Consider the following 288358-nt stretch of genomic DNA (forward strand, 5'->3'; position numbering starts at 1 on the left):
CCTCATGAGAGGCCTTATATCACTCAAAGTCTTTGTTTGAGTGGTAAAGGGACGCTTTGCCACTCAAACTAAGAGGTACAAGGCTCCTCGCAAGGCACGCACAATCCTGACCTCAGAGGGAGGACCTAGCAGCCCTAGGTTTGGGGAGGGTCTTCAGTGGTGTATAATGCCAGAGTCCACCGTCCAAAGCAGCCATTTTCTCCAGGGGAACTGACCTTTGTTGTCTGAAAATCAGTAGTAATTCCAGATCGTCAGGCTCCACCCAGAAGTTGGCAAACCTAGCCTGCTGACAGGCCTGCTTTGACTACTTACAGCAGCTATGACCATATAACAAGAATGTGAGAAAATACATATGTACAATAATGCATATATTATAACATACTATACATACAAAACACAATACATATATCAATTAAAATACAAATGTACACTCCTGCTATTGTAGTATGTAATTTCCCTTCAGTCCATGAATCTTCCAGAATCTATTATGGATCCTGATGTTAAGAAGGGAAAAGATGATTTCAAGAATCGTGGTGTTGAACTTTTCAGTGGATATAGGTGCTCACAAGAGCCTCCCTGGAACATTTCTTTCATCATCATAGGATAATCATTTAGCCACCAAGTCCATAGGGATCCGGTAGTCACCTGTTTCTTGAAATCTTTATCAAGACCCACAATTGCATTATCTGTGGCTAATTGTATCTTAATCTCCTTGCAGCTTTGCTGCTGGTAGCGCTGTTGAATTAAAAAAAATTCGGTATAGTTCGGATTCGGCCGAATTCGGCCCGTTTAGATTCGGGATATGCCGAAGTCTGAACTCCCCCACTTCGGGTTTGTTCAATTCGGCGGGAATTCAAAGTTCGGGAAAAAAAATTTGGCCGAATAAAGCCATTAAAAACACAATCGCGACTTTCCGCGGCTCTGGGGGGCATTTTTGGGGTTAGAGGTCCCAAACTTTCAGCAGAGCTTCAAAGGACGTTTATTGAAAGGCTCCCCAAGTTTTGTAAAGATTGGGTCAGGGGGGGCTGAGATATGGGCCCTGAAAGGGGTCCCCCCACCCTTAATGTGCATCTCTCAGCAGAGCTTGCCGCCCACGCACAAAGCTCCCAGCCCCGACAACAGCTGAGAAGTTTGCAAAGCAACTGCAAAACAACACAACCTTGTAAAACAACACCTTTGCAACAGGGAAAACCAGAAGACACACAACTGAAACCTCCCCCCTCAAACCAGGGAGCGAGAGACTCGAGGGGGAACACACACCCCAGGCAGAACCGACGAAAGCCCCCTTTGGCTTCCCCCCCATCCACAGAAACTGCTCCCTCCCCACACACACACAGACTCTGCTTTCCCCCCCACACACATACATAGGAGAAAAATTATAGATTAAAGCCCCCAAAGGGATCTTACTGTGGCTGTCTTCTGTTCCATCAGGAGGGGCTGGGGAGGACTTGTAATCCAAGATGATTCCAATTAGGCACGGGACGTTTTGCTCTGGAGATGCACACAGGATCGGCTGATCCATTCATCCCAATAGGGAAAAGGGGAAAGGGGAAAGCCCATATCTCGGGACCCCCTGACCCAATGTTCACAAAACTTGGGTGGTCTCTTAAGAACACTTGTCTGAAACTCCGCTCAAAGTTTGGGATCTGCACCCCCCAAAATGCGCCCCGTGCAGCCACGGAAAGAGAAAAGGGGGGGAGGCAATATTTCTGCCCCCACTGAACCCATCTTTACAAAACTTGGGTGGTATATTAAGAATGATTGTCTGAAGCTATGCTGAAAGTTTGGGGGCTATATCCCCAAAAAAGCGCCCCCTGCAGCCACATAAATGGAAAAGGGGGGAGGGAAAAGGGGGAGAGCCCAAATCTCGAGACCCCCTGACCCAATGTTTACAAAACTTGGGGGGTATCTTAAGAAGCTTCATCTGAAGCTCCACTGAAAGTTTGGGGTCTGTACCCCCAAAAATGCGCCCCCTGCAGCCATGGAAAGAAAAAGGGGGGAGCCCATATCTCGGGACCCCCTGACCCAATGTTTACAAAACTTGGGGGGTATCTTAAGAAGCTTCATCTGAAGCTCCACTGAAAGTTTTGTGTCTGTACCCCAAAAAATACGCCCCCTGCAGCCACAGAAAGGAGCGAATGTGCACAAGCACCCCCACACACACACACGAGGATTTCGCTCTCTCTCTCTCTCTCCCTGGCCGGGCCGCACATCAGCTGATTCCTCCAGTACTCAATCCTGACTGATTGGCCAGAAGAAGACCCAGCTTGGCCACCAATTGGCCGGGGGAAGAGAATGCTGCTTACTGACGGTTATGCTGCTTACTGACGGCCCCGAATTTGTCGGATTTATTCGCGAACTCCCAAACTCGCTGAATTCGGCCCCCCCGGTTGCCCGCCAGTTTTGAGTTCGGTTCCTCCCGAACTAAAAACCACTGAATCAGGGGAAATTCGGCTGATTTTCAGTTCAGGCCGAACCGAATCAACAGCCCTAGCTGCTGGACTTCATTTCTGTTCACAATATGAATTCTCTTTTCTTCTCTTTTTTTCTGTCAAAGGGAGGAGTCTGTTCTTCAGGCTTCTCGCCTCGGTGGCAAGTCGAATCTCTGTGGTTCTCTGCTTTGCCTGGTTGCTTTGCTCTCTGCTTTGGTCTGTTTTTAATTGTTTTACTGATGTGTGCCGTTTCTGGAAGGTTTTAGGATGTGCATTAAGTATTTTTAATTTGTTAGCCACCTAGATGGCCGATGTGAGGGCAGAATGCCGTGATATAAATTTTATAAAATAAGTACATAAAACGTAGTTAAACTAGTAAAGTTACTATTTTAGAAAGAAATAGTACTTATTGAGCTTTGGGCATCTGGAGGCAGCAGCCCTGGAGCAGCAGGTGATGACAGGCACAAGTCATACTCGCCACCTACTCCAATGTTGCTTGTCCCCCACTGGGTTGGTATTCAAGTGGACATGGGTGATTAACTTGTTCTGGCTAACATACTGTTGTAATGTATACAAGAAACCTCTAGGGGGTGAGTTCCACGCGGGTGGTGGTGGAATAGATTTGTGCCTCCCGGCCGGGAGGCTCAAATCTATTTAAAGGACCCCCGCGCGCCTTCAGGGGGCTCCACTGAAGGCGCTCGCGGTGGTGGTGGAATAGATCTGTGCCTCCCGGTTGGGAGGCACAGATCTGTTTAAAGGCCCCCCCCCACGCCTTCATGGAAGCCCCGTGAAGGCGCGGGGGGAACCCTGAATCTGCCAAATTTATTCGCCGAACCCCCGAAGTTGGCGAATTCGGCTCCCCCGTTTCCCGCCTTTTTTGAGTTTGGTTTGGGACAAACCGAATCGACAGCCCTAATTGAGAGGACTGTGAGTGGAGCGCTCTTCTGGTACAATTCCAATATGGCAATTCCATTAAAATTCTATCACAAAAACAGGAATTTAGCTGGTATTGTGTCTTTTGTTGTGTGCCCTTCTCCAGCTTGTAAACTTTTTAAATAGAATTGCCATATTGAAGTTATATATGATAATCTGAACTAAAATTGTTATTTGATGTATTTGGCTTGTAAAATTTCTGATAGTGTTCCTATTTGTTGCCATTTTGAATTGTGGACATATTATGGTACAGCCTTGCACTTTTGTAATTACATTAATAATCTTCTGTATTTTCCATTACACTTTGCAATTTTTGAATTCTATAGATACTTTTTGGTGGGTTTTTTTGATGCTTCTACAATTATTTTTTAGACCTTTAGTACTCTGTACCGCTTGTTCTTTGAGTTTATACACAGACACAATGTCATTGATTCTGACAGGGTGATACCTGTTTATGACAGTGATGAATGAGGCTTCAAAAGCCACCCAACCCTGTCTGGCTAAAAGGTCTCATATAATGAAAGGATAATCTGTTGTTGTCATGATGCTGAAAGGGCTCTGAAAATTACTAGCAGAGTAATTAGGCAAACTTGTATATTAAAAAAAACCCTTCCTTAAGATTCCCCCTCTCTTAATAAACTCTACAGCAGAAAATATGATGAGTGCGTGTGGTCTTATTTCTTGGACTTTAAAGTCTCCCAAGCACATCACAAGTACACTTGATCAGCAAAATACAGAACAATGTTCCTTTCCTTGCTCATAAAAATTAAATTAAACATATTCAGGATTCTGGAGTTAAATTTACTTTGCTTGCATCAATGTACAGGATAAATATAAATGTTTATCTTCAATCTCTCTTTTTTGCAAGAGAGGAACTGGAAAAATAAGTGTTTTAAAAAATCCTTCAGATTAGTCAAATGAACCCCCACCTTCTTAACATTACATGCTTAATGTTAAATTATCAGCTTCAGTGTTATGTCAGCACTCCAGGTTGAGAAAAGCTGTACTCTTCAGAATTCCCTCTTCTGCCCAATTTTTAAGGGAAACGGAGTCCTGCCTTGTATTGCATCTGATTATCTGATGCTTGCTTTGTAGCATAGAAGCGAAACCAGATTCATCAAGACAAGCTGCAGGGAGGATGCTACAGCAGGAGTCTTACATTGCGTGGTTGACAGCACCCACATATTTGAAATGGCAACTCAATCTGATACAACCACTCTCCCTGCAACTGTGCAAGCATTTGCCTACTCAAATAAAGTGAAGCGCAGCTCAGACTTGCACAGCTATTCCAGCTCATGTGGAACAAACTAAACTATCTAATTGTTTCAGTCAGTCGCTAGAGTCAGTTCCAGATGTTGGGACGCCCATCGCAAAATGCCTTCTGGCAAGCATCCTGCTAGCTGATTCCCCTGCTGCATCTCCCATCTGCAAAGTGGCTGCGTGGTGCCCTCCACTTCAGGGGACCCAGCCTGCAAATGGCAGGAGAAGATGGGCTGAGCAAACAACTGAAGCTCCCCAATCAAGAGGCCAGGCATTAGTGAGGTCAGCGACCATGCCCCCCCCCACACACACACATGCCCATTTGGGGGTGGTAATGGCTGAAATTGCTGACCACAGCTGCCAGCTCTCATGGATGACAGATGGGGAAAGAGGAGCTGTGCTGTTGCTCTGGGGGGTGAGCAGACTCACCAGAGGTAGTGGCTGTCCTCTCCTCTCACCATTGATAGTGGCTAAGGACAGTAGGGCCCATCCCGGGAATGGGCTGCAAATGCTGCTTCCACCAGGGATGGTCAGTGATGGCTCCTTCCAAGACCAGGGTGAGATATAGGTGGCTTGTCAGGGATCTCCTTGGGACGGTTGCCCAAAGGTGCCAACTCGTACATTTTACCAATGAAAAAGCCTGGATACACTTGTGCCCTTTGGTCTCTGTTCTTTGGGCTATAAACAAAGTCCACTGAGCCAAACACATCTCTTCTTATCTGCTGCATCTTATCACTTGGGATGTGACAAATTTTGTTTTGAATATGTTTGACAGCCTAACTTAACATGTTGGACCGTGTTGGGCAGATGTGCGCCAGTGTTTGGGTCTGTTCAGCTCAGCATCAAATGACTCAAACACCTGCTAGGTTTGCACCAGCTGTTTTCAAAACTGGACATGTGTGAAAATGCTGCTGATCCAACAAATCATCAGCCGCTATTAATGTCATTAAGGACTACTTAGAGGATCTTCTTAAACACAGTGTTTGTGTATGGTTGATTTATATGATCTGTGATTAGTTTAACTGTCTATGTAAACATTCGCCTGTTAAGTTGTGTGAGAGTGTGCATGCGCAAAAAGCCAATTGTGCTGTGCAGTATTTTTAGGAATAGGAAAGAATATGGTAAAGCAATGTGCTGAACAGACCCAAACCGGTCAACGGACACATGAACAGTCTGTAAAAAAAAACTGTCTCTCAGTTCATGACTGGCAAACAGGATGCAAACCAAACCAGCAGGTGTTCAAGCATCCCTGCTTACCCCTCCTTTTCCCTTTGCCATCCAATTCCTAAGAAGAAGCATTTGTACAGCAGGGTTCTTAGCTGCCACTTACTTATCCTGGGATCCAGGTCAGGTTGGTTCTTTGTGCTGGCACTGCAAACAGGACTCTTAAATTCTGAGATCAGTCAACATTTGCTATGTTTCTTTCTCTCGGTGCAGCTCTACTGGTATGAACTGAAGAGCGGAACCTTCTCTGAATTAAACAGGAGTGAGATAAGCAATTAAAGACATCTGTACCACCTTATTTAACTTGGCTTTCAAAACTAATCTTCAGCTCAAATTCAAACCGGCAGTCAGGGGAGGATGAGAGCTTGTAAATGAGTTATATGATCAGTCAGGCACTCTCCTTGGAATATAGTGTAATGGTTATATAAGCATCCCTTCCAGTGTGTGGTGCTTTGCACATCTAAGTGAAATACAGAATGGCAAGTGAGGAGGAGGGAAGAGGGGGGAACCTCTGAGCTCTTATTTATGTGCTCTGAGAAATCGATTTGATAGAGCTTTTCATGTTCCTCCCAGTAGTAGGGTTGCCTGGCAAGCCTTCCTGTCCAAGCAGGGTTATTAGGCATGGTCAGGCAGCAGGAGATGGGAGGAGGCACGTACTTACTGTGTGTGGGGGGAATTTAAGTTGCCGCATGATGATGTCACTTCCAGTGCAACCCAGAAGTGCCAGCATTGTCCAGGGAGGCTCTACCACTCGCCTATAAACTCAAGTTTCTGGACAAGTGCTAGAACGTTCATTGCCCTGGTGTAATACTGGTGCTCTGGGTTATGCCAGAAATGATGTCATCATGTGGTAACAAAGATCCCTGCCTCCCAGTTTTGCTGGCTTGCTTCTGCCACTGACCAGATTAGTATCAGCAGGCATCGGAAAGAATTCCGGGAAGTTTGCCTCCCATTAGCAGGCACTTGGTAAGCATAAGTCCAAGTGACAATTTAAATGAAGCTAATGCAGCCCAAGAGAGCCCCATGGCACAGTGGAGTAAGCTGCAGTACTGCAGTCCAAGCTCTGCTCACAAATTGAGTTCGATCCCGACGGAAGTTGGTTTCAGGTAGCTGGCTCAAGGTTGACTCAGCCTTCCATCCTTCCAAGGTCAGTAAAATGAGTACCCAGCTTGCTGGGGGTAAAGTGTAGACAACTGGGGAAGGCAATGGCAAACCACCCCATAAACATAGCCTGCCTAGTAAACATTGGGATGTGACGTCACCCCATGGGTCAGGAATGACCCGGTGGTTGCACAGGGGACTAATTTTACCATTTTAATGCTGCCCAACCAAATATGAGGCTGGCAATGCAGAGAAGGACTTACATCCAGTGGCAGGCAATCAATCAATCAATCAAATAACAATTTAGTTGAACTGAAAGAAACAGGAGGCTTGGGATTACCAGATTTGAGAATGTATTATCAAGCAGCTTGCTTCACCTAGCTAAAAACTTGGATTCTATTAAAGAATCCGAAGTTATTAGAATTAGAGGGGTTTAATTTACGGTTTGGGTGGCATGTATATTTATGGTATGGAAAGGAGAAAGTTAATAAAGACTTTAATTCCCATATTATCAGGGCAGGTTTATTCTAACCGTGGAAGAAATATAAAGGATTTTTGGAATGTAAAACTCCTGGTTGGATTAATCCGGTAGAAGCTTTTATGAAGAGAGGGAAACATTTAAATTTGGATGTGGATATTTATAGAGAAATTATAGAATGTAAAGAAGGAGTTTGGATGTTGAAGAGTAGAGAAGAGCTTAAAATTAAAGATTGGTTTATGTATTATGAATTAAGGGATATATTTAATAAGGATAAGCTTACGGGGTTCAGTCAAAATAAATCTAAATTTGAATTATATCAAATTAGGGGAATAAAGGGTTGATAGGAAGAGTTTATAAATTATTGATTGAAATGAACCTAGAACAGGAAAGGATTAAACCAGTGATGGTGAAATGGATGAGGGAATTAGGCTATAATATTGATCTGGAAGTATGGGAAAATTTGTGGAAGAAGGAATATAAATTTACCATTACTAATGAAATAAGAGAAAACTTATTTTATAGATGGTATATAACCCCAGTATTGTTAAGTAAAACGAAAAAAGGAGATAAGGGTTTATGTTGGAAATGTGGAACTCAGAAAGGTACGTTTATGCATGGTTGGTGGTTTTGTAAAAAAATTAAGAGATTTTGGAGATTAATAATAAAGGAAACCAATAATTTGATTAGTACAAAAGTGAAAAGAGATCCCGCTTTTTGTTTATTGGGTATCCCAAAAGAAAATATGGATAAATGTGACAGAGTCATCTGTCAGTATAGTTTTGCGGCAGCAAGAATTATAATTGCAAAAAACTGGAAGCAAGCAAATAAACCTTCTATTAAAGATTGGAGAGAGAAACTATGGATGTATATGCGGATGGCCAAACTTACAGATTCGTTACATGGTAAAGACATGGAACAGTTTAAAAAAACATGGTTTAAGGCCACCGCATATTGGGATAAATTGGCGAAGATGAATTTTACAAGTATAGTTAATGAATTATAGATTAATGTTTTCTTTTCTTTTTTTAATACAATAGAGATAATAATAGTAATTTTAAATACTGTCATAACACTTCTCCAGAAGTCCAGTGGAGGTGGGAACACTGTTTGGGGGGGGGGTATTAGAGCACTGTATATTTTGCAATTTATATAATACAAAGTAGCTGTGATGGTTTTATAAGTGCTCTTTTTTTTGTACTTTTGTATTTTATATGTTTTCTTTTTTCTGTTTTGATTTATGTATATTATAATTTTTTATTATTATTATAAAAATAATAAAAAGTTTATATAAAAATCAATCGATCGATCGACCTTTATTGGCACATTCTCAGAAATATAGCATAGATGGTACACAAGAATCCTCAATCCATACATTTCCATATAAATATGATTTAAACTTTGATCCTAGTCTTGGCAACATCTGTCAAAAATTCAGCCACCTTTAATGTGACTTCAGGGATAAAGTCATTCATTAAAAACCGGCATACTGAAGTTGCATGGCTAGATTTCATTTGATCAATCAAGGGTAAAATTGTTTTCTTACAAGGGCCATCATGCTGAAGACAATTTATGATTATATGCTGAAGTGTATAGTGTTGACTCAAACTGCATAAACATATTCTTTTCTCAAAGGGGATATTTTTAAACCTACCCTTTAATACCTCTGAGGGGAGGGCGTTAAGTCTGGCAAGCGTAAAAGCCCTCCGTTGGAGGGGATCCTCAAGTGTGTCCAGTGGCAGGCCATGAAGGAATCTTGTGTGAAAAGCCAATTTATAAGCGGATTAACAGGAGAGCTGTATAAACTGTTAAAGACGATGCCCTTTTAGACAAACGAATTATGCATAGAGTGCAGAGTGTTGAAACAGAAATGAGTGCTTCCATAATGGTATTTCCTGTTAATTCCAATGACTTTTCCATGGCATCAGCAGCCTTCCAGGAACAACTTGCTACAGTGATGGCTGAGTAGTTTGAAAAGCAAATTGCAAGCAATTTGCAAACAGTCTTGGAGTGGAAAAGCAGCAGCAGTTCCTCAGGAGAGTCCTGGGCTAAACAACATCTGCCAACAATGTGGAGGAAAAAGTAACTGCACAATTGGTTCCATGCTTTGGGTTTTGGTAGGGTTGCCAGCTCTGGCCTAGAAAATTCCTGGAGATTTGGGGTAGGTGGAGTCTGGGGAGGGAGTAGTGGGACTTCAATGGGTTCAAAGGCCCTACAGTCCACCCTCCAAAGCTGCCATTTCTCTTTCTGTAGTCTGGAGATCAGTTGGAATTCCTGGAGATTTCCGGGCGGCACCTGGACGTCAGCAACCCTAGGTCTTGGTAAATGAAGACCAGAAGATTTGGGATTTAAAGGTTCCATATGTTGTATTTACTTATAACATTAGCAGACATTCAACAATCCAGTACCAGCGTGATGTAATGGTTAACAGCAGCGGATTCTCATCTGGTGAACCGGGTTGGTTTCCCCACTCCAACACATTTAGCCAGCTGGGTGATCTGGGTCAGTCACAGTTCTCTCCGAACTCTCCCAGCCCCAACTACCTCAGAAGGTGCCTGTTGTGGGGCGGGGGGAGGGAAGGTGATTGTAAGCCAGTTTGATTCTCCTTAAAAGGTAGAGAAAGTCACCATATAAAAACCAACCCTAGCATCCTGTCTTTCAGGGAGAATTGCCAGGAAATTCTAAGGACTCTGATATGACACTACAGGAAAATAGCATAGAGTTTGGACCCTGAAGATTCCCAGAACCCCAAACCTCTGTTATCAATGACACAGGAAGACATACATAAAAAACCTTTTGAGTTTACAGATTATGTGCCTTCATAAATATTGTTCTATATTTAATTAAAAGGGGGAAGGGTGTTGTTGTTGTACATCTGACTGTTTGGGTTGGATCAGTATTGGTTCTAGTTGTTCTGTGGAAATTAATTGTTTAGCTTTAGTACCTGTGCTGAAGGCTATGCCAGAGGCCACTTGGAAACCTTTTATTGAAATATGTTCCTTAACAGGTATATTACAATAGCTTGAGAAATTCTTCCCACATATTAAGTCCACCTTCTACCATCCCAAACTTTGCACTTAAAATCCTACCAGACTCTTGGCTGGCTGGCAGCTCCTCCCCTTCCTTTTCCCTTTGCCAATAGCTGCCTGGCATTGGACTAATTGAAAAGACTCCCTGAAAGTGCAGTTTAGTTTATTGGAGCTGTATACAAGGGAGACATTTGATGCAGAGGTAGCCTGAACCATCATGTGGTTCCTGTTCCCTTTTTCCTGAATTTGAGTTGCATATTAGGCCTCCTCTTGGCCTAGCTAAGGTTTTAGACCCTGTGTTGCATACCTGAGCAACTTCACAGCCCCATCGAAAGGACTAGTACTGACATCGTTTTGTTAATTTTGAGTTCCATAGTTCAATTCATACATCCTTATATGTTTCAGTTCATTGCTGTTTGGCAGGTAAATAGGTGTCTGGGGGGGGGGGTAGGACTGCAACTGGGGTTGCCAACCTCCAGGTGCTGGCTGGAGATCTTCTGCTATTACAATTGATCTCCAGGCGACAGAGATCATTTCTCCTGGAGAAAATGGCAGCTTTGGAAGGTGGACTCTATGGCATTATACCCCATTGAAGTCCCTCCCCTCCCCAAATCCCGCCTTCCTCAGGCTCCACCCCCAAAATCTCAAGGTATTTCCCAACCTGGAGCTAGCAACCCTAGTTACAACTGATCTACAAGCTATAGAGATCAGTTACCCTGGAAGAAATTGAAGTTTCAGAAAGTGGCATCTATGGCATCACTTTCCTGCTGGGCTCCTTCCCTTCTTCCCATCCCACCCTCCACAGTCGCTTCCTTTCAATCTGAAAGAATTTCCCAAATTGGAGGTGGTGACCTTACTTCGAGGAAGGATATCAGCTTGAACTGTTTCGCTGTTGTGTACTGGGGATAGTAATTGCAAGGGTTTTTAAACGTTTTAGAAAACTGGTATGGTACTCTGGGTGAGGGCAGGGAATGGTATACTTTTTTTTTAATCTCCAAGTGCTGCCAGCTTGGAGAGCTTTATGAGGGGAGTGGACATATTCATGGAGGAGAGGGGTATTCATGGCTATTAGTTAGAATGGATTCTAGTCATGCTGCATACCTATTCTCTCTAGTATCAGAGGAGCATGCCTATTATTTTGGGTGCGGTGGAACACAGGCAGGATGGTGCTGCTGCAGTCGTCTTGTTTGTGGCTTCCTAGAGGCACCTGGTTGGCCACTGTGTGAACAGACTGCTGGACTTGATGGGCCTTGGTCTGATCCAGCAGGGCCTTTCTTATGTTCTTATGTACTTCTCAGCTATGTGTGACAACAAACCTGGCTATAGTGTTTGATGACTGGCACTGCAGAGGAGAACGTGGATCTCCATCATTCTGTTAAAAGTGAATCATATATATGCAGCCAACTTTCAAATCCGGGCCACAGAAGAAGGGGTGGAGGGTAATCTTTCAACTCCTAGATTAAATTATCTTCTTCCTTTATACATGAAGCCCTGATCAAAATCACAGCCTTGTGCACTATTTACCATTAGCAGACTGATATTTTTGCCTGTCTTTGGCTTGACTTTGCAACCCGCTGTGTTTTCTTACAGGTCTTATGACGGACTGTTTTGTCAGTGAATCTATAAAAAATAAAAGAGTACATTCCCTGTAATCCCAGGCATATTGAGGCTGACTGGAATTACTCAATGGTGAAAGGTCCTGTTCACAAGGTCAGGAGTTATTACTTTACATTTTTAGAACTGAGCCATGACACTGAAAAGAACTTCTAGTGCTAAGCTCTGGTTGGGGTTTGGCTCAGACTATACACCTACCTTTGTCTATATGATTGAAATAATTGTTTTAATTTTAAGGGAAAAAGTGATATAGGTTTTGAGAACTAGAATGGAATTTTTTTGGAGGAGCAGCTCTGCATAAAGTTGAAGTTTCCCCTGAAGTTTTAAAAAATGTTGATGTATTTCTTGTGTTGGTTTTTGGCTGCATGTGTATATATTCTCTAAAAATATATGACTTCAGGAACATTTTCTAAATGAGAGGTGTTGGGGTGTCATAACATTGTTTGCAAGTCATGCTGCCATGCAGCCTGCTGAGGTGATAGAGCACATTCGATCTTCCTCAGTGGGGAGACCGCGGTGTAAGCAGTCAGACCCCTTCTCCTGCTAAGGGGTACATGAAGGCATAGGGGCCAAAGACTGGCATAAGAGCAAGACACTGCTCCCCACAAAATGGATGCTTCTCAGAGAGTTTTGAAATCCATTTTGGGTGTCAAGCCCGGGCAGGAAGGCGGTTGACAGCTGCACTTTTCCACTGGCCCTAAAGTGTGCCTGGCAGGACAAAGGGGCTAGCTAATCTCCATTGTGTCATCCTAAAGTGATTCAATCAGTGCTCTGAGCAGACCATTACTTACCCTATCTGCACCCATCCCAGCAATCAATCCATATTCAAGAAGAAGAAGAGTTGGTTTTTGTATGCTGATTTTCTCTACCTTTTAAGGAGAACCAAACCGCCTTACAATCTCCTTTCCTTCCTCTCCCCACAACAGACACCTTGTGAGGCAGGTGGGGTTGAGAGAGTTCAGAGAGAACGGAGACTAGCCCAAGGTCACCCAGCTGGCTTCCTGTGGAGGAGTGGGGAAACCAACCCGGTTCACCAGATTAGAGTCCACCACTCATGAGGAGGAGTGGGGAATCAAACCTCGTTCTTCAGATTAAAGTCCACCACTCTTAACCACCGCTCCACGCTGGCATCGTCTAGCATTCTCTTGGGTCCTGGCGTCTCATCAAACCTCTCCAGTCTTTTTGATGGAACTCCAGAAAAGCAATCAATTCTTTGTCTCTGGCTTTCCTGCCAGCTTACCTCATACCACCTCAGGACCCATTTTGGGATATAAATATTGGTCCTTTGACCATTCATCGTGTATGTGTATTCTGGATCTGTGCATGGACCCCCACTTGCATGCGGGCTCTACCTTTTGCTCCTGGAAACGTTGGTTGTTTTCCTCTTCAGTGCTGCTTTCCCTAGATGTCCGGTCAAGACTAGTAACTATCACCCATCCCAGAAACTCTATCCAACTTCCCCCCTTTTCTCTTAGTCAGCTCTTGTATGCTTTGTGGGTATATATTCATTGCTTAAAATATATTTCTTGTTTTACTATTTTTATTCTTTAATAAAGTCAATTTTAATTATACAAGTGTCTGCTTATTTCTGAGGTTTTGCCGAGGCCTGCCCTGGTATACAAAGGTTATCAATCCCAGTTACCCCTTCTTGCTCTGTCTCCCCAGCTAATTCCCCCAACTAAAGTGGAGACTGCCTATTTAGGGTAACAGTGGCACCTTGCACATTTCAATAACTCTGTACTGTATAAAAGCTGAACAAACTCAAATGTAGGGATTGTAAAAGGGTTTCAAACTGACAGCCATCCTGTATATTCTTCTTCTTTTTTTCAGGGCTTTTCTAGAATAGGCTGGGTGGAGTTAGAAGAACTACAACTGGGGAGCCTGACAGGGATGACTCGTAAAAGCTTTTGATCAGGAAAACTTATAGGGAACTTATTAATCTTGCATTCATGGTAATTTTCAGACATAATTCAACGTGCACGTTTTAAACTTTAAAGTCCTACTGGCTAAAGTGTATCTTAGTTACAGGACAGGTATAATTATATTATAGTGCATCTCAGGTAACAATCAGTACTATGGCTCAGGTTCTGCACCAACTTGTCAGTCTCTACTCAGGCTAAGGATCTGTACTTTCTTACTACACCTTTACTCATCTTTGTTATTTATTTTAAGCATTTTGGTCCTGCTACTTCATACTAAATATAGAACTACAGGGCAACTTTGACAGCACAGTTTAAAATATTTATCAATGCATAAAACAAAACCAGAAACTATAATGAACAGCCCGCAAATGAAATAAGTGAACATAACAATAGTGAAATTCCTTGATGGAATTCCTGATGTGATTTTGGCCCTAAAAAAGCTATTACTGGGATCTCCAAGTGTGGATCAACCCCAACAGGGGAAAAAAGACAGGTATATTCATATATGCCCTGACCTGCATAGCCCCAGGCTAGCCTGATCTTGTCAGATCTCAGAAGCTAAGCAGGGTATATCCTGGCAAGTATTTGGATGGGAGACCTCCAAGGAATACCAGCGTTATGACACAGAGGCAGGGAATGGCAAACCACCTCCAAATGTCTCTTGCCTTAAAAACCCCACCACAGATTGCCATAAATCAGATGTGACTTGATGGTGAAAAGAAAGAAACAAAAAGATTAGTTATCTTTAGAGAGCCTTTATGGTGTAGTGGTTAAAAGCGGCGGACTGTAATCTGGAAAACCGTGTTTGATTCCCCACTCCTTCACATGAAGCCTGCTGGGTGACCTTAGGCCAGTCACTGTTCTCTCAGAACTTTCTCAGCCCACGTAGAGGCAGGCAATGGCAAATCACCTCCTAATGTCTCTTGCCTCGAAAACCCTACGGGGTCACCATAAGTCAGCTGTGACTTGATGGCTCCCTTCCCTCCCATGAAAACCTCTACCCAGGAAAAGTATAGCCCAGTTACACAGTGGGAAACCCACAAGGACTTGCAGAAGCAACTCATTTTCCTCTTGTGGCTGCACAGCAATGACCTCAGAGGGCATTTGTTTCTTAAAGCTGCAGGCACTGCTTCTATCATTTTGGGGTTTTTAAACCCCCAATGTATTTTGTTAAGATTGCAGATTTTTGGGCAAACTTGGGTTTTTTCTCAGGTTTGTAGAAAGATCTACCTTGTCTGTTTGGATTTAAGAAACCAGAGATGGATCCACACTGAGAATTAGATGTATTAATATATAATATGAAAATGATCCAGTGAGACTCTGCTATTTCTGTCTTCTTTAATGGAGGTCAGAATGATGGCCAGATGGTTCCCCATTTGTGGTGCCAAAGCTGCCTGTACCTTGTAATGTCCAGTCCCTTGTAATTTTTTGGAAGGCTGTTACAGAATACATTTTTCCAGAGGCTGTTTTTATTAGTCATTTGTTCAAAAAACAACAACAACCTGCTTATTCATATTTTGAAATAGTTCTGTTTCTAGTTTAAACAAGTTATTTATTTATTTGAGGATCCTTGTCAGGTAGAAGGGAGAGAGGACTATGATTTTTTAAAAATAAATAAACTAATAAATACAGTTGGATAAAAAAACAAACAGACTCAGTACTTTTGTCTTTTCAAAAACTCAGAGATGGACTTTGGCAAAGCCAGCCTTGGGGTACAAGCCCAAAATCTGGTCCCATGGGAACTGTGTAGGAAAGTAGATCACACAGGCAACAAGCAGGAGCCTGCACTATCTGGAACAAGCTAGGCCAGAAAGGTTGGATACAGCTCAGACTTTAGACTATGCAGGAGCTTAGGCAAAGGAGTCTGGCAATAGCAGGCCAAAGAACCAGTTCCTCTGGCAAAGGGGTGTGGCAGGAATAGGAAACTCTACCAGGAGATGTGTGATTAGAAGGTGCCAGTGTATCATCTCTCTTTTGACTTGTTATATCTACCAGAATTTCATATACCAACACACTTGCAACACCCCTATACAAGGATTACTGCCTAACAACCCCCCACATTTTCAAGTGCGGTAACCATTGTGTTGGATTACTGTACAATAGGTTGTCTGCAGTGTTTTAAACACCAAGACAGCCTTTGTTCTTTTTGTTAAAGATATACTAGAACAATGTAATTGTCCTGCAAACTTATACCAATAGTACGGCATGAACTCACCAGTGTGCGAAAGGCCAGGATATACCCTGACTGGGTGTATTTGACATATACGTGTGTTCATGAGAGAAGAAGTAGAAGAGTTGGTTTTTATATGCCGACTTTCTCAACCACTTAAGGGAGACTCAAACTGGCTTACAATCACCTTCCCTTCCCCACCCCACAACAGACACCCTGTGAGGTAGGTGGGGCTGAGAGAGTGTGACTAGCCCAAGGTCGCCCAGCTGGCTTCATGTTAGGAATGGGGAAACCAACCCGGTTCACCAGATTAGCCTCCACCGCTCATGTGGAGGAGTGGCGAATCAAACCGTTCTCCAGATCAGAATCCACTGCTTCAAACCACCGCTCTTAAGCATTACACCACACCATGTCCAATTCACAAATTTAATTGCAAGAGACCAGTGGAGGGTGCAGAACCCTGAAAAATGACAACTGTGTAACAACTTACACTTACAATATTTTCACAGGGTATTTCTTAAAGAACAAAATAAGGACGATCATAAATGGGGACAGCACTCAGAAAAATAGGGACTTTTCTTGATAAGTGTCGTGTAGTGGTCAAAATGTCTGACTAGGATCTGGGAGACCCAGGTTCAAATCCCCACTCTGCCATGGAAGCTTGCTGGGTTAACTAGGGCCAGTCACACACTCTCAGCCTAACCTACCTCACAGGGTTGTTGTGAGGATAAAATAGAGGGCATTTTGGGACTCCCGGATTATAAAATAAATAAATACATACATACATAAAATTAGTAGGGATAGTCAGAGTATGTAACTTGGAAGAGTGAGCCAGGCAACCACATTTACCTGGTTCAATAGGGGCAGCATTTGCTAGTAGAACTTCTGGAAGAGTTTGTTCATCTGCTATCAATATGGTCAGGCTGTTTGAATGTCATGATTCTTTGGGACTGCAGGAAGGGCAACAAGTAGATACAGGATTCAGCATCCAGAAGCTCGGCTTTAGTATTCTTTTGAGAATACATTTTTCTAGCTATTCAGGTTGCAAAATTTATGCTTGGAAGCATATGGGAAATGCCTGAGGAAATCTGATAAAGTCAAATAATGTCTGTACAAGTTCCAGTAGCTGAAAGAAAGTCAAGGAGCAATTCAGTGCACTGAAGACCCTGCTCCATTACTAAAAAAAAACCCTACTCAAGCATGCTGAACAGTAAAAGTACTGAATAAATTATGTCAAAATAAGAGAAATTGTGCATATTTGTTTAATTTACACAATTTATTTGACTGCATTTACTTCCCTATGTGATTATGGCCTTTGGCTCTTAGTATGGGGCTCGTAGTGTCTGAAAAGATACACAGCTGATCTGCTCACCATCTTGTAGGGGAAAGAGAGTGAGCAATTTACCATCTAGCCCCCTCTCTTATTTGCTGTGAAGTGAGACTCTGGGGTTGCCTGCCATGTGTTTACATTGCGCTTTATATGTTTGCAACTCGTTGCTTTCTTTCTTGAGTTTAAGGAGATGAGGCAACATATTAATATTCTCAAATAAATAAATAATTTCCCCATGGAATTGGAGAAAGCTTACTTAGAAGACCCAGTTCCTTGTATTCAAAAAGGCTCCTGTATCATGTTCTTTCTTACCCCCCCCCCCCTTTTACAAACATTTAGCTTTTCTTGCCACAGAGTTTAGATGGCCTGGAGCAGAAGCTTATTTATAAGTAGAGAGTATACTTTCTTTCAAGGAAGGACATCTGCTACTCAACATCAGATATGAAAAGAGAAGCCCTGCGCCCTAGGATGTTTCATCTCCAGATAATTTAACAGTTCTCCATCACCGCCCTTCTCATTCTAACGACTAAAACAGCTTGCATATCTCCCAGGGTCCCTGCAAGTAAATTGCCCATTCAGGAAGCATCCACAACCATTAAAGAACATTAAAAACAAAAGAAAGCTTCTTGTATTCAGCCCAGCTATAATACCACAACACAATCTTAACAAATGGTATTACCTGGATTTTTTTTTGTTTTGTTTATTTTGCTGTGGACCAATACAGGTACCTACATCTTTAAGGGGGAACTGAGAGTTTGTGTGTGTGTCAGATCCTTGACTTCAGGGAAAGCCATAGTGATAACTCATTCATAGTAATCAAACAGCAAATTTGCTATAATATTAACAGTTGGGAAATGGGAGCATCTAGGTTACAGGCAAATTTATCACAAATTGAAGGAAAGTGGTTCTCTATTGTATCCAAGATGCATTTGTCAAAAATAGGAATTCATCCTCTGTCCCTATCTCATAATACATTGGAGGTACATATGCTTTTGTACTTGCTAACTTGTAACACCAGCTTACCATTATGTTTGATGCTGCAATACATTATAGCTTATTCCCAGATAGTCACTGCATGTAAACCAACACAGCTCTTCCCATAGTCCCATAGTGACTTTTTAAAAAAGTTGTGTATTTACTATGACACTTAAAAAGAAAGGAATTGGGATGACAGACACAGCAAGAAATGGAATGAGTACATGGGAGTGGGTGGTTATTATCTGTGTATCTTAATCACAAGTGCATATACAAATTGTGGAAACCTGAATGCAAATTCTAACCATTATAAACAGTTGCTGTTTTCACCTTGGTGTCTTAAGCATAGTGAAATAGTTTCTTAGGTGAGCTCTGGCCATTGTTTAAACCCAGTTCAGGTATTCTGAAATATGTATTGTGGATAACACCTAATCTAAGCTCTACTATGTGTGTATGTAAAGTGCCATCAAGTCGCAGCCAACTTATAAAGACCCCTTATAGGGTTTTCAAGGCAAGAGACTAACAGAGGTGATTTGCCATAGCCTTCCTCTGCATAACAACCCTGTTATTCCTTGGTGGTCCCCCACCCAAATACTAACCAGGCTGATCCTGCTTAATTTCTGAGATCTGACAAGATTGGGATAGCCTGGGCCGTCAAGGTAAGTTCTGCTGCACCTAATTAAAATTAATATTCCAGCTCTTACTGCACCAATTGTATTATTACAATGTGGTTCTTCCAAATAAAACAAATGGAATAATATTTGTGAAATTCATTATGTGTTTTAGTATATATGTCATAACTGTGAAAGATTATTTGCAAACAATATTTTTTTTAATGTTGATGATTTATGGCAGAATTTTTGTCTGTTGTTATACTTCCTTGCTACCGACAGCCTTTATTTACAATCTTATTTCTGGGCTGATAGCATAGCAGTGATTCATTTTGAGTAGCTTGGCCTTTTTAAATTTTTAGATTTGTTCTTCAGTTTCCAATCAATAGCTCTCCTGCTTCCATTTAAAACCTATGATTCTCAAAGAACAGAACAAATGAATAAACTAGGAAACTTCTTATGGTCCTGTACTTTGCTTATAATTTAATTAGCATCACTAGTAGAACGCATTTTTCTTTCGTGTTTTGAAAGAACGGTACTGATTAGACTGTTCTCTCCATGACAAGGGGTTAAAGCACCACTTTCAGAGAAAATCTATATCAGCTCCATTGAAGTGAATGGGAGCTTTTTAAGAACACTGCGACACCCTTGCGCAGCTCCCATTCACTTGAATAGGGCCTGTGTCGAGGATTTTCTGGAGGGATTGTACTTTCTATTTTCTCCCATAATTTTGGTCTTCTGGAATCCTTTTGGAGGTATGAGCAACTGCTAGATCAGGGTATTGGGCAGCCCATTCCTGAAGGGGGGTAGGTAGACAGCGTCCGGGAGTGGTGCAGCCATGCCGCCTCCACAAAGGCTTCTTGGCCAAAAAATAAAAGTTAAAACTCCTCCATGAACGCCTCAGTGTAGAGGGGTGTTCCCAGGCCAAAAGAGGAGCCCCGTGGCACAGAGTGGTAAGCTGCCTAAAGGCAGCTCTGCCCCTGGGAATGTCCCCCTGATGCTGGCACTCACTTCTGGGATTTTGCTGCCTGCACTGCTGCATCGCTACCCGGGTCAGCGTCCATTCCACTTATCACAGCGCAAAGTGACATGGACGCCAGCTTGGGGTCACACTGGCTCCTATGGCGCTTCTCCCTCCCCCTTCAGGATTGCATGGATAATGTGGCGATGGCAAGTACACAACTCCCTTGGTCCTTTTTAGAAAGAAACTTTGCTTTTTTCACATTGAGTCTTTGCGTGGAGAGGTGCCTGGAAAAGTGGCATAAAAATGTTCTAAATAAACAAATAAAATTATTTTAATGTAGATTAATTAGTCTATGTTTGTTAACAGATGCACAATTTATACCTGGTTTTAAAGTTATTATTATATCTTGAGAGGAACATTTCAGGGCTGGTATGTGACTTATATGGTTTGTATAGTTCCATACAGTTCACTGCAAAAATATGATCCAAACAGAATAATGTTTCTCTGGGGTAAGTTTTTTCATATATATGTAAAGCTGATAGAACATTAGGTGTACGCATAAAGTATTTTTTATTTATTTAATGTATTTAATGCATTTATTGACTGCTTTTCACATTGAGGTTCAAGGTGGGTTATAAAATATTTTTAAAAAATTCAATTCAATCAGATAGCACAAAACATTAAATAAACAATGCAATAGTTCTAGGGCTATAGCATCAGAAAACAACGCAAACAGAAAACAGGCTAAGGCATGTCATACCATAAACATGAAAGTGGATTACAGCCCCCTTCAGAATCTAGAAGACTATTTATTTACTTCTTATCCATAAACTCATTTTATTAAATGGGACTTGTCCCCAGGATAGTGTTTTTAGGATTGCAGGCAGCTGTAGCTTTTTGAATAAATGAAACTGCCTTCTACAAGTGAGACCATCAGTCCATTTAGCTCATTATTGTGTACTTTAATGGGCAACATCTCTCTAGGGCACAAAATAATTGTTCCCAAAACCTGTTACCAGAGATCCTTTGAAATCCTCTGCGTGGCCTATTGCTATGTGGAAAGAATTACATAAGAACATAAGAACATAAGAAAGGCCCTGCTGGATCAGACCAAGGCCCATCAAGTCCAGCAGTCTGTTCACACAATGGCCAACCAGGTGCCTCTAGGAAGCCACTAACAAGACGACTGACGCAGCACCAACCTGCCTGTGCTCCACCGCACCCAAAATAATAGGCATGCTCCTCTGAAACTAGAGAGAATAGGTATGCAGCATGACTAGTATCCATTCTAACTAACAGCCATGAATACCCCTCTCCTCCATGAATATGTCCACTCCCCTCTTAAAGCCCTCCAAGATGGCAGCCAATAATGTGAACCCCTATCTCCAGCATGGGAGCCCTGTGGCACAGAGTGGTAAGCTGCAGCACTGCAGTCCAAGCTCTGTTCACAACCTGAGTTCGATCCCAACGGAAGTTGGTTTCAGGTAGCCGGCTCAAGGTTGACTCAGCCTTCCATCCTTACGAGGTCGGTAAAATGAGTTCCCAGCTTGCTGGGGGTAAAGGGAAGATGACTGGGGAAGGCCCTGGCAAACCACCTCGTAAAAGAAAGTCTGCCTAGAAAACGTCTGGATGTGATGTCATCCCGTGGGTGCTTGCACAGGGGACCTTTACCTTTTTACCTCCTGTATGAAGTACAGTCTCAATATTGGTTTATCATCTCAATGACCAAAGGATGTGGATCTTTTTTCGCTTATCCACATAACAGCAGTGCGAAGCAAACTTTTATTCTATCTGTTTGATAGATAGGGAACTGCTGCTGAGCAAAAGTGACAAGTATGTGATTCATTGGCGAACAAAGACTACAGAACATGGAAGAGTATCTATTTGCTTCTTATCAGCAAGCTCTTCTTTCAGTTGACAGGACAGATAAAGATTTCAAGCATCCCTTTCAGACTGTGGAGCCCCTTCAAATATGGGGGAAATCACAGTGTTTGCTAAACACAGGAAGGGGGCAATATTGCTTAGAAGTAAATAGTGCTTTCACACGTCCATTAATTTGAGTGTCGGGATTAGAATGCTAATTTCCCATTAAGGTAGGAAATGAAAAGTGCATTGCTGAATGGCTTATAAGAAATGTTAACCTAATAGTCACAATTTTATTTTAACGAAAGGGAGGTAGGCATGTGATTAGTTCAAATGCACATTACAGAGAAATGCTTGCACCTTATCATAACTTCTAGCAACTATTTAATTTTGCATTACCTGTCTCTTTAGCTATAGGAGATGAAGTGAGAAATCATTTTGATAAAGGTGGGGATGCAAAGAAATTGAAAAAAGAAATTGATTTATTTTATTTCTTTACATTATTTATTGCTTGCCAGCAAGGTTTTCACCAAGAAAATGCTCCAGCCCAGAATACAATCACAAAAATATGATTGATTTTCATTAATCATATTCAAATAAGCAATGGAACCAACATTTTAATGTAATAGACATTTTAGGCACAGTTTTTGCATCATTATTTATTTGCAAGTAATTTAGTTTTGACATTTATTGAGGCTGAAAAACTAATTTCTTTCTTGCTTTTTCTTTTTTACATTTTCAGCCAGACTGTTGCATTTTAAAAACCATCATGAGAATTAGGGGCTTCAGACTTCTACCCTATACCAGTTTTGTCCTTTATAAAATATGGTGAGTAGTAGTATTCTGTGTAGGGCATGTTTCTTAACTCTTTTGTACTGGGCCCCCTTCTAAACATATTGTCTTTCCGAAGCCTCTCACCCATTTCACTGTTAAGCAAACTGCCCAGATTTTAATCACTCAGATATGTAGTTCAGTGTTGTGTCTGTATTTTAAAAAATGTGAAATACTACTTCAACTTTGACATTAGAGGAAGACTAGAACAGGAGGTTTCAGGCTTTTCCTTAAAACCAGCTGGCCAGGTAAAGTGGGAGAAGTTGCAGTGGCCAGAAGCACCCATGCCTATCCCTGTCTCTCTGCAGTTTTGGTGGCTGTGACACAGTACTCTGTTGCAAGTGCCTCCCTTCCTGGAATATCTTACAACTTGACCCAGTTTAAAAGTCATTAATGTAGGGTTGACAACCTGTTGTGCGTGAAAAAGCCATTTTACAGATATACACCAATCTCCTTTCCTCCCATTTCTTGCACATTTCTTTCACATGATCATATAGAGGAACCTCAGTGTGAATGAGGCTTTATACCGACACAGCCCACAGGTGTTCCTTTGGATACACTTGCCAAAGGTTCTGCAGTGAATTTAATTTTTTTTGAGAAAACAATTGTGGAAACAATAGCTTTTGAATTCTTTTCCAAAAGGAGTTGCAGCTGCAGGGGGGAAAAACCCATGCATCTGTTTGGTGCCACACACTGGTGCCAGATAATCCCAGTAGCACTTCCTTAATCTCACGTGAGTTTTTCTGAGCTGCCTCATACATTGTGTGGAAAATATGTTAACTGTGACTGGCTAAGTGCATTCACCTCTCCCTTTGTGAAGCGCCATGGTCAATTATGGCTTCCCAGCATAAGTGCACCATGCCCTGGAACACAAGGAGCTGCTGACTACAGCAAATACTGGCATAGCCCTGGTAAACAGTGAGAAACAAGTCAATTACGCAGCTGGAAAATGTCAGGTTGCTTAATTTCTGTGCAGTGTAGTGGTTAGCATCTGGCTTGGACCGGACTGGGGAAATCTGGGCGCAGATCCCCGCTTGCTGCGAAACTGACTGAGTGCTCTTGGAGCAGTCACCCTCAGGCTAACCGACCTCACTGGGTTATTGTGAGGATAAAAATGACCAAAATGTATGCTCCCCGAGCATTTCATCCATTGCAACCCACGATTTATATATTTAGTACTTTTTTTTTAATCTGGCCCTTGCTCTGAAAAGGGCAAGATAAAAAAAAAGTACTAAATATACAAATCGTGGGTTGCAATGGGTGGAATAATCCCAGAACCACAGTGTTGCAGTAAAAAAATAATGTAGAAGAGGTTGTCGTCAAACACCTTCCTTCCTTTTTCACCTTCTGAATGTATTCTGCCTTGTTAGGATCCATCTGCATCCCCACGATGCAGAAAAGGGGCCGAGGAGAGCCCCGGACCCTGGCCCGAGCACCTGGGGGGGGGAGGAGGAGGGTCCCAGCGGCCCTCCGCACAGGTAGCCCGGGACGCTGGCCCCTCCCGGCCCGCCTGCGCACAGCGCGGCCGTGAAGCCAGAGCGGCGCCAGGGCCTTGCCCCTTCGTTCCGCCCCCTCCCCTGCCATTGGCGGGCTCGGGCGCTGCGCGTTAACCCTTCGCCTCCTGCCGCTGCCCCCGCTCCCCTCCCCCAGCGGCTTGGCCGAAGCTGGGCCTCCTCCCGGCGCCTTGTTGTGCCCGGGGCGGGTGGCGGAGGGGGCAGCGGGGCGCTCCTCTCCTTCCCAGCCCGGCGGCAGAAGGAGGGCGCACCGCGCAGACATGGCGGCCAACATGTACCGAGTGGGAGGTACGTGAGGGTCCTTGGGGGGGGGGGACGACGGGGACTCGCCACGCGTCTCCTCAGCAGCGCCCTCGGCTCCGGTTGCAGCCCGGCGGGAGGGCCCGGAGCGCCGGGGAAGGGGAGGCGGGTGTGTGTGTGTGGGGGGTGGTGGTGGTGGTGGTGCCGCCGCCTCTGGGCCGAGGGGCGTGCTGAGGCGAGCGGAGCGGGGCGCAACACACCGCCCCCCCACCCCCCGCGGGGAACGCGGCCCCCTTGTTTCTTCCAGCGAGGCTGGCCACAGCCCACCTTGCCGGAGAAGAGGGGCGAGGAGAGGCAGCCCCCCCCTTCCAGAAACGAAGGGGAACCCAGTTGCCCGGAACTGCAGTGTGGGCTGCATCCCCAGGGGGAAGAAGCCTTTCCGCACCAGGGTTACTGGGGGGGGGGAGGGGGGGATCCCGAGGCTCTGGTCAGCCTGGGAAGAGCATCTGAGAAGGACGCCCTTTTCCACTGGGGGGGGGGGGCTGCCTGTCCTTAAGCAGAGGTGAGGGAAATGCGCTCCATCCCTTCATACTTGTTGTCCTAGTCCGAGGTGAAGCCCTGGCGTTGAAAACTAACGTGCAGCCCAAATCCATGCGTGTTTACTCAGAACAGATGAGCACAGTGGGCGCTTGAGCCCCGGTGAGCATGCATGGAAGCTATCAAAGGACAACCTGAAGAGGGATGCGGTAGAAATTATGAATGGCGTGGAGAGTGAACAGAATCCCCTCCCTTTGTAATATTCGTTATTTTGTTGTTGTTGTATGTGTGTGTGTTAAGTGCCGTCAAGTCGCTTCCGACTCATGGCGACCCTATGAATGAAAGTCCTCCAAAATGTCCTGTCTTTGACAGCCTTGCCCAGATCTTGCAAATTGAAGGCCGTGGCTTCCTTGATTGAGTCCATCCATCTCGTTATTTTGTTGCATAATCCCTAGTCCTAAAATTCCCACCTGCAGGACGTGTTGGCGGCCACTAGATTTGATAGCTTTAAAGGTGTACTAGAAAGATTTATAGATAGGCCTAGTGATATAGGCTACATGGGATCTTCCCCGCATCATAAGGAATACATCTATGCATGCCTGGTGCTGGTGAGCAAACAGCAAGGGAGGGCCTCTTCATGCTCTTGTGAGCTTCTTGGAAATATCTAGCTGGCCACTGTTGTCCACAGGATGTTGAACTAGATGGATCCTTAGTCTGATCCACAGGATTCTTCTTAGATTCTTGTAATGAGACTTAACCCAAAATCAAAGCCTGCCTTTCAGAGAAATATCATCCCACATTCACCTAATAATGCAAAATTGGTTTTATGTTGTTTATCTGCAAATTCAAGGCTCTTGCATCCCATCAGATAATTGGTGGAATTTTCAGTGAACTCCTATACAGTTTCACAGTTCTAATCCCATTGACTTTAGTGGACATGCAAGGGTGTAACTCTCTACTGTTACATACCTAGGTGTGGCTCAGGAGGAGGAAAAGGAGGACCTACACCTTAGCTCCTTCCCACAATCCTGAAAAGGTACTTTGATTATAAAGGCCATTCTCCCTCTGAGACGAAGGGCATCTTGGAGACAGATGGGTGATTCCTATCCGGTTCTAAGGTAGGCAGGAACTAAAAAATGTTTCCCACTTCCTGTTTCCTGCCTGGAATCGCCCTCTGTCTCCAACTTTCCTTCCTGCCTAGCTAAGGGTAAGGCAGCAGATCAGGTTGCTCCATCTGCAACCCCAATAGGCAAGTGGAAGCAGGCTTCTAAGCCTCCAACGACTCCAGCTCAAATCCAGCGTGACCTTCGGAGAAGCAGCAAGCAATGGCCGCCCCTTTGGATACTGGAGCGGATGGGTTCTTCCGGCCAGAGGACCAAGTGTCCGGGCTCCTTTCGGCTGCGCAGCATGGAAACGCGGCCACACCGGCTTCCGCAGAGGCGGACCACCTTGTTAGTTTCTTGCTTTGAAAACTGTATGGGGTTGCCATAAGTCGGCAGCGACTTGATGGCACATTATACATACAGAGAGCTTTGAGTACAACCTCCCGCATCTTGGAAAGCAAAGAGCTGTTTCCAAGAAGGGTTTAATGAAGCTTCCTAGTACCCTGCAAGGATAAAGTCAAGTTTTCCTGTACAAATGGGGGCAACTGTGAATCTTAAAGGCCAGTTGACACAAAATAGGCCATTTTTTTACTTATGATTGTGTATTTGGTTATACAGCCTTGTGTTTTGATTGTACCACTTCATACTGTCAGTGAAAGTGCATATGATGGAATATCCCCCCCTCCCCCAAGATATTACTACCTTTAGACAGCATTTCAGGGAGAAGGCTTCTCTAAAACTCTTTCTATGAGTTTTATTTTTTTGTTTAATTTGCCATCAGTTGAGCTCTACTTATAATCTGATGTCATGAAGTACAGAGACTGGTTTATCTTCTCGTTCATGAGTACTACGCCTCAGTCTGTTCCCAAATAAAACAATGAAGAAAAGAAGGGTCACACCAAGGCAAAACGAAGGCAAGGAAACAAATGGTGCAGAGGGAAACATTCTTTAATAGTTTTTGTAACCCTTACCCGTTTTGCATGCAGCTTCTTCAAGGAGAATCTTTCAGAGTCTTTTTTAGTAACATTCCCATGCCTTTGCCTTAATGCATGCATGTGGATATTACTAAAAAGAATCTGAAAGATTCTCACTGAAGAAGCTGCACGCAAAACGCATAAGGGTTACAAAAAATTATTATAGAACTTGTTTCCCTTTGCACCATTCCCTCTGCCCTCATTTCTCCAAATAAAACAGTAGTAAAGAACCTGGAATTTCAAAAACAGGTATGTATGGTGCAACAAGAATAAGCTTGATTTATCTTCTACTTTGTGCTCTTTTACCTTCCTTTGCTCATGGAGCCAATTGTAAGCAAAACACATTTTAATTTGCTATATTGGCTGGTTTAGACATTACAGCAAACTGCAGTTACTCTCAAACCAGGAAGCCTGGTTTGTGGCTATGTGCATGAGTGATGGGGGGAGGCATAAACCAGGAAGTCGTCTAGTCTTAAACAAGCCAGACTTTGTGACATGGAAAATATGAATCTTCTTCCATGTAAACTTCCCTGGCAACAAAAGTCATATTTGAGACTCTTCTGCATATGCCTTCTGAAGGTAGGCAGGTGGGTTCTGGAGAATGAACCTTTTCTGTAGTGGCACGCAAACTAAGGAACTCATTTCTGAAGAGATTTGCTTTGCCCATTATTATAATTTGGCATCAAGCAAAGATGGTTCTGCTCTCCCAGGCTTCCTCCCCCCCTTTCTTGTTGAACTGGTTATTGCAGCATTGAATGATTGATTTTATCTGCTGTTTCCATTTTTTTAAATTCTCTGTGTAGGCTACTTGTTGATTTAGTTTGTTTTATTTATAATGCCACAGTCTTAACTGTTTTATTTATATGTATTGTTTATGTGTATTGGTACAGAGTTTGGCACATGGCCAAGCAGTTGCATGGTTACTTCAGTGTATGATTGTCTCTCAGTTGAACTCCCATCCCTTGTGCCACTGCTGTTGTCCCTTTTGCCAGTTTGCAGTACAGCAGCAGTCCAGAAACATTTAACCAAAGGCTGTGCTTCCTACCTTTACTTTGTCCATCCACTCAAACTCCCAGCTATGGTCTATTTTGCCATTATCTTCCATATATGTGTCTTTCGTGGTCCAGGCAACACCAGGCATGTGTAATCCCACCTCTTTCTCCTGTTCCTGCATCCTTAGAGTTTACTCAAATGTGCAAAAAAATAAATAACTAGCAAAGTCCTTTCCCGGACTGTACCACTTAAGACTGCAGGTGGGGAAGCAGCATGTTTGAATGTACCTTAATGAAAATACCTTCCTGCATATGAAAAACTGCCCTGACCTGGATAGTCCAGGCTAGCCTGATCTCGTCAGATCTCAGAAGCTAAGCAGGGTCGACCCCTGGCAAGTATTTGGATGGGAGACCTCCAAGGAATACCAGGGTTGTGACGCGGAGGCAGGCAATGGCAAACCACCTCTGAACGTCTCTTGCCTTGAAAACCCCACCAGGGGTCGCCATAAGTTAGATGTGACTTGATGGCAAAAAAAAAAAAAGGAAAACTGATGGAGAGATAGTGAGGGATATTTAAATATTTGATTTCTCCCTCCTGCAATCTAAAATGGTACCGTCCATGAAAGGACTGTACCGCATACCTTTTCTGTATATTTGAATAAATCCTGAGATTCTATCTCCAATCAAAATAGAAAATGTGTTTAACTTGCACAGCACGGTTAGAAGGTATATGATACAGATGGCAGATATGAGAACCCTGTGAATGCTGCCTTGTGTTCCACAGAAGGTAATGTTGCTGTGGGGTTGCAAGTCACTGAATGGTTTCCTGTAGCTCTTTAAGGTCAGGAGAGGCAGCATGTGTAGCTGCAGTAGTGCTGGCACAATGCTTGAATATCTCACTCAAGTTGAAAAGAACTCTGTTATGCTATTACAGCTGCCTTCCTCATCTTTCCAAGGACCAAGAAATCTGCGACATTGCCACACTGCTCTTTAATATGCATGGTAGTATAGTGAAATCTAAGAGGTGACATTGTCTTACTGGTGAGAGGGGCAGAGGCAACTTGCCTGGGGTGAGATAGTGGTTGATTAATTGCACTAATGCATTAAGGAACTGCTATCAGGAAGGAGGAAGCATAATAATGACTTTGACCTAATTATGAGCATCTCACGAGTGGATAGTCTAGCTCTGCAGCTGTATTAGCAAACAAACTTTTTTTTTCTTTCCAAAGTGGGGTGTCTGCTTGATGATATAAACTTAACATAACTACTACTCTTTAACTTTCTCTGCGAACAAAAATTAATGAAGTAAGTTTAAGTTTAGGCAAAGAACTGTGTAATTAGGTGGACATTTCATTCACCTTCATAAACACTAGCGGGCTCAGTATTTTATGGGTTTAAGAGATGGGTGGAGTATAGCAGTACTCCACCCATTTTTAATATAGCCATTGCAAGTAGTTGTAGCTAATGCACTCTGGGCTCTGCAGTAACCTAGAGATGGATTTATTTATTAGTTTTCTTGCAGAAATGGCATAATATAGTATTTAAGAACATCAACTGGGAAACTCCTGGTCCTATTCTCAATTTGGCTGTAAACTCAGTAGCTGGCCTTGGGCAAATCAGTTTTGCCTGTCAGTCCTTCCCCTGCAATCTGTACTGTGGAGATAACAGTTCATAAGTGTGTGTGTGTGTGTAAAGTGCCGTCAAGTCACAGCTGACTTATGGTGACATTGTAGAGTTTTCAGGGCAAGAGATGAGCAGGGGTGGTTTGCCATTGCCTATCTCTGCTTAGCAACCCTGGACTTCCTTGGTGGTCTCCCATCCAAATACTAACTGGGACCAACCTTGCTTAGCTTCTGAGATCTGATGAGATTGGGCTTGCTCAGGCTGTCCGTGCCAGGGCAGTATATAAATAACATGCCCCCGGTGCTCCCACTGCTTATGCTTCATGAAATGCTGTACTAAGTAGAAAGACAAAAGGGAAGGAAGAAGCAGGATGCAGCCATGTCTGCATCAAGTCACAACCTTGGGGCCAAAGTACATCTGATCCCCAGCAAGTAGCTTAGGCAAGATGGCCCTGATTTAGATCAAGGCTGTAGTGCAGGTGTTAAGTTGTCACCATCCCACTGTTTCTCCACTTGCAGATGCCATCCTAGTCTGCTTAAACCCCACTGTGGGAGCCTAAGGATAGGTACCATGTCCTGTTTTTTCCTCTGGGACGGGGGGGGGGGGGAGCTAGTCAGGGAGGACATTTTCATTGTGAGGAACAGCAAGGCAGGAAGATAAATGTTAAATTTTCCTTCTCTAGTGTCATAGCCCACCTGGCTGCCTTGATGCCTACATTTTGGAACATTACATATTGGAATGTAATCAGGAATCCCCAATGTCATACGGAATTCACTCTTAGAAAGTGAATTGAAGGTAACACGAGCATCTAAAGCCGTATTCCTCTGCACACTTAGCTTGAGAATGAGGGTTACTTCTGAGTAAGCATGCATAGGATTGGGCTCCAAAATCTTCTCCCTTTCCCTCCCACCCCACACTTTGATTATTTGTAATGGAAACAGCCCCACTGGAGAATAGGTAAAGGCTTACATGGTCTGGTTATTCTTAATTAGGTCATGAGTGCTCCCGTTGGGGTCACAGCCCTCACATGGGGTCATGAGCATCTCTTAAAGGCTTCCTCAGTGTAATGGTTTGGAAAATGTGGAAAACTGCTTGCATTGACAATGTGGCGCTTGCTGCCTTGTATGCATTTTGAATGAGTCACACTGAATAATTTTGGTTCTCAACGCTCCCTTGCTGTTCAGTACACTCCTTTGTTGACACTGATAGTAAAACATTTACTTACCACCATTTTCTTTTGAAACTTAAGCACTTTACCTGAGGTTTTTTTAATTTATAATTTTTACTCTAATCCATCAACCCCTGTAGAAGTATTTTTCAGGGATACTATTTTCTCATAGGTTATTGACTTAAAAGATCAGTAGAGGAAGACAGCAGTAGAATGTGACTAGTGGTAGATAATTCTTTTATGGATTGCTGTTTCCCAATACCAGCAAAACAATTCACATTGAACACATGAAGCTGCCTTATACTGCATCAGACTCTTGGTCCATCAGGGTCAGTATTGTCTACTCAGACTGGCAGTGGCTATCCAGGGTCTCAGGTCCTTCACATTACCTAGTACCTGATTCTTTCAACTGGAGATGCCGAGGAATGAAACTGGGACCTTTCTATATCCTCTGCATATTTCAATATCCTATGCACGTTTCTCTCAAAAATAAGTCACTTGTGGGATCTGTTGATAAGTAGTGTACATAAGACTGTAGGAGTGGCTTTAAATACCTTGAAATTATCTAAAAATAATGTTATTGCAAGTTAAAACAAAAATAATAGCTGCTAGAGCTTGTTGTCCACAGTAAGTAAAGTTTTTAAAATATATTTTTTAAAATGTATAAAACCTGTCCAGGATGGCTCAGGCTAGCCTGATCTCATCAGATCTCAGAAGCAAAGCACAGTATTTGGATGGGAAACCACCCTAGAAGTCCAGGTCGCTACGCAGAGGCAGGCAATGGCAAACCACCTCTGTACATCTCTTGCCTTGAAAACCCTAGAGAGTCATCGTAAGTTGGTTGTGACTTGACGGCACTTTCCACCACTAGCATACATCCTGTAATTCCCAACGTATTATATCTACTGAACTTAAGAGTGTCAGACTAGTATGTGGGAATCACAGGTTCGAATCCCCACTTGTGCCATGGAAGCTTGGTGGGTGACCTTGGGCCAGTCACATTCTCTCAGCCTAACCTACCTCACAGGGTTATTGTGAGGGAAAAAATGAAGGAAAGGAGAATGATGTAAGCCATCTTGAATCCCCATTGGGGTGACAGGAGGGGATATAAATGAATTAAATAAAAATAAATAAAAGGTCAGACACCTTTCTCAGTGAGATGCTTGCAGTCCAGTCCTACCTTATAAAACCCTGTTGACTTAATTGGATTTAGAAAGGGCATAACTCCGTTTAGGATTGCACTGTTAATTTCTTATAAGACATAGCTTGCAAAACATCATAGTACTCACGGCTTAAGCCAAAACTATCTAGAGGAAATGAGACACAAAAACAGAATCACGAACTTTTAGCTACTTCTGAACTGTTACCCAAAACAAAATATTTTAATTGAAAATAGGAAACTGCGCGAACACTTCCATTTTAATAAAATAAAAGCCCATAAGGGCACAGTTCTCAGAAATACATGCAAAACCCAAATAGTAGTCCCAAGTAGAGACAAAATTTCAAAAAAAAATTGACACCGGGGGGGGGCATTTTCACTCTTTTTTTGGGAAAAAAATAGAAATACATACAGCTGTTATCAAATCTAATCTTTTACTGTTTTAACAATATAAAATGTGGCATTTATATCTTAATACATACAATTGCACTATTTAGCATATTTTATGAAATTTAACAGTATAAACATTTCAGGTAAAAAGGTAAAGGTCCCCTGTGCAAGCACCGGGTCATTCCTGATCCATGGGGTGACATCACATCCCGACATTTCCTAGGCAGACTTTGTTTGCGGGGTGGTTTTCCAGTGCCTTCCCAGTCATCGCCCCTTTACCCCCAGCAAGCTGGGTACTCATTTTACCAGCCTTGGAAGGATGGAAGGCTGAGTCAACCTTGAGCCGGCTACCTGAAACAGACTTCCATCGGGATCGAACTCAGGCCATTGCCACATCTTATGGCAGTGAGTTCCACAAGTTTTTTCACACCCATTGTGTAATGTAGTACTTCCTTTTGTTTGTCTTCAATCTATGGCCAATCAGTTTCATAGAATGACCCTGAGTTCTGGTATAATAGAAGAAGGATAAAAGTTGCTTTTCTCTCTTCACTTTTTCTAGACCTTACATAACGTTGTAGACCTCTATCATGCTTGTACTAAGCAAAAGAAAGTATATTATTTGGACAGAAGCAATCTCATACAGTTAACAATAGGATGTCAAGTTCTGAAAACATTGTGTCAGTACTGAAAACATTGAACTCTTCTGTAGTGTATTATATACATAAGATAATTAATTGTGGACAAAATTAGTCACAGTTAAACAATAAACATCTCTTTGAATGTATGTTGTATCTGTGTATGGCAGTGGTTCCCAACATGTGGGCTGGGGACCCCCTGGGGGGTGGAGGCTGGAGTTACTGCAAGGGGTCTGCAAATGCATCCAGCTTGGGCAGGTTTCCATCTTCCCCTGGTCTTGCCATGCCTTCCAGCTCTATCTCGGTTTGGGTGCAGGTTGGAGTTAACCTGCAGCTAATTTGCTGCAACATGGCCATGCCTTCCCAACTCGGTCTCCTGCTCTGAGCCCCATCCAGACAGGTGGCATCAGGCCTGGCCATCCTCAGCCGGAGGCCTCCAAGTGTGCACTGGCCCAGTCAGGGCTGATTGCCTCCTTGTGAGGAGACCTGCTTCTCATGAGAGGGTTGGGTTCCCATTGCCTATCCCCTCCCATCTTCAGTGCCATTCTGGAAGTGCATGCACTTTGAATGAATGCATGGACTGCAGCCTGCAGATCTGCTGCTTGTCCAGCAAGCTCCCTTGAGGGCCTATTGATTGGTGACCCCAGCATCTCCCATAACTCTGCCTGCCCTGGAAGGTCCAGAGCTGCATCAGGCAGCCATCAGGATCCAGAGTTTCCCTGTTTCCCTTTTGACTATCCCAGGGTAGCCCAATAAGTGAGGGGTGGACGGGTCACCTCTAGACAGTTCGTGCATCTAAAGTGAGTTCTGACTCAAGAAAGCTTATGGTGGAATAAACTTTGGTGCTTATGGTGGAATAAACTTTGGTGCCACGGACGTCTTTATTTTGCTGCCTGGATTAGTAATCATTACATTATAATCTGTGGAAAAGACTTGCATCTCAATGCCTGTGCCCAGAAATCTGACAGCATATTCTGGAGATCAGTTTCCCCTTCCTCCAATTCAAGTGGCATTGCTAGGCCATTGCGGGGAACAGGTAGGCATCTCTTGATCCTGCCTGGATCCAGCACAATTGAGAATTGTTTCTACAAGGAACATTTTAGATTTCACTTTAATAATTTGTGTTAGACTCTGATTCCTGTGAGCTCTTTTGGGAGCCACTGAAAAGCAGGGTTAAAATCAAAATAAATAAGCATCCACCAGTTGTTCTGTTTAGGACTGAAAGCTCATTGGGCACCCAAGCAAATTTGCACGAGTACGGACTTACTGCTGTGTTAGCAAAGGGGTTATCCTAGGCAACTACACCTGTAATTCCAAACTATAAAAACGTATGAAGCTTTCTTATACTTTGTGAAGTCATTGGTCTGTACTGTCTACCCTTCAACCAGACTTCCATTCTTTGAAACCTACCGAACAATACCAGCCATCTCATTAAACAACTCAGTACAACAAAGAAGCAAACATACTTTCTGTAGACCAAACATATAATGTGTGTCTTACTTGTATCAGTATGTCTAATCCTCGATGTGGCCAAATCTGTGGAAACTTAAATTTAGAGATTGGAGCCTACGAACAGAGAAGACATCTTTCTACAAACCTGAAAAAAGATTCAGGTCTGCAGATTTGCATGAATTACCCAGGCATGGCTGCTTGCTGTTGTTCAACAGCAGCAACCCCATGAAAACCTGTGTGGTGTGGTGGTTAGAGTTTCAGACTAGGATCTGGGAGACCCAGCTTCAAATCACCTCTCTGCCATGGAAACTCACTGGGTGGGTTGGCCATTCTCAGCCTAATTTACCTCACTGGGATGTTTTCAATATATAATGGAAGAGAGGAGAATGATGTAAACTCTGTGTCCCCATTGTCGAGAAAGGTGGGATATTAATGAAGTAAATACATAATAAATATTACCAAAGATGGGGGGTAGATAAAAGGTAGATTGGTTGGCTGGTAGGAAGGAGAGAAGGAAGCAGGGAAAGTTGCGTATATAGGGATTGCTAGGAGGAGGAAAAGAGGAAATAGCATGGGGAATACCATTAATAAAATACCAGTTCATTTAAAAGCATTACTGAATCCATAGTAGCATTTTGTATGTGCTTTCTCAAGCAACTGATACTAACAGCACAACTAATGTCATATGAGGGAGGGTCTATTTTTTACATTAAAAAGGGGTCCTCATACCCGAAATGGTTGGGAACCACTGGTCTATGGCGTACACAGGAACGGTCATTTTTAGTACTGTTGACTGTCTTATTAGAAACCTCCTCTACACTATGCACTTTGAGTTAGATCTTGTCTTAAAAGCAGTTCAAGAACTTCCCAAAGGGGGGGGGGAAACCTTCATAGTAGTTTTTTTCAGTGTTCTTCCAAATTTTCAAATTTTCCAGTAGAAATATGGTGAGGGGGAGTCCTCAGAAATAACAGAAATAATCAATTTCTCCCATTTCCCCAGAATTTTGAATTTGAGCCTCCAGATCTCTCAAATAATTAACACTGAAAAATGAGGTGCATGTTAATGAAAACAATGGAATGCTTTCCTTCTATTCAACCCCTGGGGAACTACCATATGTGAAGTATGAATTCACAATATTTCATAGAACAACACCTAATTCAAATCAATCTAATTTTATTTATGAATCAGTGCATTGGATCTGATTTTTTTTATCCATGAATATCAAATGGAACTTACATAAAATAGCATGAATCACAAGTTGTCAGATTCCTTGGATAATGGACTACCAGATATTTCCTACTGTCAAGCAGTATACAAAAACATTTAATGGATGCTCTTGTTGTGTTATGGGACCTGTCACATGGTGAGTTGGTGCCAAAACTCACTGGTGTAATTATGAAGAATGAGACTGTGGCTGTAGTGTGCTCAACAACTTGTTCTGAAACTTTTGCAAAGTAGATTTGATTATGGGCACTGGAAAAGCCTCAATTAATGTTCCAGTAAATGAAAGTTGTGCTAGCTGGAACAAAGCTTTCAGAATTTATCAACTAGAGTAGTAGTATATGGAGAAAGAGTGAACAAAAGAACATAAGAACTTAAAGAGAGGCCTGCTGGATCAGACCAGTGGTCCATCTAGTCCAGCATCCTTTTCACACAATTGCCAACCAGTTGTCATGAAGGGCCAACACACTGGTTGTATTGTGTTGTATTAATATTTTAGAAAATACTATTAATGGAATGAGCTCTCATATAAGGCTAGTATCTAAGAAAAGTTAATAGTACAATCTAATCTATTATTTTAGGCTGCTTACTTTCTGGAGTGTGTGGATTTATAAAGTTGAGTGGATTAGCAAAAAGAAAACCAATTCAGGATCCCATCCCTGTGTAAAGATTTATGCATCATATTCACAAATGGCTTTGCTAGCACCAAGCTGATTCATTACAATACTTTGAGGTTGGGTGTCATTTGTGAGGATACCACAGAGGAAAATGTAAGCCTCTAAGGGCAATCCTAAAAGGGAGGGGGGAATTGGCATAGGAGCCGGCATGACCCTGTGCTGGCGTATGTGGCCATTTATCCCAAGATAAGGGGCACTTACACTGGCACGGTGGGCATTCACGCTGGTGCTGGTAAGCCACACCACTGCGTGGGGCTTCACCACTGGCGCAGCCACGCTGGGAGTGAAATCCCAGAAGTGGGAGCCCTCACGGACATGTGGGGGGCATTCCAAGGGGTGCAGTGGCCTTTAGGCAGCATCCTAATCTCTCACCCCAGAAATGCCCCCTCGAGTTGCAGCATTGCTGTTTTCTATGGGGGTATTCCTCCCATTTTACATTTTGAATTGTTTTATTTTCTCTGCGGTGACTGGGAAGCCTCTGTGAAGATGCCGTGGCTGCTGCTGCTCCCAGCTGCCATGCATCCACCCCTCTTCAGGAATGGGCTGGCCATCTAAATCTCTGTGGGACTGAATCATTAGTGACATTCCAGTCAGTTAATCCTGGTGGATGCCAAAAAGAATTTATTCATAAACTGTAAACATCTATAATGTAATAACACCCCATATTTTGTTAGCCTTGGGCATAGAAATAATTCATATGTGACCTTGAGTTTAATCACAAATTTCTTGCTTTTTCAGATTTATTCTTATACTTTTTTTTGGAAGGGCTTCAAATGTAATTGGACCTTTTTGTTACAGATTATGTTTATTTTGAAAACTCTTCAAGCAATCCATATCTGATCAGGCGAATTGAAGAACTTAATAAGGTACATGAATATGTAATATTTTGTATTATTTGATAAAAGTTGATGTGCTTCCCAGTGGAATGAAAAGATGCAGTTCTTTGCTAAAATATGGAAATCAATTTTTTCTCGCTCTTGTGTGTGTGTATGTGGGAGGGTTTTCTAAGAGACTCCTTTGTTGTGATATTTTATGCAGTTGGAAAATGTAAAAATACCATATTCTGTACCATAACTGAAAACAAAACCAGGCCATCAAATAGATCATTTCGCTTTTCATAGATGGATTGGGTTTTTACACATGTATAATCCTGTCATTCACTGACAGCTTGTTTAAAGACAGGGCAAAGTCTGTTGGGGATGAACAGATGCCAGTAAAACAGGTATAGTGCAGTGGAAATCAATCAATCTATCAACATGTATCCCAATCAAAAGATCAGAACATCAGTTTAACAGCATAATTTACATGCAAATATGAAATGAATATTCTGAGATTAAAATGCATAACGTTATTGTGCTGTAATTAATCATAAATAAAATTATTAAAATGTTTGGAATATCTGCTTTCTTACGGACAAGGTCTCAGCATAGAATTTGACTACTTTAGAGGTGGTCTCATGGGAGTAGTCTGCAGATATATGTAGAATTTTCCAGATCTTCCTAGGAATTTGGATAGAGTGGGGGTGAGATATGAAATGGATGTCCTTATAAATCAGTGGTTCCTAACCTTTTTTTGACCAGGGACCACTAGGACTTTTTTGTTCGGTGCAGGGACCCCAAGGTTCAAAATAAAAATTCTGAGAATTTGAAAATAAACTTATCATAACTGTTACTTTAACATTAAACTTAGAATAATATTTGAATATATTTTTTATAATAGAGAACTTTTAATTGTAAATCAATGTGATTTTTGAGCCTGCATCCTTTTTACAAGCTGGGCAATTCTGGGGCTAATACTGTTGCTCAGAGCTACACGAATATCATCACTTGCTTCCAATCGATTTCTTGTCGTGTTCTTAATTATAAGCAAAGCAGAAAACCCTTGTTCACATAAATAAGTTGTGGAGAAGAGCATAAGATATCGCAAAGCGAATCCCTGAACTGTAGGATATGAAATTGCTTTTTTACACCAGAACTCTTCAAGAGAAACTGATTCAAACGCATCCTTACAGTGCCTATCATTTTGGAATTCAATGAGCTCTTCCTGGATTTCTTCTGCAACCTCTTCAACAGCAATACCAAAAGGATTGCGAATCAGCTTTTGGGTATCTTTTGATTCTGTCTAGTTATATTCCGGGAAGTAACGGTGGAATTCATCGACCAGCATTTGCAGATGACTTCTGATGTTGTCTTGTATATTTGTGGTGCTCATGTCATCTTTACTATCATCGACCAGTGCTTTTAATGTCACAAACGCAGAATAATTGTTTTCGCCTACCCATAATTGAAGTTTGCAAATAAAGGCACGCATTTTATCTTCAAACATAAAAATGTTTCCCACACCTGCTAAATTTATGTTTCCAGAACCTTGCAACTGTAAGTTTAGTTTATTCAAATGTGAGAAAATATCCACAAGATAAGCCAAATGCATCTGACTTTTCGAATCAGAAAACAGCTCTAGTAAATCTTTAATTTTCTTCTCGGCTAGAAACAGCTCAACCTCTTTTCTTAGTTCAAATAACCTTCCCAGCATATTGCCTTTCGATAGCCAACGAACTTTGGTGTGGAAGAGTCTCATGATCGGAGTCCATTTCAGTGCACAGTTTTTTAAAAAGGCGTGTATTTAAGGCGCTGCTTTTAATGACATTGACCACTTTTATGGCCATTTCCATGGTATTAACAAGGCTTTTAGGAAGAGTCTTGGAAGCTAACGCCTGACGATGTGTGATACAATGGGTTGTTATTGCTGAAGGATTCTTCTGTTTTATTAATGTTGCTAGACCGGAGCGTGATCCTAACATGGCTGGAGCACCATCCGTACAGAAGCCGGCGAGCTTTTCCCACATAATGCTATGTTTCTCAAAATACTCCGCGATTATATTCATGACGTCGATACCTTTTGACGTCGTTTCCAGTTTCTGCGAAATCAATAATTCCTCTTTAATAGTGTTGTTGTTGTCTAAAAAGCGGACAAATACTAGCAACTGACTGCAATTAGAAATGTCTGTCGATTCATCACACTGCAAAGCGAAACATGGCGAATTTTTTATTTTCGAAACAAGCTGCTCCTCGATGTCATTTGACATAATTTCAATTCAAGCTTTTACCGTGTTGTTCGATAGAGGTATTTCTTGTATTTTCTTTTTGGCTTCCATCCCTAAAACCTCTTCAACAGCTATCATCAAACAAGGTTTGACGAGCGTTTCTCCTATTGTGTGTGGGTTGTGTGAGGCTCGCTTGCATCCTCCCCTGGCCTCCCCACCCCCGCATGTTCCTTACTTGTTGCGCGCTGCTCCCGCGAGTCACAACCGCATGCCGCCGCGCTCTGTGCCCGCGAGCCGCCGCCACGCTGCCGCGTAAATATTAATTTATTATGGGTTTATAACTTTGTTTCGCGGACCCCTAGTTTAGTTCTCGTGGACCCCTGGTTAGGAACCAGTGTTATAAATAGACAATATAATAACACGTGTTCCACTGTTTCGACTGCGTTCAGTTGGCAGGATCACAGACGTTGAGAATAGGGGATACACAAGGGCTGAGAACAGGCAGTTAAAATGCACTAGGGCCGTGTTGGCGGACCTGCTGCACGTGTGTCACTTCCGGCACGCGTAGCCCTCTCTGCCGGCACGCGCGGTTTCTCCAAGCCACTGGCCTTTCCGGCTCTGCCCCGCCCAGGATGGGGGAGGCTGTAGCCCTGGGGTGGGGAACCTCCGACATCATTGGCAAACTCTCCCACAGAAGCCACAGCCATTGCTGCTGCTGGAGCGTGCGTGGCCGGCCAGGCGGGTGGGAGAGTGGGGAACAGAAGCCGAGCGCCCACACTCGGCATGGCCGGCGGCTTCTCTGGCGCCCTCTGGGCCTGTGCGGGCGGAGGGGCGTGGCTGGCCGGTGGGTGCGAAGGAGGGGCCCTCTGCCCCACCCTGCTCGCCTCTCACAAGCCTGCCGCCGCGCCCCACCTCCGCATCCCCCCCTCGGGGCAGGCAGGCCGGGTGGGAGATCCCCTCTGGGCAGGGGGCTTAGGGGCCTGGCCAAGCCAGGCAGGCAGGCAGAGAGGGGCGCTGAGCTAGGCTGGGCTCCCTCCCCTCCACGCCAGACGGGCCTCCTTTCCGCCGGAGCTCCACTCTGAAAGGGGTGGGTGAAGGCGATGGTGGCGAGGCCCAGCCGGGCGGGGGATCCTCCTTCTCCTGCTACTTGCCCCTGGCACGTGGGAGGCGGCGGGACCCAGCCCCGTCCATAGGCAAAGGGCGCAGCGGCAGGGCTGGTGGCTGGTGAGCCGCAGGGCGGGAAGTCAGGGGGAGGCTCTGGGGCGCCCCCCTCCCCTCCCCTCCCTCGCTGGCGGCAGGCCCGGGTGGGTGGGGGCAGCCGTCAGCGGGGCAGGATTTTTTTCTTTTTTCTTTTTCCCTTCTTCCCCCATCGCAGCTGGTGCCTGATTGGGGAAGGCTTCTGGGCCCTTGTCCATTCCCCCCTTTCCCCCCTTTCCCCCCTTCTCCCCTTGTATGCCTTCCTGCATGCCGCCCAGCTGGCTGGTGGGCCTGAGCCACACCGCCGCATTGTTGGCCTTCCTTGGGCTGCTCTGCCTCTCCTGCCCCTTCACCCTTCCTCTCCTAGCTCCTTCTCCCTCACCCAGGACCTGCCCCAGCCCTCCATGGGTGCGTAGGAGCGGGGCAGGACACCGAGCCTTTGCGGGAAGGGAAGGGTCTTCCGGCGCCCGTGCGCTGCGGGCTATTCTGCGTGCTCCCCTCCCCACTTCTCTGCTGAGGGAGGAGGCGGGGGCCGTGTGTGTGTGTGTGTGTGTGTGTGTGTGTGTGTGTGAGAGAGAGAGAGAGAGAGAGAAAGCAGGACGGCTTTTCTGTCCCTGGCCATTCAAGCATGGGAGGTTTTGCCTTGGATTTGCCACTCTGTAGATGCACATTTTCCCCATCCAAATTCTCAAAACTCATCAGTAAGTCCCCATGCAGAGTTTTGAGAATCCGGATGGGGAAAATGTGCATCTGGAGAGTGGCAAATCCAAGGCAAAACCTCCCATGCATAAATGGCCTCTTTCTTTCTCTGTCTCCCTCCGTCCTTTTCTTTCCCTACTTTTCTTTCTCTCCCTCGCTCCCTTTCTTTCTCCCTTTCTTTTTTTCTTTCTTTCTTTTTTTCTTTCCCTCCCTCCCTCCCTCCCTCCCTCCCTCCCTCCCTCCCTCCCTCCCTCCCTCCCTCCCTTCCTTCCTTCCTTCCTTCCTTCCTTCCTTCCTTCCTTCCTTCCTTCCTTCCCTCCCTCCAGCGGCTTCTCCGGCGCCCTCTGGGTCTGTACGGGCGGAGGGGCGTGCAGTCCTATTCCACCTTTGAAGTGCCCATAAGCCATCTTCCAAACACCTTTCCATTTGTCTTGATATGTAGAGATACAAGTGATCTCCAACCAATAGAGATCAGTTCCCCTGGAAAAAATTGCCACTTTGGCAATTGGACTCTATGGCACTGAAGTCCTTCCCCAAACCCCGCCCTCCTCAGGCGCCACCCCAAAAACCTCCCATTCATGGCGGAGAGGAACTTGGCAACCCTAGCCTCTCCCTCTGGGCCCCCTTTGGGGGTGGTATTCAGGTTAAATTGCCGCATTTGCACTCGGCGATAAATAAGTGGGTTTTCGTTGCAGTTTGGGCACTCGGTCTCTAAAAGTTCACCATCACTGGACTAGGGTGAAAGCTCTGCAGTATTTGGGGAATTCTAAAGCATAAAGGTAGTTTGCTGGGACAAAATTTTGGCTACGATTCCTTACTGCCGGATAGAGGTGTGCCTGAGCTTGTTCAGCCTGTAGAGCTGTATTCCAGATCTGTTGTTTAAGTGTTTCATTAGCTCCTGAGAACCCAAGGTGGCATATTACTAAGGGAGAGAAGCCGAAAAGTTGAATTTTATTCTCAAATACATCTACCCAACCTGAGCGGGAGCTATCTAATAGAATTTAAGGGGGTTAATCCAGATGGGTTAAGGTTTAGCTTGAGCCAAAATCTTATAACTTGATCCCAGCTACGAGCTTCAAGTGACACCTGTCCTGGTTCTATTCTAAGAATTGCATTTGGAACACCAAATATGCATCTAAGAAATTTAGATTGAACTACTTCCAAGGGACAGAAGTTTTTGTATAAACAGATTTGTGAACCATACAAGATTTGAGGTGTCACTTTACCTTGGAAGACTTTAATTATGTAGGGAATATGTGGGCTCCATTTTGAGTAGAGAAATCTCAGAATAATTGATGCCAGTCTTTGGGCACTCTCGGTAACCTGGGTCATCTGCGCGCTTCTTGAACCTGTCAATTGAAGCAGTACGCCTAAGTATTTGAAGACCTTCACCTGTTCTATATTGTGTCCATCAATCTGCCACCTATGTTTAACATATCTCCTGGGGAAGACTAAAATCTTGGCCATTTGGAAATTTATTGTTAGTTGTTCCTCTTTGCAGTATGCAGTAAGAGCCCAAAGGGCTAATCCCTACTTGAGAATAGGATAGAATGGCTGTATCATCTGCATAAAATAAGGCGGGTATCAGTCTGTTTGCTAAGTGTGGTGGATGGAAATCTGGATTTGACAGAGCTTGAACCACTGAATTAATATAAAAATAGCAGAGGGGCCAGAATACAACCTTGCTTCACTCCCCTCCTGACAGAGACTGGAAGATAGGTGGCTGTGTTGGCTACATCTTACAGTCAGGAAACTGTTTTTGTGCAATATATGAATAAGAATGAGTAGTCTGTGATCTACTGAGGACACCTAATTTAGCCCATAATTTATCCCAGGTGGTGCAGAGTGGTAAGCTGCAGTACTGCAGTCCAAGCTCTGCTCACGACCTGAGTTCGATGCCAACGGAAGTTGGTTTCAGGTAGCTGGCTCAAGGTTGACTCAGCCTTCCATCCTTCTGAGGTCGGTAAAATGAGTACCCAGCTTGCTGGGGGTAAAGGGAAGATGACTGGGGAAGGCACTGGCAAACCACCCCGTAAACAAAGTCTGCCTTGGAAACGTCGGGATGTGATGTCACCCCATGGGTCCACTTGCACAGGGGACCTTTACCTTTTTTTAAAAATCCCAGGTGATACTATCAAAAGCCATTTTGTAATCTGCAAAGGCCACATAGAGCACTCCACAGGGTCTGGTGCTATATTTCATTGCTAGGTAATGTAAATCAGGCATTGATTCAGGGTAGATCGACTGGGCCTAAAGCTCGCTCATTCTTCGACTATGATGTTCTCTCGATCTAACCAGTTCCAAAATTTCAAGCACAAGTGCTTGGCATAAAGCTTACTCACTACACCACTACACTAAGCAAGCTAATTGGGCGATAATTAGAGGGATTAGATTTGTTCCCTTTTTTGTATATTGGGAGGATAGTGGCTAGGCCCCACTCAGTGGGGACCTGTGCTATCTGATCAATATTTGTAAAAAAGTGTGGCCAACACTGGTTCCCACCACTCAGTGTTTGTTTTTATCAACTCTGGAGGAAGCATGTCACACCCTGGAGCTTTCCCTAACTTTAATTGGCCAATTATCCTTTTTTACTTATGTTATTGTGACTGGGGGCCAAGGAGGGAGATTTTCTAAATCTGTATGACGCAAAATCCCTGTGGTAGGCTCTGCAGCATAAAGTGCTTGAAAACAAGTCTCCCAAGAATTGGTGAGGACTGCACAAACTATCTTGGGGGGTACAGAGGAGATTAACAGTGAATAATTTAGAAATGTCAGTGAAGGACAGCTGGATGTCAGAAGAAAGTAAAGGTTAGCTGGACACAGTCTACAGGACCACGGCCAGCTCCAAAGCAGACAACTGCTCCCAACACCTAGAGGGCACAGCTAGATGAAGGTGTCCATCTGTCCAGCCCATGGACACTGCTGCCATTTTACAGGTGAACCTGGGCCATTTTAAAATGGTGCAGGGCCCAATCCTGATTGGGCCTGGAGTGTAGCAGTACCAGGCACCCTTGTTTCTCCTCCCTCCGTACCTTTTCAAGTACCAAACCGCCCCTACAGATCAGGATTGGACCCTGATGTCTGGATTAAGCTCCACCCTCCTTGGTGACTTCTTAAAGGGATCACTCTCTGACCTGTATCCTTATGATGTGTAGCTTCTTGATAGGCTTCCTGGCGTCTTTAGCAAGGATGACAGAGTGAACATTAGATCCTGGACAACTGGTGGTAGCTCTGACTCAGGAGCTTCCAGTTGCCTGCATGGGTGGTCTGTGTCTAATTTATTCCATTCCTTCTTCGTTCTGCTTCTTCATCGACAAAGCTGAAGGACTCTGTCTGGGGGCTGGATACAATATTACTCCAGTTGAAAAAATGACAAATACAGAGGCTATCACAGCTTGATATAGCAAATCTTTGAAGATGAATGGATGAATGAATGGTTTTATTTGCATTTAGCCATAGGCCATTACAAACATGTCAAGGATACCTCAGATACTTAATAAAAGGAAATATTAGGTTAATAACATTCTGGATTAATAATAAATATACATAATAAAACTATGCTAAATCAATGCATAAAAACAATAACAACAACAAAATAATAACTAAAATTGTGGTGGTGTCCCAATTGGCCAATGGGACCTAGCGACCATTAAAATCAACTTGAAGGATCAGCTACCTTAGCAGCCATGTTGGCCCTTATTTTCTTTGCTTTCAGAGCATACAGGGCAGTTCTATGAGAAACAAACCCATTGGTATCTTTTAATAAAAATACTAGTTTCTCAGCACTAGGAAAGTGTTTAGGCCAGAAACCAACCCGGCAAGAAATTTAGCTCTGAATTCCACATATAGAGAGCATTCAAATAAGTAGTGGTATAAGTCCTCCAGAGCAGATGTTCCACAGATGCAAAAATGTTGGTCTTTTGGAATATCTTTGAAGATTAAAATTTACTTTGTAAGCCTTTTTCATGTATTTTATTAATATTGTAAGCCATCTTGAGCTCCGTAAGGAAGAAAAAAAAAAAAAGGTAAAGGTCCCCTGTGCAAGCACCGGGTCATTCCTGACCCATGGGGTGATGTCACATCCCGACGTTTCCAAGGCAGACTTTGTTTGCGGGGTGGTTTGCCAGTGCCTTCCCCAGTCATCTTCCCCTTACCCCCGGCAAGCTGGGTACTCATTTTACCAACCTCGGAAGGATGGAAGGCTGAGTCAACCTTGAGCCGGCTACCTGAAACCGACTTCTGTCGGGATCGAACTCAGGTCGTGAGCAGAGCTTTTGGCTGCAGTACTTTAGCTTAACACTCTGCATCACGGGGCTCTTTTAAGGAAAAAGGGCAGCCAATAATTTTTTTAATAAATACATAATAAAATAAAATGAACACATGATCTCAAAAGGTTCCTAGTGATAATCACCTGAAAAGCATTGAAACTTTGAAACTGTCAAGCTTTTCTAATTGGCATCTATTCATTGGCTTGGATACATGAGAGCTTTTCCATGGGATTTCTTGGAAGCCCGTTGTCTCCCAGAAACAGCATTTTGTGGGGAATTTAATCTGCCATGGAGGGGGGGAGGTGAGAAAGTTGCACTTCATAGGTAGAAATCCCATGTTAAAATTCCAATGGATTCAAGCCACTGTTTTATTTTTATTTTTAATGAAGCAGTTCATCTTTAGAAATACAAAAAATTTCACAAAAAAATAACACACTGGGAATTTTTTTGGAAAAGTTTCTATCTCATCCTTTGATTCATACCTCTAATGTATGCTGGCTTATTTCTGTTAATAGTGCTTTTCTATTTTGATTTTGTGCCTGTGTTGCTTATTTTCTTGGTGCTGCTGAATTATAGTGCTGTTTTATTATTTAGCGTCATTGTTTTATTGATTTTGTAATTTGATTATGTTTGTAAGCCTCTGCAAGAACCTTTTAGTTGAGAGACAGGATACAAATACCTCAAATAAGTAAAGAGTGACTGAGCAGTTTTCATCCAGTGAGTTGCCATAGTCAATATAGGAAAAGGCTTGTATTAAAAAAAAACCTTGGGGCATCTAGTTGTAGTACATCCTAAAACTATAGTTAGAATTGTGAAATCCAGCTTCTATATGAAAGAATTTCTACATCCAGTAGAGCTCATCTCTTGGTTGCTCTGGCCAATCTGTGAAAGGAGACTTCTTGGTTCTAGTGTGAGGGGATCACTGTGCATTTCCCTCCTTAGGCCAGAGCAAGGAGTTGGTGCACAGATTGAATCCTTTCCTGACAGCCCTCAGGTCACTCGTCTAAGATTCACTGTAGCTAGAGTGCTAACACCAGTGGCATAGAGCTTTGATACACTGACTGAATCAGTCATTCAGTATAGTAATTACAACTTCTGGTACTGCATTATTGAGCACATGAACACATGAAACTGCCTTATTCTGAATCAGACTCTTGGTCCATCAAAGTCAGTATTGTCTACTCAGACCAGCAGCGGCTCACCAGGGTCTCAGGCAAGGGTTTTTCACATCACCTACTTGCCTAGTCCCTTTAACTGGAGATGCCGGGGATTGAACCTGGGACCTTCTGCATGCCAAGCAGATGCTCTACCACTGAGCCACAGCCCCTCCCTGAGGAAATATGAAAGAGGAGGGAGGGAAGAAATATGAAAGAGGGAATGGTGAAACAGGAAACGTGACCTTGGGGAAGCATGATGTGATGATGGGATCGCCTGGCAGCTTGAAATTTTCTTTGTAAGGCTTTGCTTGCACTTTGTTAAGGGGGGGACTACTTTCAAGTGTGTTTATTGATTTACTTCTTGTTTTCCAGACAGCCAATGGCAATGTGGAAGCAAAAGTAGTTTGTTTTTACAGACGCCGAGACATTTCCAACAGCCTCATTATGCTTGCAGACAAGCATGCAAGTAAGTTTATTGATTTATTAAAAAAACAGATTGCACAAGTTTTACAGATTCAAACTATTTTGTATTTGAGAATGTAAATATGAGACAAAGATTTAAAAAAATTCTAGACTTCTGTCTTTCTTAACTTTATCTGGGGGAAAAATTATAAGCTTCTTGTGTTGTATCTGTGTGAGTTTTATCTAGAAAAAAATAGCTTTCATTTTATAAATTGCTTTTAAGACTAATAATTAATAACAATTACAAAATTCCAAATTATAATGAACGATAAAAGATGTCATATAACTGATTCTAGTTTGTCTGCAAATTAATGAAATGACTGTATTTTAAAGGGATTTTATATTTGTCTTTTCTTGAGGATTTTAGAGTCTTGCCCTTACTGCAGTACTCCAGAACACCTTTTTTACTATTTTACTATTAACACATTAATGGTAATTTTGAAAGTTTTGAAAGTTGCCCTCTAATTAGTTTCTTGTCTTTTGATAACGGTTTTAATGTATATCAGCAATAAGAACAGTGGTTGAGAAAGTATTATGTAGCCTGAGATTTCATTTATAACAGCTATAATCTTACTGTAGTATTTCCTTGCTTAGGAACAGCTTACTATAGCATTTCCTTGCTTAGGAGCAGCTCTTTTTTCCAACATTTAGAACATCCCCCCTTTTAGTCATGTTATTCAGTCTCTAAGGATTTATATACCATTATGCTGTTATTTTTGACAATTTTTCATTATCCATAAATTTGATAGAAACAATTTCCAATTTCCCATAAGTACTCCCATTTTCCAAATGTTATTATGCTTTGCAAGTACCTGACTAATGAATTATGGTTTTACCTACTTCATGGACTCATATGCAAAGTCCCTGTTCAGAGAAGCAATATGTGCGTCTGTACATATATCACAACTTCAGAAAAAAGAAGAAACCAGCCAAGATCTTGCAAGATCACTGTTTGCATTATGAAGCTGCTTGCCCATCCCAAGCATTTAGGGGGGAAAAGAAAATAAAACCGAGGGGGAGATGCCTGTAGTGATGGGAGAGTAGGAAGGTGGTAGGGTTGGGGAAGAAAGAAGAGAGCAACAGGAGGCAGAGGAGGAAGGAGAAAGCAGTGATGGGGTGTGACCAAGAGGAAAGGAAGGGGACTACAGGGGGTCAGGGATGCAATTTGCCGTCATAGGCACATCTTTCTCTTGTAATCATGTATAACTGAAACAATTGCTGATTCTGGATAAATGATATGTTTCTGTAAGTATCCCAACTCCTTGTGTCTCAATCCAAGCAATGAGATCTACATTTAAAAACAGGCTTCCGTGAACATCTCTCTAAATTCAGAATCATGAAGGCTGATGTTCTATAATATCTAACCCCTTCCAATGATAATCCCAAGAAGGTGGGAAGCTTGCCCCTTAGCTTCTGGCTGTTTGAATTGCTGGTAGGAGCTACTAAGACTGAAATGTGAGGACTCACACTACAGAGTTTTGTAATTTTGTGTGTTGCTGGCCCATCCTAGGCATCTCTTAGATTAGAGGTTCTTAACAGACTGCAGAGCAACCCTGGACTTCCTTGGTGGTTATCACATGCTAATACTAACAGGGCTGACCCTATTCAGCTTCTGAGATCTGATGAGATCAGGCTAGCTTGGGCCGTCCAGGTCAGGGCTTTGTGTTAGTTAGATTATTTGAATCACAGAGTTGGAAGGGTCCAAACAGGCCATCTAGTCCAACCTCCTGCTTAATGCGAAATCAGCCTAAAGTGTTTGACAAGTGTTTGTCCAGACTCTGCTTAAAGACTGCCAGTGAGTGGGAGCTCACCCCACCCCAGGTAGCTGATTCCACTGTCGAACAACTCTTACTGTAAATTCCCCCCCCCCAAATATCCATCCGGTACCTTTCTGTCCACAATTTAAACCCATTATTGTGAGTCCTATCCTATGCTGCCAACATGAACATCTCCCTGCCCTCCTCTGTGTGACAGCCCTTCAGATACTTAAAGAGAGCAGTCATGTCTCCCCTCAACCTCCTCTTCTCCAGACTAAACATTCCCAACTCCCTCAACCTTTCTTCACAGGGCTTGGTCTCCAGGCCCCTGATCTCTGTCGTCACCCTACTCTGCACCCGTTCGATTCTGTCCACATGCTTTTTGAAGTGAGGCCTCCAGAATTGCACACCATACTCCAGGTGCGACCTTACCAATGCTGTGTACAGCGCAACATTGACATCTTGCGATTTGGACTCTGTTGAGCCCCCCAAGACTCTGTTATGACTCTGTTGAGCCCCCCAAGATCGCATTAGGTTTTTTTTGTCGCTGCATCACACTGGCTGCTTATATTTAACTTACGATTCGCCCATACCCCAAGATCTTGTTCACACACACTGCTATCCAGAAGTGTATCCCCCATCTAGTATGCCTGCCCCTCATTTTTATTACCCAGATATAGAACTCGGCATTTATCCTTGTTGAATTGCATCTTGTTCACATCTGCCCACTTATCCAGTGTGTTCAGATCTTGTTGAATTCTATCTCTGTCTTCTGGTGTGTTTGCTACTCCTCCCAATTTGGTGTCATCTGCAAATTTAATGAGTAGTCCCTCCACACCCTCATCCAGATCATTAAAAAAAAAAGGAAAAGAACCGGGCCCAGAACTGAACCCACTGGATACCTCCCTCCATTCAGATGAAATTCCATTGACAACTACTCTTTGAGTGCAGTTCTCCAACCAGTTCTTTCTCCACCTATCCTAGGGTCCAGTCCACAGTCCTCTAGTTTACCCATCAGACCATCATGGGGCACCCTTTCAAAAGCCTTACTGAAATCTAGGTAAACAACATCAACCACATTCCCTTGATCCAGTAAGCTCGTCACTTGATAAAAGAAGGAAACGAGGTTGGACTGGCAGGACCTGGTGGGGACAAATCCATGCTGCCTTCCCCAGATCACCAAGTTGTCTTTCAGATGCTTGCAGATTAATCTGTTTAATATCTGCTCCAGTACCTTCCCTGGGACGGAGGTCAAACTGACCTCTTAGTTGTCTTAGTTTAGCTTTGAGTAACAAGGATTTAACACAGATAAAAAATATCACTAACTGAACATAAAAAGAGCCTAACCATATTGGACTTGAATTTCATCTAGTCCAGCAGTGAGTTTTCAACAGAAACGACGCTGTTAGCTCTGGGAAGCTCACAACACGGATCTGAAGGCAAAAGTCCATCCCAGTGACTTGTCTCCAGAGTCTGGGATGCACAGGTACAAATGGGTCTGGGATACCTAGCCCTGCACAGACAGACGATACATCCATGTGATCACTCACTGCACAGGGCAGTAAAGCAGGCATGAATGGGATGGCCTCTTCCCCCAACTCTACGTGATCCCTGAGTCGTCTGCATGGGGTGAACCCGTGGAGGAAGTGCTTGCGTGCACAGCCTTTTCCCATGATCAACAGCATTCCAAAAACAGCATTGTTGATCACAGGAAGGGTTTGTACACGCAGGCATTTTGTCCCTGTGTAAACCCTGTGCAGTCCATGTCCGTGTGTTCACTCTGTGCAGACCATGCTGTAATTGCATGGAGGCGGGTGGTGGGGCCAGCATGCTTGTGCCTGCTTTACCACCACACATGGTGAGCAGTGATGAAGACTAATCTACTAGTCTAATGAAATAGATGAAGAAGATTAGTCTAATCAAATAGATGAAATGTGCCATACATCTAGAAGCCCAGTCTGAACTGCTCTGGATTTTCTGAAACAAAGTAGAAAATTAATCTTCTGATACTGTTTACGAGAGGTCTCAGATGTGGGGGGGGGGGAGTCATCTGAAAGATGTGTTTTGCTTTGTTTGTTCTTGAATGAATACTTTTGCCTCACCTCATGGGGGGTCATGGCAATAAAGGAGCAGTAGTAATGAGCTCAATTCCTTGACGTGATCTCCATTTCTCCATCTATGAATTACACTGTATCATTATTAGTTGGCTCTTGTGCATATGCCTCTCATTAACCAGATTAGTGTCAGCTGTTAAGTACTGAGCAAAACTATTGATGGCTACAATAGGTTATTTGGTGAGGAGTTTATTGTTATGAAAATTAATGCATGTTTGGACTGTAACACTTCATACAAGGGGTATTAATGTACAAACCTCCACTGTGGTCAAATTTGCTTGTTTCTACCATGTACTTCTTTATCTTTTCCGGCCTTGAATATTTGCATATCCCCCCCACAATACTGTGCAGTAGCATTTCTTTTGTATTTGGAATTTGTACCATGTTTGCATTTGTAGTCATTTTAAGCTTGAAGGGGGTGCGAAGCGACTTAGGAGCCTGTGTAACCCCATACAAATGTCAGTGGCACTTTGCACCGTGATAAAGTGGCACGGACGCTGGCACGGGGGCACTTATGCTGGCGATGCAGAGCGATGCAGCAGCAAAAACCTGGAAGTGGGTGCCCACGCCAGTGTTGGGGGGATTCCCTGGGTGTTCCAAGGGGAATAGGTGATGTTAGTCAGCTTCTAACCCCTTTTTGGCCTGGGAACATCCCTCTGTGCTACAGCATTGCTATGCCAGCAAAATAGCTGGTGTAGCCCCATGTAACTCCATGGAGGAGTCTCACTTTTTTTTTTTTTTTAAAGTGTTTTAAACATTCATTTTTCTGCCGTGAAACCTATGCGGAGGTTGCGTGGCTGTGCCGCTCCTGGCCACCGCTTGTCTACACTCCCCCCTTCAGGAATGGGCTGCACAAACCTTATTCGTGACTTTTGGTGACCCTATGGAGTTTTCAGGCCTAGAGACAAACAGAGGTGGTTTGCCATTGCCTTTCTCTGCATAACGATTCTGGTATTCCTTGGTGGTCTCCCATCCAAGTACTAATCAGGGCCAACTCTGCTTAGCTTCTGAGATCTGAGGAGATCAGGCTAGCCTGGGCCATCCAGGTCAGGGCATTTTGCACTATAAAGGCTGTTAAACTGCTTCAATTGCAGCCATTTTAGGCTTGCTTAACAAATTAAATATGCCCTTGGCCAAGCTCAGTTTGCCACCTGGCATCAATCATTTTGCTGTCATCTCAACAGGTTGATCAGCTGTTTTTATGTAAAGCTTTCTACAGGTACCGCATGCCCAGTCTATCCAGAGCATCTGAAGCAGAATCTACATAGATCGGTCAAGTATTTGGGGCTGTTTATTTATTTATTTTTAGCTTCCCCCAACTTGTGTGGCAGGAAAAAAAATGACACTGTAGGATATCATTCTAGCTACAAATAGAGGCTTGGAATCAGTTTGTTTAGCAGAAACAGAAATTATGTGCACAGCAATTCTTTTCCTTTTATCTTTGCTGGCTGACTCTTCACCTGGAATTTTCATCTCTTTATAAATTTAGTGTGAACTATTGTGTTGGTATTGGAGAATGAGTCAGATGATACCGTGTCAGGCATAAGTATCTAGTTCAAATGAGTTGCAGGGTCAAACTCCACACCCAGCTGTTGCCTAGGGCCTATGCCCCGGTGTGTTTATATTTTTAATGTAACACCAAACATTAGTTCCACCCCTGTTTCTATGCCTACAGCAGAGAACATGTATTTCAGTTTCTAATTTATTTCTATGTTGCTAAAAGTAATTATGATGGGGTTTCTCATTTTCAGAGATTGCTGTTGCTACTTTTCCTGTCATGTTTTGCCTGTATCTAACTATAAAATATACAGTGCAATCCTAAACAGGGTTGTTCTAGTCTAAGGCCATTGATTTCAGTTGGCTTAGACTGTAGTATCTCTGCTTAGGATTGCGCTGATAGCCACTTCCCCACCCTCGTTTGCTTTTTCTTAAATTAGTTCTGTTATTTTAAGCAAGAAACCCCAGCTACTCTACTGTCCACCGTTAACTGTCAGCTCACAGTCCAAAGACTTGCCTCTTTTTCTTTATTTATGTATTTAAATATGGAAGTTTAGTATTTGAATCTGAGAAATAGTGTTGCTTAATGACTTTGCTTACATAACCAGTGGTTACGCGATGGTGAGTGTGGGAGTAGGGCAGGAGGTGTGTCACAGGTAAAAATGTCTACTCAGCCATGAAGCTCACTGGATACCTTAGCCCAGATAATCTCAGCCATATGCCTCTCACAGAGTGGATAAGTTGGGGAGAGGAAAACCACATTGAGTGCCTTGGAGGATGGGCAGGAAAAAAACTGCAGTAGTGTCTAGAATGGGAAGATAGATGTTGCCATGCAAATATTTGTTTTTAATTTCTCTTTCTGCGTGCCATACTTTGGAGACAGTAACCAGAAGAACTTTAATGTTGTTTTTTTAAAAATAGTAAGAATAATTTGTGAAGGATAATTTGCTCTTGACTTCCTGTTCTTCTAGTTCTTTTTTCTCACTTCTTTTTATAGGTTGGAAGTGTATCTCATTTAAATGAGAGACCAAGGGTATTTGATTTCAAATCACGCGGGTCTATATCACTGATTAAAACAAGCAAACAATCCCCTTGATTAAAATCAGCAAGCCAAGCAAAAAGCCTTGATTAAAATTGTTGACAATCATATTTGCTAAGGCATTAGATCTCCTCTTTCATTATTTTTTTCTGAATAGAGGTATATTCTGTTTATAAGGCAGACTTAGGTTGTGTTTCAACTACAGGATTTTATTTGAACATGTACACACGTGTGCATTTGTATACTGAGCTCTGTTCATTAGTTTCACATTTTATTCCAAATAAAATGTTTTACCAATTGCTAACCAGTTATTTTGTTATTTGCATAATTTACCTGGAAATTGACAATATTCATGATAACGCTGGTAACAGCAATGACAGTGAAATATGCCTCTGAATGTCTGGTGTTGGGGATAAACAGGAAAGGGTGAGGTTTCTTTAATGCCCTGCTTGTAGGCTGCCTATTCTTGGTGAAAGAAAAGAGCAAGAGTCCAGTAGCACCTTAAAAATTCTGGTAGGGTATAAGCTTTCATGAATCACAGCTCACTTCTTCATTCTTGGTAGAAGTGTCTAAAATACGGACGATTCCTGCCGCACCATCAAGACTAACAAAATTTAATGCTGCACAAGCATCGCGAGTCATCGTTGGCTCCATCAGGTGCATGTAGCGTACATCCATTAGGCCAGTACATTTATATTGGCAACAGATTTGCAGTGAAGCAGGCTAGATGTTTCTGAGAGGTACCAGTTTGAAATAAGATCTCATCAAAAGAGTAATCGCTTCACTTAGAGAGGGTGTGGGCCACTCCCAGTTGTGCTTGTGTGTGTGTGTTAAGTGCTGTCAAGTCGCTTCCGACTCATGGCGACCCCATGAATGAAAGTCCTCCAAAATGTCCTATCTTTGACAGCCTTGCTCAGATCTTGCAAATTGAGGGCTGTGGCTTCCATTATTGAGTCAGTCCATCTCTTGTTGGGTCTTCCTCTTTTCCTGCTGCCCTCAACTTTTCCTAGAATGACTGTGTCTTTTCTAGTGACTCTCACCCAATTGTGCTTAAATGGGCAAAATAGATTTTACATAGAATCTACTCCAGGTTGAACAAGATAAGCAGATACAATAGGAAGCTATGGGGGTATAGCTGAACTAATTAGCATCTGTAAGAGGAGGGATATGTGCTATCCCTCACCCATTATAAGGACTAATATGTTCCTTGGATGCTAATTAGTTCAGCTGTATCTTTGTAACTTCTTTGTTAATCCTGCAGTAAATTCTATGTTAATCTGTATTTTGCCTTATCTAAGAACTGTTGGCACTGAAAGGTGTGGGGGCTCCTGGGAATTATATGCATACTCCAGTCGGTTTATGAGCCCTTTGTAAGGACATATGGTGAGACCTGTGTGCTGTATGATCTGTTACTTTTTTATCCCAGTCTTCCTGTAAACAGTTTAAGGAAGTGTACATTTTATCGTCCCAACAAAGAGAGTGAATTTTTATACATTGCACATTGTTCTGTGGTAGAACTAAAATTCTTCCCCTGATTTCAGAATGCATTTTGAAGCTGCTGCACTCTGAAATGTGGGTCAGAATTTTAGTTCTACCACAGAATAATGTGCAATGTGTAACAAATTCATTTTCTTTGTTGGGAGAAGTAAATGTACATCTCCTTGAGCTGTTTACTGGAAGATTGGGATTAAAATTGTAGAGATTGAGCAGGTATTTTGTATTTTCTTAGGCATCATGCTGATATGATTTCTGTGCAGTCTATTGATTGACTAAGCCATGTTGATTCAACCTCATCCATATTTCTTCTCCCTGTCATTTGGGGGTTTCAATTTTCTTTTCCTTGGAAATGGGTTGCATTTTTAAATGCTGAAATATTTGTTGCATGGCACTGCATCTTACATGTTGGGCAGATTCTTTAGTTTTCCTTTCTTTTTAGAGCCTCTTATGGCTAAGTGGGAGAAGTCTTCCATCCAGACTTTGTGGGTGGCTTTAATGTAGGCACCTTATTTGACGGAAAGTGTGAGATCATGTTTTTCATTCTTTAGAGTTTAATAGATGGGCTAATTAAATGAGCAAGAAGACTAATTAATAGAAAATCTAGGTGTCATTAATTCTGAAATATAAAGTAACAGGTTCTAGTGCTTTCAGAAAAAAAGTGTGTCTGGGTATGCTTGAAAGGCCAATTAATGAGTCAAGGGAAAATGTTTTGAGTAATTATAATAATTTGTAAAGTTGTATTTATGAATTGAAAGCATGTTTAGTTAGAAGTGCTAAAAAGCACAGAGTAAACTAAAATGAAACTCACTGCAAGAAACTGAAACTTTTTTGGGGGGAGTTAAAAACTAATGCTGAGATATATTCATTTTTAAATTTTCTTTTTTAAATAAAATGCTGGGTATACATTTGTCATCTGAATGAAGTTTCTGAATCTGTGTGTCTTGCCTGATAACTAATTATTGGGAAGCTTTTCTTTTCCTGTACTTCTATATTAGGCAGTGTTCTGTTAGATAGCCCAGTGTTGTTTCCTGAGGCTCACTATGATTCTTCAGGAGTTTCTCCCTGGGATCCTCAAACTAAAGATTCTGAATATTGAACCTGTCATCTTTGCATGCAAAACATGTACTCTTGTCACTGATCTGTTGGTTCCTTCCAAAACTAAGATGTAGTATTTGTGTGTGAATATTCAGAACATAAGGGTTTGTTGTATGACTAGCAAAACCGTCTAGTTGGAGGAATATACCCATATTTCCAAACATCATTTTCATATAATACCGTATATACCCGTGTATAAGCCGACCCGCGTATAAGCCGAGGTGCCTAATTTCTCCCCAAAAATGGGGAAAAATTAGGCACCCGCGTTTAAGCCGAGGGTCGGCTTATAACCCCTCCCCCCCGCAGGCTTACCTGACCGGGCTCCTGGCTGCGGGAAGCGGCGGATCCTGCGGGGGCGGCCTTCCTGCAGCTGCAGGAGACCCCCCCAGGCCGCTCCTGGCGGCAGGAAGTGGCGCGGGCCCGGCGGCGCGGCCTCCTGGCGGCCGCAGGGGTCCTGTGGAGGCCGCTCCTGGCCTGGAAAAGGTGGTGGGGGCGGCTGAGCGGCCTTCCTGTGGCCGCAGGGGGCCTCTGGAGGCTGTTCCCGGCCGGGAGAAGGCAGCGGGGGCAGCTGAGTGGCCTCCCTGTGGTCGCAGGGGGCCTCTGGAGGCTGCTCCTGGCCGGGAAAAGGTGGCGGCAGTAAGTTCCCCCCTCCCTCCTCCCTCCCCTCCCCTACCGTATTGACCCGCGTATAAGCCGAGTTCGGCTTTTTCAGCCCTTTTTTTGGGCTGAAAACTCGGCTTATACGCGAGTATATACGGTAGCCTTTCTCCATGCCTGCAATCATATGTTCTGCCTTACTCAAGCCCCTCACGTAAATTTAGTTTAACAGTTGCATAGCTGTTTCTCCCAGCCTTTGTTCTTTGCTTAGTCCTTCTGCCATCTACCGTATTTTTCGCTCCATAGGACGCACCGCTCCATAAGACGCACCTAGTTTTTAGAGGAGGAAAACAAGAAAAAATCTTGTTTTCCTCCTCTAAAACTTGTCTTATGGAGGGTGCGTCGGGATGGCGCGAGCCCGCGTTCCCCTCGCCGACGGCCAGCTGGGAGGTGGGCAGGGCCGCGCAGAGCGCTTTCCAAGACCTCCCCCACCCCCACCCGGCTTCTAGAGACTCCCTGGAAGCCTGGCGGGGAGGGGGGTTCTTTAAACTCCTCTGTGCTGCCATCCCAGGCAGTACAGAGGAGTTTAAAGATCCCCCCCGCCCGGCTTCCAGGGACTCCCTGGAAGCCCGGCGGGGGGGTCTTGAAAGTGCTCTGCGCTGCGATCCCAGGCAGCTCAGAGGAGTTTAAAGACCCCCCCGCCGAGCTTCCAGGGACTCCCTGGAAGCCGGGCGGGGGGGTCTTTAAACTCCTCTGCGCTGCCATCCCAGGCAGCACAGAGGAGTTTAAAGATCCCCCCGCCTGGCTTCCAGTCCCTGGAAGCCGGGCGGGAGGGGGGGGGTCTTTAAACTCCTCTGTGCTGCCTGGGATGGCAGCACAGAGGTGTCCAAGCCGGCTCCTGGGGCTGCCTGGCTCTGCGCCACGCTGCCACTACGCTGGGTGGCTGGGAGCCCCGGGAGCCGGCTTGAACGCAGCCAGCCAGCTGGGGTGGGTGGGAGGCCCCTCCCAGCCGCCCAGCGCAGCGGCAGCGGGGCGCGGAGTCAGGCAGCCCCGGGAGCCGGCTTGAACGGCATCCCCATCTGGTTGGCAGCAGCCGAGCCGGCTCCCGGGGCTGCCCGGCTCTGCGCCCCGCTGCCGCTGCGCGGCTGGGAGGGGCCTCCAACCCACCCCAGCTGGCTGGCAGCAGCAGCGGGGCGCGGAGTCGGGCAGCCCCGGGAGCCGGCTTAAATGGCGCCAGCCAGCTGGGGAGGTGGGAGGGGCCTCTCAGCCGCCCAGCGCAGCGGCAGCGGGGCGCAGAGCCGGGCAGCCCCGGGTGCCGGCTCGGCTGCTGCCAGCCAGCTGGGGACGCCGTTCAAGCCGGCTCCCGGGGCTGCCTGACTCCGTGCCCCGCTGCCGCTGCGCTGGGCGGCTGGGAGGGGCCTCCCACCCACCCCAGCTGGCTGGCTGCGTTCAAGCCGGCTCCCGGGGCTGCCCGGCTCTGCGCCCCTCTGCCGCTGCGCTGGGCGGCAGGGGGGGGCTTCCCACCCCAGCTGGCTGGCTGCATTCAAGCCGGCTCCCGGGGCTCCCAGCCACCCAGCGTAGTGGCAGCGGGGCGCAGAGCCGGGCAGCCCCGGGAGCCGGCTCGGGTGCTGCCAGCCAGCTGGGGGTGGGTGGGAGGCCCCTCCCACCTCCCCAGCTGGCTGGCGCCATTTAAGCCGGCTCCCGGGGCTGCCTGACTCCGCGCCCCGCTGCCGCTGCGCTGGGCGGCTGGGAGGGGCCTCCCACCCCCCAGCTGGCTGGCAGCAGCTGAGCCGGCTCCCGGGGCTGCCCTGCTCGGTGCCCCGCTGCCGCTGCACTGGGCGGCTTGGAGCTGGCTGGCGGCATTCAAGCCGGCTCCCTGGGCTGCCCGGCTCTGCACCCCGCTGCCGCTGCACGGCTGGGAGGGGCCTCCCGATGCCGGCCCTGGCGTCCCGGCTCCGTGCCCCTCTATTGCTGCGCTGGGGGGCTGGGAGGGGCCTCCCACCCCCCCCAGCTGGCTGGCGGCATTCCAGCCGGCCCCGGCGTCCCGGCTCGGCGCCCCACTACCGCTGCGCTGGGGGGCGGCATCCCAGCGAAAAATACGGTATTTATATCATGACCCCCATTCAAGAAGATCATTTTTTCCATCAGGGTCTGGGACAATATACACATTCTTTCTTCCTGGATGTCAAAAGGCTTCTTTGCTCAGCAGCTGAATTTGAATGAGTCATGCACGAATTTAAAACCTAAGTCCCATGTCACCTTAAAGACTAACACACTTTATTCCAACAAAATATTTTTTTTTTAGTTAGAGCATCTAATGAAGTGCACTCTTATTGACAAAAGCTTATGCTAGAATACTTTTTTTGCATCTTTAAGGACTGGACACCTCTTCTATTTTGTTGTTACAGACTAACATGGCTAACCATATGGAGTTGTACACAGAATTAGTTCACACTCAGGTGAAAACCCAGTCCCTGTTTTGTACCACTTAAGGTTGCTTAGGATTGAATGCCTCTCTTTAACCAAAAATGAAAACCCTTGTGAACTATGTTAATCCTGGTCCACTTGTTAAAATTATCCTGTGTATGGTGGGGGAAGCTTTATTACACCTTCCTTTCCATCCTCCTGGCACATCTGTTGTGCCCCAAAGGTTACTGGATATCCTTGTGTGGGTGTAGTGTTTGAATAGGGCATGGGCATGCAAGCCTGAACTGCATGATTGTTGTGTGGGATAAAATTTGGTAATCAGTTGTATGATCTCAGCAAGCAAGCCAGAAATACAATACACCATGATAAAAAAAAAATGCATTAACAATTATTTACTACACCAAATACTGAACAAGTAACAAACAGATGTTAAACATCTACAGGAATTACAAAATGTGGCCAAATAGCCAAAACGTTAACAAACATTATTACAATAATAGGACAAAATGTTTGCAGTAGTAGATGGGTGGATGTAATCCCTATTCAACAGTCTTCATCAGCCAAAGCTTAGTTCTTGATACACATTACGACCACTTTAATGAGTTATGACACAGCTGAATGGAACAAAATAGCTAACATTTGTCTCTCCAAAACCAAAACTTACAAAAAGCCCTATCCTAAGAAGTGAGCTCTACTAGTCTAACTACTTGTGGAGATTGGATAACAGGCAGGAGCACCTAAAATATATATGTGGCACAAGTAATTATATACTGCAAAAAATGCTAAGAAAATAATTAAAGGGAGAGCAAGAAAAAACTGTGTAACATTAGGGATATATTTTATTCTACATATTATTTGCAGGCCTCTTGTAGATAGTGACAGGTTCAAGAAATGTAATGAAAACATGCATTTTAATGTGCTTTCTTTAAATTTATGGTCTGTCACTTTGAATACTTTGGTAGATGAGAGACTTATAAGTTAATGTATAAACAAATCATATATAAGAAAATCATATGCCTCCAATAAAAGACTGATATTTCAGGGGGAGGTCTGAATGAAGTCTCCCCCCCATGTAGGACAAGCAGTGCACTCTTGTATATTGAGTGTTTTCTTTACAGAGCAAAGTAGGTTGCTAGAAGGAACAAAGTGTGTACTTAATATACAAGAGTGCACTGCTTGTCCTACATGGTGGGGGGAGACTTCATTCAGATATCCCCCTGAAATATCAGTCTTTTATTGGAGGAATATGATTTTCTTATATATGATTTCAAGAAATGAAAAGAGCAATTCAATTAAAGCAAGATGTGAGGGTCATAGGGGAAAAAAATTCTGCCTGCAGTAGTGGGTCTAAAGATAATGTCAGTCTTCTCCTTCCTTCCTTCCTGCAGAAGAAGTCGAAGAAGAATATGAAATTCCTAAAGAGGTAGATTTAACTGATAAACAGAAACATCAGTTGAAACACAGGGAGCTGTTTCTGTCTCGCCAGTATGAGTCTCTTCCTGCAACACACATCAGGTAAGAAGCTACTGAAAACACGTGGAATCATGTTATGGATGTAACCTCCTGGTTAAACTGTGCCTGCTGCTAGCTCCATGAAAACACTTGGTCTCCTGTCTATCCAATGTGTGAGGATCCGTCCCCTCGGGCCCCGCCTCTTAGCCCCGCGGCCTGGCCCGCTTGACTTGGAGAGGACTTCCTTTGGCCTCAGAATGGGCCTCCTGAGAGGATTTCCTTTCCTCCTCTTCAGCCCACGGTCCGTTCCTGCTCCTCTGAGCCACACCAGCTCCAGGGACGCCCGGCACCGCTTCCTCCCTGGCCTTCCACCCCCTCCCCGTCATATAGCCAGCCAGGCCCTCCGGGGTTCCACCCCTTTCCCACCTCCCCTCCTGTCTGACAGGGGCTCCACCAATCAGCCCCTGGCAGTTCCGTCCATCCGCCCTCCCCCTCAGGAGGGCTGCGGCCCCGCCCCAGCTGATCGGCGGCTCGTGCTCTGCCGCTCCCGTCCCTTCGCCCCTCCGGCCCTTTCCAGCCCGGCTCCTCCTCTGCCGGGGGACTTCGCCCCAGCGCCTGGGCCGGCGGAGGTGTCGCCACGCAAACCCTGCCAATACCGGGCGGCGTTGCCAAGTCGCTCGGCCCCAGTCCTCCCGGCCAGGCCGGCAGTTCTCCCGGGGCTCCCGCGGGCTGTGGCACTGTCGGCCCTGCCCCCTTTTCCCCATCCGGCTTCGCCTCCTCCTGCCCGGTAAGTGCGCCGCCGGGCAGTCCCGCGCCCGGGGCTAGCCTGGGCGCGGGACACAATGGCTTTTTGGAGGCTGCTTCCCTCATCTACTGCCTTTCTGTGCATGTTTCTTTGAAGGAGTGCTTAAATGAAACTTGGGTCCTTGTAATTTCAGAAAAGTGCTATTGCTTCTCGTACACTGTTTTATACAGTTACTAAATTGCATTTCTGGTAACCTGCAGGTTTTTTTTAATGTTGAGTGCAGTGTTGCTCAGCAAAACTGACTTGAAAAAAAAACCCATGAACTTGCCAGGCTAAAATGTTAAAACATATATTTTACTTGCCTTTTGCTGGGTGTGGATGTAGAGAAGTTGTTGTGTGTTTCTGTGTAGCCTAAAGGGAGCCATTGTTTTTCTTCCCCTCCTCTTACATTATTAACACCCCTAATATACAAAAATAATGAAGGGATTTTATTGCATATGCGGTTTAGTTATTGGTTTGCGTTTTTTTAATCATTCCCAGTTAAAATATATGATTAATATGTAGAACAGGGATGGGGTGCAAAGAATCACTGAGAAAAAGAAATCCCACCACTACCCTTTCCTCAGTGTTGTCTCAGCATCTAATATATCCCTTCAGCTCTGTCTTTTACTTCTCTCTTGCCATCTCCATTGGATTTTTTTCCTGCCCTCTTGCTTGCTTTGGCTTCCAATCCATTGCTTGCTTGCTTGCTTGCGTGCCTGCCCACTTTGGTTTCCCTTTCCCCTCTCACCTGTCTGCTTTCACTTTGCCTGCCAGTCCCTTGCTTGCTGACCCACCTGTCTACCACATCCATTGTGCTGTGTGTGTGGGAGAGAGAAGCAGGTGTATGGTAGTAGGTGAGCTGGACCCAGTGCTGTTGGGAGTGGAATATGTGGTCTGGGGTGGAGGCCATCTTACCTGGTTTTGCCTGCTGGTTTTCAAAGCTGAACTCTGACGTCTTTAAAATGTGATATCTTGTACATGCACAAACACCATTTATAATATTTTGGGTGCCTTTTACTCTCAAGTCAGTTGTTTTTCAGAAAATAAGCTTTTTCTGCATCCTAGGATCACCTTGGTTTGCAGATAGATACTGTAGCTCTGTGTGCATCCCCAGTTGATTTTTTTATCTGTACAGCTGCTCCCTCTCATGGCTGTTTGATGTATGGTTGTTTCCCAAGCAAATTTCCTTGTTCTGTGATGATTACTAATGCTAGGAAATTTTAAATGCAGGGTTTGTTTGTTTTTTTGCAGTGTGAGCAGACAGTTGCTGAGTATTGTGTATCTGTCAGTTGTGGCCCTGATCCATTGAGCTACTTTATGCAGCCTTGTGGTTTTCTGTGCCCTTCACTTGTTACATTATTTTTGAACAATATCTCTTCTGTGCTGCTTCTGAGATTTATTGAATTTGGAAAGCAACTTTTTGTATAATGCCAAAGAGTCTGCTGTTCAGAAAATGCCATGTGGGATCTGTCAGATCCCCCCCCCGCCTTTGCATTGGGACATTTGCGTGGTTAATTACGCAGCATTGATGCTTGAAGATCTTTGAGTGTGGTGGTGGTGGGAGAAGTTTGTTTATTTGAACACATTAAGGTGAAAATAAAGAATAAATTATTACCTGTGGACCTTCTCTCACTGCTTCATCCATGACTTTTAAGAACTTTAACACAATATGTATAGGGTTTCCTTACCACTTTTTAACTTCAGAATAATTTTGTAAGGTAAGTCTGAGTGAGGATGATACAAAATGGTTAGGGATTTGAATCTGGGTATTTCTGACTAGAGTTCCACAGTCTAGCCCAGGGGTCCCCAACCTTTTTGAGCCTGTGGGCACCTTTGGAATTTTGACGCAGGGTGGTGGGTGCAACCACACAATGGCCGCCACAAGAGGCAAAGTCACACACATATACAATTTTTACTTGAACAGTGACTTGGCGATAAAGTATCTTCTGTTGTTTGCATCATCATTTCGATTGCAGTCCCTCTCTGCTTGTTGTTCCATTTACACAAGAAAAACTGTAGTGATATCAAGGGGATGCTAGTAAGTAAGGTTGGGATAGTATTTTGGTTATTAAAAAGAGCATGTTACTCTTAACTGTTTTTTTCAGGAAGATAGATCATTATTTCTGTATTGTATGCTGCACCATTCTCAGCTTTCCAAGGGGAAGGAGCGCCAGTGATTCCAGGGTTGCCAAGCACATCTCCTACACTGGTGGGAACTCATCCAGTGATACAATATTACTGCGAACACACCCTAACTATAAAATGGACATGATAAGAGTAATGCAAATAATTACTTATAAAAATAAATCTTAAATAGAATGGGTTGGACCAGCCAAGTACACTGTTGGTGGTTGATCTCTTCATTCCCCTTTTCTGAGCAGTTGCCAGTGAGCACTGAAAAGTAACCTGCATGGAGAAAAAGACATGCAACACAAGTTGCTGCAGAGTGAGGGGGGAAGGGGATGAAATTGCCCTCCTGCCTCATGTGTCCTCAGAGTCACTTCAAGGTGCAAGGAACTGTGCATCAGTGGAATGGATGTATTGGGATCCAGCCCACTATCTTTAAAACAATTACCTCTTAGTTGGCATGAAGAACAGAAGAATACATAACTTACTGTGTCAGACCAGAAGTCCATTAAGTACTGAGCATTATCTCCAACAGTGGTCTGGTAGATGCTTCTGGAATTTTACAAGCATGACAGGGTGTGGCTGGCCATTGTCAGTTCTTTTTCCCCAGCTTTCGACCCTCAGGTGGTACATCGTCTCCTCGTAGCTCCGAGAAATACTATAGCCGTTCCAGTTCTACTCAGTTTTGCTTGTTTGATAATGTAAACAAACATGTTGATACTCTAAGCATTTAGGGAAACGAAGAACAACAAAACACTGCAGTGTCATTACCATTCATTTCCTTTTGGCACAGTTTAAATACTAATTGTACAGTAGAAAATAATGTCTTTCACAATATCAGCAAGACATTATTTGTCATTGTACTGAGCAATGCTTATTCTTGTGATTATTAAGACTATCACAGTGAATGGGATTTTGAGCACCTTTCGTATGAGGAAAGGCTGAAGAGTCTAGGACCTTCAGTTTAGTGGGGGGAAAGATGGCTAAGGGGGAACATTATAGAGCTTTGTGAAATTATACATGGGCTAGAGAAAGTAGATAGAACTTTTTCTCCCTCTACTGGAACTCGAAGCATCCAATGAAGTTGAAGGGCAGTTGGTTCAGAACAGACAAAACAAAATGCTTAGATACTCAATGAGTAATTAGATTGTGGAATTCACTTTCAGTGGATGTAGTGGTGGCCAGGAGCATAGATGGCTTTAAAATGGGGTTGGACAGATGCATGGAAGATCGGTTTAACAGTGGCTACTAACCATGGGGACTGAAGGGAACCTCTCTATACAAAGTCAGTGCTAGGAGGCAACATTGGGGGAAGACCTTGGTTCCTACCCTGTTTATTGGCTCTCATGGGCAACTAGTTAGCTGCTGTGTGAAACAGGATGCTGGACTAGGTGGGCCACTGATCTGGTCCTATGTTCTTCCTGTTTTCTTATGGACCATGCAGTGAGTTTTAATGGCTGCTTCAGGAGCCTAGCCATCTGGCTGCAGCCCATTCCCAGCAAGCCCCAAATCCAGGAAACCTTTGGGAGCTATCTCCATGCGTTGAACTGTGTTCAGAAATAGAAATTGAGGAAGCCTTAGATGTCACGCAGAAGCATTATGTTCACTGCAGGACCTAGGAGAAGATAGTGCATCATTTATTTGTCGTTTCTATTTGTATGAGTTTGCCTTGATATGATAAACAATTGGTCACACTACATGTAGGCGTGGTTCAAAAGTAAAATACCGTATTTTTTACTGTATAAGACGATGTTTTTTCTTTAAAATTTTGCCACAAAATTGGGGGTTGTCTTATACACAGAAGCCGGCCATTGCTGCTGGCCCCGCCCATCAGCCGATGGGCATAGCCACTGGCCAGGGCCGCTGGCCTCTTTCCCTGCTCGCTCTCTTCTCCGCCCATCAGCTGACAGACGGGGAAGAGAGCGAGCGGCCAAAGAGTCCTGTGGTTCTTGCCAGCCAGAGTCCGGCATTCAAACTGGTCGCCACTCACCCGACCGGGCCAGGTAGGCGGCGACCGGTTTGAACGCTGGCTGCCAGCTGGCAAGGGCAACAGGACTCTTCTGCTTGCTCTCTTCCCTGCCCGACAGCTGATAGGCGGGGAAGAGAGTGAGTGGGGAAAGAGGACGGTGGCCCTGGCTGGCCAGTGTACGGCATTCAAACTGGTCGCCGCCGGTCCCACCCATCAGCTGTCAGGCGGGGTGGGTGGTGACCGGTTTGAACGCCAGTGGCCGGCTGGCTAGGGCCACCGGCCTCTTTCCCCTTGCTCTCTTCCCTGCCTGTCAGCTGACGGGTGGGGAAGAGAGGGAGCAGCGAAAGAGTCCTGTCGCTGTGGCCGTCCAGCGTCCAGCGTTCAAACCAGTCGCCACCGACCCAGTGGGCTGCAACCGGTTTGAACACTAGACACCGGCCAGGGTGACAGGACTCTTTCTCCCCCATGTATAAGACAATCCCTATTTTTGTCTTAATTTTCGGTTCAAAAAAATAGGGGTCTTCTTATACATGGGGGGGTCTTCTTATACACTTCTTTTACACGGGAAAATACTGTAACTGAGCTCTTCTTACTGCATGTATCATGCAAGACTACTTAAGGGGGGGTACAGTTTCTGTGGATGAATAAACTTTTGCCCCCCAGACCATTGTCTGGACAGTACTGTTAAATATAGAAACTGGCTGTCCCTAGCTAGAACAGGATTGATCACTTAGGCTCCTTTCAAACTGCCCTTATAATCCATTTAAGCAGCCAATTGCTAACGGATTTTTTGTGTCATTTCAAACACAACTATTTGGGCTCCCGGCTGCTAGCTGATTTTTTTTACTTTTTCAGACAAAGCTGCTGGTGCCCCGTGTGCATCCCATGACTCAGCCTTTTTTTTTTTTTTTAAAATGAAAGCAGCTTTCTCATTTTCAGTTCTTCCTTGCACTTCTGAATTGCTTTAGGGTGCTGTTTAAAATGTCTGGAGCGCTTCTGAAAGGACTGCTTTTTTCCTGTGTTTTTTAGCGTGTGTTCTTTTTTAGCTTTTTAAACATTGCTGCATCACCAGCATTCGGTTGCATTGGATTGCTATGGTGTAATAGCACTATAGCGCTAATCTGAGAACATCTAAAAAAAAAAAGGCCGGAAAAGAACACGCCATTAAAAAGGGCGAGGAGGGGGAAGCGCTTCAGAGCACTTTAGAGACGGCTCATAGATGGATTGAAAGGAGCTATATGAAACACACGTCCCTGTACCGCTTTACTCAGAATCAGGCCAACAATGGATAACATTCTGTTCAGAATGGTAATCTGAAAGGGGCCTTACAACGCCATTTTAAACATTGCTATTCCCCATCTGAGTCCATAGACTTCAGTATATTTAGAAGGCTGTAATTCTGCTTAGAATGGCACTGTTAAAGTCTGTATTCCATGATAGGAGTGAACAGTGAAGTAGGAAACCCTTTCATCCTTAGGGTGCCTTAGAGTTTTATGAATTTCACAGGCTACATTTGTAACAGCTTTTGAACATCAAAATATTGAGCATGGGATACAATCCAGTTGGATTTAGGCAGCATAGCTTGAAGTATTTTCATGGGGAAATTAGGCGCATAGCTAGAACTAGTTAAAATACATGGGTCAGTCCTTTACAGTGCCTAGCATTCACTGTAGTTTGAATGTATGCTCTTTTACCAGCATTTCCATTGCCCATTCAGGATGGCAAATAATTTGTTGCTGTCTTAAATGTTGGTTTTTCTGTTCTTTTTGTTTCCAGACATCCTAGTTAAATACAATTTGGGATGAAATGTAGAAAGCGATGGGAACTGGCTGAAATAAGTAGCCTGCATGTTGTGTGAGAATAGGAAATTACTTAATACACAAGCCTGTTTTTCTGATTGCAGGATTTCAGATTTTTAGGATTGTTGAGCTAAGTAACTAATGTTAAATAACTTTTTTATAAAATAACACTGTCATATGTATGTATTTGCTGACAATTTCTGATGAACAGGTAATAATAATAGTAAACAGAAATTATGTGCAGGATAGATGGGGTTGCCAGGTGGGTGGTTTCGGTGGGCAATTGCCCGCCAATCCACCCAGCTGCTTTGGAGCGGTGATAGTGTTCGCAGGTGGCCGTGCATGCGATGATATCACTTCCAGGTTCACCCCCTGAAGCGCTGCACTGCCGTGGCTGCTGTAGCACCCCAAAATTTGGGGGTTTGAGTGCTAAAGCAGCCGCAGAAATGCGGCCTTCCAGAAGTAAACTCAGAAGTGACATCTTTGTGCACACGCGGCCACCCCAGCACCCCTTAAAACCTCCTGCTGATCAAGAGGGGGGACCTGGCAACCCTAAGGATAGCATAAGTAATACAGTACCAGACTGAAAGCTTACTGATCAATATCTATGTTAATTCTAGGACCCGACTGCAGCTCTGATGTTTAAACTTCTGCCAACCAAGTCTATACATAACAAATGTTATGTTTTTCCATGACTCAATAGAATTGATTTTTAAGTCCACCAGGGACTCTTGTGATCATTTTAGTCTGAACTGCTGTGTGCTTTGGGGAGTAGGACATCTGTGCCTGAGCCAAAATTAATTAACTAAAACACAGATTTCAGATAGAGATCCCCCCCCCCCGGTAACCTCTGGTAATCTGTTTTGGATGTTGCTTGCCCTTGTTCTTATATTTTGTGTTTATACATGTCATAAGCCAGAAAACACAATCATAGTTGTCCCATTTGGAATATTTCCTTAGTACCGTATATACCCGTGTATAAGCCGACCCGCGTATAAGCCGAGGTGCCTAATTTCTCCCCAAAAATTAGGCACCCGCGTATAAGCCGAGGGTCGGCTTATAACTCCTCCCCCCCCCCCCCGCAGGCTTACCTGACCGGCTCCTGGCGGCGAAAAGCGGCGCGGGCCCGGTGGGGGCGGCTTTCCTGCAGCCGCAGGAGGCCGCCCCCAGGCTGCTCCGGGCGGCGGAAAGCGGCACTGGCCCAGCAGCCTCCCAGGCAGGTCCTGCTGGCTGCTCCCCGGCCGCGGGAAGGGGTGCGGGCCGGCGGCGGCGGGGGGGCGGCGGTGAGGCCTGCCTGCTCCCAGGCAGGCCCCGCTGGCCGCTCCCAGGCTGCGGGAAGGCGAGCGGGCCAGCGGCGAAGGATGGCGGCAGTGTTAAGTTTTCCCTCCCCCCCCTACCGTATTGACCCGCGTATAAGCCGAGTTGGCTTTTTTCAGCCCTTTTTTTGGGCTGAAAAACTCGGCTTATACGCGAGTATATACGGTATTTCTGTTTTGCAGCTGGTATCATGCTTTCTTAACCCCTCTTAAATCTGTACATATCTAGCCTGATTTTCCCTTTCTTTCTCCCTCTATTTTTATTTCCTAAAAAAAGAAAAGAAACTTAAAGGATATACATAAAGTGAAGACAAAAATATAACAACAGTGGTGGGCAGATCTACACAAGTTTCTGTAAACAGTTTCCAAATATCTAAAAATAAGACAGTTGCCCTCTGTATGCCATGCGTTCAAATATTTATAGAGTTCTAAGATCCTCAATCCATTTATTTACTAGAGGTGGGCTTTTATCTTTTCAGTGTTGTAATAGGAGTCTTTTAGCTGTAGTAAGGGCATGGAGGGTCCATTTTTATTGACAATGGGTTAGCCTCCAAGAGAAAGGCAAATAGTTTAAAAGTACATCGACATCCTCAAAAATCATTGAGCATTCTAATATAAAATTGACACGAGTAATACATTTTTCCAGAAAAACCAAATGATGGGACACACCCAAAGAATAAGTTTAAAGGACGCGTCCTATGAGTCACAACACCAACAATTAGATACTTTACTCAGTCCTTTGCCAAAGAGTCACTGGAGTGTCCAGTATATTTTGAGCATATTTTTTTGCTGAATAAGTCAACTTAAGATCCATGGGGAGAGCAGGTCCAGGATGGGATTTTTAAAGGGCAGAGGTCCTTGCCATTGGTTCCTGGGAGAGGGGGCTTGGCCGGCGCTGAGGAGGCAGCCCATTGGAGACTCCCTTAGTCAGCATCCTGAGCAGTTTGGAAGAAGAAGAAGAGGAGTTAGTCTTTATGCCCTGATTTTCTCTACCTTTAAGGAGTCTTAAATGGGCTTACAATTACCTTCTCTTCCTCTCCCCACAGCAGACACTTTGTGAGGTAGGTGGGGCTGAGAGAGTTCAAAGAGAACTGTGACTAGCCCAGGTCACTGAGCAGGCTTCATGTGTAGGAGTGGGGAGTCAAACCTGGGTCTCCAGATTAGAGTCCACCACTCTTAACCACTACAAAATGCTGGAACCATGTGGGGGGGACATCTGGGGGGAATTAAAAAATCCTTAAAAATCGCTGCCAATGGCCTGCCCTGTCATAGTCCCACTGTACACTGCATTGGTCAGGCCGTACCTGAAGGCCTCACTTCAAAAAGGATGTGGACAGAATGGTGCGAGTGCAGAAGAGTGTGACGAGGATGATCAGGGGCCTGGAGACCAAGCTCTGTTCAGAAAGGGTGAGGGACTTGGGAATGTTTAGTCTGGAGAAGAGGTTGAGGGGGGACACAATTACTCTTTAAGTGAAGGGCTGTCTCTTAGAGGAGGGCAGGGGGCTGTTCCTGTTGGCAGCAGAGGATAGGACTCACAGTAATGGGTTTAAATTATGGGTGGAAAGGTACCGGCTGGATATTAGGATTTTTTATTTTTTTTACAGTAAGAGTTGTTCGACAGTGGAATTAGGTACCCAGGGAGGTGGTGACCTCCCCCTCGTGGGCGGTCTTTAAGCAGCAGCTGGACAAACATTTGTCGGGGATACTCTAGGCTGATCCTGCATTGAGCAGGGGGTTGAACTCCCCCCAACTCTGATTCTATGATTCTGCGTTGGCGCAGTGCCCCCTCCTCAGTTGCGCTGGTGCGCAGCTAGCACTGAGCTGCACCAGTGCCTAAAAATGGCTCTGGGGGGCGGCTGCACTGGTGTAACTGACCCTTATGCTGCCATATCTCCAAGATATTCTGGCGTAAGGCTCAGCCCACTCCCTCTGCCTGTTCGGCCCCTCCCTTAGGATTGTGCTATAATATCCTTTCTAGCCCAGTTGTTCAGATAAATGTTTTCCTAGATATACCTTTGGGAAATATGTAAATGGATCAGAGTTTAATCATTCAGCTTATCTGGTGACCAGTAGTTCAGTAAATGATTCGTGAGAACTATCCTTAGAAGATATTGTCGAAGGCTTTCATGGTCAGAGTTCATTGGTTCTTGTAGGTTATCCGGGCTGTGTGACCGTGGTCTTGGTATTTTCTTTCCTGACATTTCGCCAGCAGCTGTGGCAGGCATCTTCAGAGGAGTAACACTGAAGGACAGTGTCTCCTTAGAAGACACTGCAGCTATCATTTTATATTAACCCCGATTAAATGTAAACATCTAAAAACTTCAGTAATCAAAAAGGATATATGATGTAGCTTTAATTTAAACCTCCTTATCGTATAGGCAAATGCACTTCTGAAGATATAGTTGTTTCCCTGCCATTATATCTCCAAATAAAACATCTAAATATTTGATGACTTGATTTGAACCAAACCATTCAAGACATACAACATTATAGGAAGCACGGTTGTTTCCCTAGCGCCCCCACCCCCGGTACTACTGAAGTAGGTGGATGCATGCAAAAGGGCAGGTGAACAGGGTCATCTGGGGGAAACCCTCCTGATAACATAGCTTGTAGTACAATTTAGAACCATTGTGGGTATTTGATAAAAAGTTAACTTTGTTTAAGTGTTTAGGGGGCTGCTTTCAATTTGCAATCAGGTTCTGATTTGAAGAGAGGAATTTTCATCCATCATTGGCCACATGAAGCCTCAATATAGGAGACAATTCCATCAATACTTCAAGAGACCTCATGTTTAAATAGTGTAGCATGTTATTTGCGTATCTCTTCAATTTACAGTGACATCCTAAACAAAGCTATATACTTTTAAGGTCTATTGATGTCAAGAGAATTAGAAAAGTGTAATTCTGTTTAAGATGACACTATTCTTCTTCTCTCCCCCCCCCCCACTTTATCATATCTAATATTTTAAGGCCCTGGCCTGGATGGCCCAGGCTAGCCCAATTTCATCAGATCTCAGAAACTAAGCAGGGTCGACTCTGGTTAGTATCTGGATTGGGGATCATCAGGGAAGTCTGAGATCACTAGACAGAGTCAGGCAAAGGCAAACTATATTTGAACGTCTCTTGCCTTGAAAATCCTGTATTGTCCCCATAAGTGGGCTGTGACTTAAAGGCACTCTCCACCACCATTTTTTTAAATATTTACAACATCCACTGCCCCCACTTTTGTGCTTATGAGTGTTCAGCATATTTGAAGGCCCCTACATGTACCCAGAACTGGATGTAGAAGCACCATTTAAGCTCAGAATCTGATCTTCAGGGAGAGTGTAATCCCATGTAGGGCAGCCATTTCCTAAGATAACCAGTCCACTGAGTCATCAACTCTCATCAACTCTGGCTTGTCTAAATTGAGCCTCAGTTTCTTCATCCTCGCATCTCCTCCAGACATCAGTTAAAGGTCTCAATGTTCCAGGTGAAAAAAGTAGAAATAGAGTTTCACTCTGTTCCTCGGTGCTTTTGAAGCCCTTCTCTGCCTTCTGCCATTTTCTTTCTGAGTCTATTAACTTGACACTGATAGTGTTTCTGGCACAGAGAGCTAGGCAGCTAGCATCCTAGGAGTTCCATGAGCATTGGATAGCTTGCTATTGAAATGAAGCTTTAAATAAGCTTCTCTGAGGTTTCTTTTTAAAACATGCTTATAAGGGAGGTTTTCACAGGCTAAAGATAAAGCTATGAAACATTCCTTAAGCTCCCCATTTATTTATCTCCAAGTATTAACTTTTTGTAAGCATGTAATCCTTCCTTCCTTCCTTCATCTTTCAGCTGTTGCTATTATAAACTTGCTTATATCACCTTGACATTTGTTGCACCCATTGTCTTGTTTTTGTAAACAAATAATTGTTTTAATTGATTTTCCAAATTCCAACTTATCTGTTGACCTCTATTACTTGCAAGAAGAAATTGCTAGTTATGAACATTTATTGTTGTTTTTATGATTGTGTAGGGGAAAATGCAGTGTTGCGCTTCTGAATGAAACGGAATCTGTGTTGTCGTATCTTGCTAAAGAGGTAAGGCTGTATTCAACATTAGTTCTTTGAAATATCAGTATGTTTAAGAATTAGCGATTAACAGCAAACTATTAGTAAATTCAACAGTGCTTATACTACATGGTATGCTGGGTGGATAATATCAATGATTTATTTTTAAAAAATAAAAAATGGATTTTAAAAAATTTAAATCGGATTTTTTTAACAAATGTTTTTTGAGGAAAAATATATCTAAAGATAGTTTTCTGTTTAAGATACATTATAGCCCAAAGGTTATTCATCGTGAAATAAGGATTAGTTAGCATGAAGCTGTTTACTCATGCAATGTTTAAATTTTGTGGCAAATGAAGTCCATTAATCCAGTCACAATGTCGTGTTCTTCCAGAGGTTTCTGCAAGATTATTGTGGGCAGTTTTTCTATCTAGAAGATATAGATTGAGTATCCCTTATCCGGAAATCCGATATCCAAAATATTCCAAAATCCAAAACTTTGAGCGCTCACAGAGGGTAATAAAATGGCATGTGTGCAGGCTGGACGTGCCAACAGCAGGTTCTCCACAATGCCCCACATGCACAAAAGTATTAAAAATATTGTATAAAATTACCTTCAGGCTAGGTGTATAGGGTGTGTAAAAAACATAAATAATTTTTGTGTTTAGATTTGTGTCCCATCCCCAAGGTATTTCATTATGTATATGCAAATGTTTCAAAATGCAACAACAACAACAAAAAAAACTGAAACACTTCTGGTCCCCAAGCATTTCAGATAAGGGATACTCAACCTGTATCATAGAAGCTTAGTTTTACACTTCTCAAAACTGTGAATTTGTGTCTGCAGAGATAACATGCCTCTTCTTCATAGAAAAAATGCTATAAAATAGACATACAGAGTTGAGAAAAAGACTTTAATTCCATTGTTCCTTTGCAAATCTATGTACACAGAATCAACCCCTTACCCCTTAAGTGCTAAGTTTCAAGACGTTCAATGAATAGAAGATTGTTTGGAGTGGAATAGAGCTGCACAAGGAGCTAAGTGTGAGGAGGGAGGGGCAAACAGTAAAAATGAAAGTGAAACCTTTTAAGCAGAATACTCCACAAGTCTTGGGATCTTTGTGTGTATAGCCTGAGGTTTATCATATTATTCTCTCCCTGGAGTAGAAAACCTATCATGGATGCAGGCCGTAAAAGAGTGTAGAAAACCATAATTTAAATCTAGCCTTACTTACTAGTGATTTAAATCGTGATTTAAATCAACTCCACCCTGATGGTATGCATTATTAGTAGATAAAGTGGAAAATGTTTTGAGCACTTGTGATGGTTGTGTGATATGATAGTTTAGTATTAATTATTGATGCTATGAAACCATTAATTTGCTTTTCAGCCAAAATCTTGCAGATGAGAATAGAAAGGTTCTTTATAGCTGATGGGTTCAAACTGATGTTTCTGCCTGATGCTTCTGCCACTGGGCAGCAATTCAGAGATACGTTTTGAAGTGATGCATCTCTGGATTCGAGCAGTAGCTGATTCTTACTGGGAGGAATTAAATCACCAAGGACTAGCGCAGGAATTCTGCCCTCTTGCCTCTGAAACTGGGAGAATAAAATGCTTGCCTAATCTCTGCCACTGTATGCAATCACTAAAGTTGCCATGTCCCCATATGCCAGTAAATTGATTTGCTAAATCTGCTGCAAACACCAGTAGATAGCAAAAAGTCAGTTGGGCTGTAAGTGTTGTATGAGTACATGATGTTAGTTGATGGAAGTGTTATTAGTCTTTCCAAACCACAAAATCCTTCTTGCAAATTTGTTTTGTTCCCTGGACTTATATAGCAAAATATGCAAGTTACCTGAATATAGTCAATGATGAACCATGTGCAATTTTCCCACCCTCCGTGAACACAGCTGAGTGTAGTCAAGGAGGTTGGCATAAGCAGTGGTTCTCAAGCCTTCTAAAGTGGGACTCCTAAACTCACTGAAATTTTCAGTACCTGCTTGCAAAGTAAATACATACTGCTTTCCCCCTCTCTGACATCAAACAGTGGAATCTCACATCAGTTAACACAGAACAAGCTTATAATTTATTTTCCATGTTTGTGTGTGTGTGTGTGTGTTAAGTGTCATCAAGTCGCTTCCGACTCATGGCGACCCTATGAATGAAAGTCCTCCAAAATGTCCTATCTTTGACAGCCTTGCTCAGATCTTGCAAATTGAAGGCTGTGGCTTCCTTTATTGAGTTAATCCATCTCTTGTTGGGTCTTCCTCTTTTCCTGCTGCCCTCAACTTTTCCTAGCATGACTGTCTTTTCCAGTGACTCTTTTCGTCTCATGACGTGACCAAAATACAATAGCCTCAGTTTAGTCATTTTAGCTTCTAGGGTCAGTTCAGGCTTGATTTGATCTATAACCCACTGATTTGTTTTTTTGGCAGTCCACGAAATCCGTAACACTCTCCTCCAACACTACATTTCAAAGGAATCTATTTTCTTCCTATCAGCTTTCTTCACTGTCCAGCTTTCACACCCATACATAGTAATAGGGAATACGATGGCATGAATTAATCTAGTCTTGGTGGCCAGTGACACATCCTTACACTTCAAAATCTTTTCTAGCTCCTTCATGGCTGCCCTTCCCAGTCTCAATCTCCTTCTGATTTCTTGGCTGCAGTCTCCCTTTTGGTTGATGGTGGAGCCAAGGAATAGAAAGTCTTGAACAATTTCAATTTTCTCATTGTCAACCTTAAAGTTGTGTAATTCTCCTGAAGTCATTACTTTTGTTTTCTTGATGTTCAGCTGTAGTCCTGCTTTGGCACTTTCTCTTTTAACTTTCAGCAGTAGTCGTTTCAAATCTTCACTATTTTCTGCCAATAATGTAGTGTCATCGGCATATCTCAAATTATTAATGTTCCTCCCTCCAATTTTCACTCCACCTTCATCTAAATCTAATCCAGTTTTCCTAATTATATGTTCTGCATATAGATTGAAGAGATAGGGAGATAAAATACATCCTTGTCTGACACCTTTGCCAATTGGAAACCATTCCGTTTCTTCATATTCTGTTCTAACTGTGGCCTCTTGTCCAGAGTACAGGTTGTGTATCAAAACGATCAGATGTAGTGGCACACCCATTTCCTTTAAAACCAGCCATAGCTTTTCATGATCCACACAGTCAAAAGCTTTGCTGTAATCTATGAAGCACAAGCTGATTTTCTTCTGTAATTCTCTCGTATGCTCCAGTAACCAGCGTATATTTGCAATATGATCTCTAGGGCCTCTTCCTTTTCTGAAACCAGCTTGAACATCAGGAATTTCTCGTTCCATATATGGTAACAGCCTTTGCTGTAAGATTTTGAGCATCACTTTACTTGCATGAGAAATTAATTGCTGCAGTCTTTGATGTCTCCTTTCTTGGGAATTGGAATGTAAATGGATCGTTTCCAGTCTGTGGCCCATTGTTTTGTTTTCCATATCTGTTGGCATATTCTAGATTTTGATGGACTCGGTTTCTGTGGCTTGGAATAGCTCTATTGATATCCCATCAGCTCCTGGTGATTTGTTTCTCCCGATTGCTCTCAATGCAGCTTTCACTTCACTTTCTAAAACTGTAGGTTCTTCTTCAAAAGATTCTTCTTGGAAAGAATCTTTTATCCTTTCATTTCTTCTGTATAGTTCTTCAGTGTATTGTTCCCACCTTTTCTTTATTTTGTCCTGTTCAGTTAATGTATTTCCATGCTGATATTTCAGCATGCCTAACCATGCTTTAAATTTCCTTTTGATTTCTTGGATCTTGTGGAACAGATCTCTTGTTCTTCCTTTTTTGTTGTTCTCTTCTATTTCTTTACACTGGTTATTGTAATAGGTCTCTTTGTCTCTACGTGTGAGTCGCTGGAACATGTTCCATGTTTACCATTCATAAACATATTCATTGGGCAGCAGGCTGTAGATGGGCTGTTTCACATATCAGTGATGTGCACATCCATATTTGCCATTGAGACTCCCAAAGCATCCTTGCCTAGCTGACTCTCCCTCTTTCCTGGTCTCACAAACCCACCTGCAAGAGAACTACAAGCCACTTTGTAGTCCCAGCCCACAATTTGAGAATCTCTGGCCTAAAGTTCAGTAGCATTCTCCGCCTGCTTCTGCCTTTCTTGGCACACACTGTAGAGAAGAAGGCATTAATTTTAATGGATGGGCTACATGCTTCTCTTGTGTATCCAGCCAGCTGTTATTGTTCTAGTCAGGGTCCTGGGCTCAGGGTAGTTTACATAATCCAGAATATAATAAAAAAACAATAAAACATTAAAAGCATAATTTAAATATACTTTAAAAATAACCCAAATCAATTCAATAAATAGGGCCAATAATACCCCCTCAATAGCACTAAATTCACAGAATAGCTGTCTGCAGCCACGTACATGAATCTAACCGCCACCTACCTTGTTCCTGTGGAGATGAGTACAGAGAGAAAGGCTTGAGATGAAGATCTTAACTGGTGAAAAGGACAGTGTGAGACAAGGCCAGGCAGGTAGTATACAGTCAAGCCATTTCGAGATAACCCAGTAAAACTAGCCAAACCAGCAATAAAAAACCATCTCAATCTACATAAAATAAGCCCCAGTACTTTTAATTGTGCCAGGAAACAGGCAGCTAGTACCGATCTTCCAGTACAGAGCTGATACGATCCCTGTATTCAACATCTACAGCGACCTAGCTGCTGTCTTTTATACTCTGCTGAGCAGAATAGTAGGATACATGCCACCACCTGCCATGGAGGAGACCCAAGCCTCCATTTGTAGGCTGGTATCCAGCAGCATCCCCAAACTACTAATCTACTGTTTATGGGAGAGAGAAACTCTCTCCAGAAAAGACAGTAATTGGTTATTTTTCTGTATGCATGTTAGAAGGTAGAAAAATCTAGTCTATTTTACCTGCACATTGGAAGAACATATGCTTTTTGCTTATTTTAGGATACTTTCTTCTATTCACTGGTATATGATCCTTCACTGAAAACGCTCCTAGCTGACAAAGGAGAAATCCGAGTAGGACCCAGGTATCAAGCAGATGTACCAGATATGCTTACAGAAGGTAAATGTTTTATAGTTATGAGCTGAGTTGCTGGTTTAAATGGTCTAATTCAATATTCTCTGCTGAAAACAGTTTGATGTCTGTGTGCGAACTGTGGTATAGTGGTTAAGGGTGGCGGACTCTAATCTGGAGAACCGGGTTTAATTCCCCACTCCTCCACATGAAGCCTGCTGGGTGGCCTTGGGCCAGTCACCGTTCTCTCAGAACTCTCTCAACCCACACGGAGGCTGGCAATGGCAAACCACCTCCAAACTTCTCTTGCCTTGAAAACCATACGGAGTCACCATAAGTCAGCTGTGACTTGATGGCACTTTCCACCATCACAAACTGTGGTTATCATGTGCATGCTCTAATGTGTAATATCAAACAGATGTATTACAAAGTCTATTCGCTTGATTTTTGGTATCTGTCAGTGGAGATAAGCTTCATCTGATCATTAAGTGTATCTACACAAGGACTGTAGATAGAACTGAGAGAGTGGAGTATTGCAGTGAGCTAAATCGATTATTCAGTGATGTATAGCTGTGTAATGGGCATCCAGACACTCATATCACCAGTTGTGAGCACAGAGTTCTCCACCTCCATTATGGTTATGCTGAGTTTATTTACACTAGCTTAATAGCTGTCAAAGTGTGATGGATTTGGGGAGGGCGGTTGTAGCCCTCTTTCTTGCTATATTTTTCTAAGTTCATTGCATTCAAGAAACTGAAGGGGAGTAAATTGCCAGGGTGGGATGAGCAAGATGTGGAACCAGTTAAGGTTCAGCCACCACTCTTGGGGCCATATGCATCCCGTGCAGACAAAGAGCTCACAGTGGAGTACTCCAGAATCCTCTGTGCAGAATCAATTTATTTTGGAAGCTGTATCAGCCATTGCACCATCTGAGAATGTACCCTACGACTAGAAGTCACTTCATTCTTAGAACATTGCTTGCATCAGACACAAGTGGGTTCCAGCAAAGAAGTAGGCCTGGAAACCATCTGCCCTTTGTTTATAGAAATGGCAGTAGTGGCTTGGATGAAGGGACAAGAAGCTTGGATATCATTAAAGGGGGTGGTGTAGAGATGGTCTTCCATTTTGCAGATCACTTGTATTATTATTTGGGAGCTGCTCTATATTTGGTTATTAGGGGTTATAAAAAAGTAACTTCAGAAAATGCTCTTTTTTAAAAAAAAAACAACACTGGCAACAGTGATATCCTGTCCATTTGATGGGAGGATTGCTACAAAAGAGTTGCCAGTCCTGGAACATTGTGAAAATAACTGCTTGCTTATCTCTCTGATTTAACAGGCCTTTAAAATACCATAAATTTTTTATTTCATCTTAACATCTCATAGGATTTATAGTGTGAGACCCATTGCTCCCCATTATGTGTGTTTTTGAAAAATGAATACATGGTAAGAATACTTAAAGAGAACATGAAGGCTTTCATTGGAGTTCTAAAAACATTTTCATAAAATGGTTGAGCAGCTGTTTCACATGAGACATTTTTAAAGTATAAGGCCTGGATGCGTTTCATGTCCATTTTCTTAATTCCTTTGCCTTGATACCACAAAAGGTAACAAAGGGGGCAGACTGTTGATTAAACCCAAACCATTGCTGTATATAGGCTGTCAATTGCCATCTGCTAGTCAGTTGGCAATTGAAAATTTTAAAAGCTAAAGATAGTCCCCTGTGCAAGCACCAGGTCATTACTGACCCATGGGGTGATTTCACATCCGGATGTTTACTAGGCCGATTATGTTTATAGGGTGGTTTGCCATTGCCTTCCCCAGTACTGATTTTATCGACCTCAGAAGGATAGAAGGCTGAGTCAGCCTTGAGCTGGCTACCTAAAACCGACTTCCCTCGGGATTGAACTCAGGTTGTGAGCAGAGCTTTGACTTCAGGACTGCAACTTACCACTCTGCGCCACGGGGCTCAGAAAAAGTTTTACAAAAGGTTTTTTTTTAATGGTGCTTATAGTACTTCTTTGGAGACTTAACTATTAAAATGTTCATGAGCTATGGAGTTTTATAAGACTAATTGGAAGAGTTGTTCAATATGCTGTTTTTTAAGGATGGCTGCTGCTCTGGCGAAGGAATCTAGGCTTCTGTTCTGGTTGAGTAATCTTGTCTCATAAATTGTCCTAGCCGGATGGTCCAGAATAGCTGAGGCGGAGGGGGGAAATTGAGCTTGCAGCATTTCTGTGATCTTTCACTTATCTGATCCAAGCTTCCCATAGTTCCTTCGTACATTCTTCTCTCCACTCCCACACCCCTCTTCTAGCCTTTGTTTATCTTCTCTTATTCCTGTCTAGTAACAGATAGAACATATTTTCCTATGCCTGTTTCTGCTTTCTTTATCCAACTCATGTCTCTGCTAGACACTAATTTGTTGGTTATACACCCCCTCCCAGCCTTTGTTTCTCTTTTGTTGACTGTACGTAGCAAACAGAGGAGTCCTGTGTAGTCCTGGATCCTTAGCAGTGCCCTCCTCAGAAGAGTTGTGGCCTTTTAAGATTCCATTTGACTTAGAAGGACGTCACTCTGCTTACAGTGGCACTGTAGGAGATGCAGGCTTATTGTCCTCTTAGGATTGTTTGACATAAGATTTTGGGTGGGGGTTGCATGTTTGAATTTTATTTATTGAGCTTATTTCACCTTTCTCACAGAGACTCAAGGCGGATTACAGAGCACAAAAAGAGGGGGGAAATCATACAGTAATCATACAGTATAGGACAAATAATGTCATCGGCCACCAGTGCTATCTGTGTTTGCCAAGTAGTCCATATGTTTGGATTGGTTTATCCAGCTCTGACCCCCCACAATAAAATTTAACATGATTATTTGGGCATGCTGTCTATGTAAAACATATTTAAACATAGATATTACCATATTAAGGCAAAGGGTAGTATAACCCTGACACAAAATTCAGAGAGAAAATGCACTGTGGAAAGATGCTTACTGTGCAAAATGATTCAGGAAGATGCATTCAACATGCCACAAGTATATGTGTGTTAAGTGCTGTCAAGTCACTTCCGACTAGTGGCGTCCCTATGAATTAATGACTCCAAACGTCCTATCATTAACAGCCTTGCTCAGGTCTTGCAAACTGAGGGCCGTGGCTGCCTTTATTGAGTCATAGAACTTAAAAATATAGAGTTGGAGGGGATCTCCAGGGTCATCTAGTCCAACCATCTGCACAATGCAGGAAATTCAGTTACCACCCCCCCACACACCTAATGACCCCTACTCCATGCCCAGAAGATGCCCCCCCCAAAAAAAACCCTCCAAGATCCCTGGCCAATCTGGCCTGGAGGAAAATTGCTTCCTGACCCCAAAGTGGTGATCGGCATTTCCTTGGGCATGTAAGAAAGGGCCACAAGAGCCAAATACCAATGCAACCCTTCCTGCCCTCCCTCTCATGATCTTGTTAAGTTCACAATCCATCTCATGTTGGGTGTTCCTCTTTTCCTGATGCCTTCAACTTTTCCTAGCATTATTGCCTTTTCCAGTGACTCTTTCTTCTCTTAACGTGACAAAAGTATGATAGCCCTAGTTTAGTCATTTTAGCTTCTGGGGAGAGTTCAGGCTTGATTTGATCCAGAACCCACTGATTTGTCTTTTTGGTGGTCCACGGTATCTGGAAAACTCTCCCCCAACACCACATTTCAAACCAATTGACTTTCTTCATGGCAGCTTTCTTCATTGTCCAACTTTTACACCCATACATAGTAATGGGGAATACTATGGCATGAATTAACTTGTTCTTGGTTGCCAGCAACACATCCTTACATTCCTTCATGGCTGCCCTTCCTTGTCTCAGTCTCCTTCTGATTTTTTGGTTGCAGTCCTCCTTTTGGTTGATGATGGAGCCAAAGATCAGAAAATCTTGAACAATTGCTTCATCATCAACCTTAAAGTTGTATAGTAATAGTTATTACTTTTGTCTTCTTGATGTTCAGCTGTAATCCTGCTTTGGCACTTTCTGTGTTAACCTTCATCAGTAGTTGCTCCAAGTCTTCACTGTTTTCTGCCAGTACAGGTTGAGAATCCCTTATCTGAAGTGCTTGGGACCAGAAGTGTTTCATATTTCGGATCTTTCTGTATTTTTGAATAATTGCATATATATGATGATATCTTGGATGGGACCCAAGTCTAAACACAAAATTCATTTATGTTTTATATATGATTGATGTACACTTTATACACATAGCCTGAATGTAATTTTAAACAATATGTTTAATAATTTTGTGTACATTGAGCAATCAGAAAGTAGCTTGGCACACCACTGAGGGCCTATGAGTAATGCCTGCATGTCGGCTCAAAATGTTCGTATTTCGGATCTTTCTGTATTTTGAATGTCCAGATAAGGGATACTCAACCTGTAATATGTTGTTATCTGCATATCTCAAATTGTTAATGGTCCTTGTGTTCCATAAGTATACAAGTACTTATTTGCTTCCTGTCCAGTTCTTCCTGAAAACAGTATCTGTGGTACTAAAAAGCTGGCATAAAAAACAGTGGCAGAATTCATTCTGCCCTGGTTTGAAGAATAATCATAATCTAGACGATGTCTGAGCTCATGGACACCTGAGGCTGAACAATTAATGGCTTGGGGGGAAAGCCATTTTGAGCTCGTTGAAATGATAATATTGTGTTGCATTTAATGAGCAAGACTATAAGCTCGGGGCCAAGAGAGAAAGTGCATGTGTGTGTACCTGCCCCCCATATTATGTTATTATGTTTTTCTGCACTTGTGGTTTCTTACATCAATTTGTTACTAGGATACATTTTATTTTATTTTCCTATTCTGCTTTCACATATAGCTATAATGGACTGAACACAAGAGCTGTCTAGTTCAGTACTGTGACCCTTGGAAGCTTTTGCCTCTTGATAAAAATGGACAACTTCACAAGTTATGTGTGGGTTGTCATTCAAATGTCATTCATTATGTGTGGGTTGTCAAGAACAAAACACAAGTTATGCACTGACACTTGAGAAAACCGTTATACCACTTGATTCTACAATTGCCTCAGTCTTAGCCATTGCAGATGCTTAGGAATATGCCAGTTGCTGAAGCTACTGTTTGTTACATCAAGAATGATAGGCTACCTATTTGCATTTAAATGTCCTAGTAGTAGTGGGAAGGGAAATCAGAGCAGTAAGTAATGAAATCTAGGAAGGAAGTCTCTATATAATTTATATCTACGTGCATTTTCATGTGGGTTTAACATTGTTTTGCATTTCATCAGTTAAGCAGCATTATATACAAATATGTACATTGGTAAATTTCATATAAAATATTTAATGAGATATTACATTTAATGAGATATTACATTAAAGTGTATCTTCTGTTTCTCAAAACTTCAAAATGTTTTTCTTTCCTTTGTTTAATAAGTGAAATGGTAATGTTTACTATATCTTATTAAAATTTGGCAGGAACATTGGAGGCCAGATGATGTATGCCTTGAGCCTCTATTTAGGGGGGAGGTGGGGTGCAAATGTTAATAAATATAACTAAATAAATAATGTCCAGATCTGGGCCAAAGGCTTATTGTTGTCCATCTATGATGTATCTTACTCATTGGAACTCTGTATTTTATATGTGTATTGGTATCTGCTTCAAGCAAGCAATCACGTTGTGCATGCTTTGGGAAGAAACTGTGAGCAGTGTCAACAATGTTAATGAAATAATTTTATTTTAAAAAAAGATAATTTTAAGGAGAAGTTGGAACTTCTGTTATTAAGTGAATTTATTCATCAGCTCAAGCTGGATAAGTGAAGGTTGGAGACTTTGTGTATCATCTCCCGTTTCTAGCCATGCAGTTGAGAGACACCAGAGATTAAAGTTGCTTTTTCAATGTTTTTCTGTAACAGAGATAAAGATGGGAGACAAGCAGTCTAGCCACAGAAATGAAGATATAGATTCATGAACTGCACATCAGGGGCTAATTGCTTTTTGTTCCAAGTCTGATGTTGGTGCAGTCAAGGAAAGGTTTTAAAGGTCCCTATTGAAAGCAGTTTATAAGTTGAATGATTAAGAAGTACGCATCTGTAAGCAATTTAATTGGATTCTCTCTTCTAAGTATATTTTAAGGATTGTTATGACTGGTGTAGAAGCACGGACAACTTGAATGCAGTTTCATGGTCATAGGTCACAGTTGTTCAGAGACCTGAAGGGGATAGAATAGACTTCATTCCCTGCAATACCTTGCCCATTTGTGGTAATGCTATGAAATGTTATGGTAGCACTTCAAAAACTTGTAAAATCTGTTAGATCAGAGAACATAGCAGGACAGAAAAAGTTGCCTTTGTCATTGGCAAAAGTGTCTGTAGGTTGCATGGACAATTTACTGGTTTGTTTATTTACTTCACTTATACCCAGCCAGTGCGGTATAGTTGTTAAGAGGGGTGGTTTGGAACTGTGGACTCTGACCTGGAGAACCGGTTTGATTCCCCACTCCGCTTGAGCGGCGGAGGCTAATCTGGTGAACTGGATTTGTTTCCCCACTCCTACACACGAAGCTAGCTGGGTGACCTTGGGCTAGTCACACTCTCTCAGCCCCACCTACCTCACAGGGTGTCTGTTGTGGGGAGGGAAATGGAAGGTGATTGTAAGCCAGTTCGATTCTTCCTTAAGTGATAGAGAAAGTCGGCATAGAAAAACAAACTCTCCTCCTCAGTGGGGACCAAGCACCACTGACATCCTCCTCCTCTCCTTCATTTTAACTGGTGGCACCTTGGTCATTCTCCAGCATCAACAAAGCCCTTTCCCAACCTCAAGAGTCTCTTGAGAGTTGGGTTGGGATGCAGCGGCTGCAGGGAGTGGGACTTCAAAAGTGCCTTTGAGCAGCCAAAGGAGAGAACAAGGCAGATGATGGAAGAAACTAATTTCTGCAGAGGAAACAAGGAGAGGCCTGTGGTTTCAGGGTAGAGCCCAGCTGTCTTGAAGGAGGTGGCCTCCTTGCTTTGAAGAGTTGATAGAGGAGGCAGTGTCACTAGGTAGGTTTGAATTGACACTGGCCCAGGGGTGTTGAACTCATTTGTTATGAGGACCGGATATGACATAAATGTCATTTGGTCTGGCTGGGCCATGTGTATCAGCCCTCAGTGGGCCCGCCATCCCAAATCAGGTCTGAGGGGGTGTCTGCCTCTGCTGTTGAGCCCGTAGCAGGCTCACCATCTCAGATCAGGAGCAGGGGTTGGCTGTCTTAGCTGGAGAGCCCACAGCGGGCTCGCCAGCCCAGATCAGGAGTGAGGGGTGGCTTCGGAGCAGTGGGAAAGAATGATCCAAGCACTGGGATGGAGCCCAGCGCATACATTGTCCTCCCCAGCAGCCCCCGACTTCAGGTGTGGTGGGGAAGGGTGATCTACACGCTGGGCTGGAGCCCTACCTTCCGATCCCTGCTGCCTGCAGGCTTGGACCTCCACACAGCATGAAGGAGTGTAAGGATGTGTTGCTGGTGACCAAGATCAAGTTAATTCATGCCGTAGTATTCACCATTACTGTACATGGGTGTGAAAGTTGGACGATGAAGAAAGCTGACAGAAAGAAAGTAGTTTCCTTTGAATTGTGGTGTTGGAGGAGAGTTTTGTGGATACCATATATCACCAAAAAGACAAATCAGTGGGTTCTGGATCAAATCAAGCCTGAACTCTCCCTTGAAGCTAAAACGACTAAACTGAGGCTATTTGGTCACATTTTGAGAAGACAAGAGTCACTGGAAAAGAAAATAATGCTAGGAAAAGTTGAAGGTGTCCGGAAAAGAGGAAGACTCAACATGAGATGGATTGACTGTATAAAGGAAGCCACGGCCCTCAGTCTGCAGGACTTGGTCAATGCTGTTAATGATAGAATGTTTTGGAAGTCATTAATTCATAGGGTCGCCATAAATCAGAAATTGACTTGATGGCTGAGTCCAGACAGACATTTTACTTGCCGTTAACTAATTCTGGAGTAGAACTTAGTGGCTTCATTGATCTCTAAATTCAGCAAATTAAGAGCAGGGGAACGGTTTTTTGAAAAGCCACAATGAAACCAGTTTTAGAGGAAAAGCTATTTAACATTCCATGTTTTGTTTCCATATATGCATAGATTACCTTCTGATTGCATAGCAAATTTTAATGGTGTAATTGAATTGAATTGACCCTTGTATATTTAATACAAGACTAATTTAAATATGATATGAGATGTGGAAAGAGCACTATTGCAATTAATAGTGTTTTATCTAATCTATTTTTCTGACAGGACAAACAGATGACCGGGAACAGGCAAAGCTTGAAGTAAAAGTATGGGACCCTGATACCCATCTCACTGATCATCAGATTGACCAGTTTTTAGTAGTAGCACGGTAAGGATAACATTGTTATGATTAACAGTGTCATGATTATACATGTTCCAGACAATTGTAACTGCTATTTCATGTCAGTGAGTTAAGCATGTGTTAACACTTCCACTGAAACTAATAAGGCTTAAATCTTCTTAACTTTGGCTAGATAATCTTTAGACATTTTGTGTTAGATCCCAAATCTTTCTTTCGCAAACGGAAGAGCGCTTCCGTAAGTTCAGTTGGCGGGTGTTACTGCTGACTGTCCTTTCCATTGCAGATCCTCATATTATGCCCCAATTTTCGCCTAGGGTTCCCTGACCCCCAGGTATCATTTTTGGGTAGAGTTGGGTTATGCAATGGGAAGGAGAAGCTGTAAAGATCAGTTTTGTAAGCTCTGTTGTACGTGTGGTCCTTCAAATCAAAGGCTGCAGTCTTAAGCACACTTACTAGGGAACAAGTCTCTCTGCACGTAATGAGATTTGCCTCTGCATATATACGGTATATGCTTAGGGTTGCACTGCCAACCTTCTTCATTATTTAAATATGTCTTAAGTGATTTTCTCTTGTTTTCATAAATCACATTTCCCCCATCGGTTCAGTGAGAAACAGTAAATTCTGTCTTGGCAGGATATGAGGCTGGATTTCTTCCATCTTTCATGCTTAAAGATCCTGGCAAATTTTGCTGGAGAGTACCAACTTGTCCCTGGTTTTGTTTCTGAAAGAACCATAGTTCAGTGGCAGAACATATGTCTGGGCATTCATGGAGGCATCAGAGAACCACCTCTGTGCTCAGTAGGCAGTACAGGCTACATGGACCAGTGGTTTGACACAGTAAAAGGCAATGCTTCTTAAGGGAAACACCAACTTCTAATTAAATATTGGAATAGACTTTAAATAGGAATAATTCATTTTGAGAGACAGAATAACTCTGAAAACTAGTTGCTGGGGGAGGAGCAACACCAGGAGCTTGCCCAGCTTGCAGACTTTCTGGGGACACCCAGTTTGCCATTTGGTGAAACAGGATGCCAGTCCAGATGGACCACATGACCACATGACCTAATTAATTAATTAAATAAATAAATTGCTATGCCACCCTCCCCCAACCAAGGTTAGGCTCAGGGCGGCTAACAAATCATTAAAATCAATCATAGACACAATATTTCATGATACATTAATAATTAAAATCCAGAGTAGTTAAAACTATCGAAGATTGCTTAGAAGACGGTGTCTAAATTCCTCTTATGGGTGAGCAAAAACCCACAAGAGACACAGCAGGTAGCAGCAGCGGATACAGCACTAGAAGGGTCCAGCATTGGAGGCCGGGTGATGTAAAACCGTTGCAGCCCTCAGCCATGGGCCTGGTGGAACATCTTGTTTTACAGGCCCTGCAGAACTGAGCCACGTCCTACAGGGCCCAGGTCTCATCTAGTTGGGCTGCTCTTTCGTTCATTCTTCATTAATTCTACAAAACCCACTGCAGTTTTATTATAATGAGTTTTATTTCCCCCCAAATGAACTATTATTATAAAAAATACTTTTCTCAGTCTTGTAACAAATGCTTTATATTGAATATATGGAATGCACTGCCTCGGAGGGTAGTGGAGTCTCCGTCTTTGGAGGTCTTTAAGCAGAGGCCGGATGGCCATCTGTCAGGAGTGCTTTGATTGTGGGATCCTGCATGGTGGGGGGAGGGTTGGGGTCACTGGGGATGTGAGGGGGAGGTAGTTGTTAATTTCCTGCATTGGGCAGGGGGTTGGACTAGATGACCCTGGTGGTCCCTTCCAACTCTATGATTCTAGATTAAACATTCTTTCACCTGCCATTATTAGCTGATCCATCTGTTCCTGACCCTCTGATGCAATTCCATTTTTGAATGCAGAAATGCACTTTCTTACTTTCAACGTTGCATAGAGTATGTTTATATAACAATGAAATATTCCCAAGAGCTTTGATGTAAATCCTGAAGGACATGCTCACTAATATTAAGAAAACATCTCTTCAGCTTGCTGCATGGAATGGATCATTAAATATATACTCTTTCCCTCAGGAAACAAATCAATAAGCAGCTTTCTAAAAAGCGAAGAAACAAACAAAAAATGGCCAAGTTAGTAGAATGCATGGGGGCACAGTGACTTGTAAATTCCTCATAAAGAAAGCAACACTGAATGCAGATGTCTTCAAATCTCTCTGATCCTTCAGAATCAAAATACAAGGCAGTGGTAGCCAGCTTCTATATTTTTGGTGATCACATTGCCTCCAGATGGCAGCGTGTGGACCAGAAGTACGAATTGCTCCAAAAAACGGATCCTGTCATGAGCTATCAGACTCCTTAATAAAGGCGGTTCCATTTGGCTGTAAGGCAGTAATTTGGCTTCCCAGTTATGAAGCATACCTAGAGAATCTCACACAAAATCCCAAAGAAAGATGTAACATTAAAGTATGGACTGTCTCTTAAAACTTGAACAACATTGTTCTTTTTCTTACAGCAAACCTCCTATGATCGCCCTTATTAAAACATTTGTTTCATGGGGGAAGTGAGTGTGCGTTTAGTAAAACCATTCCATGGCGCATCCTGAAATACACTAGGGACCTGGTAAAATGGTTTTGGGGTCTTTGGAGACAGCAGCTGGCTATCCCTGATATTGAGTAAAGAAAGACTGTCCATAAGATAGCTTTGCATATTAAGGATAGCTTTGGATTCAGCATGGGCAGCCATATAGAGGGGCAATGGTGCTGGTTTCCACTTAGCTGGTGGTGTAAGCTCAGTCCGTGGCTGAGTGCAATTTCCAAAATTGTCTGTTTTGACTAGTCGCTAGAACTCAATACTTGGGCAGATTGTATCCAGTGGTTTATGAGTGAGTGAGTCACCCCTTTGCTGATAAACTACTACATTCTGCTTTAGTTCCAGTCAGTCAGGGGGGTAATTAGGGCGCTGCCAGAATGCAGGAAGAATAGACTGTGTATGATCATAGAGAGCAAACAACTTGATATGTTCTGTGTATGGAGGATGCGAGGGAGGGAAAGAAGCATGGATTAGTTTGAAGAAACAATGGTCTGAGATAGTTTATTACACCCCAAAGTAAGATTTCAGGATTCCTTCTCTTTCTGTCTTCAGTTTACTATCCTTGTGTCATACTCTCAGTGCTTTAATATTATGGATCATGAGGGGAAAAAATAGAGTATCCAAACGTTCTAATGCAGACCAAGCAGTAGATACTCATCACTGTAAGTTGATATTTGTTAATGGTCTTCAGTATCGGTAGTTAGATGGGGTAGTTAATTATTCCAGTATGAATACAGAGTAAAAGGATGATCTCACCTACTCTTTCAGTATATGGTTAACCTGAATACTCCTCTTCCAGCTTCTTTTACTTCAACATTGCCTTCTGTCTCTGAACTGAGTATCTTGTGTCTGGGGTTCTCTGATGTTGTCACATACCCCACTGCTGACTGCCTCATTAACTGAAGACATTTCTCAAGGCTCCTCTGACATAATTTGGTGTCTGTTGTAGACACCTTTTTCTACCAGGGCTGCCGCATCTTAAACTTATTAAGCCAGCAACAGGAGGGGACAGACAAATCTCCCTGGGGGAGAGAGTTCCAGAGCTTTGGTGCCATGATTGAGAAGGCCCTCTCCCGGGTTGCCACTCACCTGACCTCATAAGTTGGGAGCACCCAAAGATGACTGTAATGGTCAGGCAGGTTCTTAAGGGATTAGTCGGTGCTTCAGATATGTTGGTCCTAAACCACATAGGGCTTTGAAAGTCAAGACCAGCATCTTGAAATGTGCCTGGAAGCAAATTGGAAATCAGTGTAGATAGTCCAAGACTGGAGTGGTCCCTTTGGCCTATTTCAATTAATATCCTGGCAGCAGCAATGTGTCCACTTAGTTGGAAGTTGAAGTTTCTGAACACTTTTCAAGGGCAGCCCCCCCCTTAGAGCTCATTGCAGTAATCTATATATAACCAGAGCATGCACTACAGTGGCCAGATCTTTGTTGCCCAAGAAAGACCACAGCTGGGTAACCAGTCGAAGCTGGTAAAAGGCACTTTTGGCCAAAGCTGCCACTTGCTTACCCAGCAGTAGGCCTGGGTCCAAGAGCACTCTCTTGCTATGCACCTGTCCTTTCAACACGGAGAAATTCAACATATGATATTTTTCATTAATGCATCTCCATGATGGAAAACGCTTTGACTGTTTAATTTATGCTGATAATAGACTTTTCCACCTGTTCAAGGCCTACTTCTGTGTAACAGATCAACAATCCTGATTGTTCTTTTCTATTCAGGAAAAAAACCTTTTATCTTTAGCTGCAGCTGGAAATTACAATTACATAAAAATAGAAGCTTTGGCGTGAATCGTGTTTGAATTAGTGTTTGGTACTTCTGAGTATAGGATCAGTGCATTGTGAACTATAAAGATGTTTTAATAGGTGATACAGAGCTTACCCATATTACTGTGTGTGGCCAGGCAAATGTATGTACTCTAGACATATGCCAATGCAAATATAGTCTAGTTTCCTGTTCAGCCCAAATTCCCAGCAGAGTAGCCTGACGAAGCTGTTATTCCTCACTCTTACGTTAAAGAAGCTGTTGACTTAGGTCTTACATCCACCTTAAAGAAGTACCCTCTCACTCTGACATCAGTGAAGATGCACTACAAGCTTGGAAGGAATACTGAGAATCCAGAGGGAAATCTGGAAAAAAAGTTTATTGGGGGTGGGGAGAACATAAGCTGTTCTGGAAAATTAGCAAACTCAGGCAATCAAGCATATAGTGATAATAAGCCAACATTAGAGTTCTAGCAATAGAGCCAAATATTCCAACCACCCACCCACACTGCAATATGTTCCACTCAAGTAGGGGCAGACAAGCAGCCAGAGAGAAAATAAGAGAGTTAAGTGAAAATACCAGTCCAGGTAGGTTCTGAGCTAACAAATTTATGCTACTGGTTGGTTGAAGAGGTAAAGGAGGGAGAGATTCAGGTCCTAGGAACATTTCTAAGAAAGAAAAGTATGAAAGGCAATATATATTGATGAGGAATGGGTGGGCCTAATGGTGGTCTTGTTTACTTTTCTTACAATTGGATACTTTGATAGCTTACCACTATGTTTTTCTCTGATGGAGAAAGACTTCTTTCAACAGAGGGAGCCTTTTTGTTAGAGGAAGTCTTTCTCCATCAGAGGAAAACTGAGCAAAAGGCAGTCATTGGATCCAGCTTAGCTGAAGGTGATCATTGGATCCAACCCATCATTGGCTTTCCGTATAATATGTAAAGAGGGAAACTTCTGCACTCTACTTCTGAGAGGTAATGCTTCTGGAACTCATGCATCATGCAGCAAATAAAATGTGCTAGTTCCTAATTTTTGAATTTATGCATCCTCTGCCTGGAGATTTATGTGTAACTTCCAAAGGCTGTCCAAGACTATAGTCACTGTTACCTAGAGTGACAGAGTATTTTAAAAAAAATTATCTGCCTGTCTCCCGAGGCTTGGAATGATTTCAGGTAAACTACTTCATTCAGAATATTGTCGAAGGCTTTCACGGTCAGAGTTCATTGGTTCTTGTAGGTTATCCGGGCTGTGTAACCGTGGTCTTGGAATTTTCTTTCCTGACGTTTCGCCAGCAACTGTGGCAGGCATCTTCAGAGTAGTAACACTGAAGGACAGTGTCTTTCAGTGTCAAGGGTGTAGGAAGAGTAATATATAGTCAGAAAGAGGTTGGGTTTGAGCTGAGTATTGTCCTGCAAAAGTATTGTCCTGTAAGTATCAAGATAATGTGCTAATGAGGGTATGGTATGTTAATATGGAACCATTGTATCCTGAAGTGATCTGTTAATGTGTGTAATCCAAAGCTAATCTGTATGGCTATTGTTGAATGTTGTCTTTGTCTGGAGGTTTTTCAGGGCAGGAAGCCAAGCCTTATTCATTCTTAAACTCTCCTCTTTTCTGTTAAAGTTGTGCTGATGTTTATGAATTTCAATGGCTTCTCTGTGCAATCTGACAAAATAGTTGGTAGAATTGTCCAGTCTTTCAGTGTCTTGGAATAAGACCCTGTGTCCTGTTTGTGTCAGTCCATGTTCAGCCACTGCTGATTTCTCAGGTTGGCCAAGTCTGCAGTATCTTTCATGTTCTTTTATCCTTGTTTGTATGCTGCGTTTTGTGGTCCCGATGTAAACTTCTCCACAGCTGCAAGGTATACGATATACTCCTGCAGAGGTGAGGGGGTCTCTTTTGTCTTTTGCTGATCGTAGCATTTGTTGTATTTTCTTGGTGGGTTTAAACACTGTTTGTAGGTTATGTTTTTTCAAAAGTTTCTCCATCCTATCAGTGACTCCTTTAATAAATGGCAAGAATACCTTTCCTATGGGAGACTGTTTTTCTTGAGTTTTCTGATTTTTGTTTGGTTCAATGGCCCTTCTGATTTCATTCTTGGAGTAGCCGTTTGCTAGCAGTGCGTGATTTAGATGGTTAGTTTCTTCCTTGAGAAACTGTGGTTCACAGATCCGTCTTGCACGGTCCATTAATGTTTTGATTATTCCTCTTTTCTGTCGGGGGTGGTGGTTGGAGTTTTTGTGTAAGTAGCGATCTGTGTGAGTTGGTTTCCGGTAGACCTTGTGACCTAACTGAAGGTTTGATTTACGGATGACAAGGGTATCAAGAAATGGGAGTTTACCCTCAATTTCCTTTTCCATGGTAAACTGAATGTTTGGATGGATATTATTAAGATGGTTTAGAAAGTCCATTAATTTTTCTTCACCATGGCTCCAAATGGTAAATGTATCATCTACGAACCTGAACCAGACTGTAGGTTTGTAAGGTGCTGATTCTAATGCTGTCTTTTCAAAATATTCCATGTAAAAGTTTGCTATTACTGGACTGAGTGGACTTCCCATAGCTACTCCATCAATCTGTTCATAAAATTCTTGATCCCATAGGAAATAACTTGTTGTCAAACAATGGTGAAATAAGGCTGTTATATCTTCTGGAAAAATCTGGTTAATCAATGAGATTGTGTCTTTAACTGGAACCTTGGTAAAGAGGGATACAACATCAAAACTGATTAATATATCCTTTGGATTGAGTCTTAACGGACTGATTTTGTTGATGAAGTGAGTTGAATCTTTGATGTAAGAAGTGGTTTTTCCAATGTGGTCCTGTAGGAGGGTGGTCAATCTCATTGATTAACCAGATTTTTCCAGAAGATATAACAGCCTTATTTCACCATTGTTTGACAACAAGTTATTTCCTATGGGATCAAGAATTTTATGAACAGATTGATGGAGTAGCTATGGGAAGTCCACTCAGTCCAGTAATAGCAAACTTTTACATGGAATATTTTGAAAAGACAGCATTAGAATCAGCACCTTACAAACCTACAGTCTGGTTCAGGTTCGTAGATGATACATTTACCATTTGGAGCCATGGTGAAGAAAAATTAATGGACTTTCTAAACCATCTTAATAATATCCATCCAAACATTCAGTTTACCATGGAAAAGGAAATTGAGGGTAAACTCCCATTTCTTGATACCCTTGTCATCCGTAAATCAAACCTTCAGTTAGGTCACAAGGTCTACCGGAAACCAACTCACACAGATCGCTACTTACACAAAAACTCCAACCACCACCCCCGACAGAAAAGAGGAATAATCAAAACATTAATGGACCGTGCAAGACGGATCTGTGAACCACAGTTTCTCAAGGAAGAAACTAATCATCTAAATCATGCACTGCTAGCAAACGGCTACTCCAAGAATGAAATCAGAAGGGCCATTAAACCAAACAAAAATCAGAAAACTCAAGAAAAACAGTCTCCCATAGGAAAGGTATTCTTGCCATTTATTAAAGGAGTCACTGATAGGATGGAGAAACTTTTGAAAAAACATAACCTACAAACAGTGTTTAAACCCACCAAGAAAATACAACAAATGCTACGATCAGCAAAAGACAAAAGAGACCCCCTCACCTCTGCAGGAGTATATCGTATACCTTGCAGCTGTGGAGAAGTTTACATCGGGACCACAAAACGCAGCATACAAACAAGGATAAAAGAACATGAAAGATACTGCAGACTTGGCCAACCTGAGAAATCAGCAGTGGCTGAACATGGACTGACACAAACAGGACACAGGGTCTTATTCCAAGACACTGAAAGACTGGACAATTCTACCAACTATTTTGTCAGATTGCACAGAGAAGCCATTGAAATTCATAAACATCAGCACAACTTTAACAGAAAAGAGGAGAGTTTAAGAATGAATAAGGCTTGGCTTCCTGCCCTGAAAAACCTCCAGACAAAGACAACATTCAACAATAGCCATACAGATTAGCTTTGGATTACACACATTAACAGATCACTTCAGGATACAATGGTTCCATATTAACATACCATACCCTCATTAGCACATTATCTTGATACTTACAGGACAATACTTTTGCAGGACAATACTCAGCTCAAACCCAACCTCTTTCTGACTATATATTACTCTTCCTACACCCTTGACACTGAAAGACACTGTCCTTCAGTGTTACTACTCTGAAGATGCCTGCCACAGTTGCTGGCGAAACGTCAGGAAAGAAAATTCCAAGACCACGGTTACACAGCCCGGATACTTCATTCAGGTATGCTACCTTTTTCTACTGATGGTAATTCAAATTAGGCAAAGTTCCTAGATCTATAGTTTCACTGGTTTCGCAGTGGTTGTTTTTTAAATTCCTCACATGAACACATAGAGCTGCCTGAGTCAGACCCCTGGTCCATGAAATTCAGCAGTGTCTTCTCAGACGGGCAGCAACTGTCCAGGGTCTTAGGTAGAGGTCTTTCACAGCACTGATTACAAATTTTTTACATGGAGATGCCAGGGGATTTGAATTTTGGACCTTCTTCATGCCAAGTAGATGCTCTGCCTCTGAGCCATGGTCCTTTCTCCTTTTGAACCATGTTTTCCAATGAAAATGAAATCTAGGTAGTGAACTTGAGGGGATCAACTAAAGCAAGACACTGTACCTCAAGGAAAAAAACAACCGTCCTCATCTTTTAATTGCCTGAAGGGAGGAAGGAAGGAAATACTCTTGGAAGATAATTCTCTAAAATGGATCCTAAATTAACTTAGAGTCATGCTGGAGTACTTCTACTCTTGCAAGTTTTCTGCTCTCTTCTCCCACTGCAGACCCCAATGTTGCACCCCACCATGTCCCCAAGGTTCCACAGACCTCCCCCCTCCCGAGCTGCATTCCTTAAAGCACAGCCAGCTGCATTGGGAAAGGAGTGATAGGAAAGTTGTGTTCAGCTCATATGGATCTGATCACAGTGGTTAAAATCCAATCTGCTGTTCTTTTTTAGAGACGTCTGCAGACACATAGAGGACAATGGATATAGATATCCAGTTTCTATTTCAATAATGTTAATACTTCCATTAAAACCCGTGGTGCAGAGTGGTAAGCTGCAGTACTTCACTCAAAAGCTCTGCTCATGAACTGAGCTTGATCCTGACAGAAGTCGGTTCAGGTAGCTGTCTCAAGGTTGACTCAGCCTTCCATCCTTCCAAGGTTGGTAAAATGAGTACCCAACCCAAGAGGGTAAAATGTAGATGACTGGGAAAGGCAATGGCAAACCACTCTAGAAACACAGTCTGCCCAGTAAATGTCGGGATGTGACGTCACCCCATGGGTCAGTAATGACCTGGTGCCTGCATTCCATTTAGATTATGTGAATTTTGTGACACAGCAGATAGAATTAGTAGCTTCTGTATGGTTTATTATTTCTTTCCCTGGCCCTCCTACGATGTGACCCCCCACAGTGAGAGAGAGAAGCTGCTAGCCATTTTGTTAGCTTCTCTGGTAATAGAGCTGATCATTTAATTGTGAAATCTGTTTATCCAGTTGTGTGAAGTCTGCTCAGGCAATTGTGTACTTGTTATTTCCTTTCAAACTACCAATGTGTGCTTTTTGCATTTTTGTTGGCTATTAAGCACTGTTTGCCGTAATAGCTGTTGCTTCTGTATTTGCTCTAATTGGAAAATTCCATGCTTAGTGTTTCCTTCCTTCCTTCCTTGTTCACATTTTAAATATTGATTTACAGCAACCACAATATATGGAGGATCTGCTTATGAAGTTGGTCATGGTAGTCTGGTACAATCTGCAACATTACCTCCAAGTTGTTGTTGTTTTTTGTGGTTTTTGGTAGCGTGTTATTTAAAAATGAGATTTCCCCTTGTCCATAATTTTTTCTTTCCATTTTCTGAGAAGGAATAGAAATAAATAAATAAATGTTGCTTTTGATAGCATAAGAACTCTTTAAAAATGAATAAACAAAGCCGCAAATATGTGCTTTACTTTTCTCTGTGGTTGGAACTATACCGTTTTCTTACACACACATTGCAGAATAAGGATAGTGTTTATTCTTGCACAGTGAATCATGTGAAGCAGAGCAGGCATTTTATTGTGTGTATTTATAGTTTTTGTTCGGATTTTTTTTGTGGGGGGCTTTTACTCCATGTAATGACTTGACATGCCCTGTATAGGCATAATATTTCCCAATCTCTTAAACAGAGCTGCTAAGGTGGGGGTGGGAGAGAAAACTTCAGGCTCCGGGGTCATTCTAGTGGTCCTTGTAGCTGAGCAAGGTGCAGCTAGTACGAGTCAAACATTCAGTGGCTCTCTTATTGAAGGAGGGTGAAGGGCCAGGGCAGCAGCAGCTGTAATGCCACTTGTCCACCTTCTGTTGAATAGGTTGGGGAAGGGGTTCAAGTTTTTAGTAACAAAACTTAGAGGATAAAATGGAGGTGGGCATATACTACATAGCTCCTTGGAGAAATGGCAGGATATGGCTGTAAGCAAAGGAGTGGGAAACCCTCATGCATAACTTGTGAGGAACCCATTCATGCTAACAAGAAGTCCTGATTTGTTTTCATATGTTTGAGTTGGATCTCAGTGATATAAGGGAGTATAGATGGATCAGTGTCTAAACGCCGGTGATTTGATTTAAGAAAGATAAAGAGTGCTCCTTGGATTTGCGCAATCCTTCCTCCTTTGTCTCCTTCCTACCGTCACCTCCATTTTCTTTTTATCCCGTTTGAATTATCTCCCATGCTAAGTATGGTTCATTTTAAACCAGAGCTTCATACCTTGGTTTCAAGCTAACTGAGTTGTGTTAAGTTTGGTGCAGAGATAACGCTAACTCTGCTAGGGAGGGGAAAAGAAGAAGGAACAAGGAATGGAGGGCAGCAGGGGAGGAGCTGACTTGGCATTCCTGAACCATGGTAAAGTAACTGGGAAATGTTCCAGCACTTGGCCATTCAGTAGCTCTGAGTTTCTATATTCTATAAATAATTAAGAAGCGAGGGCTGTGATTCAGAGAAATTCATGCCAAAGTGTACTTGTGTGGCCAGAGTTTCTCTTGATGTTCGTTTTATAACAGCCTGTTGAAATGGAATAGCCCCTTGCCTTTAGAGGAGTGAGAGCTGCTTCTCAAAACTTCAGCAAAAAATTCCAGTTAGAATGCATGGTGCACTTAATTCTCAGGAAAATAACTTGTTTGAATTGAGCCTAACATCCAGTAATGCAATAAAACAGAATTAAGTTGGGAAACGGCCATTTTTCTTCATCAACCAGGATTGTACTTTTAAAATTAGATAATAAAAAGTTCTAACAGCAAATTATTCAATGAAGATTTTGAAAGGCAGGATTATTAACTACAATTAGATGTCTGTGTTGTTCGTCTTGGGGTTTCCATATTGGAGGAGGAAAATATTGGTTGTCATTTCTCATAAGCAATTGAATTGTTATCAGGCAGTTGGTGTAGAGATTCTGTCAGATGGTAAGCTCTGTCATGTATTTTTATCACAGTTGTTGCCTATCCTTTCTCCAATGAGCTCAGGGAAGCATAAACACTGTGACTTGATTTTATTGTCATGATAACTCTCTGAGAGTTAGTTGGCTGGCTGAAGTCACCCACCCCTATTTAGTTTTATCATTGAGCAGGGATTTGTATACCATTGAACGAAACCAACTCTCTACCCACTGCACCACACTGACATTATTTATTATAATTACTTTGCAATGCTAGCTGTGCTGCTACTTTACCTATTTGGAATTTTAACACATCTCCTCTGGAAAAGTGCATATTAGGTAACACCATTTGAAAGTAAAGAACTAGGCAGAGGAACTCCATGTTTCCATTGGAGACCTGGTACCTGAAAGAGATCACTGAATCAAAGTATCTCTATTTTGGATGGCAAAGTAGGTAATATATTGAAAACCAGACAGCTTGTAAACAGGAATCAATTAAAGTGAATCAATGTTTCACTATGCCATAATCTCTCTATGTCATTTGGATATATTCCTGACTGTAGTGCTTTTTGTTGACTAAAATGATTGTGGATGGGACAAACAGTAATGATGACTATCCGACATCATATGGAGTCTCAGTCCTTTATATGATGTTGTGTATACATTGAATGGCTGAAAGCAGGGAAAGATTGGATACAGTATATATTTGCCACCAATGGAAGGTCAGTTGTAACTTCCACCAGTTCCCCCTTCCTGCTTCAGACCTCTGATTTACCTCTCATGCCATTCTTTAGGGTCTTTTGTTCCCCAGGAACAGCATTTTGGAAAATCGGTGAGTTGTGCTCTTTGTTAGCGTACCTTATCTCGCAGGTTTGTTGTGCAGATACAATAGGAAATGAAGAGCCATATATTTAGCCCTGACGTCCTTGGAGAAAGGATAGCATAAATATGTAATAAATATTGGAGGACTGCAGTACTTAGCAACTCTGAGAAGAACAGATTTCAAAAGCTTATTCACTTAAATTTTAATATATAGCTTTAAAAATGAGAGGGGAGGGGAACTCAGCATTTCCCTTTCTTGGCAACCGCCCTTAAAAAAAAAACACCTGGTCAAGCCCCCCCCCCCACAATCAGTTGACAAATCTGCTGCCAATCTATTTGTACTTACTTTTTCCACTACTGAGAAATATCTCAGAAATAATTTAGCAGTGTACCACCACAGCTCAAATGTGAACAATTCAGTAGTTCTAGCAGTAAACGGACTAACCTTCCAGTGAAAATAACTCCCAAGAGATTATGCTGTTGTTTGTTCCAAATTGCTCATCCTCATATCTCTTTTAGAAGAAATGCAGAATACCATCATGTTGTGCACCACTGTGGTAATCCACCATTGTGTGGGATTTGGGGGGGTGGTTGTTGTTATTATCATCATCATTATTATTAACTTAGAGAACATCAGCATTAGAAATAAACAGTACTGTTTGCCCTACTGAATGGGTTGCTGATGAGAAGAAATGTTTTTGGTAATAGCAGCTGATTAGCATTGATATTCACATATCAATATTCCCTGCCTCATAGCTGCAAGTCCCTAGGGTCAATTTCCAATCTATGTGAAAGCTGTTGATACGGAATTGCTGCAGCTTCTGTTTTTAGGTCAAATCTTAATTGGCCCATAGAATGGTTTTGTATTAAAGAGATGTTCTTCTAATATTCCCTCACTGATTCCTGAGGGGGACAGGGATTTTGTTAATAAAGCAGGCAAAAGAAAAGCGATAGATTTGTACTGTCCAGCACACTGTGTAGCGGGAAGCTGTACCACTTTAACTGCACAGTTGCTAAAGAATGGGGGCCTAGTCAGTGGCACAGATGGACACATGCAATGGATTGCAATTGTGGCACTTCTGGGCAGGAGAAGGAGGCACAGTGAGCTTTGGTGATGGCAACAAGGCCAAGCCCAAGCTTTTGGCCTGCCGTGCTTGTGCTGCACTGCTGTAATGCACCCAAGGCACTGAGGGCAGTCTGCACGTGCTCTTTAGAGAGGAACCAAAGTCCGTTTCCAAAACGCTTAACCAGTACTGGGCTAAATCTTGCAATAATGGAGAGATGAAGCAGAGGGAAAGATACATTCAAGCTGAAGTCCTGCATAAGTGTAGACTGGGGAGGGTTGGATAAACTGAATAAACTCATCTAATCCCTGAGGGAAGCACTGTGCAGATTTACTATAACACGTCTTTCTCATTATGAATTTTACAGATAGTACTTCATCCAGGGTTGGTTTTCTCTTTTGCCATTGTGCCTTCTTCTGTTGAATCTGCTACAGCTTGCAAAATTTTAACATACCTTTTAAACACCCCCTCTAATTTGTCAGGGGCTCTTAATTTTTGATGACCAGCTAATACCGAATAGATTACTAAAATGCGAATTTCAAACAATATATGTGTGTGAGGGGGAACCATTCAGTAATACAGCAGTCCTTTCTCAGTTGGGATCAGGTGGAGGTGGTCTTCCAATTTAATGCCAAAAAATCCTTTAAAAATAATTAGGGTTGAAGAAAATATCTGTTTGCCTCATTTATACAGTCTCAAATTGCTCAAAGCTTTGAGTATTAATGGTCTACTTTTTGCAGTTTACCTTATAATGCAAGCCACCAGCTGGAAAGTACTGCGTTGGTTCCATTGTTCACAAATCTTTCCCATTTAATATTAAAGGAAATTGTGTAATTTGAAATTTCAGGTTGCCCTGCGTCATGCCTGCCTGTTACAAGGAAAAATGATATTGGAATGGTTATGGGAATGGATTGATTCATATTATGTGCTTAACACGCTCTGCTTGAGGCACCTTTTACATTCTTTCAACCATATGGAAGAAAAGGACAGGGAAGTGTTTCCATGAATCCTGTGGGCAGGGCTGATAGGTTGATAGGTTGGGTCATTACAATGAATATCCGATCTACGTGGGAGCTGGCCATGGACAAGCTACTCCCACACAGCTGGGGAAACACTTAAATGGAATCTGAAAATGCTGTTTTTCAGTATGTGTGTGTGTGTGGAGATAGCCAGCTGCATGTTGATACACAGGTTTTTATTATGTCAATGTTAGTAATTCTATTGAAAAGCAAGACTTTTCAATGTTGTTTTACTAAATTACAGGTTGCCATTACAGATGCAGTGGGGAGTTCGTGTATACACACACGCACACACACATACTGTGTGACTGCTTGGAGTACTGCTGTGCAAATTGAGTTCATTGGGACAGAAGTCAGGCTTAAGACTGTGTCTTTAGTGCTAAAACGTCAGGAGCATCACAGGGCTGAAATGAACTAGTGGTCATCTAGTCCAATTATCCAACCACTACCATCCTCCCTCCCAAAAGCCAACTTGTGCAGATCACAGAAAAGCACAACTGAAAAATGTGTACGTGTAAAAGCTGTGTGCAGAGTATATAGTGTTCAATGACTCAAACAAGATTGCCAGGGAAGGCAAAAACTGCCAGGATTTTGAGCCAGAAGTCCATCCTGACCTGAGATAGCTTTTGATAATGAGCACTGTCCTGTAAATAAGTTTGCCACAGTTTATATCCCATCAAATCTTTTGTTAGACATTAGCCCACACTTACTGTACTAGGTCCAAAAACAGGAAGAAAAGAAATATTTGTAATGCTTCCATGCCTGGTAAGCTGCAGGCAATTCTCATTGACAGGTGACAGAGGTTATTTACAAGTTTCCCTTATCTCACAGTATCTCTCTCCCCCGCCCCCTGTATTTCTCCTCCCTGCTCTCTTGCTTATTAGTGTGCTTCAAGTATGGAACCAACATATGTTTGCAATGAAAATTTTACTTTTCTGCTAGTGTGTTGTGTTCTTCTGAATTGTACAAAATCTGCCAAACGTTTTTAAGAAGTAGTCTTGGATTTGTTGGAAAGTATTTGTAGCGCAGGTGAACTCTAATATGCATGCTAGTAAACTATGTGGTATGTATGAGAGATTGGGTGCGCACATGATGACTTAATGTATCTGGATTTCATTTGTTTTCATGGGTGTTTTTGCAATTCTTTTTTCTCCCTCCCTCAGTGCGGTTGGTACATTTGCTCGAGCTCTGGACTGCAGTAGTTCTGTCAGGCAACCTAGTTTACACATGAGTGCGGCTGCTGCTTCCCGTGACATCACGCTGGTGAGATGCACCCTTCAAATGCTGCTCTTAAGTGTTAATGAAACTAACTGGCATTTAAGAAAGTGCGATCCTAAACAGAGTTACACCCTTATAAACCCACTGAAGTCAATGGATTTAGGAGGTTATAATTCTGCTTAGGATGGCACCACAATATACTTCTGGCCTGTTTTGCTGTCTGTAAGTGCTTGAAGGACAAAACAACTGGGAATTAATATTTTGAATACTTCTCCAGCTTTTTAAAATTTTTAGATGGCTACCCTTCTGCCACAGGTTCTACTGATATGAACAGGGATTAAAATTCTTCAAAAATTTGAAGGAAATTTTTTCTTTAAAAAAAAATTGGAGAAGAAGGCAGAGTGAAAATATGCCATCTTAAAAATTTAATGTGAAACTCCCAATGTGTTTTGAAATTCTTCTTCAGGGTTGTTTTTAATACAGATACATAAAACTTCTACTTTTCATGACTCCTTGTAAATTTTCTGCTTCACCAGAAGGGAGAAATTATATGTGTCTCTTTAAAAAAAATTCCATTGTGGAAGAATGTCAGAACTTTTCTAACTGCAAAAGGGAAAGTTGCAATAACTGTTGAGAGCTAGTGTGGAGTAGCGGTTAGAGTGCTGGACTAGGATCTGGAAGACCTAGGTCTGAATCCCCAACTCTCCCAAGGAAGCTTGCTGGGTGACCTTGAGTCAGTCACTCTCTCTCCCTACTTCACAGGATTGTTGTGAGGATAAAAGGGGAGGAGGGGAGAATTATGTTGTAAGCCCCTTTGGGCCCCCATCAGGGAGAAAAGTGAGATACAAATATCAAATTACTAAAAACTTGGGTTCTCTTTGGTGGCTGGTATGCTTCCTCTTCCTTTGCCTTGTGTCAAGGGTGGGCATCCTCAGGCATCTCAGGGCCCATTGACTACGCCCATTGACAGCCATGATGCAGTAGTTCCTAGCAGCAATGGCATTGAGGAGCTACCACCATGCCACCCACTTTCCCTATTAGCACTTGGCTCCAGCAGTAGCTTCTTTTAACCACTCTCTCTCTCTCTTGAAGAAGAAGAAGAAGAGGAGTTGGTTTTTATACCCCAATTCTCTCTACCTTTAAGGAGTCTCAACCCGACTTACAATTGCCTTCCCTTCCTCTCCCCACAACAGACACCTTGTGAGGTAGGTGGGGCTGAGAGAGTTTGGAGAGAACTGTGACTAGCCCAAGGTTACCCAGCAGGCTTCATGCAGAGGAGTGGGGAAACCAACCCAGTTCACCAGATTAGAGTTCACCGCTTATGTGAAGGAGTGGGGAATCAAACGCGGTTCTCCAGATTAGAATCCACCGCTCTTAGTCACTAAACCACACTGGAACTTGCTTGCTTGCTTCCTCCCCTCTGCTTCCCAGACAAGGAGGAGGAGGTATTTTGTGTCATTGGCAGGTGAGAGGACGAATGCAAGCAAGCAAGTGCTAGCAAGGAACTGCCACTGTAGCCCATTGCCAGTATAGATGATGACGGTGGGTGAATGGATGAGATGGGGTGAATGGATGGTGACACAGTGGAGGTTGCTTGGCATCATTGTTGCTAGATGCATGCACACCACTATTCATAGAATCATAGAGTTGGAAGGGACCACCAGGGTCATCTAGTCCAACCCTCCTGCACAGTGCAGGAATTTCACACCTACCTCCCCCATACACTCCCAGTGACCCCTACTCCATGCCCAGAAGATGGCCAAGATGCCCTCCCTCTCATGAACTGCCTAAGTTAATAGAATCAGCATTGCTGACAGATAGGGAAGAATATTTATCCAGCCCAGAGAGGCACTTGTTAGGGGAGTGTCCTTCCTGGCAGAAATAAAATCATAACTTGTTGCTGAAGGCAGTTATGATGGAACTTCTCTTGTTTAATTTTTTAAAATTTTGTTCTCACACAAACCAACCCTCACTATCTCTGTTGAGACTTATAACTTGTTATGAAACGGTTGCCGATAATGATGATAGATCCCTTATTTTCTATAAAAGGTCAGAAATACATGGTACTCTAGAGGCTTTTTGAAATACAAACTTGAACTTAAAATGGTTTTATTTGTCTCTTTGGGGAGGATTTAAAAGTCAGGTTAGCAAAGCTTCATAACAGGAATGTGATTTGTAACAGAATAACAGAATTGAGGAGCTTGATGGTTATGATCAAGTGATATATTGTAATTCCAAATGTATCAAGGTGTGGTTCACATACAAGTGTTTCAAGTTGTATTTTCTACTGAGAATGTTTTATCTTGGCAACCACTGGTTTGTTTCTTAAACTTAAGCTTCTTTTACACAGTGGTTCTTTAGTTGGAGGAGTTAGGAACATTAACACACTTCCCCAGTTTCTCCTTTAAACTGGCCTTGGACGCCTCCTTTCACCAGAGCTATTTCCCATTAAACTCTTAGGGATCAGTTTATCAACCTTAGAGCTATTTCCCCAGGTAATTGGTCATGGATCCTTTCTGATTCAAAACCCAAATGTGTTCCTTTTCACTCCAGAGGAGACTCCTCCACCAGACAGCTTGCAGTTCATACCACTGTCTCCAAGCTCGGTCTGTTAACTTCTCTCCCAGTCAGCTGTCAGTTCTCAACTGTCAGAACTCTCCAACGGCCATTCTCAGAATTGTATTTGAACTCTTTGCCAATCAATGGATTCTATGACTGGGACAACTCCATAGAATGCAGCTGTCTGTCATAGCAGCATTAAAAGAAAAAGAGTCTCTTCATTCTGAATTATTAGACTTCTGAGGATGCATTAATATGGATCATTTTAATTACTAAAAATGTATTCTAGTATGTATTTGAGCTCACCCCAGCAACCTTGGGGTGAAACGTTAGTGGTGTATATGGGGAGTGTCTTAAAAACATGAAACTACAGACATGGAACTACTACTTAAGATCTAAGTTTGTTTGATACCAGCAGTTCAGAAAGATATAATTTCATCAGAATATATCTCTATTAAAATAATTAGGCCTCACCATCAGGATATAAATTCATGAAATGTATGGGAATGTTCCATCTATATTTCATTGTTTCCAAATCTAACTCTTCATAAGTTCATGGCAAAATATGGCCAAATTCAAAGAAAGCCTTATTAAGAAGGGTCTGTTTCTATGACACTAAATATAGCACTGATATTGCAAAGTGGAAGGAAAATTGGCCTGGTCAAGGTCATGGTTTTTAAAAGAAATGGAAGAAAGATATAAATATTCAGAATAACTTAATTGCCCCTAGAGTAATATCACAAATGGTCTATTACTGTCAAATATTGCATCTTTTTAACACTCCCCAAAATGGTGCAAAATAACTGATTACGAGTAATAGAGATTTTACTTGTGTGGTAGTGCTGTCCGCTAAAGGGAAAATAGTGATGATTTCTTGTCTTAAGTACACTACTGACTAGTTGTACTCCCCTTGAAGGAACAAGTCTATAGTGTGGGGATACTCTTAGACCCCGGCCTACTACTGGATAAGCAGCTGGCAGCTCTGGCCAAGAATTCCTTTTACCAGCTTTGACTGTTTGGCCAGCTGTGGCTATTCCTGGGCAGAGAAGATCTATCCACTGTGGTGTATGCTCTGGTTACATCTAGATTAAATGAATGTAATGCATTCTATGGGGGCCTGCACTTGCGAAGCATTAGGAAACTTCAGTTTGTACAGAACACTGCAGCCAGGATGTTGACAGGAATGAGTTGTAGCGACCATATCACTCCAGTCTTGGCCTATCTACATTGGCTCCCAATTTGTTTCTGAGCACAATTGAAGGTGCTGGTCTGAACCTTCAAAGACCTGCATGGAACCAACATACCTGAAGGACTGCCTACTTCTTTAGGCCACCACTACTTCACCTGGCCACCACAGTCACCTACAGAGATCCTGCTTCAGGTGCCTCCACTTTCTAAGATTAGGTAGTTGGCAACCTGGTAGAGGGCCTTCTTGATCATGGCACTCTCTCCCCAGGGAGATTTGTCTGTGCTCTTCTGTTGCCATCTACCAGTGGCTGAAGGTTTTTTTGTTTGAATCCTCAGACAATTAATTAATTAAACAATCTAAAAAGATTCTGCCCTGATTTGAGCCCATGGAGACGCAAAGTGACATACAAATTTAAAAACAATTGAAGATAAGCATATAAAATGATAAGCAATCATAAATTTACCAGAGGATTTCTGCAAGCAGAAGCAGAATTCCCCCTTTTTGCTGTTTTTGGGGGTTCACCTACTCCCCAGAGCAGCATTTCAAGGGGTATTTTGGGATGCAAGGGGAAATGGGAAGGTCACCATGCTCCACTTTGCAGCCAGAATGGTGGCCATGGTTAAATGGAGGAGTACAAGGCCCCTCCTTATATGTATTTTTTTGGTATATTTTATCCCACCTTTGTTCCAAGAAGCTCAGAGCGCTATACAAGATTATCCTTCCCTATTTTATGCTCATAACGATCTTATGAAGTAGGGTAAGCTGAATGAGAATGACTGACTCAAGTCACTGAGTAAGTGTCATGGTGTCACGGATTTGCTCTTGGGTCTTTCCAGGCTTCATCCAATACTCTAACCACTACACTACACTAGCTCTTAAAAGATGATCTGATGAACTGCTAAAATGATGGAGCTGGCTGATTATGTGAGGACCAGGGAAGGCTACCAATTAATATATGGAGAAAATCTAATAATAATAAAGCCCCAGTCAGATTAATCTTTGGCACCAGGCTTCAGCCTGCATAAAAGATCTTCCAAAGTCAGGGTTTGGCAGTTTGCATGAAAAGGGGGTTTCTTTGGTTATGGGGCAATCATCAATGACTGCCCCCTCTATGACATCATTATATCCATATTGCAGTATGGACCTCATGTACATTACATTCTCTTTGATTTATATAAGAGAAGAAATATTCAAACGTGGAGATGGTTTAGTGACAGTGTGTTACTTTTTAGTGGAAATCTTGCTGCTCTGTTCTTTGGGTCATTTGAAGGTATTATTCTTCGTTTAATACCACTCTGTTCAGTGCACTACATACTTTAATTACTTCTCTGAAAAATACTTTAAAATTCATTCTGTATTTGTGCAGAAATGATACAGCATAAATACTTCTACTCACCAGAAATTTTATTATTACTGTTTATCAAATGATAAGTCAGCTAATTTACATGATATATTGATGTACATTAGTTCCTAAATGAGTATTCTAACAGAAGGCATATGGTATTGCATTAAAGCATACTGTTTGTATTGAATTAAAGAACACAGTGTTATAGTACTATATTTTAAAATTTCAAGGGTTGTTTCTTGGCTTTTGGATGAGCAGTCAACACTAGTGTTAGGGTGTGTTGACAAAAAGTATTTTGGCAGAGTTCAGTATATCTTTGGAAATAGCAAGTAGTGGTGAGCATGGCCTCAATGAAATCTGTGAATTATGGCAAAGTAGATTAAATTGCAATTTGAAGGTTCTCAGCCGTTTGGGGATGTAAGTATGAATCATACAGTTTGCGTCCACAGATGAACTGCCTTCTTCACCTGGGGGATCTGCTGATAATTATATCCAGAGACCCGCTCTGAGCCCAGTTTGCTGGGAATGAGGGCGGGATATAAATGTGAGGAAATAAATAAATAAATAAATAAATAAATAACTACATGTAAGGTTTTTTAGAAAATTAGTATTTAGAAATATGGTTTTATTCATGACAGCTGAAGATGGTTTTATTCATGACAGCATGTGATTAGTTCCAGTTCTTCTTCCTACTGGCAGTTTTAAATTATTGATTTTAAATTAACGGTTTTAAGGGTATTTTTGTATTTTATTGTGTTTTGTTGCTGTTTACATTGTAAGCCGCCTTGAGTTCCTGTAATGTAGAAAGGCAGCTAATAAATGTTTTAAATAAATAAATACTGTAAATGTTATGGCAAGATGCTAGCCGGGGCAGGGGAAGGTCAGTATTCCTGTGTGTTTATATCCTAGGGGAGCTAAGTTTTCAGCTTGTACAAATGTAAATAACTGTTAAAATGTTTTCCAATCAACAAGTGATTTAAAGATTTGTATTTTGTGTTTATGTGTCCCTCTGAAGAAATTATCAGTAAAAGATAATACGAGGTGAAGCCTTTTCAAGTGATCTGTCCTGTAAGAAAATCTTGCATACATAACAGCTGAATATTTGATTGAGATTATATTGATACATTTATATATGAGATTATGAAGTAGAAATCTGACAGGATTTATGAAGAATGAACAAATGGTAAGAAGTTGGTGAATGAGGGCAGCATCTATTGGCCCTGATGGTTCTCTCGGCAACTGCAGAGAGCTCCTTTCAAGTGAAAGCTTCTTTGCTGCTCTGAGTTCAAGAAGAAACAAGGTGCAACTTCAGGGAGGACGCTGAGCGAGACTGGGAAGTTTCCACTGCTGGTCACCCATGGCATCCTGAGGGAAGTGGGGTTTTGCTTTCCTCAACAGTAAAATGGCTTATTCTTGAAAGTGCACATTGGTTATTCCAACTGACACATTTAGTACTTGAACAATGGCAGTTTTATCCATGCTAATGATCTAACTTTCATTATGGTTAATGGACAGAGCTTCTGATAATGAGACATCAGAAGAGCCAAAAGAGATTTAATTATCATTCTACGTGCTTAGTCATTCTCTTCCACATTCTTGAGTGCTTTCTGGGTATTGTTAAAACTTTTATTCCCTTGTTTTTTTCCCCCCTTGTTCACCTATCTTAAAGCAGGACATATTTTCTCCTTCATAACTATACTTCACTGTTAATTGGCAAACATGGCTGGAGTTGATATGTTAGTTCTGGCTTTTTTTTTTAATTAATGGGTTTGCTGGTGTGCTGCATCTCCCATATTCCTAAGCATCTTCTTAAATCGATTTTTTAAAGAAGTTAAGTAAGAGTAAAGATAATTAACAACTTTGTGCACTATTTCCTCTTGATGCAACAGAGTACTATATTTAAGGGGACCCACTTGGTGGCTTGTCTGAGCCCCAGTTTTACTCATTGAGTCTACATTCATTTCTTGCTGGTATACAGGGCAAGCATGGGGAGTCAAACCTTTATGGGGCATCAGGCACAATAGAAAAGCGGTAAACATTCAAAAAAAAATGAAGGTCTAAGCAAGAAGATAAAAGGCTGATCACCCTTATTTAAAGCAAATAAGATACAGTACATTTATTGTTTGTTACTTTTCCTTAGCAATGCCTCTTCAACTTAGATGGCTTTTCCCTTTTTAAAACTTTTTTTCAGTTTCATGCGATGGATACATTGCACAGGCACAACTATGATCTGAGCAGTGCCATTAGTGTCCTGGTTCCACTGGGAGGGCCTGTTCTGTGTAGAGATGAAATGGAAGAATGGTCCGCTTCAGAGGCTAGCTTGTTCGAAGAAGCCCTGGAAAAATATGGCAAAGACTTCAATGACATACGGCAAGACTTTGTAAGTAAAACACATCAGTGCTGTTTTTCTTCCCCTTAGAGCCATTACAGCAGAAAAAAATTGGCAGCTTATTAACAGAAAAGGAATCAAAATTGGAAAATTAGGGCTCTTTCCTGACTTAGCAACACACGCTCGGTCAAATTGTGCAATAATAACAGTTATTCTTTTTCCCCATTTTTTTCCCCCCGAGGTCTTGTTTTTAGTTTTTTTAGTGGAAAAAAATGGAAATTTTGGCCACACTGGAAAAACTCCTGTGATGTATTTTCTCTTTTGTAGTGAATTAATATCTTTTTTAAGGCAAGGTATTATGCACTCAGAATGTATGAATATTTTTCTGTGGGGGAAAGGCATCATTAAAAAATAATACTTCCAGCATATCCTCTAGACATAGCTAAACATATGGCGGATCTCGTGCAGTCATTCTGCGTGATCCAAAGACCCCACGCTGCACAAGCCACTTTCTTCAAACCCCAGAGCTTCTTGCTCTCACACTGTGCCTGAAAGGCATCATGCAGTGTCTGTGAGGGGTCGGGGCCTTTAAAAGTGCCCAACTCCCATGGGTTTTGGCCTTTCCTGACCACCCATTTCTTTAACTTGTCCAAGCTGGGGCTACGGTGGAATATTTTCGCACAACTAGAAAAGTTTAGGCGTGAGTAGACAATTTTCTCTTGGCCAAGGAGTTCATACTGCCTCTGTGCTGCTGTTTAACTCTAGAGAGTCCTTAATGGGGCAACACACAGTGGTTAGTTCACCCCTAACTCCGTTTCCATTTATTTACTAGCTCCTTTGACCAAAGGTCTCGAGCTTAACCATAACAATAATACATAATACAACACCAAATAATCAATTTACAATACCCAACATATACTTAAGGTTAAAACACAGTAGAAAACAATTACTAAACATAGCATCACTAATACTATAACAATATATTCTCCCTGAACCAGCCTCATTGAACTGAAAACATTCAAATCACAAAATTTGTTTCAACATTCAACTTGCAGCTTACATGCTGATTTTATTTTGACGTTTGAGCGACATCACCTCCGCCAAAAATCTTGCAACAGAACTAGTGATATCAGGGTGAATATCTCCCATTATGTGGGATATCACCCAGGACTCCAAGGGAAGTTTGTATTTAGACAATATTGGGGTGATCCAACGCAACCGAGGAGCTGACCAGTGCTGACAAAACAATAAGAGATGGTGTAGAGTCCCAATATCTCCAGATTTACATTCACAAATTTGATCTGAGTAGGGAATTTTCGCAAAACGACCTGACATCTCTGCAGTTGGATAAGCATTTAGTCTAGTAAGCATAAAGGCACGTCTATGGTCTGGGATTGTCAGCAAGCTCACATAAGAGGGCACGGTCTCAGGCGGGGAAATCCCCAGTGCAAGGGTAGAACATACACGCCTAGCACAGAATGTGGTGCTAACACACTCAAGATTTCTCACCCTTGACCTTACTAATTTAAGTGCTTCAGAGAAGTTTAAGTTGTTAAGAACTAATGGTGGAAGGTCAAGCAATACCAGTTTACTATCTATATGTCTTCCCCACGTCCCTCTGTAATTATCTTCCTTTAATCTGTGTAACAGGCCCCCTTGGATGTTAGAAGTTGAGTAGAAAACCTTCAGCCTTAATTTGAAGGCAGCAATCCAGGCCCTAGATTCAAAAGAACACTGTGCGAGTTCCATTCTAAGTGCCGTTCCTGCCACACACTTTAGAGAGCCTGTCAAACGCCGCAGAAAATGTATAAGTCAACAGACTCCATAACTTCATTAATCCAAATGGGAGCTCCAAATAGAAACTGAGGGATTATTTTGGCATCGAAAGCTATAATAGCCATAGGAACATATTGGCCTCCCCTGGAGTAAAAGAACCTTAACAAAGCTTTCGAATTAACTTTGGCAGTTTTATTTGCCAAGCTAAGATGAGGTCTCCAAGACAAATTTTGACTAAAAGTAACTCCCAGATATTTAAATTGGGACACCATCTCTAATTCACCCCCCTCAACTTTCCATGGATTTCGTTTTACTTTGATCTTCTTTGAGAAAACCATTACTTTTGATTTAGCTAACTGATAGACCCTCCTGGTTGCAATAATCAATAAACCTATTAATAGTCTTACGAAGGCCCACCTCAGATCTAGACAAAAGGACTGTATCTTCCGCATAAAGCAAAATGGGAACCTCATGACCAGCTAATATTGGTGCATGATAAGCTGTCTTTTGGATAAACAGAATCACATCATTAAAATAAAAATTAAACAGCATGGGGGGCCAAAATGCAACCTTGTTTCACCCCCTTTAAGAGGTGAATGCTATTAGTAAGTTGGCCTTCAGCTCCACAATGGACCTGAGCAGTAGGGTTCTCATAAAGCTTAAAAATCAGCCAGAGTAATCTCTTATATATGGTTGTGGTTTTTAATTTAGCCCACAGTCAGCCTCTAGGCACTGAATCAAAAGCTGCCCTTAAATCCATAAAGGCAACAAACAAAGAGCCCCCTGAATATGAAGAATACTTATCTTCAAGGTGATATAATATAAGACAGTGTTCCAAGACAGAGGTGCCTTTCCTAAACCCAGCATGTTCCGGATGTATTATTTCTTCGGTTTCTAGCCAATTCGATAATTTTACTGCAAAAAGGCTGCATATACTTTACCTATTGATGAAAGCAAACTAATAGGACGATAGTTTTTAGGATCGTTTTTTGGTCCTTTGTTATAAAGCGGCACAATTATTGCACGTTTCCATGCTACGGGAATATCTCCTGTGTTATTTATTTGCGTGAAAAGTGAGGCCAAAATGTGGCTCTACCAAGACAGATTTACTTTCAAAAGGTCAACCGGAATTAAATCAGGACCTGGAGCTTTACCTGACCGAAATTGTTTAATTAAGGCACTCACACATTCAGGGGAGACCTGTGGCCAACTATCCATTTGGGGGGGTTCAACCAGTTCCTCATCCAAATCAAAACCAGGGACCGTTACAAAATTAGAAGTAAAGTATTTTTCCCAGATCCCAGGAGTAATGCATGAAGGGATACTAGCCACCGTAGAGAGACCTCTATTCACTAGATTCCAAAAAGTCTGTGTTTCGTTATTATTTATTGCTGAGATTAGTAATTTCCAGCATTTATATATATCCAGCCATTTTTTAAACTTTATCAGGGACCTAAATGACCTCTTTAGCCGTATAAGATCTAACAGATGTATATTTGAGTTAGTATTTTTGTATAAGCGGTGAAGAGATCTTATTTTTTTAATACTTTCTCTACACTCTCCATCAAACCAGCTATTTTTACATTGGAATCCTTGGGACGAGGATGGTTGTGAATAGATTGGTTTGAAATGGTTCTACGATTCTATCATCTGCACTGTATCCCTCTATTTAAAAAACTCAGTAAGGGCAGACCGACATTGATTTGAATTCATGATATTCACTACAATAGGAGTTAGCTCTGGTGACCATCTAACTGGCCTCAAGGACTTTCGTCCTTGTAATAGATTTGTTGGTAAACCGGGGAATAAAAAACAATCAGGAGACAATGAAAGAGTTAATTGTAAGGGAAGATGGTCCCCTCCATAATACTCTCCTATCTTAAAATCATGAACTCGCGGTAGCAAACCTTCTGATACTAACATGTAATCAATCACACTGGCCCCTCTGTACGTTACACAAGTAAAATCTCCTGTGGGATCAAACTGCCTGTGCCCATTTAAAATTACCAAACCCTGGTTCACAGCGCACTCAAATAATTGTTTTCCTGCAAAATTAACCTTAGAATCTTTTGAGAATCTCTCACTCAAATGTGGGGGAGGCAGCTCCGTCGTGGGCCAAACTAACCCAACTTCATCATTGGTGCCAATACAGGCATTAAAATCACCTGCTACCAATAATGGAATTCTGGGATTCACCCCTAACCGTGGACCTAAACAAGGGACACGTAGCTCAGGGATGGGGAAGGATTGCCCAAATTCTAAAGAACCTTGGTCCTACTATCCAGTACAGTTGCAAGGGGGGAAATGAACTCTCTCGAACTTACAGCCATCACCTGGGGGTTTTTTTTAGAACAGCGGGGAGTGGGGAAGAGGGTCGGGAACCAAACTGAGCTAACCTGGTCCAAAATGCCTACTTTATTTGGAAGGAAGGGGGTACCTTGCTTCACAGTCCAGGAAAAAGCTTGCAAACCCTAACAGTTAGCAGTCCTTGTAAAGAGAAAAAGATCTACATAAAAACCTGGGAAAAAATAACATTTCCATCACTAGTTAATATTACACTTTAAATAATTATCTACTAACTTATTAAAAAGTGGTTTAGAATCCATATCTCTTAACTAGAAGGTGATTATAAAAGTGCACTGTTTTATTAGAGGATGACCCCACAGATCAGTTCTAAAAAAATTTGATTGTACAAAGACATGCTGCCAGTGTGGCTTAAGTAAATTTTAGCTGTCTGCTGAGACATGCTATAGCAGTGACTGGAAGCCAGAATAATTAATGTAATGATAGATCAGGTCATGATAGCTTGAAGGTTCACTGTTTTTGAGACCATTCCGGTTTGCTAACTACGGCTTCTGGTTTCTATATTCATTTGAATTAATTGTACTGCTGCATAAAGTAATAACTGAGAACAGAATGCCTGCTTCTCAAGAAAGAGGGTTAATGTGCGGCGTGTTGCTGCTGCAATATTTTAACGTGATCCTTAATAACGCTGTCTTGTCTTATGCAAAGAAGTCTCAGTTAAAAAGCGTCAATCATTGTGAGAATTATTTTTATGCCTGAAGAATGTAATAGAGCACTCAGGGGTACCTTCCTGCAACTTGAACGTATACGGAGAAGTTTGTTTGATAATGCACCACTTCAAAATATCTCCTTAATATAAAAATGTAGCATTTAGGGTAAAACTTGCTAGAAAGCTTTTTCCCCGGTATGTAAGCTTTCAGCACAGTAAGCATTACTGGGTTTGGATGCTCTTTCAGATAAATGGACATTCTGAAATTGTAGGGTTCACGAGTGGAATTCCAACACAAAATTTACTGCTTTATATTTAATGTTTTTAAAAGTATTTAACTTGGTTTATAATAGATTTCAAAACAAAATTTCAATTGAAAATCCATAAATAACCACTTAAAATCCAGCAAAAAATTAAATTAGCATCAGTAACATTTCATAAACTGATCAATTTGTATGATCAGATAAAACAATTAAAATACACCAGCAAAATTAAAATCAACTGAAAACTGGTGGATTAGCAGTGCAGTCCTCTAGAGTTATGCCAGTCAAAGCCCATTGAGGTGTGGGATTAGAATGGAGTAACCATGCCTAGGTTTACAGTGTAAAATCCATAGATGGAGCCAGGAGATGAGAGCTTAAGGACCAAGCTCTGGCTAGCCTGATCATGTCAGATCTCAGAAGTTAAGCAGGGTCGACCCTGGCAAGTATTTGGATAGGAGACCTCCAAAGAATACCAGGCGGGCAATGGCAAACCACCTCTGAATGCCTCTTGCCTTGAAAACCCCAGCAGGGGTCGCCATAAATCAGATGTGACTTGATGGCTAAAAAAGATTAAAAAAAAGAACAAGATTTTTATTTGTCTCTTAAAAGAGACAAGTGATTTAGCCGCCAACCATGGTTCTGGGAGAAAGGGAAAAGGAAGACCGGCACAACCACAGAAAAGGTCTTTCTTCCAGTGGATTCCAATGCAGATATTTGGAGCCTCTTTAGCTAGTGAAAAGAAGCAGAAGGGTGTATGTGAAAAGACATTCCCTCACATACTGAGGACCATGGCTATTAAGGGCTTTAAAAGTTAAAATAGCACCTCAGATGAACCCAGAAATAAATAGGGAGCCAATGTAATTGTTGGAGCAAAATAAAATATGTTTCTTCTTGCTTATACTAATCAAAAGACACCTGGCTAACTGAAGTTTCTAAACTTTTTAGAGGCAACCCCAAGTGGTTGAATTGTCTCTTAGTTTGCCAGCCATGTGCCTTGTGAAACTGCTCAAGGGAGGGCTGGTAAACATAATTGGGCCATGTTAAATGTTCACAGTTGTCAGCAAAATACAATATAAAAGAAGACAAGGCTAAATGCCGATAGTGTAGTGAGAAAGTTAAAATTTATTATGTGGATGCTAAAAGGCCCATATGTGTTTCACATGCAGCTTCATTAGGGGGTCTCTAAATATGCTTAAGTCGCATAGGGGAAATCTGGTGGTTGAAAGTGATGTAAACTCACAGCAGATTTATGGCGACTCCATAGGGTCCTCAAGGCAAGAGACTGACAGAGGTGGTTTGCCAGTGCCTGCCTCAGCGTAGAAACCCTGGACTTCCTTGGAGGTCTCCCATCCAAGTACTAACCAGGGCCAACCCTGCTTAGCTTCTCAGATCTGATGAGATCGGGCTATCCTGGGCCATTCAAGTCAGGGCAGAGGCTTTTAAACATACCCATATAATAAATTTACACTTTCCCACTGCATCATCAGCAGTTGTCCTTGCCTTCTTTTGTCTCGGTGACTGATGTAGCTCTCTTGTTTTCCTAACAAAATACGATACACACAACCCCACTGTGGAATGGGATCTACTTCCCTATGGTGTGACCCCTTAGCACTGAAGAATGTGTTGTGAAGAAAGGAACATGAAACCGGTGTAATTTATATCTGATTTTTTTATATCTGATCAGCACATATTGGGCGGAAAACTAGCAGAGTGCCCTGTAATATACACTGATTGCTTTAATTCAATTTTTCTCTCAGTAAATGCTATAAAGGGTAATTCTTACATCACCAACATCCACTTTTCCAGTTCATCTGCATGGGCTCCTGTTGAGATATTAGAGCTGAAAATGGATGGTCATTGTACTCTGTTATTTTGCTATTCATAGCTTTTCTTTCAAGATTGTGTGGAAGTAGCAGCTATAACTACCAAAGATACTACAGGATTCTGCAGCTGTTTTGTCTCCAAAATCTGTTTCAATTATTTCTCCTTATTATAGTGCTATTTTGTGTGTCCTCTTGTTGACTGTTTCCCATTAAATTAATGCAGTCTAAATATTATTTTGGCATATAAATGGTATGTGGTGTGTAAATGACATGATATCAAAGTGCCAGAAAATCAACAAAGAAATTGGGAATACCAGCAATGAAAATGGACAATGCAGAAAAGCTCAAGAACAAACATATGGACAGGGGAGCCATATTTGTACACCTTTTGCTCTGAGGCACTTAAAGTCCTGTGATCATATTAGGATGGCTTTCGCTATGTGAAGTTGATCATCAGTTTTATTACTGGTACTTGTTTCCATGACTTGTATGATATATTGTAATTGAACTGTGACCTGCTTTGTGAGCGAACGTACCTGTATAAGTAGAATGAAGAAATGAATTATTGATGGCTCTGTCCGTGCTAGCATTTCAATGCTGTACAAATAGTAAAGAAGAAAAGTGTTTTCGTAACTGCTGTCATTCACTCAAAAGCATTGACCTTTTAGTGGTCCTGTTAACAGAAGATGAAGTAACTAAATTGTCAGTAAAATGAGAAAATCAGTTATCTTCTACTAGGCACTATGCCAATAAAGGTATCTGAATCTTATCTTCTACTAGACATTATACTGTCTTGTGTCAGGGGAAAGTGCCACCATTAGCAGAAGGAAGCCACAGGAACCAGGCCTATTGAGTTATGTGCCAAATGGTGGTCATCTCCCTTCTCATGTGTGAATACTCCCTCCTTTTTCAGAGGCAGCTATGGCTGGCATTATGTCTTCCGGGCTTTTACTATCTATATTTAGGTCCAACCTCAGTTAGCAACCCTACTTCTGACTTATTTGTAAATTATGATGTGAAGCTAATTGTGCTTTGTGAAAGTGATAGTGCAGACAGAATGAGGTTTGGGTCTCGGAACTGATATGCAGGCATTGAAGGTTAGGGGGAATGAAGGAATGCAGAAGCTTGTGGTCCATCTAGACACTGAGCCATGTAATGATTGCCATGGGCATATGGTTAATTTTGTGTTTGATTCTGTTTAAAGTGTTTCCAATCCAATATTTTTAAGCTAATACAATGTGAATATTTTTAGAACCATGTTAAAACCCTATGTTTTTCAGCTTCCTTGGAAGTCTCTGACTAGCATCATTGAGTATTATTACATGTGGAAAACTACAGACAGATATATACAGCAGGTAAGTTTTGGTTACTTTCTCAAAAAGAATATATGATAGATACCAATTAGAAATTCAGACCTATGAAATTGAATTTAAAATAGATAATATTAAATCTCCTTCAAATGTTACAAGATTCTTCAGAGGCACACGTGAGTGAAAATGAGCATTTAGCCAATTGATGATCATGTGGAAATCACACACATGGAAGTCACAATCAGAGCAGTAGCACATATGAAGCTTGTGTGACTGAAGTCAAGGCAGCCCTGTGACAGTGGAGTCCTAAGTAAAGTTACAATGTTCAGTAGATTACTTTAGCAGTAGCCAAATTTCCTGGCTGTTCCTGTGTTTCTAAACTGAATGCTGTAACTTCCTGTCTGTGCCACACTTTCCCAGGCTTACTTAATAAGGTCCATGCAGATGCACTATTTTGCTGTCTGTCCAGATAGTTCTTGGCCACTGGGAATATAATTGTGGTGGGATTGGAAATTATCCTTTGGTTAATCCATCCACTTCTCCCCTTACCACAGGGCAGAAGGTAACAAGCAAACATGAAGATGTGATATTCATTTGAACACATAATTCAGTGAGACAGAACCTGCACTTTTTAGCAGACTGTCAGTGGAAATCCTGTACTAAGATAAACGTGAGAGCTCCTAGTTTAATCCAAATAAGGGGGGATGGGACTGAGTCCACTAGTGCATTAGTTCTCAGCTGGAAGTACACATACCAGTGTTGGATCGCAGAATTAGTGTAGGTGGAATGTGGGATTTTCGTAACAATTACTAGAAATTTTTTTTCTCTCTCAATCCCCCTGTCCACCCCCAACATGGTGTGCCATCTCCTGTGGACCCTACCTGTCGCCAATTATCCAGTTTGTGACCTTTTGACATGCTAGTAAAAATAACAAAATGCCTGTAAACTTATAAATGTCCTTCTTGTAAAAGTGGGCTTTTCGTTTTTATCATGGTGGGCCCCAGGTTCTTTGATAGCATGGTTGGTGGAACATAAGACACGAAAGGTTGAGAACCACTGCACAAGTGAAACGGAGCTACTACTGATTTTACAAAGGAGTTGAAAAGAAAGAAAACACAGATTGTGCTGCCTCTTCCTATGTTTCTGGCTCTTGCTTAGGGAGAAGGGAGGGGAGATGTGCATTTTCAGCACAGGTTGATGCGCATTCTTTTAGTGGAGGGACAGAACAAAAGTAGGCTACACAGGGCAGGGGATTTTCTCTCCCTTATCATAAGACCCAGAAGAGGAAAGAAGAAAGGCTGCATGCTTGGAATGTCCAAAGTCTGCTTCTTGAATTACTGGATGTGACTTAGTTAAGATTCAGACAAGCTAGGTAACATTGATGCTGTTATTTTGGAATCATATGAACATGAACATGTAAACCAAGCATGCTCAGATAAATTCAAGGTGCTGGCTCCCATAGTAAATTAATATTTGGGATTAATTGGATTTGAATTGCCTGGATACAGCTGTAATATAATTGTGTAGACATTAAATTTGCTCTTCCTTTCTATTAGAAACGTCTAAAAGCTGCTGAAGCAGAGAGCAAATTGAAGCAAGTTTACATACCAACTTAGTAAGTATATCAAGCATGAATATTTTAAATAATGATGCATAATGTATAGACAACAAATCCTAAGAAGCATTCATAAAACCTAGACTATGCTTCAGACATGGTTAAAAGTCTAGTAATAACTATACTGCCACTTACAAAACTAAATTTCGCAATTTGTTTTATATCTTAAGTGCTAATATTAAGCAGCATAGTTTTCTTACAGTGCCATCCTAAGCAGAGTTATAGCCTTCTAACACCATTGACTTCAATTGACTTGGAAGGGTGTAATTCTGCTTAGGAAGGTGTTATTTAGGGTACAGTCCTGCTGTCAGTTCTGTGAATATTGGCATAAAAATTGTTGCTATGTATGGCTAAAAAATACTTAGCAGTTCGGCCCCACTATAAGCATTGCTGCACAGAGACCAAGTAGGTTGTAAACCTATGCTTCTCATGCACAAATTCTAAGAAAGTTTCTAATTTTCACTTCCTTTGGTTCTTGTTAATCTGTACTGCTAATCAAAATGCATTATTTAGTTTCAGAGTGCTACTTCTTTAAAGCACCTGTAACATTCTGAAGGTATATAAACCATTTACATCTACGTGTAGTTGTATGCATACCTGGAATCCTGGATATAATTAAATGGAACCCTGCAATGACTAGTGTGCTGGCAGTTTACAAGTCTCTGAGAAAATCTGATTATTGAAAATACTTTCGTTTTCATTTCCATGTTACCTATCTGAAAATGCGTGGGCATTTTACAGTATTTTCGACAGTGATGTCTCTTGTAAGTGGGTAACACAGAACTTAATAGGTGCTTCTTGTCACTTAGATCTTGTTGTTGATGCATATATGATCAGTTGCCCTTTTTATTTCAAGCAACAAGCCCAATCCTAGCCAAATTTCCAGCAGTAATGGGAAGCCAAGTGCCATGAATGGAGCAGTTGGAGCACCTCATCAGGCTCAGAACTCGTTAATAGGACGTGCTTGTGAAAGCTGCTATGGTAAGTAAGACTTCCTCTATGTCTTACAAATATTCTGTGTAGTCCTAATCTAGCAGTTTTGGGGGAACCTTTTGGGGGAAATCTGATGTACGCAGAGAGCTCCTTCATCTGCAAGGAGCCTCCCCATTTTCGCTATGGTGGGAACCTCTATGTGTACATCAGTTTATAGCCATAGATGTTGGACTGGTGAGTCTCCGGTTCAAATCTCCACTCACTGTGAAACTCACTAGGTTATATTGGACCAGTCACAATATCACAAGCTGCATTATAGAATCAGTTCACAATCTAAATTCCATAGGGTTTCAAGCAGTTTGGAGCATAGATTTGCATTAGCTGTAACAAAGCATTTAAATACACTTTTCTTTAAGTCACGTAGAGATCCTTCTTTTTTTGTTTGCTGTTATAGATTAATGATATTCATTGAAGCAATAAACAGATAAAGAACACATAAATGAGAACACTTATTTTTCTTTTAATTTAATGCAGCATAGATAAACTGAATTTTCATTTCGTCCACTTTTAGCGACACAGTCTCAACAGTGGTATTCTTGGGGTCCCCCCAACATGCAGTGTAGGCTATGTGCAACTTGTTGGATTTATTGGAAGAAATATGGGGGCCTGAAAATGCCAACACTGACAAATGAAGACAAATTTTCTTCTACTCAGACAGCAGAGGTAGGACATTATTTACGTTGAAGAGATTATAGTAGAATATAAAGATCTGTTGTGTTTTACAGTTTTGCTGTTATGCATGATTATTGTGCAAAGTTAATTGCTTCCGTTCTGACGGTGCTTTTATTACACAGAATTCCTTTGGTGCATGATTTCATTTATCTCGTAAAAATTATGTTGGTCTTCTTTTAGTTGTGATCACCATAGTGTCCTTGCATGACTTAGAGAGCAATCCTAAGCAGGTCTACTCAGAATCCTACTGGTCTACTCAGTGGACTTTACTCCCAGGAAAGTGTTACTAGGATTGCACTGTTATTTACCATATATGTTGTATTTGAAAAGTTATTTATGTTCTTTGAATATCTGGTATTAATTGAACAAAATCTACCTTTCTTGCAGTACAGTAGTTTCTTGCAGAAACTACCTAAGGTAGTTTCACAGAACTGGAGGAATTTATAGGGCAAATCTGATGTTATACAAATTAGAAAGATGCAATTATATATTTTTTTCTGAACAAGAAAAAAGTTATTTATTGAACAAGTGGAGTGTAGGATGGGTGACAGTCGCTAGCTTTGCTTTTGGCTTTTCTCAGGAGAAAGGTTACCCACATACCAACGCCCTGTACTGTGTGAAAGGAGGTGTCATATAGAACTCATCCTAATTGTATGTTTGAATTTGAATTTTTGTTACAGGATCCATGCGTTAGAACGCACATGTCACGACAGGCGACACAGGGAATACCAGTGCGGAACACAGGCAGCCCCAAATCTGCTGTGAAGACACGTCAGTCTTTCTTCCTTCATACCACATACTTGACTAAACTTGCCCGCCAGGTCTGCAGAAACACCCTTCAATTGAAACGGGCAGCAAGAAGACCTTTTGTCCTTATTAACTGTGCTGCCATTAGGGCAGAATGTAAGATGTTTTTAAATTCTTAGTTCAGTGTGCCATTACTCCAATCACTTTCTGTCGTCCTTTTTTCTTTTTTCTTTTGCAATAAACACATTTTTTTCTGTCTATATCCCATTTGTGTTAATTTCTTTCTAAAAAATTTATTTTCATTTGTCTGGCTTGTCACCAAAGAGAGTTTACTGAAAATACTGTAAGTTCTAGAAAACAAATTTAATACTTATTGAATAATAAAATAGGTTTGAAAAAGCAGATATTTATGAACATTAGTTGTGTCTGCCTACCTCATCCTATGTCATATGTTACTTTTTACATCAGTATTTGATTTGTCTGGTGGAAAACTGTTTCATAACCCATTAAACACAAAGCATAGTTTAATAGTATAAGAGTACTTTCAAATTGGCTGTGGAACAAATCATGTGATGTATTAACTGTGGTTTAAAAGGGTTAGATGTAAGGAGGAAGATTGGAAGCAAAGACCGGCTTAATGGCACAGCTTCACAGTTCATGGCATCATACCACTGCACTGGCAACATCCCTCTGCCTTGAGATGGAGCAGTGGACATGCAAAAAAGATTTTTATGGGTGAATATAAGCATAGAGGAAATGTGCAGAGGCAGGACTTACTTGGTTATGAAACTATATGGAACCATAGCCCGCTACAATGTATGGTAGTAGGTGGACGTGAGGGAAAAGCTGCACACTGGCATTGGATTTATGGTTGCTTTTGAGAATGTTCTCGCCATATTAAGCTTTCCCGCCTTCAGTAACATGTAGGACTGCTTTTCTGATATTCTCTTATTGTGAACTACTCTACCCAGCATTGGCTGACCACTTGCTTGAATCTTCTACGTTTGCTCCACATGCACATCTCTCTGTGTGCTGTGGAGGCAGCCATCCACAGCAGAGCTCCCTTCCTCTCATGGCACACACTTTGGTGCACACTGAAAAGCATTGGAATTGTGCAAATTCCTAGTGCCAGAGGATGCTGTCTTTGCAGCAGAGGACTGCCTTTGCAGTGCCCAGAGAAGAGCTCACAGAGCAAAGGTATAGGATCCAAGCCTGTGTGTGGAGAAATTGATGTCAGGACTAGGGCTGTTGATTCGGTTCGGACGAACCGAACCCAAAAAAGGGGGGGAACCGGGGAGCCGAATTGGCCGAGTTCGGGGTGTTCCCGATGAATTCGGCCAATTCAGGCCCTTTAAACAGATCTGCGCCTTCCAGCTGGAAGGCGCAAATCTGCTTCTCCCCCTCCCCCGCACCTCCAGGGAGCTTCCCTGGAGGCGCGCGGGGTGCCTTCAAAGAGATCTGTGCCTCCTGGCCGGGAGGTGTACATCTATTTAAAGGGCAGGGTGCCCTTTAAATAGATGTGCGCCTCCCGGCCGGGAGGCACAGATCTTTTTGAAGGCACCCCGCGCGCCTCCAGGGAAGCTCCCTGGAGGTGCGCGGGGAGTCTTCAAACCCCTCTGCGCAGAGAGCGCAGAGGGGCTTGACAGCCCCCCGCCTGCCTTCCCAGGAGTCCCGGGAGGGGGGAGGGGGGTCTTTAAACCCCTCTGCGCTGCCTGCGCAGACAGTGCAGAGGGGCTTGTTTAAAGCCCCCCCCGCGCGCCTTCAGGGGGCTTCCCTGAAGGTGCGTGGGGGGCCAAATTTTCCCCAAACTCCGGATCCCCCTGAATTTCCGGGGATCCGAAGCGGGGGAGTTCGGACTTCGGCACGGCCCGAATAAAAACGGGCCGAATTGTGCCAAAGCCGAACTATACCGATTTTTTTTTCAACAGCCCTAGTCAGGACATGGGTAAGGAAGGCTAGATAGAGAGGAGGAATTCACTGTGGGGATGCCGTCTTCTGCAGCAGGCCAGTGTCGAGTTTAATTTCTAGTCTGCAGGGTTGCAGACCTGAGTGGTTTAGCTAAGATTCCTTTGTCTGACCAGCCACAATCCACTCTGTGCACCAATCACTAGTTTTATATTTTTTATAACAGAAGAGTTTTGCTACTTTTGCCCGGTGGATGATTAAATTTAATGTAATGAAGGTTTATTCAGGGAAGGTAAATTAACTTTCATTGTTGTTGTTTTTTCTTATTCAGCATTCCCTTTCAAAGGAAAACCTAGAAGTTGATATGCCATTTCTGACTTATTTCACCCTTATTCTCCCCTTATTTTCATGTTGCTGAACTCTTGTTTTCACAATGCATATTTTTTACAATTTGCATTGCATTCATGTGGACTTAGCTTCTTTCTTTGTATGTGAAAGCAAGTAGCACTTTTTATCGAATGAAATATTTCGCCCAGGCTGGATTTTGCTAGTGCTCAGAAATGAACAAGATGGGTATTAGAAGCAAAACTCCTTTGCCCACATTGTATGTAAGCATTGCAGCACCTAGGCAGAGCTCTTGTTCTCCACTGATGTTAGTGGGAAAAGCACATGTGTTCATGAATGCTGTGCATGGTCTCCCTCCCTTGATCTGAAGGGAAAGAACTTATGCCCATAGGAGCTCTGCATTTCCAATCAATAGGCCATTGGCTCTGGCTGATTCAGAAAGAAACACAGAGTTCCCATCAGCAGCAGATGGTTCCCATTCATAGCAAGAGTGGTGGGAGTTCTGTGCGTAGTCTAATTCCATTCAGTTATCTGTAAGGTGACAAAGGATTGCAGGCAAGGGATTCATAGAGCAATCCAAAGGGGGGGGTGAAAATGCCTCTGGAGGCAGCGTGACCCCTGCATCAGCATAGATGCCACTTGTGCCGTCTAAAGTGGCACCTACACCGGCACAGGGCCCCTTGCGATGGTGGCAGGGAGCAGCATGGCAGCGCCTCACCTGGGCACTGCCACAGCTGCTGCGGGAGGATAGCTCCAGCACTGGGGCTTGCGCCGGCACCAAAAGGGGTGTTTCCGGGGCAGAGCTTCCTAACCCCTTTCCCCCTGGGAATGCACCCTATTGAAGGCGCCAACTTGTGCCTGCAAAATTGCTGGCACAGCCCGGTGAAACCCTATGGAGCAGTTTCACAGGTTTTTTTGGAAAATAGTAATTTCTCAGGAGTAGGCATGGCTGCGCGATCACCAAGCCCGCCATAACCCCCCCCCCCACTCAGGATTGCGCTTGTTAGTCCACCAAGTACTGTTGATATGCATCCTCCATTTCAGAAATGCTAGCATATGCACCCTGCATAAGCTACATTGAAAGAGACAGAGATGAAAATTCAGTGGCATGACTTGACGGACATAAATACGTTAGTGGTTTTGATGTGTTCCTGTCTCTTTAATGTGTGATCCTGTTATCTTACTTAAAAGTTTCAATTGGTTTTGGGGAATATTCTTTTATGCTATGCCACCTAATGAATGTTCTCATACAACTTGCTTAACCAAAAAGGGGTTGATATCTTTAAAAAGTAACGTTTATATAACAGATTTTTAGTGACTCACATTGTATAATCAATTTTGCTGGCTTATTCCCGTTAACACCCTCACAATTGAGAAAGGTGCATATTAGTAGAATTGTATTTCTACCCACCTTTATAGACTTGAAAGTGGGAGCAGCATCCACTTGGATTATGTTATTTTAATATGTACAGGACATGTCTTTTTATCTACCAGATACACAAATGAATGTTCATCCAGATAGCATCTTGAAGTCACAGTCATACACTGAAAGACTGTGTAACCTATGCCATTTGGTTGTGTTTTATAATTAAATATTATTTTACAGTCTGATTTTAGACAAAAATCCCTTTATGAAGATGTTCCTTTAATGTTTTAATTTGTTTGCCCTGTGATACGCCAGAAACAAGACATTTTTATACGTATCCTTGCTTATTCCCCACTCTCATTTTATATTCCTTATGACTACATTAGGTGGATACAATCCTACAGAATGTATAGTTGCTGAGCAATTCATACATATTCAGACTTTAAAAAACAACAAGAAAACCAGATTTATGCACCAAGCTCAAAATATAATTGATCCAAACTCTTTATAAAACGCCAGTTTGCATGAGATATACTTGGTGATACAAAAGTAGTACAGATTTTGAAGTCCTAAACCACAGATCCTATTCACGCCTTCTATTTTTTTCTGTTGACCGGCCTATCTTTAAAAGGGCTGCTACTTTATCTAAGAGTAGCCATAGTTTGAGCCTGATCAGTGTTGCAAGAGTGTTCTGTTCTTCTGGCCAAATAAGTACCAAACTAGAGGCTGATACTGCTCTGTACTGCTACAGGTGCAGAACCATGCTGATGACAGCCTTTATGGCCCTTATGAGTTTTTGTTGGGGGGGAGGGGTTGCAGAGCCCAATGGGAGAAGAAGAGTTGGTTTTTATATGCTGACTTTCTCTACCACTTAAGGAAGCATCAAACTGGCTCACAATCACCTTCCCTTCCTTTCCCCACACCCTGTGAGGTAGGTGAGGCTGAGAGAGCTGTGACTAGCCCAAGATCACCCAGCTGGATTCATGCGTAGGAGTCGGGAAACCAACCTGGCTCACCAGATTAGCCTCCGCCGCTCATGTGGAGCAGTGGGGAATCAAACCTGGTTCTCCAGATCAGAGTCCACCGCTCCAAACCACCACTCTTAACCACTACACCAAGCTGGCTCCCCAGCATTGCGTTGGAATCCTTTCGCTGGATTCTTTCAGTTGCTGTTGTAGCTGATTTGAAAGCAACCTCAAGTAATCATCCCTTGGAGTGTGGCTTGTGAAAGAAACATCCACAGATTATGGGTCTAACATGGTACAAAAAAGCTCCCTAAGTGATAGAGGATGAGCATGATCTTGCAGAACTGAAGACAACAATATATTTTTCAAGCCAACAGATACTGTTGCAGCTGTTGGAGGCAGCCGTTCCTTCCTGCCAGTTGCATCATTGTTCTTTTAATTCACTCTACAGATGCTGCTGGAGGTTCATCAAGTCAGTAAAAAGATATGCCACATTTAGAAATGAAGTTATGAGTGATCTTCTTTGGAGAATAATAGGGAGAGCACAGGGAGATTTTAAAAAGGAATGTGAGGGCCAGTTAAAGAGCAGGAACAAGGGTTGAAAAGCTCCCCATGGAAAGAATGTGACATCCAAAGAATGTAATTGTGCCAAGAAATTTTGAGCATAGAAATGGCTTGTAGGCTACAGTTATGCTTACTGTGAGTGGTACAACACAATGTTAAAAGAGTGGAGGGAATCTCCCTCCCCCCAGGATTTCGTCTAAAGGCACATGATACATCTCTCTTCTCAAGTGCTTAGAGACAGATTCCTGAAAGAGAGATCCATCATTGGCTATGAGCCTTGGTGACTAAAGGGAACCTCCGCATCCATAGGCAGTAAACCTCTGAATACCAATGCTAGTAGGCCTTGGCCTCTATGCCATGTTTGTTGGTTTTCCAGGGACCACTGGTCTGATCCAGAAGGGCTCTTCTTATGATCTTCTTAGAACATAACATAAAAAAGTCCTGCTTGATCAGACCACAGGTCCACCTAAATCAGCATTCTGTTTTACACAATGGTCAACCAGTTGCCCTGGAGGGCCAGCAAAAGCCAAGAACTGTGCTGAAGCTAAGCAGATCAGTATCTGGTCTGTGCCTGTATGGGAGACAACCTGGGAACCCTTGCTTTAGTTACCTGGTGTTTTATGATGGAAGCAAGATGATATATACTATAAATAATGTTTGTGTGCACCCTTGTGGTGATGACAGGTAGAAATAATGAATACAGGGTGAAAAAATTAATATAAATTCACAGCAAATTGCCAGTTTGTATTAAGGGCCCGATATTTTGCCACTTGTCAGCTGAAAGGACAGTAAAGTGAATGCTGGCTCAACAGTCAGACTCATCCCCCCACCTAAACATTTCTATGTTGTCCACTTTTTATTGTTAAGAGTTTTTCACAAATATTCTACCTGGTTGCATTAAAAAAAAGTGCAAAACTGCTTTGGGGATAGTGGGGTGGGGTTTGGGTAACACAACAGGCTAGCCAGTCGGCTCTGCACAGCCAGATTTTATTTCAGAACTGCAGATCATTTTTCCCAACTGGATCTCAGTTTCGGAGAGGAAAGTTATATTTATTCTGAATGCAGTGAAAAAAGCTTCCAGATAGGCTTCATTCTGCTAAAAAAAAAAAAAAAAAAATCACGTCTAGGACCAGAAGTTTTATAATTTATATTGAACATGCTTTGGGGGGTTTCTAACCGCCACTTTTGTTTTCCATTGCAGCTGTCTAAAATGTAATCACTGGTGTCCATGTTATGAATTCTTTATGCAGAAATGAACAATGTAACTTCAAACGAAAAATGGCTTTCAGGTCTATTAAAATGTGCCCAACTCAGGTTAGCCATTGTTCTGCTGGAGAAAGTTCATTTGGTATTCAGTGATTAGAGGTTAGAACTTTTTGAATTAGTTATATGTTTCCTGGAACACAATATTCATGCTGGGCCGTTTCATTTCTGGCTCAACAATAACTCCGATGATTTGCCACACCTCCATCTGCACGTTCAGAGTGCCTAATGGATAAGTTTCCTCTCCGCAAAACACCCCTAACGGAACTTAACCTTACTTAGTGGGAAATTGCAATCAGAATGGAAATGCACTGTCATGAGGTAAGAGAATGAACCTCTGAATGGCCTAAGATACGCTACGGAGTCAGCTATTATATAAAGTAGAGATCATCACCAGTTTGTAATTTTGATGGATTTATCATATTTCAGGAACCCCGACTATAATAAGTAGATGATTTGTTATGGACAGAACAGGTCCATAGTCTGGGGGTGCTCTTGGACCCAGGCCTATTGCTGGATAAGCAGGGGGCAGCTGTGGCCAGGAGTGCCTCTTACCAGTTTAGACTGCTGCAACCTCTCCTGGGCAGGAAAGATCTGGCTACTGATAGATGCCCAGGTTACATCTAGATTAGATTACTGCAATGCACTCTACTTGGTGCTGTCCTTGAAAAGTGTTCAGAAACTTCAGTTGGTACAGAGTTCTGCAGCCAGGATGTTGACTGGAGTGGGTGGTAGGGACCATATCACCCAGTTTTATTCCATCTACACTGGCTCCAGTTTTATTCTATCTACACTGGTGCTGACATTTAAAGCCCTATATTGTTTGGCACCAACATACCTGAAGGGCCACATAATCCCTGATGAACCTACCCCACCACTACAGTTATCTTTGGGGGGGCTTCCTGTGGGCAACCCCACCTTCTGAGATTAGGCAGATGGCAACCCAGGAGAGGACCTTCAGTGGGGGCACCAAAATGCTGGAACTCTCTCCCCAGGGAGATTTGCCTGTCCTCTTCTGTTGCCACCTTCCACCAGCAGGTGAAGACTTTTGTTTTGCTTGGTATTCCCTCAATGATCCCTCCTTCCTCCCCAATGTTTGAACTGATTTTTGTTTTTATCTTTTGAACTGATTTTAAACTCTGGTTTTTAACTTGTTTTAATTATGTATTTTTGTGTTGGTTTTAATGGCCTTTAAGATGATATTTTAATTTGTATGTTTTACTTTGTTAGCCACCTATGGGGTAGCCTTATGGGGGCAGAAAGGCAAGGTAAAAATCTTAATAATAGTAAAAAATAATAATACAACTATATACCCAATAATAAAGCCATTAACTTCTCTTCTTTCCCTCCCTAGAACCAATCAAAGGAAGGGGCAAAGAGGCATTTGGCCTGGGCTTCAAGATCAAAGGGGGATTCAGATTTAGACACTTGTTAATTTTGGGGGGGGGAACTTTGATCAGTTTTACAACTTGCTTTTATATGCATCACGTACCATTGTGTTTTAAAATTATGGCTCAGGGCCTCAAAAGGTGGAAGAGAGGTGGGCCTCTCTGGACCTCTGAGTGGACCAGTCCCTCCCCCTAATAAAATGTAATATGTGTAGATCAGATGCTCACTAAAGGCCTTTGAAATGAGCTTTGTAGGACTGTCCCACAGTGTGTTTGTAGATACAGTGTGACACATAAGTAACATCCATACTAACAGCAATCCTGAAGGGGGGCTGAAAGTGGTTGGGAGGTGGCGTGACCCCTGTGGCGGCGCAAGTGCTATTTGCACTGTCCAAATAGGCACTTACGCCACCACAGAGCCACTTACGCCGGAGCCAGGGAGCAGCACAGCAGTGCGAGGCTTGGGCGCTGGTGCAACCTCGGCAGCAGCATTTCTCCAGCACAAGGGCTCACGCCAAAGGGGATGTTCCCAGAGATTTCGGTCAGCTCCCTATGTCCCTTTGCCCTGGGAACTCCCACTTTTGCCAGTGCGAACTTGCGCCTGCAGAACTGGCGGTGTGGGGGGATTTTCATTTTCGGCTTGCTGCGGTTGGCGCAGTAAACCACTTGGGAGGCGGAGCAGTTGTGCCATCCCCAGCCGCCCCAGAAGTACCCCCCCTTAGGATTGCTCTGCCCATCAGACAAAATAGTATGTTATCGTGTTCAGAGTATGTATCCTACTTCTTCAAATTTCCATATTTATTTAGTCCACATCGTATGAAATTGCACATTTGTGAAATTACACATTCAGATAATTTCCCCCTCTAGTTTATTTTTGAACTTGTACTGCATATGGAGTACAATTGCTATCCATACTAGATACATGAAATAGGAAATATACATTTTGGCCCTCTGCTTTTGAATTTCTGCTGAGGCAAGGCAGGCTGAATTTTTGTCTTTGTGATGCAAGGCTTAAATTTCAAATGAGTTAGATTTATGTGGGAAATGTGTGAAGACTGTAATACATAAAATATGTAGGTGAAGATAAAAAATGTCTGAATCCCCATGTTCTAGGTGCTTGTAAAGCATCATAAAGGTTTTCAGCATTCTAGAAAATTAAACCAATTAATCCTGCAATATACATATTCTGGATACAAGAAGTCCCCTCACTGTTTCACAGCACATGTACCTGAACTTTAGGAGAGTGGTTTGTTGTTGTTCCTTTGGTGATGTATGATTTTTAAAAAGAAAAAAAAATACTACAGCTGCTGAAGCTTTAGAAGACAGGGTGAAATATTTAGAAGAGAAATGGCAGAACCGCATGTTTCATCCTGAAAATTTAACCTGGTAACATTGGAAATCCTGTTTGGATTTCCTTTGTTTCTTTTGTAGACTAGGGCTACACTCACCAATACAAACTTCACTGCTGTCATGCAATTGGGGCAGTGTTGAGTGTTATATGGTATAGCTAGCACATGACTTGCAGTCATAGTTGATTCATACTTTCTATTTGTATTTCCTTTGTAATAACTAGGAAGGGGTTCACAGGTTTATGCAGACAATTGTGACTTTTCTTGCAATGTCAGAAGTCATTCTCAGAATTTCTCTCACCTTTACTTTATATTATGCTTCTTTAAAAATTTCAAAATTCCAAACATGGAGACTTTTTCCTTGCCACATCTCTAAGAAGCAGTATCTATATAGGAAAATTAGGAGAAATCTAAAATATTGGCTGCCTGGCCAGAGCTGACTCACTGAGTTGGTTCCAGCCATCTTTTTCTCTCAATCATGGCCAATTCTCTTTCTTATCACTGTGGCTATTCCATGTGGCTTTTGTCTTTGCAGGTCACATGATCCCAGGGACCTCTCCTTCCTTTTTCATCAATGGAAAAAAAAACTGGTTGCATCCAACCAGTTCACCAAACTAGCAGTTTGGTGAAGATTTGAGCAATGCCAAACATGTATGTCTCCCATGTGAACACAAGCAGAATAAGGATGTGATGCCATAGGAATTCCAGTATGTGCTTCATCATGTTCTTCAAATTGGCTTTCTTACAGAGGAGCCATCATAACTGGCTGTAAAATGTACTCCTCCTTATCCAGACAGCTATTTATCCAGATGGCCTGCCCATTTCCAAAACCAAATGGAAGCTATAAAGTTGGATAGTATCTTTGGCCATGTGCTGAAGCTGAGCTGTCACAACACTTTTCGGTTTTTGGTTCAGTTGCAGTACATCTGTTGCTACAAACCTAACTCCCCCCTATCCATGGTAACTGTCCAGCAGCAATAATGCAGCAGTATCAAATTAATAGAGATAATTTACATTGAAGGTGGAGCAAAAATAGGGCCTTCAAGAGAAGAACATGCTTCTTCACCCGAAGTGTTTGTTGAGTGAATGCTATCAAATGGGCCCATTCTTTCCCTTACTAGAGTGCCTGTCTTCACAATTGAGTGAAATACTATTTATGCTCTAACAGCGGAGAATCATATAAAGGATTTATTAAGGGCATACACTTGAACATGCCTTGCTGAACAATCAATGTATAGAAGAACCAGATGCTGTTCAAACAAATGAAACTTTTACCTCAGCTCTTCAACCTTGGTGTAAACGTTTATCACATATTGTTGGGAGGGATATAAGTAAAAATATAAAAATAAGTAAATGTTTAGGGAAGCAGAGTGTAGGGCCCCACTTCAACATGAATGGCAAAATAATTTGGTAAAGGAACGCAGCAGTCATATACACTCTTGCTTGAAGTAAGTTCCCCTGTACTCAGTAGGACTTTGCCTAAGTAAACATGCATAGACTTATAACATCGTTATGAATTTCTATTCCTGTTTTTGTCCCATGGATGATTCTTATTCATGACAGTTTGATGAGATTTGAATGCCACTTTTTTCCAACCCTGGTGACAGCTAATTATGGAACACTTGAGATAATTGCCCTTACTCAATTTTTTTCCCCTAACTGAAACTTTTCTCAGTGGGCTATAAGCCATCTGAGTACTTTTATGAGGTAATGTTCTTGCTGTATGTGATCTGACTGATGCATCAAGTCTTCTGTCTGTAACCAGGTAACTATTCAAATATTCCCTACATGCCAGCTTTCATAAAGGGTGACAACCAAAATCTGCTGAACTAAAAATTACGTATTTAATAAAATCTGTAAACCTTATTAAAAGCTAAGGGTTTGAGGAGTCTTTATATTCAAAAGTATCTGCAAAAAAAGAGAGAAGCCCATTCCAGCCAAAGCAATGTATTTTTAAATGCCATTGATTTAAATGGACAAAAATTTACTTTCATTGAAATCAATGGCACATAAAAGTGCTTAAATTTGACCAGATCGTGTGCAGTAATTGAAATGGTATAACATGTTCAGGACTGTGGTTATTAACAATTCTTTTTTTTTTCCTTTTTGTAAAAGTTAACATGTGTTAATAACTTGAAATGTGGGGAAAGAGTTTTGTTTCTCAGTCTTGAAATTTATGTTTATAGAGAATGAACGCCACCATAACATAAAATGGCAATGTCTGGTATGGCAATTACAGCGCCATCCATTAACTTGGCAAGGGAGCTAGACTGTGTAATATTCCACATGACACACACTTTATTTATCATCTCTGTATTATTACCTTCTTCAAGGAACTCAGTGTAGTGACATTCTGTAGTTTTATCATCACAACCACTGGGAGGGTAGGCTGAAAAAAAGCATCATGCTCAAGGCTGCCTGCTAAGACCCAAACAAGATGTTAACAGGAGATGTAAGGCTGCTGCTGCCAACCTGCAGCCAGTCCTCACATTTCTCTGGCAACACCTAGTGAGAGAAGACACATGAGATAATTGTGCTTAGCATCTCTATCACAACTCCACTTCAATGACTGCTGCTAGCAGGGTGGCATCATTTCACAAATGTTCGTTCATGAGAAACTACCAGGGAGATGAGGGTCAGCAGCTGAACTAATATCTAGTTTGTGCTTAGATGTCATGGTTGAGCAGACATTTGAACCTGGGTTTCCTCAGGCAGCTCTTCTAGAGAAATGTAAATAATTCCCTTATTACCAAAGGATAGTAAGGCACATTTGTGTCTTGTCTGAGCATGCAGGCTGATAACAGACTATAGCAGGGGTTCCCAACCTATTTGGGCACAGGGTGGGTGGTGGGTGCAATCACAAAATGGCTGCTGCAGGATGTGACACCAACTACAAAATGGCTGTTGAGGAGGCATTGGCCATCACTGCCTAGGAGGCAGTAGCAAACACAAAATGGCTGCTGCAGGTGCAGTGCCAATGACAAAATGGCTGCCATGGGAGATGATGGCAACCACAAAATGTCAGGGAGTGAGGCAGGGCCAGATTTAGGTTTGATGAGGCCCTAAGCTGTTGAAGGTAATGGGGCCCTTTGTATGTCCAGCGTGTCAACAACAAATTGTTGCTGTTTTTTGTGTTGAATATATGCTATATGGTAATTTATGGACCTAATAGGTATCTAAATCCATTTGCACATAACAAAATATTTATTTTATCAAAGTAATTGTTGAACTGAAATACAATTAAGAAGAAGTATATTAATAGTGAAATAATTATTATTTCCTTTAAATTTTGGGGGGGGGGCAAGAGAGTGGGGCCCTAAGCTATAGCTTGTTTAGCTTATACGTAAATCCGGCATTGGAGTGAGGTTATACACAACTCTGATCCTTGCAGGCAGAAGCTCTGCTTTACAAGATGCCTTTTAAAATGAACATATTGTTTAAAAATATTTTCTTGCATACACACAACTTACCTTCAGTCACACAGTGAAGACCCTTGTGCTATGGTGGCAACTACTGAAGCAAAACTGTTTTTTAATCTACCGCTAGTCAGATCTCCAAAGGCCAATCAGAAGCCCTGCTGGGCAAAAGACCCACCTAGCCCTACCCACTTTCTAAAAACACTTGGTGGGTGCCATAGTGCCCACAGGTGCCACATTGGAGGCCCGTGGCCTACAGGATTCTCAGCAAAGGGCTGTGAGCAACAGTGTCCCACTCTATGAAATCTCTTTAATGGCACTTCTATTCTACATAGTTAAAGGAGACCATTTGTTTCTAGTGCTGGTGAGTCAGCCCTTTACATTCACACTGAAAGTGATTATATCTGGTGGTCCTGCTGCCTCAGTGTAGCAGCCAATAGAAATTATACTTACTGGTATACTAGTTGTGTATCAACTTGCTATTTTTTTTTACAAAAAGATCCTTAATTGTCTCCACAATGCTTTCACTTGCACAAATAGGTTGTTTTTTCCGCAAAATTTGTTTTTGTTTCAAAATGATGTGGTGCCACAAGTTTCATTTAAAAAAAATGCAAAGTGTTGATGAAATGAAAAATATAACCTACATTTCCCCATCCATGTGTTCATGGCTTATCTTTGACTTCTCAGCTTTTGAATACAGCATGCTGTACATGAAGCCATGCTTAATCATAATGACATGTGTGTTATTCCTGGAGAATATGTAGTGCGCTTCTTTGGGTGTGCATGACAGACATGTACTCTGCTTCAGTGGTTTTCAAGTTTTCTACCCCAGAGAACCTCCTCCAAATCCATTTATTTCTGAGTCACCCATGAACCTCTGCCACATAGCCTATATGTATTGCTGAGGATTCTGGGATGAGTTCTATAACACATACTCAGTTCATGCAGGCTTTGGGGATCTTCCCAGGTACCTGAACATGTGTCCTATAACACACCAATTGTTTCCCTAAAATCTAGGGTTGCCAACTCTGGGTGGGGAAATTGCTGGATATTTGGGGTAGAGCCTGGGGAGGGTGGGGGTTTGGTGAGAAACCTCAGCAGAATATCATGCCATAAAGGCTGCCTTCCAAAGCAGCCGTTTTCTCCAGGAGAACAGATCTCTGTCGTCTGGAGGTCCATTGTGACTCCAGATCTCCCAAGTCCCACTTGGAGGCTGGCAATCATACTGAAGTTACACATTACAAGGGAACTGTACTCTTTCAACGAATTTTGTATGCTATTACCAATCTTGTCATTGGGGAATTCTTGATCTTCTATGGAACTGGAATTTGAAAACCACTGCTCAACTTGATTCTGTTTCTACCCACCTCCCAAAATAATATTCTATCTTCATTCCTCAGATGCTGACAGACACTGTGAATTTGTTGGAAATCCTTTGAAGATTAAAAGTACTAGGAAATCATTATCATGTATAATTGGGTACTTAGGTGAGTCCTCTTGGAGCAAAATGAGTTATATAAGATCATGATAAACAAAAGACCTTCAAATACAATGAACATGAAATGTTTCGTTTTTGGGGTGCTGTGAAGATTCATCAAATAGCAGTGGCTTGTAGAAATCTTAAGTCATCAAGAAGAGAGCTATGGGAGAACCATAAACCCCAATGTGTATGTTTTCTGTAAGCAGGGTGTTTCATACAGGGGAGCAGTTAAACACTGAGTTCCTGACCTGCAGTCTGAAGTGGGTCTATAGCGTGTGTGTGTGTGTGTGTATTATATATATGTAAAGCTTACCCTACTTGGAAACATACCAAATAATTCTACACATTCTGCGTAATGATGTGGTAAACTAAGGTTATAAAAATCTAGACTTGAGCTTCTTTTAGGTAAATGATGAATGCTTCAGTTGTTATAAGAAAAATATAGCAGCCTTCAGAAGGACTAGCCACTTAGAAGGCAGAGTTGTAATTCAGTGGCAGAATGCCTCCTTTGCATGTGGAAGATTCCAGGTTCAGTCCCTGGCATCATCAGTTAAGTGATCTTGTGTGGCAGGCGTTGCAAAAAATGTGTGTGTGTGCCATCAAGTCACAGCTGACTTATGGCGATCCTGTAGGGTTTTCAAGACAGGAGACGTTTGGAGGTGGTTTGCCATTGCCTGCCCCTGTGTGGGCTGAAAGAGTTCTGAGAGAACTGTGACTGGCCCAAATACTTTGCCTGAAATCTTAGCAAGCCATTGCCTGATTTCTCAACACTAAGTTAAATGGGTCAGTGGTCTCACTCAGTATATGGTAGCGCCATATGTTCATAATAATGTAAATGTTTTTCCAGTTCTACACAAAGGCAACAAATTTCATCTCCAATGCTGTCAGGTGCCACCATCCTTATTTTCTGAGTATACATTTCAGCCTTCTACATTTCAATTGACATTCTACAGTTTTCAACCAAGCTGTCAGCAGTGAGGAGCAATTCTGTATGTGATGCACACAGCTGGGGCATTTTTTATGTACCTATGAAGATATACTTGATAAAAGATATAATTGAAATGGACTCCAAAGGAAATCTGTTCAAACAGGAAATTCAGGGAAGTTTGTTGATCAATTTATCCAACAGGAGAATTTTTTAAAATATTAGGTCAGAAAAGGAAATCCATATAGCTTTTTGCAGCAAGTGTGGTTATTTTAAGGAACCCCCTCCCCACATATAATTTCAATTCTAATATCATATCCAGCTGGAGGAAAACATAACAAGGCTAACCTGATGATCTAGACAAGAGTCCACTCTGTATTTTGAGTGGCACTCAGTTGATACGTTGGTTCTAAATAAAACTAAACGGAGAAATGAATGCATCTGTATTCTGAAGGCAGCCCAGATATGGGGAGCTGCCTGCCATCTCAAAGGTCCAGCAACCTAGGAAGGAGGAGAATTCTATCTGTGGACATAAGAAACTGTCCTCCATTGCATCAGGCCAAAGGGCTATCTAGCCTAGTACAGTCTACTAGATTTCCAGCAAGGGCCTTTTTAAAGCCTGCTACCCAAGATCCTTAAAAGGGAGATGCTGGTGACTGAACCTGGACTCCATATGCAACTGAGCTATGGCTGTACATCTCTCTCCACGGTCATTATGTTCAGAGAGATGATTAACACAGAGATAATTACATCAGTAATGTGGTTGCCTGAGGACTATAAACATTAATTTAAAGTTGCATTATTTCCCAAAGTATTATTTATTTACTTACTTTGTTTATATCCTGCCTTTCTCCCCAATGAGGACCCAAAGCAGCTTACATTGTTTTTCTTCTCCATTTTAAAGTATTTGCATTCTTGAAAGCAATATGTTTAACAAGGGTTTTAAATGAGCCAATGTGGGAAGCCTACAGCAACTTCTGCATGTCAGTGAAGTGCCATTTTAATTATATTGTGCCTTTACCCAGGAATTGGTTTAGGTGGCTGTTTTCAGTGCTCATGGCCCCATTTTTTTCAGGCAAACTGCCCAGGATTTTTGAATTTCATCTACCACATTGACAACCCAAAGATGCAAAAACATTTCCTTTATAAGGTGTCAGAAGTATGCAGTTCTTCAAAATACCACCATCATAACCATCATCATCATTATCACCACTACTTCAGCAGTGTTTAGTCAGGGGGGTGGATCTTATCTCTGTCATACTGAGCAAAGTTTGAAGCCTTCGTCCTATCTAAGAAAATTTCCTCTGACTTCAATGGCTCTTCCTTTGGAGAAAGAGCCACAAAGTAATAGTACAATCCTAAGCAGATTTACAGCTCATTCCTGAGCCTTGGGGCCGAATGGGCTTAGGAGGGGTACCCAAACCCCTTGCACTGTGGAAACTAGCATGGACACCGGCAACTTGCATGCTCCTGCCCCCCCACCCCAGGACTGCTGTGGCAGCACGGCTCTAGGATGCCGGCTCGGCCTCCTGCCAGCATCTTGCCAGCGCAAGTCCTCGTGCCAGCGCCCAGGGAGGAATTTCCGGGGAGTCTTGGGGGCGGAGCTGCCAGTAGGCCTTCCAGGCTGGAAACTCCCCCTCCGCAACAGCAGTGCAGCACCACCTTTTTGTTGGCACAGCACCACTGTTTTCAGTGGGGCTATTTTCCTCATTTTAGCTTTTTTAATTTTTTAAAAAGGGTTGTTTTTTTGCCTCCCAGCAGCTAGGACACCTCTTTGAAGGCACCACAGCAGTGCCTCAGCCACGCCGTCCCCAGCCGCTGCAGGGCTCAGAAATGAGCTGTTAGTCTATGTCCATAGACATCAGTAGGCATAGAAGGATGTAGCTCTGTTTAGGATTGCACTGTTAATCTATTAAAATTTATGGTAGAATGTTTTAATTATTTTAACTGTAAGGACATAAAATCTAAGATGAGGCATAGCTCTTCTGACATGCTCAGGAGGGAATGCCTCTTCTGGGATACTGCCTGTGACCAGGCGTACATGCATTGTAAAAAAGAAATAAAGACTGCAATTTTCTTCAGAACTAATATTTTATGCCTCTGCAGAATCAATGAATTTAAACATATACATATGATTGACATTCTTCCCCAAATGACAGTCCTCATTATTAGCAAAGTACATGTAAATTGAATTGATGCTGGAAAGTACTTTCTTTTTAAAAAGTGCAATAATCAGAACAATCTCTTTGAAATTATAGAGATTCATCCTGCCATGAAGCCTAATATAATCAAGTCAACGCCAAGCCTTCAGAGTTCAATGTCAAAGCGAATGCTTGCGGCCCCAAGCCATTCGGCGTTAAGTATTTTGGGGAAAAGAAACTACAGCCACCATCATAATGGCCTGGATGGTATGTGTAAACCTGAGAGGTGAAATGTTATGATTAGTTGGTTTTTGCAATGGGTTGGATCCAGCCAGTATTTTCACACAATCTTGGCCCATTCTCCTCTGTATCACAGGCCCTGTCACACATGTTTTTTTGTCCATTTAGGTCCTATGATCCCAAACACAGTTTTCCCGGTAGTCACAGGGGACCCATTCCTCCCTTCCTCACCAGGGAAAAGCCTGGGTGGATCCAATTGCATGTATGCATAATTTAAGGAAATACCTCGAATGTATGATCCTATTAATTTAGTGCTGCTATCTCATACGTAATTATGACAGTGTTAATGTAGGGTTGTCAATTCTGGGTTGGGAAATTCCTGGAAAATTTTGTGGGTGACGTTTGGGAACAGTGGGGTTTGGGGAGGGGAGGGACCTCAGAGGGGTATAATGCTATAGATTCCACCTTCCAAAGCTGCCATTTTCTCCTGGTGAACCGATCTCTGTCATCGGTTCAATTGAAATCAATTCCAGGAGCTCTCTAGCCACCTCCTGGAGGTTGGCAACTATGGTAAACAGCTTTCTTTTTGGAATGAAAGCACTCTGTTAACACCATTTTTATCCTACTTGTCTAACTGTCAAAAGGGCTAGCATTAATTCAAATGTCAATAAGAACAGTTGTTCAAGCTGAAAGGGACAATAAAATTCACCAAAAACAACCAGAATCAAATAAACAACCAAGAACCAAAGCAAAGCAAAATAAAAAACCCTAAAAGCCAAGCAATTCAACCAAACACTTTATAGAAGAAAAGGACTTATAGCCTGGCACTAAAATACCAGTCATAAAGGTGCCAGGAAATAATATTATTCTACAGACACGGCACCACAGTTAATGAGACCTCCTCACTTTACATGCATTGGGAACCCAATGAAAGCCTTTGAGACAGATTTCAATCAACAAGCCAATTTATATGGGAGCAGAATGTACCATGGGTGTAGACCATTTGCAACACTTTGAACTGTACCCAGAAGCTAACTGTAAGCCTTGAGGGAGACATCCCATTTCCCCCTCTCCCACTATTTCTTCTTTCCCTCTCCTGTAGGGTTGCCAGGTCCCTCTTCGCCACGGGCAGGGAGTTTTTGGGACGGAGCCTGAGGAGGGCAGGGTTTGGGGAGGGGAGAGGCTTCAATGCCATGGAGTCTAATTGCCAAAGCAGCCATTTTCTCCAGGTGAACTGAATCGGCTAGAGATTAGTTGTAATAGCAGGAGATCACCAGCTAATATCTGGAGGTTGGCAACCCTACTTTCCTGAAAGCCCTATAGCTTCTCCCCTTTCCCTCCTAGCTTCTCTTTTTCCCACACTTTCCAACCTTCCTTACCCCCCACCCCCATCTTCAGCTCCCCTCTTCAGTCTCCCTAGTAGGCTATCTCCAGGAAAACTGGCCAAGTCGAGCACTGCCAGCTGAGCCTAGCCCAGTTGTGCAGTTGGGAACCAGCAAGGACTTGTGGAGGCACCTCATTTCCCCCTGTATTCCCTCCCCACACTATTTCCTCTTTCCCTTCTCCTGGCAAATCCCATATCTCCATCTTTCCCTGCTTCCTTCTCTCCTTCCCACCCACCTAACTACCTTTTATATATCCCCCATCTTTAGAGTTGCCATCTTTAGGGTAAAATCCCGCCAATCCACCGGGCTTCCTGCCAACCAGCTGAGGGCTGGCGTGCACGCGCACACGCACAACGAGCCTATGTTGCTTCAGGGTTTACCCGGAAATGACGTGGATGCTCTAGCAACTTCAGCCAAAACTCTATGGTTTCCATAGAGTTTCGGCCGAGATTGATAGAGCGTCTGCATCACTTCTGAGTAAACCGGAAGTGATGTAGATGCTCGGGCGCATCGTACCAGGTGCGCGTGCACCGCATGTTCCAAGAAACCTCCTGACCATGGACCAACAGGACCTGGTAAGCCTACCCATCTTCATTTACATTTATTATTTAATTATTTCATTTCCCCCTACTATTCACCACAATGGGAGCCCAAAGGAAGCTTGTATTATTTTTCTCTCTTCCATTTTTTTTCTCACTACAACCCTATGAAGTTGGATAGGCTGAGTTTGTGTGACTGGTTCAAAGTCACCTAGTGATCTACCACTGCAGAGAAGGAATTTGAACCTGGGTCTCTCAGATCCTATTTTGAAACTCTGCACAACAGTGGCTTTTATGAGGTGGCTGCTGTTGTACAGTGGCAAGCAGGTGAGCCTGGGTGAGTCATGCAGTCAGGTGGAAGCAAGTTGCCAGGTGATCACTGCGGGGCCTGGCTCCCATGAGTCCATTGTCAATGGCCAAAGCAAAACTTATGGTTGCCAGGTCCCTCTTCACCACCAGCAGGAGATTTTGGGGGGTGGAGCCTGAGGAGGGCATGGTTTGGTGAGGGGAGGGAGTCCAATTGCCAAAGCAGCCATTTTCTCCAGGTGAACTAATCTCTATTGGCTGGAGTTGTAATAGCAGAAGATCTCCAGCTAGTACCTGGAGGTTGGCAACCCTTGCAAAACTGGAAAGGGCCCTGCCCCCTCCGCTTGCATTTTTCTAACAGAAACCATGCCTTCTGACCAGTGCCTGTGGAGGCTGAAGTCTGGGGAGGAGAAGGTGCTCAGTGAGATGGGAATGCCATAGAGTTGGCCCTCTGAAACGGCATTTCCTCCTTGGAAACCATCTCTGTAGTCTGGAAATCAGCTTTAATTCCAGGAAACCTCCAGGCCTCACTTTGAGATTGAGAACCATGTCATAAATCAAGTTGTGAAGAACTGAACAAAACAATGGCTTACCACTTTTCAAATAATGCAGCAGACTTGGAACACAGTTAAAGAAATAGTTATTAAACATTATATATAAATATCGATCCTTGCACAGTAAATACATTGTTCCCCAGAAATCGATTAAAACTCCACTGGAAAGATTGGAATGTTTCCATTCATAACTTTGTTATGACCAGAGATGCCTGTGATTAGTTTGTTTTGGAAGATATGCAAGATATATTTGTTTTGTCATTTTTAAATGTCATTTCTTCTGAGATGTAATACACAGGATTGGCTACATTTCGAAATATCATCTCTAGAGATTATTCAGGCTTTGCGGCCCTTGAGCCAATACTTCCTCTGCTTCCCACTAATCCCTTCTCTTGTAAGAATGATTACATAAAAAAGAACAGAGAACAGAATTTTTCATATTGGTGTATAAGGTCCCCAGCTCAAATTTGCTCAAGCACAGGCTCCCTTGGTATCATTTCATATCTCCACCTCTCCTCCTTGCAGTATAAATCTAAAACTGGCCTGCCTTACAGGGTTTCTGAACAGGTTACTGGTACTGATGGTAAAGGGCTTTGAACACCTGAAGTATTTTATAAATTCTAACGATGCTGATTTCTAGTATAGGATTGGCAAGATAAGCTCCCAAAGCCCTAGCAAACTGAAGGTCCCTTCCTACTGTTCAAAAAGCCAAAATGATTTTCAGGAACTGCTATAAGTGACCATCCATGGAGATAACAGCTTTGCTCAGTGCGTTTTAGATTATTACCACAGACCAGTGATCAAAACAGACCTGATAAAGATCATAGATCTCTCTGTGTGCACACAGTCCTGATTTGGGGAGGGGGACTGAACCCTCCAAATGTTGCTCAGTTTCACTAATTGGTTATTATCATTTCTATGTATCTTTTAAAAAATGTATCTTTTAAAAAATGTATAGTTAAAAAACACATTTTTTCTCCTTTAAAATGTTAACATTATGGGGAGGTTCAGTTAGTGAAACCAAGTGGGTGTTAAAAATTTCCATCCAAATTGGGGCTTCACACATTTACAATGCACCTTTTACAGACTGACAGAGATTTGTGATCTTGGTCACATCTAGGGTTGCCAACCTCCAGGTACTGTTGTGTTCCGTATGGAAAAATACCGAAATAATGACCTATATGACTGTAAGTTTGTATGAAGTATATACAATATCCAGTAAAAGCAAACAAGGTTTAGTTGTAAATTTTGTTCATTATTTCGGTATTTTTCCATACGGAACACAGCAATAACTATATACTGATTAGCACTGGTTACCAACCTCCAGGTACTAACTGGAGATCTCCTTCTATTACAACTGATCTCCAGCTGATAGAGATCAGTTCACCTGGAGAAAATGGCCACTTTGGTAATTGCACTCTATGGCATTGAAGTCCCTCCCCTCCCCAAACCCTGCCCTCCTCAAGCTCCACTGCAAAAAACCTCCCACCGGTGGCAAAGATGGACCAGGCAACCCTAGTCACATCTCTTTTGGCCCTCATATCACCATACTGGTAGACTCCTGACCTAGTATGGGTCACATGGAGCTACCAGGTCTGTGAGGCATAAAGGAGCTGCTCAATTTTAATTCTATTGCAACAGCTTCTGTGTGATCTGCAAGGAATGTTTTGACTGAGATCTGTGTAGCATCATCTAGGGAAAGGGAACCTAGCAACCACTGACAGAAGCAATCACTGAGCTGGTTCATCATACTACATACTGGTTCATCAGCTCATCATTTTGCTTCTTTCCCATAATGTCTGCTGCGGTTTTGTAGAGGGAGTTCACATCTGTGGTAGAGTTTCATCATCCAGCAAACGTGCTCTTCAGTTTTGCTCAGCTCAGAAATTGTTTGCTTGAGTATCTTCTGTTGTTACTGGGGCGGGGGGGTGGGGGTGGGGAGAGAAACTTGGCTGGATAAAATTCCTTGGATTTCAGAAGAGCCACCCCAGAGCAAAATGATTTGTGAAGAGGTCAATGAGGCTACATAGGGTTGCCAACCTCCAGATACCAGCTGGAGATCTCTTGCTATTACAACTGATCTCCAGCCAATAGAGATTAGTTTACCTGAAGAAAATGGCCACTTTGGAAATTGGACTCCCTCCCCTCACCAAACCATGCCCTCCTCAGGCTCCACCCCCCAAAATCTCCTACTGGTGGTGAAGAGGGACCTGGCAACCCTAAGTTTTGCTTTGGCCATTGACAGTTTCATCCATTGCAAGAGGCTTGGAATTTAAAAGGACACTTTCCTGTGTGCTTGATGATGGCTCAATCTGCATATGAATCGCAAGGAGATTGCCTATTTTGCATTTGTATATGTCTCCAGATTACCCTCTGCAACTAGCTCTTGAGAAACTGCCTTCCAAATAGCTCAAGAAAGGCGAGGCAAACAGATCTCCCTGAAGTTTGAACACACTTCAACTTTTAAATCACGAGAAGAGTGGTCCTTAAGTACAAAAAAGGCATCTTGAGATTTCAGGTCTTGAATTCGTGGTATTGAACACATGAAGCTGCCTGATTCTGAATCAGACCCTTGGTCCATCAAAGTCAGTATTGTCTACTCAGACCGGCAGCAGCTCTCCAGGGTCTCAGGCAGAGGTTTTTCATATCACCTACTTGCCTAGTCCCTTTAACTGGAGATGCCAGGGATTGAACCTGAGAACTTCTCCATGCCAAGCAGATGCTCTACCACTGAGGCACGGCCCCTCCCACACATAGGTCATTTAATCCTGTGTCATCACTGATGTCTATTATGTGTATTTGCTGGTTACTCTTGTGGGGTAGCTTTAAACCTCAATAGGGAGAGCCCACAGTGTAAACCACAAAAGAGGAAATGTTAACAAGAAAGTTCTCACTGTTCAGATGAATGGGGGAAATTTTCCCATGGCTCCTGGGGGGGCTGTTTGTTAGTTTGTCTCCTTGAAGGCAGACTGCCTTGAGGAGGAAGTGCTTTCTTTGTTTCAAATTGTTTCTAATTGAAACAAAGAAAGCAGACGCCTCCACGGCTGCATTCCCCGAAGCCGAACTTGACGAATTCAAAGCAGAGACTCCCCGAAGCTGGCAAGTCTGGATTCGAGAATCTCTGCAGTTTTTGCTTTCGGTTCATGACGAACTGGGAAGCCCCGATTCAAGCTTGCTTCGGGGGATTTCCAGTTCAGCACGAAACGAATCGACAGGCCTAGGGCTAGGGCCAAGTAATGTATTTTTCTGAACCTTTTTTCCCTTCTGTGGCGATATAATCAACAGACACATCTTGAAGCACCTGAAACCTATTACTGGTGTTAACTCCAAAAGTAAAGAAATCTTCCAACTTACTTTGTTTGGTAGACGGGAAGTTATCAAGGTCTGATTCAAAAGGAAAATCTCTTTTCCTACCCCTACCAGATGGCAAATAGTGGTCCAGTATCATATTATCATAATATTATAACAATAGGTAGATATACATATATATAATATATAATAATAAAATATAGTATTAAAACTATGTATATATGTATAAAATAATTAAAAATGGCTAACGATAGCTGACAGTGGCTATTTAAAACAATTCATTCTTTACAATTCTTTACCATTAATTCTTTACAATAACTTAATAGAAGACACCCCTCCCCCATCTGGCAGTATTTTATATATAATATATATATGTCTTAACTTGACTTTTACTATGTTCTACACTACTATTAACTATTAACTACTAGCTACAGACTGACTACCCCCCCCCCAACATAGGCAGGATGAAGTGAAAGAGAAACTTCAAAAGATCAAAAAGGTTTAAAATTTTGAAAAATAAAGCAGAAATAAGAAATTAATGGAACAGGAAAAATATAAGATAAATTAAATTAAAATGCCTCAAGACACTGCTTGCAGAACACAGCTGGAACCTGGCGATATTCCTAGCTTTAATTAAATAAATAGTTGATGAAACACAAAATATAAAATACCATCTAAACACATACTAAATAACCCCCCTCCAATCTCCAATATGAATGAGATCAATGCTAACAATTCTAGCAAAAACCTAACAAAATGAGCAGCAGAGCTCATTAAACAGGCTGCCACTCCCCTATAGAGAGGGGGAGAGAAAAAACAAGTTGTCGGCTAGGTAAAAATAACAGCCAATTACAGAGGATAATAACCAACTTAAAATGACAAAATAGCAAAATAAAACCTAAAAAAAGAAACCTACATAGAATAACCTAGGAGTAAACAAAGATAAAAAATAAGATAAAATGTAACTATGAAAGCTTGATCTGAAAGCGTCAGACTGTTTGCACACAGGAAAACGGAGTCACGATGTACAGATAGTTTTGCCTGTCACTCTTAGCAAATGGTAAAAGTGCTCAAGTTTAGCGATGACAATTCTGTCATCTCTCATTCTCTCTCTCTCTCTCTCTCTCTCTCTCTCTCTTTCTCTTTTTCTTTCTCTCTTTCTTCTATCAATTCTATCTATTTGCATCTGGAAAACATGGGCAAAATGCGGGGGAGAGCTGGGTGACCTCTGACAAGTGGAAAAAGCATGCATAATCAAAAGGAAGCCCTGAAGCGGTCAGCAGAGGTGACCGTGGGGAAACGTCCTTGCATAAAAGGCCAGGATTATGTTTATCATTTTGGGAACTTTGTCCTTAGCTGAACTGAGTGCCTTATTTCCACTAGTGATCAGTTTGCTTTTTGAGAGATTTATTAGTCACTTAGCTGAGCTTATGATATCGTGACAAAGAACTGGCAAAGTGGATGTGTAGGAGAGGAAAGATGAGACCTAGCGGTGTTGGGGGAAGGGGGGGGGGACATAGCAGCAGGAAATAGGATGGATGGGGAAAATGGTGAGCAGGCAGGTATGGCAGTAGACCAGCAGAATGAGGAGTGGGAGGCGAGCGAGTAAGAATCCCCTTCCTGGTGAATGTGCCTGTGAGACTTGTGTGGGAGGCCAAGCTTAAGATGATTGTTGGTTCTGAGGGAGCTGAGCCTCAGCTAGCAAAGTGAGGAGAAATGGAATCCTCCTGCTGCAGATCTTGAGGGATCCTCCTTAAGAACATAAGAAAGGCCATGCTGGATCAGACCAAGGCCCATCAAGTCCAGCAGTCTGTTCACACAGTGGCCAACCAGGTGCCTCTAGGAAGCCCACAAACAAGACAACTGCAGCAGCATTGTCCTGCCTGTGTTCCAAAGCACCTAATATAATAGACATACTAATCTGATCCTGGAGAGAATAGGTATGCATTATGACTAGTATCCATGTTTACTAATAGCCAGGAATAGCAAGGCGTAGAATTATCTATAAGCCCAGTTTCTGGCATATGCTGGGGAGGGGTGGGGAGCTGGCACAAGGTTCAGGGGCTTGTCTGTGGTGTCAACGTCTCAGGTGGGCAGCCTGCTGCCACATAATGGCTGCTGGAGTGGAAGCCGGAGAAGCAGCCGTGGCTTCTGTAACTCCAGCGGGAATTTTCCCCGTCCTGCTGCATACCTTCCTGGCCCGCCCTACATTGCAAATGACCAATCAGGCCCTTGGTTAATAGGGGCGGGGGGCAGCAGGCAGGCTCAGGCATGAGTTTTTTCACACTCGCTCCTCCAGCTAGTTATTTAAAGAAGCCGTCCCCCTTGCCAAGCTGAATTGGCTTTCTAATTTGTCCCGCCCTCCCTCCCTATACTTGGGCTGTTTGGTTGTTATGTCAAATTAGTCACAACTCTTGGCGGTTTTGGCATGGGGCCGGATCCATTGGGGGGGGGGAAAGGCAGCCTGTGTGCCCCCTTTCCCCCCATTCTGGGGACCCTAATAAGGGGTTTTGGGGGGAGGCTCGGAACAGGGACATGCCCAGTCGGGGGCTGTCAGGATTGGACATGCCCAGATGGGGGCTGTCAGGATTGGACATGTCCAGTCGGGGGCTGTCAGGATAGAACATGCCCAGTTGCGGGCTATCTGGGTGGTGGCCTCCCGCCAAGTGGCAGGGGACCCACACAGCAGGCTGCCGCCCAAGCGGGTCCCACATACTGCCATCTCAGGCTACCTCCAGCAGGTGGGCTGGGAGTAGGGTGCATCGGCCAGTATGCGAGTTGGGCCGATGCCTTGGATCCAGCCCCTATGCAACACCAATGCCTGATGCTGTAACCAATAAAGTTGTGGCCATTTCCATTCCAGCTACTGTCTCCGTGTGTTTGATTGTATGCTAACGTCATCATAATATTAGTATCATGGGGTGGTTATTGCATGCCAAGAATGGCCAGGGTGGGGGGACTGCAGTAAGTAGCCTGCTCCAAGACACCCCCCAATTCGGCATTATGCCGGAAAGCCCTCTCCTCCATGAACATGTCCACTCCCCTCTTAAAGCCTTCCAAGTTGGCAGCCATCGCCATATCCTGGGGAAGGGAGTTCCACAATTTAACTATGCATTGTGTGAAGAAATACACCCTTTTATCTGTTTTGAATCTGCCACCCTCCAGCTTCAGCAGACCCCATGTTCTAGTATTATGAGAGAGGGAGAAAAGCTTCTTCCTATCCACTCTCTCCATACCATGCATAATTTTATAGACCTCTATCATGTCTCCCCTTAACCACCTTCTTTCCAAGCTAAACAGACTTAAGCATTTACCTTGTTGCCTATAGAGTGCTGAGTGGTGCAGGACCATTGTATGAAAAAGGATTTTCTCTCTCCTAACTAAAACGGGGTAAGCATCAGCTCAGGACTCTTACTGCTACAGTGCCTCAACAAGAAATCCTTTGCCTGACACCTAGGCCATTGCACTTTCATGCCACACAAAAATATTTCTTTGTTTTGTATATATATTTGTGCTGGTTATGTGGTCTCTCTCCCTGTCCTTAGTTTGACTAATGAGCTTCTTCTTCTTTATATTGCATTATTTATATTGTTCCTAGTTCTGTTTTTCTGTTCTTGCTGATTTTTGTTTTAAAGAACTTTATAACTGCAAAGCTGAATTATTTTAGAGTGGATCATTAATTGTTTGTTATTTTCTGTTTTATGTATCGTTTTAATTTTGGTCTGGATGCCATGTTGGGAAGAGTGTGGTGGGAGCAAGGGGTATAAATGTTTCAAATAAACCAACAAATAATACTTGGTGTTATTTTTCAGGACTATCCAGTCATACACATGGAACAAAAATGGTAAGTTTTCCACTATTGTTTTCTTTATATTTGGTTTGGAAACATGGTGATTATAGGACTATTTTATGTTCTTCAGCTGAGGAGGGTAAAATCTGTGGTATAGTTTCATTATGTGCTACATAGTGGGAGCCAATATGAAGTGGTGAATTTGTTGAATTTGTACACTGGAGATTCATCCTGAATATAAACACCACAATTGACCACAGTTAGTTTAAACTGTGATTTACTGAACTAGCCACAATTAGTATAGGAGATGCCAAAAATAGGGGTGTGCAAAAAAAGAAAAGAAAAAAAGTTAATTTTGGGTTCAGGTTTATTGGCCCGATTTTTTTGGTAAACCTGAAATAAGCCAAATACCCATACTGGTGAATGGGTATTTTGGCTTTATTTCTGGGTTTCCCGAAAAATTAGGGTCAATTATAGTATATATGGAATTTTTTTGAGAAGCCCTGGGGGTATTTGTCAAGGTAGAGTCCCCACATTTTCAGGATAGCTGCAAGGGACTCTCCTTGCATGAACCCTAAAATTTAGTAACGTTTGTGGCAGGGGGTCCAATTTATGGGGTCCCAAAGTGGTTGCCCCCTTCCTCCGTAGAAAAGCATGGTAAAGCCTATTTGGATTTTTCAGCAATTGGCTGTCTGGCTTAGGCTTGATTCCCTGATTTTATATTCAGCTTTAATTAAACCCGAAAGAAGCCAAAAAGACCTTTTCTGTGTTTATTTTCAGTTCAGATTTATCGATATGCACAGCCCTAGCTGGAAATTAACCAGCGTCTGCTTGGAACTAGTTTGTCAGCTGCCAGGGGGAGCCAACCATTACAGGAGAAACAAGAGGGTTTTTTTTTTGTGTTTTTTTTTTTTGAGGGGGAGGGATTCTGCAGCTGTGACTCTACCCTGGCACTGATGATACCATGCAAGAAAGGATTAAAATAGGCTTCTTATGTTCAGATACAATTACTAGAGTTACTAGAAACCAGGTAATAAATCCTAGCTTATGGCCATATTCTGTAACCACAGGTAATGAGGTGGTAAGCATTTGGATGTTAAAATCTTTCTTCATCTGTTCACAGAGCTCAATACAGATTGTGTCTGAGTATGTATTTGCATGCATCCATATGCATAGTTGCATACTTGTATAGGCACATCATTCTAAGCACTAGTAAACTCACAGTACAATCCTAAGCAGGGTTGTACCCTTCTAAGTCCATTGAAGTTAATGAGCTTAGAAAGAGGTAACTCTGTTTAGGATCACACTGTTAGCCTCAGAGTGTCTTTCTGTGTGACATTAGAATCATGTCTTTCTCCCCACTTGATACTTAGGTACCCAGATGCTCATTCAAAATTTGAGTAATTTGATGACTCGCATTCTAAATAAATCTTCTATTGAGAGTTTGGTCTTTACCTTACCCTGACTTTCTGCAAAACAACAAAATTGCACAGAGCTGCACACAGTCTTAGAGAGTCCAGATGTCTGTGGTTCTTATTAAATTAAGATAACCAATCATTTGCATATTTCCTGATGATTAGGAGATCTGCTCATGTTAATGTTGACATGACATCATTACAGTGTCTCCACCTGGCTCTTTGAAGAACATTAACTGGGAATCCTAAATTTGTCATACATAGCGGGTGACAGTAGTAAATTAAAATGCAATCCAATTTGAGAAGTGTTTTGTATATACATGTTGGCTCTTGTTATTAATATCATATAATTCTTCCACATTTAACGTCAGGGTTTTTTTTACATCCTACTCCCTTGCAAATGTTCTGGTTTTGATATTCAGCATTTTATTTGGCGTTTTAATCTACAGTATTGTCAGTTTTGCTCTCTAAAGCTTAAAAATCAGTTAAAAATCTATGGGGGGCAAGATTTTGGGGGGCATTTCAGGCTACTACTAGAAGGGGAAGGAAAGAAAATTGCACTCCACAAGCATAAATCCTTCCACCTATGGAAATGTGTGCTGATGAGATCTAGCAAGACTACATTTAAGATCTCAGCGGACATTTTGGAGGCTGCTAGACAACACCCAACCAACTTTGTTGAGAATTCCAAGCTTCAGTTTGTGTCAGTAAGGGGAGATGGGAGAGTTGGACTAAAAAGGTAAAAGACAGGAGAACATGAAGATAAGTTGAGGAAGTAAGGAGCAAAAAAGGTGAAAAAGTTGAAGATGTAAATGTGGAAGAGGAATAACAAAAGGTTGGTGGGTGAAGAAGGAAGGGGGGAGGCAGAGATTGCCAGATACTGCAAGGAAGAGAAAGAAAGGGGAGAGGCTGCACCCACTGCTTGGAGAAGGCAAACATGAAAGCATGAGGGGGAGAGGGACTGGGAAATGAGATTCCTCCACTGCAAGACATCATAGGTTCCCCATTTCTACTTAGCCTGTTATCAAAAGTGTACCCAAATGTTTACATTTACAAACTACAAATATCTAGATTTATCAGTTGTACCACTCAGATATCTCCATTGAATCTTCCATTGTTCATAATTTCTAGACACAGTCAGCACTTACCTGTGCGTGTGTACTCATAAGCAAGTTCTCATGTTTTCAATTGCACTTTCTGTCCTAATAAGCATTTATAGGGTTATAGATTATAATACTTTAGTCAATTAATGGCTGGATCCTACATCATGGGGTATAAAAGCATTAATTAAAGAAGTTAATGTTACTTTGCTGCAAGTTTTTAAAAATCACACTGGAATTGCCTAAACACATTTAAATTATCCTTTTGCCAAATGTTTTATGAAGCACAAGTGATCCTAGATTGGCCACACATACAATCAGCCTGAATCCAATTTTGGGCTATTGAAAAAGCCTGATATTTCAGCAATACAAAATATTACTCTTTCAGCTTTTTTTCGTGCAGAGAAACCAGCAAAACTTGTTAGAGGAAAACAGAGCAACACCTCATTTTGACAGAATGAAACTGCAGACAGACTGAATTACAAAACAACTAGACATGGAATATCTTTCTTCCTCTTTCAGTGGCTTTGCATCAACAGTGCAAAGATACTGCTAAAACTGTAAATAGGATCACTATATTTGACATCATATAAGTCCATGTCAGCAAGCTTGTTGATCAATGTGCTGTGGGCTGATGTGCTTTGTAGATGCTTTAGAGATGCATCAAGTATTGGAGGTGATGTTCTTATGATATTCTGCTTTAGCTTAACAAGCACAGAGGTCTGTTCCCTCTGATGCCTTTTGTCTTTCTTTCCTCATTCTTCCATGATCAGATTTTACTCTAGCTGTGTTTTGCCCAAAAGCAGCAAGACTGAACTACAGCAAATGTGCTGCTGTGGTTAAAGTCACTGGGGAAATCTGGGTTCAACTCCCTACTCAGCCAAGAAGATCAGTGGATGCCTTTGGTTGAGTCACTTGGTCTCATTCTAACTTATTTCAAGAAATGGGAGTGAGGATGGTGAGTGGGGGGGAAGACTCATGTTGCCCTGAGCTCCTTGGAAGAAATGTAAGAGATTTAAAATCAGAACAACGAAAATGCCCATTTTGTCCAGATCAAGTAGACTCCCTAGCCCACATTGTTTTAGCATGTCCACAAATAATACTGCATAAAATAAATATATCACTCCCTGGATAAAACAGCTAAAGGCACTTTCTGAGAAGCAGATACTGCATTATTGTCGAAGACTTTCACGGTCAGAGTTCATTGGTTATTCAGGCTGTGTGACCGTGGTCTTGGTATTTTCTTTCCTGACATTTCGCCAGCAGCTGTGGCAGGCATCTTCAGAGGAGTAACACTGAAGGACAATGTCTCTCACACTTGACACTGAGAGACATTGTCCTTTAGTGTTACTCCTCTGAAGATGCCTGCCACAGCTGGTGGCGCAATGTCAGGAAAGAAAATACCAAGATCACGGTCACACAGCCCGGATAACCTACAAGAACCAAAGATACTGCATTATCTGCTGTCAAATAGATTGGTCAATTGCATGAGAGATGTGGCAACTTTTCTCTTTTCAAGGAAAAATTACATTTCATTTCCCCCTTTTTAAAGTGTGAAATGGTAGATGAAATAGCCAATGGCTGTTAAATCTAGGGAAAGGAAGAAAATTCAGATCTGTTCAAATGCAATGACAGCATTCAGTGGGATAGTCTGTCTTTTGGGTGGCATCTTTCTTATTTCTTCACATATTATAAATAAAAGAGGCACTTAAGCATCCCATTAGTAGTCATTAGGGTTGTAAAAAAAAAAATTTCGATACATTTTGGGTTTGGGTTTTTTTGGTCCAATTTTTTCATTAAACTCGAAATAAGCCAAATACCCATACCGGTAAATATAAGTATTTGGATTATTTTCAAGTTTCCTGAAAAATTCAAGCCCATTATAGTCAATGGGGAGTTTTTTGAAGCTCCTGGGGGGGCATTTTGGGAGGTAGAGTCCCCAAATTTGCAGCGTAGCTGCAAGGGACTCTCCTTCGACAGTCAGCCAAGTTTTTTGAACTTTGGGACAGGGGGTCCAATTTTATGGGCCCGCAAAGTGGTTGCCCCCATCCTGCAACCATTTAAATTGCGTGAGCCAAGCTGTCTGTCAGGTTCAAAAGTTCAGTATTGCCGAGGCCTGGCAGAAAGAGGGAATTCCAGGCTGGTGCCTCAGATTCTGGGCTCTGCCTTTGTTTGTGGGTCACTTTGCATGATGTCCATGCAATGAGTTTCCAAATGGAGGGGGAAAGGCTTAAATGCAAGAGAAATAAGGCTAGGAAAACATTCCTTTTGGGTGGCAAGTGACATCCTGTGAGCAGTCCTTTATTGTGGTCATGAAAAATCTGATTGCAAGAGATGGCCACCATTGCAGGGAAGTGAGGCCTATACTCAGGGCGACCTTCAGTTTGATAGCAGGTTTTCGGAAGTGGGAGAGTGGTGAGATTGGAGCTAGCCAAAGTCTCGACCACGGGGGCTGCCTGAAGGAGATTGCTCATCCACGTGAATGAAGAAATCTCCTTTGGAAGCCTGGTGGTGTCAGCAGCTGTTGAAGCTGGCTCTTTTTATTTGGAAGATATATCCCTCCAGACAAGAATGGGTGAGCCATGTCTTTTAATGACTCTTCTACCTGCAGACTAGTCTTCTGTTGTGTGATATACCTGGTCAGACCAAGTTGGCTCCGATTACACAATTCCCATCTCAAAAGTGGGACCATAGTGGGACCATAGTTGGGGCCCTAACAAAGCCACTCAAAAAAAGAAAGAAAGGGGGGATAAAGCATAGAGCCATGGCTCTGAGCAAAAGCAAATAGCTGAACCTGAAAAGCCAAATATCTATTCGGCTTATTTCAGGAGTCGCCTATTCGGCTTCGGCTTTATCCCCAGGTTTTCACGTTTGGTAAACCCTAAAGCCGAAATTTACTGAAACGGCTAATTTCAGGTTTATTTTCAGTTTGGGTTTGTCGATATGCACAACCCTAGTAGACATTAATGGCTAAAATTACTAGAAGCCTAATTTAATGACTAATGTTTGGAGGGAAGACAACAGCCAGAAGAGCTAATGTTTGTGGAACAATAGCAAAAGGGCTGTTGTCTGCATTTTTCCAGAGCCCATTTCTCAGTGTAATGGGTCCTACTGGCACTTTCTCAGGTTCAGATAAAGGAATACCATTCACTTTCCACCACCCAATACAACCAACTATCAGCAGTGCATGGATCAAAAATAAAGTCCAAAGCTCTTCAACATATATAATAGGAATATGGAATGTGAGAAATATGAATCAAGGTAAACTCATAATCATAAAATGAGAAATGGAACATCACAATCCTGGGAATGAGTGGACTAAAGTGGACTGGATTAGGACATTTTCAGTCAGAAAATTATGAAATGTTTTACTCTAGAAATGACAAACACATTGCAAACACATGTTTCAGGCAACTGAACAGATGATTATATATGTGAACATCACCTGAAGGCCAATACAGAAATCAAATAGATTACATCAGAAGCAGAAACTGAAGAAACTCTTTTCTCTCTGCTAAAACAAGACCAGGAGCTGATTATGGTGCAGACTATGAGTATGTTAATATCAAAAATTAAAATAAAACTGAAGAAAATCACCCAAACATTCAAAGTGCCAAAATACAATCTAACAACATTCCTGAAGAGTTTAAAGATCATTTACAGAACAGATTTGCACTACTAAGTTCAAGTGAATGCAAACTGGAAGAACTATGGGGTGAAACCAGAGATATTCTCAAGGAAGAATGTGCAAAGACTATTCCAGTAGCCAAAAGAAATGAATAGCCTCGATGGATGACCAATGAAATTCTTAAAACTGCTAAAGATGAGAAGCAAAAGTAAAAGGTGACAGAAACAGAATCAGAACTCTAATGCAGCATTCCACTTTATTGCACATGTTGATGTAAAGAAATAGTAAAAAACAACCAAAAAGGAAGAACAAGAGATGTGTTCCACAAGATCCAAGAAATCATGGGGAAATCTGAAACATGATTAGATATACTAAAAGATCAACATGGAAATACATTAACTAGACAGGATAAAATAAAGAAAAGATGGGAACAATATACTGAAGAACTATACAGAAGATATGAAAGGATGACAGATTCCTTCAAAGAAGTATCTTTTGAAGGATGCATTATATCTCCCTATCTCTTCAATTTATATGCAGAACATATCATAAGGGAAGGATTAGAGTTAGATGAAGTAGAGTGAAACTTGGTGGAAGGAACATTAACAATTTGAGATATGCAGATGACACCACATTACAGAATATAGTGAAGAGTTGAAATGACTACTGATGAAGGTTAAAGCAGACAATTACAAAGCAAGATTGCAGCTGAATATCAAGAAGACAAAAGTAATGACTACTGAAGAATTACACAACTGTAAGGATGACAATGAAGAAATTGAAATTGTTAAAGGTTTTCTATTCCTTGGTTCTACCATAAACCAAAAGGGAGACTGCAACCAAGAAATCAGAAGGTGATTAAGACTGGGAAGGGCAGCCATGAAGGAGCTTGAAAAGACATTTAAGTGTAAAGATGTGTTGCTGGCAACCAAGATCAAGATAATTCATGCCATAGTATTCTCCATTACTATGTAAAGGTGTAAAAGTTGGACAATGAAGAAAGCTACCATGAGGAAAGTTGATTCATTTGAAATGTGATGTTGGATAAGAGATTTACAAATACCCTGGACTTCCAAAAAGACAGATCAGTGGGTTCTAGATCAAATCAAGTCTGAACTCTCTCTAGAAACTAAAACAACTAACTGAGGCTATCGTACTTTGGTCACATCATGAGAAGACAAGACTCATTGGGAAAGACAATAGTTCTGGGGAAAATGAAAGGCAGCAGGAAAAGAGGAAGACTCAACATGTGATGGATTGGCTCAATCAAGGAAGCCAAGATCCTTAGGTTGCAAGACCCGAGCAAGGCTGTTAGCGATAGGATGTCTTGGAGGTCATTAATTCATAGGGTCACCATACATTGGAAATGACTTGACAGCACATAACACACATCACATCAGCAGTGCCTATGGCAGTGATGTCCAAATGATGGGACCCATCAGCTTAATATTGGTCCCCAGGCTACTAAATCTGCCTGTTGGGGATGCTACAGAATGCAGAGTGAATGAAATTTTACTTCCAGATTAGATGTTGCAAATGCAATCCTATGCACACTTTGTTGGGAGTAAGCATACCGAAATCTGTGGAATTTTCATGTGTAATTTTCATGTGTAAATGTTCATAGGATTGCTATTTGTTGAACTGAATGGATTACTGAATGTTGAACTCAATATTTAAAATGTTCTCCCAATGCATGACTGACAGTTGATAGATGTGCACATACTGGGGGCTACTGCCTCCTAATTTCAAATTCACTGCTTTCTTTTGTGAATTGAACCAGTGATTTTTAAAATTTTGTGTCATTTCCAATATTCCCCATGAAATATATGAATTTTAACATCAATATTATACACAAATTATATGTATACATGACACACATTGTATGATAAATACTGCGTAAAGCATGTGTATAGATGGTACAAACCAACCTACAAAGCCAGTAGCGCAAAAACAAACAAACAAAAAAGGGAACCCCAAACCAGTATAAAAAGAAACAAAATATGGAACATTTGCTCATTCCTGTTATAGTGTTTTGTGTGTGTGTGTGCATGTGCACTTGTGGGCAGACTTGTAAGGCAACTCCTGCATAACATGGGAGAAGCTGTATGGCCATAAAAAACAGAAGCAAATTAGCAGTCTCCCATGGATTGTAACCCAGGTTTCTAAAAATCTTTCTTGATTTTTTTTTGGTAACGATTTCAGCAAGCTGCACATGATTTCTATACATCCAATGGCAAAACCTTGCAAGTTGGGACAAGTGACCTTATGCCAAGTGTTACACCGTTGCTCAAGAGGCAGAGACAAAACTGGCTGAATGCTCCTGACGATGGTTTCTTTATTGCTACAGAAGAGACCAGGTAAGAGGAAGGGGGAAGTCAGGAGCCTCCCAAAATCAAGACGGTAGATTGCTGCATAATGTTTGGAAAAACAAAGGTTGAATGGTCTTCAATACACGTGATCAATAAACATGTGATAAATAAACTAAATCCTACTTCATCTCATACCTGCAGGAATAGTCTTTGTTGAGCACTACCACAGTAGTTTCAGGAATATTTCAACCAGTATGAAGGCTAGGATAAGAACATAAGAAAAGCCCTGCTTGATCAGACCCAGGTCCATCAAGTCCAGCAGTCTGTTCACACAGTGGCCAACCAGGTGCCTCTAGGAAGCCCCCAAACAAGATGACTGCAGCAGCATTGTCCTACCTGTGTTCCACAGCACCTAAGATAACAGGGATGCTCCTCTGATCCTGGAGATAATAGGCATGCATCATGACTAGTATCCATTGTAACTAGTAGCCATGAATACCCCTTTCCTCCATGAACATGTCCACTCCCCTCTTAAAGCCTTCCAAGTTGGCAGCCATCACCACATTTGGGGGCAGGGAGTTCCACTATTTAACTATGCGTTGTATGAAAAAATACTTCCTTTTATCTGTTTTGAATCTGTCACCCTCCAGCTTCAGTAGATGACCCCACGTTCCAGTATTATGGGAGAGGGAGAAAAACTCCCTGTCCACTCTCTCCAGACCATGCATAATTTTATAGACCTCTGGATGCAATAGGTATCTTTTACCTAGTATTTCAGATGGTCCTGACATCTTTAACACAGTCATTGTATGCTTGAAATAAAGGCTGTTTCCCATATAAAGCCCAATATTCTGTCATGTCTTCTTGTGACCATGAAATCAGAACTGTAGCCAAAATGGGGTGGATCCTACCACTGTCCTTCCACACCACTAAGCAAAGGTTGATGCCTTCCTTTAGCCTAAGGATCCCTCCTCCAACTAAGTGGTTCTTCCATTGGAGGCTGGAGGAAGACTCCATAGAGGAAGGTTGGATCCACTCCACTGAATACACCGCCATTTTTTAAACATAGGTAAAAAAAAAATGTATGACATTAGGGTTTTTAAAATTAATTAAATGAACATTTCCATCTAAAGCACAAGAGTTTCTTTTTAGATAGGAGAATGTCTGGTTAAAATGATCTATGGTGGTGGGTGGTAGTAATCTAGACTCCAGGTATTTGACCCCCACCCCCAGGTCTGCAAAACAGCCCCTCCTCAAAGGAGTCTCCCTTTACTTTTCACATGTCAGCGAATGTAAGCTGTTGATACTTGTTGCAAAAAATAAAGCATTGCACTTGAGGAAAGTGTTGTGGTGAGGGTCCCCTCCACCCTGGTCAGCTGGATATCCCAATGGGTGGGGTAGAACAATGTATATGGCCTTCAGTACATCTTCCACTCATAAAAATAGATATTTTACAGGTAAACATATAGATTCCTGTTTATGTACTCTCTTTTATCCATTAAGAATTTCTCTTTGCTTCTGCTGAATGGAAGAGTCTCTCAGCCTACTCTAAAAGTGGCTAACTTTTAAAAGGCAAATGCAGTTCTGTTTAAGCATATTCTGTGGGGGTTTTATTTCACCCTGACATTTTATTGCTGACTGCTTTTTGATTTATCTTTGTATGAAGAACCCAAAGTAGCATATTTCCGCATGCTACTTTTGCTCTGGCTTTTAATTAAAGCATATTTCCATTCTTATTTACTGGCAATAAAATGTTTGAGGGGAGATGTTTCTAGTGCCCTGATTGCCATGGAAATCCCTCCGTTCTCATGCAAACCTCTGATGATTTGAGGATGCAGCCCAATCTTTTAAATGCAGGAATTTCAAGCTGATTTATTTTAGATTTATTCATCTCTTATGTGGAATTGTACACAAGTACTTTGCACAGACATTTACAGCACAGTTTTATTTGTTCAAGTAGCTTGGAAGGTTTTTAAGAGGGAGAATAACATCCAGGTGCTTGCATAAACAGGCATAAATGGCTTGGATAAATGGGCAGCTCCACTCATGATGACTGATGTGAGGAGCTTCCCTAGAGCCAGCATAGTGTAGTGGTTAAGAGTGGCAGACTCTAATCTGGTGAACTAGTTTGTTTCCCCACTCCTCCACATGAAACCTGCTGGGTGACCTTGGGCTAGTCACAGTTCTTTTAGAACTCTCTCAGCCCCACCTACCTCAGAAGATGTCTTGTGGGGTGGGGAAGGGAAGGGAAGGGATTCACTGTTAACAATGAATCCCTAAGGAGAGTTACTCCAGTCTAAGCCCATTCATTTAAATGTGCTTAGACGGGAGTAACTTTCCTTAGGAATGCACTGTAACTCCTAAAGGTAGAGAAAAGTAATGTATAAAAACGAACTCTTCTTTTTCTTTTTCTTCTTCTACTTAGTTGCATTATTTAATCATTTAGAAAATATATATGATGCCTGAGGCAACTTACAAAGTAACAACCCATGCAATAAAACCATTGGAAAACCAGCATAAGATGTGCATTTATAAGGCCTCGAAAACACACGTAGGGTACCAGAACATTTTGGACAGTAACAACTCAAACTCAGTCTGGTTTTGATCATATTCATGTATAAATATTTTTGATGCCATTATTTTTATTATATGCAGAGAGTTTCTTTTTGGGAAATACCATTTGTGCTCAAATTAGCAACATGCAGGATATTTTAGGACACTAACAATGACATCTAGAGTTATTTGTTTCTGTATAGCTGAGTTTACTGGTGCCAGAAAATCACTGATGTTTAATGGCAGTATTGACTTGCGTAAAAAGACCCGCACACTTCTCTATCATAGCAGTACATGCCCAGCTGGTCCAAGAATTTGGGCTTTTATACACAGCGATGTATCACCAGGACATAAGTGGGATGATTGTTTTCCTTAATGAAACATTGTTGCACAGATAGCTCATGAAATTGTAAGAAGCAGAGTGAAGTACCATCCTAAGCAGAGTTACATCATTCTAAGCCCACTGAATTCAACTTTTTTAGAAGGGTGTAACTGCTTAGGATTGCACTGTTACTCACGGCTGGGTTTATGCCACTGTTGGTAATTAATAGGCATTTACTTATTTAAACCGTCTGTGCCCTCTGTTTTATATACTCCAGGCAACTAAAAATAAGCAAATGACCTGTAGCCCAGTGGAATTTCTGACTTTTCTCCACCTTTGAACAGCTGGACTACCATGCCATTTCACAATCTGCTTTTTCAAAAGAAGCTTACCATATTGCCTAGAACCTCATGGAATCACTGACATCCTTCTTTGGATCATGTGTGTGTGTGTAAAGTGCCTGCAAGTCGCAGCCGACTTATGGCGATCCCTTTTGAGGTTTTCATGGCAAGAGACTAACAGAGATGGTTTGCCAGTGCCTTCCTCTGCACAGCAACCCTGGACTTCCTTGGTGGTCCCCCATCCAAATACTAACCAGGGCTGACCCTGCTTAGCTTCTGAGAACCGACGAGATCAGGCTAGCCTGGGCCATCCATATGCTTATATAACAAACATATTGATGTTGTCATTTAATATGTTTGTAATGATGCCTTGGGCCTTATAATTAAGATCTGAAGTTTTCTAAAAGCTAAAAGCCAGTGTGATCTAGTGGATAGAGTGTCAGACTAGCATGTGGGAGACCCAGGTTGAAATCCACACTCTTCCAGGGAAGCTTTCTGGGTGGCCTTGGGCCAGTCACACCCTCTTGGCCTAACCTACCTCACATGGTTGTGAGGATAAAATGGAGGAGAGGAGAACAATGTAAGCTGCTTTGGGACCCCACTGGGGAGAAAAGTGGGGTATAAGTTAAATAAATGATTTGATAAACAAACACATAAATAAAAGCAGACATGGGTGGTGGGCTGATTCAGGCTATGAGCACTGTGCTCATTGCCATTTTCCTAATTTAAATTGCCTCTTCCAGCTTCCATTTGGTCCAGGGAAAATATATATTTTGGCCCTCATTGTATTTCTGTGATAATCTCAGTTCTCCAAACCTGAGGAAACTGTGCAATAACATGATGATAATAATCATACTTAGAATTTATATGGTCCATACCTGTTCAAAGTACATGACAAATATTCTCGATCCTTACAACAGTTATTTAAGGAGTGCTAGAATTATTTGGAGGGTTGAGACTGAGAGACATTGGTTTGTCTAAGGTCATTTAAAGAGTTTGTGGCTGAGGTGAACATTGAATCATGGATTTCCCAATTCATAAGTCTCCCTTTAACCACTATGCTACATCAGTTTAGGCCAGTGGTCTTTAAACAGGTCACGACCTTTAGATGTGTTGTGGGACCACTACTGCTAGGTCACAAATTCTATAGACCTTCCTTCCTTTTTAAAAATACCTTTTTGTAAGACCTACTGCATAGATAAGGGTGTCGTTCCTCCCACCTCTCTTTGCTGAGAAGAGCAGTAGGACAGTGAGATGAGGTCATTCTGTGACAGACAGGATTTGTCTATGGTTCTGATCTTTTGCATCAGGGTATCTAACTGGGATTTTTTTTTCTTGAAGGAGAAACATGGCAGGATTGCAGAAGAAAGGCAGATAATTTCACCAAAGTGTTAAGCACCAGCTTCCCCGAGTTACTGGCAGCTCTTTCTAATATTAAAGGTCTGACTGTCCTGGCTCAGGGTCTGCTGTTCCCTAACTCAGAGTTTGAGCCCCTTTACATAGCAGTTTACATCGGCAGTTTGTCTGTATTTGGCTGCTGCGTGTATGCAAGACCTTTGACGGGTCTGAATATGCTTATGCAACACTTTTACAGAAGTTAGGGTTGGTTCAGATATTAAGTGATGGTTTTCACATATCACATATATCACAACACCGATTTAGAGCTATTATCTGAAACCATGAACATTTGGCCCCATTCAAATGTTATGCCAGAGTATGGACGGGTGCAAGACGAGTGTACCTAATGATGGAGCAGGGGGTAAAATACATGCTTGCTGACTCCTGCTTCCCTTCAGCTAGAAGTGATGTGAGGGGCATGTATATTTGAGCCCATCCTTAGAATCTTGGCTCCTGCCTTAGAATGGGCCAGGTGGAAACAAAGGTGCTGCCACTTTGTGCAGGTTAAATTGCATCTTTCAAAAGCTGCCCACAATAAGAAATTTTGCTGTGACTTGTTAATATCTACTTTAAAGGGGAGAACTTCATGGTGTTATGAATCTGTATAATATGTCTTAAATTAGCAGTGTTTTGCTAACTCAGGTGTAGTATAAAGACTCATTTTAGGCTTTCTGCCCTCACATGAAATAACTGTAATATAGGTTCTATTGTAAATGTCTTTTTTTAGATTAATGCAGGGAATTACTGTGTTTTAGAAATTGGCTTCATTGTGCTAAATTGCCACTCTTGGTTTTATATAAGTTCAAAATATAGGAAATTTATTTAGAATTAGCGAGAACTTCAGGAACATTTTAAGTCTGTATGACAGTTTAACTTTGTTTAAACTCCATAAAGCATGAATGGTAAACAGCAAATAAAGTGAATGATAAGACATTGGATGACTGGATATCATGTCTTAAATATTTTACTGCAGTGTGTTGGATTTCACATTCTGTGGGGATGAGGACTGAGGAATCTTCCTGCATTCCCCTCCCCCAGCAGTCCCTTCCAGCCCCAGGAGAGTTGATTTCCAAGGCCTAATAGTCATTCAGGTCAGGGGCAAAACTGAGGATGTGTGTGTCCCGCGACGGCCCGTGCAAGGCCTGGCGCGGGCCTTTCCCCCACCCGGCGACTTACCCAAGAGCCGGGAGAGCTGGTAGCCAGGCCAGCCCCGGAGAGAGCGAAGAGCCAGGGTGGGGCATGCCCGGAAGGTCTGCCCCCCATCCCGCTTTCCCCAGCGGCTGGAGCCGGGGGGGGGAACAGAGGAGGCTCCACCTGCAAGGGCCAGGAGCAGCTGAGCCAGCTTGGCGCGACCTTACCGGCCTATCCTCTCTGCCTCGCAGGATGCCAACCGGGGGGATGAGCCGCCAGAGAGTCGAGGAGAGCGTGCCGGGAGGAGCCCGCTGGCCAACAGGACAGGGCCGAGCCTGTGCGCCAACCGCCCCACCCACCCACCGGCCAGCTGATCGTCGGGTGGGCGAGACCGGGGCGGGGCGAGTGGGGCAGCCCAGGCTGACAGAAGCAGGGCTGATCCTTGTAAGCTCGGGGGGGACCATATAAAAGGGATTATGGGGTGGAGGCCGGGAAGGATTGCCTGGGTAGGGCTGGTTGCGCAGAGCCCACAACCCTGGCGGACTCAGACGGGGATGGAAGCTCCAGTTCCCCGGCTGAGTGGTCTGAGGCCGAGGAGACCCCACAGCCCAGTGAGTCGGCCAAAGGGAAAGCACGCGAGGCCGCTACTGCGGGCTAGCATCTATACAGTGTGTGTGTATTTAATGCCATCAAGTCGCTTCCAAGTTATGATATGTTCTGCATATAGATTAAACGAATAGGGAGCTAAAATACATCTTTATCTGACACATTGGCTAACTGGAAACCATTCTTTTCTAAAAGTAACCTCGTTATAGGTTGCAGTCAGATGTTATGGCCCACCCATTTCTTTTAATAGCAACCATAACTTTTCATGATCCACACAGTCAAAAACTTTGCTGTAATCTATGAAACACAAGCTGATTCTCTTGAATGCTCCAGTAACCAACGTAAATTTGCAATATGATCTCTAGTGTCTCTGCCTCTTCTGAATCCAACACCTGGTATTTCTTGTTCCATATATGGTAACAGTCTTTGCTGTAGGATTTTGAGCATCACTTTACTTGCATTAAAAATCAATGCAATGGTCCTATAGTTGCTGCAGTCTCTGACATCTCCTTTTTTGGAACTGAAATGTAGTTAGAGTGTTTCCAGTCTGTGGGAGATTGTTTTATTTTCCATATTTGTTGGCATATTTTTGTTAAGATTTTGATGGACTCAGTTTCTGTGGTTGGAAATAGCTCTATTAATATCCCATCTATTCCAGGTGTTTTGTTTCTCCCAATTGCTTTGAATGCCATTTTAACTTTACTTTCTAAAATTTTAGACTCTGCTTCAAAAGGTTCTTCTTTGAAGGAATCTGTCATCCTTTCATCTCTTTTATATAAATTCTCAGTATATTGTTTCCATCTTTATTTTATCCTGTCCAGTTAAAGTATTGCCTTGTTGATCTTTTCACATGGCTTACCATGTTTCAAATTTCTCCTTGATTTCTTGGATCTTGTGGAACACATATCTTGTTCTTCCTTTTTGGTCTCTTCAATTTCTTTACACTGGGTATTATAATAGTTCTCTTTGTCTCTTTGTGCAAGTCAGTGGAATGTTGCATTTAGACTTCTGATTCTATTTCTGTCACCTTTTGCTTCTCGTCTTGCCTTAGCAATTTTAAGAGTTTCATTGGTCATCCATCGAGGTTTTTCATTTCTTTTGACTACAGGAATAGTCTTTGCACATTCTTCTTTGGTAATATCTCTAGTTTCAACCCATAGTTCTTCTGGTTTGCGTTCACTTGAACTTAGTAATGCAAATCTGTTCTTTACATGGTCTTTAAGCTCTTCAGGAATGTTGTTTTGGCACTAGGAATGTTTTAGGGTTCTTCTTCAGATTTGTCATATATATAAATTTTTATTGATTTTTTAAAGCTATAAATTCTCCATAATTTTGACAACAGCGTAAAAATAATATCACAATCGCAATTATATTGATTGTTGTCTTAATTACCATTAAACATAAAAAATATGACAACTTCCCCATCACCTCCATCTACCTCTTAATAAAGTATTATTAGCCTTCGTTAACATATACTGATCCTAGCATTAATTTCATTCTAAAGTTTCATGTTTTATAAAGTTTTACATTCTGGATCAAAATAAAAAGTAGCCTTCCATTATTCCCAGATCTTGTACATTATCACAATGATTCCTTCAATACTCCCCTTTTCCCCAGTTTCTCCAACTCCACCAGTTCTAGCGTTAAAATGATTTAATCCCTTTATTCTGAAACCTTTGTCCCTTTCCATTTAACATAAATTTAAAATAGCCATGCCACCCGTCCACACTGTCAAAGCCTTCCAATCCAGCAATCATATTTAAGTCAATCCTTTAACCATGGTCTAATACTTCCTTCTGTAACTGAAATAAGTCAGTCAGGTATGGGAACAAGATTTCTTTGTTTTCTCTCATTTCCTCAGGCAAGGTGCATATCCAAAAATAATTCTTTCTGGGCTTAATCCCCATCGTGGCTTCAATCTGTGTTCCTTGATCTGCTCTCTTCTTCCTTGTATCCACACGTCCTTCCATGTCTTTTTTAAATGAAAAGTCCATTTCTTGTATGTCTGGTCTCTTTGTCGCCGGCTGGTTACTTTCTTGAACTTCTGTCTTCTTCTTTATATCCTGATATTCTTCCGTGACTTTTTGGGCAGAAGGATCCATTGCTTGTATGTCCATATTTGTAGTCATCATTTGAATTTTCAAGACTTTTATGTCTTCTGTAACCAGATTCAACTTCTGATTACATACCAGTGATGATTGGTCAAGAGTCATCATCACTGAAATCAATTGAGCCATCTGTGTAGAAATCTGTTTTAATTGTTTAATTGTCGCCTCAGAATATTTAGCAAACATGTCCTGTACTTTTTTTTCCATGATTGAATTCAGTAGAATTCCCTTTGATTTCATAAGAGCAGGGCTATGTATTTAGCCAGATCAGGGAGAGGCTCCAGAGTATGTAACTTTATTAAAAATTTGATGGTCATCTAGCAGGAGTCCAGCATGTAGTTAATAGAGAATACTTTATTGTCCAACTTAATATCTTTTTCGGGTTGAAAAAATAAGTATTTAAACTTAAAAAAACTTTTTAAAGTTAGAAATACCAACGAGTTTTACCAGACGCTCTAGATCGGCTGAGCCAGGAAGTATTCCAGGGATTACCTAATCGTAGACCTTCTATCGTCTCTTCTCTATGGTTATTACCTTCAGGAGTGGTTTTGGTGTAACACGAGTAAGACGAATTTCCGGTCTTACGACCTTCTTCCTGTTGATTTGTAGAGCAGTGGAGAGGTAAAGCACAGAGTCTTCCGGTCAAAGGATCCTCTTTGTTGTACACGTGGCTGGAGGACCTTTTTTTCCTCATGTAACTTCTCAAAAGTTCCTCCCTCCCCTTCCTTTAAGAACGCGTCGGATTGGCAGATCTTACATCAATCATTCAAGCTCGTTGTTTTAATTTAAGTTGATCAGTTTGATAAGGCTCCTGCTGCTTTATCTGATGGATCTCATACAACAAAATCATCCAGTTCAATTAAGGGAGAAAAACGGTTACCAGGAATATTTTCTTCAACCCCCTGTTATTCGATGACGCCAGTGAAAGACGAAGGATTCTTATCTACTCACTTGGGCGCCCGGAGGTGAGGCTTTAATCTTAATGTAGTCCTTATGATGTTTATAGGGTGCTGGAGGGTAGAGTCTAAAGCCGAAGTTGCGCGCTGGCGATTTCAATCCCTTCGTGCCCACGGGACCAAACGTCTGAAACTCCGGGGGGCTTATTAAAGCTACCTCAGAGTATTCAGGAGGTCAAACCGCATATATGGCTGCAGGGAATTCCTGCCTCTCAGCCCACTTGCAAGGGCTGGGTTGGGGTGCAATAAAACACCCCAAATCACACGCAAACTTGGATACTCCCCAGGAGCCCCTGGGAAGACGCAGCACTCAGCCCAGCTCAGCACCGGAAGTTGTCGGGTTCTTCTTCAGATTTATTCTAATTTTCGATATTAATGATTCATGGTCTGTGCCAGAATCAGCTCCTGGTCTTGTTTAACAGAGAGAACAGAGCTTCTCCATCTGCTGCTTCCAATTTTGTAATCTATATGGTTTCTGTATTGGCAATCTGGTGATGGCCACTTATACAGTCTTCGGTTCAGTTGCCTGAAACGTGTTTGCAATGAACAACATGTCTTCATAGAATTCTATGAGTTCCTCTCCCGCTTCATTTCATGCACCTAGTCCAAATTTTCCAACAATATCTGCTAGTATTTTGTTTCCCATTATTCCTATTATGTGTGTTGAACAGCTTTGGACATTCATTTCAATGGGCTTAGACTGGAATAACTCTGTATAGGATTGTACTGTTCATTTCCACTATCATTCAGTCACTTTTGCTTAGGTGAAAGGGTTGTTAAAAGTTGGGAGGGGAGATACTGCACCCATGAATGGATTTTTCTGTAGAGTAAGACAATCCACAAGGAGAATGATTGCTACAGCAAAGTATCCAGCCATGTGTGGATGCAGTCCAAGCGTGTATGAGTCCATAGTGTAAGCAAAAGCCATGTAATGAATCTTATACCCTCAAGGCTTAGAAATCAGGAGAAAAATAATAATAAGAAAAATATAAATAAGTTCTAAGTTAGCAATTGTACATCTTTAGAAGTATCTCTACACAACACGTGATAATCATGCTTGCTATGGGTCACATCAGTGTTCCTCATGAGAAAAAAGTGAACCACAAATGGCAGGTGCATCCTTCATTACACAGATCACACGTGACTAAAAGCCCTGAATGAGCTCTCTCTCCTGACATGCAACATACATCTGTCATTCACACTTTTCATATTTGCTGAATGAAACAGCAGCATAAATATTGGTGTACCCTCTTTGCAACATGATTACCTTGCGTTATTTATTTTACTAAGAATTTATATTCCGAAGCAACCCAGTAATCATCAGGGTTGCCAGGGCAACCCATATAATGGCTGAACTCTCACAAAAGGAAAGAGTTTTGCCAGAGTTTGGGAAGCCCTGTCAGGTATGTTTGGCTTGCTGTGGTTTTTTTTAAGAGGGCTGGAAGGAAAAAAGGGGCAGGGAGGATTAATTCTCTTGGTTCCTGGGCAGTTGTGGAGGCAGGGACATAGTTGGTGAGAGTGAGGTAGAGGCAGCAGCAGGGTGAATGGGATGCTGGCAATGGGCAAGGATGGCAGGTTGCCACCCACCCACCCCCTATCCACTATCTGAGTTGACTGCCTCAGTTGGCTTCCTCATAGAGATAGCCTTCATGATAATCATGGGTATATTACACCATCCAGCATACAAGTAATTATTTTCGGAAAACAAAGGAGTGGCAAAAGACAGAGCTCAAATACAAGGTTTGTTCTAATGTAAAGAAAGTAGGTAAGTAGGTTACTAGGAGAATGTCCATAAACAAGAAATATTTGTTGTTTAGCAGCATAATTTTGGACAGATGAGATTATACTTTAAGGGGAAAAATATACAACTTTAGATCATTGTTCACACTGACTGTAGAGTATTCGCTGAGAAAGTATTCATCTTCGTTTTCTAATTCTTGTCTTTGTTAATTTTTAGGAAACCACCCCATGTGTCTAAGTGCACAAAAATGCAGTTCCCACTACACATTTTTTGCTCATTGCATGAAATGTACCCAGCCTGCACATTAGAATCAACTCTGATTGTGAAGATTAGATGCATCATTCCAATATTTTACAGTTTGAGATCTTTTAGAGCTTAAATAGATACATAAATAAACAAACAAATTGTGTGAACTTGATTGGTCTAAGTAGTTTATATTAGCCAGTCGCTTCCATAGGCTTTCCTTGAAGGGGCCAATAAGAATGTGTGCATCTGGAACGACTCTTGAATGACTCAATGCTTGTTTCCTTTCAGTGCGGAAGCAGTTAGAAACCTTCTCACGGTAAGTGCCAACTCCATTGGGAGCCTATTCACTAAAACAGCAACATGACCTTCTATTTAATAAGCCTGCATAGCTCACCTTTTGATGATAGAGAGATTCACTTAAGAAGGGACGACAGAGGTGTTACAGAGTTGCAGAAACCATTTGTAATTCTCAGTGCAACTCTCTTCCCAGAATAATTGGCTTCCTAGGTATATAATAGGGCTCCAATCTAATTCTGTTTCTTCTTTTATTTAAGACACCTGCCTTATACATAACTGGAACCCAAGAATGAAAACAAGATATACCGCTTAATCCTGGTATTTTTAATCCATGTGATGGGGGGAGGGGGAGGGGGAAGACACTGCAAGCATTTTTTATCAATGCCCCAAGAAATAAGAAGGAATAATTTAAAGGATGTATGGTTCTAAACGTTTAGAGCAATAGTTTTGACAATGAATTTTATGTACTCCGCATCCTGGTTGTAAATTCCCAAAGCTCCATTTACAGGAGAAAGTCCCACGTTAGTTTACAATAGAAAAGAGTAAGAGTCCAGTAGTAACTTAAAGACTAACAAAAGTTCTGGCAGGGTATGAGCTTTCTGAAGAAGTGAGCTGTGGCTCACGAAAGGTCATACCCTGCCAGAAATTTTGCTAGTGTTTAAAGTGCTACTGGACTCTTACTCTTTTCTACTGCTATCAACAGACTAACACAGCTACCCTTTATGGTTAGTTTACAAGTATTAAGTAGACATTAACTAGAAATTCTGACTGATCAGCCTTCTGGGCGACTCCAAATGTAGGGCCAGTCTCCACAAACCCTAGCTGGATCACACATCTGGCTGGAATGAGCTTGCATTCTTGAATCCTCCCTCCCAAACACAGTCCCTACACATTGAAAGCTAGTGTTTCATGGAGAAATACAGGGAGAATACCCCCCCCTTTTTTACATGGAGGAGCCTTCAGTCATGTGAGCTGCTGACAGTAGTCTAAGCTAGTGCATTCCAGGAATTCCAGGAATAACTATATCTACACTGGGAATCAGTTTATGTCTAATTCTTGTTCAACAGTTAGGACAGTGAAAAGGAAAGGCAATTGTTTGTTCCTGAAATTCTTACTGTGCAGACTATATATTTGAATCCCTGACATGTAGGCTATAGATCAAAGGTACAAAATGCACATTGCATCAGTGTGGTACAGTGGTTAGAGAGTTGAACTAGGATCTGAGAGACGTGACTAGGGACCACTCATACAATCTCAGCCTAACCAACCTTGCAGAATTGTTGTGAGGGTAAAATGGAGGGTATCTCCAAAGTTATGCAAATAACTCCCTATGCAGGCAGTTCAGCTCATGAAAAGGTGTGGGGGGGGGGGAGTCATGCCCCCCCACACCACTGTTGTGAGTCAAATTGGCTCCTACAGGCTTTAAAAGTGATGTTTCCTGCAGCTCAAGTGTGACTGAGGTGAAAGCAGGTTGGGTCCAGGGAATCGAGACTCAATTCATTAAAAAAAGTATTGTGTCTTTTGGCCCTTAGTATCCTCTTTCTCTGGGCAGGCAGAGAAGATTATGGAATGGTGCCTGACTGCTTCCTTCCTTCTATCTGATGGCCTCAATAATGGGAACTGGAGGGAGGGACTCCAGACATGCTGGAGAGTTTGTTTACTTCATTTCTAGTCTGGCTGAGCAGGAATAAGTTAATGAAGTGGACAAATAAAAGGGATTGAGATAGTATAGCTTTGCCTACAAGAAGTGGCTGGAATTGATATATCACATGAACAGCAACAGGAAGAAAGAGAACTTTGAGCTTCTGTAGTTCTCATTTAAGTCTCTTCAACCAGAACATACAAATATGTCCGCACAAATGTACCAGACTGGTTATACTGTCAAGGGGAAATTCACACAACTATTTAACATGGAGGTTACTGTGGCGGCGGGGGAAAGGTAATGTTGAGTCTACGATCATAACCCAGTGGTAGGCTGTCCTGTGGAAACTCTAATGGTTGGTGAGCTCATAAGTCACCATCTCCTGGCCCAAATTATTTTATTTTATTTATTCATTTGAAACATTTCTATGCTGCCTTTCCACCCAAATAGCATTCCCAAGGTGGTGAACACCAATGCATTAAAACATTTAAAACAGCAAATAAAACGTATATATATATTTAACAATAAAAAAAAACATTCAAACAAAAAACACAGCCAGGAAGGATGGCCAATACCAGTTTACATAGGGTATGCCAAGCAAAACCAAAAAGTATTCGCTCACTGGTGGAAGACAATGGCAGAGAAAGACTCTTGCATGGGGAGGGAGTTCCAAAGTTTTGGCACCACAACTGGGAAGACCTTTTCCTGTGTTGCCACCCATCTAGCTTCATGGTGGGGGATAGGGTTGCTAGCTCCTGGTTGGGAAATTTGGGGGGCAGAGCCTGGGGAGGGTGAGGTTTGGGGAGGGGAGGGACTTCAATGCCATAGAGTCTAATTGCCAAAAAAGCCATTTTCTCCAGATGAACTGATCTTGATCAGCTGGAGATCAGTTGTAATAGTAGGAGATTTCCAGCCACCACCTGGAGGTTGACAATCCTGAATATGACCACAGTGAATGGGTAAGTTCATATGGGAGAAGGCACTCCTTAAGGTATACTGGTCCTACATTGTATAGGTCTTCAAAGGTCCACAGCAGCACCTTGAATTGGGCCTAGAAGCAAATCTGGAACCAGTGAAGTTGAAACAAGGCTGGAGTGATATGGTCCCTATGATCCACTCTGGTCAACAGTCTGGCTGCAGCATTCTGTACCAACTGTAGCTTCAGGACAATCTTGAAGGGCAGCCCTGAGTAAAGGGCATTGCAGTAATTAAATCTAGATGTTACAAGTGTATGCACCACAGTTTCAAGATCTTTCCTGCCTAGGGAGGGCTGTGGCTGGCTCACCAGCTGAAACTGGCAAAGGATGCCTTGTCCACCGCTGATACTTGTTTGTGCAACAGGAGATTTGGGTCCAGCAGCACCCCCAAGCTTCGAATCTTCTCCTTTAAAAGGAGATATTCCGACTTCTGGCTCAAACCTTTCCCCCACCAGGATCATCTCCATTTTGTAAGGGTGAGTTTCAGCTTGTTAGCCCTCATCCACTTCAAAACTGCCTCCAGGCACCTGTTCACAGTTTCCACAGACTCCTGGATCTGTCGATCCCCCCCCCCCCCCCCGGCAGTAGATTTAAGCAGTCAGATATGGCAAATGTTGTACAAGCAGATGGTAAATTTCAAACTTCCAAGAATCCTGGCCACATCCTCAGGTTGAATAAATTGAAAAAGTATCCCATACTCTGATAGTAAAGTTCTCAACCCCCTGTGACTTCACTTCATGTCAAGCACATTAAACTGATTTTGTGATTGGAGTGGAATATTGCTTTAGACTAAGTTTTCAACTAGTACAGTTCCATGCAGTTACTCTAGTCTAAACCCATTGATTTCAGTGAGATTAGCGTAATTCCGCATAGGATTATACTGCAAGTCAAATACTGAAAAATAATCTGTTCAAGCATGCAGCACGTAAAATCATACAAAACACCAATCTTGATAGGAAAAAAACCCTTTATTTAAAAGGTTCTGAGCTCAACAAGTTGAGCGCATCAAGAGAGGATGGTTGAGTTGCTTTCTTTTGCAGCCAAGCAAACTTCACACAAGAAACCAGATAAAACTTCAGGCAAATACACAAAAATGAAATAAAGTACTAAGAACCTTGATGATAAACTGTGGCACAAATTGTTTAACTGTGAACTTTGCAATATTTAAATCTCAAAGTAAAATCAGACACATAAGCAATGACTTAACTTTGAAGGCTCCTATTCCCTTATTGGAATTGTTCCTTTACAGATTGCAGCTGCTAATCTTAATGATGGGCTACTTTTTGGCAGATGAATTTGTTTTTTCTTTTTAATAATTTTATCTGTTCTCTCTGTGCAGAAAATACTCTCCATAACTTTCATAAATTTCCCCATAAATTTTATTGAGGAAGACCTATGTATATGTTTTTGTGAATGCTCTAGAATTCAGATTAGGTACATTAATGCTCCCAAATATTTTATCTTGCTCCTGGTAGCCCTGCTAAATTTTGATCAAAGTATGGTTAAAAAGCTTCCACACAGTTTCTCATGGGAAGAAAATAAATTGAGCAAAAGAAACATGGGCTTGGATCACAAAACACTGCAAACAAGAGAGCTCCTGTGGGTCAGTGGAAGGTATGATGCAGGGAGGAAATGAGAGTCTAAAGCACTACAAGTGTGTGTGTGGGGGGTCATCAAAAATCTCCCACCCTTTTTCTGCAAATGGAAAAGCCATTCCAACACTGGAGCTGCTTCTACACTGACAGCCTTAGTTCATTATATATGTACATTTGTGGGGTAGACACAAAGCCAAAGGTCTGTTTCTTCTATAGCCACTCACATGACTAATAAGGCAAGATATTTTGTTTTAAAGGTATTTTGTTTAACTCTGGCACATCTAGTATACTTTTATCCATATGTTGTGGATCTTCTTCATAAGATGGACACTGGTCAGTCATTTCAGTCTTCTTATACCTCTCTATGAGGCAACAGTTAAAAAGTATAATCCATACTGAATGCTGTGGTACCAAGCAGTGGTACAGGTTCCTTCCTCATTAGGAAGGAGTTTGTAAGTGGTTCCAATAATATATGAGGTCCGAACCAGCCAATCAGAGTGGGTATAGCTGATGTACATCATAATGCCTCAGCCAAGCATCCATCTTAGAACAGCCCGGAAACAGGAACAACTTCCCCAACAATGACTAAACTAGGCCACTAGGTGGCAACACTGAACAGACTCTACAGTTCCTTCCATCGGGTAAAAATGACAGGGGTAAGAGGTTGTTAAGAGCCCTGTGGCGCAGAGTGGTAAGCTGCAGTAGTGCAGTCAAAAGCTCTGCTCACGACCTGAGTTCGATCCCGACGGAAGTCGGTTTCAGGTAGCCGGCTCAAGGTTGACTCAGCCTTCCATCCTTCCAAGGTCGGTGAAATGAGTACCCAGCTTGCTGGGGGTAAAGGGATGATGACTGGGGAAGGCACTGGCCAACCACCCTGTAAACAAAGTCTGCCTTGGAAACGTCGGGATGTGACGTCACCCCATGGATCAGGAATGACCCGGTGCTTGCACAGGGGACCTTTACCTTTTAAGAGGTTGTTGCAGATGATTAAATCACTAGAACTTTCCCCCAGTGACTTAATGCTTCTCTCCTGGGTGACAACATTCTTGTGCTTCTTTTAGCAACAACATAGTCTTAACTGAGAACGCAGGACAAACGTCTGAATTAGGACATCATACATTTGAAGTTTTGCAAAGAAATTTTGGACAATTAATAGCAGTCAAAAATAGATCAGAAAGCAACATGCTACTGGTATTTGCGGTAGAGTATTAACACTTATTCCTTTCATTGTCATCTCTGGTCAAACAAATTTTGCCCATACAAAAACTGTAAATGATCTGCAGAGATTTGGGTATTCCTTAGTTTTGGTCTCTTTTGGCACAACTCCAAGAGCAATCTTATTTCACTTTCCAAGACACTCTTTGGCTTACCTTAAATGGCTGCTGCCTGATAACAGGAAGGAGGGGACACAATATTAATTTATTTATTTGTGTTATTTATTTACATACTTCATTTGTAATCTGTCTTTCTTTTGAGACTCAAGGTGGATTACAGAATTAGAAAAGTATCCAATACAGACCAGTATACAACAGTACAATAAAACTGGATTATAAAATAAGAGCACACAATATAATAATCTGGTAAATAATAATTAATAGCTAAGTGCCATCAAGTCACAACTGACTTCTGGTGACCCTGTAGGGTTTTGAATGTAAGAGATGAGCAGAGGTGGTTTGCTATGGTCTTCCTCTGCATAGCAGCTCTGTTTTTCCTTGGTAGTCTCCCATCCAAATACATCAGTGACCAACCCTGCTTAGCTTCCACACTCTGACAAACTTGGGCTAGTCTGAGATATTCAGGCCTCTAGTAAACAATATGTGTGTTAAGTGCTGTCAAGTCACTTCCAACTCATGGCAATCCTATGAATCAGTGTCCTCCAAAACGTCCTATCGTTAACAGCCTTGCTCAGGTCTTGAAAACTGAGGGTTATGGCTTCTTTGATTGAGTCAATCTATTTCATGTTGGGTCTTCCTCTTTTCCTGTTGCCTTCAACTTTTCCTAGCACTGTTGTCTTTTCCAGTGAGTCTTCTCATAATGTGACTGAAGTACAGTAGCCTCAGTTTAGTCATTTTAGCTTCTAGAGACAGTTCAGGCTTGATTTAGTAAACAATGCAACAGCGGAAAACTGTCTAAAATTTTCATACAGTGGGTTGCATCCAGATTAAATGTTCCATTAATGAAAGGGGTGGGAAGATTTCCACCAATTCCTTCTTCCTGCTGCAGATCCTCAATTTGCCTCTCATTCAGTTCCAGGGGGTCCCCTCTCTCCCAGGAGCAGCATTTTCGGGAGATCAGTGGATTGCGGGGGGGACAACATTATTTTCCTCCAACAAAAGTACCTAGCATGATTGGAAAAGTTAGTATGGATCCAACCTAGGGTTGCCAGGTCCCTCTTCTCAACTGGCGGGAGATTTTGGAGGTGGAGCCTGAAGAGGGCGGGGTTTGGGGAGGGTAGGGTACTTCAATGCCATAGAGTTCAATTGCCAAAGTGGCCATTTTTCTCAAGGTGATCTGAGCTCTATCGGCTGGAGATCAGTTGAATTAGCAGGAGATCTCCTGCTACTACCTGGCAGCTGGCAACCCTAATCCAGCCTATTAAAAACAGCCTATATAATCCAGATCCAGTTTATACAATCCAGTCTTGAACAATTCCATTTTACTCAATGTTTGTTTGTTTTTTTACTTCCCATTTTACCAGTACCCTATTCCCTTTATAAAAGGGATGTTTGTCATACAACAGTGTCCCGTTTTTTTAAAGTGAAGTTGGGAAAAAGTTACAGAGTAACAAACACCAGTATTTTCTGTTGTGAACAAAGAACAGTTCCCTGCATAAATATTCATGCAGAATCTACAGAAGAGTAACAGGAGGAAAGAACAGCTTCCCAGACAGTGGAAAAGAAACACCTGATGTATTTTCCAGCAATGCTCAGACCCTACACAGACCTTTGGGCATTTGCTCCTGAATATCATAAATTGTAAAACACTCAAATTGTTATCCATAATACTCTCACAGTGGGACCAATAATGCCCTATTGTATGATTTTTGCATTCCTATTCCTATACAAATCTTTTCCTCCCCACATCTATCAATAAATATAACTCCATAACTCAAGTCAGTAAAAAAAGGGGGGGGGGAATAGAGTAAAGGGGTTGTTGGAAAGAAGTTGATGTAATCGGTGTCTACCAAAACCTGTCAGACTACTGAAACTTAATAGTAGTGTGGTCATACTAGGAAACCCCAACTGTCTTATTTTAACATGCTGTTAACATCAAACAAAATAAGTCATTTTTTTTAATTGTACAACTTATAGCAATCAGGTTGACATTTTCTGTTAGCACTGAAGTAAAGATCTTCAACAAATGATCATGGATGACTATGAAACTATTCCAAAGGAGTTTATGAAACCTACCAATAATTTCTTGGGTACATTGAGAGTTAATGCTAATAGGACACACCTTACAGCAGAACATGGGAAATCAGGCAAACCCTAATACATAGCATTAATGACTCAGAAGAAAGAGTTATCATTGTAAGTATTGACTTGGATCCACTTGAAGATTTCCACAGGTGTGTGGGGTGGTGGTATTTTTTTGCCAATTTCCCACTCTTGCAGCAGACCTCCAGTAGCCCTTAATGCTGTTCTGAGTGGTCCCCAGTACTCCAGGAGCAGTGTTTTGAGGAAAGGTTCGGCTACAGTGGGAAAAGGAAGACAGAGAGGTCACACTCTGCAGACATAGGTCTCTTCCATCTGTGGAAATGACCAGTGGACACTGATTGCAAAATGGCCTTTATTCTTCCATGCTCACATAGGAAAGGATAGGACAGATACATGGCCAGGGCAATCAAAAATGTTTTCCGTAAGAGAATACTTACTGTCACCTGCAAAAGTCACTCTGCTTGTGCTAAGAGGCACTGAGGTCCAAAAATGAGGGATGAAAGTTAACCTGCCCTGTCGTGGTTAAGAGTGTTGGTCTCTGATCTAGAGAACCAGGTTTGATTCCCCACTCCTCCATATGAGCCGCGGACTTTACTCTGGTGAACCGGGTTGGTTTCCCCACTCCTACACATGAAGCTTGTTGGGTGACCTTGGGCTAGTCACAGTTCTCTCAGATGTCTCTTAGCCCTACTTACCTCACAAGGTGACTGTGGTGAGGAGAGGAAGGGAAGGTGATTGTAAGCCGGGTTGAGACTCCTTAAAGGTAGAGAAAATCGGGGTATAAAACCCAGCTCCTCCTCCTCCTCCTCCTCCTTCCTGTCTACTCAGAATAAACATTTCTGTACACGCTTAGAGGTACTGTTTCCTTAGATCCTTGTGTTTTTCTGACAGCAAATGTCAGACAGCAAAAAGCTGGCAGGTTTGTGTTTTTGATTATCAGTGCAATTAAAATTATTCACCTTGTAATAGATAATTTTGACAAGTAGCATTTTGTTGCCCTCAACAGAAAATGCCACAAAGTGGCTAAAATTGATAGGTGGCCAATTAGCAGAGGCCTTCAGTTACTGCTGTAATGCGTGCTCCATTGTAAGCGAGCATGCTCAGTAGCATTTAGCTGAATACTCAGACAGATGGCTGTTTCTGTTGCTACAAGCTAGTGAACTGCCTCAAGCACCTTCTTCCTACCTTCAGGCCAGACAAGATATAACACCGTAGCTGCCCTCAATCATAGGCCGGCAGAACAACTCTGTCTTGCAGGCCCTGGGAAACTGATTTAGATCCTGCAGGGCCCAGATCTCATTGCGGGCAACTGGATAGTTTTAGGGCCAGGGACTACCAGAAGATTTGTTCCAGTTCTTCTGAAGAAAATGGCTAGGTGGACTCTGTAGCGTTATACCCTGCTGAGGTCCCTTCCCAAATTCTGCCCTTCCCAAGGTCCACCCCAAATTTCCAGGAATTTCCCAATCCAGAGCTGGCAACCTTAGTTGTTGTTCAACCTTTCCTTTGAACTCTAGGTATTGAACATACAAATAAACGAATAGGAATGTGGTTCTGCTTCAGAAAGCTGAACTCATTACTGAATCTTGGAGATGCAGCACTGAAGATAATTTTAAATCAAATCTCACTTTAGAGATTGCCTATTTATGTATGAATCTCCTACAAATGTCTGATAGAAAGCATTAATACTTCTCAAAAATTGCCATTCACAATATGCTCCCTCAACTCAAATTTAACGGCTTTCTGGGGCTATAAGTAATTGTAATAGACACAGAGACTAAAACAATCAAAGACTTATTTGTCAAGTAGGAAATTCAGCTCAGGCTGTGTTTGCCATGTCAAAGTGAATCAGAAATAAATGTATGAATTGGCATTATGTTCTACCTTGTTAGTGTCTGTATTTCTCTTAGAATTTTCATCTTGAAATAGTTCCTGTTTCCTTTACCTTTATATTATCACAAATCTGCCCCCACTGATTGGCCTAGCGCCTCTTTCATGTAGGCTTTTACTGCTATAACCTTTCACAAAAGGGTGTCAAACCTTTCCAAACTCCATTTCACCACCATCAATGGCCCCATTAGCAATGTGTTCTGTCCCTCATGCTCTATTATTTAAGCTTTTCATCTTTTTAATTTAAAAAAATCTGTTAATATGTACATGTATATTGTAATCAGTATTCACAACAGATATTTCCACTTTTTCCTGTCTTTTCATACAGCTGCTTCTTTCTTAGTCCCCTCTGTAAACTCCATCCATAAGCTTGCCAATTGCCTGATAATGGCACATGCCCGCCAATCCACCAGGCTGCCCACCACTAGGGTTGCCAGGTCCCCACTTACCTTTGGCGGGAGGTTTCTGTTGTGGGGGTGGGGGTACGCGCGCACCAACACACCACTTCCGGTTGTAAACTGGAAGTGCTGCCTGCTGCGCGCGGCTGCAGTGGGCGGCCCGCTCGCCCCAGGGAGGGCGAGGGGAGGCTCCCGCTGGCGTGCACGGCTACAGTAGGCGTCCCGCTCGCCCCGGGGAGGGGGAGGGGGAGGGTTCCCGCTAGTGCGCGTGGCTGCACTGGGCATCCCGCTCGCCCTGGGGAGGGCGAGGGAAGGGTTCCTGCTGGCATGTGCGGCTGCAACGGGCTGCCCGCTCGCCCCAGGGAGGGGGAGGGTTCCCACTAGTGCTCGCGGGCCTACACATGCACGATTGCCCACCGATCCTCAGCTGGTTGGCGGGCAGAGGGGCACTGTACCGGGGGTTTGCCTGCCACCAGCGGGCACCTGGAAACCCTACCCACCACCCTCAGCTGGTTATTGGGTGGAAGAGAGCTAGCTGAAGCAGGGGGGCGATTGTTACTTCCAGGTAAACCCAGAAGTGATGTGGATGCTCTAGCACTCTCCTCCCACAAACTCTATGGTTTTTATAGAGTTTTCAGAGGAGATTGCTAACCTGGAAGTGGTGCAGACACTCTAGCACACTCCCCCCAAACTCTATGGAAACTATAGAGTTTTTGGAGGCAATTACTAGAACATCCAGGTCACTTCCAGGTCACATTGCCCCAGCCCCAGAAAACTCCCACCAGTTGCCAGAGGGGACCTGGCAACCCTATCCATCCAAGTTAGATTTGTCAAAGAGTACAAGGTATCTGTCTATATGCAGACCTGATGCAAATTTCTAATTTAAAAAGAAGGATTCAAAGCATGGTGTCACTGTCAACAACAGTGTGTTATATTTAGCTAAAAACAGAGTATTGCAAAGGTTCTGTCAAGCATTGTGGCTCACTGTTGCACCTTTGATGACTGCACACCACAGCTCCATTTTTCTTAGTTGCTCAGTGCCCAGATCCAGCAGTCCTGTGTAGCAGATATAGGGCTGCCAGGTCCCCCCTCTCCTCCAGCAGGAGACTTTTGGGGCAGAGCTGAGGGGATCTTGAGTGGTAAAAGGCCCTTTGCAATGCGTTTACACCCGGAAGTGCCTCATCCAAGCGGCCCATTACCACTTAAACTGGGAGTTTGAGTGGTATAAGGCCCCTTGTGAGGCAGCACGTCCGGTTGTAAACCGGTTGTAAACTGGAAGTGATGTGCCGCGATGTGTATGCATGTGCACGTTTGCCCCCGACCCTCAACTGGTCGGTGGGCAGAGGGGTGAATTTCCAGGTGTTTGCCCGCCACCACCGGGCACCTGGCAACCCTAAGCAGATAGTTTCTAAGCACACACAGCACAGCAGTTCTGCATACACAGAATGTGGAAAACAAAAATCATTGCCCCGGTCTCTGCATCTGGAAACACACACCAGATTCTGCATGCAGTTACAAAGGAATGCATTGTCTTTTCTTTTTTTTAATGCATTGTCAGTCGGCAGAGAACATTTCCCCCCACATCCACAAGGCTGTGGTAATGCAGTTAGGATACCACACCAGAAATTAATGCATAGTATATGTCAGAATACACATGCAGCATTCTTTTGTACATGAGATGAGTTGCATCTTCAAGCCAACCCTTCTGCTTCTCACACTAGGTACCCTTTCAAAGCAACCAAAGGGCAAAGCACAATAAAAAGGTGATCTCTATTTCATTACAGCACTATACAATGTTATCTTTTAAGCATATTAAATTCATTTACCATTATAAAACACACACGCACACATATGCACAACGACATAGGCACCGGAAATTAAACTTTAAAGGTGGCTACCTCCTCAATCCATTGTGGCTTAGAACAAAAATCTAGATAAAAATGGGTCCGATGTTTTATCTGTGAAGTATATCCTCCTTGTGATATGAGGGAACAATCCTTTGCTGTTCAGTTTTAATTTTTAAAGAAAAAAAAAGATTTTGCTGAGTACAAGGCAGGTACCTCCAACACTTCCCTAGTTGTCCAGTGAACAGCTTGCTAGGAGAACCGGCCAGAAGATGCATGGTTATGGCCATGTAACATTCAGATCCTGAGCTGCTCAGTGTTCTTTAGGTCAGGAGATTTCTTTGTCTTTGCCCAGTATCTTACTTGGTATGGCACAAGTTTACCCCAAGTTTAGCAACAAAGTTCCTCTGCAAGAGCATCATGTATTTCCCTGTGTGTCTGTTGTGGGGCTCTAACATCAATACTAGGAACTATACTGTGAATTTTGTGGAGCGATGTGCTCAAATAGTAGCATCTCAAAGCACTGAATTATACTTATACTTTTCTTTTAGCAACAGTGATAGGTTACCACTGCATCGAGCAGGTGACTGTGTCTTAACCCAACCTAAGTAAAAATACATGTAACAATTTTCAGACTAATTTCTGCATAACTCCAGCCTCAATCCTGCTTCGCTAGCTGGATATCCAAACAACTATAGCAGAGTAGGAGAGCAAGCAGCAAGCCTTGCTGGGGGATAGTTGAGGAGAAATCCTGTTTTTTTGTTTGTTTGTTTTAAAAAATTAAATGGAAATGGAGATATTAGTTCAGAAATGAGAAGAGGGAGGAGCAGTTTACTGCAAAATTGTTTTAAAAATTAACTTTGAGTAGAAGGATACCACTGAAGGGGGGGCAGCTGTTTTTAGTTCTATTCACAACAATTCCTCAATATGCCGAAAGGGCCCACATGCTAAACAAGGTTGGGGAACTCAGCTGGGCAGCTGAGAAACAGCAGGGAGCAGCCGCTAGGGTAGGGTTGCCAACCTCCAGGTACTAGCTGGAGATCTTTTGCTATTACAACAGATCTCCAGCTGACAGAGATCAGATCACCTGGAGAAAATGGCCGCTTTGGCCATTGGACTCTATGGCATTGAAGTCCCTCCCCTCCCCAAACCCTGCCCTCCTCAAGCTCCGCCCCACAAAAACCTCCCGCCGGTGGCGAAGAGGGATCTGGCAACCCTACACTAGGGGTTGGGGATCCTCCGCCCCCCAACGGGGGTCTGGCAACCCTACCCACCGATAACTTATTGTAGGACATTTCTCTAGTAAATTTTTCAAGTAAAAGTCCATTGTAGACGATGTGGGATAGGCTATAGAAGGGTAATATTAATACAGCAAGTAGAGTACAGCTTCCAGCAATCTGTAACATTGGTGGTGGAGGGACTGCACAGTGATCCTTTGCATGACAATAGGGATGTTACAGTTTCATCTGGGACATGTTGGAGGGTATGTTCCTTGCACTGCAGTTGGTTAGTTCAGTGGTTCTGAGCAAAGCTAGAAATGTTTGAGGCTCTGTAATGACAATTATAAATTGATAATCTAGTAACACTTGTCTGCTGAATAATCCTCAGCTAGTCTGGGAAAACAGCAATTTACTAAATGTGTAAACCAAATTTCCTACTATGTGCCCTGTCTTTTGTTCTTCCTTTCAAAGGTAGATACTATTTTCCAGTGCTTATGAGAGCCCCCTTTTTCAGCAAATACGCTGTCCATAAACTATTTTGATTACATTTCAAAATGTATAACATTGCCAACAATATGTGGGAAAAGATATTAGGGACTGTGAAGACAAGGAGATTAAGACAATCTTTCACAAAGATTTTTTTTTTTTTACTATATTGGCCAATTTTTCTTGTCAATTCTTGTTTCTGTAGAACAAAACAATTTTAAGAAAAATGCTCTTTTAGAATGCAGAAGAAAATGTAACTTTACCTTGTCTGTTTGTTTTCTTTTCTTTGGTATAACTGAGAGGGGGAGTGCCTTGAGAAATGTTGGTTTCATTGTTTTTTTTCCTAACCAGATATCTCTGTAGCTGGGGAATGCATGAAGTAGGGAACAAGCCAGGGATAAGAAAGCATATCCGTTTCATATGTCACATGAAACCATAGTTTAAGCTAACTGACTTCAAACCATGGTTTTAGGCCCTGGGATAATGGATCCTAACTAACCATAAATAGTGGAGTGGCATGTTTTCAGACAATCATACTAACTACAGTAAGTTTAGATTAACTTTGGTCTTATGCCTGAACAGAGCCAATAAACATGCTTTTATTTATAAACAATGAAAAGATAAACTGACACGTAGAATTATAGAATCATAGAATTATAGAGTTGGAAGGGACCTCCAGGGTCATCTAGTCCAACCCCTGCATGATGCAGGAAATTCACAACTACCCCCCACACCCCTAGTGACCCTACTCCATGCCCAGAAGATGGCAACAAAAACCCTCCAAGATCCCTGGCCAATCTGGCCTGGAAAAAAATTGCTTCCTGACCCCAAAGTGGCGATCGGCATTATCCTGGACAAGTAAGAAAGGTCCAGGAGAGCCAAACACTGATACAACCCTTCCTGGCCTCTCTCTCATGATCTGCCTAAGTTCACATAATTTGCCTAAGTTTACATTGCTGTCAGATGGCCATCTAGCCTCTACTCAAAAACATCCAAAGAAGGAGCCCACCACCTCCTGAGGAAGCTTGTTCCATTGAGAAACCACTCTAACTGTCAGGAAGTTCTTACTAATGTTTAGCTGAAAATTCTTTTGATTTAATTTCAACCCGTTGGTTCTGGTCCAACCTTCTGGGGCAACAGAAAACAATTCCGCACCATCCTCTATATGACAGCCCTTCAAGTACTTGAAGATGGTTATCATATCACCTCTCAGTAGTCTCCTCTCCAGGCTAAGCATACCAAGCTCCTTCAACCTTTCCTCATAGGACTTGGTCTCCAGACCCCTCACCATCTCTGTTGCCCTCCTCTGGACACTTTCCATCTTGTCTACATCCTTCTTAAATTGTGGTGCCCCAAACTGAACACAATACTCTATGTGAGATCTAACCAGAGCAGAATAAAGCAATACCATCACTTCGCATGATCTCGACACAATACTTCTGTTGATACAGCCCACAATCACATTTGCCTTTTTAGCTACTGCATCACACTGCTGACTCATGTTCAGTGTTTGATCTATTAAGACCCCAAGATCCCACATACTACTTGCCAGGACAAGTCTTGTCCATCCTATAATTATGCATTTTATTTTTCCTACCTAAATGCAGAACTTTACATTTATCTGAAATTCATTTTATTAGTTTTACCCAGTTTTCTAGCTTCTGAAGATCCATCCTGTATCCCGGCTCTGTCTTCTACCATATTTGCTACCTCTCCCAATTTAGAATCATCTGCAAATCATCTGCAAATTTAATAAGCATCCCCTCTATTCCTTCATCCAAATCATTTATGAAGATGTTGAACAACACAGGGCCCAGGACAGATCTCTGAAGCATGCCACTAGTCACTCCACTCCAAGAGGATGAAGAACCATTAACAAGCACTCTTTGGGTGTGATCTGTGAACCAGTTAGAGATCCAGCTAACAGTAATAAGATCTAAATCACATTTTACCAACTTTTCAACAAGAATATTATGTGGAACCTTATCAAAAGCCTTACTGAAATCAAGATAAAGTCTGTCCACAGCATACCCCTGATCCAGCAAGGTAGTAAATTTTTCAACAAAGGAGATAAGGTTAGTCTGACATGACTTGTTCTTGAGAAACCTGTGCTGGCTCTTAGTAATCACAGTCATCCTTTCTAAATGCTCTAGGACTGACTCTTTGATTATTTGTTCTAAAACTTTTCCAGGTATAGATGTCAGTAGTTACCCAGATCCTCCTTTTTCCTCTACTTGAAGATGGGGACCACATTTGCCCGCCTCCAATCTTCTGGCACATCATCTGTTCTCCAAGCATTCTCAAAAATCATGGATGGAGGCTCAGAAATTACACCCGCGAGTTCTTTTAATATCTTTGAGTGGAATTCATTTGGCCCCATGGACTTAGTTTTATTTAAAGCAACTAGGTGTTTTGTACCACCCCTATGATGATACTAGGCTGCAACTCTCTTCCCTCAACTCTCTTCCCTCCTTAAAACTTTGTGCAGACATGGAAATACAGTTCCATTTTTTTTAAAAGCAACTTTTCCAACTGAGCTCTCCTTGGGCTTTAAAAAGGAATTTATGTGCAATATTTTGCTTCAGAATGTAGCTGCACATTTGAATGTGCACTCAAATGTACATCTGACTGAAAGTGCGTCTGCACAGATATATGGCATCCACTTTCAGACGCACATTTGATTTGCACCCTCCTCACAAGCCTTGCTTTCTGTGCCCCTGCCTACAGATGTATGGTGGGTAGCAACCAGAGACAGGGCCTTTTCAGTAGTGGCACCTACCCTCTGGAATGCCCTTGAGCTTGTCTGTATGGTAGCCAGGAGATCTCCTGGCCTGGTACTCCATTCCCCACCACCACTCTACATGGCAGCAGGGGGAAATGGAGGGGGTGAATCAGCATTGTGCTGACTCTTGACATCACTTCCAATGATGAATTTAGGGTGAATCCTAGAGTATTGCTCCAATGCAGTTGCATCACTTCTGGTTTCATGATGGAAGTGATATCACACATTGTTGCAAAGTTGAATCATTTGCCGTCAGATCTCTTTCACAATATTGTCAGCTAGGCCTGGCAACCTACTTGCATGGCAACTTACTTCCAACCTACTCTCTTTTAGGTGTCAAGCTAAAACACTTATTTTGATCTAACTAAGGCATTTGAAGGAGCCTTGTGGTGCAGAGTGGTAAGCTGCAGTACTGCAGTCCAAGCTCTGCTCACAACCTGAATTCGATCCCGACAGAAGTTGGTTTCAGGTAGCCGGCTCAAGGTTGATTCAGCCTTCCATCCTTCCGAGGTCGGTGAAATGAGTACCCAGCTTGCTGGGGGTAAAGGGAAGATGGATGGGGAAGGCACTGGCAAACCACCCTGTAAACATAGTCTGCCTAGTAAATGTCGGGCTGTGACGTCACCCAATGGGTCAGGAATTACCCGGTGCTTGCACAGGGGACCTTTACCACACAGCTCTGGTAATGGAAGAACATGCGAAATCACAAAAGAAATTTAGATGTCTTGGAAAAATCCTATGCAATGCTGGTGTTAGAGCTTCCAATCTGATTTGCCCTTTACATGCGACTGTTATTTCATATACTCCCAGAACAGCATAGGCTGCAGCCACTAGGATAGGGAACATATACTGATCCAACAATATATGTACTGGGCCAGGAAGAGATTAGAAATGAAATGTTCTATGTTGTCTTGCAGTAGGATGAATGTATTTTCTTCCTCCAAATGCTTCTTATCTATCAGCCATCCAGATGTCTGTAACTGATAGAGTAACTATATGGTGTTTCTGATAAATCTCTGTTGCAAAACGACTTACCTCTCTGTGTCCATCTATTTCTTTTTCTTCCCTGCAGAAAACGTCGTAAGCAATTTAGCCGATCACAGCTGAAAAGAGCTTGTAGGACTCCATGCACTTTAATTCTGAGGAAGACAAAATCCCATATGACTCACAAAGAGACTTATGACAATGCGAGCCATCACTCTCAGTTGAAGATACAGCAGTAGCAGCAGTGGTGAAATCCATTCATTGGTTATTTGCAAAGGGTCACACCATACAGAATATTTTTTCCTATCAAACAGAAGAGAATTCCTTCTGTGAAGACAGTTAGGACAATATTGGGCTGGATCTTGCTTTGTTCAAACTCTAGTCTTTCTCCTGAATGCAAGGAAAATCTGGGGACAGGTTTCCCAGGATATAGGGTGATTTATATCAACATTTTCAATACATTAATAATCACAGTGGGTGGCTCATTGATGAGAAAATGGGAATGCAGCCTTTTCATGGTAGATTCAGGTTGCTCATGCATGGGTTGGATGTACCTGGTTCATCCCTCTTATGTCTCACACTATTATATCCCAATATCTGAAAACCTTATGCATGGTGATCCCTGCCCTGCTTTAATCATGCAGTGGAACAAGAAGGAATGTCCTCATGCATAGTGCCCTTCTGCTTAATATGAGTTAGTCTGGGAGTGGTCGGCCTTTCAGCTGCCCCCTCCGTTTTTGTCTCCCCATTGTTATTGGCTGTTGCTGGTGAGAGGGTGGGCTAAACGCTGAGCAGCTCCCCTTGTTTCATTTCATTAAAAAAACCTGAAAATGAAAAATCACTGAATTATCACCATCTCTGTGGTGGCCCTCGACTCAATGAATTGGATTGGGTGCACCATTCAGTGTCATTTGAGTGTCATCACAGGCCACCCCCACAAGCATCATGACGGGAATCTTTGATTTGATTTTTACCTAGTGGTGAACTCGTCAGAGGACACAGAAAATGGCGGCACTCTCGGACGCCATTTCAGGAAGGAAAAAAAGGCCAACTAAAAAACAAAATCTGGCCACTCTTGCCCCCTAAACCACCAAATTTAACTGCAAAAGCAACAAAGCACAAAGTGAAAGCACCAGACACACTTACAGTTCACACCAATTGTGTTTACGTTCTGATGAATTGCATACAGTTACTCAAAAATGGCACAACAGAACGGATTTGTTTTGCCAAGAAATTGGTCATAATCACTGTAAATGCTCACATAAAAGAATAGGTGATCGGGATAGCAAGGATGGAACTAAGGAAAAGGGGGGGCACGAGTGACCTAACAGTTGACGTTTTCATGCATTATTTGGTGTTTTTGATTAATGCTGGAGTGGCTGGGGCGGGACAGCAAGAGAGGTTCTCTTATTCCAACGAAGGGTTGAAATACTGATATACCAACAATTATTTTTTTTAAACCCGGATGTGGTGGGTGAGTAATGGCGGAATATGGCGGAAATTTTTTTGAGATCATGGAAGGAGGGGAAATGGGAGGAGGAAGAGGAGGAGGGGGAAAGTAGAATGAAGGCATGTCGGGCCATGGGAAGATCGACCTGCAGCTGAACTATGCACCTACAAATTTTTTTGATTGATCTGGGATAAAACAGGGATTGGAAAAACTGGAGACGTCGCAGGATGGAAGTGTGCTGAGCCCTCAGGGCAGAGAACGTCATGCATAATCCCCACAGAGAACCGAGACATTCACTGGAGAATAGAGAGACAAATCAACCATGCATAAGCGACCGAATACAGCCAACCCACTATCTGTGAACTTGTGCGCTAATAAGAAAATAAAAGAGTATCTCATGGTGAATAATATTACACAACAATAATATGGGCCATCTGAATCCACCCTAACATATATTCCTAACACACCACTAGTTTTGCCTTTTGAAGTTCTATGTAAACTGCACTAGCCTAAACATGAAGCCAGGTTGGTGAAGCACAAATGCCAAATTGCATTGCCTTACCTTGATTTTGGGATACCCAACCAGAGACATGTTGGTTTTCAGAAATGCCAAATATACTATAATTGAAAGGCTCAGAAAGAAGATGTTCTGAAGCAGGCCTGGCTGAATTAGGTATCCAAGCATCATGCATAACCAATCCTGAAGGTGATTTTCTATCAAAATCCTAAAAAGAAGGAACACTGTATTCTGGTGGCTTATATGAATTACACCTGTGGGACTAACAATGATTTCTTTAATGAAACGTAAAGCCTATTTCTCTCAGTATTTATTGATAGCCCTGCATTCTCTTGAAACGGAAGGAATGCTTCTCAGACAATCTTCTTCAAGTGCCACTCAGTGTGACAGTCACTATTATTATTGTACTTGTTGCTATTATAATCTGAATTAATAATATCATTCCTTTTAAATGTTCAAAAACATTTCATGGACAGTATCTCAGTACTGCTTCTTTGTAAGTGGCAACATTTCTATCATTTTCAGAGAGTGGTTGATGTTGAGGACTAGTGGCTTCCTTAGTGTAGCATCATAGCAAAGAGACTAAGGGCACAGCTAGACATTACGGCATCCCCGGGGGACCACTCAGGTACACCGCTGCCATTTTAGAATCGGACATGGGCCATTTAAAAATGCCATGAAGGACCAATCCTGATTGGGCCCATGGCACGGATGGGCTAAGCATTCTTGTCCCCCCACCCCCAGTGCCCTTCCAAGTGCACCTGGGCTCGCTATACTGTGGGCCTGATCAGGATCAGGTCATTGTATTTTAAATGGTCCGGTTCATGGTCAGGGACACCATAACATCCAGTTGTGCTCTGAGCTTTTCAGCTGGATCTCTCAATTAAAATCTTCCCTCTGCCTTGGATTCTCACCTCTGATTTAGGCAAGCTATTTATTTACCCCAGTGGTATTCACTCTGCACTTTGTGGACAACCACATTCACAATTACCATCAATCAAAAGAGCTACATGACTACTGTATGCCCTGTGTACCACCCCAAGCACGTACATAAAATAATTTAGCTGTTAATATTAAATATATAACTATAACCTTTAAAGTGACCAGATTGCATTTCAGTGTGTAGGGTTTTATTTATTTATTTATTGAAACATTTTTATGCTGCCTTTCCTCTGACCAGGGTAAACAAGGCTGCAAGCATTTAAAAAATTAAATCATTTAAGCAACGAAAAATACAGTTAAAAGGATAAAAGAATTCAATTAAAACGCATAAACAAACAATACTTGAAGAAAGATCAGTAACCATTATTGGGGGTGTACCAGAAAAAACAAAACAAAGTCTTCATCTGCTGGTGAACGACAACAGTAGAAGGAGGACAGACAAATGCCCCCGGGGAGAGAGTTCAAAGGTTTTGGTGCCCCCACCAGGAAGGCCCTTTCTCAGGGAGCTACCGATTTAGCTTCAGATAAGAGGGGTGACCAGAACAGGGCCTCCGAAGATGACTGGAGTGTATGGGTATATTCGTATGGGAGGAGGTAGTCCTTAAGGTACGTTGGTCCCGGGATGTATAGGGCTGTAAAGGTCAATACTAGAACTTTGAATTGAGCCTGGAAGCAAATTGGAAGTTAGTGTAGAGTGATATGGTCCCTGTGACCCACTCCAGTCAACACTCTAGCCACAACATTCTATACCAGCTGTAGCTTCCAGACAGTCTTCAAGGGTAGCCCCATATACAGCACATTGCAGTAATCTAATCTAGATGTTACTAGGGCATGCACCACAGTGGCAAGATCTTTTCTGCCCAGGAAGGGCTGCAGCTGGCTCACCAACCAAAACTGCTGAAAGGCACCCATACAACTGGACAAATCAGCACCCTGGCACCATCCATCCTGTTGCTGCTAATGTAGAGTCCATCAGAACAAATACAAGAGATTTTATCTGCAAAGTGTTTAGCAAAATGATTGCAGTGGACTGCAGAACAGACCACCTCTTCCTGTTGGCCAGAACCCAGAAGACCCCTGACCACCTAGAAGAGTTCTGCAGATCTATACCGTGCTGATGCAGTGTTAGTGGAAAAATATTGTCTCTTTGCCACCATCAATCCCACAGAGTAGGCTTTCAAATGAGTTCTAGCCTGTGCCTTGTAACGTTTGTCCCAAGACTTTCTCCATCATTGCTCTAGCTGTCTCCCCTGTCTTTTCACTGTCTGTAGCCCCTCTGCCTGGACTCTTTGACCTGACAGATGGTGCCTAGGTGTGATTGTGTCAATTGCTTGGGACATTTCTCCATTCCAGAGGTCAACCTGGTCTTCAACAGAGGTTGACCACGGCATTGCTTCAACAGAGGTTGACCAAGGCATTGCTCACCTCAGCCAGCCCTTGTGTATCTGGAGTGAAGAGAAGGGCTTTCCTCTCCTCAGCATGAGGCACAGTAGCTTAGGCGAAAGAACGAGATTGCCAAAGAGCCCAGAAGAGAGCAAGCTGGCTGTGGAGAAAGGGGAGTAAAATCACACATACACACCACTGTGGCTCACTTGCCCTTTTCCTAGGTGGCTGCTGTTGTGGTAGCTTTTTTCCTCTGCAGCCAGCTTTATCTCCTGCTGACAACCACCCAGGTGCTGGGATGAGAGTGTGGAGACTGTGGAGAAGGCGAGTGTTGGAGAGTATAGGCCCTTTTACTTCCATCCACAGCACATGGCCCACAGCTCAGGGAAGCTCACAACTTAACCATCCTCCATACTGCATCAAATCCTCCAGTATTGCCAACATCCGTACAATCAATGGCTGATCTGTATCATTGGCTGTGCTCAGCTTTGTGGCTTGAAACAAAGGCAATCCACTGTCTTCCCATTTCAGAAAAAGCCACCTTGATTCCATACTTGGCCAGTGCTACCAGCAGCATTATTTATCGTTACTTGCACATCAGTTGTGCCAAAAAATGCCAAGCCTCACCGCCCCCACATGACATTGAGCCAGCAAGTTGGGTTTGGCTAATGCTGCTCACTACAAAGGGCTTCCCTTCTACAATCCACCTTGCCACTCCAGCCAATGGTGATGCTGCATTAGGAATTACCTTAGATTCCTCAAGGGTTAGCCAATTATTGCTACCTATCATCAAATAATCCACACTATCCCTGCCATCCCTAGTTAAGGCCTAAGCAGTAATAACAATTCATATTTTCCCCACTACAATCATTTCAACAGCATGAAACAAGCATTCAAAAATTCCTGTGTGCCCCCCTAAAACAACCAGCTAATCCTATTCTATATACATAAAACGGTAAGTGGGAGCATTGGCTGCATACAGTTAAGCCTGCAAAGGGAAAGGTGGGAATCCTTTATAAGAGTCTTTGTTCTGCTGTTCATTGACTGGACTGAAAAGCGGCATGACCAATTCACTGCTTGCTTTGCTTGTATTAAAGGGGCTGACAGAAGCTCATTCCTAGCTCCATCAAGTCAAGAATGTTTGCAAATCAGATAATGTACAGAATATCTCAAGATTGTCTGTGGAGGACATTTGCCTGTAGGGTACCAGAACATAACATTATTTCTGTTATCCAGGAGGTACAAAGTGGTGTGAATATTTATCACCAAAAAAGGAGTTGCGGCACAAAGTGGGTGTGAAGATATCTTGTTACTTCTACATCATTAGAAGCAAGAATAGGAGGAAACCTCCCTTTATATCCTTTAGAAGCTATTTTTGGTGGTATGATTTCCAAGGATTGGGATTTAGCTGAGGGACTACATTCATGAAGCATGTCAAACCGGAAGACAAAACCCTACTAGAGGGTACTATAGCACATTTCTTACAAGAGGCTACTATTTATGTAATCTGTGGAAATTGTTCTTTTGTTAAGACAGTCTATAAAGTGGCACCACTAACTGTTAATGGGACTGATGTGTGCTCTTCAGTTGATGCAGCTTTCCCCTGCAAAGTTCTCCTGTTTACATGGGTAGCTCTTTCCCCTGTGGCTGTACTGTTTTTCTGCACCCACAGACTTCTAGCACCATAGGATAAAAGGGAAATTTGGGCTTACCTCTGAATTCCCATTTTCCTTGTTATTGGGATGAGGCAATCTAATAATTCCTCTCTCTCTCTCTCTCTCTCTCTCTCTCTCTCTCTCACACACACACACACACACACACACACACACACTCACACACAAAAGGACAGGAAAATTACCTTCTTACAGGAGAGACTTTTTTGATATAAGTGCCATTAAATCTCCTGAAAGTTTAGCAAAGTATGTGATGAAGGGAATAGCACTGCAAGTTGGTTATTCCATGGCCATACTTTATTCAGAGGTGCTTAAGGTGTGGTTGAAGAGCAGACATTTTTCTGCTCTGAAGTGACAAATCTACAACTTTTCTGAAGGATTTAGAACTTTTTAATTGGTTTTATATGATGTGTTTGTTTGAGAATATGGAATCAGGAAGAATTGATGTACAGTTTCAAAAATGATGTTCTTCTCAGGAAATCTGGCAGTGTCCACATCCTGTTAGGCCATTTCCTGTTGACTTAGTTATGTGTTTCCTCCTCAGCTAATGGAACCAATGTTGCATGTTGAGGTAGAGGCATTTTAAACAGACAAACTCATTTGGCCACAATGTAATGTGTGATTCTAGTGATGAAATAATTAACCTAAAACATGTCACTGTAGTATTGACTTTTGTTGCACATAATTAATTTTAATCCTTGGAAACTAGACAGGTTGAACAGGATGTTATAACAGTATTGTCTCTGCCAGCCAAATCCGAGCTGCCTTGGAGCCTTGGTTGAGATAGATGGATAGTTGACATCTCACTAAGGCTGGAGAGTGCAACACAGACTGTCACCTGTTTTCCAACTGCTGAAGTATCCATCCCACTCCATAAAAACAATGGAATGTACTAACCTGATGGAATAAATTGTAGAGAACTCACCCTGTGACACTGGGTCACAACGAACCATTGTGACTTGGATATAGGGTTGCCAACCTTCAGGTACTAGCTGGAGATCTCCTGCTATTACAACTGATCTCCAGCCGATAGAGATCAGTTCCCCTGGAGAAAATGGCCGCTTTGGTAATTGGTAATTGGCCACTTTGGTAATTGGTAATTGGCGTTGAAGTCCCTCCCCTCCCCAAATCCTGCCCTTTTCAGGTTCCACCCCCAAAAATTCCCGCCAGTGGCGAAGAGGGACCTGGCAACCCTACTTGGAAGGCTGTAACTTACAACTTCCATCCACATTAATGACACTCTGTTTGGTGATGCATTGTGTAATGTGGTGGCTAAGAAACTGAGCTACAGCTCAGGGAGCCCCTGCTTTGAATCTCGCTGCTGCCATGAGCTCACTAAGTAGCTGCAAGCAAGCTACTCTCTAGTGTGTTTTTATTTGGACCCTCCTCCAAGGAACTCTCTCTTCGCATCAGCCCCACCACCTGCATGATGGGGTTAATATTCGTCTACCTAACAGGTTTATTGTAAGGATCACAACATGATAATACATGCAAAATGCTTGTAATGGTTGAAAGTACTATACAAATATTAAGTGGTAGTAATAATGATTACCATAAAAAGGAAATACATTTCTCAACAGTTACAAATGCTTCTCTACACAGATTTGTGTGTGTGTGAGAGAGAGCTTGTATATTTTGAATGGAGTCAGAAGGCATTTGGTGTATTATTTAGCAAATACCACTTAGAAAATGCAGAAGGTTCAAATTAATGATTTTCTAGCTCGTTCATTCTCTAAGAAATATTGTTATGCTCTTGAATTCAGAGAGAATTTCAAAACATTGAATCAACTGAAATGTACAGTTTCTACACTGTTTGACCCTGTTAATTTATGCCCATTGATCTTGGACCTGCCCTATGTGGGATGTGGCAGAGCAAGAGACTTAATTTGTGGGTCCTGTTTTCTGGTTTAATTTAATCCTCTGTACAGAAAGCGCTGCAAAGTGGAATGCATGTGCTCATTTGTGCAGTAGAGGAAGTTGGGATGTGAGAGCTTGGAAAGTTTGGTAAGGTGTACGTATTTTCTGCACAGAACAAATATTGCTGGACACTCATGTAAATAGCTCTGTGTATAATAAAGATTCATTGTTACACAAATGTCTGATTCGGTATTTGCTGGCAAGTCTCAGAAACGCAAAGTAAGCCCAAACCTTATGGAATCATACACAGATACCTGGAAGAGAAATGCACTGGGGATCATTTGGAGAGCTGTGGAAAGACATACTAGACGTACCTGAGGAAATGGACAGCCATGATCAGCGCCATCCTAAACAGAGTTAGACCCATTTGAGTCCGTTCACTCCTTTCATGAAGCAGAAGACACTACACCAGTGTTTGTGTGAATTACAGCGCATTCCTGAAAGGAATGCCTGCGCTGGGCTTAGGAGGCAACCCAGCGGCAACCCAGCACCAAAAACCCGCACAACCCTCATAGGGTTGCACGGGAGATACGCTAGCAAAAAGCTGATGTATCTTCACAAAAACAAAAAGTGCTGTTGCTGAGCCGAAACGGTTCGGGAGGCTGATTAATGTTGGCCCCGCCCCCCAGCCGGCGCCAAAACACCCCGGGAAAACCCTGGGAATGCCAGAGGCCAGCGGGAGGCTGCGGCAGCAGCCAGGCCCAACGCTGCCGCGGTGGCATCCGGGGAACGGCGTCTGGGCCTGCACGCTGGCACTGGGGCCACTCACGCCAGCGTGCGCTGTCCGGCCGCTGGCATTGTGGGCCCTTGCGCCAGAAGAGGCCTTAGTTGGCCTACAAAGGCCTTTCAGTTGAGCCGCCAGTGCATTTCAGGAATGCACTGTTATACTAGCATTTTCTCTAGACATCTCTCCCATCATTTTAAAAATCTCCATCCCCCCTTTAGTTGCCATCTTTATAAATTAAGTCCCAAATGCTGTAGCCTTTCCTTGTAGTGGACATAACCTGTGAAGCATTTTAGTTTTTGGTATTTTTCCATTTCTATAATATCCTCTGATATAAAAAAAAACCCCACTTCCGTATGTATTGTGAAGAAAAATAGCCACTAAAATGTACATGCTCCCATCACGGTTGCTGCACTATCTGTATATTTTTGAGACTGAGTCTTTGGTCTGAACAGTATAAAGAAGGGGTTGGTTCTTTGCACAGAGTTTTGATTTAAAAGTTGATCATCTTCACTGTTAACCCATTTTTTGTCTAAATGCTTTCAGAACTGATGGCCTAATTTATTTGTTAACCCTTTTACCACAACATTTCTCCAAACTGCTCAGCAGCATATTTGAGGGATCTTCTAGCCTCAGGAAACATTCTGTGTGTGTGACTTTAAAAATGTGGTCTTTCACCTGTTATCTAAACTGAGGATGGGTTTCAGTGCAGTCAAACTAAATGCTTTTGTGTCCTTGGGATTTGTATTTAATCCATAATTTATGGGTATTGCATGTGGTCTTGAAGATTTCCCCTAGGTTTTTCATAAAAGCCAAATGGTTATTTTTCTCTCTCCTGGTCAGACTTTTGTGTAGATTAGATATCCAAACACAAAACTTTCCTAAATGTGAGTAATGTAGAAGGTCACATGATTTAGTTAAACACAGGAATACATTTCTAGTTCACATTCTCATGCATAGTTTTTGGCTTTCTACTTGTAAACTGTAGACCATTGTAGTTTAAAGAAGGAAAAGGGGTTTTCAGCATGTAAGTACAATCTGTCAAGGTTTTTGTCCACCTTATACTCCAACTATGTCTTAACAAAGACATTAAGTTGGACATAGTGCAACACAGAGTGTGGAACCAGTGAAAGACAATGAAATTTCACATGCACAACATGGGCCTCAAACACATCATCTCTTCAAATTAGCTTCTTTCAGGGTTTCCAAATGGATAAACCAGGGATCTTTTATCAGTGTATATGAACGTTTTATTCCAAAGCAATATTCCAAGAGAAAAAGTAACAGGGGTCAACTGATTCAAATTCAATGAAGTCTTTATTCACTAGCAATCAATCACACGACTGTAGAACCACAAATGAACTACAGATGGACAACAATAAACTGACCTCTCCCTCTACAATGATGGGGCAAGGATGAGGGATGAGATGAGATGAGAGGGAAGGATGGAAGGAAGGACATTCAGATGGGTGATACTACCTGATCCAAGGTATGTGAGAGGCTAAGAATTGGGGGAGTCCATGCAGCAGAAGTCCAAGGGAACAAAATATCGAGGAGAGAAGGTGAGGAGCCTGCAAAGAGGTTGCAGGGGTAGTCATGTAGTGAGAGAACCTGGTACACATTCACTGACAGGCTGGTTCCTAAATGGGGAACAGCCCCATAGCTTGACAATCCTGACGCAATTTGCCTGTGTATACATATACACTCACACACATACATGATGAGAGAGAGAGTGCTATATATCACTCTTAGAACTCTCTCAGCCCACGCAGAGGCAGGCAATGGCAAACCACCTCTGAAGGACTCTTTCCTTTAAAACCCTACGGGGTCATTATAAGTCAGCTGTGACTTGATGGTACACACACACACACACACACAGAGGGAGAGAGCTCTTAGAAATCTAGTCCTTGCTCTCCTTTGTTTAGGTGAGTTCTAGCCTCCCTCCTTCCTCAAAGTGAACCCAAGGTGCCTTGCCAGAAATGAAATTCAACCTCAGTGAGACAACCAATAAACTTAAGTACTAATTAGAACATAATCGCAGAAGCAGAAAAAATATTAGAAGCAGTAAAATTGGAATAAAAAGATTCAGAAGCCAGTCCCACATTGATCTTTGGTGCTTCCCCTCCCCCCCCCCACCCCAGTGAAGTTTGTATAGGATCGCAGCCCGGAATCTGAAACAACTCCAAACCAGGTTTACTTGAGGCTGAGAATCTCATCCACCACTTGCCAGACAGCCATGAAATACACTCTGGTAGGTATTACCCAGCATACTTGTTTGCATTACAGCTCATTCTGATAAAGTCACACTTTGCCTTGCACTCTTCTCTGCGTTTGTCTGGGTCTATAAAAATCTTACATATCTGTAAATTTATAAATAGCTCATTACTAAGGCTGTTTCCATCCTCACTATCCTCTCCTCCCCAGGAAAGTGACTGTAAAAGGCTTCCCTGAGCTTGGGAAGAGAAGAGTACAAAATATATGATAACTATTTGTACCAGTACATATTAGTACAGTCAGTAGTAATCAGTAATGATGCATAAATACCGATATACACACCAATCTAAAGGCATGAATACAACTAAAGGCATTACAACTAACTAAAGGTATGACTAAAACAAGGGCATCTGATAAAAAAACGTTGGTATGGACATCCATGTCAGTACAGTCTTGGAAAGGAGCCAGTGTGGCATTGCGGTTAACATTGGTGGACCCTAATCTGGAGAACCTGGTTCGATTCCCCACTCCACCACCTTCGGCCAGTTACAGTTCTCTCAGAATTCTCTCAGCCCATGCAGAGGCAGGCAATGGCAAAGCACCTCTGAACGTCTCTTCCCTTGAAAACCCTATGGGGCGCCATAAGTCAGATGTGACTTGATGGTGCATACACACACAGAGTCAGAGTCTTGGAGCAGTTGTTGATAAGTTTTAAAAAATGGTGGCATTTTAAGGACCAAGCTGTATTTGTAAATGGCTATTGGAAGTATTTCTCCTTAAGCAACTCTGGGCTGTAGGGTTGCCAGGTCCCTCTTTGCAACCGGCGGGAGATTTTGGGGGCAGAGCCTGAAGAGGGCGGCGTTTGGGGAGGGGAGGGACTTCAATTCCATAGAGTTCAGTTGCTAAAGCGGCCATTTTTCTCCAGGTGAACTGATCTCTATTGGCTGGAGATCAGTTGAATTAGCAGGAGATCTCCTGCTACTGCCTGGCAGTTGGCAACCCTACTGGGGTGGACCACAGACAGCTGAAGCAATTAAATAAGCCATTTGCCCCTGTGGGAGAGCCAGCTTCACTGTGTGCTACCATTCTGTTTGCAAGCTGCCAGCAGGTTCGGCATTAATTAGCACTTCCTTCCTAGAAGCCTTGATGCTTGCTTTCTCACAAACAGTTATTAATAAATTATCTGCACTCTACAGACAATGAATCTTCAGTCTAAGGAAGCTTGTTGAGTAGAAGACACAAGGTTGTCCTCTACAAGGCACAGACTGCAAATCTTTATCCCCCCTCCCAACAGAATGAAAAAACATGATCTTTGCTGACCTAGTTAAACAGAGGCGATGGGGGTAAAGTAAGCATATGTGAACCAGCCTTGGACTTGCTGAATTGTGTCTGTTGCTTCCAGAGCTTAATGGCAGACAGTCACTAACCAGGAAAGCTATTCCCATGTGAATCTTGCTGTCCTTTTCTTCTCCACACAGAAGATGGATGCTTTTATCTCTTCTGTAATCCAATCCATTTTCATCAGCAGGCTCAGGGGATGCAGTTGTTGGCGACCTTACCACTTCAACTGTCACATCGCAAATCGACTTTTGACATTATCCAACTTATGGATGAAGAAGAGTAGGATTGTTTATACCCCGCTTTTCTCTACCTTAAGGAGTCTTGAAGCGGCTTACAATCTCCTTCCCTTCCTCTCCCCACAACAGGCACCTTGTGAGGTAGGTGGGGCTGAGAGAGTTCTGATAGAACTGTGACTTGCCCAAGGTCACCCAGCAGGCTTCATGTGGAGGCGTGGGGACTCAAACTTGGTTCTCCAGATTAGAGTCCGCCGCTCTTAACCACTATACCACACTGGCTCTCAAACAACTACTAAAAAATTATCTTCAGTGTAAAAAACAACAACAACAACCCTGGTGTAGTTACAGAACTTGGTTAGTTTTGTAAGTTCTCAACATGCCAGTTTCCAAGGAAACGGCATTTCTCCCAGCCAGTCTTAGCAGTGCGATCAGTCAGGTGAGTTGCCTTGGATAATCATGCAGACTTCCTTGGAGGGAAATTTTAAACTGCAACTGTGCGTTATGTTGGCCATTTGGTGCTGTGTGTGTGGTGTGCTTGTTGCACCTTGCATCTCATTAGAGATGCTTAGACCCCGGCTGGCTGGATCCTGCCTGGAGCTTCTTGACAGATTTGGTCTGATTAATTTATTATTACTATTAGATAGTCTTTCATCTGTCCTTTTCCCCTGAGGGAGGGTTAGTGAGGGGGGCAACATTTGATCCCCGTGAGGAGTGTTTAGGAGAGGTATAATTTATGCTGTTGCTTTGCACTCTGTGCAATTTAATATTTGGTTTGTTTTGATCTTCTGCCTTTCCTTTTTTGTGCTTTTGAGGAGTTTGTTTCTTGTTTTTCATTGTTGGTCTTTTTTGTTGGCTTTTCTGGTTTCCTTAAGTTAGTAGGTTACCTGTTTTCCACCTTTCGGCAGATTAATTAGTGATTTGGGGTAATATCACATTTTTCATTGCTTAGGTTTGGATCGGTAGGTTCCCTTTCCTCAGTGGGTCAGGTGGGCACGTCACTAGACAGACACTCTAGAAGGACTACTTTTAGTCGCATTTACTATGTTTGGTCAATAAAATAGCTGTTATAGAAAAACGGCAGCAATTTTCATGCCTTGGTCCACTGTGCAGCGTGGATGGCTGGGGGCACTTGATTCAAATCAGACCCCTTTGGCCAATTCACTTGAAACTTGGGAAATATTTAGAAGAGGCTGTGCACTAGGTTCCTTGATATTTTGATTTCATTCGATGAAAAATCATCAGCTCAGGAAAATCTGCCATGGAAAACAATGGGGAGACATCCAGTCAGATTTAATGAAAACAGAAATGAAGAATGATGAATCTTCAAGATGTGACAACATTTCTAAGAATTCTTTAAACCGTTGCAGCTTCTCATTCTTGAATTATGATAGGGACTCGAAATGATAATTTTTCTAGAGCACACTCACAGTATGAAGTGGGTACAGTCCATGAACTAGTGCATTATATGATTCTTGTCTTTTCTTTCCTATTAATTCCTGATGTGGAAATTGCTTCTTACTGAGTTGATATGTTCAGTGAGTTCAGAACCTTTGGTCCCAGGGTGTACCACTTTTCCCTTAGATTAAATATTCTCTCCTATTTTGATGCTATTCACCCACCAAAGGGGTATTCTTTCGGAACTCTTCAGAGTCTACTTGGAATTTCACCATCCAGAATTATTTGGTCTCATCCATAGTTCTGGCCACCTGGCTGAGCAATACAGACTTCAGATAATTTATGATTCCAGGTCTCATCATCTAGTACAGAGGCTGTAGTTAACTCTAATCAGGTAGTCACCTTGCGACAAGACTGATGTGGAATGTCATGCTAACCCCCATAAACAAGCAAAATATGAAGCTGTTCAGCCAGCACTCAACCATCTCTGCTTCTTTCATGCCATGCAGCATAACAACGGTACAGCTCAGACGATGATTGGAACTGCAAAAACTCAGAAAAGCAGGAAAGCCGCCAGAACTAATTGTATGCTTGTTATAATTGCAGACAGGCACCGAGGGGAAATCCCTCCCAGCTGTAATTTACTGCAAGCTACCCTTGGAATTGCTGTCAGCAGTTGTTAGGTTTCTCAACAAACAAAAATGCAAAACACAAGTTCACGTTCCTTTGGGAGGTATCTGTATTCTACAGCTCTGGCACCCAGGCAGCTGTTTTCAGAGACCAAAAGCTGGAGATATTTCAGTTCCTGAAAAGCTCCACAGTTGGAGTATCAGTAACTCAGGAAAGTAAGAGAAACTAACTCCCGTTTACAGTTCAGCACTTCTCTATTGTTAGTGGGCTAGTCCAGGTGTTACAACCATGCTTTGGTGGTCCTTAGTGTGCCTTATGGTTACAACTGACTAGAAGGTCCAGTTCCATGTTTTGGTGAGCCCAGGACAGAGAGTACCCATGGGGCCTCAAACTCCTATTGTAGATCCCACAAAACCCCACAGCTTGGTAGCCCTGCCCAGGGTCTAACCTCTGGAAGCAAGGAGGCATTACCCTTCTGCTTACTCAATCTCTACATGTCTGCCACCTCCAGGTGGTGGTTGGAGATCTCCCACTATTACAACTAATCTCCATGCGACAGAGATCAGTTCACTTGGAGAAAATGGCCACTGGAAGGTGGACTCTATGGCATTATACGGCATTGAAGTCCCTCCCCATGCCAAACCCTGCCTTCTTCAGGCACCACCACCAAAATCTCCAGGTATTTCCTAACATGGAGCTGGCAAACCTAGCCACTCCCCTGCATAAAACTGTGCTGTCCTATGCCCACATACTTGAGAGTAAGTCCCATTGAACTCAATGTGGTCTACATCTGACGAAACATGCAGAGGAATGCCTGCTTGCCTCTCCCAGATGCTCATGGCCCTGCCAGTCAGCTACTGAGTTGCTTGCTCGTCCAGCTGGCAGCCAGTTACTCAGTCACCAGGCCAGACACTTTTCCAGTGAGTTGGTCACCTGCTGCCTCCCATTACAAATGCAGGGCTGGGACTGGCTTCTTGGGGGCATGAAGGTGATAACCCCGCCTTGATATTTCCTCTCAGCAAGTGGTATTCAGAGATACACTGCCTCTAACCACGGAGACTCCATTTAGCAGCCATGGCTAATAAATATTGAATTTGTCTGGTCCTTTTCAAAGTAATCTCAACTAGTAGCCATAATTGTATCTTATAGCAATGAATTATATTTTGTGAAGGAATACTATTTCTGGTCTGACCTGAATGTACTGCCACCAGTCTAATCTTGTGGGGGGAAACTCCTTGATACTATGCATACTTTTATAAATCTCTATCATATCTCCTTTTTTCATAAACTGACACACCTCAAACCTTAGCTTTTCCTTGCAACAAAGGTACTCCAACAGGGATGTCAGGTCTCCAGCTATAGCTATGAATCTACTGCTACAGGCACAAGATGTCAAGTCTCCAGCTATAGCTATGAATCTACTGCCACAGGCTGGAGGGGGGCACTCCCACAGTGTTTGGCACATGAAATAATTTTCACACACCCCAAAAAAGGTGATATCATGATGCCAGGGGCGACACTTTAGGATTTGTCAAAACTCTATGTTTTAACCATAAACTAGCAAATCCTAGAGTGTTGCCCTGATCTCATGATGTCCATCCCCCCGGAAGTGATGTCATGCACCCATGTGATGCCAGTGTGCATCTCCCTGCCCACAAAATCCTCCCAGCTGGCAACCCTATGCCTTAATCCCTTCATCATTTCAGTTGTCCATTTCTAGACTTTTCCTCAGTTCTATGATATCCCTTTTGAAAAAGAAGAAGAAGAGTTGGTTTTTATATGCCGACTTTCTCTACTACTTAGGCAAGAATCAAACCGGCTTACAATCACCTTCCCTTCCCCTCCCCACAACAGACACCCTGTGAGGTAGGTGGGACTGAGCGAGTGTGACTAGCCCAAGTCACCCAGCTGGCTTCATGTGTAGGAGTGGGGAAACCAACCTGGTTCACCAGATTAGCCTCCACCGCTCATGTGGAGGAGTGGGGAATCAAACCCCGTTCTCCAGATCAGAGTCCACTGTTCTGAGTATGCAGTATTCCAAAAGCAGCCATATCCCACAACAAGGAGCCACAGTCTTGATGAACCTGCAGTCACTTTTGGAATTCTGAAAAAGCAGGGCTGCAGAGAGTAGGGATACTCAAGCACCCGCCTGTTTACCAGTTGTGGCCTGCTTTTTCGACAACCAGTTCAATTGTTTTTCAATCTGCTTGTCATAAGAATATAAGAGCATAAGAAAAGTCATGCTGGATCAGACCAAGGTCCATCAAGTCCAGCAGTCTGTTCGTACAGTGGCCGACCAGGTGTCAGTGTTTGGCAGGTTACTGCATTGCCTTCCTTACTAATCATATCACTGGCTTTTCATGCACGTGTATTCTCACACAGCCCATATGAGTTCTACTACCCTCCCATCCTTGCTGCGTAAGTGCTCTGCTGAGCAGGCAATTGTTGGACAATTAAATCACTCATTAAATCATGCAAAAATTGTATAAATCAGTCAACAGTGATTGCTGTGTTTCAATAAAATTCCACCCTATGCTCATCTACATAGCCCTTAGTGGAACTAAAGGCCACCAATCAGTTTGAATTGGTAGCACCTTTGCACATATACAGTTTTTGGAAAACCTGATGCAAACTGGTTCGCCAGGCAATGTGGCTGCTCAGCATGAACCAAACAGACTGAGTGACTGGCTCACATACTGGCTGGATATTAGGAAAAAATGTTTACAGTAACAGTAGTTCAGCACTAGAACTGGCTGCCTAGGGAGGTGGTGAACTCCCCCACACTGGCAGTCTTCAAGCAGTGGCTGGAGGAAAACTTGTCAGGGATGCTTTAGGCAGTTGCTTCTGAATGGGTGCTCTCTGGAGTCACAAAGCTAATACTTCCCGGGCTCTTCTGAAGCACCTCCTACACTGAGGAGGCGAGGAGACGCTGGGATAATCTCTCTGCTTTGGGAAAGAGATACTGCTTAATTCCCGGGGTGTGTGTGTGTTGCAAAACAGCAGGAAGAGATTATTTATTTAACAAATGTATATCCCACCTCTCCAGAGTCCTGCAGCTTTGTGCAGCTTACAAGTAAAAACAATACTGACTTAGATCTGTACAGTGGTACTACCATACCTGGCTATTGTATTTTCAGTCATTTCCCAAGACTCCCTAGCATAGAACATGGATGTTTGGGTATCTAGCTCCTAGGATATCTGGGCTTTGCTGTCACAGCTGTTTCCACTGGAGCCTGGGAGGCAGGGGTTACATGAACGCAGAATAGTGATGCCAGCCTCCATGTGAGACCTGGGGATCTCCCAGAATTACAGCTCATCTCCAGATTACAGAGATCATTTCTCCTGGAAAAAAATGATGCCTTGGAGGGTGGACTCTATGGCACTGTACCCCACTGAGATCCTTGTCCTCCCTAGGCTCCACCCCCAAATCTCCAGGAGTTTCCCAACCTGGAGCTGGTAACCTTAATCCCCACCCCCCTGCTGGTGGCCAGTAAGGACTTGGCAATGGCAACCCTAACACAGAGGTGAACATGATAGCTATAACCAACATTTTTAGTTCCAGAAGCTTACCCAGTTCTGCTTTCTTTCTTGGCTTTTGAAACATATTACAATACCTGTGCCAAGGACAAAAGCTGATTATATGCAGTGCCTAAACCAAAACTGCCACCCACATTTTGCATCTGTGGTTTCGCTGTAATGTGACTGAACAACAAATCTTGCAGTCCTCATGGGCAGATGAATGAGCAAAAGTTATTTTTTAGATGCCAGGATGATCAATGAGTTGTTTTTACACTGTGTCAGCTGCGCTCTTATTCAATACCCTACAAGCCTTGAATCAACACATTACTGTTCTTGAGAAGGACTGATGGCAAGGGGGAAACTTGTTAGCACAGAGGCAGCAGTTAATATCTTTCCTGTCGGAGGCCCCTTTAATTATTACAGTCAAATCCGACCTAGAGTGTCGATGGTCATGAAAATACATTCCAGGCTGCAAGTTGCCTTCCTTTCCACACTTATGGGACGCAGCTCTCAATCTGATATTTTACACTAAGTCCCCCTCTCACATCCTTTGTTATAACTGTATTGCTGCTTGAATCAAAAAAATGTAGACCACAAGAAAAAGAGACAGTGGTGAAAAGAGAAAAATATTGTCCCTAGGAGATCTCAGACATATCTACTAACATTTCTTAGCAGAAAATAGACACATACTTGAAACATTCTAATTCTAAGACCTCACAGTCGTTACCCCTTTTCCATTCAATGAAGGCTTTCCTCCATCTGATGTGTTCATTTATTCTAAAATTACTAGCCCATGCATATATTATAAGCCAAGATTTGTTGCTCTTTAGATTAAAGATACAATTGACCAGCAATCTGTTAGTGTGTATGTGTGTGCCATCAAGTCACAGCTGACTTACTGTGACCATGTAGGGTTTCCAAGGCTAGGCAAGTTCAGAGGTGGTTTGCTTGTCTGCCTCTGCATCGGCTGAGAGAGTTCTGAGAGAACTGTGACTGGCCCAAGGTCATCCAGCAGGCTTCATGTAGAGGAGGGGGGAATCAATCCTGGTTCTCCAGAGTCTGCTGTTCTTAACTACTACACCATGTTGGCTCTCTACACCATGCTGGCTCAAAATGAACCTCATCAGCGCATAAAATGGCAAGCTGATCTCTGTGTAGAGGTTGTAAGAGCAGTCCTGCTGGATCAGACCACTGGTCCATCTAGTCCACCAGATGCTCCTAGAAGGACTACAAGTGGGGCACTGAAGTTAAGGTCTCCTGATGGTGTTGCCCCCTACATAGGTATTCAGGAATTTTCTGCCTCTGAACATGATGGTTCTATTTTGTCACCATGATGAATCAATTCTCTACTAGTTTAATCCTCTAAAGCAGAGGTCAGCAACCTTTTATAATAAAAGAGCCAAACTCTGTCAAATCCAGAGCACAAGGTCAACAAAGAGCCTATATAATAAAAGCCCATTTCATAAATGAAAATATACAGTTTAATATTACTGATAATAGACATATTGATTAATAATCCACTTCCAGCTCAAGGCGACCCTATGAATTAATATCCTCCAAAACGTCCTATCATTAACAGCCTTATAAGGACTTGCAGACAGAGGACCATGGCTTCCTTCATAGAGTTAATCCATCTTGACTTTTAATAAATTAATTAAATAATTAATATACTGCCTTCTTTGATGACATTCAAGCAGGATTAGAAAATATGAAAAGAAAATTACAATAAAATGGTATAAACCATCCAATAGGACCAGGATGAGAATACCAGAAGACAACCTGTGTAAGTCATGATATACCGTAAACAATGCAGCAAGTGGATTACACTTCTTTTTCCATCTTATTGGGTCTTAATTGGGGACTCTGATTGCTTTTTCCCGGGCTTGCCATGAACCTGTGTGACCATCTATAAGCGCAAATTTGATTTTACTGTTAATAATTTTACTGTATATGTTTGAATTGGATTTAATTTATATATTGTGTGTTATGTATTGTGTTTTAATGATTGTTGGCTGCTCTGAGCCCAGCCCTGGCTGAGATAGAGAGTGGGATACAAGTCTAACAACAACAACAATGGCAGAAGATAATGTAATAAAAGCAAGAGGATACCTACAATAAACATAAACATTGCAGTAGACTACAATCCTATTCCATGATAGAATCACCCTCCTGAACTGCTCCATTCTACTACAGTTCTAATCCCTGTATAAAAATGCCCTCCTGAACAGTTCCATTTTACATATCCTGTGGAATGACAGAAATGTGGGACCCTTCCGGGCTTCCTCAGACAGGCTATTCCACAAGGTGGGAGACACCATAGGTAATGCATGTGTATGGGCAATTGTCAATCTTATCCATTTGGCAACTTTGGAAGGCTTTCCTCAGATAAGCGAAGCTGTTATGGTGGAGCACAGTACATATGAGGGTCCAAGGCTATTAAGGGCTTTGTAGGTGTTAAGCGCCCTGACCTGGATGGCCCAGGCTAGCCTGATCTCGTCAGATCTCAGAAGCTAAGCAGGGTCAGCCCTGGTTAGTATTTGGATGGGAGACCTCCAAGGAATACCAGGGTTGCTGTGCAGAGGAAGGCACTTGCAAACCACCTCTGTTAGTCTCTTGCTATGAAAACCCAAAAAAAGGGGTTGCCATAAATTGGCTGCGACTTGACGGCACTTTACACACTCACAGGTGATAAACAGAACCTTGAATTGAATTCAGTAACCAGTGAAGTGTTGGCAGAATGGGAACAATATGCCTATTCTACCTAGCTCCTGATAGTAACCAGGCTGTACCAACTGTTTCTCCATTGATTTTAAGGGTAGACACATGTAGAGTGCATTGCATTTTGTGTTGTTATAACGCAGTTTATGGTAAGCCAGTTTTAAGACTACTGAACATAGAAATGTTCAATGATACTACACAACTGGTGGGACGTTTAGGAAGGTGGGTTCAGGGGTGGCAATTGGCATCCCTTGTGCAATGACATCACTACCAGTTTATGTGGAAGTGCTGGCATCGCACCGGGGGGATGCTTTAGCACTCATCCCCAAACTCTATGATTTCCATAGAGTTTTTGGGGAGCGTGCTAGAGCAACCATCCCGCTGTAATGCTGGCACTTCCTCATAAACTGGAAGTTACATCATTGTGCAGGGGATATTGATTGCTCCTCCTCCCCACCACCGGCCTGCTGCCACCTGCTGGTAGCTGAGTGTCGGCAGGCAGCAGAACAAATGGGCAGGCAATTGCCCACTATTAAAGGGCACTTGGCAATCCTAATTGGGGGTGATGTGTTAAGATTAACAGAGGCCCTGCTTTTTGGGGTAGATGCTGAGGTCACACATAAAGATGGTACCTGCAAAGAAGCCTGATTTGATAAATGGAGGTGGCGGCAAGAGCTGATGAAGGAAGAAATGGTCTCTAAGGCATATGGAGTCCCCAGACCATACGAAACTTTAAAGGTCAGAACAGCACTTAGATTTGGGCTCAGAGACAAACTACTTGCCAGTGCACTTTACAAAACCAAGGCTACAAATGATCCTACCTCTTGACATTTAATAAAAAATGAGTAGGGATGAGTGAATTCCCCTTCCCCCATTCCATCATAATTTCTTCAGTTATCTGAGTGTAGATGTTCCATTTGTCTGACCTTCCACATTTCCCTACAGAATTTACTTTTAATCTTTTTTGCTGGAAAATACGTATTTAACTGTGCAACTTGCTTCAGTATTTGTTGTGACATTTCATGTGTTTTGTTCAGTGGACACGCTGTCGATACGCCCTCTCCCGAGACTGTATACACGCACACTGAAGTGATTGTGATTGGAATCTCCTTGCAATCAAACACAGTCAAGACTGTGCTACCACAGCATGTTTATCTGCTAGCAGCAGCAGACCATTGGTTGATTGTAGGGGAAAGTGAAAGCCACATGGCTCTATCTAAAGCAAAAAAAAGGCATGGGATTGAGCAAGTGAGGTGGCAGAAGCAGGGAAGCATGCTAAAAGGGGATACGTTTGTGATGACAAAGACCCATTCTGTTGCAGAAAGAGCATGGGAGCTGAAAAGATCTGTCATTAAGTTTGTAATATCAATAAATATGTATTTAACAGTCATTTAGTTGCTGGTGAAATGAAGGCAATGTTCTGTGTGGTGACTGGAGAAGTCAGTGTCTTAAGGAAATTCAGCAAATGAAAATTTAGTGAGCAAAATTAGAGATGGAATGTAGAACTTCTGCACTAACTGAAATGTCTAAGGCAGAGACAGATTAGGAGGGGGAAAGGCCCTGTCCTCAGCCCGCCTTGGCCCTGCCCTCCAAAGAAGGGAAGGAGAGGGTGCCACACCAGCCCCAAGCAGGAAGTGCCGGGCCAAGCTACACAGCTGGCTGGGGGTATTATTTAACAGGCTGGGTGCTATGAGGCTGAATGGGTGTGACCCTCACTGCCAGAAGGTTGGGCTGGGTGGAACTCTCACTAACATGAGGCTAGGCTGTTGCTTCCCTTGCTGCTCTGAGGCTGGGCCAGACAGGTACATCCCTCAATGCTGTGAGGCTGGGCAGACATGTCCTTTGCCTTGGTTAGCCTGGGCCAGGCACAGTGAAGGTTGGGCTGGATACATCTTTTGCCATGCTGGATGGGGCCAGGCCAGGTTTATCCTCCTCTGCACCTCTGGCTTGCGTCAGTGGCATATCATACCAGCCCTTCTCTTTGGCCCAGGGAAGCCCTAGTAGGGGGTGATCTTGGGGCTGGGGTGCCCCTAGGCCATCAGACCCCCAGGACTTTTCTGATAGCCTTAATGGTGGTTTGCATTGCCTGCCTCTGTGTAGCAACTGGGTCTTCCTTGGTGGTCTCCCATCCAAGTACTGAACAGGGCCAACCCTGCTTAGCCTCAGAGCTGATGAGGTCGGGCCATCCTGGGCCATCCAGTACACACAGTGATAATATGTTCCATGTAATGATTTTAATATGACTCTCCACATACTGGCTGTCTGGAGTAATACAGACCATAATTTACCACTCCAGTCTACTGCAAAACGCATCATGTCAAGTATTTTGTGTGTCGATCAATGCTAAGAATAATGCAATTAGAAATAGTGAGTATATATATTTTTCTACATGGGAAGCCTCCTCATGGGAAGCCTCCCCATATACCAATAATTTATTTCGTCATCTTTTCTAGTTTATTATCCTTCTAAACCTTCCAGTGAAAAGATTGTCACTGCCATGCCAGGATGGGAAAGTACCTGGGTGTCAGGCCAAAGTGCCATCTGTACACACAGCTGCTTACGCATAATCTAGCGTGGGTGTCAAAAACTACAAGTCCTGAATGGTAGATTATGAAGCCATATGGGAGAAGCACAGCAACTTGACTGACAGGCATTTCAAAATCTATAATATAAATGTCAAGCAAACAGTTGTGTGCAAAATTCAAAGCCTGCAACCTGCCAGGAGGAAAGCCTTCGAAATCTCTTCTGGAAACTTGTGTTTGGAAACAAGCACTCTTGGGAGGAAGGAGAGTTTGTACAGGGGGATGTCTTCAAACTCCTTCTTAAAGGGCACAGAGATGAGCAGAATAAGAATCCGACAATAATTCTCTGTTCTGTACAAATTCCATCTTACAAAGGCATGACCTAACATACAGAGAAAGTTGTTTGTGCTTAAATCCATTGAAATCAACAGGATTTCAGTTCTTTGAAACACTTTGTCCCTCTGATGTTAGTGTGACAAACTGCTTCCAGACTAGAGTCATAATCTTTCACACACACTGAGGACATTTATGTATTCAGTTTTTAGCTCACCCTTTCTGCCAGGATCTCAGAAATGCATAGCCTTTGTGACTACCTGTGTTTTATGTGAGTTAGGTTAGGCTGAGAGGTGGTAACTGGTCCACGGTTTGGTTCACCCAATAAGTCTCAGGACTCAGTGAGAGTTTAAACCCATCTCCCTGACTGCATGCTACATACTATGCCATCGTGATTCTTAGTTTATTGAGCCACGTGAACGGAATATGTGAAATTTTACATAAATCGTTATATTCTTATCTGTTCTTTCAGTCAAGGCATGTTCCAAAGCAGCTCACAGGAATGAACAATAACAAGTACTGGTGTCATTAAAATTCAGCATAAATGTTTCTTGGGGAGGAGATGCACAGCTCAGCTGACTCCAGGCGCAGTGAAGGATTGCCTGTTCTGTCTCATTGCCTGATTGATGAACTCTTTGAGCAATTAATTCTATTAACATGTTTCTTCACATGGATAACTTCAGAACAATACTCATACCAGTGACAAATAAGTTGTGCTTTCTTCATCAAAGGGAAAATTCTAAATACCAAAACATTCAAAACTGCAAAACACTGTCAATGTTGACCAGCTCCCAGGATTCTGCAGTGGAGACTTCTTTGGTTATGGACAGGTAGAATTGAAACAACAGCCCTGATTTGAATTCATATATGTGAAATTCATATCTTTCCCTCATCCTTCTCCTCAGCAGCTACAATCAGAGTTGAACCAAAAGAGTTCAAACAGCTTTTCTGAAATGTTTTCAGCTGTGTTGAGAAGGGCCCCCATTTCAGGTGATTCTGTTAATATTTCAGCAGGGCAAAGTGTTCATCTGTTCAGAACAGGATCAGTGCATTGATAGGGTATTTTTTTAAAATGCAAGTTGTGTTGGGGGAAATCCCAACCCAACTCATGTTTAACATGTGACCTAGGACTCACCTTAAGGATAGTGTGTATGAGGGGGTCTCAAGACACATATAAAGGCTCTTTATAGACTCTATAAAGGAAGCCACGGCCCTCAGTTTGCAAGATCTGAGCAAGGCTGTTAAGGATAGGTAACTTTGGAGGACATTGATTCATAGGGTCGCCATGAGTTGGAAACGACTTGACAGCACTTAACACACTATTGTTGGAAGTGAAATAAAGTCTGTATCCTACATATCTTTTCTACTAGTGAAAGCATGCAAGGTGGAAGAGAGGGAATGTGCAGCTGTGCCATGCTTAGGAGAGAACTCCCCCCTCTCTGTTTTCAAGATGTTCCACACCAACTTGTGTTTAACAGGTTGTCTAATCAGATTCTGTGTGAGGACTAGTTTTCACTTTCCTGCTGTTGCAAACAGCATAGCCTGCTTTCTAGAGGAGTCAATGGACTCTGAATATAAGGATTATTCCAAATATCTGTAACTATAAATTTCAGATCTGGAATTATTCAAATCATTCTGAATATAGCATTTTCTAAGTGGGCATTTCTGCCCCTTTTTATTCCACCTTTCAAAGAGTGGTGTGTGATAAAGGCATATGGAATGATCAGAAGAGTACAGGATGAGTGTTGTTAGAGGCATAGAAGGACTGTAAAGGTGTGATCCATTTTCTTTTCTACACAGGTATATGTAGCCATTAGCTGGTAATGCATATTTCCCCTATCTATTCATTATTATTGCGTTATCATTATTATTGAGTTATCATTATTATTAGGCCTCTTTAATAAACTGTTTATTACTCTGCCTGGGTCCTCGCGCCTCATTTGGTCACCTAGAAAGTATACCCTGTTGGGAGAAGAAGCAGCCAGGGGCAGGGAGGGTGCTGTGGGCCCTCCTGTGTTTAAGCCCACACCTGAGAGGTGGCAGCAACTGAAGATCCCCATTCTTCTCCCTTACCTGACAGCAGGTAACAACAATCACTATAAATAGTGATTTTCCAAAGCTCACCAAATGTTGGTGATCATCTAAGGAGAGTCCCTTGCAGTGACACTGCAAATTTGGGGGCTCTACCTCAAAAAATGCCCCTATAAGAGCTTCCAAAAAAAATCCCCAATTTTTCGGGAAACCCAGTAATATGCTGAATACTGATATTTACCAGTATGGGTATTTGGCTTATTCTGGGTTTATCAAAAAATCAGACCCAATAAACCTGAATCCGAAATTTACCGGGGTTTTTTTTTTTTTTTTTTTTTGCACACTCCTAGTGCTGCCTAAGGTCAGGCAAACTCTGTGTAGATTGCCTAGAATATGTTCAAGAGTGGCTCATTTGCAGTCCTGAGGAAATGGGAGAGAGGGAGGGTGCAGGGAAGAACAAACCAACCATGAATGCAGTGAAAATAAGCCACAGCTTTATTGAAAACCACCAGAGGAACATTGGTACAGCATAGGTTGCAGGTTCAGCATCAGGTGACCCGCCTGTCAACTGGGGGCACCCCCATCTCCCAGGTCACCTGCTTGGGGAGCAACATGGAGTGGCAAGTCCCAGGATCCCACATGGGAACAAGCCACTGGGCACTTTCACACAGCCCAAATAATGCACTTTCAGTCCACTTTCAGTACACCTTAGTGATCGTTTGCAAGTGGATTTTGCCAGTTCAGACAAAAAAAATCCACCTTCAAAGTGGATTGAAAGTGCATTATTTGGGCTGTGTGAAAGTGTCCACTGTGTCCTTCCCTTGCCACTTGAGGTTGAGAGCCAGCCAACAGACCCCCAGCTGGGCATATCACTGAATGGCCCTACCCTAGACCACTTATTGGGGAGGCAGACACACAGATTCAGCCTCTATCCCATGGATCAGGCCCAGTGCCCACACTGCCTACCTTAAGCTCAGATTGAAGCATGCATGCAAAAAGACTCAATAACACAGTGCTTGCAATGTGTCCAAAAAACTAAGGGAGGGTGAGAGGGTAAGTGGAGCCAGTTATGAGTAAGTCCCTGCAGCAGAGCTGGCTAAAGAGTGACAAGGCAGGCCCAAGTGAAGACTCTGGTCTCCATGCCCTCCAGTAGCTCCACCCACTAGCCGGCTGCACGCACTTGATTGGTTGGGTCAGGCTTCTGCTGTAGTCACTCACCAGACTCCTCACTGTTGCCATGGAGCTGAGGGGAAGAAATGCAGCCCCAGATAAGCTATCGCTTCCTACTAATGCTGTGCCATATTCAGTTATGTCTTTTAGATGATGAAAGGACTTTGTCCTTTCATTTTTTTTTAATGCAGAGGTAATCTTGGTGATGTCAAATGTTATCGCATAATCCCTTTGCTGGAATTAAAGCATAACATCTTCAAGTGTGGGATTACACAGGTCACTGAAGTCCTTTACATGTACCCATTAAAGACTCTGTTCCCATTCCATTCTCTGGTTGACAGGTTGTACCCAAAGCATGCTTGTTGATGGTTCCCCATCTTCTTGGAGAAGAGTGATGGGGTCTCCTTCTTTGAAAGTTTTTAAGCAGAGGCTAGATGGCCATCTGACAGCCATGCTGATTCTGTGTACTTAGACAGATTGTGAGAAGGAGGGCTGGAAGGGCTGCATCAGAACTTGGTTCTTGTGGTCCTTTCTTATATGCCCAGGGAAATGCCGATCACCCCTTTGGGGTCTGGAAGCAATTTTCCTCCAGGCCACTTTAGCCAGGGATCCTGGAGGGGGTATTTCTTTTCTGCCATCTTCTAGGCATGGAGCAGAGATCACTTTGGGCTGGACTAGATGACCCTGGAAATCCCTTCCGTCTCTGTGATTCTATGATTTTTAGTATGGCTGTGTCGTGACCAAGTGGTGTAGTGGGTAAGAGAGGCAGACTCTAATCAGGACAACCAGGTTTGATTCCCCACTCCTACACATGAGAGATGGACTCTTATCTGGGGAACCAGGTTTGATTCCCCACTTCTCCACATGCAGCCTGTGGGGTAACCTTGGGTTCATTCTCTCAGAACTCTCTCAGTCCCATCTACCTCACAAGGTGCCTGTGGTGGGGAGAGGAAAGGATTATGATTCCTTAATGGTAGAGAAAAGCAGGTTATAAAAACCAACTCTTCTTCTTCTAGTTTATGGTTTCATGGCTCATTGGCCTCTTCATTTACCTTGTGAGTACAGGATGCTCTCTAAGCTGCCTGTGCATGCATGTCACCAAGGGAATAAAAGCAGCAGTTGTCTTCCATGCTGGAAGGAACTGGAAATCACTGTTTTCTTCTGTCCCTCGGGCTGTACTGCAGCACACAAGTCCTCCTGATTCCAAAATGACACCCATGAGTCTGATCTTGCTCCTTGCAATCTTTGGCTCCCTTTGCTTTACAATGGGAGGTAAGTTCCGTTTCTCAAAATCTGAGAGGTGGGTTTTCAATTATGGGTGAAACATGCAATAAAACTCTTAAAGAACATATTTGAGAAATTTGCAAGGACTAGGAAGGGAACATAGAGAAAAGTGTTAAAAAGACAATGAACAGCAAGTACACTGTGGGAGATTGTCAACACCTACAACCATTTCAGGAAAGGATGGGAGAAATTTAGCCTGTATTTGTTAATGGCACATATTGTCCCTGCTGGTCATGCTGCATGTGTGTGTACCCCTGGTGTCAGAAACTGTAAGTATCTGCTGTCCTTTAAGGCTCTGAAGTGAGAGCATGGTGGAACTGCATATACTCCAGAAATTCCACTTTCTAAGGAGGAACTGGGGAAGCTTCCAAGGCAAGCAGTTAGATCCCCCAGGATGTTTTGTAAACTTGGCACAATTTGACAGTGGTCAGTGAAGAGTAAAGAGGTGTTGTCTTTTTGAGGCAACCTTGGCCAGCACAGGTGACCCAGTGGCTGGATGTGGCTTTTTCAGAGCAGTGAGACCAAGATCTCTTCCTGTTGACACTTTTTGTTTGGTGGCAGTTATGAAAGAAATGTGTAGGGCAATGTTCTAGGGTCTTCTCCCAGTCCTTCCCAATGACCCAGAAGCCACCCCTGTTTTGTTGTTGCTGAGCACATGATACTAGTTAAAGTGTTTTTTAAACCTTCTCTTTCATCCCCTTTCCTGCTCAGATTCCTAGCTACCATTTGCCACATATTGCTTACCACGTAGTTCCTATCTATAGTCTCCATGCCGAATATTTCCTAACCAAGGTGACCTTCCACAGCCATTACAGAAGCTGCAGTGTTTGTGAACATCCCTTGTCATCACAATAGTTAAGCCATGGCTGAAGGGCAAAGGAGTTACAGTCAGTACAATTGTTGTGTCACTGGCTATGACAGAAAAAGATTTCTTACTAATGTGCATAGGGTGATTGGCAAGTCAAACGTCTACATAGCATCCATCAAGCATTCTCCTCTGTGATTCTGATTTGGTAGGGTTATAATCATGATGATTTATCTTTTGAAACAGATGCTCTGCAGTGTCGGGTCTGCATGGCCATGGGGCCAGGAGCACCTTGCAGACCACCTGTGCAATGTCTAGCTAACCCTGCAACGCATACCTGCCATGCCGTGAAAACATACTTTGGTAAGATCATAAAGTTCCATCTTAAGGATTATACCCCTCTAAACCCTACATCTTCAACAGACTTGGAAGGAGGTGTCTCTACTTAGGAAGATACTTTTAAATTATGTTCATAGGTCTCTTACCTTCTTACTTCCACACTCCAGGACTTTCTCTTAAACACCATCTTCTTTGAGCTTAATGATACCATGTAGGGAAAAGTACTGCTTATCTGCCCAGATATTGTTGAGATTAGACACTTCCTATGACTAAAAGAGGAAAAATGCTAAGAAGAGTTGGTTGTTATATGCTGACTTTCTCTACCAGTTAAGGGAGACTCAAACTGGCTTACAATCACCTTCCTTTCCCCTTCCCACAACCCTGTGAGGTAGGTGGGGCTGAGAGAGCTCTAACAGAGCTGTAACTTACCCAAGGTAACCCAGCTGGCTTCGTGTGTAGGAGTGGGGAAACAAATACATGATGTGCTATAACTGAAGAATACAATGTTTACAATAGCTCTTTCTCTAAGCATTTAGAGCTCTGGAGTGGTGCAGAGTATTTATTTCTTAAAGAGTCAGCAGACTCCTGAGCAATACTCGACCTGGCCCTTTGGCCATCTCTCTGTCCATTTTACTGCACCTCTTCGAGCAAGTACTTCTCCTTTTCTTTGAATGCAGCAATCTCTATTACTTCTCAAAGGAATCCAGATTCAACAACCATCCAAATAAATATACCCATAGTTCCCTCATTGATTCCATATTTTGAAATTCCACGGCACAGTTCATGAGTGTATGGTCACTCAGTATGCTGAGTTTAGGACTATCCATCCTGAAGGGAAAAGCCAGTAAACAACAGCTGAGTATTTCTGCCCCAGCATAACTACCTCATACACCATAAGGACCCAGCCAGATAACATCAAGTGAAGCCATGTTATTGCAGTGTTCGGCAAGGGCTTATGGTGAAGGAAGTCAACCAGAACTGGTTATACTTCATAGAAAAGGAGAAAAGAGACCAGAACGATTATGAAACAAAAAGGAAATGAAACAAAAATCTGGGGGAAGCACCATCAGATGGAACATGTTGGCAAGGGGGGGGGTCCATGACTTATCTGGAATATTCTAGCTGTGGTGAGTATAGGGTTGCCAGGTACCTTACCTCCTTCGGTGGGAGGCTCTTCTTGTTAAGTGTGTGTGTGCGCGCCGATGCACCGACCCGCACGTCACTTCCAGTTTAGAACCGGAGGTGCCGCATCACAAAGGGCCTTTACCTCTTAGTTTGAGTGGTAAAGCGGCCCTTTACCACTCAAACTAAGAGGTAAAAGGCCCCTGGCAAGGCGGAACGTCTGGTTCGAAACCGGAAGTGATGTGCGTGGTATGCCCGCGCACCTTCACGTCTGCCTGCCAACCCTCAGGTGGTCGGCGGGCAGGGGGGGAAATTGCCGGGGGTTTGCCCGCCACCAGCGGGCACCTGGCAACCCTAGGTGAGTAGCATATGAGTCTTTAGCCACAGAATCCCAGATTTAAACCTCATCAATAGACTTTGTGATCCTTATCCTGTTAGCAAAACTGGAAGAGTAGTCAGCTGCAGTGGTATGCACAGAGGATAAGCAGGATTGTGAAATGCTTTGGAACAGCAGTCTAATTAATTTGGAGCTTAAAGCACAAATACTTACATTTTCTCTCTCTTTCCTTTCTCACTCCTTCTTGCGTCCCAGATGGCGTGCTTCAACAAAGAATCCTTGGCTGTAAGCACAGAGCAAGTGCAAAGTGTGGATTAATCCTTGGTATTAAAGGCACAGGTGTCTACATGGAGCATGTCTGCTGTAGTGCTGGTAACCTCTGCAATGAAAATATTTAAACACGCCAATATTTCTATGCTTCCTTTGCTTTTGCATAGCCTGTTTTCTTTTGGCATGTCCATTGTTTTGGCTGTGAATTCATCACAGAATTATGTCTTCATTATATTGTATGACAATTGCTGTTGGAAGCCGCCCTGAGCCCAGCCTGAGTTGAGAAAAGGCGGGGTATAAAGTGAATAAAATAAAATATCGCTTCTCGGCCTTTTGGACAAGATCAAGTGTGTGAATAAAATAAATAGCCACAAGCAAGGAAGCTCCAGTAAAGCACAGAATCCCGGAACTCTTTTTCTTTTAACAGGGTACATTTAAAAAGGAAAGGATACATTTGAAAAGGAAAGGATGCAGATATATGAATGTGGCAGATGGTATGTGATGTTTGTTGTCACCGATTATACACAGTGTTGTCCTGAGATCATCCTGTAAGTCAGGGGTGGGGAACCTTTTTCCTGCCAAGGGCCATTTGCCCATTTATAACATCATTCTGGGGCCATACCAGGTGTAGATCTCCTGGGGGGGGAGGCTAGGGTTGCCAGGTCTCCGGCCACCACCTGGAGGTTGGCAACCCCAGGGGAGGCCACGCAGAGAAGGCCTGGAGGGCGCCACCGCTCCCCCTCCCATTTGGGAGGGCAGCCAGCAGTTGGTACAAGCAAATAAGACGCCAGGGGGGCGCAGCCTGCAGTCGATCGGCAAGGGAGGAAGGAAGGAAAACAGAGAAAGAGGAAAAGGGAGAGAGGGAGAAAGAAATGGAAAGAGGGGGAGAATGAAAAGGATGGAGGGAGACAGACAAAGAAAGAGACAGAAAGAGAGGGAGAGAGAAAAAAGCCTTCCCCCCCACACACACCCGCCAGCCCCACGCGACTTGGCCCCAGGATCCATGCCCTCCCCGCCCCCAGAGTCCACAAAAGACCCCCCGAAGACCGATCGGCTCCTGCGCGCATGCTCTGCCGCCGGGAGCCGCGGGCCTCTTCCCCCCTCCCTCTCGCTGCTCAACAGCCCACAGGCAGCAAGAGAGGCTTACAGTGTGCCCTGGCGTTCCTGCACGCTGCGGCTATAGGGGGCAGCCTTGGGGGAAGCTTCCCTTCCCCTCCTCTCGCCGACCGACAGCCGTCAGTCGGCGAGAGGAGGTCCAAAGGGTGCCACAGCACCCCTGCAAGCCGTGGCCCCAGGAACACCCTCAGGGAGGGCCACCCTGCATCCGCGGCAGGGCCCCGGGGCTCCCGAGGGCCACAAAAAATGTCATCGGGGGCCGCATACGGCCTCCGGGCCTGAGGTTCCCCATTTCTGCTGTAAGTAAACAAGGCCATTGGGAGAATGAAAGTAAATTCTTTTGGCTAGATCCATTGACTTAAAAGCATTTGGCTTCTCAGAATAATGGTTGATGGGTCAACAAGCCAAACCCCAGATGCAATGTCATGCCTAATAATACCTCACATTGTTCTCCTGCAACTTTATTGGTAACTAATCAGACTCATGGAAACAGAGTGAGACGTATTTTTTTTTTGCTTGGGACAGAGCATCAAAAGCAGGGCTGTTGAACTAATTTGTTACGAGGGCCAGATATGACATAAATATCACTTTTTTATGTCAGGCCCGACAATGCCTCACCAGCCCAGATCGGGACCGGGGTGTGTGTGGCTGCCATGGCTGGCTCATGGGCTGGATAAGAGCTCTCAAAGGGCTGCATCTGGCCCCCGGGCCTTACACCCCTGATCAAGAGACTCCCTGGACCCTTGCACTGGAGCGACTTTGTTTACTATGTGGTATCTTCAGATTTGATCACATAGGCAAGCTTTCACAAGACTACTTCATCACATGAATATTGGTTAATCAATTCACCAATTACCAAGTTCCTAAGAGAATGCTTAGAAGAGATTGCTGTTATAAATAGTAATGCTACAATCCTTGCAAGTTCATGAAAAATGGACAAGCCGAGTCACCACCACAAAGAAGCAAAGCACCTCATTCATTAGTGGTTTTCCCCAGGCCCTCCTGTATGGTTCAGGTAGGCAGAAGGATGGTGGGGGGAGTCTCATGGCACTGTTCTGAGCAGTTGCTTTTCCTTGCACAAATCATAGTTCCCAAGCTATAGTGCTGTAAAGCGCAAAACACTTGTGATTCAATTTAAATCTCTTGATAAACAGTAAACACTTTCCACATTTTCAAGGATGCTACTCACAATTTGCAATCAAATTGTTATTCACGTTGAGGAGTGATTGACCATTGCTAGGTTAGACATACTGGATTGACCCATACAAACTAAGGAGTCAATCCATTACTTGTTTATCCCAGAGTCCTCCCATTTGTAGAAATATACCCTTCTTGAATAAGTACAGGGTGGACTGTAGCCAGATTACTTATGCATGTTAAGTTCATCTTGTCTGTAATCATGTACAATTGTACAAAATGTTCTCCCATCTTGTAGGTTCTTTTAAATTGTCATTATGCTATGTTTCAGCTCTCTGTCCCCACTGATTTCATGGAACAGTTACAAAACAAAAACAAAAAACAAAAACAAAATATACTCTTCCAAAGTCCATTTACATTAAATAAAGAAATGAAGTTGTATATGTGGATGTCAAACATTCATGAGAACTCTGCTCCCTACAGGCTTGTCATGGAAACATTAACAGAGTCTGGGGAAAGAAAAGTACAATTTCAAACCAATTTTTTATTAACAATTCATTTCTATTAACATTAAGTCCCCACACGAAGACCTGCTCTCAAGCGGTTCACCCTGAGTAGTGGCTTCATTCCCCCGCACCATGACCATCTCTTGAAATCAGATTTTTGATAATTATATTAAAGGACAGTTCACAGGAAGTCATTTGCCACCTTATTTTTCTTGCATTTAAGCTGTTTCCCTCAGTTTGGAAGCTAATTTGCATGGACATCATGCAAATCGACCCAGTTACAAACAGAGTCCCCAGACTCTTAGGCGCCAGCCTGCCAATTGGCTCTTTCCGCCAGTCCTTGGCTACTAGGACGGTAGAGGGCCTGACAGGCAATGGTTTGCCCCGCTGCATGCAATTCTCCCGCACTACCGCTGTTCCGATTAAGGAAAATCATCAAGGGCAACCCTTTTGCAGGCCCATAAAATTGGACCCTCTGTCCCAAACTTCACAAAACTTCAATGTCCATCTAAAGACAGTCCCTTGCAGCTATGCTGCAAATTAGGTGACTCTACCTCCAAAAATGCCCCCACAGGAGCTTCAAAAAAAAATCCCCATAGACTACAATAGGTTTGAATTTTTTTCCGGAAAGCCGGAAATAAAGCCAAAATACCCATTTACCGGTATGGTTATTCTGCTTATTTCAGGTTTACCGAAAAAATTAGAGCCCAATAAACCCAAACCCGAAATTTACCGAATTTTTTTGCACACCCTAGTTATTAACCACAGTTAGCTTTACCTGTGATTGAGCATTACATATGAACATGAAGATAGTTTCAGAGGGTAGTCATACTGGTCTGCCATAGAAGAACTAGATTTGAGTTCAGTAGTACCTTAGAGACCAAAAAGATTTTGGGGGTATAAGCTTTCAAGAGCCAAAGCTCTCTTTGTCAGGTATTTGATGAAGGAAGCTTACATATACCCCAAACATATTCTTAGTTTCTAAGGAGCATCTGGACTTAAATCTAGCAAATCCCAATTTGAATTATTCCTTATTTCTCACTCTTGCTCCATGCCCATTCCAGCTACAGAGATGCCCAACAAACATAGCTTAAAATCAAAACCACTCTTGCCTTCAGTGAACATTTGCTAGGAGGCTGCCTCTCTCCACCCTTGGCTCTGAGGCTGCCTGGCAACAGACTCATCTCTACATTCTCTTAAAATCCCAGCAACAAGCCATTCATTCTTAGGAGGACAAGAAATATCAATGAAACATAGGCTTTCTTAATAGCCTGTGCTCCAGCAATAAACAGTGCCTTCCTGAGCGGAATGCCTGCGCGGGGCTTAGGAGGCAACGCAGCGGAGTCTTCAGGCAGCTTTAGAGTAGATGTGGGCTAATAAGATGAAGCTTAATCCTGAAAAGATAGAAGTGGGTAGAAGGTCTGACTCAGGATTTAAGATGACAACTGTACTGGATGGGTTGCACACTCCCTGAAAGAACATGTCAGTGGGGGTGCTCTTGGACCTAAGCCTACTGTTGGATAAGCAGGTGGAAGTTGTGGCCAGGAGTGCCTTTTATTGGCTTCCACCAGCTGCAGCCTTTCCTGGCCATAAAATACCTGGCTACTGTAGTGCATGCCCTGGTTACATCTAGATTAGATGACTGCAATGTGCTCTATGTGGGTCTCCTCTTGAAAAGTATTTGAAAACTTCAATTGGTGCAGAATGCTGATACCAGGATGTTGATTGGAATAGATTTGAAGGATAGGGTTGCCAACCTCCAGTTCACCTAGAGAAAATGGCCGCTTTGGCAATTGGACTCTATGGCATTGAAGTCCCTCCCCTCCCCAAACCCTGCCCTTTTCAGGCTCTGCCCCAAAAACCTCCCACTGGTGGTGAAGAGGGACCTGGCAAACCTATTGAAGGACCATATCACTCCAATCTTGACTCATCTAAACTTGCTCCCAATCTGTTTCTGGGCACAATTTAAGGCACTGGTGTTGACCTTTAAAGCACTATATAGCTTGGGACCAGCAAACCCAAAGGGCTACCTACTCCCTTATGAACCTGCCCAACAGTTATCTTCAGAGGCCCTGTTTTGAGTGCCCACACATTCTAAGATTAGCCTGGTAGCAATCCAGAAGAGGCCTTCTTTGTTGTGACACCAAATTTCTGGAACTCTTTCCCGAACCAGGGGTCTTGCAACATGGAATCTTGCTCACACAAAAATCTAGATGACATAAATGTATCTGTAAGCTAAGTTATACTGTAGATTTAAGAACTTTTGAAAATCTGTTTACGTATTCTCTACTATTTTCCTACCTTTCTCAAGCATCGGCCATTCTAGTGTGGCCAGAACCTGAACAATCTCACGGAATCATGAAGCTTGTTCTTGGGGTGGATTGCTTTGTTCCATGGGGCATGGTTGCCTCACTGAGCCAAGGCATTTTATGAGACAGGTATTTCCTTGTTGGACCCATGCTCTGATTGAAGATGGATTCTCCCTCCTACAACTGAGGAACAGATCCTTCCCCAAAGTGTATGTGCTTGGGCCTGCTCTCTTGGGGAAAACCCAGTTCTTGAGAATGGGTGAAGTCTCCCTCTTTTGGCACATGGCATGCAGCCTGACGTTTCCCCTACTGGATGTCCTAGCTGCATGGCCACTTGGATCTCTTCCACTGGTGCTGAATTCTCTACTGGAATTCTGTAGTACCAATGTGGAAGAACCCTCAAGGAGGATTAGGGATGGTGAGGTCTGGTGGCCCTTATTCTGGCCTTCAGCATGTTGGCAAATAGGTTTTGTAGCTAAAGGAAGCTACAGAATTACCTCCTCCTTTTAGTCATTCAGCCTTCCCAATAAAGGGCTAAGAGCTCCTGGTGCAGGCATTAGCCCCAAACTAGCATGACCCAGCAGATTGCCAGCTGTTACTGAGACATAAGATCTGGGAATAGGGTTGCCAGCTCCAGGTTGGGAAATACCTGGAGATTTCTGGGGAAGAGCTTGAGGAGGACAGGGTTTGGGGAGGGGAGGGACTTCAATGCCATAGAGTCTAATTGCCAAAGTGGCCGCTTTCTGCAGGTGAACTGATCTCTATCGGCTGGAGATCAGTTGTAATAGCAGGAGATCTCCAGATAGTACCTGGAGGTTGGCAACCTTCCCGGGAAACAGCACCTAACAGGCTGAGGAGAGCATAAAGAAGGAAAAGAAAGAGATAGCCAAGTGGACTTCAACAGAGACCAGGAGATGCTGTGGAACCAGATTCAGGGGCATGGCTGTTGCTGTAAGAAGCCCCCAGTGATCAAGAGGGATAAAAAACAACAACCCTGCTGTCTTTGTACTGTGTGCTTTAAAAAAAATTAAACCACATTCATGTTACAAAGTTATCTTGCTTTTGTGAATTTCTGAACCACCCAAATCCCTCAAAGGACTCCTGCCTCAGAGAAAATAGTCTCTGGCAAAACAAGCTTAGAACTGAAAATATTCCTGCTGTAACCCCCTTTCTCTCTCCCACCAGCTTCGTTTCCCTCCTTCTTCCCTACCCTTCTGTCTGATTCTTGCAGTATTCCCTTGTTATAAACTTTTCTTCCTCAGATTTTTATTCTGTTTGGTATCACTGTCATTTCATTTAAACCTATCCCAATTGGAGTAGAACTGCTTCACCCATTTGAGGATTATTATAGCTGGCATATGACTCATTGTTTAATCTGTGTTTTTAGAGTTATTGGTCTGGGAAAGCATACAAGAGTACTGTTCCCTGGGACATTAATCTGAGCCAGTGTTTCTATAGTCAGGACCAGAGTGAGGAGCTGGGGCAGAAAGGTAGTTGCTCCACTTTTGGATTTATAATATTTGCTTTGTGAATGTGGCTTTGTTTGAACCATATCCACATGGACATGGACATGCCTGAGTGTTTAACATGGTAATATATTACCATGTTGTACATGGTAACGGCAAGGATTATTCACATTTCATCTTCTTTGCACTGGGGCCATGTCTCACAGGTACAGGATCAACAGATGCACCATGTATAATGAACCCCCAGTTTCTAATATGCACTCAAGTTTCCAAGACCATATCCAGCCCAAGCTTAATTTGAAACATGGTTTCCCAAAAATCCTAGTCCCAGGTGGCTGGTTAGGGTTAATTCCTCAATTCTGCAAATTAGCTGTTGAGCTTTTCCACTGAGGGGGTTGACAGGGGATCTTTCTGCACAAGTTTGATGCAGGTAAAGAAAAACAGGCATAGCCTATGACCATATCAAGCTTGAAGCCAGGGTGGGTTGCCCAAATGCTGGCAAACCTAATGGACAACGTTTTAGGGAGTGTACACAATGGAGGGCATGTGCTTAATGTGCAGTTCATATTGTGATTAAGAAACACATGCATTTTGTCTGGTGGCTTCATTTCGGTGTATGTGTGCAAACCACTCTTCTCCCACTGGTGATACAATTCACTTTTTGAACATTTACAGTGAATCCTAGAGTTACATTCTTCTAGTTCCAAGGGTATAACTCTGTTTTAGGATTGCAGAGTCTAATAGAGAAATCAGCTGCTCAGCCTCATAGGATCTGAGGCTTACTAGTGTCATCTTCAGAACTTAGTTATGTTCATGCATTATCATAGGCTTAATTCCATCTAGGGAGTTTCCTGCACACAGACTTGTGGCACGTTATGTATAGTGTCTTGAGCTTTTTGGAGGAAGTGTGGGCACAGACTGGCACAGACTGTGGCAGACGGACATTAATATGGGCACAGAGTGTGGCAGATGGACATGAATACAGGATAAGCTTTTCTCGTGCTTTTCTATATGCTGAAATGTTTGTGAAAACTGAAACTGTAATTTCCTCCTGGATCAATTGTTTTCTTGTGGATAACCTTCCTTATGTTCTATTCCCACCCATTTCAAATGTCTGTCAAAGGGTTTTTAATAGTTGAATGGTACACATTGGCCGTGACTGAAAGTTTTTCTTCCAGCTCTTGTAAAAAGAACTCAACTCCAGGTACCCATTACCAAGTGCAGAATCTAACCCATGCATTGCATCTTGGAATTAAGAGGGATTCTCTGTACCACAGCAGAGTGTGTACAAACATCCAAGAGAGCATCCTGCCCCCTCTCGGTCAAGAGGAACAGAGAGAGTCTTAAATTCACTACTAGGACGATGGGTCTGTACAACCTCCATTTGAACACAGATAGGTACACTGAAAATATTATAAAGGCAATGGTTATATTTAATAGGTAAAAGCTACTTGTTATAAGAAATGTGCATTATATTTTTTAAAAAGGTAGAAAATGAAAAAAATAAAAAACCCACAAAAAGTAACTTTATGTCTTTATGATAGAATCATAGAGTTGGAAGGGACCACCAGAGTCATCTAGTCCAACCCCCTGCACAATGCAGGAAATTCACAACTACCTCCCCCCTCCACACCCCTAGTGACCAGAAGATGGCCAAGATGCCCTCCCTCTCATCATCTGCCTAAGGTCACAGAATCAGCATTGCTGACAGATGGCCATCTAACCTCTTCTTAAAAATCTCCAGGGAAGGAGCTTACCACCTCCCAAGGAAGCCTGTTCCACTGAGGAACCGCTCTAACTGTTAGAAAATTCTTCCTGATGTCTAGACGGAAACTCTTTATTCATAGACTGTCTTTCTCACAGGGACTCAAGGTGGATTACACAGAATGAGTCAGTACAATAAACAGAATGGGACATTCAATAATCATAATAATAGGAACCATCCATAAATCTAAAAGATAGAACTGAAGCATAGCATAAGTATTAGCATGGTACATTAAGCAGTGTAAAAAATCCCATCTAGAATCCTACTTACCGTAAGCAATACACTCCACTATAGACCACAGCCCCATATCATTTATCCAAGTAAGTTTGTAAGACTGTTTCATACAGTGCAATCATATTCAGAGGTGGATCTACTGTGAAACTAATGAAGCTTAAGCTTCAGGGCCCCTAATCCTGGAGGGCCCCCCTGAAGCAACCTTTTTTTAATAAGTGAATTTCTCAACAAAATCGATGGAGTTTTTTTAGTGAGAGACCCATAAGCCAACGGGTTGAAGTACTTAATATTGGTTCTTGTAGGTTATCCGGGCTGTGTAACCGTGGTCTTGGAATTTTCTTTCCTGACGTTTCGCCAGCAACTGTGGCAGGCATCTTCAGAGTAGTAACACTGAAGGACAGTGTCTCTCAGTGTCAAGGGTGTAGGAAGAGTAATATATAGTCAGAAAGGGGTTGGGTTTGAGCTGAGTATTGTCCTGCAAAAGTATTGTCCTGTAAGTATCAAGATAATGTGCTAATGAGGGTATGGTATGTTAATATGGAACCATTGTATCCTGAAGTGATCTGTTAATGTGTGTAATCCAAAGCTAATCTGTATGGCTATTGTTGAATGTTGTCTTTGTCTGGAGGTTTTTCAGAGAAACTTTTGAAAAAAACATAACCTACAAACAGTGTTTAAACCCACCAAGAAAATACAACAAATGCTACGATCAGCAAAAGACAAAAGAGACCCCCTCACCTCTGCAGGAGTATATCGTATACCTTGCAGCTGTGGAGAAGTTTACATCGGGACCACAAAACGCAGCATACAAACAAGGATAAAAGAACATGAAAGATACTGCAGACTTGGCCAACCTGAGAAATCAGCAGTGGCTGAACATGGACTGACACAAACAGGACACAGGGTCTTATTCCAAGACACTGAAAGACTGGACAATTCTACCAACTATTTTGTCAGATTGCACAGAGAAGCCATTGAAATTCATAAACATCAGCACAACTTTAACAGAAAAGAGGAGAGTTTAAGAATGAATAAGGCTTGGCTTCCTGCCCTGAAAAACCTCCAGACAAAGACAACATTCAACAATAGCCATACAGATTAGCTTTGGATTACACACATTAACAGATCACTTCAGGATACAATGGTTCCATATTAACATACCATACCCTCATTAGCACATTATCTTGATACTTACAGGACAATACTTTTGCAGGACAATACTCAGCTCAAACCCAACCCCTTTCTGACTATATATTACTCTTCCTACACCCTTGACACTGAGAGACACTGTCCTTCAGTGTTACTACTCTGAAGATGCCTGCCACAGTTGCTGGCGAAACGTCAGGAAAGAAAATTCCAAGACCACGGTTACACAGCCCGGATAACCTACAAGAACCAATGAACTCTGACCGTGAAAGCCTTCGACAATAACTTAATATTGGCTTTAGAATATGATCTAATAGCCATTTCATATGGCCTCAAAATGTCAGTGTAATTGGTCAAATTTCACAATTTTCTTGGGGATTTGCAGTGCTTGAACCCCCAGCTGTAAGGGCTCACTGAGCTCGCCAGAATCTATTCATAGCCTACATTTTGGCAGCTTGATCCTCAGTTCCTTCGTTGATGCTCGGCTTAATAGTTCAATAGCTCAGCCCTTAGTCTAGAGCCAATCAGAACCATAAAAAGATATCTGAATTCTCATTTCAGGCTGCACTCATCTTGCTTGTACATTTTAACACCAAAAATAAGATTTTCACCTCTTTATCCTAATGAGCCCCCTCTGGTGACCTTCTCCTCCCTATTATTATTATTTATTTATTAGTTAAATTTATAGCCCACTCTTATTCCTGGTCAAAGCCAGGCTCAGGGTGGATATCATGATTCTAGGCCTTAAGTGCAGCCTACAGGCCCCTAGGGAGGCTTATATTAAAGTAGTTTCCAGGCCTCCATCTCCCAGGTACTCTCCGGGCCTTGGGATTGGTGGAAGTGGAATTGGAGGGAAGGCTAGGGCCAATTGGAGGTAAGGGAGTGGTGGCTGGGGAGAAGGAATAAAAGGCCTTGCCTGAAAAAAGAAGGGGTTCATTCCTAGGGAGCATGGCTGGGGAGAGGCTGCTGCAGACAGAGGGATCCCTCATCCAGGAAAGGGTGAGTTAGCCTGAGGCCTAGTGCCAGAGACAGGTAGGGACAGTAAAGATAGATATGTTAGGGTTTTTATTTGTTTGATTGCTTGCCTTTCCTGGTTTTGTCATCCTATTGTGGCTTGAGTTATCATTATTATTAGGCCTCTTTAATAAACTGTTTATTACTCTGCCTGGGTCCTTGCGCCTCATTTGGTCACCTAGAAATTATACCCTGTTGGGAGAAGAAGCAGCCAGGGGCAGGGAGGGTGCTCTGGGCCCTCCTGTGTTTAGGCCCATACCAGAGTGGTGGCAGCAACTGAAGATCCCCATTCTTCTCGCTTACCTGATAGGAGGTAACAACAATCACTATAAATAGTGATTTTCCAAAGCTCACCAAATTTTGGTGATCATCTAAGGAAAGTCCCTTGCAGTGGCACTGCAAATTTGGGGGGTCTACCTCAAAAAACACCCCTATAGGAGCTTCCCCAAAAAATCCCCAATTTTTCGGGAAACTCAGTAATATGCCGAATACTGATATTTACTAGTATGGTTATATGGCTTATTCTGGGTTTATTGAAAAATCAGACCCAGTAAACCTGAATCTGAAATTTACTGAGTTTTTTTTTTTTTTTTTTTTTGCACACTCCTAGTGCTGTCTAAGGTCAGGCAAACTCTGTGTAGATTGCCTAGAATGTGTTCAAGAGTGGCTCATTTGCAGTCCTGAGGACATGGGAGAGAGGGAGGGTGCAGGGAAGAACAAAGCAACCATGAATGCAGTGAAAATAAGCCACAGCTTTATTGAAAACCACCAGAGGAACATTGGTACAGCATAGGTTGCAGGTTCAGCATCAGGTGACCCGCCTGTCAACTGGGGGCACCCCCATCTCCCAGGTCACCTGCTTGGGGAGCAACATGGAGTGTCATGTTCAGTACACCTTAATGATCGTTTGCAAGTGGATTTTGCCAGTTCAGACAAAAAAATCCACCTTCAAAGTGGATTGAAAGTGCATTATTTGGGCTGTGTGAAAGTGTCCACTGTGTCCTTCCCTTGCCACTTGGGGTTGAGAGCCAGCCAACAGACCCCCAGGTGGGCATATCACTGAATGGCCCTACCCTAGACCACTTAAGGGGGAGGCAGACACACAGATTCAGCCTCTATCCCATGGATCTGGCCCAATGCCCACACTGCCTACCTTAAGCTCAGATTGAAGCATGCATGCAAAAAGACTCAATAACACAGTGCTTAAAATGTGTCCAAAAAACTGAGGGAGGGTAAGTGGAGCCAGTTATGAGTAAGTCCCTGCAGCAGAGCTGGCTAAAGAGTGACAAGGCAGGCCCAAGTGAAGTCTCTGGTCTCCATGCCCTCCAGTAGCTCCACCCACTAGCCGGCTGCAGGCACTTGATTGGTTGGGTCAGGCTGCTGCTGTAGTCACTCACCAGACTCCTCACTGTTGCCATGGAGCTGAGGGGAAGAAATGCAGCCCCAGATAAGCTATCGCTTCCTACTAATGCTGTGCCATATTCAGTTATGTCTTTTAGATGATGAATGGACTTTGTCCTTTCATTTTTTTTAAAGCAGAGGTAATCTTGGTGATGTCAAATGTTATCTCATAATCCCTTTGCTGGAATTAAAGCATAATATCTTCAAGTGTGGGATTACACAGGTCACTGAAGTCCTTTACATGTACCCATTAAAGACTCTGTTCCCATTCCATTCTCTGGTTGACAGGTTGTACCCAAAGCATGCTTGTTGATGGTTCCTCATCTTCTTGGAGAAGAGTGATGGGGTCTCCTTCTTTGAAAGTTTTTAAGCAGAGGCTAGATGGCCATCTGACAGCCATGCTGATTCTGTGTACTTAGACAGATCGTGAGAAGGAAGGCTGGAAGGGCTGCATCAGAACTTGGTTCTTGTGGTCCTTTCTTACATGCCCAGGGAAATGCCGATCACCCCTTTGGGGTCTGGAAGCAATTTTCCTCCAGGCCACTTTAGCCAGGGATCCTGGAGGGGGTATTTCTTTTCTGCCATCTTCTAGGCATGGAGCAGAGGTCACTTTGGGCTGGACTAGATGACCCTGGAAATCCCTTCCGTCTCTGTGATTCTATGATTCTTAGTATGGCTGTGTCGTGACCAAGTGGTGTAGTGGGTAAGAGAGGCAGACTCTAATCAGGACAATCAGGTTTGATTCCCCACTCCTACACATGAGCACTGGAGAACCAGGTTTGATTCCCCACTTCTCCACATGCAGCCTGTGGGGTAACCTTGGGTTCATTCTCTCAGAACTCTCTCAGTCCCATCTACCTCACAAGTTGCCTGTGGTGGGGAGAGGAAAGGATTATGATTCCTTAATGGTAGAGAAAAGCAGGTTATAAAAACCAATTCTTCTTCTATTGGTTCTTGTAGGTTATCAGGGCTGTGTAACCGTGGTCTTGGAATTTTCTTTCCTGACGTTTCGCCAGCAACTGTGGCAGGCATCTTCAGAGGAGTAACACTGAAGGACAGTGTCTCTCAGTGTCAAGTGTGTAGGAAGATATAGTCAGAGAGGGGTTGGGTTTGAGCTGAGTCATTGTCCTGCAAAAGTAATGTGCTAATCATTGTCCTGTAAGTATCAAGATAATGTGCTAATGACGGTGTGGTATGTTAATATGGAACCATTGTATCCTGAAGTGATCTGTTAATGTGTGTAATCCAAAGCTAATCTCCATGGCTATTGTTGACTATAGTCTTTGTTAGTCTGGAGGTTTTTAGGACAGGAAGCCAAGCCTTATTCATTCTTAAACTCTCTTCTTTTCTGTTAAAGTTGTGCTGATGTTTATGAATTTCAATGGCTTCTCTGCGCAATCTGACGAAATAGTTGGTAGAATTGTCCAGTCTTTCAGTGTCTTGGAATAAGACCCTGTGTCCTGTTTGTGTCAGTCCATGTTCAGCCATTGCTGATTTCTCAGGTTGGCCAAGTCTGCAGTATCTTTCATGTTCTTTTATCCTTGTTTGTATGCTGCGTTTTGTGGTCCCGATGTAAACTTCTCCACAGCTGCAAGGTATACGATATACTCCTGCAGAGGTGAGGGGGTCTCTTTTGTCTTTTGCTGATCGTAGCATCTGTTGTATTTTCTTGGTGGGTTTAAACACTTTTTGTAGGTTATGTTTTTTCAAAAGTTTCTCCATCCTATCAGTGACTCCTTTAATAAATGGCAAGAATACCTTTCCTATGGGAGACTGTTTTTCCTGATTTTTCTGATTTTTGTTTGGTTTAATGGCCCTTCTGATTTCTTCTTGGAATAGCCGTTTGCTAGCAGTGCGTGATTTAGATGATTAGTTTCTTCCTTGAGAAACTGTGGTTCACAGATCCGTCTTGCACGGTCCATTAATGTTTTGATTATTCCTCTTTTCTGTCGGGGGTGGTGGTTGGGGTTTTTGTGTAAGTAGCGATCTGTGTGAGTTGATTTCCGGTAGACCTTGTGACCTAACTGAGAGTTTGTTTTACGGATGACAAGGGTATCAAGAAATGGGAGTTTACCCTCAATTTCCTTTTCCATGGTAAACTGAATGTTTGGATGGATATTATTAAGATGGTTTAGAAAGTCCATAAATTTTTCTTCACCATGGCTCCAAATAGTAAATGTATCATCTACAAACCTGAACCAGACTGTAGGTTTGTAAGGTGCCGATTCTAATGCTGTCTTTTCAAAATATTCCATGTAAAAGTTTCCTATTACTGGACTGAGTGGACTTCCCATAGCTACTCCATCAATCTGTTCATAAAATTCTTGATCCCATAGGAAATAACTTGTTGTCAAACAATGGTGAAATAAGGCTGTTATATCTTCTGGAAAAATCTGGTTAATCAATGAGATTGTGTCTTTTACTGGAACCTTAGTAAAGAGGGATACAACATCAAAACTGACTAATATATCCTGTGGATTGAGTCTCAACGGACTGATTTTGTTGATGAAGTGAGTTGAATCTTTGATGTAAGAAGTGGTTTTTCCAATGTGGTCCTGTAGGAGGGTGGTCAAATATCTAGCTAATTCATATGTTGGGGAACCAATGGCACTCACGATGGGTCGGAGTGGGACGGAATCCTTATGAATTTTAGGTAGTCCATATAATCGTGGTGGTTGTGCTTCTGTCTTGCATAGTTTTCTGTGTGTGTTGGGATGAAGAGTGGAATTCTTGATCAGAATGCTAGTTTTCCTGGTAATTTTGCAAGTTGGATCTCGTTTTAGTTTTTTGTATGTGGCAGGGTCCAGAAGTTCCTCAATCTTCTTTTTGTATTCTTCTGTTTTCACGATCACTGTGGCATTGCCTTTGTCAGCTGGTAGAATAATGATTTCTGGATCTGCATTGAGGGTCTTGATGGCGTTTCTCTCCTTGCATGTTATATTGCTAGCAGGGGGCTTTGCTTTTCGTAGAATTCTTGCTGTCTCTCCTCTTATTTCCTCAGCATCTTCTTCAGGTAGATTACGAATGGCAGATTCTAGATTTGCAATGATGTCTTCCACCGGAATTTGAGTGGGAGTGACTGCAAAGTTTCCTCCTTTGGCTAAGATGGAAGTTTCTTCAGGTGAGAGTTGTCGGTCTGTCAGATTGAAGATAATCCGTTTGTTGTCAAGTTTTGGACTGGTCTGTCTTCTTTCCTGTAATTTGTTAAACTTTTGCTTCTGTCTGGAAGTATGGCTGGTTAACCCGTTCCATTTTTCTGTAGGTGAGATTATCAATTTTGTCCCAATCATGGCTTCTCGTTTTTTGGGGGGGTTAGTATTGATATATAAGGAAAACTACTCCTTGTCTGTGGCAGCAAGTTCTCTGCGGGTAGTGTGAACTCTTCTTCTAGTTTATGGTTTCATAGCTCATTGGCCTCTTCATTTACCTTGTGAGTACAGGATGCTGTCTAAGCTGCCTGTGCATGCGTGTCACCAAGGGAATAAAAGCGGCAGTTGTCTACCTTGCTGGAAGGAACTGGAAATCACTATTTTTTTCTGTCCCTCGGGCTGTTCTGCAGCACATCAAGTCCTCCTGATTCCAAGATGACACCCATGAGTCTGATCTTGCTCCTTGCAATCTTTGGCTCTTTTTGCTTTACAATGGGAGGTAAGTTTCGTTTCTCAAAATCTGAGAGGTGGGTTTTCAATTATGGGTGAAATATGCAATAAAACTCTTAAAGAACATATTTGAGAAATTTGCAAGGACTAGGAAGGGAACACAGAGAAAAGTGTTAAAAAGACAATGAACAGCAAGTACACTGTGGGAGAATGTCAACACCTACAACCATTTCAGGAAAGGATGGGAGAAATTTAGCCTGTATTTGTTAATGGCACATATTGTCCCTGCTGGTCATGCTGCATGTGTGTGTACCCCTGGTGTCAGAAACTGTAAGTATCTGCTGTCCTTTAAGGCTCTGAAGTGAGAGCATGGTGGAACTGCATAAACTCCAGAAATTCCACTTTCTAAGGAGGAACTGGGGAAGCTTCCAAGGCAAGCAGTTAGATCCCCCAGGATGTTTTGTAAACTTGGCACAATTTGACAGTGGTCAGTGAAGAGTAAAGAGGTGTTGTCTTTTTGAGGCAACCTTGGCCAGCACAGGTGACCCAGTGGCTGGATGTGGCTTTTTCAGAGCAGTGAGACCAAGATCTCTTCCTGTTGACACTTTGTTTGGTGGCAGTTATGAAAGAAATGTGTAGGGCAATGTTCTAGGGTCTTCTCCCAGTCCTTCCCAGAATGACCCAGAAGCCACCCCTGTTTTGTTGTTGCTGAGCACATGATACTAGTTAAAGTGTTTTTTAAACCTTCTCTTTCATCCCCTTTCCTGCTCAGATTCCTAGCTACCATTTGCCACATGTTGCTTACCACGTAGTTCCTATCTACAGTGTCCATGCCCGTATTTCCTAGCCAAGGTGACCTTCCACCACCATTACAGAAGCTGCAGTGTTTGTGAACATTCCTCGTCAGCACAACAGTTAAGCCATGGCTGAAGGGCAAAGGAGTTACAATCAGTACAACTGTTGTGTCACTGGCTATGACAGAAAGGTTTTCTTACTAATGTGCGTAGGGTGATTGGCAAGTCAAGTGTATACACTGTATGCATCAAGCATTCTCTGTGATTCTGATTTGGTAGGGCTATAAACATGAGGATTTATCTTTTGAAACAGATTCTCTGCAGTGTCGGTTCTGCACAGCCAAGGGGCTAGGACCTTGTAGACCACAAAGTCAATGTCTAGTTAACCCTACAACACATGTCTGCTATGCCATGAGAGGTTACATTGGTAAGAAACGTAAACTTCTATCCTAAGCAGAGTTCTACCCTTCCAAGCCCCACACTTCCACACTCCAGGACTTTCTCTTAAGCTCCATCTTCTTTGGCCTTAATGATACCAAGTAGGGGAAAGTACTGCACATGTGCCTGGTATTTGTGAGATTAGACACTTCCTATGACTAAAAGAGGAAAAATGGATGCAGCACTGGCCATGCTAAATTCCATGATGTGCTATAACTGAGGAATACAATGTTTATAGTACCTCGTTCACAAAGCATTTGGGGCTTGAAGTGGTGCAGAGTATTTATTTCTTAAAGAGTCGGCAGACTCCTGTGCAATACTGCACCTTGCCCTTTGGCCATCTCTCTGTCCATTTTACTGCACCTCTTCGAGCAAGTACTTCTTCTGTTTGAATGCAGCAATCTCTAGCACTTCTCAAAGGAATCCAGATTAAACGATCATCCAAATAAACGTATGCTGCAAATTGGAAGAGTAGTCAATTGCAGCGGTATGCACTGAGGACAAACAGGATTGTGAAACATGTTGGAACAGCAGTCTAATTAATTTTGAGATAAAACCACAAATAATTACATTTTCTCTTTCTCGTTCCTTTCTCACTCTTTCCTGCATCCCAGGGGGGGACCTTCAAAGCAAATACCTTGGCTGTGAACACAGAGCAAGTGCAAAGTGTGGAAGAGTCCTTGGTGTTAAAGCCTTAGGTACCTACATTGAGCATGTCTGCTGTAATGCTGGTCACCTCTGCAATGAAATTATTTAAACACACCAATATTTCTATGCTTCCTTTGCTTTTGCATAGCCTGTTTTCTGTTTTCTTTTGGCATGTCCATTGTTTTGGCTGTGTATTCATCACAAAATTATGTCTTAATTATATTATATGACAATTGCTGTTGGAAGCCGTCCTGAGCCCCTCCTGAGTTGAGAAAAGGCGGGGTATAAAGTGAATAAAATAAAATATCGCTTCTCAGCCTTTTGGACAAGATCAAGTGTGTGAATAAAATAAAATAAATAGCCACAAGCAAGGAAGCTCCAGTAAAGCACAGAATCCCGGAACTCTTTTTCTTTTAACAGGGTACATTTGAATGAAGAGGAAAAATGAGGGATCATCACACACACATACCAGTCCATTAGGGGCTAAATATGTATGGAGCAGGCTTCTCCTATATATTTGTAGCTGGATGAGGTACTTTTATGGTAACAGAGTCTGCATATGCTGTTCTCCTCCCCAGTAAAACAACTTGGAAGTTCTATTTAAAAAGTGAAAATCCTGCTGGCTGGCTGAAGAATGCACAATATGCATCTGTGTACACATGTTCTTAAGGCAGCATCTAGAAGGTTTGAATTCCTATTTAAATGGTGGAATAATCTTTATTACTGGGAACCATATCACAACAATAAATTGAATGTCTAAATATGGTAGTATTTCAGAATTAGATAGTCTTAACAATCTAATGGCAGAAATTTACACCACGACTATCATCCTCTCAGGAACATGCTTAACCTTTCTTGAATGGTCATCTCATAGAAGCTATTTGTTCATTTCATTACTGATTTAAAGCTTGTCAGTTGTAGAGGATGGCAGGGGGAAGGATTGCATTTAGTTCCCCTGACCTTTCCCCCAAGTAGGGTTACCAACCTCCTGGTGGTGGCTGGAGATCTCTCATTATTACAACTGATCTCCAGGTGACAGAGATCAGTTCACCTGGAGAAAATAGCTGCTTTGGCAATTGGGCATTGAAGTCTCTCCCCTCTCCAAACCACGCCCTCCTCAGGATCCATTCCAGGTATTTCCCAACCCGGAGCTGGAAACCCAACCCCAAGGCTTGTGTCTTTGCATCCCAAGATCCTCCGGTTTAATGAGGTTGGAGATGCAGACAATTCCATATTTTTAAAACCAAGGCAGGGTCTCTAGATTGAGGCCCTCTCAAAAAAAAAGTAGTATGGCTGCCTGAAAACTCCAGGGGCACATTAACAAGGCAGCTTTGTGTGGTGCTCTAAAACTCTTCAAGACCTTGCCCTGGTTTGTATGACAATAACTCTCCTTTTTTATCTCCCTATCTCTTCAATCTATATGCAGAACATATAATTAGGAAAGATGGATTAGATTTAGATGAAGGTGGAGTGAAAATTGGAGGGAGGAACATTAATAATTTGAGATATGCTGATGACACTACATTATTGGCAGAAAATAGTGAAGATTTGAAACAACTATTGCTGAAAGTTAAAAGAAAAAGTGCCAAAGCAGGACTACAGCTGAACAACAAGAAAACAAAAGTAATGACTACAGGAGAATTACACAACTTTAAGGTTGACAATGAGGAAATTGAAATTGTTCAAGACTTTCTATTCCTTGGCTCCACCATCAACCAAAAGGGAGACTGCAGCCAAGAAATTAGAAGGAGATTGAGACTGGGAAGGGCAGCCATGAAGGAGCTAGAAAAGATTTTGAAGTGTAAGGATGTGACTCTGGCCACCAAGACTAGATTAATTCATGCCATCATATTCCCTATTACTATGTATGGGTGTGAAAGCTGGACAGTGAAGAAAGCTGATAGGAAGAAAATAGATTCCTTTGAAATGTGGTGTTGGAGGAGAGTGTTACGGATTCCGTGGACTGCTGTTTTTTTCTCCTTACACGGTTTCCCCCCTTCTTCTAAGTTGTAGCTGGCAATCTCGAATAGCTTCCTATTGCTATTCTGGAAACCCAGAAATAAGCTGAATGTCGATATTTACCAGTATGGGTATTTGGCCTATTCTGGGTTTACCAGAAAAAAATCAGACCCAATAAACCTGAACCCAAAATTTAGCGAAGGTTTTTTTTTTTTTTTCTGCACACCTTTAGTGCTGTCTAAGGTCAGGCAAACTCTGTGTAGATTACCTAGGATGCATTCAAGAGTGGCTCATTTGCAGTCCTGGGGACACTGGAGAGAGGGAGGGTGCAGGGAAGAACAAAGCAACCATGAATGCAGTGAAAATAAGCCACAGCTTTATTGAAAACCACCCGAGGAACATTGGTACAGCATAGGTTGCAGGTTCAGCATCAGGTGACCCGCCTGTCAACTGGGGGCACCCCCATCTCCCAGGTCACCTGCTTGGGGAGCAACATGGAGTGGCAAGTCCCAGGATCCCACATGGGCACAAGCCACTGTGTACTTCCCTTGCCACTTTGGGGTGAGAGCCAGCCAATAGCCCCCCACCTGGCATGTCACTGAATGGCCCCACCCAAGACCACTTATGGGAGAGGCAGAAACGCAGATTCAGTCTCTCCCCCATAGATTTGGCCCAGTGTCCAAACTGCCTACCTTAAGCTCAGATTGAAGCATGCATGCAAAAAGACCCAATAACACAGTGCTTGCAATGTGTCCAAAAAACTGAGGGAGGGTGAGAGGGTAAGTGGAGCCAGTTATGAGCAAGTCCCTGCAGCAGAGCTGGCTAAAGAACGGAGAGACAGGCAGGCCTAAGTGAAGACTCTGGTCTCCAGGTCCTCTAGTAACTCCACCCACCAGCTGGCCCCAGGCACTTGATTGGTTGGGTCAGGCTGCTGCTGTAGTCACTCACCAGACTCCTCACTGTTGCCATGGAGTTGAGGGGAAGAAATACAGCCCCAGATAAGCTATCACATCCTAGTAATGCTGTGCCATATTCAGTTATGTCTTTTAGATGATGAATGGACTTTGTCCTTTCATTTTTTTAATGCAGAGGTAATCTTGGTGATGTGAAATGTTATCTCATAATCCCTTTGCTGGAAATAAAGCATAACATCTTCAAGTGTGGGATTACACAGTTCACTGAAGTCCTTTACATGTACCCATTAAAGACTCTGTTCCCATTCCATTCTCTGGTTGACAGGTTGTACCCAAAGCGTGCATGTTGATGGTTCCTCCTTCTTGGAGAGGAGTGATGGGGTCTCCTTTGAAAGTTTTTAAGCAGAGGCTAGATGGCCATCTGACAGCCATGCTGATTCTCTGTACTTAGGCAGATCGTGAGAAGGAGGGCTGGAAGGGTTGCATCAGTACTTGGTTCTTGTGGTCCTTTCTTACATGCCCAGGGAAATGCCGATCACCCCTTTGGGATCTGGAAGCAATTTTCCTCCAGGCCACTTTAGCCAGGGATCCTGGAGGGGGTATTTTTTTCCCTGTCATCTTCTAGGCATGGAGCAGAGGTCACTTTGGGTTGGACTATTTCAGAATTAGATATTCTTAACAATCTAAAGGCATCTCAGGAACATGCTCAACATTTTTTGAATGGTCATCTCATAGAAGCTATTTGTTCATTTCATTACAGATTTAAACCTGTCAATGTGGAGGATGGCAGGGGGAAGGACTGTATTTAGTTCCCCTGAACATAGTTGACCTTCCCCCCAAGTAGGGTTGCCAAGATCCAGGTGTTGGCTGGAGATCTCCCATCATTACAACTAATCTCCAGGTGACAGAGATCAGTTCACCTAGAGAAAATGGCCACTTTGGCAATTGGAGTCTTGGGCATTGAAGTCTCTCCCCTCTCCAAACCACACCCTCCTCAGGATCCATTCCAGGTAGTTCCCAACCCGGAGCTGGAAACCCAACCCTAAGGCTTTTGTCTTTGCATTCCAAGATCCTCTGGTTTAATGAGGTTGGAGATGCAGACAATTCCATATTTTTAAAACCAAGGCAGGGTCTCTAGATTGAGGCCCTCTCAAAATGTAGTAGTATGGCTACCTGAAAACTCCAGGGTCCTCTAAAACTCTTCAAATCCTGGCAAGAAGTAATGGCCTTTGTTTACAGGACAATAACTCCTTTCCAGGATCTTCCTCACAATGTAGATTTCTCTGGAAATTCAGTCAGCCCTAGTAAGAACCATCAACCTTTTCTTACCATTGTTTGTCATCTGCAAACAGACACATTTCCCCTTTCCCCATTATATCACCAGGCTTTCATTATCAATACTCCCTTACAAAAGAAGGTTTGAATTATCCAGTGACAGCTTAGAATCTCATCTTCCCATCAATGGAGCCGTAGATCCTAGTTCTGTGCCAGTTTTGGCCAATAGTACTTTTTCCTATGAGAATTTAAAAAAAAATCAGATTCAGCTATATATGAACCAAAATTTTCCACTGTTTCTAATGGAGGATAGACGGGGGAAAGCTCTTTGGGGGCCCATAAAATTGGACCCGCACATCAAATCTTTACCAAACATGGGGGTTCTTCTAAATAGAGATACCAGTAGTGATGCTGCAAATTTGGTGCCGCTAGTTTCCTAGAGCCCTGGAAAGATTTCCTATAGGGTATAATGGAGCCCCATGGCACAGAGTGGTAAAGCTGCAGTACTGCAGTCCAAGCTCTGCTCACGACCTGAGTTTTATCCCAACGGAAGTTGGTTTCATGTAGCCGGCTCAAGGTTGACTCAGCCTTCCATCCTGCCGAGGTGGGTAAAATGAGTACCCAGCTTGCTGGGGGTAAAGGAAAGATGACTGGGGAAGGCACTGGCAAACCACCCCGTAAACAAAGTCTGCCTAGTAAACGTCAGGATGTGACGTCACCCCATGTTTCAGGAATGATCTGGTGCTTGCACAGAGGACCTTTACCTTTTTATAATGGAGCTGAAGGGGGGGGGGGTTAAAACTTTAAAGCCCAGCAACCCATCACAAATGTTTTTCCCCCTCTTTACAGGGTTTCCCCCCTTCTCCAAGTTGTAGCTGGCAATCCCAATAAGATTCCTAAAACTTTTTTTTGGCTTTTCATGATCTGGATTTGCTGGCTACCATTTGCGTTGCCATTTTTTTGCTGGAAAAAAAAAGCTGAAAAATACTTGTAAAGTATTTTCTGGCTTTCTTTTTGGCTCGGCATTACTGAATGCACACCCGTTCTCCCATGTCTTTCTATATTCTCCCATCTCTTAGCCTCTTCTTCCCCCAGTGTTGGCTGCTTATTCCTTGGCATCTTTTGATGACTTTTTGTGAATCCCCATACTTATCTCCTTGCTTTGAGCTGGTTTCTCTGGACTAGCCAAATAAGGGTAACATAGTTGGGTCAAAAGTAACTTTCATTAGGCATTAGCTTAAAGCACTGGTTCCCAACCAGGGGTCCATGGACCCCCAGGGGTCCGCGAGAACTACATTAAGGTCCGCGAAACAAAGTTATAAACCCATAATAAATTAATATTTTCAATTAAAAGTTCTCTATTATAAAAATATATTCAAATATTATTCTAAGTTTAATGTTTAACTAACAGTTATGATTAAAGTTTATTTTCAAATTCTCAGAATTTTTAGTTTGAACCTTGGGGTCCCTGCACCGAACAAAAAAGTCCTAGTGGTCCCTGGTCAAAAAAAGGTTGGGAACCACTGGCTTAAAGTAATACAACAGAACACAAGGATTGTGCAAAAGTAAATGGTTTTATTGGATTACAGCAAGTAAATTGCTTCAAACTGTTGCCATTTAACTAGTTCAGTCCTTCTGTCTTGTACTGCTTCACTTTTGCTTCTGGTTTTCTGTTATGGACCTTGGTTAGATCGATAAAATTACTTCCTGGTTGAGTATCTATCTTCCTCTTCTTCTTTCCTTCCCCAAGAGACTTATTCTCCAAACTGGGCAATGTGTATACACTAGCTACAAATGATTCCTGCCCTGGAATCTGTGTTCACTTCTCCATATGCAGAGGACACGTCCCACATGTCTGTCCTGTCATGGGGCCCAATTTGAGGAAATCTACACACACACACACACACACACACACAAAATGACTAAAGGGAACCTTCTCATCCATATGCAATAAACCTTGAATGTTTCTAAGATTGTTGCAACGTAATCTCAAGGCTGCATTGAAGTACTCATCTGACATAACATGACGTTCTTGCTGCTGTAATGCAAAGCAAGAATTCAACTTCTTCTCACACTTTGTCAAAAAATGGAAGGAGAGACTGGGCTCACAAATGTCAAAAAGAAGCTTCTTTTCATAAACATTTTCAGCAACATGAGATGATGGGGAAAATTTGTACCCAATTTGAAGGGATTCCTAGCCAAACAGGGATATGCAGTCAGCCTTTATTCTAAAAAAATTTAAGTTGGTTTACCAAGTGCACATCTTAAGTCTCCTGAGAAATCCTGGGCAATGGCTCAGAAGAAAGAAATGTTGGTACAGTTATAGTATAGCTGACATCACCATGATTAACATGTAGCCAATGATACATACATAACAGCCAAGGAGAAATCACCCCATCTCCTGCCAGATAAAATGACATCTTCCTCCCTGGAGCTAGTAACCAAGAGACCGCTTTCCAAAGGGGAAGAGGGAGTGAATGCTTGTCAGGATGTTCCAAGAAACATTTGTTAACCCTTTAATAGGGTTGCCAGGTCCGTCTTCACTACTGGCGGGAGGATTTGGGGGCAGAGTCTGAGTAGGGCAGCGTTTGGGAAAGGGAGGGACTTCAATGCCATACAGTCCAATTGCCAAAGAGGTCATTTTCTCCAGGTGAACTGATCTCTGTCACCTGGAGATCAGTTATAATAGCAGGAGATCTCCTGCTACTACCTGGAGGTTGTGCAAAAACAAAAACAGCACTGAGGCCAATCCAAATACAATGCAAGCAATGCCTGAATCATCTATCATACTGTTACAAAAAACTCATAAGGACTCATGAAAAATGAACTCAAATATTAGATATAATGAAGATTATGCACACATTCAAAAATACAATCCCTTATACAGTATATACGATAGAGGATTCAGGCATTGCTTGCATTGTATTTGGATTGGTCACAGTGCTGTTTTTGATATTGCATAGCCAAGGTCAGCACGATTTTTGTCTTTACTATCTAGAGGTTGGCAACCCTACCCTTCAAGGATATATGACTCTGAAAGAATTAAAAAAGGGACAGGATGAACAGACATTCTGGTATCTCGAAAGACCAGTCTCCCTGTGATGCCAGGAAGAAACTAGATCAAATGGGGACTGAGGTATAATAAAACTCCAGGTTGGAGCTAGGGCAAAGTCCATCACTCAAAGCTTATTGGATTTTATTGTATTAAAATTGTTTTTAGCCACCCGGCTCACGATTGAGGGTAGGTTTAACATCTAAATAACAAACAAACTAACAAACAAACATTTAATTAACTAATTATAAATTAATATAAAAAGGGATACAGAGTAATAATTAAAAGGATTTTAATTATTAAAATTATAGAGAGTATGTGGGCCCAAGATCAGCCAGGAAGCTTCCATGGCAGAAGCAGGAAGTCAAACCCAGGTCACCCAGGATGCTAGTACCCCACTCCTTACACTACAACATATTGACTCTGAAGGCGACCACTAAGATGACCGTTATCATTTCAGTGCCACATTTGACTGTATGATACACTGAAAAGGGTCCACATAATCATCTAATCCAAAGACACTTCGATGAGAGGTCACTGTAAACACAATCACCTTGTCCAAGTATGTCAAGCTGGAACAGCAGAACTGTATTACTGCATTATATTGATTGTACATCTTTCCAATGCATTTGGTTTTGCATATAAGGGACTGCTCATTGATAAACCTAGTAAAGATATTTTGTGATATCAGGACTTCTTCTAGATACTATACACTTATGGGGGAGTCAAAAACGCAAATGCAGCCTCTCCCCCATGGATCTGACCCAATGCCCACACTACCTACCTTAAACTCAGATTGAAGCATGCATGCAAGAAAGTCCAATAACACACAGTGCTTGCAATGTGCCAAAAAACTGAGGGAGGGTTGGAGGGTAAGTGGAGCCAGTTATGAGCAAGTACCAGCAGCAGGGCTGGCTAGAAGAGGCAGGCCCAAGTGAAGACTCTGGTCTCCAGGTCCTCCAGCAGCTCCACCCACCAGCCACCCCAGGCACTTGATTGGTTGGGCTAGGCTGCTGCTGCACCCACTCACCAGGCTCCTCACTGTTGCCATGGAGCTACGGAGAGGAAATGAGGCCCCAGGTAAGCTATCACTTCCTCCTACTGCTGTGCCATATTCAGTTATGTCTTTTATATAGATGAATGGACTTTGTCCTCTCATTATTTTTTTTAATTTAGAGGTAATCTTGGTGATGTCAAATGTTATCTCATAATCTCTTTCCTGGAATTAAAATGTCACATCTTCAAGTGTGGGATTACACAGTTCATGAAGTCCTTTATATGTACCCATTGAAGACTCTGTTCCCATTCCATTCTCTGGTTGACACATCGCATCCAAAGCGTGCCTGTTGATGGTTCCTCATCCTCTCGGAGAGGAGTGACAAGTGGAATGCCTCAGGGATCTCTCCTGGGCCCTGTGTTGTTCAACATCTTTATAAATGATTTGGATGAAGGAATTGAGGGAATGCCTTTTAAATTTGTGGATGGTACTAAATTGGGAGGGGTAGCAAATATGGTAGAAGATAGAAACAGCATACAGGATGATCTTGACACGCTGGAGAACTGGGGTAAAACTAACAAAATGAATTTCAATGCAGATAAATGTAAAATTGTGCATTTAGGTAGGAAATATCAAATGCATAATTATAGGGTGGGGAGACTTGTCTTAGTGGTAGTAAGTGCAAAAAGGATCTGGGGATCTTAGCAGACCAAACACTGAACATGAGTCAGCTGGGTGATACAGTAGCTAAAAAGGAAAATGTGATTTTGGGTTTCATCAACAGCAGTATAGTGTCCAGATCATGCAAAGTGATGCTATCACTTTGCTCTGCTCTGCTTAGACCTCACCTAGAGTATTGTGTTCAGTTTTGGGCACCACAATTTAAGAAGGATATAGACAAGCTGGAACGTGTCCAGAGGAGGGCAACAAAGATGGTGAGGGGACTGACCCAGTTCTATGAGGAAAGGTTGAAGGAGCTCAGTATGTTTGACACAGAGAAGAGATGACTGAGGGGTGGTATGATAATCATCTTCAAGTACTTTTAAGGGCTTTCATATGGAGGATGGTAAGGAGCTGTTTTCTGTTGCCCCAGAAGGTCGGATCAGAACCAAGGGATTGAAATTAAATCAAAAGTGTGTTAGGCTAAATGTTTCTACTAAACGTTAGGAAGAATTTACTGACACTTCCTCACTGGAACAGGCTTTCTTGGGAGGTGGTGGGGTCTCCTTTTTTGAAGGTTTTTAAGCAGAGCCTATATGGCCATCTGACAGCAATGCAGATTTTGAATACTTAGGCAGTTCATGACAGGGAGAGCAGGAAAGGTTGCATCAGTTCTTGGTTCTTGTGGCCCTTTCTTACATGTCCTGGGAAATGCTGATCGTCACTTTGGGGTCAGGAAGCAATTTTCCTCCAGGCCAGTTTAGCCAGGGAACCTGGAGGGTTTTTCCCCCTGCCATCTTCCAGTAGGGATCAATGTGGGTTGGACTAGATGATCCTGGAAATCCCTTCCAACTCTATGATTGTATGATTTTTAGTATGACTATGTCGTGACTAAGTGGTGTAGTAGGTAAGAGAGGCAGAGCCTAATCTGGACAACCAGGTTTGATGCCCCACTCATATACATGAGCGATGGACTCTTATCTGGAGAACTAGGTTTGATTCCTCACTTCTCCACATGCAGCTTGTGGGGTGACCTTGGGCTAGATCTCTCAGAATTATCTCAGCCCCATCTACCTCACAAAGTGCCTGTGGTGGGGAGAGGAAAGGATTATGATTGTAAATCACTTTGATATTCCTTCATGGTAGAGAAAAGCAGGGTATAAAAACCAGCTCTTCCTCTTCTAGTTTAAGGGTTCATGGCTCACTGGGCTCTTCATTTACCTTGTGAGTACAGGATGCTTTCTAAGCTGCCTGTGCATGCGTGTCACCAAGGGAATAAAAAGCAGCAGTTGTCTACTATGCTGGAAGGAACTGGAAATCACTATTTTCTTCTGTCCCTCGGGCTATACTGCAGCACACCAGGTCTTCCTGATTTCAAGATGACAACCTTGAGTCAGATCTTGCTCCTTGCAATCTTTGGCTCCCTTTGCTTTACAATGGGAGGTAAGTTCCGTTTCTCAAAATCCGGGAGGTGGATTCACAATTATGGGTGAAACATGCAATAAAACTCTTAAGAAACAAATTTGACAAATTTTCAATGGCTGGGAAGGGAACACAGAAAAATGGCAAAAAGACAATGAACAGCAAGTACATAATGAGAGAATAAGGTCAATGCTTACAACCATTTCAGGAAAGGATGGCAGAGGTTTAGCCTATAATGACCTACAGCACCTATTGTCCCTGCTGATCCTGCTGTATCAGGGTTGTATCAGGGTTGCCAGGTCCCACTTCAACACCAGCGGGAGGTTTTTGGGGCAGCACCTGAGGAGGGCAGGGTTTGGGGAGGGGAGAGACTTCCATGCCATAGAGTACAATTGCCAAAGTGGCTATTTTCTCCAGGTCAATTGATCTCTATTGGCTGGAGACTATAGGCAAAGACTTCACTTTGACAGCGGTCAGTGAAGAGTAAAGGGATGTTGTCTTTTTGAGGCAACCTTGGCCAGCACAAGTGACCCAGTGGCTGGATGTGGCTTTTTCAGAGCAGTGAGACCAAGCTTTCTTCCTGTCTGCACTTTTTGTTTGGTGGAAGCTATGGAAAGAAATGTGTAGGGCAATGTTCTAGGGTCTTCTCCCAGTCCTTCCCAATGACCCAGAAGCCACCTCAATTTTGTTGTTGCTGAGCACATGATACTAGTTTTCATCCCCTTTCCTACTCAGATTCCTATCCACCATTTGCCACATATTGCTTACCACATATTACCACATATTTCCTATCTATAGTCTCCATGCTGGATATTTCCTAGCCAAGGTGACCTTCCACAGCCATTACAGAAGCTGCAGTGTTTGTGAGCATTCCTTGTCATCACAACAGTTAAGCCATGGCTGAAGGGCAAAGAAGTTGTGTCACTGGCTATGACAGAAAGGGTTTCTTACTAATGTTCGTAGGGTGATTGGCAAGTCAAATGTCTACATCAAGCATTGTCCTCTGTGATTCTGATTTGGTAGGCTTATAATCATGAGGATTTATCTTTTGAAATAGCTGCTCTGCAGTGTCAACTCTGCTCGTCCCAGAACCCAGGAGACCCTTGTAGTCCAGCCATTCCCTGTCCAGCTATTCCTGCAAAAGATACCTGCGTTGCCGAGAAAACATACCATGGTAAGAAACATAAAGTTATACCCTTCTAAGCCCCACATCTTCAACAGACCTGGAAGGAGGTGACTCTGCTTAGGATGGCACTTCTAGAGTATGTTCATAGTTCTCTTAACTTCCTACGTCCACACTCCAGGATTTTCTCTTAAACTCCATCTTCTTGGGGCTTAATTATACCAAGTAGGGAAAAGTATTGCTCATATGCCTGGATATTTATGAGATTAGACACTTCCTATGATTAAAAGAGGAAAAATAGAACCAGCATTGGGAACACATGAAATTTCTTGATGTGCTGAGGAATACAATGATTAAAGTATTCTTTTCTCTAAGCATTTCGGGCTCTGGGGTGGTGCAGAATATTTATTTCTTAAATAGCCAACAGACTCCTGTGCAATATTCCACCTTGCCCTTTGGTTATCTCTCTGTCAATTTTACTAAACCTCATCGAGCAAGTATTTCTCCTTCTGTTTGAATGCAGCAATCTCTAGCACTTCTCAAAGGAATCCAGATTCAACAACCATCCAAATAAATGTATCCATAGTTGCCTCATTGATGGCACAGTTCAGGAGTGTATGGTCACTCAGTATGCTATTAAGCTGGGATATGAGGTGCCGGAGTTAGATAGTCCAGGTTTGGACTATCCATCCTGAAGGGAAAAGCCAGTGAACAACAGATGAGTATTTCTGCCCCAGCATAACTATCTCATACACCATAAGGACCCAACTAGATAACCCCAAGAGAAACCATATTACCGTTGTGTTCAGCAGGGGCTTACGGTGAAGGAAGTCAACCAGTCAACCAAAACTGGAAGAGCAGTCAGCTGCAGTAGTATGCATTGAGGACAGAGAGGATTGGGAAACACTTTGGAACAGCAGCCTAATTAATTTGGAGCTGAAAGCACAAATACATTTTTTTTCTCTCTCTTTCCTTTCTCACTCCTACCTCTGTCCCAGATGGCGTGCTTCAACAAAAATACCTTGAGTGCCTACCCAAGCAATATGCAAAGTGTGGAACAGTAGAAACTCTTGACTCTATAAAAGGTCTTGAAGGCAAAGTTGTCACCGTTGAGTATGTCTGCTGCGAAGATAGTGACTTCTGCAATGAAAATATTTAAACGCATAAATATTTCTGTGCGTACTTTGCTTTTGCATAGCCTGTTTTCTTTTGCCAGTTATATAGTAGTTTATAGTAGTTAAAGAAGCGGACAAAGGGGCGCCATTGTCCTGCTTAATTAAAAGGATTACTTAAATGAAAATTTAAAGCAATTAGGAGATGAAAATGTCTATAAGAAACTCAAACAGGATCCCACACCAAAAATATCATTGGCTATATGGAGAGTGGTGCAAGAGGGTTTATCTCTTGACTACATAACAAAACAGGAGGCAGACTTCTTTATAAATTTACACCCAAGAATTCCAATATTCTACTCTTTACCCAAGATTCATAAGGGCACCAATCCACCTCCAGGCTGTCCTATAGTGTATGGACAGAATGGCTTACTAGATCTGATAGCTCAGTTTCAGGAATTTCATCTACATGACTTCACTACTAACACACCATCATATATTTCTGATAGTAAGCATTTTATATCGCAGGTAGAAGGATTCAAAATACCACCACAGGCAGTACTGGCAACTCTTGACATAACCTCATTATATACTAGTGTTCCACTAGAGGATATGCGAAACATCGTAGCAGAATTGTTGGATCAAAGAAGAGATAAGAATCTACCCACCCATTTTCTTTTGGATTGTTTAGATTTAGTTTTTGACAAGAACAATTTCTGTTTTCAGGATCAGCTTTTTTTTACAGAAACGAGTCGTGATGGGATGCTCTTGTGCGCCATCAGTGGCCAACATATATACATGGTTAACTATGAATGCAAGTACATTCTTACTAACAATCCCTTTTCATCCAACATTTTATTTTACAAAAGGTCTGGGGATGACATTTACATAGTTTATCAGCCGGCAGAAAAATTCCAAGATTTCCTGAACTGGATTAACAGGAATGATCATATTAAGTTTTCAGGAATGGCTGATACCCACACCGTGAATTTCTTGGATTTAACCACATACATTACAGAGGACTGTACTGTGGTGGTCAGGCCGTTTAAGAAACCAACAGACAGAGGAGCACTTCTACATTTTTATTCTGTCCATCCACCACACTTAAAACATAACTTACCTTACGGCCAGTATCTTTGTTTAAAACGCAATGCAACAACAGACAGAGACTATCAAAAAGCCATAGACTCTCTCAGTGAGACTTTAAAAGCTAGAGGTTTTCCTTATTATGTGATTCAGAAATCCAGAACAAGAGCAAATAAAATTAATAGAAAAACAATTTTGGTAAAGGCTCCAGTTTTCCCAAGATCTAATAACATATCCTGCGAGAAGCCCAACAACACCAGTTTCTCATCTAAGATTTTTTGCCATGAGTATTTAAAAGGGTCATGCTTCAGAGAAGCTAGGAACCCCTCAGTGCTAAAGTACAGTTTAAGGTATAGTTTAAAGGCGGCCAAACACGCCCTAGCTTCAAGTGACATTTGGCCAAACTCGCAAGAATAATTTAGGAGAACTATAACATTCAATTCAGTAATCAATATGTATATATGTACGTGTCTGTAACATTTTAAAAATTTTATTCATGTAACTCTGGGTGTTGTGAGCTATACATTTTGTATGGTTTTAATCTGAACATTGTTAAGGTCTGTGACTAAAATATTAATAAAATTGATTGATTGAACACTGGACAGGCAACAGCTTGGGCATTTCCGATGCGGCGACTGTGTCGCTTGTGCGCAGGGGCTGTCAATGAAAGAATTCAGGGATACCCAAACTGGATTCACTTTCAAAATTAGACACTTCAGCAATTGCATCAGTCAAAATTTGATTTATGTTTTGCGGTGCCCTTGTGGCCTTCTTTATGTTGGGAAAACAAAATGACCTATCAAGTTGCGAATCGGAGAACACAGATCACGAATTCGCAACAACATAATGGAGGCTCCACTTACAGCCCACTATAAACAAATGAGACATCAGGACCATGAGTTACAGTTTTTTGTGGTTTGGCTTTTTTCAAATAGACTTTTTCAGAATCAAAACATGGATAGAATCCTGGCACAACAAGAGGCAAGATTTATATTTCTTTTCAATACACTAATTACACATGGACTAAATTCATCTTTAGATCTAGCTTGTTATGTTATGTATAAGTAACTGAAATTAAATAACTGTTGCTTTAAGAGTGGGACAGCAATACAAGGCTCCAGAGCAAAGCACAAACACCAGAGGCATAAATCACACCAGTTTTTGAGTTAGGGTAGATGAAGCTCCGCAGCCATCTGCAAAGCAACAGAGAGGCACACTCCTCTTGTAGCAGGGTATGTAGTTTCTTTAAAAATGTCCATTTAAAAAAATTAGTTCTTAAAAAATGTTTAGTTCTCAAAAATGTTCTTTAAAAAAATGTTTATGCTTAAAAATTGCCTAATGCTTGAAGCATTAGAGTTGATAACATGTATGTATTATTTGTTTGCATTTATTTAAACACGGGGAATGGCATCACTGTCAATATCTATATATCCCATAGAAAGAGCACCTATTCAACTGGCATATTGAATTTCCAAGATTGATGAAGCAGCAAAGTGAAATGGGACAATACAATGGGAAGCCCATCTCTGTTTAAACCTTGGTTTCTATTGTCATTGTGACTGCTATAGACAAAATCAAATGGTGCAATATCTGTTTTGATGGGATATTGAATTTTATGTATGCAAACATTGTATGTTTGATAATTGTGCATAAGCAACTGGCATCACAGAATGCATGAGCAATTGTAGATTGCAAGTTTGTATGTTATATGCTTACAGAATATAACTGCATTGAAAAGCACTTGTTTTGGGTCATATGTGCTGATACTTTTGTAACAATGTCCATGGTTTTGGCTGTAGAGTCAACGCAGAATTATGTCTTAATTATATTGTATGTCAATTGATGTTGGAAGCCGCCCTGAGCCCCGCCTGAGTTGAGAAATGTGGGGTATAAATTGAATAAAATAATCGCTACTTACACAAAAATTCCAACCCCCCCCAACAGAAAAGAGGAATAATCAAAACATTAATGGACCGTGCAAGACGGATCTGTGAACCACAGTTTCTCAAGGAAGAAACTAATCATCTAAATCACGCACTGCTAGCAAACGGCTATTCCAGAAATGAAATCAGAAGGGCCATTAAAAAAATCAGAAAACTCAGGAAAAACAGTCTCCCATAGGAAAGGTATTCTTGCCATTTATTAAAGGAGTCACTGATAGGATGGAGAAACTTTTGAAAAAACATAACCTACAAACAGTGTTTAAACCCACCAAGAAAATACAACAGATGCTACGATCAGCAAAAGACAAAAGAGACCCCCTCACCTCTGCAGGAGTATATCGTATACCTTGCAGTTGTGGAGATGTTTACCTCGGGACCACAAAACGCAGCATACAAACAAGGATAAAAGAACATGAAAGATACTGCAGACTTGGCCAACCTGAGAAATCAGCAGTGGCTGAACATGGACTGACCCTAACAGGACACAGGGTCTTATTCCAAGACACTGAAAGACTGGACAATTCTACCAACTGTTTTGTCAGATTGCACAGAGAAGCCATTGAAATTCATAAATATCAGCACAACTTTAACAGAAAAGAAGAGAGTTTAAGAATGAATAAGGCTTGGCTTCCTGTCCTGAAAACCTCCAGACTAACAAAGACTACAGTCCACAATAGCCATGCAGATTAGCTTTGGATTTCACACATTAACAGATCACTTCAGGATACAATGGTTCCATATTAACATACCACACCCTCATTAGCACATTATCTTGATACTTACAGGACAATGATTAGCACATTACCTTTGATACTTTTTGCAGGACAATGATTTAGCTCAAACCCAACCCCTTTCTGACTATATATTACTCTTCCTACACACTTGACAATGTTAAGTGTTACTCCTCTGAAGATGCCTGCCACAGCTGCTGGTGAAACGTCAGGAAAGAAAATACCAAGACCACGGTCACACAGCCCAGATAACCTACAAGAACCAATGAACTCTGACCGTGAAAGCCTTCGACAATATTTTGAATAAAATAAGATAAAATAAATAGCCACGAGCAGGGAAGCTCCTGTAAGGTACAGAATCTTAGAACTTTTTTTCTTTTAACAGGGTAAGTTTCTAACTCTCATGAATGCAGAGGAAAAAGCAGGGATAACACACACATACCAGTCCACTAGGGGCTATATATGTATGGAGCACGTTCTCCTGTATATCAGTAGCTGGATAAGGTACTACTTATGCTAACCGAGTCTGCACATGCTGTTCTCCTCCCCAGTAAAACAAGTTGGAAGTTGTATTTAAAAAGTGAAAATCCTGCTGACTGGCTGAATGAGATATCTGGAAGCTGCTAGGGCCAGCGTGGTGTAGTGGTTAAGAGGGGTGGTTTGGAGCAGTGGAGTCTGATCTGGAGAACCGGGTTTGATTCCCCACTCTTCCACATGAGTGGTGGAGGCTAATCTGGTGAAGAACTGGATTTTTTTCTCTACTCCTACACACGAAGCCTGCTGGGTGACCTTGGGCAAGCCACATTCTCTCAGCTCCACCCACCTCACAGGGTGTCTGTTGTGGGGAGGGGAAGGTGATTGTAAACCGGTTTGAGTCTCCCTTAAGTGCTAGAGAAAGTCAGCATATAAAATCTTCGTCTTCTTCATCTTCTTCGTCTTCTTTGTCTTCTCCTATTCAAAGTGTGGACAACATTTCCTGTATTAGATTCATGTACCCTCCGTAATGTCAGCACAGCAGAAATATAGTAGTTCTATAGTAGCATGATGAATCCCCTTCACTATGCAGTCCCTAATTGGCTGGGAACATCCATGGGACTGAGTTAGGAAACCACAGTTGTCACTCACACTTGTTTTTCTTTGCCATAACAATATTATCGAATAGCCAGACCTAACTTGATACTCAGCATCATGATGACATCCCATTCAGTATGTGATCCCTGAATCTATGTGCTCATCTATGTGACTCCTCAGAAAGGAGAAAGGGACAGAAAAAAGAGAAGGCCTTATAAGCAGCACCACCAGCATAGTTAGGGAAAACGGATGTGCTGGGAGCATGATGCAGCCTATAACTTTGCTCACCTGTATAGTTGGGCTAGCCCAATAGTCTAATTGTTGCAGCATGTATTTCCTTAGCTTGATAGTCCAGAAGCTTCGAGTCAAACACTTCTGAAGGTCTAGGAGAACCAACAGTAATGCACAACCCCATACATCCCCTTGCATATGCCGCCACTTCTATCTATCTATCTATCTATCTATCTATCTATCTATCTATCTATCTATCTATCTATCTATCTATCTGTCTGTCTGTCTGTCTGTCTGTCTGTCTGTCTGTCTGTCTGTCTCTGTCTGTCTGTCTGTCTGTCTGTCTGTCTGTCTGTCTGTCTCATGCTACTCAGCTGACTTCAGGCTCCATGCTGTTCTCTCCTTTCTCCCTCTTTTGGCTTATTCCTAATTAAAGATGCTGAAAATTCATGGTGGTTGAAATGCTCGATTGATTCAGTTTAATTACCTCATTCCTTAACATTCCGAATCATATAAGAAAAGGGACTCATTTTTGTTCAATTTGGAATTTATTTAATTTATCTAGTAACTTAATTTATACTCCATCTTTCTCCCTGATAGGAACTCTAGGTGGTTTATGCAATTATGTTCTCCTCCAGTTTATCTTCACAACAACCCTGTGAGGTAGGTTACACTGAATGTGTGTGACTGGCCCAAGGTCACCCTGTGAGCCTCCATGGCAGAGTGGGGAATCGAACCTGGTCTTTCAGATCTTAGTCTGACACTCTAACCTCTACACAATGGTGGCAATTTTCAGAAACTTTCTCAGTGAGTGTTCAGAAAATAATGTCCAAGAGCTCTCTGATGATGTCAGCACACATGCTGCAATAATTTGGCACACATCCTTGAGGCTTCACTGTTCCCTTGGGAGTCTGATTCTACCTTCTGGGCACTTATCCAGGATAGTCAATCATAGTTCAGCTGCTTCAAAACTGGCCCTCAGACAATCATGGCAAGACACAGATTTTGACATAGTAAGGAACATCATTTGCAATTCCAGGACTGACTGACCAAATGGATCAAACATGTACCAAATGGAAGGCTGATCAATCACAGAGTCCTGAGCAATCACTGTGTGTCGTTCAAAGTAATGAACTTTTGCGTCTGTGCTTCAAAGAAGTGGGTCTTGTTCAAGTTGGGTCAAAGCAACCAGCAAGAGTTTCATTGAGAAGAAAGGCAATGATGTGAGAAAATCTCTGTGCGTGTACCTACAAAGGAGGTGGGTTTGGGCCTCTGGTCTGCTGGGCACTGGCAGTACATGTATAAAACCTTGTTTAACATTCCAAGCTAGGGAAGGCAAATGGAAATAAGTTCATAAAACTGCAAGCATATTTATTTGCTGAACCAAGTAGTAGCAGTAGTAGTAGAAGAGTTGGTTTTTATACCCCACTTTTCTCTACCTTTAAGGAGTCTCAAAGTAGCTTACAATCACCTTCATCTCCCCACAACAGACACCTTGTGAGGTAGATGGGGCTGAGAGAGGTCTGAGAGTACTCTGAGTAACCCAAGGTCACACAGCAAGGTCACACAGCAAGCTTCATGTATAGGATTGGAAAATCAAACATGGTTCTCCGGATTAGAGTCCACCTCTCATAACCACTACACCATGCTGCCTTTCACTTATGCATTTCAATGACGCAGAAATTCAAAATTCTTTGAAAACTTCAGTTTATGGGGTGGTTTGCCAGTGCCTTCCCCAGTCATCTTCCCTTTACCCCCAGGAAGCTGGGGACTCATTTTATTGACCTCGGAAGGATGGAAGGCTGAGTCAACCTTGAGCTGGCTACCTGAAACCAACTTCCGTCAGGAGCGCACTCAGGTTGTAAGCAGAGCTTGGACTGCAGTACTTCAGCTTACCACTCTGCGCACAGGGCTCCTCGGGTATACAGGTATATAAAATAGGTATACAAATTAAACATTTTCTGTTAATAAATCATAAAGACATCTATTTAATTTTTTTTTTAATTGCAACCCTCACATTCAGTTACATTACCCCATATGAGGTCATGACCCACAGTTTAAGAAGCTTTAACCCTCATATGCTATTCTCTGGAGTAAAATCTGGGGAGGCATTTTGTGCTACAGTGGGAGCAGGGAGGCGAACAAGTTACACTCTGTGGACAAAAAATTCCTCCCATCAGCAGAAACGTCTGATTGATCTAAGCTCTTATTTCCTATGGCTGCATTGGCACAGTTAACTCATTTTTGTGTCAATCAAAGACCATAAGAATAGTAATAGATGTCAAAAACCTCTAAACGTCTAAGTAACTAAGTGCAATGATGTAGAATTTGGAGTAGAGCCCAAATGTGTCATTTTTTATCATGATGTGTAAAGGCCCCCCAATCTGATTTTACAAGCTTAATCAAAGCTATTTTTGACTCTGTGTACAAAACCACAATCATTTTGTTAAAATATTGTTAAAAATCTTTGTGTAGGGTAAGCCATAACCTTTGCTGTATCACATTATCTAGTCGTATTTGTACCAGTTCTCTAGATATACTACAGTCAGGATACAGTTTGTAGCTCAACTCTATTCTTTAAACTAATTTTTGAAGCATTTCCTTATTTCCTAATCAATTTTATCAGCTGCTGTAGAACAGACCGCACCCCATAAAAGGCTTTAATAGTATTGCATGTAATCATTGAGTTTGTTTTACCTGTATTGTTAAGCTCCAAACATTATTTCAAATTAACTGTTGACCTTCATAGAATCATAGAGTTGGAAGGCACTTCCAGGGTCATCTAGTCCAGCTCCCCGTGACTCCTACTCCATGTTCAGTTTGATGGGATATGTGGACATACTGTCTTAAACTAAGCCTTATGCATGAGTTAATGGACCCCGATGGATTCCTGATGGCCATCGTGGACTTCTTTCTGTCTTGAGTGGCACTTCTTCTGATGCTCTGGTTGATCTTTGTCACCCTGATGGATGATTTTGTTCAAAGAGAAACAGAAGGATTCAAGGATACAGTTGTGCTCATTCATCAAAACGTCTCAGCAGTTTTCAGTACAATGCACCAAGCTGTTCTTTCAGACTACTTTAGGAATATAGGCATTGGGGCGCCATGGTTTGGTGATTCTGTTACTATCTTCCTGACCATTCTCCATTCACCACATGAGAACATGATGTTCTCTTGGGTGCCTCTGCATAAGTGTTGCTAAGAGGTTAAAAAGAAATGCCTTTCCCTTCCCGGGAGTGAATGGAGGCTGGTGTTACTTCTATGACTTGGACTCCGTTGTGCTACACAAAATACTCCCGTTTCCATGAGTCAGACCCTGTTCCTCTCAATCTGTGCCTTCCTCTGCATCACCCCTGGAGGTAAGTTCCTTTTAGGAGGACTGTGGAAAAGATTTTCAACCAAGAGCACTACATACAATGCAACTCCTAAGCAAGTCCTTTGACTGACATTTGAGATGGCTGGGAATGTACAGAAATGAAGGACTGTCAAAATGGCAGGCAAAAGTAATTTAAAATGAAAAGGGAAATGTCAGTTCACATATATAGGAAGACATGGGTGAAGCTTAGTTCATGTTTACTTATAGTCACTATAGATCATGTTGATTATTTGCCTCCCAGGGTGGAATTCAGCCTATGTTTGTGCACAAAGGTAACTAGTTTAGCATGTACCAAAGAACATCTGGACAAATACAGAATATTTAAATCATGGTCTTATCAAGCCAGAACATGTCTATCCTGCACTCAGTGCTCCCTTTGTAAACAGAATATTGAAGCACCATTGTTCCACACATTTAACTTACACTTTGTCTGTGTAAACTACTAATACGAAAAGGACATTCTATGTATGCTGAGAAACCATCTCTCCAGATAGAGAAGATCTTGTTTCAAGGACCAAGGCCAGGCTTTGATGCAGGGTACAGCACTGGCAATTGGTAAATCGTATATCCAATTATATTATTCTCAATCTAAGTATAACTTAATATGCCTCTGAGTGAGGACTCCCATCCCAGTGCTAATACTTTCCATGTCATCAGATCTGTTAATTTTCCACTCTTCATTCTTCTGAGTCAAGCCCTAACATTGAAAATGAATTCCAGGGAGGAATCCTGACAAACCATTCCTCAATTCTCTGTGCAACATACTACTGATCATCTTGCATAAAAACTGACATGTAAGTTGGGCAGCTCAGAGACCATTCCTCCATTCCTTTGAGTCCTTTCTGTAAAGAAGAATGTGAGACATCACATGCAGATTCTCCAGACTAACCAATTTATGTACTGTTGACCCCCATTTGTTGGCCACATCTTCTCAAATTGTCAGTCCACTTGGTTCTTTAAGTGTTTCCCCCTGTCTTACATCTCTCATCTCAGACCTGAGCCTCTCTGCTTCAGGGATGTGCAGCTGGAAATACATGAATGAAAATCCAATCTGAATCATGTATTATTCAGAAGGAATGTAGAGATTCCTAATTGGGTCAAAATTAATTCCAACATTTGGGGTCCACCAGAATCCTTCCAATTTGATCCTTCATGTGGTTTCACTTTCCCAAACAGACAGAGGCAAGAGGGCCTGGGACAGCAAGGCGAGACAGTGGCTCATCGTCATAAAAGCTGTGCATTTTCTCATTTTGATTTCCTGGGAGTAGGAGATGGGGGAGGTGGGAGGAGGGATTGAGGCAGCAAGGGGTGAGGATGGCTCAGCATTGGCAGATAGGAGAGTGTCAGGAATGTGATCCAACCTGAAGAGTTCCTGTTGAGCAGGATTGTCCCAACTTATATTTCTTTATGTTCTGTGCTTCCGTTTTTTATCAGTCATTGTCCTGATTCACTGGCTTTACGAGAACCTTTTATTCTATATAATCATGCCTTGTGTTTTGCTGTCTGGGGCCATGCACGTGCCAAGGTTACATATTGGGGAGTTACATTCTGTTAGTATCCACTACCTAACAGGACTGACGGAGAAGAAGAGTTGGTTTTTATATGCTGAGTTTTAGTCCATTTCTCCAGCCTGTCATGATCATCCTGTATCCTGATTGTTCTACCTTATTTGTTACCCCTCCCAATTTAGTACCATCCACAAACTTAAAAAGCATTCCCTCGATTCCTTCATCCAAATCATTTATAAAGATGTTGAACAATACAGGCCCCAAGACAGATCTCTGAGGCATTCCACTTGTCACTCCTGTCCGAGAGGATGAGGAACCATTAACAAGCATTCTTTGGATGTGATCTGTCAACCAGAGAATGGAATCGGAACAGAGTCTTGAATGGGTACATATAAAGGACTTCAGTGAATTGTGTAATCCCACACTTGAATACATTACGCTATAATTGCAATAAAGGGATTATAAGATAACATTTGACATCACCCAGATCACGTCTTCATTTAAATAAAGGAAAGACAATGTCCATTCATCTATATAAAAGACATAACTGAATATGGCACAGCAGAACGAGGAAGTGATAGCTTACCTGGGGACTAGGAGATGGGGGAGGTGGGAGGAGGGATTGAGGCAGCAAGGGGTGAGGATGGTCCAGCATTGGCAGATAGAAGAAGAAGAGTTGGTTTTTATATGCCAACTTTATCTACTACTTAAGGGAGACTCAAACCGGCTTACAATCACCTTCTCTTCCCCTCCCCACAACAGACACCCTGTGAGGTGAGTGAGGCCGAGAGAGTGTGACTTGCCCAAGGTCACCCAGCTGGCTTCGTGTGTAGAAGCGGGGAAACAAATCCAGTCCACCAGATTAGCCTACGCCGCTCATGTGGAGGAGTGGGGAATCAAACCCAGTTCTCCATATCAGACTCTGCCGCTCCAAACCACCACTCTTAACCACTAAACCACACCATAGGAGAGTATCAAGAATGTGATCCAACCTGAAGAGTTCCTGTTGAGCAGGATTGCCCCAACTGATATTTATGTTCTCTGTTTCTGTTTCCTATCAGTCATTGCCCTGATTCACTGGCTTTATGAGAATCTCTTATTCTATACAAACATGCCTTGTGTTTTGCTGTCTGGGGCTATGCACATGCCAAGGTTACATATTGGGGAGATATTGGGGAGTTATATTCTGTTATTACTATAATGACAAGGATTCGTAAGGGAATGAAGGAGCTGGGCTGAAAACCGTCAATGAAGCAAAGAGAGAATGTTACAAAAATGTAAAAAAGTAAAAATAAAGTAACTTTATTCCCCCCCCCTCCATGCAAAGCAACCCAGAAATGAAGGTAGACCCCAGATTTTGAGGTACCAGGCAATCCGCTCTTTCCATAGTCCTTGGCAAAGCTGAACTTTTGGACTTGAAAACCAATGGACAGCTCGACTCATAAATGCCTGGATCATGGGGGCGATCCCTTTGTGGGCCCATAAAATTGGACCCCCATCTCAAAGTACACCAAACTTTGGTGACCATCTAAGGAGAGTCCCTTGCAGCCCCACTACAAATTTGGGAGCTCTGCCTCCAAAAATGTCTCTTAGGAGCTTTGAAAAAATCCCATATACTATAATGGGCCTGAATTTTTCAGTAAAATGAAAATAAGCCGAATACCGGAATTTACTGGTAAGGGTATTCAGGTTATTTCGGGTTTACCGGAAAAAATAGGGCCCAAGAAACCCAAACCTGAAATGTACCAAAAATGTTTTTTGCACAACCCTACCACTAGCATAAAACAACTTCTCATTTACAGCCATGCATCACTTAACAACTCAAGAGTCAAATCCTGCGACAAACCTAAATACCAACTTTGCTCTTATATATACCCAGGCAACTCAATTGCTGGACATAACAATATCAACTGTATCATCTTGGACTCATTAGCTTGCTCACCCTTTAATAATGTATAATGTATGCTTTATAATGTATATGATGTATACTTCTATTGCTTTTATACATTGGACAAACTGGCCAGTCCCTATACAACAGTATAAATGAACATAAATCTGATATTAAAAATACCAATATGCAGAAACCAGTGGGGGAGCATTTTAATCTTCAAGGGCATTCTGTTACTGATCTAAAAGTCATTGTTCTTCTACAGAAGAACTTTAAAGGGAGAATCCAACAACCACAAAAACCTGCTGAACATTAACATCTTCATGCATTAACAAATTTAAAACAATGTAACTCTCAGGGCTTAGCAGGCACTTTAGGTGCTAATATCTTTGTGATTGAGATTTCACTACCCCCACCCACTTCCCCCCAGATTTCTCATTTTTCTGCAAACTGGGAGGGAGCGTCCCCCAACATTGCAAGAAAATGTCCATAGTCTATACATGGCCCTAGTACACAGATTTAAGTATCCACAGATACTTAACTGTTAGATATATTTGAAGTGGGGTATCCACAAGGATTTATGGGAGGCATCTCATTTCCCCTTTCCTACTCTTTCCCTTTCCTGAAAGGGCTCAAAACATCTCACAACAACATATATGGTAACAATAATAAAACTATTTAAATTACCATAGATAAGCTCAATATATTATGACTAAACCATACAAAGATGGCACATTAAAATTAGAATCCTGGATTAAATCAATGATGACAACCCTACAGAAAACCAGGAGGTACAATGGCTAATGGCAGTCCCAATGATAACAGGGAGGGCTGATAGGTAGAAGGACCAGGTGGCAAACCACAGAGGAGGTCCAGCAATCCAGGCCGGCATATGATGTTAGCCATATAAACTACTGCTGTCCTCAGCTGTAGGCCTGGTGGAACATCTCCGACTTGCAGGCCCGACAGAACTGGGCTAGATGTTAAATGCCCTGGGTCTAGAGCATTCCACCAGGCTAGGGCAACAGCCAAAAAGGCTCTGGCCCTAGTTGAGAACAGTCAGATGGCCTTTGAGCCAGGGACCGCCAGTAAGCAGATGAACACAGGGCTCTGGGGAGTATATTAGATAGGGAGGTCCAACAGATACAAAGGTCCCAGACCATTTAGGGCACATTACACTACATTGCATTGGCTATTGTGAGGTGTCTGCTGTTGAACAGTAGAAAGCAGTCAGGCCTGGGTAAGTTGTGAAAGTCATGTGGTAGCCAGTCACCAGGTGGTTGCTCATGGGCCTGGCCCCAATGAATTTAAAGCCATCTTATGGGCTTGTAACTATGAATTCAAAGCCCACCTTATGGGCTTGTAACTATGTTCCTCCCAGTTTTTCCCCTCCCTTCTTTGTATCCCATGGAATATTGTGAATCTGCACACCCTTAACAGTAGAGTTGCACCACCTATTGAATTCGTGGCCAGACTAGGGCTGTTGAAAAAAAAATCGGTAAAATTCGGATTCTGCAAAATTCAGCCCGTTTTTATTCGGGAAATGCCGAAGTCCGAACTCCCCCGCTTCGGGTCCATGCAATTCGGCATGAAATCCGGAGTTCGAGGGAAAATTCGGGTGAATAAAGCCATTAAAAACACAATAGCGCCTTTCCGTGGCTCCGGGGAGCATTTTTGGGGGTAGAGGTCCCAAACTTTCAGCATAGCTTGAGGGGACCCTTCTTGCAAGAACCCCCAAGTTTTGTGAAAATTGGGTCAGGGGGGCTGAGATATGGGCCCCGAAAGGGGTCCCCCCTCCTTAATGTGCATCTCTGACAATGGGGGTTTGCAATTAGCATAGCTTGCCGCCCAGCTCCCAGCCCCGACAAACAGCTGAGCAAGGGCGGGGCAGGTGCGAAGAAGTTTGCAAACCATGCAAAGCAACACGTTTGCAACCATGCAAACCAACACGTTTGCAACCATGCAAAGCAACAGGCACGCTAGCTATGCATAAGGAGCAGGAGGGGATGGAATTTCCCCTTTTGCATCGGACTCGGGACCAGGCAAATGCATTCTTTAAGTCACAATTTGAAAACCAGTTTTGAGCAAGCATCAAAATAGACCTAACCAATCTTATGAATGAGGGAAAACCTGAGGACACACAACTGAAGCCCCCCCTCAAACCAGGGAGAGAGAGACTCAAGGGGGCATACCCCCCAGGCAGAATGGGCAAAAGCCCCCTTTGGCTTCTCCCCCAGAAACTGCTCCCTCCCCACACACACACAGACTCTGCTTCCCCCCCCCCACACACACAGGAGAAAAATTATAGAGAAAAGCCCCAAAATGGGTCTTACTGTGGATGTCTTCTGTTCCATCTTCTTCGCACCTGCCCTGCCCTTGCTTCCCGCAGCTCAGCTGTTTGTCGGGGCTCGGAGCTTTGGGCGTGGGAGGCAAGCTCTGCTAATTGCAAACCCCCATTGTCAGAGATGCACATTAAGGGTGGGGAGGACCCCTTCTCGGCCCCATATTTTGTCCCCCGATCCAATCTTTACAAAACTTGGGGGTTCTTGCAAGAAGGGTCGTCTGAAGCTATACTAAAAGTTTGGGGGCTCTACCCAAAAAAATGCGCCCCCTGCAGCCACGGAATGGCTTGAATGTGCACACGCACCCCCCCTCAAGGGGGATCTCTCTCACACACAAACAAATACTCTCTCTTTCTCTCCCCGGGCCGCACAGCAGCTGGGCTCATGCACTCACGACTGATTGGCCAGTAGAAGACCCAGCTTGGCCACTGATTGGCCACAGGAGAATGCTGCTTACTAACTGACGGCTATGCTGCTGCGCCCAACCCTGAATTTGCCAAATTTATTCGCCGAACACCCCAAACTCACTGAATTCGGCTCCCTGTTTTCCCGCCTTTTTTGAGTTCGGTTCCATCCGAACTAAAAACTGCTGAATCAGGGGAAATTCGGCTGTTTTTCAGTTTGGGACAAACCGAATCGACAGCCCTAGGTCAGACCCGCATTTGAATCACCTATCTCACAGCTGACAATCCTGGAACCTTTACTAAACAGCATGGTATAGCGGTTAGAGAATTAAACTATGCCAAGGGAGACCCAGACTAATGAGGGGAGGGACTTCCTGTTACGAAAACAGCATGCAGGGTGTTTAATGTATTCAATTACTAGCTTTTGAAATCTCCATACTGATTGTCACATCGTTTTTTAATGACTTGACTCAAGATAAACAGGCTCCGGTTTATACGGCACCCTTTAAGTTGAATGCCATCCATGCCTGTTTGTCTCACTCATTTGCTTCTGGCCAGGTCTATCAAATTTGAGACCATGACAAAGAGAAGACCAATGCATCCAATTCAAACTGTGACAGGGCTGTCCCAGTTTGAATTGGAAGCTTAGATCTTCTCTTTGCATTCATGATTGTTTTCATTGCTTGCGTGGGACGTTTGAATTAAGAAAGATCCCCCTGAAGAAGCGTATGCGAAACATGTAGGGGCAATTTGTTATTTTAATTCATTTAGGGCTGTTTTAATGCATTGTTTTATCTGATTTTATTATTGTATTGTATATTTTATAGATTATGTGAACTGCTCTGAGCTTTGCTTTGCTGGGGTAGAGCAGGTTATAAATTTGACTTAATAATAATAATAATAAAATTATCTCTCAAAGGCCAAAAAAAGCCCTTGAAATGGCACTGCCCCCTTCCCCTTTCCTTTTACCGACGGAAACCAAAGCCTGAAGGCTGGCAATACTGTTGTGGCTGCTTAGCAACAGTCACTGAGGGCATTCATGTCTTAAAACTGCAGGTGTTGCTTCTATCATTATAGAGAATCTTACCTCCACAATGTTTTGTTATTATTAGATTGCAGAGGTTTTTTTGTAAATGTGAGACTTTTCTCAAGTTTGTGGAAAGATCACATTGAAAATCATAACCAAGAATAACCAACACCTTTTGGGAAAAATTTAATAGCTGTTACTGAAATACGACTCAGAAACCGAACAGGTCAAAATTAATATGATAAAATGGTTGCAAAACTTTGGCGAAATAATAACCATGGAAACATGGAAAAAACTGTGCACACCAGAACTAAAATACACAGCAAGTCAGGAAGTAAAAGAAAACTGGTATAAGATGTATTACAGATGGTATATTACCCCCAATATGATTTCCCGTATGCAACAAACGAACAAGAAAGAGGGGGCATGTTAGAAATGCTGGGAGACAGACGGTTCCTTCTTTCATGTTTGGTGGACATGTCCGAAGTTACAAGTGTACTGGAAAAAGATTCATGGTGAAATACAGACAATGCTCATTTTAAAACTTAGTTTGGATCCAAAAGCTTTTTTGCTAAGTATATCACCATCAGATTTACCAGCGAGACTCAAAGACTTGTTCAAATATGCTACAACAGCAGCGAGAGTGGTGCTTGCAAGGAGATGGAGACAAAAGACCTTACCAGAAGTTGACAAATGGAAAGAAAAGATGTCATAATATGCAAATATGGCTAAAATGACTTATTTGATGAATCCAGTTGATAAACAATCTGTTGAGCAATTTTATGAGAAATGGTTACCATGGCATACTTATATGTCTCTAAATATTTAACTTGGGTTTATTTCTTTTTATATGAGTAGATGAACAGATGTTTTTCATATTTAAGATTATACTTGACTTACTTATACAATGAGTAATTCTTAGAGAAATGGTAGCCACCGTATATTATTGTGTTACTTTTTCTTTTATGTTAGTGGCTGTCTTTCATGTTTAAAAATATACTCGATTTGTTTATTCAGTTTTTAAATAATCTTTTAATTGAATAAGACTAAGACAAATATCAGAATATCGAATCAACTGTAATAAATATGAAATTTGTTTTTGAATGTATAATACCGACCAAAGAAAATACCGTTTATTGTAGACGGAAGCGAATTTTCCCCCCTCCCTTTTTTTGTATCTTATATAAATATAATAAAAGCATTAAAAATTAAAAAAAAAACCGAGAAATGTTGCTGTATAGGCAAGATTTGTATATACTGTTAGTTCTGATTCCATTGTGAAAAAGAACATTTAGAAAATATATGTGGGAAGGTACATGGGAGCAAGAGTTAGGTACAGGGGGAAGTGGCCACCATGGCTTCTTATGTTCTTATGAGGGGCAGCCCTTGCCCCATATGAGGTGATGTGGAACCGCCATGCAGGGTGGATCTGAGTCTAAACGTGGACACCATAACTTGTAGTTTGGCCCTAAACAAGCCAACTAAACTAGAGAAACAATATAATGATGTTTGTTCTAAAGTAGTAATTATTTATTTTCTTTGGAAAAACAAGGCACATTGATATATTGTCTATTATTCATGTGAATATATTGGAACATATTTCATTTTGTATTTCCAAATTCAGTCATTGTTATAGTAGTAATTTAAGAGGAATACTGCTTCCACCATGGGACTGCAGTGCAAACAATCAAAGCCCATATGGGTTGCAATTGTTGTTGTTATTGTTGTTATTACAGGTCACTGTAGTTCTGTGCATGAATCTGCTCAGTATTCTGTTCCTTGGTCATAAATAGCTAATTTGCAATATCATGGTCCAGCAGCTTCTACTGCCCTTTAAGGACAGAATGTTCTCTGTATTACTTCTGTGTTTGGGTCATCAGACGGATAAAAAGAAGCAGTTTGTCTACCTTACCGAACATGACAAAGGCAAGTGTTTTTCCCTCTGTCATTTCAGGCTCTGCTGTGGCGCACAGTTCTTCTTATTTCAAAATGCTTCCAGTGGTTCAGATGGTTCTTCTTGTCTTCTTCTGCTTAACACCAGGAGGTAAATTTCAAGTTGCAGTTTAGCTTGTAGTAATGCTTTACTGACTTAAAATGAATTAAAGACTAACAGTTTGGAGATCATACAGAACATGTTTTTTTTCCCCTGTACTACATAAAGATTTATGCAAATACAATCATGAAACATTGTGGCCAAAAATTTTAAAAGGACTGGAGGAATGGAACTTTTTAGAAAGAACGATTAAAATTTTCCTTTTTTTGTGAAACAGTCATAAAAACAAACATTCAATTAATGATTTTTTGCGCAACAACTATTTTTTGCAAGTCAAAGGCAATTCACCATATCTATAATTGAGAATTAAAACAAAGCTAATCAGGTTGTACTGATCAATTTAGGACCTCTGATGCCGGCCAGGAAAATAAAGGTCATATATAGTGTCATCCTAAACTGAATTACACCTGTCAAAGTCCATGGAACTCATTGGAAACCAAAGGGCGTAACTCTGCATAGGATGGGACTGATAAAAATTATCAATAGCTGCAGCAAATTACATTATGCTAATTTCTAAACAGAAATGAATCTTTAAAAAAAATAGAAAGAATGGCATGGAACTGCTGGTTCTGGGGAGAGGAGAATGAGTTTGTATCTATGGACAGTGAGAGTAGACTGATGTAAATAAAAACCACATAAAAGGAAGAGGTAGTTTGCCCTAGAAAACCATGAAGGATAGTGGAAGCCCACTCACACCATTGAGAAGGAGACAAAAGAGATATTCAGTTAACTTTTTCGTTAATTAAAAAATAGAAAGCAAAAACAAGAGTAAACCAAATTTCATACCAGCATAGTAGATTCACCCATATTCAGATTTTTTTTTGGAAAAAGAACTCATGGAGCAATCAGGTATCATCCTCAAACATACCCCCTCTCACACTAGATCTGAAAGAAACCTATAGGTTTAAGTCATTCCTAGCCATAATAGACAACACCTTGTCTCTGATGTTTCCCCATTTGGCTGTGGCAGAACAGGATCTGAGACAAAATTTTGAACTAGTAGAAAGAATGATATGGGAGGAGATCTTTGAAGCATGCTGGTACTAGAGTAGGGGCCTTTTTTTACTGCTTCACAGGGACTGAAGGGGGTTGGTCCCAGTCCTATGAATTTTGCCTGCAAGTAAACCAGGAGTCAATGGTTTTAAAACTAGCAAGATATACTCCGTGCAACTCATCCTTATAAGCAGTTTTACTACTGCATTCCAAACCTGTTGAAGTATCTAAGCAGGCTTCAAGGGCAGCCCCATATAAAGTGCACTACAATAGGTATAATTTCTGAGTAGATAACTGTGGCCAGAATACACTTCTGGCATAATTAAGAGAATTTATCTTTTGTAGCAGATACTCTGAAATGTATTCACTGCATACTCAAGGATCAAAAGGGATCATGTGATATTAAAATTTGTGAAATCAATCCTGCAACAGACACTTGCCATCTCCTAAATACATATTCATGAAAGTAACCTGTTGACATTATAAACTCTTTAGCTTTCTAGTCTCGTGTACACAGATTGCACTTTATCCTGTGTTTCTACTTTTTTGTACTAGACAATAAATGATAGAAAATATACTGCAGAGGTGTCCTCTTCTATCATTCGTCATTTGGGAGTTTATAAACTTCCCACAACAAAAATGCCAGTTTTTGGATGTTTTGAGTGTGCAGATTAGTTAAAGCTTAATTGAACCCATATACTTCATTCTTGGGTGTTGGGACAATCACTGGTTGGTTATTGGTGGGTTGTGTCAATCCCACTTATTGCATGTCCTAGATCCCTTGAATATCAAGTCTGGCTTAAGAGACAGAGTACTGGGTAAAGTTATTAGTCAGATGTAGACCGTACTTTCCTTGCCCCACGTCTAGCACAATAATCAGAGTAACCTCTTGCAAGGGCAAGTTTTGCAAAGAAACCAAGCACATTGTAAAGCAGATTGGAGTCTTATAAATAGGGTTGCCAGCTGCAGGTTGGGAAATTTCTGGATTGTTTTTTTTTGGGGGGGGTGGAATCTGGGGAGGGCAGGGTTTGGGGAGGTAAGGGGCCTCAGAAGGATATAATGCCATAGAATCTACACTCCAAAGCAGTTGTTTTCTCCAGGGGAACTGATCTCTGTCATCTGGAGATCAGTTGTAATTCCAGGAATTCTCCAGGCCTTACCTGGAGTTTTCCAACCCTACTTATAAACTATTGGAAAGTGTTCTCCCCCCCTTTCTTTCCTCCTCTCCTCCACTCCTCATTTCAGATGGGACATCTAATGAGTTCATATTTCAAGACAAAATGCTAGATTGCAAGAGGAAGGAAAATGCAAAGTGTGGTGTAAACGGCAATCTGCCAGGCAAAAATATCTACGCTGAAAATGTCTGTTGTACAGATAGTGACCTCTGCAATGGAAAGTAGACCAGGTGTAGTGGAAAATTGCGGAAGACAATTGTACACACGAGGAGGTAGGTGGTGCTCAATACAGCCCTTCTCCATGTGAAAGCAATCGGAGCAAATAATAAACTGATTTAAATAGCTTTTTCATGGCAGTGCAGATTCTCCCCCCATCCCAATTTTTCATGGGAGAAACAGCGCACTTCTCTGCGCTGCTTACGTCTGCTGCCGCTCATGACTCACCGCTCCAAATCCGCCTAATCCCGCCCACTCTTCCCATGATCCTGTGTGTGTGTGTTTGGGGGGGGGGCATCCTGAGAGCAGCAAATCCAAGCCAAAACTCCCGTCACCCTTCTGAAGAGGGGCAGCCAGTCTGCTCTGGGTCTCCCTCCTGCCGGTGCGATCCTATGTGTGTGTGTGTTGGGGGGGTATCCTGAGAGCGGCAGATCCAAGCCAAAACTCCCATCACCCTTCTGAAGAGGGGCAGCCAGTCTGCTTTGGGTCTCCCTCCTGCCGGTGCGATCCTGTGTGTGTGTGTGTTGGGGGGGAGTATCCTGAGAGTGGCAGATCCAAGCCAAAGCCCCCATCACCCTTCTGAAGAGGGGCAGCCAGTCTGCTCTGGGTCTCCCTCCAGCCGGTGCGATCCTATGTGTGTGTGTGTTGGGGGGGGGCATCCTGAGAGCGGCAAATCCAAGCCAAAACCCCCATCACCCTTCTCAAGAGGGGCAGCCAGTCTGCTCTGGGTCTCCCTCCAGCCGGTGCGATCCTATGTGTGTGTGTGTTGGGGGGGGGGCACCCTGAGAGCGGCAAATCCAAGCCAAAACCCCCATCACCCTTCTGAAGAGGGGCAGCCAGTCTGCTTTGGGTCTCCCTCCTGTTGGTGCGATGCTGTTAGAGTGGCAACTCCCCCAGCCAATCACTGTTCTTGTGGGAGGAGAAAGGAGACGTCCCGGGGAGCGAAGCAAACATTTCTTCATGGGCATCCAAGCAACAAAATGCTCTTTTACTGGAAAGTACGGCTCAGAAGTGGTTTGGATTGCCTCTCTTTTAAACCGGCTTATTTTGCTCAGTGGGGGAAACACGGCTCTGCAGTGAATAACCAAAATTTGCCTCCGACGCAAAACAGCGTCGAAACAGCAGCAAATCTCCATGAAGAATACCCCTGTAAATAATGAGCACCTGGTGGTGGGGAAATAAATCTGGCTTCGCTCACTGCTGAAGAGAGGAGAAGAGGGCTCCAGATAAGAAGCCAGAGAGAAGGAGCATCTGCAGAAGAAGGGCGGGCTGCCAGACAGGACGGAGCGGCTTGCTTGCCTCCCAGGAGACGACTTCCCATCTTCTTAAGGTTATTAGCCTGGATAAAGGGTTATTTTTGTTTAATAAAGCTGCATACCTTTTTCTCCCCAATACCTGACTGTTGGAATCCGTTTTTTCTGAACCATGGGTAATACAATTGGCGCTGTGAGCAGGATTCCAGAGGCAATATGGGGACAAAGGAATGCAGGGAATGTGCAAAGCTGCATGGGCCCCAGCTGCGCACATGTTAAACTCACTAACCCCCCTCACCAAATGGGATACGGAACTAGAGAAAGCAGGAGGTCCCACACCCAGGGCAATAAGTAAATGCTTAAAAAAGACAGGAATAAGGGAAGATGAAGGTGTAGAGGAATGTGGCAAAGTGGGTTGGCTGCTTCTAACTGCACTAAGAATGGTCTGGGAGTTGTTGGAAGCCTCTTGGAAGCAAGTGGAAGAGCTGGCTGAAGAAATACATGCTTTAAAGGAGCAGCAAATGATTTTGCAGGAAGCCCTGAAGTAGACAAAAGAAGGCAGAAATGCTGCTGAGGAACAGGCAGGGGCTGTAGCTGTTTGTGTAACTAAGATTAGACGGAACCAGCAAGCAGGGTCAGGGGATTCCAGTGAGGCAGAGTGGACTGAGGGGGAGGGTAGTAGAGATGAGAAAGTGCAAGAAAGATCTCTGGTTACCAACAAGGCCAAAGGGCCACCTGGAGGGCAAGCATAGGTCACTCTCACTGTAAGGGATTTCAGCCAGCAGGAGCTGACTGAAATAATCAAAAATACTAAACAGCAGCCGGGGGAGTATTTAAGCCAATGGTTGGTACGGCTTTGGGATCAAGGCTATACCGGCATGCATATGAGCCCCCAGGAATTATTCAAATTGGGTGCTCTATCTAATGACATACTTATTAACGGGTATTTGAGGGGAGCTACTGGACAAACACAAACCCTCTTTGACTGGATTTGCCTGGGTGTCAGACAACGGTATCCTGCCCCCACGGACTGGGAGGAACATCTGCCACCCTGGAACACCATTGCTGAGGCAACAGCATAGCTTAGGGGGATGGCAATGCAGACTGGGATATATATCCAGGGATTCCCAGGTCCTGACCCTATACCCCTAACAGCAGGTAAGAGGGCACGCTTGCTTAGGGGAGCCCCTCCTAATTTGCATGGTGCTCTATTAGCCCTACTGGGACCTGCTCAAGGCTGGGCAGTGGGGGATGTGGTAATCCTTCTGGGACAGCTGGGGGATGTTCCCAGGGAAAATATGTCCAGAGCACGAACTGCTGTGGAAAATAAGCGGGAGTGGTCCAAGTATAGAACAAAAGGGCCAAAAATAACCCAAAAACAGATGCTTCTTGAGCTCCTTAGGCAAGAAGTGGAAAAAGAGAAGATTGATGGCCTTCCAACACCTGACTTGTTCCAGCTGTGGAGACACAAATGTGCTACCCAGGAACAGAAGGGGAAGGTACCGCAGGCCAAAGGAGTCGAGGTGAGAGGAGTAACACCAACTGCTCCACCTGAGGAGGAGGAGGACTTATGGTATTCACCCGCACCCAATATGTCAAAGGGGTGGGAGGTACCTATACCTTTAGATTAGGGGCATGGCAAGGCTCCAGTGAGAAGGCTAATAAAGACAGCCTTTCCTGGAGACCCACGTTCACACATACCCCTCACAATATATTGGTCTAAAAGCAACATACAGCGGGTAATGGCCTTATTGGATACAGGGGCAGAAGCAACTCTCTTACATGGGAACCCAGACAAGTATGAAGGACCTATTGTGCACATTAATGCTTATGGGGATGGGGAGGAAAGCAAGTACGTCTTGCTCTGGGAAAATCTGCACCCTTTTGGGCTACAGTTCTGGGCTCTCGAGTCCCAGAATACATAATTGGCATTGATTTACTCAAGGGAAAGGAATTCCGGAACCCTGCTTTTGGCATTTGCTCCATCATAGTGGGGAGAGCAAAGTGGACTCCTTTGCATATTCCCCAACCAAAGCAGCCCGTGAACATAAGCAGAACTGAGAGGATGATTTGATAAGATTCCATTCTCAGATTGCTTTTGTGGTTGTTTATCAGGGCAATAGATATGATAGATCACCTTTTTAAAATTCTGTGATCAATGGATTGCACCCAGGGCTCTCTGGATTGCTCCTATTTTATCTAGATATTGGCTTCCTGTTGAGCCATGGGTGGTATCATTATTACTTGCAGATTTTCACCCAGAAATAACTAGATGTGTTGCAAAAAATCTAGCAATAGTAGTTTCTTTAAAGTTACATTAAAATGATTTTATTTCTTGATTATATATGAATTGGATGGTTTTATATTTATTTTTAATGTGTTAATTGGAGGTATTATCTATTTTATTGTCTATATTGCAATATTATAATGTTTTAAATCCTTCAAGATTTTATAATGTTTTAAACAGGCTTCCTTGGGAGGTGGTAAGTGCTCCTTCCCTGGAGGTTTTTAAGCAGAGACTAGATGGCCATCTTTCAGCTTCAGATCTTTGGTCATATGAGCTTAATAATAAAGGAAAGGCATGTGTAAAAAAGTACACTCAAAGAGAAAAAGAGAGAGAGAGAGATCAGACGTATGTTACTGGTTTTGAAATGTCTGTCTACTTTAAATATACCAATGACTCTAAAGTAAAAAATATTTCCAGCCATGTAAAATTCAGTAAAATTAATGTAGGTTGGTTTGTTTTTTACTTGGGCATTTCTATCTCACACTTCTATAATAGGCCTAGTGAGAATCTTAGAATCATAGGTCTTTTATTTCTGCATTTTAATGAGCTTTATTGACTACCACATACATTCCGTATGGTACACTTCTGTGCATTTACTAAAATGATATACAGGAATTCATTTTCATAGGCACAGAGAAGAAAGGTGAAATATTTCTATTTCACCTTTTCAAAAATGCCTCAGGGCAGCTCAGGGAATTGATATCCTCTTGCAATGACCTCTGGGTCATTTGGGTTAGAGTGGACCATCCCGTGCTTTGAATGTTCCTTTTAAGTATGTACAATGTGCCACTGTGCAGTCTGTTATTTGTTTCTTGTGCACACTGAATGAGTTCCTAATGCAGTATTCAGGAACAATATGTACATATTTAAATCATATAATGGTCAAGGCTTGGGAAGAAAACCAGGTCTCAATGGGCGAAAACACATGGTCACTTTAGCCTCCTTTATTCCCTGTTTCAGCCAGGATTCAGCCAGAATTGGACGCATGCATTTTCGCTGAAAGTGCATTCGATCCTGGCTGAATCCTGGCTGAAACAGGGAATAAAGGAGGCTAAAGCGACCGTGCGTTTTCGCCCAATATCTTTGCATTCTTCATGAGATTTTGAGTATAATTTATTTAGGGATATTGTGAACAATATAAGGGTAAATATTTACATCATGTTATGTGCACAGCTTTTATTTTGTAGGAACATGAACATAACATCTCACCAACATTCTTAATGGATAAGTCACAAGTGACATCTAAAACAATCCTGTAGCACAGGTTTATTTTTAATGTTTATACAGTCACACACAGAGACATAACATATAACAAAAAAGAAAAAAAATCAAAAATACAAATACAAATCAATCCAAAATGAAAATGAGAAAAACTCCACAAATTAGGAGAAAAAAAGAAATAAAACATTTACAATTACTATTGTATCATTTCTTTTACAGTTTTATCAAGGTGCTTTTTGCAGGGTGGCCCTCGGACGTCGGCGTGGCCCTCTGCTGGCATTCTTCCAACACAAGTCCCCGTACCAGCATCCCGGGAGGGGTTCCCGGGGTGTTCTGAGGGACGGAGCTGCCTTTAGGCAGCTTCCAAACCCCTTTCACCCCAGGAACCCCTCCTGGGATGCCAGCAGTCCTGCACCACCTTTTTTGATGGTTCAGGTCTGCTTCCCCTTTTGGGTAGGGTTGCCAACTGCCAGGTAGTAGCAGGGCATCTCCTGCTAATTCAACTGATCTCCAGCCGATAGAGATCAGATCACCTGGAGAAAAATGGCCGCTTTGGCAATTGAAGTCTATGGCATTGAAGTCCCTCCCCTCCCCAAACCCCGCCCTCCTCAGGCTCCGCCCCAAAAAAATATCCCGCCAGTGGCGAAGAGGGACCTGGCAACCTTACTTTTGGGGAATAAAGCCTTTTTTCCAATTTTTATATTGGGAAAAAAGCTTTCCCCCCCTCTGCGGCAGCCGGGAAGCCTCTGAGGAGGATTCTCATCTGTGCCTTCCTGGCCACTGCGGTTAGCCCCCTCCCTCAGGAATGGGCCATTAGTGTTTGAGAGTGGGCCACTCACTCTCTCTTAGCCTACCTCACTGAGTTGTTGCAATGATAAAATAGAGGAGAGCCATATACACTGCCCTGTGCTCCTTAGAGAAAGGGAGGCATAATAAAGTGATTGCTAAATATCTTTTGCGTTCTTCATCTTCCTGTAGCTGTATGGAAATAGGACCAGCAATCTAGGGATGTAGTTATGTAAAAACACCATTAAAGAACAGAAAATAGAGTACAATCTGACCCTCAGCCCCCGAGGAGAGGCAAATAGAAATGACCATTACCACAATAATAAACCCAATGCGAAGCCACCACCCAGGACAAACATACACACACACAAATAAGACTTGTTTTGTGTTGTTGTGGTGGTGGTGTGTGTGTTTTAAAAAACAGACAATAGAATAAATGCTCCGTTTTAAACACCATGAAGATAGGGTTCCCGCCTTATCGGGAGTCATGTTTGCTGCCCCGGGGGGAGGAAGGAGCGATCGCGGCAGAGGGGGAGGGAGATCGGGTCCGGCCGGCCAACATGTGCGTTTGCGCGCGCACGGAGGCTCGTGCCTGACCCGATTTGCCCGGATACAGCCTTCTCATTGGCTGGGGCAAGGAAGGGCTCCAGCTAATGAGGGCGGAAGGCGGGAGCTGGGTGGGGGCGTGGCTAGCCTCGCCCCCTCAGTATATAACAGGGGAACGGGCCCGCCCACAGCTCACTCTGTTTTCTTTGTGAAACGGAACAGTTGGCTTTGGAGCACAGTGCTGTGGTGCTATTGAGCGGACAAGCCGAGAGAGAACTTCTCGCCGAAAGTGGAGGCGAGTTGGCATGGGAGCGGACAAGCACAGAGAGACATTGAGAGACAGGAGGACAGCGGAGGGAGGCGAGGTCAAGGGGGGGCTGGCTGGAGCTTTCTGGGCCGCTGGCCCAGTGCGCCTGAGGCAACAACAGGCGAGACTTCTCACAGCTTATTGTGCTTTTCTTGCTGTAAGGACCACTACCCCCCCTTTTTTAAGTAGTTGGAGTGGCTGCCTGGTAATCTTTCAATTAGCCACACGTCTGTCCTCACGCATTTATTTTACCACCCCCCCCCCCGTTGATTATTTGGGGGTAAGGTTTAATTATCTGCTCCTCCTATTGGAGGCAGTTGAGGGTCACCGCTCCTCCTATTGGAGGCGGATTCAGGCTATACTATCATACCTGCTGCATTGCAGCCTTGGCATTCAAACATATACAGCTGCATTTACATTCTATTTGCTATCTCAGTATTCTGTAATTATTATACCTGCTGCATTGCAGCCTTGGCATTCAAGCATATACAGCATATACAGCTGCATTTACATTCTGTTTGCTATCTCAGTGATCTGTAATTATCATACCTGCTGCATTGCAATCTTTGCATTTAAGCACATACGGCTTCATTTACATTCTACTTGCTATCTTAGCGATCTGTAATTAATCTGCTGACAGTTTGTGGTTTCTTTCATACATTATCCCCTATAACTTCTGGATTAGAGTGGTTGTATACAGCTGCAATTAACATGGCTCCAAAACGCAAGGCTGCTGGTGTACAACGCTGCTCTATCCCTACGACTAGGGGGAGGTCTGGGGCGGCTAGACGCTCTTGGGCCGCATTAGCTTCTACTAGACGCCGTGCTGGTCCTGCTACAACAAATGAAATGCCGTCTCACACTCAAACCAGACGCATAAGCACTGGGGCCACTGGTACAGGCACAACCAGAGCTAGCACAGTCCAATCTCCTCGTATGGGGAGCACTACTCGAAGGGCCAAAGCCACAAGCCAAATGGCTAGGTGGAAAGCACAAGCTCAATCAAACTCCACTGGCTTACGGGACCTTTCTTATGCAGTTCAACAGCTTTCTACTAAGTTAAATGAGTGGAATGCATGTCAAATGGAGGACGATGCTGTGCCTGGCCCCAGTGGCCTCAACACTTATAAGGGTCGCCCAGACAAGCGCACTAGGGGTGGTGGGGACTCTCCTTCTTCCGATCATTCTAGTTCATCCTCGAGTAGTCCTGAACAGAGACGTCCCAAGAGAGGCGGCAAAGCTGTTAGCAAACGGTGCAGGCGGAGGACAGAGAAACAGAGGCGAACGGTAGACTCGTCTTCTTCCTCTTCCGACGGTGAGTCTTCTACTTCTACCGACTCACTCGATGGGGCAGATGATTATTGGCTTTCAGCAGCGTCTGTGCCTGGTTTACCTCCTTGGGCATTAAGACGTGTGAAGAAGCAACCAAAACAGCCTAGTCAGGGGGAGGCCAGGGAGACGTGGGACCCTATGCCACTAAACAGGGGTTTCATCCTCCCTCCTGCATTTAAGGATGACGAGGATCCTCCTGGTATTCACCTTCCCAGGAGATTAAGGGAGGATATTCTCAATGGCTATTATATTAATGTCTTCTCCCTCATAAAGCCAGAGGAGGAAGAGGGCCGAAAGTCCCGGCCATCCTCAAAAGATAAGCGAAAAGACAAGGCAGGTTTTGGGGACAGGTCATTTGATAGGTGGCTGGCTGGTTTTACCATTTTTGCTAGTGTCATTGCTTCTTCTTACCCTGAAAGGGCATGGCACCTCTTAAATTATCAGAGTAATGTGCTCAAGGCTAGGTCTTTGGCAGGTGATTCTGCTGCCTTAGAGTACGACGAAGCCTTCCGTAAACGGGCGTCTAAGAATCAGAGGACTCGATGGGACCTCATTAATAGCAATTTATGGCTACTCAAAGTGGGTCCATGTATTACGAGGCCCAGAGTTGAGGTCAACAGAGCAGCATGGCCTACCAAAACTCGTAGGGATCCCGATAGACGTATCTGCTGGGATTATGGGATGGGAAAATGTCAATGAAAAGCATGCAGATATGACCACTCCTGTGAGGTGTGCTTCCGCCCCCATCCCCGTTCCACCTGCCCACGGGGCGGCACTTCTGGTCATCAGCCCTTTCGGGGTGGCAGGTCAGCCCCTTCAGGTAGCAAGAAAGATAGCAGTTCCACCAATACCAACACCTCTGCTACCAAGTAGACGCGGGCGTCTACAGGGTCTGGCCTGCACACCAATTAAACTGGATAAGTTAAGAGCTTTGTTGGCTCATTATCCAAATAGGGCAAGAGCTTTATATCTTTTAAAGGGCTTCTCCGTGGGTTTCCGCATCCCTTTCTTTAACGCTAGACCTCCTATGTTATCGGGCAACTTAAAATCGGTCATAGATATGCCTGATGTAGTCGCTCAAAAAATCAACAAAGAGTTAGACTTGGGCAGAATTGCAGGCCCCTTTGCGTCCCCACCTATCCCCAACCTGAGAGTATCTCCTCTGGGAGTAGTGCCCAAAAAGACACCTGGGGAGTTTAGGCTGATACATCACCTGTCTTACCCAAAAGGGCTATCTGTTAACGATGGGATTCCACCCGAGATGTCAACAGTAAAATATTCCTCATTCGATCATGCACTGGGTTTGGTAAGATCTTGTGGGCAGTCAGCTTTGTTAGCAAAATGTGACATTCAATCAGCCTTTAGGTTGCTTCCAGTACACCCGGAAGACTTTTGTTTACTTGGTTTTAAATTTGGGGGGTCCTTCTACATAGATAAGGCCATGCCAATGGGCTGCTCTGTAGCATGTGCTGCATTCGAAGCTTTCAGTTCCTTTTTGGAATGGGCAATACAGTGGTGCACAGGGTCGTCCACAGTAACTCATTATTTAGATGATTTTTTATTTATCGGACCTCATAACGACCCCTTATGTGGCAACCTTTTGACAGCATTTGCCACTCTGGCTGAGGAATTAGGAGTGCCACTAGCAGCAGAAAAGACAGAGGGCCCCTCACCAGTCCTTACATTTCTAGGCATTCAGATCGATACCATCAATGGGACTTCCAGCTTGCCGGAAGAAAAACTCCTGGCTTTAAGGGCTTTGCTATCTTTAGTTGCTAATAAAACAAAGTGCACCTTGAAAGAATTACAGTCTCTTATCGGCCATCTAAATTTTGCTTGCCGGGTTATCTCCCCGGGCAGGGCTTTCTGTGCTCGCTTTAACCAAGCCACGAGGGGCGTAAGAGCCCCACACCATCGTATCAGGGTTTCCAAGGGCATGAAAGGAGATATACAAACGTGGCTTCAGTTTCTTGAGCAATACAATGGCATATCCCTCTGGCAACACAGCCTTGTTTTAGGACGGGATTTGCAGGTCCAATCTGATGCTGCAGGCAGCATCGGTTTCGGGGTTTATTTTAATGGACAGTGGTGTGCACAGCGTTGGCCTGTGGGTTGGCAGGGGTCAGGCGTATGCTGGGATTTGACGTTCTTAGAATTATACCCCATCGTGGTTGCCGTTTATATCTGGGCTGACCATTTTAAGAATGCAAGAGTTCGCTTCTGGTGCGACAACCAGGCTGTGGTCAGGGTGGTTAACAGGCAAACATCCAGATCAGTCAGGGTCATGCGCCTTGTGCACTTTCTCGTGTTAACATCTTTGGCCAATAACATTTCTATGACAGCCCAACATGTCCCAGGCCTAGACAATTGCTTAGCGGATGCTCTGTCTCGTTTTCAGATGGACAGATTCCGTCTCCTGGCACCAGAAGCGGACCGGCTCCCACAACCTTTTCCAGCAGAGCTATGGGCTCTTGGGGAAACGTCATTATGACCAGCATTCGGAGCTCATTGGCCCCTGCCACCATTCAGGCATATGATAGAGCCGTGCACCACTGTTTTGTCCATTATGGGTCGGGATGGTCTGTCACAGAAACTTTGGCTTTACGTTACTTAGCCCATTTAAAAGACATTGGTTACGCTGCTAGGACTATCGGAGTTCACATGGCGGCTATCTCTTTCTTTTCAAAAGCACACGGTTTCAATGATCCTTGTGCATCCTTTCGAGCCAGAAAGGCTGTCAAGGGCTGGCAACGCGAGGCACCGTCCATCAGGGACGTCAGGAGGCCAGTCACTTTGGATATGCTAAAAAGGATTGTACGGCTACTGCCATCCTTGTACACTTCTCGCTATGAGGCCACCTTATTTGAGGCAGCATTTTCTTTAGCCTTCTTTGGGGCGTTCCGACTTAGTGAAATCGTGGCTCAATCCCGTCATGATTTGACCAGCAGGGCTTTACTGTTGGGGGACATATGCCTTCACAACTCAGCACTGACGATCGTCGTTCGTCGGTCCAAGACTGACCAGGTCGGAAAAGGGACGAGTGTCCGGCTGCTCAAGGCCACCACTGTCCGGCCTTGCCCTGTCAGAGCTTTAAAAAGGTTTCTAGCCATACGGCCACACATAAAGGGATGCTTATTGATACATGCTGATTGCACACCGCTGACCCGCTATCAATTTATCAGTGTTTTTAAGGCTTCGGTCAGCTCCATGGGCTTCCCCACGTCTGATTTTAGTGGCCATTCCTTTCGTATAGGAGCAGCCACACAGGCGGCTGGAGAGGGCATGGCTGTCAGCCAGATACAAGCCATCGGCCGATGGCGTTCTGCATCGTATAAGTCTTATGTCAGGCCTGACCGCGTTTTCTTTTAATTGTGCTCCGAGTTTTAGGACCGTGGCGGACTGTGTGGGTCTTGGGCCACAGCATCGTTTTCTGGAATGGACGTTATGCGGCTGCATCTGGATGGGGACAGCATTTGGGACTGGAGCAAGCAGTCCGGGTGCAATGGTTCGGCCAGCGAGGCATGCGTTGGCGTACGCTGATACCGGTCCTTCATCACTTGCTTGAAAGGTTTGGAGCTCCTCATGCACTGGTCCTCCAACTGGGTGAGAACGACTTAGTACATACTTGAGGCAAAGACCTTGCTACTGAGATTTGTCGTGATCTCTTGACGTTTGCATCGTTATGCCCAGCAACGGTGATTTGCTGGTCGGATCTCCTAGAAAGGAGGTGCTGGAGAGGTGCCCACAATGTGCGGAGGGTAGACGTGGCTAGGAGGAAAGTTACCAACGCTGTTGGGAGGGAAATGATCAGACTAGGCGGAGTGATCATATGACAATGGGACATTTCTTTCCGCATAGCGTCACTTTATCGGCGGGATGGCGTGCACCTCACCAGCTGGGGCATGGACCTATGGCTGCACAATGTTCGGGGAGGCTTAAGGAATTGGCTTCAGCTGTGAAGTGTGGCGGAAGCTGCAAGGGTCCGAGAGTTGAGTTCGGGTCCGAGAGTAGAGTTCGGCTTCCCTGCGGCTGCAGGGGCCCGTGAGTGAATCGGTCTCCTTGCAGCTTGTTGCGGTTTAGCATGTGGATATGTCATTTTTTGGGGGGAAGCTCCATAGGAATTGGTCGCTTCCCTGGTTTTGGAAACCCTATCCCAAGGGTTTTGGGAGAGGCTTCAGGGACATGCCCTGGCGGCAGGGCAGGTGTCCGCCTCTTCCCAAGTGGTGGGGGATAACACCCAGTGGCGTTCGTCCTGGTGTCATCCTGGTACTGCCATCCCAGTTGCCCACAGCGGGAGCCCTGTGGGCGGAGGTTACTTCATGGCCGTGGTGGACACGGCCTGGGCCCTTGACACATCACGCATGCTGCGCCACGAGGGTCGCAGCTATTTGCCAATTCCAAGCTGTGGCCAATTTATTCCAAAATCAATCTAATTCCTACAATTAAATGTTTATAATGTTGTTGTTTAATAAAGTTGTGTTTTAATAAAATGTTAACTTTTTAAAAATGTTTGAATTTATTGAATAGCGACGTTCCTTTTAATTAACCCTGGGTCAGCAAATAGTCTTTTACATAGGCTGGTACAGACAACAGCTGCACATGTTCACTGAATGCTCAGGCAGGGAAGAAGCACTGGTGCAAGCATGCTGGACCTATTCTCTGCCTCTACATGATCACCTAATTGTCTGCAGGGTTTGGGTTTAAGAACTTGGAGGCCAAGACAAGAGTATGCTTTTTCTGCAGCTGTGGCTTATCAAAGTGGCCATTTGTACAAGGCCAGAGAATTTTTTTTTTTTTTTTTGCAGATATACTGTCTGGTTCAGCTTCAACTTTAATAGTTCAAGTAAGTGGTTTCGAGCTGAGGGACAAAACAGCAGCTGTAGAATGAGTTTCACTAAAAGATGAAGAGTTAGGCTCCGGTGGAAGAGTTCTCTGAAGGAGCTGGCCGAGTTTCTCAGGCAACTTGCTTTTTGTCCTGAAACTCTGCTCTGAGGAGTGGGAGAGCCTCACAAGCAAAATACACCTCAGGGTGCGGGTGCTGCAATGAAGAGGGAATCTGGCCAAATCACCTCACACTCTCTCTCCTCTACTAAAACTGTGAACAGAACAGGGGAAAAGGGGCAATTTCAATCTCCCCCCCCATTTGCCATTATTCTGATTTTGGATCTGGGATTCGGGGGGAAATAGTGATTGCGGGTTTTTGGGTAGGCAAGAGAATGGGGTGGAGGGGAGGAAGAAGCCTAAAGCCATGATGGGGGGGGGGAGATATGGGATTTCCCCCCTGCTGGGGAGTTGAGGGGGAAGTATCCTAATAGAGCATGAAGAAACATTAATTCCACACACACTCTTCTTGTTCATAATATTAACAAAGGTTTGGTGCTATGCTACTAACAAATACATTCTAAGGTGCCCAGCAGAATAGGGATGAGAAGGAGTTCAGAACAAGACTGGAAAATAAGTCAGTGGGGGGAAAGATACAGAAGAATTAGAAGGTAAAGAGAGAGCGAAATGATGGCAAATCGTGAAAGGAAGAGAACAAAATGAAGGAGGAGAAAAGTATAGAAACATGAAAAATAAAAGAGTAGAGAAGGAAAGGTTGTTTTAGTTTGCTACAATACACTAACCGGGCTAAGCCTTTTCATACGCAACATATCTGGGGATGTTGGATCTTGAACTCAGTCCTAGCCTGTCCAGATGGCCCAAGCTTGTCCTGAAAACAATATCCAATGCAAATGGACACACACACGCAGTTCTCCAAAAATGTTGTTTTAGGGTTCCTTGACTAATTAAGAATGAAAAGTAAAAGATGTTTAGGGAAGAGATTTGCTGTAGACCGAACACTGGTGTGATGCACAGTCACATGGTTGCCATCGAGGTGCCCTCCAGAGCCTCCCTAAACTTTGCTGGATGAGCTTCCTTGGCCTCAGACCAGTCTGAGGGGGAGTCTGAACTGTCCTCTCCCTTGAGGTTTGCCAGGATGCCTCTCTTGCATGGGTTCTGGCAGCCTGAGTTTTTGTCCTCCTCTGCTTCAGCATCCTCCCAGCTTTATAGGGAGGGCCCCTGAGAAGGCCCTCCCACAGTCCTTCCCGAGAAGGTCATATAGGTGCCGACAGCTTCACTTTCCTCTGGAGCTCAGCGTGCGCGGTCCTAGTGGCCCATCTCTGCCCCTCCCTCGCCCAACCGCCTCTCAGCGGTTGGGCAGTTGGCATGTTGGAGGTGGTGGCCAGTGCTTGGCAGCATCCACTTCAGCCCAGGGAGGCCTGCTGGACTGAGCTGTGGCCTGAGTGTAGGGCGGGGCTTTGGCTCACACTGGGGCTGTCTGCCTGAGCAACAGTTGTTGCAGGCTCCATTCCCCCGCCTCAACAGCACCCGCAGCTCTTCCAGGGGCCAGCGGGGCATGTGGGAAGGCAGCAGCTGCTTCTCCATGGCTTGCCTGGCCCCTGGGAGCATTTTGCAGTGCCATGGCAGCATTGCTGGTACGTCAGGGCCATCTGGTGGCTCCGAGGGTCCCGGGATGCAGGGAAGCAAAGGCGGTCCAGGACAACTGGTACTTGCAGGAAGTTTAAATGTATGGGGAGGAGGTTTGAATGTTTACGTTTCCCAGTTCCCTTGAAACTTGACTTGATATATAAACATCACATTACCATATAAAGCCATTAAACCTACAGACACAACACCAACACAACAACTAAAGAAACTCTCAGCCCTCAGATGAGATTTTCCCTTTGGCATAATCAGAATTTGGCAATCACTCAACTGGCTGCCCATCAGTTACCAGACTCAGTTTAAAGAATTGGCTATCACATACAAAGCCCTTCATGGCCGTGTGCCCTCATAGCTGCAACACCATCTCTCCCTCTATGCTCCACCATGACAGCTTTGCTCATCTGAGCAGGGATTTTTGCAGGTGCCATTCTGCAAATCAGCAAAATCAACAGTTGCCGCTACACCTGCCTTTTCTGTTGTGGCCACCACCTTGTGGAATGGTCTGCCTGAGGAGGTTAGGGAGGCTTCCAATCTCCTGGCTTTCTGCAGTCTACACAAAACTGAATTTTTCAAGAGGACTTTTCTACGCAGGCAACAGGTTAGCACCGTACAAAATGATTCATCAAGTTATTTGGACAAATTATTAGGGACTGTAGTCTGTACATAGTTTGCTGTGCATAGTTTGCTGTAAATTGGATCCTGCAATGTAATTTTGCATCATTTAATGTGTCAGGTTGATGCTTATGTTTTACTTCATTCCTGTTTTTTAGACTTCTAGTTGGTTCTACAATCCAAATCCTGTTTTATTGTTTATTGAATGTCCTGTCTTATTGATTCCATTGACTCACTCTGTGTAATCCACCTTGAGCCCCAGTGAGAAAGGCAGACTATAAATAATGTAAATAAGAAATGCTTCATTTCTATTAGAAATCATAATTTAAAATTACACTTTTTCCTCTCTCCTTCTCTAGACTGCACTAGACTGCAAATTTACAAGCCAGAATTCCCCTCCCCATCTCTTCTCTTGGCCCTTTGCCTGGATAGATAATTTATGCAGCATAATTATGGCTGTTTCCTGACTTCTGACATTCCAGTCTCAGCACTCTGGGATCTATGCCCAGGACACTTTCTAGGAACACCAATGGTCAGATATAGGAAAAACAGTCAGATTCTCACACCGAGTCACAAAGGCATGGTCTTTTTTGAAGCAAAAATCACAAAACTATAAGGTCATTTATGCAGGGGAAATTTGTGTTTGGTTTGCGGCACAGTTTTCTGCTCTGAATTCTCAAACATCATATGCATAAGCCCCCCCCCCAAATTCTAGGAGTACCATGTGATTAATTAGGCATCTCCAGTGAATCACAGAGCTTCTGAGTCCCTCCCCCTGAAAACACAGCCTTGTTGCACTTTACTTGGAAGGGGCGGGTCAGCTCTTAAAGCGACTGTGTGTGCTTTGGCTGGGTATTCCTCCCGACCTTTCTCCAACAGCTCCCTGCCAGGAGCTGCCTTTCTACCTTTGCAACCTTCTTCAGTGTCTTCCTGCACAGTTCATGAAGGTTTAACTCCCTCTTTTGTGCTTTGCTTTGAGGGAAGAGATTGCATGGGAGGGACAGGCAAGTGGGAGGGAGAAGCCAAAATGGATGTGGGAGAGAAACCCTAAGTTAAGAGCTATACTGCCTTGAAGCAGTATTTAAATTCATTCTAAAACAGGATCGTAGTACTGTGGGGGAACAACGAGACCAGAGCGAAGTCATGTCTGAAGGTCAGAAAAATCATGAATAATGCAAAGGAAGCCTCGAAGCAGTCCAACAGGGACTGAGAACTAAAAAACTCTGTATAAATGGTCTTAGTCTAACACATATGGTTTATTTTCTTTCAGGACCATGCATTCCTGAGAGGGGGAAATCTCCTCAGGAGGCGGAGTGACCTCGGGACAAGATGCACTTACGCTGTTGGTGAGGGCAGTTTCGCCAGCGCCCGAGCACCACGGAGCTATGCCTCACCCCTCTGCCGGTGCAGCCTCTCTCAGAGACCACCAAGGAAGACTCTGAACAGGAAGGCAATAGCAACCCAACTCTGCTTCTTGCTTGTTTTGAAAGCCCTGTACTGGGTTTGCCATGAGTTGCTTGTGACTTGTCAGCACTTATATATGTATGTAGTGGCCATCATTACAATGCTCTATGCTTATCAAAGTGTGTTTGGGGGAATCTTGGAGTTCCTTGAAAGTTGATGGTGGGGCTCTCAATGGAACCATCAGTGATGGCAGACAAGCTTCCACATACCTCATCTGAGAGGCCCAGCCTCAGGCGAATGTTGAACTGGGTTCTGTGGCAAACAGCATAAAGTGGAAAGAAGACCCTGAAGATAGGCAATTAGAAAAATGAAGATACTGGATAAGAAATCAAGTTCCTGTTAGTAGCATTTACCAAATGAGCAGTGATACTTGATTAAGGAGCATCATGGCATAAGGAACAATCCCAAAACTGGCTCCATTGTACACATTTCCAAAGGTCCTAGTAAACTGCAGGCATGCCTGAGGCTAGCTCTGTAAGCCATTCTCTGGAGTGAACATAAGAGCATAAGAAAGGCCCTGCTGGATCAGACCAAGGCCCATCAAGTCCAGCAGTCTGTTCATACAGTGGCCAACCAGGTGCCTCTAGGAAGCCACAAACAAGACGACTGCAGCAGCACCATCCTGCCTGTGTTCCACAGCACCTAATATAATAATTATGCTCCTCTGATACTAGAGAGAATAGGTATGCAGCATGACTAGTATCCATTTTAACTGGTAGTCATGAATACCCCTTTCCTCCATAAATATGTCCACTCCCCTCTTAAAGCCTTCCAAGTTGGCAGCCATCATCACATCCTGGGGCAGGGAGATCCAGAATGTGACCATGTTTTGTGTGAAAAAATACATTTTGAGTGCTCCCAAAATGTTTGCACATGACATTGCTTTGATGCTGACAAACCCTTTAGGATCAATTAAGAGTAGACCTACAAAAGAACTATTGAGATATAGACAAATAGCAGGACTACACATGGAAAAAATGGACATGATCAATATATAATTATGAAACCGAATGAGAAAATAAGAGTAATAGAATATCACTGGATTGAAAGGCCAGTTCATTATCTAGCCAATCAGTTGATCAAAAATGAATCTTGTTGAGATATATATATATATATATATATATATATATATATATATATATATATATATATATATATATATATATTTTCTAAATTTTAATTTTATTTATAGATTTATTGATTTTATTGATCTTATATCCTGCCCTTCCCAGCAAAGCTGGGCTCAATATAATAAACTGCCCTCTCTTTGTAACCCTCTTTCTACTCCAAGTTTTTTGTTCTTTGTAGCCTTTACTGTAAAGTCTTGTCCTTACGGATGTATGTTTTAGGCACCTAATGAAGTAAGCTCTGACTCACGTATGCTTATGCTGGAATACACTGTGTTAGTCCCTAAAGTGCCACTGGACTTCCATTTTATTTTGCTAGTACAGATTAACATGGCTACCCATCTAGAATAATAAAATGAAGTTTCCTAATAGAATACTGCAGACACAAAATATCTCTCTCTCTTTCTCTCTCTCTCTCTCTCTCTCTCTCTCTCTCTCTCTCTGGTAGATCTTTAACATTTAAGATAACACTATTGCCGTTGATATTTTTGACTTGTTAGCAGTAAAGATAGCAGGAATACTGTTTTTTATTATTCTATTATTTTTTCAAATTGTCTTTTTATTGATTATAAGGTTGTTTTTATTACCTGGTTGTACAGATCTATTCAACTATTTCTTATATTATACATTACTGTTGAGTTACTCCTAGACTTCACTTTTTGGGAATATCGCGAAGAGGCAGGCTATAAAAATGATTAATCAGTTAAAATGTTGCAACAGTTTATTTCATTATTTCTTTGGACTGGAAAACATTTCCAGTAAAATCACAACACTAAAAATAAATAAAAGGTATTAAGATATAAATGGACTGATACAAAATGATACTTACAAGATGAAAACCAGAAAAAGTAATTGGTGTTCCCAATATTAAATTATACTATCAAGCTAATTGCTTATACCAGGTAACTGACTAGGTTTTTGAAATGGAGAAAGTGGGAAGTAACATAGATCAGGCCTCCTACTCATTTAATTTACAAGCAGTGGATGGAAAAGAACAAAGTAAATACAAGGATTCCATATAATGAATAATCTGTTAAAATCAGTCTGGAGAAATAACAAGACTTATTCAACTGCTTATTTATAGCCCACCTTTCTTGCTGAGACTCAAGGTGGATCACATGATAGAATGCCCTAGCATTCCATCAGGCCTGGGCAACAGCCGAAAAGTTCTGGCCCTAATTGAGAACAGTCAGATGGCCTTTGAGTCAGGGACCACCAGTAAGTTGCACGCAAATGAACACAGGGCTTTCTGGGGAGTATATTAGATAGGGCAGTCTGACAGATACAAAGGTCCCAGACCATTTAGGGCACATTACACTACATTGCACTGGCTACTGTGAGGTGCCTGCTGTAGTAGCAAGCAGTCAGGCCTGGGTAAGTCATGGGGTAGCCAGTCACCAGGTGGTTGCTCATGGGATTGGCCCCAATGAATTCTCTCTCAAAGGCCAAAAAAAGCCCTTGAAATGGCACTGTCCCTTTCCCCTTATTGTTTACTGACAGAAACCAAGGCCTAAAGGCTAGCAATACTGTTGTGGCTGCTTAGCAACCATCACTGAGGGCATTCATTTCTTAAAGCTACAGGTGTTGCTTCTGTCACTATGGAGAATTTTAACTCCACAATGTTTTGTTGTTATTAGATTTCAGATTTTTTTCTGTAAATGTGAGGCTTTTCTCAGGTTTGTAGAAAGAGCTGTCTTGTTGGTTCATAGCTCCAGTCTCTGAATTTAAGTATCCACATATTTGGCCACATTGAAAATGAGAAATGTTGCTGTATAGGCAAGATATGTATATAATGTTAGTTTACATTCCATTGTGAAAAAGAACATGTAGAAAATATTTGTGGAAAGGTACATGGGAGCAAAAGTTAGGCACAGGGGGAGGTGGCCACCATGGCTTATGAAGGGCAGCCCTTGCCCCATATGAGATGATGTGGAACCCCCATGCAGGGTGGATGTGAGTCCAAACGTGGACACCATAACTTGTAGTTTGGCCCTAAACAAACCATCTAAACTATAGAAACAATATAATGATGTTTGTTCTAAATTGTGTGTGTGTGTGTGTGTGTTAAGTGCCGTCAAGTCGCTTCTGACTCATGGTGACCCTATGAATGAAAGTCCTCCAAAATGTCCTATCTTTGACAGCCTTGCTCAGATCCTGCAAACTGAAGGCTGTGGCTTCCTTTATTGAGTCAGTCCATCTCTTGTTGAGTCTTCCTCTTTTCCTGCTGCCCTCAACTTTTCCTAGCATGACTGTCTTTTCCAGTGACTCTTGTCGTCTCATGATGTGACCAAAATATGATAGCCCCAGTTTAGTCATTTTAGCTTCTAGGGTCAGTTCAGGCTTGATTTGATCTATAACCCACTGATTTGTTTTTTTGGCAGTCCACAGAATCCGTAACATTCTCCTCCAACACCACATTTCAAAGGAATCTATTTTCTTCCTATCAGCTTTCTTCACTGTCCAGCTTTCACACCCATACATAGTATTAGGGAATACGATGGCATGAATTAATCTAGTCTTGGTGGCCAGTGACACATCCTTACACTTCAAAATCTTTTCTAGCTCCTTCATGGCTGCCCTTCTTAGTAGCAATCTCCTTCTGATTTCTTGGCTGCAGTCTCCCTTTTGGTTGATGGTGGAGCCAAGGAATAGAAAGTCTTGAACAATTTCAATTTCCTCATTGTCAACCTTAAAGTTGTGTAATTAGTAATTATTTTTATCTTTGGAAAAACAAGGCACATTGATATACTGTCTATTATTCATGTGAATATATTGGAACATATTTAATTTTGAATTTCAAAAATCAGTCATTGTTAAAGTAGTTATTTAAGTGGAATACTGCTTCCACCATGGGGCTGCAGTGCAAGCAATCAAAGCCCATATTTGTTGCTGTTATTGTTATTGTTATTATTACAGGTCACTGTAGTTCTGTGCATGAATCTGCTCAGTATTCTGTTCCTTGGTCATAAATAGCTAATTTGCAATATCATGGTCCAGCAGCTTCTACTGCCCTTTAAGGACAGAATGTTCTCTGTATTACTTCTGTGTTTGGGTCATCAGAGGGATAAAAAGAAGCAGTTTGTCTACCTTACCGAACGTGACAAAGGCAAGTGTTTTTCCCTCTGTCATTTCAGGCTCTGCTGTGGCGCACAGTCCTTCTTATTTCAAAATGCTTCCAGTGGTTCAGATGGTTCTTCTTGTCTTCTGCTTAACACCAGGAGGTAAGTTCCCAGTTGCAATTTGCGTGTAGTAATGCTATTACTGACTTAAAATGCATTAAAGACTAACAGCTTGGAGATCATACAGAACATTTTTTTCCTGTACTACGCAAAGACTATCATTGTGGCCAAAATTTAAAAAAGGACTGGAGAAATGGAACATTTTAGAATGAACAATTAAATTTTTCCTTTTTTGTGAAACAGTCATAAAAACATTCAATTAATGATTTTTTTGCACAACAACTAATTTTTTGCAAGTCAAAGGCAATTTACCATATCTGTAATTTAGAATTAAAACAAAGTTAATCAGGCTGTGCTGATTAATTTAGGACCTCTGATGCCGGCCAGGAAAATAAAGGTCATATATAGTGACATC

At 42.8% G+C, this 288358-nt stretch overlaps 1 protein-coding gene across 4 annotated transcripts; it reads left to right on the forward strand.

The window, feature by feature from the left end:
- The first annotated feature begins 24486 nt into the window (after positions 1-24486).
- Positions 24487-186585, forward strand: MTA3 (metastasis associated 1 family member 3). 4 transcript variants are annotated; one of them, XM_056853109.1, is made up of 20 exons: positions 24487-24539; positions 37222-37289; positions 47160-47253; positions 60661-60787; positions 72725-72788; positions 77729-77846; positions 86079-86181; positions 102019-102118; positions 109358-109546; positions 117651-117725; positions 119237-119295; positions 120152-120276; positions 120800-120951; positions 121641-121863; positions 135669-135755; positions 138932-139081; positions 148960-148991; positions 157283-157437; positions 169080-169107; positions 186429-186569. In XM_056853109.1, exons 1-20 carry the CDS (start codon positions 24512-24514, stop codon positions 186438-186440), a joined length of 1989 nt encoding a protein of 662 aa, XP_056709087.1. In that variant the 5' UTR covers positions 24487-24511; the 3' UTR covers positions 186441-186569. The 4 variants fall into 4 exon arrangements, with proteins under 4 accessions (XP_056709087.1, XP_056709086.1, XP_056709088.1 ...); XM_056853108.1 differs by lacking the exon at positions 169080-169107 and having other exon boundaries at positions 186429-186585; XM_056853110.1 differs by lacking the exon at positions 157283-157437 and having other exon boundaries at positions 186429-186543.
- The last annotated feature ends 101773 nt before the right edge of the window (positions 186586-288358 follow it).

This window comes from Euleptes europaea, chromosome 7 (genome assembly GCF_029931775.1).
Source record: "Euleptes europaea isolate rEulEur1 chromosome 7, rEulEur1.hap1, whole genome shotgun sequence".
Lineage (NCBI taxonomy): Eukaryota > Metazoa > Chordata > Lepidosauria > Squamata > Sphaerodactylidae > Euleptes > Euleptes europaea.

What these genes read in the sequence shown, in the direction of transcription:
- MTA3 (XM_056853108.1), top strand. Translation starts at nt 24,512, where the DNA reads ATGGCGGCCAACATGTACCGAGTGGGAG. An exon ending in ACCAGATATGCTTACAGAAG is followed by an intron (nt 77,847 to 86,078) that starts GTAAATGTTTTA and finishes TTTTTCTGACAG; the next exon opens with GACAAACAGATGACCGGGAA. An exon ending in CTTCCCGTGACATCACGCTG is followed by an intron (nt 102,119 to 109,357) that starts GTGAGATGCACC and finishes ACTTTTTTTCAG; the next exon opens with TTTCATGCGATGGATACATT.